General features: G+C 38.5%; 3 protein-coding genes and 1 pseudogene across 19 annotated transcripts; 2 read left to right on the top strand and 2 right to left on the bottom strand.

Annotated features, from left to right (window-relative positions):
• The first annotated feature begins 25,937 nt into the window (after positions 1–25,937).
• On the top strand, positions 25,938–58,372 carry PLEK (pleckstrin). Its single transcript, XM_002811949.3, has 9 exons — positions 25,938–26,137; positions 40,899–41,054; positions 41,294–41,475; positions 43,126–43,217; positions 47,056–47,240; positions 48,950–49,054; positions 53,739–53,822; positions 54,681–54,750; positions 56,277–58,372. The coding sequence occupies exons 1-9, from the start codon at positions 26,096–26,098 to the stop codon at positions 56,411–56,413; spliced, it is 1,053 nt and encodes a 350-aa protein (XP_002811995.1). The 5' UTR covers positions 25,938–26,095; the 3' UTR covers positions 56,414–58,372.
• A 49,064-nt stretch (positions 58,373–107,436) lies between these two features.
• Positions 107,437–108,679, bottom strand: LOC100439422 (tRNA (guanine-N(7)-)-methyltransferase non-catalytic subunit WDR4-like; annotated as a pseudogene).
• A 12,509-nt stretch (positions 108,680–121,188) lies between these two features.
• FBXO48 (F-box protein 48) lies at positions 121,189–125,237 on the bottom strand. Of its 6 annotated transcripts, XM_009237232.3 has the most exons (4): positions 125,123–125,229; positions 124,052–124,387; positions 122,746–123,084; positions 121,189–122,275 (listed from the first exon to the last, which is right to left on the bottom strand). In XM_009237232.3, exons 3-4 carry the CDS (start codon positions 123,049–123,051, stop codon positions 122,114–122,116), a joined length of 468 nt encoding a protein of 155 aa, XP_009235507.1. In that variant the 5' UTR covers positions 123,052–123,084; positions 124,052–124,387; positions 125,123–125,229; the 3' UTR covers positions 121,189–122,113. The 6 variants fall into 6 exon arrangements, with proteins under 6 accessions (XP_009235507.1, XP_009235506.1, XP_063569729.1 ...); XM_009237231.3 differs by lacking the exon at positions 124,052–124,387 and having other exon boundaries at positions 125,127–125,237; XM_063713659.1 differs by having other exon boundaries at positions 122,746–124,417; positions 125,127–125,229.
• Positions 125,238–125,490: 253 nt separating this feature from the next.
• APLF (aprataxin and PNKP like factor) lies at positions 125,491–235,864 on the top strand. 12 transcript variants are annotated; one of them, XM_054546059.2, is made up of 11 exons: positions 125,493–125,746; positions 147,976–148,047; positions 160,493–160,665; positions 170,828–170,975; positions 171,296–171,428; positions 184,512–184,693; positions 192,605–192,960; positions 200,078–200,203; positions 222,226–222,272; positions 232,700–232,883; positions 233,012–235,864. In XM_054546059.2, exons 1-11 carry the CDS (start codon positions 125,651–125,653, stop codon positions 233,013–233,015), a joined length of 1,521 nt encoding a protein of 506 aa, XP_054402034.1. In that variant the 5' UTR covers positions 125,493–125,650; the 3' UTR covers positions 233,016–235,864.
• The last annotated feature ends 52,494 nt before the right edge of the window (positions 235,865–288,358 follow it).

Here is a 288,358-nt window from a genome sequence, read left to right as displayed (position 1 = left end):
TTGGGTAGATTTTCTTCCACCTCTCAGCTACACGGTAGTAGTGGAGAACCTATTGTCAGCTTGGCACGCTGCTGGATTCTGGATCTCTGGGTTTATCTGGGGAATAGTCAACTGACTGATAAATTATAGCAGTAAAAGATTGCCATTAGCTTTTCAGTTTCCCTCCCTTCAGTTTCTTTTTTCACACCACGTGCCCTCATGTTCCACCTCTTTCTAGCATCAAACACCTGCTCTCAGATCATTCATTCTTACCAAGTAGACACAGTAGAAGTCACTTAGTGGGCAATAAACATAGAGATTCCTATAAATTGATATAAGAAAACTTTTTATTATGGAAAATTGCAAACATGAAAAAGTAGACTGAACTCATCACCCAACTACAAGAATTACCAATTCATGACCAACACACATTCCCATGCAATTTCACTCTTGCCTATATTTTTGAGCAAATCTCAAAAATTGTTATTCCTTAGTTCATAAATATTTCAATAGAACCTCTAAAAGATAAGAGTTGGGTTTGTGTGTGTGTGTGCATGTATGTTTTTAACGTGACCACAGTACTATTTAAATTGATCTTAGAGATGCTCTTTATCACTCTTGGAGGAGTTTTAAAGAAAAAAATTATTTTCTTGTGCTTCTTCTAGTGAAGGTTTAAAGGCTGCAAGAACTTCCCTCCTGTAACAAACAACTAGAAAATTGAAAAAGTATATATAACAACTGTTTTCAGACAGTGGACAACAGGCAACATAGGACTATGAAACCTGGGAGGAGGGAAACCAATAAGGCGAGCCCTGTGATGGTTGCAGCTCACTGTCAGGAACCAACTCAGGGCCACCGGGCAGGAAGGAGAACTGAAACAGAGCCTGGCCAACTCAACAAATTAAGGAAGGAGCAATCAGAGTTAGGGGTTCCTGGCTAGGATTTGCAAGGCAGAATACCAGTGAGGAAGGGATAGCAGAGGCAAGAACCTTGCCTTTTTTCACATAACGATATATTCATTCATTCATTCATCGTTTAAAGATTATTTAGAGAGTTCCTCATATGTGCCAGGTCCTGTTCTAGATGCTGGGGTTGCAGCCTACCTAATGATGTATTGTCCATCACCAGCAGTAGTTCCAGGTATCATACTGGACATCCAACCAGTAAGACACAATGGGATTGAGTCTAACACTAAGTTTACTCTGTAGATGGGAAACAGCATGCAAACGTCTTTGATTGCATCAGTAGTCCCAAAACTACTTGCTGAGAATGCAGTTACCATGAACCAGGTCAAGGTACGTGTAACTTATTTTGAAACAGAAAATGTACTTCCCTAATACTCCACTTGCCTTTTGATATGATTTCAGTTACATAGAGCAAAGACTTAAGTGCCGCTTTGCTGCTCTTCCAGTATACAAGACAGATAACCAACTCATGGTATGTAATATTTGACATTTATGCAAGGAAATTGTGCTTTCAGAAGGCAATCCTGGGGTCATCTCTCCAAGCAGGCCTGCGGTTTACCCCTTTAGTCACCTGCATAGTTTTGATGGGGATACACACAAACCCAGGTATATCATCAAGACAGTAATGATAAATATTATGATATGGTCAATAAAATAGAAAGAGATAGAGGATGATGGAAGGTGCTGCTTTATACCTTAGTGAGGGGAGTCCTTGTGTATTTATCATTTGCACACAGCTAAGTATATCCCTAAGACAATTGCTCAGAAGCAGATTTGCTGAGTCAACACATATGTGCTTTTACAATTTGGTAAATGTTGCCAAATTTCCTGTTGCAGAGTTGCTCCATTTTGCATTTCTACCAGCAGTGTGACTACTCTCCCCTACCTTCATCAACACAGGGTACAATCTAAGTTTTGCATTTGAACCGTTTGATATGTGAAGAATGGCATCTCATCATTCTGTTGTGCATTCCTTTTATTATAAATAGCATCACACATTTTTCACAAGCTTAAGAATCATTTGAACTCTCTTTCCTGTAAACTGCCATTTCATGTCCTTTATTCATTTTCTATTATCTTTATCATATTTCTCTGTATGAATTCCTAGTACATTAGAGAAATTAGCCTTTTGTCCATGATCTGTAATAACTTTTTCTTCCAATTTGACGTTTGCCTTTTTGTTTTGCTTGTGATGTTTTTCTCATACATACTTTTTTACTTTTATGTAACTTAGTCTATTAATCTCTCATGGCATCTCCATTATGAAATTATAAAAATAATTTTATCCCATGGTTTTTGGATAGAATTTTCCTGATGTCATTTTTCATGTTTACATTTTTTATCTATCTGGAATTATTTTGATATAAATTTACCTTTTTTCCCATTTGATTATCTGTTACAACACCACTGTTTATTGAATAATAATTTGATTACATTTCAAAGCATACATATCTACTCTTTACTGGCCACATAGAATATGCACACTTTAGGGCTCTGTCAAAAACTATAACCTCAAAACTATTGATGCTCAAGTTTTATCCTAGAAACGAACTATCGAAATGATCCCTGAGAATAGAGTCTTTCAAGTTTTATCCCAAGCATTGTGATGAAAAATGATTTATGTGGAAGATTTTTTAAAGGATATTCATCTGACATTTGTGTGTTTGTGTGTTTATTTCTTTTTATTTTTCTAATTTCAGTTTTGAAAGACAGATGATTAGAGAGTTTTATATATGGCTCCTATTGTCTTAACACCCATCACAAGCAGGGCCTTTTTCTTTTTTCTTTTTTTTTTTTTTGAGATGGAGTCTCGCTCTGTCGCCAGGCTGGAGTGCAGTGGTGCGATCTCGGCTCACTGCAACCTCCACCCCCTGGGTTCAAGTGGTTCTCCTGCCTCAGCCTCCTGAGTAATTGGGATTACAGGCAAAAGCCACCACACCCAGCTAATTTTTGAGCTTTTAGTAGTGATGGGGTTTCGCCATGTTGGCCAGGCTGGTCTTGAATTCCTGACTTCACGTGATCCACCTGCCTATGCCTCCCAAAGTGCTGGGATTGCAGGTGTGAGCCACCACTCCTAGTCTGGGCCTTTTTCAAGTTGAGCATTTACTTCCTTACTTATGATCTGTTGAGAGATTTTTTAAAGTGGCTGTACAAAATCTAAGACTGCATTTATTATAGAGAAATTTTATTCAGTGCCTTCTATATGAAATACACAGGAAGCAATTTTTTTTCCCTAAGAATGAAGAGTCAAAGAAGCTTTGTTTATCCTGTGGAAATGTGACTCTTTTGGGGAGTTGATGTTAATTTAATGATTAATTTCTTTTGGCTGCCAAGCAACACAGCCTAGGGGCGTAGGCATGCTGGGTGTTGTTTGAAGCTTGCAGGCTCTAGAGTGGGGCAGATGTGGATCAAGTCCTTACTGTTACCCAAATAAGCTGAGTTGCTTTGGGCAAGTTATTTAACTTCTCTGTCCTAGCTGCCTTATGTAAAAGACAGGAATAATAATAATGACAGCTGCCTTATTAAATTTGGAGGATTAGATGAGATTAAAAATAAGTAAAAGGTTTAGCACAATGCCAACATATAGTAAGTATTCAATATACATTAGCTGTTACTATTACTGTGGATTCATTTTGATCGAGGTGTTAAAAATCATACCATTTTTTAAAAAGTTGATAGCATTTGGAAGATTAACAAAAGCCTTAGATGCATTGACATCTGTCCCTCCCATGAAGAAGTGAATTATTTCTCTTTTGCTATTGTTCTGAATAGCCTATAAACTATGCACTTGAAAAGATTAAACTATACAAAAATAAACAAAATGTGAATGAATCCTATTTATTTTATAGAATTTCAGAATCTAGACGTTGGGCTGGAACTTAGATGTTACCTAGTCCAATCTCCCTTTCGAAAGTTATTTGGTAAATATGTAAATAAACTCAGATTTTAATTTTTTCCCCTATGCATGAGACTGAAGTATCTTTTAAAGAAATGTGAAATCTACTTGAATCAGAATAAAATATATACATATTATTCATATTATTTCTAAATTTTAGAATGTCAAAATATTCTCAGAACTGAATTGTGATCTGCCATTTCATTTGGTCTAAATGCCATTGGGAAGCAGTTTCCTCCACTTTTTATGGGGGGTGGGAAGCGACAGGGCGTGAGATCTCACCGCACTGGGGACACCACATCTAGCTCCATGTCCCGCGCAGCGCAGCCAGGCAGTAACCAGCAAGGACTGCCGCTGCTGCAGAGAGGAGGTTGTGCTGACCCAGGAATAACAGCTATGAGCTGATGATGTCAGTAACTTTTAAAATAGCTTATTTAAAAATCTTTTCAATGACCTCAGCTACCCTTAATGCTAGTTAGCTCATCTGGACATGGGCAGGAAATGTTAGAAGGATGGGTGACAACTGGAACTCCAAGCAGCTGTTATCCTAAGAAGCTCATTTTAGGAAAGAACTTGTCTGAACAAGTTGGAGATTGAAGATACCTTCAGTATCTAGTGACCATGATGTAGTTATAGATCCAGTGTGTCCCCAGCCATGCAAGTCTGCGGAAAATCTAGCATCACAAGAACAGTTGCACAAGGGGTTTCCAGCGCTCTGCCCATATCTTCTGTGATGGCAACTCTGGTGCCCTTTCTGGGTCTCCTGTGTATTTTGGAGATTCTGTGGATAACCCACATGGACTCATGGGCTTAATTCTATCAGTCACTGTGGGTTTCCTCTATTGCCCCTCCTTACGATTCTCTCCTGCAGCCGTGCAGCCACTGCAGCAGGTGATGCCTGGATTCTGCTGCACCCAGGCTGCAGATGCCTGATACCTGATACCCTTGGAGCTGAGGTGTCTGCACTAAGAGCACAACTCCCAACTGCAGAGCCCAGGTGATGGTGCTGCTGCCAGCAGAATTGCTGATGGGCCAAGCTCCTACAAACCTTTCTTGGTCTTCTGGAGCCTTCAGTGTGTTGAAGCCACACCAAAGCAGAAGGCGCTTTCTCATTAGTGGAATAGTATGTTAATTGGACACCAAAGCTATACCATAAAATCATCAACACTGTATAGTTGTTACTATTGAAATGCTTATGGTTCATTATTAAACATGCTCTTATTAAAAATTTGACAATTTATTCCACAACACCTAGTGACCATGATGTAGTTATAGATCCAGTGTGTCACCAGCCACACAGTTCATCACACTGTGATGAACTCTAGTTCATCACAGAACTAGAGACACATTTTCAGCATAATAAAGGTTATGAGTTTGCTTTGTAAAAATCAGCACATTAAAGCCATCAATGGGCTCATGTCCTATTTTTTCACTTATTTCTACTGAATGCCTTTTATTTTATTCTAAATATATATCATAATTCATTTTACCAGTCATCTCTTCTTGGATATTTAGATTTTTCCTCCAACTTCTTGTTATCATAAACTATACTGTGATGAACTTCTTCATGGCTATTTTGTTTTCACAGAAACAATTATTTCCTTAGGAGGAAAAGTCCTGATTGCTCAGCCAAAGGGCTTGTAGTTTTTAAGGCGTTTGGTACGTACTCTTTTAGTTGCCCTCTGAAATGGTGGGATGAATTTACATTCCTACCATGTACTCAACAAGTTGGGGCAAATCACTAAAATGAATGTTCATTAAATTAAAAAAATTATCGTGGTGATACATGTTGTAATAAGTTCAAACAATATAGAAGTGATTAAAGTATAAGATGGAAAGCCTTACCCCCACTGTTCCTCCCATATCTTGAAACATTTGGTGTCAGGCTAATGGCTTTGTGTACATCCTTCCAGGGAATCTTCTGTGCACATGCAGATGGAAGGAGGTAATTCTAATATTTTGGCATCTACCTCTTCTGATCTGATGAAAATTACCCTCTTGAAATATAAAGTCACAGTTTTAATGGAAGACATTAATTCACCCTTTTTCATTTCCATATTAATTTTATTCATTTCCGTACTATTTGAAATGTTCACAAGATTGTATTATTTTGATAATCTAAAACAACCCCAAAATATACAAATATACTTGCAGATATGTTAGAATTGGATTAACCTCTAAGGGATGCCAGCTGTTTCCCCAAACCACAAAAGGACATTTGTTGTATTTATTGTAATATGCATATATTATATACGAAGTACTGAGAAAATGGTTAGAAATTTAGTTGAGGATTTTTCTGTTGCTGTCTAGAGTTGAGAATGAGAATCATTCTATACCCCATTTGTCTAATCTGATAAGAGCAGGAATTCCATCCATTAGATTAGAGGTGGACAAACTGTGGCCCATTGGCTAAACCTAGCCTGCCACCTCTTTTTGTATGGCCTCTGAGCTAAGAATGTCTTTTACATTTTTTAATAGTTGAAAATTAAAAGAAGAATAATATTTTGTGACTCGTGAAAATTAGAGGACACTCAATTTTAGTGTCCATAAATAATATTTTATTGGAACACAGTCATAGTCACTCATTTATGTATTGTCTATGGTGGCTTTTATGCCACAAAAATGGAGCTGAGTAGTATTAACAGAGACCTATGGCTCATTGCCCCTGAAATATTTACTCTCTGGCTTTTTTTTTTCTTTTCTTTTCTTTTTATGGAGTCACACTCTGCTGCTCAGACTGGAGTGCAGTGGCACGGTCTTGGCTCACTGCAACCTTCACCTCCCAGGTTCAAGTGATTCTTGTGCCTCAGCCTCCCAAGTAACTGGAATTACAGGCATGTGCCACCACACCTGCCTAATTTTTGTATTTTTATTAGAGATGGTGTTTCACCATGTTGGCCAGGCCGGCCTGGAACTCCTGACCTCAAGTGTTCCACCTGCCTCGGCATCCCAAAGTGCTGGGATTACAGGTGTGAGCCACCACGCCCAGCCTTACTATCTGGCTTTTTACAAAAAAGGTGTACCAACCCTTTATTTTTATTAATAACTTTTTGAACTCAGCAAAAATACTACTGATTTACCAGTTTATTATATAGGGTATAATTCAGGAACAGCCAAATGGAAGAGAGAGAAAGGGTAAAGGAACGTGTTGAGGGAAGATGGGGTGGGTAAGTAATTCTCCAACTCTTGATTTAGATTTTCAAATGAAAAATAGATTAAAGTTCCACTCCAGAACACAAATTTAAAGAAGATGAATAATCCCATGGTGGATTTTAAAGAGGAGTGAGAGTATTGCATTTGAGGTATAGATCACAAGTGAAATCTTGAAGAATGAATGGACTTTTCTTAGAAGGATCAATACAATTGTTCTTTCAGGGACAAGCAAATATGGGAAGTATATGACTCTTGAGATATATAGTTGATCTGTCTCTAGCATGCATTTAAAATTTTGAAAGGTACTAACACATTGCTCTCCAAAGAGATTTTTATTAATTCATATTCTCACTATAGTATATGAAAGTGCCTGTGGGCTCTCACCAATATGAAAAAATTTCCAAGCATGAAGGGCAACAAATAACATATCCTTATTGGTTTAAGTTGCATTTAAAAAATTACTAATGAAATAATACCAAACAGTCTCTCAGACCACAGTGCAATCAAATTAGAACTCAGGATTAAGAAACTCACTCAAAACCACACAATTACATGGAAATTGAACAACCTGATCCTGAATGACTCCTGGGTTAATAATGAAATTAAGGCAAAAATCAAGAAGTTTTTTGAAACCAATGAGAACAAAGAGACAACGTACCAGAATCTCTGGGACACAGCTAAAGCAGTGTTAAGAGGGAATTTTATAGTACTAAATACCCACATGAGAAAGCTAGAAAGATCTCAAGTCGACACCCTAACATCACAATTAGAAGAGTTACAGAGGCAAGAGCAAATTAATCCAAAATCTGGCAGAAGACAAGAGATAACTAAGATCAGAGCAGAATTGAAGGAGATAGAGATACAAAAACCCTGCAAAAAATCAATGAATCCAGAAGCTGGTTGTTTGAAAAAATTAACAAAATAGATAGATTGCTAGCTAGACTAACGAAGAAGAAAAGAGAAAAGAATCAAATAGACACAATAAAAAATGATGAAGGGGATAACACCACTGACTCCACAGAAATACAAACTACCATCAGAGAATAATATAAACATCTCTATGCAAATAAACTAGAAAATCTAGAAGAAATGGATAAATTCCTGGACACATTTACCCTTCCAAGACTAAACCGGGAAGAAGTAGAATCCCTGAATAGACCAATAACAAGTTCTGAAATTGAGGCAGTAATTAATAGTCTACCAATAAAAAACAAGCCCAGGACCAGATAGATTCACAGCCAAACTCTACCAGAGGCACAAAGAGGAGCTGGTCCCATTCCTTCTGAAACTATGCCAAACAATTGAAAAGGAGGGATGCCTCCCTAATTCATTTTCCGAAGCCAGCATTGACCTAATACCAAAACCTGGCAATGGCACAACAAAAATAGAAAACTTCAGGCCAATATCCCTGATGAACATTGATGCGAAAATACTCAATAAAATACTGGCAAACTGAATCCAGCAGCACATCAAAAACTTATCTACCAAGATCAAGTAAGCTTCATCCCTGGGATGCAAGGCTGGCTCAACATACGCATGTCAATAAATGTAATCCATCACATAAACAGAACCAAAGAAAAAAACCACATGATTTTCTCAATAAATGCAGAAAAGGCCGTTGATAAAATTCACCATCGCTTCATGTTAAAAACTCTCAATAAACTAGCTATTGATGGAACATATCTCAAAACAATAAGAGCTATTTATGACAAATCCACAGCAAATATCATATTGAATGGGCAAAAGCTTGAAGCATTCCCTTTGAAAACCAGTACAAGACAAGGATGCCCTCTCTCACCACTCCTATTCAACATAGTTGGGAGTTCTGGCCAGGGCAATCAGGCAAGAGAAAGAAATAATGGGCATTCAAATAGGAAGAGAGGAAGTAAAATTGCCTCTGTTTGCAGACGACTTGATTCTATGTTTAGAAAATCCCATCATCTCAGCCCAAAAACTCCTTAAGTTGATAAACAACTTTAGCAAAGTCTCAGGATACAAACTCAATGTGCAAAAATCACAAGCATTCCTTTATACCAACAATAGACAAGCAGAGAGCCAAATCATGAATGAATTCCCATTCACAATTGCTACAAAGAGAATAAAATACCTAGGAATACAGCTAACAAGGGATGTGAAAGACCTCTTCAAGGAGAACTACAAACCACTGCTCAATGAAATAAGAGAGGACACAAACAAATGGAAAAACATTCCATCCTCATGGATAGAAAGAATTGATATCATGAAAATGACCATACTGCCCAAAGTAATTTATAGATTCCATGCTATTCCCATCAAACTACCATTGACGTGTTTCACAGAATTAGAAAAAAAAAAACACTTTATGGCATCAAAGAAGACCCCATATAGCTGAGACAATCCTAAGCAAAAAGAACAAAGGTGGAGGCATCATGCTACCTGACTTCAAACTATACTACAAGGTTACAGTAACCAAAACAGCATGCTACTGGTACCAAAACAGACATATAAACCAATGGAACAGAACAGAGACCTCAAAAATAACACTACACATCTCTAACCATCTGATCTTTGACAAACCTGACAAAAACAAGCAATGGGGAAAGGATCTCCTATTCAATAAATGGTGCTGGGAAAACTGCCTAGCCATATGCAGAAAACTGAAACTGGACCCCTTCCTTACACCTTATACAAAAATTAACTCAAGATGAATTAAAGACTTAAATGTAAAACCCCAAACCATAAAAATGCTAGGAGAAAACCTAGGCAATACCATTCAGGACATAGGCATGGGCAAAGACTTCATGACAAACATACCAAAAGCAATTGCAACAAAAGTCAGAATTGACAAATGGGATCTAATTAAACTAAAGAGCTTCTGCACAGCAAAAGAAACTATCATCAGAGAGAACAGGCAATGGAAGAACATTTTTGCAATCTACCCCTCTGACAAAGGTCGAATATTCAGTCTACAAGGAACTTAAACAAATTTACAAGAAAAAAGCAACTCCATCAAAAAGTGGGCAAAACATATGAACAGACATTTCTCAAAAGAAGGCATTTATGCAGCCAACAAACATGAAAAAAAGCTCAACATCACTGATCATCAGAGAATTGCAAATCAAAACCACAATGAAATACCATCTCACTCTAGTCAGAATGGTGATTATTAAAAAGCCGAGAAACAATAGATACTGGGAAGGCTGTGGAGAAATAGAAACACTTCTACACTGTTGGTGGGAATGTAAATTAGTTCAACCATTGTGGAAGACAGTATGGTGATTCCTCAGGGATCTAGAACCATAAATACCATTTGACCCAGCAATCCCATTACTAGGAAGATACCCAAAGGAATATAAATCATTCTACTATAAAGACACATGCACACATGTTTATTGCAGCACTATTTACAATAGTGAAGTCATGGAACCAACCAAAATGCCCATCAGTAATAGACTGGATAAAGAAAATCTGGTATATATACACCATGGAATACTATGCAGCCATAAAAAGAAATGAGATCATGTCTTTTGCAGGGACATGGACAAAGCTGGAAGTTATCATCCTCTGCAAACTAATACAGGAACAGAAAAGCAAATACTGCATATTCTCACTCATAAGTGCGAGCTGAACAATGAGAACACATGGACACAGGGAGCAGAACAACACACCAGGACCTGTTGGGATTGGGGGGCAAGGGGAGGGAACTTAGAGGTCAGGTTAATAGGTGCAGCAAACCACCATGGCACACGTATACCTATGTAACAAACCTGCACATTCCGCACATGTATCCTGGAACTTAAAAAAAAATTACTAGTTAGATGGGCATTTTTCATCATTATTGGCCAGCTATATATTTCTTTTGTAAAATACGTTTTCCTGTCTTTTGTCCTCGTTTTTTTCTCTTAGATTTTCTTTTCATATTAGATTTGCAGGAGTTTTTCCTATGTTGTAAATAGTAACTTTTTGTATTTTATACTTATTTCAAATATTTTTCTAGACTGTCATTTGGGCTTTAACTTTTTAAAAAACACAAATAATAGCTAATATTAACTAAGCCCTTACTATCCACCAGACAGTCAGCTAAGAGTTGTACACAAATTACCTCATTTACTTCTTTTTTTTTTTTTTTTTGACAGAGTCTCACTCTGTTGCCCAGGCTGGAGTGTAGTGGTGCAATCTCAGCTCACTGCAACCTCTGCCTCCTGGGTTCAAGTGATTCGCCTGCCTCACTCAGCCTCCCGGGTAGCTGGGATTACAAGTGTGTGCCACCATGCCCAGCTAATATGTGTATTTTTGATAGAGATGGGGTTTCACCATGTAGGCCAGGCTAATCTCGAACTCCTGACCTCAGGTGATTTGCCCTCCTCGGCCTCCCAAAGTACTGGGATTACAGGTGTGAGCCACTGTGCCCAACCTACCTCATTTACTTGTCATCGTAACTTTATGAGGTGGGGAACTATTATTACCCTGGTGTTACAAACAAGGAAACTGAGTCACAAAAAAGCCAAGTAACTTGCCCAAGGCCACATGGCTGGGAAATATCAGAGCTGGGGTTAGAACCTGGGTAAGATCTTCACCACTCTTCCTTATTGCCTTCCTCACAGGCATTACTCAAGATCTCATTTAATCTTCACAACGACCCTAGAGGTGGCTACGATTGCTCTCTACAATAGATCTCATTTCACAGGTGAGGAACCTGAGACTCAGAGAGGTGAAAGCCCTTTGCCCAGGATAAGAGGTAGGGCTGGAATTTGAATGCAACTCTGTCTGAGTCCAAAATCCGTGATGTTTCTCCATGTTACAATTCCAAGGCATCTTTCTTTTACCTTGAGGGCCTCTCTTGAAAGATAAAAGAAAGGTAAAAACCGAGGTGAGCTTGGGAAGACCTTGCTAGGAACTGCTGGAGTCACAGGGCTTTTTGCTCAGGACTTCTAAGCTCCTATAGAGACCTGCCCAGTTTTCTGACTGCGCTGGTTTAGAATACTCCCTTCCTCTATCCTAAACCTGAACGTGCATCATAGTACGATACGCCATACTGCACTGGTCAGTGTTTAATGGGACTCTTGAGCTGTAGGCCACTTGCATCTAACAGGACCTCTTCTCCGTTGCTGTGGACCACAGCCTGCCCCCTACCCACTTCTGCTTTTGAAAACATGAGTTGAGAGCATGGGGGAAGGTGGTGCTAGAATACATCATCTCCATAAAAAGAGATTTCAGGGTCTTTATCATGAGCACCCTTCAAGAAAATTTACCTTATGGTGGGGACCAGGCATCCAGATTGAGGGGCCCTGGCTCCACAGATTGTACAGTGGTTCTGGCCTTAGATAGTTTGTCACATGAGAGAGGAATATATGTACTTTGGGTAAGCCTGTGTTTTATTTAACAATACCCACTTTCATGCTGAGACAGCTAATAAGCATATAACTATTGGTAATTCGAGAAAAGACAAGTTAAAACCATGAGATACCGTTTTATATCCACTAGATTGGCAAAAATTTTAAAGTCTAACAATACTAATTGTTGACAGAATCCTGCCAATGTGAGAATAAACGTAAATTTTGTGAAATAATTTGTGTGAATAAGCGTAAATTTTGTGAAACAGTTTGGGGGTTGTTATCTTGTAAAATATGACTCTGTGGGCCGGGCACGGTGGCTCACAACTCTAATCCCAGCACTTTGGGAGGCCAAGGTGGGTGGATCACCTGAGGTCAGGAGTTCGAGACCAGTCTGGCTAACGTGGTGAAATTTCGTCTCCACTAAAAATACAAAAAATTAGCTGGGGGTGGTGGCAGGCATTTGTAATCCCAGCTACATGGGAGGCTGAGGCAGGAGAAAGGAGAATCATTTCAACCTGTGAGGCAGAAGTTGCAGTGAGCAGAGATCGTGCCACTGTACTCCAGCCTAGGCAACAAGAGCGAAACTCCGTTCCAGTCCTCAATATATGTGTTTCCAGTTGTCAGTATATCTCCAACAAAAATAAGAGCACATAAGCACAAGAGGACAATGCTCATAGGATGAACATTTGTAAAAACAAAGAACTGGAAATAACTCAAATGTCTATTCGCAGGAGAACTATAAATAACATCGGGTATATTCACAGAACAGAATGTTATACAGAGGTGTAAATGAGTGAATACATATACAGCTATATGCATCAACATAATGCTTGTGATGTTTGAACTTTAGGAATGTAATACTGGGTAACAAAAACAAGCTAAAAAGAATGTATATAATATTATGTTTCCAGTTCTTGTGCAATATATTCTGTTAATTCTCTGAAGTTATTAATTATTTTTTCTTTTCTTCCTTGCATTGTTCTTCTCACACAGTTCTTTGTGATTTGCTTGTTTGTTTTCATTTCTAGCTTCATCTTAACGGTTTTCTTCCTGTGCCTAGTTATCTTTTGATGCCATTCAAGTTCAGAAATAAGGCACTAAAAGTCTTACTTGTGCTTGGGTGGTATTTTTCAACTTATCTTGCTCCCAGTGGCTGGCTGGGCAGAGACCTGGTCGTTTGTTGGAGACCTCCTCAGTGTCATATCTGATAGTCGTTTCCCCAGAGAGGTATACCCCAATCATCCTCTGGGTGGGTGTTGGCCTGGCTACCAATATCCCAGACCCAAGAAGAGGGGGTGAGTTGACTATTATCTCACTGTCTGGTATGCAGACTTTATCTGTCTGTTTTCATATGTGCTTTGTCTCCATTTTTAGTTGTGATGGTTGTCTTAGAATCCTCTCTTGTCTTCCTTATTCAACATCTCTGAAATGAGCAGTTCTCAAAGTATGGGCTACAGGCTCCTGAGAGTCTCTGAGACTCTTTCAAGAGTCTAAGAGGTCAAAACTATTTTCATAATAATACCAAGATGTTATTTGATTTTTTTTTTTTTTACTATGTCAACATTTGCACTGACAGTGCAAAAAAAATGTGAGTAAAATTGCTGACACCTTAGCATGAATCAAGGCAGAAATTGTGTAATTTTCACTGTGATTCAGTCAGGGTGGAGAAAGAAAGCAAGCAAACTTCGAAATGTCCTTGAAGATGCAGTAAAAGTTATTATGAAAATCTTTTATGAAATCTTTACCCTTGAGTGCATGTCTTTATAATACTCTCTGTTATTATAATATCTAAAGGAAAAACATACATATGTGATTCTTGGAGCTGTGAGCTGAACTAGCCACTTTTTTGTGGAAACACAATTTTTGCTTGAAAGAAATGGCAATCTGGTTATTCAGACTTGGGTATTTGGTAGACATTTTCTTGAAAATGAATAAAATGACCGTGTCACTTCAGAAAAAATGGTATTGGTTGCCAATGATATGATTCAAACTTTCAAGTGAAAATTAGAATCTTGAAACAACTTGTATCTGCTACCATAATCTTGACAGTTTCCCAATAATTTAATATTATTGTGATGAAATTGGGGATGATATTTTCAAAAATATGATTTTTAAAAATATTGTGGAATAAGTCATCAATATTTAGAAGATTTATACAACTTGGTGAGCCAATATTTTTCAAATGATCAATGTATCATGCTACAAAATGGTGCAAGGATAACATAAATCTATTTGAAATGCAAGGCAGATCAATAATTTAAATAACTGTACACCAAAAGTTTATTGATATGGCTTTAAATTTTACATCATGACTAACCTTTGAGTTTTGGTGTGTTTGTAAGAAGAATATGTACAATTATGTCAAAAGACTATTAAAATACTGTTTCCTTTTCCATATCTGTGTGAGGTCATATTTTCTTCATTTACTTCAACCATAACAAGATATCACAACTGTTCAAACACAGAAGCAGCTATGAGAACCCAGCTGTTTTATTGAGCTAGATATTAACATGCTTTAAAAAATCACTCATTATTGGTTTTTTTTGTTTTAGAAAAACAAAACATTTTTCACCAAGAAATGTTATTTGTGTTAACTTGTAATGGATTATTATTGTTATTTTAAAATGAATGAATGTTTCTTAAATTTCTCAGTTTTTAATTTCTAATTGGTAAATGTCAATAAGTAGGATCCACATAAACCAAATCTCCTTGGGAGTCCTCAACAATTTTTAAGAGTATAGGCCGGGTGCGGTGGCTCATGCCTGTAATCCGAGAACTTTGGGAAGCTGAGGCAGGCAGATTGCCTGAGGTCAGGAGCTCGAGACCAACCCCATCTCTACTAAAAATACAAGAATTAGCAGAGTGTGGTGGTGGGCACCTGTAATCTCAGCTACTTGGGAGGCTGAGGCAGGAGAATCGCTTGAACCCGAGAGGTGGAGGTTGCAGTGAGCCAAGCTCACGCCACTGCACTCCAGCCTGGGTGACAGAGCGAGACTTCGTCTCAAAAAAGGAAAAAAAAAAAAAAAAAAGAGTGTAAGAGGGTCCTGCCGGGCGCGGTGGCTCACACCTGTAATCCCAGCACTTTGGGAGGCCGAGGCGGGCGGATCACGAGGTCAGGAGATCGAGACCATCCTGGCTAACACGGTGAAACCCCGTCTCTACTAAAAATACAAAAAATTAGCCGGGCGCGGTGGTGGGTGTCTGTAGTCCCAGCTACTTGGGAGGCTGAGGCAGGAGAATGGCGTGAACCCAGAAGGTGGAGCTTGCAGTGAGCCGAGATCACGCCACTGCACTCCAGCCTGGGCGACAGAGCGAGACTCCATCTCAAAAAAAAAAAAAAAAAAAAAAAAAAAAAAAGAGAGTCCTGAGACCAGTAATGTTTGAGAACCGTTGCTCTATGGAGTAAACCTCTCCTCTCCTATTATAACAGGAGTGGGCCAATCATTGGGCTGTGGTGGTCGTGAGAGAGTGAGAATCAACTTAACTCCCGTAAACAGGCTTTCAAATATATTCTTTTGCCAGAGCCCATTCTCTGGGTGTGAGGAAACAGGCTTCTTACTGATGTTTCTTCCTCCAACTGATTAGGGTTATTTTGAGTAGTTAATTTTTTTGGTTAGCTCATATAGTTCATCAAGTTCTTTTTCTAAAAAGTCAAAAAGATATATGTGTGTAACTTTCCAAGCCCTTAAACACATGAAAATGTCTTTTTGAAAAGTCTTCAAACATATATGATAGATTGGCTGTGAGTCTGGGAATTTTGTTGCTAGTTTTCCGATTTGCCAGTTTGGCTTTCTGCAGTTCCATTCTGCTCTGCTTTTGAATTATTGAATTTATAGCCACTTATCGGACCAGATCTTGGAGTTTTGCCGGAAGCTCCATGCAAGAAAGGAACTCACTAGTGTCAAATACTTTTACATTCTCAGTAAGTTTCTAGACCAGGGGTCAGCACTCTTTTCCTGTGAAAGGCACAATAATAAATATTTTAGGCTTTGTGGGTCACATAATTGCTGTCACAGCTACTCAACCCTGCTTTTGTAGTGTGAAAATGGCCATAGATGATATAGAGACAAATAAGCACGGCTGTGTTCCAAGAACACTTTTTATTTATTTATTTATTTATTTATTACTTATTTATTTATTTAGAAACAGGGTCTTGCTCTGTTGCCCAAGCTAGAGTGCAGTGGCATGATCTCAGCTCACTACAGCCTCTGCCTCCTGGGCTTAAGCAATTCTGCTGCCTCAGCCTCCCAAGTAGCTGGGACTACAGGTGCGTACCACCACACCTGGCTAATTTTTGTATTTTTAGTAAAGATGACAGAGGTTTCACCATGTTGGCCAGGCTGGTCTCGAGCTCCTGACCTCAAGTAATCTGCCTGCCTCAGCCTCCCAAAGTACTGGGATTACAGACGTGAGCCACCGCATCTGGCCCAGGAATACTTTATTTATGGCACTGAAATGTGAGTTTCATGTAATTTTCATGGGTCACAAAATGTTATTCTTCTATTGATTTTTAAAATCATTTAATAATGGAAAAACCATTCTTTGCTCATGGACAAAGAATTAACAAGAAAGAAGGAGTGGAGGGGAATATCATCTGCAGGCCGTGATTTGCTGATCCCTGTGTTAAACTAGTCACCATTCATGTAGGGCTTGCTAAAGGGGTAAAAAAGTTCTACTAGATCAGCCAAGTGCTGGGCTACTGCTGCGTACTGAGATTGGGAAGACTGAGGAGAGGATTTCTCTGGAGCCTGGTCAGTGTGCTGGAGTCTCCACTCCTCTACTTCTCCCTATTTGGGAGGGAAGGACATGCTTCCCTTGCCTCAGACCAAGGGAGGGAGGTTGCAGGGAGACCTTCAGAGTGTTCCCAACCTGAAAGGTTTAAAGGGGGCACTGGAACAGAGCTGCACTCCCATTGCTGGAGGCCTGGGAGCTCACATTCTGGGGCCAGACGCAGATCCCTTGAGGGAAGCATGCCTGGGGTTGGCTTAAAAAGGATCCTGTCCAAGAGGACCAACAGGAAGGATGAGGGACTCTTCACAGAGAATTTGCCTGCAGGGACTCACTCCTGAGGCTGAGCAGGGAGTGGGAATCAAACCACTGAAAGGGCCACCTTGTCCACATTGAAAGGTTTGTCATCATCTGTGTCTGATGGCAGAACCAGCATGAACATCCCAGGAGAGAAGGAGCCAGCCCTGGTACACCAGCCATGCAGGGGCTGAGCTCACCAGGCAAGACCTAGTGCAGGGAGGGCTGTCCCTAGTGGGGCATGGGCCTGGGGCAACTGAATGAGTGGGGCCACTTGAAGGGCCCCACTGTAGGGCATCTTGATGGTTCCTTAGGTTATCGTGAAAAGCAGAATTTTTCAAATTAAGCTGTAGTGATGTGTAGGAATGAGGAGTTAAGGCCCAAAGCCTAATGGACTGTCCCCTTTCCTCAGGCACTGGAACTGCTCAAGAGACAGGCCTGATGATGCATCTTTCACCTTCCCCCTTTGACCCTGGAGAAATCATAAAATCACACCTAGCAAATGGGGCTGGACAGGGAGCTAGGCTATGGTGAAGATGCTGATCATTACCTTCTCCCTCTACTCCAGTTTTTAAGTTGGAGATGGGGAAACACTGTAAATTAAAAAAAAAAAAAAAAGGATTATAGTGTTTTATATTACACTGGACTATAGTTATATGGCAATTAGACTGATTTGGATTTTATTAAACCTAGGAGTTATTAGGAAATCTGTGAAACCTGTCTAAGATTTCATCCAAGGGACAGAGAAAAACCTGATTGTCAGAACGGGGAGTATTGAGGAAAAAATATGATTTTATGATTGTACCCTACTGGGTTCAGCTCCTTTATGGATGTGCTGCATTTTCAGCTATCAACTCTTTATATGGGCTAATTTTTTTGTTGTTGTTGTTTACTCTTTGTCCTTCAAGAGATGGATCTCTATATTTCAATGTTAGAATTGATGTTAACTTCTGTTCCTGTTCCTATTGCTGTAGGAATAAAACCTGATTCTTGTCACATGACCAGGAAAGATTAGGCACTCAGACACTTTGAAGGGTGAAAGGTTACAGAATTTATTGGGAGAAAAGGAAAAAGATTCTTTCAGCAAAGCAAGAGGGGTTCCTGTTAACAGGCCCCCATCTCACAGGCTGAATCCCAGGTTACCACCCAGGAATAGGAGAGGCCAGGCTCCTACCCGCTGCAAATGGCGTGAACCTCCTGAGGCCCCACTCCATCCTCCCAGTGCACAGGCCGGTCAGAAGTTCTCTGGGGATCACTTTTTCTCACTGTCTCACTATCATTCGAGCCCAGACAGAAAGTAGAGTAAATTTTAGATTCATTAAATCTGGGCAGCTGCAACCCCATGAGCACAGGGTTTAGCTGGAGGAGGGTACTATTGCACACAATAACAAGGTACCTCTTCCCCAGGGCAGCCTTGACTTGTGCTGGAGTGCAGCCCTGACTTGTGCTGGAGGGCTTGCTACACACACAGCTTGGATCTCAGCCTTCAGTTGCCTTCATGGCCATCACTGTTCAGTAAACAAACTACAGGATGCTCTGTAAACCTGCAGCTCCCCCTAGCATGCCCTTTCATTAGAGCAATTGCCCTCATTCGCAGGCAGAATAGCCACACTCCTTTAGGTGGTTGGCTCTTTGCAAGTGTGAGCTGGCAGCCAGTGCCTGGCAGTACTGTTCCATGCACTGGGCCTGCTGCACTTCCCTGAATTTCTAGCAGGACTGGTATTTGGTCCTCACTGACCCTCAACAGTCCACACCTCCAGTAGTTAGAGCTCTGGGCTCACCTATATTAATGAGATTCTTCTAGAGGATTCATTCTCTTCGTTATTGGTGGTTATTGGTGGTGTAATGCCTCGGTTTAAGAATACTATAAAAAACCTGAAATCTGAACGCTTTCCAACCAGAGAATTATACCCCGAATTAAAATCTTAAACTTAACAAAGGCACATCCTTTAAAAAGCAACCTTCTGTAACTCCATAATCCTTAGGGGGAGAGGAAGAACTGATCAAACAAAGACCCCACTGAAAAAAGAATTCTTACTTAATTTAAAGCCTTTCTGAATGAAGAGAATGTGAACATAACAATATGGAAATGGTTGCATTGGAATCTCCATCTGTACATGATGAAAATGAGAAAGTGGAGATGAATTGGAAATGTTTTCTTTTTACTAAAATGACCTTTTTATTTTTTATTTTATTTTATTTTGAGATGGAATCTCGCTCTGTTGCCCAGGCTGGAGTGCAGTGGCATGATTTCGGCTCACTGCAACCTCCATCTCCCAGGTTCAAGTGATTCTCCCACCTCAGCCTCCCAAGTGGCTGGGATTACAGGTACCCGCCACCACACCTGGCTAATTTTTGTATTTTTAGTAGAGACGGGGTTTCGCCATGCTAACCAGGCTGGTGTCGAACTCCTGACCTCAGGTGATCCGCCTGCCTCGGCCTCCCAAAGTGTTAGGATTACAGGCGTGAGCCACCACGCTTGACTCTTTTTTATTTTAGAATAATTTTAGTTATACAGAAAAATTAAGATAGTACAGAGTACCCATTTACCCCGTGTCCAGTTTATCCTATTAACATTTACATTAGCATGTCACATTTGTCATTATTAATTAACCAAAATTGATACATTTATCATTTTAAAAGGTCATACTTTCTTTCTTTCTTTTTTTTTTTTTAAGACAGAGTTTCGCTCTTGTTGCCCAGACTGGAGTGCAATGGCGTGATCTCGGTTCACCATAACCTCTGCCTCCTGGATTCAAGTGATTCTCCTGCCTCAGCCTCCGGAGTAGCTGGAATTAGAGGCATGCACCACCACGCCTGGCTAATTTTGTATTTTTAGTAGAGACGGGGTTTCTCCATGTTGGTCGGGCTGGTCTCGAACTCCCGACCTCCAGTGGAAGTTCATACTTTCTTTAGATATACTTAGTTTGTCCCTAATGTCCTTTCTCTGTTCTGGGATCCCATGTAGGATATTATGTGACATTTAGTTGCCATGTCTCCTTAGGCTCCTCTTGGGAGTGACAGCTTCTCAGACTTCCTTTGGTTTTGATGACCTTGACAATCTTAAGGGGCGCTAGTCAGGTCTTTCATAGACTATCACTCAATTGAGGTTTGGTCTAGTGTTTTTCTCATGATTAGATACCAAGGGTATATACCATAATCTGATTTATGACCATGATGTTAACCTTGATCACCTGGCTCTGGCTGAGGTTGCATTTATCATGTTTCTCCACCATAAAGTTACTCCTTCTTTCTCCTTTCTGTATCATACTTTTTAAAAAGTCACTATACACAGCCTATAGTTAAGGAGTGAGGATTCATGCTCCACCTCTTTAAGGGTGGAGAATCTAGATAACTTATTTGGAATTCTTGGAATCTTGGAATAGATTTGTGTATTCTCTCTTATTTATTTACTCAATCATTTATTTATTTATTTTTAGACTTTGGTTATAATCCAATACTGTTTTCTTTATTTTCTTGCTCTAAATTTTCCAGCTTTGGCCACTAGGAGCTCAGTCAGTTGGCTCTTGGGTCCCTTTGATCACCGTCATGGTTTTAGTTTTTTTGTGTTTTTAGTTAAAAATTTTAGCATTTTCTTACTTTCTGGTACGCAGGATGCTTCAGGGTCATCTTTTGCATTTCCTGCTGAAATCTTAGAGCCATCTATTTCTCCAAGGACCTCTCATTCCTTTTATTGGAGAATCGTATTAGTAATCAAGATCTGGGAGCCAGATGTGCTTGACACTACCAGGGTGTTGTTGCTTCTAGGCCTTCTCCGCTAACAGAGCAAGGAAATATATGTGTGAAAGTGCTTTCTTTTCAGCAAGTGGGTATATATATGTTCACACTTTTATATATTCTTAAATCATTTCCATATGAATTTGTGTATCTGTTGAAAGGGGATTACTCAGTATGTGGGCTCAGTTCCCTCTCTTGAACGAAGCCCATTGGGCACCAACTAGATATTCTCTAATAGGTTTAAGTGAATTAGACAACTTAATGCTTTCTTTTTGTTGGGAGAAAGTTCTCCATGGGTTTTTTGTGTATAGGTAAAACTTGCAAGCAGAGGCACTCTATTTTATGGATGCTTGTACAGTGAACAACAGCTTTGAAGATAGAGGTTGTCTCCTTTAAGAGCAAAGGGCAGATTCACTTACTGTCCAGTATAATAAAAATAAGGTCTGCCTCTGAGACAAAGTTTGGGCTGGTTTGCTTGCAGCCCATTACAAAAGATTCATGTTCCCTAAGCTCTAGGTCCTTAATTGTGATGCGAACCCTCTGTATGTGCAGCACCCATCTAGGCTGCTCCACTTTGTCCTTGGTAGACTTAGGGCCAGAAATCATCGAGACCAATATGGAGCTAATTCTGTTTACTGTGCTGTGAGTAGCAAAATCCTTTGTCTCACCCCAAACTCCAGAAGTCTTGAGTCTTCTGTGAGCATCCCTTGAACAGGCAGGCTGACCTATTAACTTACAAGTAGGGTAACATCTCAGACTCTTCTCACAGGTTTTGACACCTTTTACTTAATTTATATTTAGCACTAGAGGTAGTCTGATATTTCTCAGCTAAATTTAATGTCTCTTTTGAATTACCAAGCCTAAAGAATAACTTTTAAAAAGATAAAACGATGACTCTTACATATAATAGAATGAAAATATGTCAAAATTTTATTTAACTCATGAATTAAAGGGGAAACTAGCCAGAGGTCACCACCGGTTCAAAGGAAAGGTCAAAGACCAATTTATATAGAGTAAAGCAACGTTGAAATTCATTTACCAATGGACACAAAATTGACTTTTTCCATGGGCGGCGGGGTGGAGTGCGGGTGTGGGGTAAGGTGGAGTCTACTGAACTTCCATCAGGCAGAATTTATTTGCATGTTTATAGACAAGAATTATTTGTATTTATCCACAATCTACAGAGCTCTAAAATAACTCCAAGATGAGAAAAGACACAGATTCCATAGAAACAAATAACTTAGAAAGGTGTGCTGTAAAGAATGCATAGTTTTCCATTGGAGGTGCTCAGTAATCATTTTTGTTTATTCAGAAGTCTTAACTTTCCCTTACAGCAATAAAATGTACTACAAGAATAACGTTTCCAAGGTTATTGATCAAATGTGTACAGAAAGAGATCTTAAAAAGTCATTCTAGGCTGGGTGCGGTGGCTCACACCTGTAATCCCAGAACTTTGGGAGGCCAAGGCAGGCAGATCACCGGAGGTCAGGAGTTCAAGACCAGCCTGTCCAACATGGTGAAACTCTACTAAAAATACAAAAATAGCCGGGCGTGGTGGCGTGTCCCTGTAATCCCAGCTACTCGGGAGGCTGAGGTGGGAGGATCGCTTGAACCTGGGAGGTGGAGGTTGCAGTGAGTCGAGATCAGGCCATTACACTCCAGCCTGGGAGACAGAGCAAGACTCTATCTCAAAAAAAAAAAGTCATTCTAGACACATATACATAAGATACTGGAAGAGGTTCTAATGATCTGATCTGGGAGAGGGTTCCGACACAGCAGAAGAAAACTTGCTCAAACTCTGTTGAGAGGAAGTCCTGAGAGGCGTCATTGATTCAGATAGTTATCTTTACTGACCACTAGGTGTCGCTAAGTAGGCGCGATGACACGTGGCAGGAGGGGGAGGGGTAAAGGCGGCAGCATCCAATCCATCAATGTCGATGTTCAGCAGATTCACAAATGCGGGCGGTTCCTTGGTGTCAAGACATTTTTACCCCTGCACCTATTCAGGCGCCTGGCACATGCTAAACACTTAATACTATGTTTCTTGAAATGAATTATTCGGAACGCAGGGGGTGCTTTTACACCGTAGGCATCCAAAAATAATATGAGGTTTCTGAGTGAGGGTTCTTTAAAGCCTTCCGATCATGCTAGGACAAACTGTGAAGACATTCCAAATTAGAAGTCACTTGGTCAGTTAAACAAAAGGAGATACATTTAACTATGAAATCAGACTTGGTAAATCTATGAGTGGTTTCCATTGACTGTACAGACATAGCAAAATACTTGTTTGAGTGCAGATACAGAAAATTACCCTTTTATTTGTTCCTGTTTTGCTCAGGTGACATCAAACGTTGATCTCTCTACTCTCAGCCCCCAACACTTTATAATAATTTCTAATTAATTTTGGTGCAATGAGAAACTGATAAGAAACCATCAACGATTTTATGTAATGGATATTAGCATAAAATGAGAAGTGAGAAATACAGGGGCAGTGACTGTTGGCTAGAAATACAGCTGGAGGGAAGAGAGGGAATCAGGAAGCTCTCAGAAAACCCCAAGAACAGAACTTCTTCTTTCCCCTAACTTTCCTGGCTCCTCAGATGCCCTCGTGGATGTCTGTCAGTTTTGACTTTCTCGGAGCCATCGCTCATCTATTGTTAATAGCATCTTGATTTTACTTTAGGGGACCCCTCCCTTCTCCCATTGAGCATGGTCCTGCTGGGGCTGTCGGTTCACATGTTCCCCCTTCAGATACCTGAGAGAGAAGCACTAGGCCAAGTTAGGCCAATCAGAGGCCTGATCCCTGGAGACTACTGCAGAGTCTGAAAACCACTGGCATTCTTTCATCTTGGTGTCTTGCTTCCTGGAACCCCACAACTGCCCTGATTCCTGTCCTTTCAAAGACCCCAGTCTTCATTTTTCCTTCAGTCTCTGGGCCACCCCATTCTCTTCCAGTAAATTCCTATTTGCCTCTATTAGCCAGAGTTGTTATCTGTTGATTGCAGTGAAAGAACACTGACGGGTGTAATGAGGAAAATCTGGTCCTACGATTGCTTTCATCATCTCTGTTGAACTTATCATTGAAAAGGATCAGCTCTAGAATAACAGAGATTTGCCTTGAAGATGAAGAACAACTAATATTTATGGATACCAGTTATGTTTCAGACACTCTTCTAAATACTTCAGTGTCTATCTTATTTAATCTTCAGAATGACCTCATTGGATAGGTGTTATTATCCCCATATTACAGATGAGAAAACTGAGGCACAAAGTAATTAACAAACTTGCTCATTTTCACATGGTCAGATTAACGGGTCTCAAAGTTTATTCTATGGAATATTAGTTTTTCAGGATTATATTGGTTTCCTGGGGCTGCCATAACAAAGTACCACAAACTGGTGGCTTAAAATAATGGAAATTTATTGTCTTACAGTTCTGGAGGCCATAAGTCTGAAATCAAGGTGTCGTCAGCACCATGTTCTCTATAGCAGCTCTAGGGGAGAATTGTTGTGTGCCTCTTCCAGCTTCTGGGGGTTGCCAGCCATCCTTGGCGTTCCTTGGCTTATAAATGCATCACTCTGTTTTCTGTGTGCCCTTTTCTTATAAGGACACCAGTCACATTGGATTAAGGGCCCACTTGCTTCAGTATGACCTCATCTTAACTAATTATATCTACAATGACCCTATTTCCAAATAAGGATGCATTCTGAAGTGCTAAGGGTTAGGACTTCTTTTTTGGGAGATCTAATTCAATTTATGACAAAAAAAAAGTTAATATGAATTGTTCAAAAAAGAATGCTACAGCCAAGTAAGTTTGGGAAACACCATTATAGTTTCCCAAACTATAGTACTTTGGCGGGGCGAAGGTCTTTAATTTGTTCATCGTTTAGAGGAGTTGCCAACCTGGGACTGCTATATAAAGTTTCTCAAAAACCTGTTTGATGATGGACTTCTTTTTACAGGCTGACTGTGGGATCAGCAGTCAATGTGGAACACCTGTTCTCATGCCTGATGTGAGGCAGTGGCACCCTAGCACATCCCTCCCTGGTCTTCTGCTTTCCCCTGTGACCTGCAGTGTCAACTTGAGACAACTTTTCTTCTCTGAGCCTGAGTTTCCTTACTCCAAGATAAGGAAAATAATATACTTTCCCTATGGGTTTGACGTGTGGACTCATTTTTGTTGTTGTTTGTTTTGAGATGAAGTCTTGCTCTGTCGCCCAGGCTGGAGTGCAGTGGCCCATTCTCAGCTCACTGCAACCTCTGCCTCCCAGGTTCAAGTGATTCTCCTGCCTCAGCCTCCCGAGTAGCTGGGACTACAGGCACATGCCACCATGCCCGGCTAATTTTTGTATTTTTAGTAGAGACAAGGTTTCACCATGTTGGCCAGGCTGGTCTTGAACTCCTGACCCCAGGTGATCCATCTGCCTTGTTCTCCCAAAGTGCTGGGAGTACAGGCGTGAGCTACCATGCCCAGCCCATGTGCAGACTAATTTAGTTTAAAATAAGTAGGCTGAGAAACACTTGATACAGGGCTTGGCATAGAGAGAAGTAGGCATTCATTTAGTAGTTAACTTTGTTATGCTAACCAGATGGTTCTGAATTTCTTGGCATTTTTATTAGGCATTTCCAGGATCTCAAGAATAATACCTACTCAGGACAATTTCCACCAACAAGTTTTTCTTGTTCATCTTCCTTTTCCTTTCATCACTTCTTTTTCTTTTTAAAAGAGGGATTTTCTGTATGGTAGTAAGAATTTCCCTTAGGTAAATATTCAACCCAACTGTGGTTTTAATAAGTCTCCAGCATTAGCAAGGAATGGGTGGTTTACTCTGCAGTTCCTTATTCTGATCTTCCACCTCAGTGAGGGGAAGAGGATGTGATCATGCGACTGCCAGCAGAAGGGAAATTGTGAAAGCGACCTGCTGTAGAAAAGGCAGCCCACAGCCACCTCAGCATGCAGAGGAGGCCCAGCTGCTGAGAGGAGGTGCCTGAGAGTGACCTTTGCAGCTGCCTGTCCAGCCAGCATGGAACCAAAGCGGATCAGAGAGGGCTACCTTGTGAAGAAGGTGAGCGAAGGTGCCACTTACCAGGGTGTCAGTGGACATGGGCTGGGGAGACTTGGGTCCAGCTCCACGGGCTACCTGCTCATCTTAGGAATGTTTCCTGCTCAACCAGTTGGGTTGAAATACGGGAGCGTGGTAGCACATAGAATGTTGGAGTGGGGTTAGGGGAGTGGGGATACTCATCCGGCCCCGGCTTCCTTACAGTTTGATATTACGGGTCTGAGAATTCCAGATGGCAGGGCCTGGAAGCTGGGGGTCTAAGCTAACTCCCTCCAGATTTAGACTATCCTTTCTAAGAGGTACACAGATGTGTTCTGTCAGAAGATACACTCCTCTTCTATGGAGGTTACTTGGAGATACTATTCATTTTTTATTTAAATTCCCCTTCTCCTCAGTTCTTTTTTTGGGAAGGAAGGAAAAAAAGTGATTAAAGAGTTGATATAATGATAAAGTAATTACGGCTTATTTCTTGGGCCATCTTCTGGGAATTGACACGTTAAAAAAAACCTCGTCTTTTTTTAATTGGGCTGAAATCTCTTCACTCACAATTCTTACTAAATTTGCATAATGTGGCATCGGGGTGGTAGATGCACTATTTTAAAGATTAGGGTACTGAAAAAGGCTTAGCCTCCCTGGTGTGCATCATGAAAACTGAATTTTCTTAGCGCTGTTGGTCTTTCTTCGGATGCTGAGTGTGTGCTGTGTGGTTGTGAAAGTTCCCCAGGATGTGAATTCACACATATGACTTGGCGTCCTGTGGGCAACACCTATATACACAGATATGCTCACACTAACCTTAGTGAGTGGATTGTTTCAGAAACGAGCTGAATGTAGTGCCTTCCTTCAGGTGCTTAGCTTTTTAGTTGAATGAACAGTCAATGCGAGTCTGTTTTAGGCTACTTATTTGTTTCACGTTTTAGCCCACAGTGTTCTACCTGTAAGGGGGGTTAAATAGCACACATTGCTGCCTGCTTCCATTTTGACTTCAGGCTGGAGGGACGCTAGGTCATCTGGACTAATTCCTTCATTTGCAGAAGAGGAGACAGACCCAGAAGGCTCGGTGATTGCCCCAAGTCACATGGCTATGACAGTTGTGACCGACCACCCCTTCGCTGATGCTTAGGTTTCTGATTCATGGCACTGAACTTTGTTCATTACTCCAGCATTTTCTTAAAGCAGATTTATTCCACGTTAGGATTTGTAGTGTATTTGTGATAGTACCAACTATAAGTTGGTACTGGAGAATAAGTGGGCCCTCAGCTGCTAATCTCTCTAGCCAGCTGTACTTTGAAACATCCTTTGGAAAAGACACACATATACATAGAGGTGTAAAAGATTCCTTGCAATAGGCACCAATAATAATTGGCGAGACCTGGTAATAATCAATGTTGACTTACTCCTTTCCTAGTCACTTGTGCTAGTATCCTGAGAAGAGCAAGTGAATGGAAACATTTCTGCAAGTTTTTGTTTGTTTTTTTAAACAATTAAAACCACCTTGCAATGAAAATTGCTGTTATAAGGTTTGTATGCTCATATTTTAATCTCCCTAAATTACAAAAATATGAAGACTAAATTTCTAATAAGTGAAGCTGTCTCACTAAAAAATGGGGATGATAGAGTCAGGGTTGTCAAGCACATGGATTTAAATTAATAAATAGTTTTAATTAGTGAGAGTAGTTCTCTTAGACTGTAAAAGCCAATCTAGAAAATGTGCCTGGAATTAAATAGTGAAATTTTGTATTGACAGTTTTACAATGTATATCTTCCATAATTTTCATGTTTACAAGTTACATCTTCCGTAATTACTGCATTTTTCTCTGGGACCTTTTGAACACTCTCTGATATAATGCATTAAGATTCTCTTTTTATTTTTTATTCTTCTAAAACTTTTATTTTAGGTTCAGGGGTATATGTGCAGGCTTGTTATATAGGTAAACTCCTATATAATATAAACTCCTGTGACAGGCATTTGTTGTACAGATCATTTTGTTACCCAAGTACTATGCCTAGTATCCAATAGTTATTTTTTCTGATCCTCTCCCTTCTCCAACCCTCCACTCTCACATAGCCCCCAGCGTCTCATTTGATATTTTTAAGAAATGTTTGGTCCAGAAATATTCCCTTGGTCAGCTGCAGAACTAAACCTAAAGACAGAGTTTCCCAAGAAGGTATTAAAGTCCTTAACTTCTTTAGACATTAAGTTTCTTTCAGTTACCTCATGTGTGGGTTAAAAACTGTATATTCAGGAATCTGACACATAATTGGTGTACATAAGCTGCATAAGACACTGATTATTTGTATCAGCATCAATATACACTTCAGTAGACAGTGGGGCCTCTCCTAGATGTTAATGGGGATATATACTGGTTCCTGAGTTGGTTGCCAAATTAATTATGAAGGAAGGGCCATAAAAATCTTTGAAAAGGCTCTTAGAAGCCTTGGCTATGGTTTTTGATATTAAAGCATGAAAAATAATAATAGAGAATCTTTCTCCATTCACTTTTTCTCTTATGCAGTTCAAGATACCTGGGTAGTAACAGAGAACATCTTTGTCCTGTGTCTTGTTTTATGAAATAATTTTATTGCAGATAAGATGTTTTGGGTGGAAAAAAGATAGCATTAGAAAATGCTGGTGCAGGAATTTTGTCAAGTCAGAAATCTTGGGGTCAATAGCGTTAACTGTAAAATGTTTCTGCTTTTCTTCTCTGCAAGATGACTGTTGACATTTCACAATTCAGGTTTCCTCTTTTGCCTCCTGAATAAGATCTCCAAATAAAGACAGTGGTTAAGAGGGGGAGGGAAAATACACGATTCTGTCATTTTCCAGCTTTTTCATTCCAAGTAACACCCATGTCTCTTTGCTTCAGAGTCTTTCACCTTACTTTTTTGTTTTAAAAAAGAGCACTTCTAGCCAACCATGGAGCAGCAAGCTGCTATACAAACATGACTTCATTTAATCCTAACCACCCTAAGTGATCCTCATCTTACAGATAAGAAAACTGAGGTTCACAGAGAATAAGTGACTCGCCCATAGTCAAACATGTGGCAAGAGGATGACCTAGGATTCAAATCCAGGCCTGCCTAACAGCAAAGCCTACCATCTCATTGATCTCAGGCAGCATTCTGAAAGGCAGGCTTACCCTGGCCTGCAAAAGAACTCACTAGAGCCAGAGCGAGGCGTGAACAAATTGTTTTGTGGGCAAGATTGGGTTTAATAACCTCAGCCTTCCTTCCTCTCTGTTTAGGGGGTTTCTTTCTGGCCAATAAACATGTTTGGAAGGTCCTCGAATACTTACTACTGAATTAGATATGTTCATCATCATAACTGGAAAAAAATGAGAGAGGAGCAAATTATATGCTCTGCATAACTTAGACTCCTCCAAGTCATGTCTCAAACCAGCCTAATTCCTAGAGGTTTATGGAGCAAGCTGTTGTTTCCAGGACGACCAACCTCACAAGCACTTGGCGCAGCAGCACTGACTCAGAAAGTGGCTGAGGGATTTGGATGTCCTTTGAGGCTGGGAGAAAGCATAGGAATCAGGGTGATGGGAAAGGGAAGGGCAAGCAGCAGGGACAGGAAAGGAATGGGCTGCAGAAAGCTGTGGTAGAAGCGAAGAGAGCCCGAGAGTCAGGGTCCTGGCCCAGGAGTTCTTTCCTGCATCTACCTTGTCTTCTAGGCAGGATGAAATAATCTCAAGCGATCTGTGCCTACTGATTCATCATCATTGTAATAGCTAACGCATGTGGTGTTTACCCTGAAGCAGGAATGGTTCCAAGCATTTCATGCCTTAATGCATTTATACAGCATACTTATGACAACTCAACAAAATGGAGACAATTATTATCCTTACTTAACAGATAAGGAGATCCAGGTACGGAGAGGCAAAGGGCCTTGTCCAAAGTCACACAGTTAATAAGTGGCAGAGCTGGTTTGCAACCCAGCAGTGTGGCCCCAGCATCACGCAGAGCCTAACCACTTTCTATGTGGCCCTCGTGGGCTCGTATTGCAATGACATTCTTTTCCAAAGCACTGTCACCATGATGAGGGTTACCCAGGGGAACCTTATGCCAGAGCGACTCCACAGTGTTGGCTACAAAACCGTACTCTTTTTTTTTTTTTTTTTTTTTTGAGACGGAGTTTTGCTCTTGTTGCCCAGGCTGGAGTGCAATGGCGCGATGTCGGCTCACTGCAACCTCCGCCCCCAAAACCGTACTCTTACCTGTCTCTAGGGTCGCCATTTTTCGAATGTATACTACGTGCTGGCCACTGTGGTGAATGCTTTATGTATATTATCTCGTTTAATCTTCACAACAATGGGAAACAGGTACTTTGTTACTTTCATTTTACAGGTGAGGTGATTCATGCTTGGAAAAATTAAATAACTTACCTAAGGTTACAGAGCCTGGAAGAGGCAAAGTTGAGATCCGAATTTAAATCTAAGGCTCCAGAAATCATGCTGTTAAGCACTCTCTGTGCCATTTCTGTATTGCTTTTTAAATATGTTTTCACTGATAAATTTTCCTACCTGGAAGAGTTCACTTATGTAAAAAATATGCTACTGAATAGACTAGTTCCTTTGCCTTCAATGAGTTTATATAGGCACAACACAACCATTTGTTTGGGATATTATGTCAGTGATTTGATGGATCAGATTGGAACACTAGATGATGTGATTTACGTTGTAGCCGACATAAGGGCTTAACTGAATGCAGCATCAACTTAAAATAACATGTCCCATGGGTGTTCAAGAATAGATAATAGTAACTGACAGTTCTGTTTTAGATACGTAGTTTTGATCACAGTGTAATTTTCCTTTGAATTCCAGCCACACATCAGTATGTGAAGAGAGAAATTTGAGGGAAAGGGGAAGTTAAAAGAGACGTCTTCACTTTGTAGGGAGTATCTGAGAGGGGTTCTAAACACAAATATCCGATTGCCCTAACCCTCAGTCATTGGTTGTGGCTTCTTTCTGTGATGCTGGGTGTACACAGGAAGGCACACCTCAATTTGTGCATTCATCACACTGACCTGGAGGTCACTCTCTCCCATGTGAGACTGTGAACTATTTGAGAGCAGAGACAGGGTCTTGTTTATTTTAGTTTTTATTTTTATTTTATTTATGTATTTTTATTTATGTATTTTAGGTCTTCCTCTGTAGTCCAGGCTGGAGTGCAGTGGTGCAATCTTGGCTCACTGTAACCTCCACCTCCAAGGTTCAAGTGATTCTCTTACATCAGCCTCCCAAGTAGCTGGGACTACAGGCATGTGCCACCATGCCCAGCTAATTTTTATATTTTTAGAAGAGATAGGGTTTCACCATGTTGGCCAGGCTGGTCTTGAACTCTTGACCTCAAGTGATCCACCTGCCTTGGCCTCCCAAAGTGCTAGGATTACAGGTGTGAGTCACTGCGCCCAGAGTTGCTTAATTTTACATCCCAACAACCAGGCCAGTGTTGAAAGCATAGGAGCCATTCTATCATTATCTGTTGAATGAATGTGTCCCAAATAAAGAAACTTGCCTAAAATAGACTTCATAGAGACCAAAGTAACTTCTTAAGTCTTAAGAAAAGTAATTTCAATGGGGGTAGTCATTTTTGGGTGATCATATAGAATATATTTCAAGGACTTATTATTATTTTTTGGCTTTCAAGCAAGCCCAAGGGTTGGCAGTGACACCTGGAAATAGAAGACTAAAGGGGGAAAAGAGGGACACAGCAGGCACCTTGGAATAGATGTGTAGGATCTCAGGGTAGAAAGAGATGTTACAGATTTAATCCAACTTCTCATCTGCGGCTTGCATTTCTTTTATTCATCTGTTAACAAGCATGCTTGAGTACTTCTCTTGTTAGGGAACTCACTAATTAAATTTCCTCCCTTAAGTTATGCAGAAAACTGTTTTCCTGAAACCTCCACCGGCTGGGACTTCAAAACAATCCAGGCGTTCACACCTGCTCTACCTGTTCCTTTATGGGCTAAAACCTAGTCAGTTCCTCCAACAGTTAGAGAGATGATACCATCTTGGTGTTCTGCTTTGAACAGGCTCTGGTTTATCTGCAGCTTTGAGGTCCCTTGAACTCAGTATAGTTCTCCAGGGGCACTTGATAAGCATAGAACTGTAAGGAATAGGTACTGTTTAATGAGTGATTACTATACACCAATTACTGATTTAAGCAATTTACATGGATTGTTTTCATCTCCCAACAAAGCTAAGAAGTAGATATCATCATATCTGCTTGCCAGAAGGAGAAAATGAGGTTTAAAAACTTGCTCAAGGCCACATTACTAGAAAGTGGCAGATTTGGGATTTGAGCCTGAGCCATCCAGCTCCAGAGCCCATGGTCACCTGCAGGCTATGCTTTGTTTAAAGATAGAATTATCATCTTCCTTGCTTTCGATCTTACACTTCTATGTACACAACCACATTGAGTTTAGTTTTTTTTGACAGCCCACATCAAACTGCTGACTCATAGAGCTCCTTATTTCCCACATGCTCGTTTCCCACACCTTATAAGTCTTTAAAAAATATTATTAAAGAGAAAGACTGTATCTTATTTAATTTCAATTTGCATTTCTTTGATTGCAGTTGAAACAATCAATTATGTTTTATTGGACCCAGTTTTTATTCATTTGAGAATTGCTTATTTATATTATTTGCCCATTTAAAAAATTGGGAGTGTTTATATATTTCTTATTGGTTCTAAAGAGTTTAAAAAATTAAGGATATTGATTTTTAATCATATGATGATGCAAATATCTATGCATTTTCATTTGCTTTTCAGTTGTTGCAGTTTTTTAAATATAGAGAAGTTCGTTTTTTTTTTTTCTTGAGGTGAAGTCTCGCTCTGTTGCCCAGGCTGTAGTGCAGTGGTGTGATCTAGGCTCACTGCAATCTCCACCTCCTGGGTTCAAACGATTCTCCTGCCTCAGCCTCCCAAGTTGCTGGGACTGTAGGTGTGCACCACCACACCCAGCTAATTTTTGTATATTTTTAGTAGAGACTGGCTTTCACCATGTTGGCCAGGCTGGTCTCAAACTCCTAGCCTCAAGTGATCCACCCACCTCAGCCTCTTAAAGTGCTGGGATTACAGGCATGAGCCACTGCGCCCAGCTGAGAAGTGTATTTTTAATATGGTTAAATCTCCCATTCTTTATGATTTCTTCTTTTGATGTCATTTAATGTCAGACTCTTAGGTGCTAAATTATACCAGTCCCATGATGATGAACATCTATTTACCAGAAAACTTTAAATCTGACTCAGCATCCCATTCTGGACATGTACAGGTTTTGGCATATAATGGGTGAAAACACACATATGCTACACACACACACACACACACACACACACATACACACAGCATATGGATATATATATATATATCTCCATTAAAGTGAAATAGCTAGCTAAGTGGTCTAAAGAAATCGATACAAATTCCAGAATGACTCAATGTTATACAAGAACCAAAATGAAAATTACATCTGAGGGGAAGGGAAAAAGCATAAAATTGAGAATCAGGAGACCTGGATTCTACCTTAACTGGTCAGATGTACTAGGCCAATCACTTAACATTAATTGGTCAGATGTAGTAGGCCAATCACTTAACTGGGCCTCTACTTTTTTTATCAATATGGTGACAGTGTTGGTAGATGATCCTAAATTCCTCTGTCATTTGGACATTCCGTAATCACACTTCCAGGTTTGCTCTTGGGTGAGCATCAAGTGGGTTGGGGCCAGAAAAGGAAAAATTTAAGGATGGTCAAGGAGAGGTGCTGCCAGGTTACCCGAGTGAGAAACTGGTAGCCGCAGTAGTGGTGAAGAGGAGAGAGAAACCTCCTCAAATTCCATCATCCTGAGCTAACTCAGCATTATCAGGCCTGGAAGAATGTTTAAGCTTTGTAAGTGGTCAGATTTCTCTTGTTTCATAAAGTATCGGCCTCTTCATTGTGCATAATGACCCTGAATCCCAAATGACACATCCTCCTCAGAGTCAGACCCCTGAGGCTGCACTTAAATTAGAAAAGCACAAACTCATTTTGGACAGCTGGCTCCAGAGGCTTTGTCTACTGAAGGAATGCAATGCTGGCTTATCGCTACTCATGCTCCCAATTTCAAAGTCAAAAGCCCTGAGTGATGATGGCAGTTAATAATCTCAGCTAGTCCTGAAGTTAGGTTTAAAAGAGATTCTGGCAGTCATCTAGTGCAACTTTTCACTTCTAGCTCTGAGAACATGTCTTTCTTTTCTTATTTCCAGGTATTTTAAAAATTTTTTGTTAAATAGATTTGTCTATGTATTTCACTAAAAGTATATTCTAAATTTTAATACATAGCAGAGTCATATGTTACTCATTCATTTAATAATTTTCCCAAGTTATTTTAAAAAGTCAAGCCCACAGAAAAATGAGGAAACTAGTACCATTATTTATATACTCTTTACCTAGATTAATCAATTGATAATAGATGGGCACATCTGCTTTGTCTCTCCCTATCTCTATATTTCTGTGTAAATATACACACATCATTTTAGGTTGAGATAGTTGAGAGTAATTTACAGACATCATGCTACCTCACCCCAAAATACTTCCACATACATCTTCCAAGAAAAAGGACATTTTCCTATATAATCACAATGCCATTATCACATATAAGAAATTTATTACTGATAAAATGCCATTATCTAATACACCTTTACATTCAAATGGTGCCAGATCACTCAATAATATTCTTCATAGCGGCTTTGAAAAGAATCCATGATTCAATCGAGGACAATTCATTGCATGAATATGCTGTTTTTCCAGTGATTAAGTGAGAGAAGTAACTAATGTGGAATAGTTTCCTTCTATAGAAGCAGCTTGAAGGTTGGTGTTACCATAATCACTGTATACCCCTCCATGGAGTTAAGTAACAGGAACTGGAGTTAACAACTTTGTTTTTTAATTGAAGGATAACTTACATACAATAAGGTACACGAAGTGTGTCATAATTTTTTACATACCTATACCTCATGTAAGCAACACACAGATAAAGACGGAGACATTTCTAGTATGCTATGAAGTTCCATTGTTCCCTTCCTAGTCTACAGTCCCATCCTCGGTAACCATTATTGTAACATTTTCTCATAAGCTATGCCTGTTGTTGAACTTCATATGAATGCAATCATACTCTAAGCACATGTTTTGCCTGTTTCCTTTTCACTCAACATCTATGAGATTTATTTATAATGTTCCAGGTACTAGCGGTTCATTTTTAAAAAATTGCTAAGTTGTTTTCCATAGTATACATTTACTGTGTTAATAATGGATTTATATATTATATTATATAGTTTACTTATTCCTTCTCCTGTTGATGGGCATTTGGGTTAGTCTTTGTTTCTGGCTATGATGAATAAAGGTGTCATGAACATTATTGCATGAAACCTTTATGGCAATATGCATTCATTTCTCTCAGATCTTTGCCCAGGAGTGAAATTGCTGGTGCAAAGGACATATATGTGTTTAACTTTAGCATAAAACTGCCAGATATTTTTTCTGAATTGGATGTGATATTCTGCACTCCTGCCAGCTATGTTTGGGACTTCCAGTTATTCTACCTCCTTGTCAAGTCTTATTCTTCTCTGACTTTTAAAATGTTAGGTACTCTAGCAGGTGTGTAGAGGTATCTCATTGTGATTTGAATCTGCATTTTCCTGATAAATAATGATGTTGAACACTTTTTCATAAGCTTTTGGATGTTTTCTTCACTAAAGTGCCTGCTCGATACTTTTTGCTCATTTGAGAATAGGATTGTTTGTACTTTTCTTATTGATTTGCAGGAGCTCTTTGTATTCTAGATATGTTTTTTTCAGATGTAAAACAGAAAGGCATTTGACTGGAATTATTTCATGTGTTGGCACAGTGTCTGATCTTGCTGATTTTTAAAAGAGGAAATAATCCAGTGTTCGTCTGGAATAGTTATTCTGCCCATGCAGAAAAGAGATAGGGTATTTTAATTTAGAAAATTATTTTAGTAACTAGAACAAAGGAAATGTTTGGACAAGCAAAGTGATAGTCCCACAAGTGTTTATCTTTGCATAAATAGTCTTCCTTTTGGGCAACTGGACCTTTATATAGAGGCCCTTTGTATTTTGAGATAAGCAGCAGGGTCTCTTGGGAACTGGATGATAATTCTATTCTATGGTAGTCATGACAGGGTGATATCATGGGTTAAAGAATAGACCTTTGCCAAATTCTCCCAAAATATAGACCAGAAATAGAGACTTCCCTGTTTTAATCAGAATGGCCAATTTATTGCTAAAGGGGCAGCTGGCATGAACCCAAACTGAAAACATTTTAAGTAAGGATTTTCTTAAGGGCTACATTGATGTGGATAGCCTCATTCTGGCATTATAGACCTTTTGCAAGTGATTTTCATACGACTTAGCCATGCCTGCACACAAGGCTGCTGTCTGAGTTTCTTTTTGACATTCATATTCAGATAAAATCTGATTAGCTCAAGAGATGGAAGCAACTGCAGGGTGCATGCCACCACTTATGACTGCTTTGCCCATGGGAGACACGGCTGTTGGATCACGACACTTTTCCACTGAGTCCAGCCTCAAGCATCCATACTACTCAGTCTGAATTGACACTTGAGATAGATTCTACTTGCCATTCTTGAGTTGAACTGAACTCAATGGGCAGGTTTGGGAGCAGAAAACAAACCACATAAAGTCAGCCTGAAATGTACCAGACAGAAAGTAGAGATCCATGAGGAGCTTATGGGTTGACTGTCAATGTATATACATTTTATCTTAATTAAAAAAAAATTCCAGTAGAATGACAGTCCTCCTCTCGCCTGAAGGCATCTTTCCTGCGCAGCCTTGTTGTGCAAATGTGGACCACCTGCCTCCACACTGGCCAAAGCTGAGCTACATATTGTCCTGCAGAGGTCTATAGGATCATTTTAGGAAATATTGTCACACTTATTGTGTCTATTCTTATGTTAATCATTTCATTATGTCTTCTTTATTCAGTCCTATCTATTAATTGATAAATAATGTGATCTTATTTTTAATTTTTAATTTTTAAAATTTAAATTCTTGTGGGTGCATAGTAGGTATATATATTTATAGGGTACATGGGATGTTTTGATATAGGCATGCAATGAGTAATAATAACATCATGGAAAATGGGATATCCATCCCCACTAAGCATTTATCCTTTGTGTTACAAACAATCCAATTACCCTCTTTTAGTTATTTTAAAATGTACAATTAAGTTGGCAATAGTCACACTGTTGTGCTATGAAATCGTAGGTCTCATTTATTCTTTCTGTTTTCTTGTTTTTGGTACCCATTAACTATCCCCACCTCCCCCCAGTCCCCGACTTCCCTTCCTGGCCTCTGGTAACCATCCTTCTACTCTCTGTTTCCGTGAGTTCAGTTGTTTTAATTTTTAGATCTCACAGATAAGTGAGAACGTGTGATGTCTGTCTTTCTCTGCCTGGCTTATTTCACTCAACATAATGATCTTCGGGTCCACCCATGTTGTTGCAAATGACAGGATCTTCTTTTTTATGGCAAAGTAGCACTCCATTGTGTATATGTACTACACTTTCTTTATCCATTCATCTGTTGAGGGACACTTAGGTTGCTTCCAAATCTTATCTATTGTGAACAGTGCTGCAACCAACATGGGAGTGCAGATATCTCTTCCATATACTGATTTCCTTTCTTTTCAGTATATACCCCACAGTGAGATTGCTGGGTCAAATAGTAGTTCTGTTTTTAGTTTTTTGAGGAACCTCCAAACTGTTCTTCATAGTGGTTGTATTAATTTACATTCCCACCAACAGTGTACAAGTATTGCCTTTTCTCCACATCCTCATCAACATTTCTTATGGCCTGTCTTTTGGTTAAAAGCCATTTTAACTGAGATGAGCTGATATCTCATTGTAGTTTTGATTTGCATTTCTCTGATGATCAGTGATGTTGAGCACCTTTTCATATGCCCATTTGCCATTTGTATGTCTGCCTTTGAGAAATGTCTATTCAAATATTTTGGCCATTTTTTGAATGGTTTATTAGATTTTTTTCCTCTAGAGTTGTTTGAGCTCCTGATATATTCTGTCTATCAATCCTTTGTCAGATGGGTAGTTTGCAAATATTTTCTGTCATTCTGTGGGTTGTCTCTTCACTTTGTTGACTGTTTCCTTTGCTGTGCAAAAGCTTTTTACCTTGATGTGATCCCATTTGCTTATTTTTGTTTTGGTTGTCTGTGCTTGTAGGGTATTGCTCAAGAAATTTTTGTCCAGACCAATGTCTTGTAGATTTTCCCCAAAATTTTCTTATAGTCATAATGTGATTTTAATTACAACCATTCATTCCACAAATTATTGATTGAACACCTGACAATATCATGGTGAAGTAAGTTGTTGCCCTCCTGGAACATATAGTTGGGTGGCAATAGTTGACAGAGTGATTTTACACACTTTATATATAAAACATATGTACACATATGTATTTAAAGATATATACATTGTATAATGCATATGTACATTGTTCACATATAAGCATATGGCATGTGTTATACACTTGTATATACATATTTTATACATGATCTAAATCTAAACTATGCTTTAAGGTGGAATTATTATCTCTCTCAGAAAATAAAAAAAATATGGCTCAGAAATATTAAACATTTTACTGAAAGACATGTACAACTAATAAGTGGTTGACATGAGGCTCAAATGTAGGTTCGAGTTTTGACCCCAAATCATAGCATACATTGAAGCATCCTAAATATTTCAAGCATCATTGGATGACATGTCATACAATAATGGAGGAGGCCTGCAAGTCTGAGGCAGGTCGGATTCTTCACAACCCCAAACCTTACTCCACCAGAAGAGAAACCAAAGGGAGGTATGTTTTCTCACAAATACATTCATGCAGATCCTCAGGGCCTTCAGCTTTCCCATTCATTACTCCACATGGCAACTGGCTAAATACTTTTGACTCTTCCTCATTGGGACGATAGTGATACCAGTTCATTATCATTTTTCCAAGAATAGACAGGATGAAAACTCAAGGCATGGAAGACATTCATACATGGCCATCTGTCAAGATACTTAATAATACAGCCTCTTATTTGTAGAGCACATTCGAACTTATAAAGTCTTATCCAAATTATTTCATTTCCTATGTGCTAGAAATCTCTGAGGTAGTCATTCTTATCATTTTAGTGCTGGGAACTGAGCCTTAGAGAGGGCAAGTGGCTTACACAAGTGTGGGCAGTAAGAAAGCCATAGAACCAGCTGGGCACGATGGCTCACACCTGTAATCCCAGCACTCTGGGAGGCCAAGGCAGAAGGATCACTTGAGATCAGGAGTTCAAGACCAGCCTGGCCAACATGGTGAAACCCCGTCTCTACTGAAAAAAATAACATAAATATTAGCTGGGTGTGGTTGTGTGCACCTGTAATCCCAGCTACCTGGGAGGCTGAGGTGGGAGAATTGCTTGAACCTGAGAGGCGGAGCTTGCAGTGAGCTGAGATTATGCGGTTGCACTCCAGCCTGGGTAACAGAGAGAGAACCTGTCTCAAAAATAAAAAAATAAATAAAAACCAATATATATATATATAGAGAGAGAGAGTGCTTGAGCTAGATCATCTAAGATTCAGCCAGCCATCTCAGCAGTGTTACCAGAGCTTATAAGTGAAGGAAGATTTGGGGTAAAACCAGCTTTTATTTATACGCGTCTTCAGTGAGTCAGATTAGTTGGTTTGTAGGCCATATTTTGAAAACCACTAGGCTTTACAATATTTAATTCTTTCCCCAATTCTGACTAACCCTCCCAAGAATTGAAATATTCTAATACCCTGAAAAATAAAAACCCTTCCAACCAAACACCAATAATTATCATTTTTGTATTTTTCTCCTCAAAATAGGCAGTTAAACATGTAAAAATAAATAAAGACTTCAAAAAAAAAAAGAACTATAAGATCATGTGTCAGATGTAGTTTCAGAAGCAAGATCTGCCGACAGTTCTTACACATAGCGGGGGTGAGAATGTTACTATGAGGCGGCTCCTTTGCAGTTCTTAATGGTGTGAACCAGCCATGAAAAGGGAGGTGCAGGGGAAATCATAGCAGGAAAGGGTTTGGGTGGGGATGAAGTAGACAATAAGAAGGATTGGTTGCTCTTTTCAATGAAGTGTGATAGCTGCTAGCATTTGGCAGTTTGGGAAATGATCTTCTTTTGTATTATTTTAATGAACATCCCCTGTGTGCTCAGTATCATGAGCCAAGGAAAGTACCTGCTAATGTAATTGCCATGGAGAAGGAAAGATAACCATGGTGAAGACAATTAAAGAACTATATGAGGAAATATTTAACAAAGTTCAAGGATGTGTGGCACAATCAGTGAGAAAAGCGGGAGGCACCCCTGAGATCAGAGTGGGTCTGTGCAGTTAGAGAAGCCACATCAATGAGGTGGCTAAGCTGAGCCTTGAAGGATAGGGAGAGGTTAGGCAAGGAGAGAAAGAGGAGAGGGCAGAGTTGGGAAGGAGTATTCCAGAGAATGAGGTCAGCTTGAGCAAAGAGCCGGGAGTAGAAATGAGAATGGCTCCCCAAGTAGCCACTGATTTGAGAGGATTTATGTTGAAGGAACAGAGATGATGTCACAAAACGTTTTAAAAACCAACTGTAAGTAAATATAGAATCTTTCCTGTTAGGAAGAAAATACAGTTTGCAAAGAGCCCTGCCCATCTCCGCTCTTTTGGTTGTCATTACAGGGGAGCGTGTTCAATACGTGGAAACCCATGTGGGTTGTATTGTTAGAAGATGGAATTGAATTCTATAAGAAGAAAAGTGACAACAGCCCCAAAGGAATGATCCCGCTGAAAGGGAGCACTCTGACTAGCCCTTGTCAGGACTTTGGCAAAAGGATGGTGAGTTGACATCATGAGCTGCCGTGAACCCCTGGTCAGGCACTCACCTTTTGGTGCAAGCATTGCCTACAATGTGGGTGGTGCTCCTTGGGCTGGTCCCTCTCACCACCACCCACACCCCACCCTGGCATTTGGGTTTCTCTTGGCTAGAAGAGGTTTAGGCCAATGGCCTCTGCTTCATGAGGGGCCCCAAGCCCTTGAAATAAGTCATTTCTAATGGGATGTGTTTTGATTTTCAGTTCGTGTTTAAGATCACTACGACCAAACAGCAGGACCACTTCTTCCAGGCAGCCTTCCTGGAGGAGAGAGATGCCTGGGTTCGGGATATCAAGAAGGCCATTAAATGCATTGAAGGAGGCCAGAAGTTTGCCAGGAAATCTACCAGGAGGTCCATTCGACTGCCAGAAACCATTGACTTAGGGTGATTTTCTGTGTTTACTTCTCTTTACCCGTTCCTTCTGATAGACACAAACATAGCAGATCCCGCTCCAAGGCTTGCTTTGGCCACCTCGGATGTTGTATCCACTCTGCCAGGTCAATACTGGCACTTGGTGTACTAAAATGTTTACCTGGGTCTGAAGGAGTGATCCAAGGCCTACTAGCTGAGGAGAGGAGGCGAATGGAGTACAAATTCCCTCATATTGGGTACGAGAGAGAGAGAGAGAGAGAGAGAGAGAGAGAGAGAGAGAGAGAGAGAGAGAGAGACATCATCATTGCATTTATAAAGTAGCCATAATAAGTCAGTCTTGAAATAAAGCTTTAGGATCTTTAGGTAGAACAGAAAAGGCAGGGGCTAAGCATCCGAGCAAGCAAGGTTTCAAGTTCAAGTTCATACATTTACACACTCAGGAAGGGCCAGACAGGGTAAACACCCATCCTGGTGGAAGCCATTTATGTCCTGACCCGGTTTAATGGCCTCTTATGTTGGCTGGCTCGGAATTGCAGGTGATAGTTGTAGCCTAAATGTGGTCAGACGCCAACAGGAAGATCTAGCTCCTGACACAGGTTGGGAATGGGATTTCTTCCTTCCTGAATATCTCACATCTTTGGTCACATGAGCCCCTTTCTCTAGGAGTCCCTTTCTTCTTGGTAGTTTTGCCTTTTTGTTGAGCATTCCCTGAGACAGGAGCCCTGTTGAGAAGAATCCCATGCTGGCTGCTTAAAATGTCCAACAAGAATTTTGTTTTTATGGAGGGTGGGGTGGGGAGAGGCACTGAGAGGAGCCTAAAGACATCCCTTCTGCACTTCTGCCTGACAACACAAGACTTGGCATGGCACAGGAGTTTGAAAAAGTTTGTGAACTGACCTGAGTGAGACTCAGCAGCGCCCTTCACCACAAAAGCTTTTTGGCAAAGAGCTCCAAGGAGGCACCCAGTGTAGCTGCAGCTGCTGACGGGGGCCATCGAGTGACCACAGTCCTGGCCAGTGCTGTCAGAACTAAATGGGAAAAATGCTCAGACTACAGGGAGCCACAGGCCACATGGAAGGGGCCTTCTGTTTTGTTGCTTAGAGCTTCTCTCGTAAGGCTATCTTTGATGTATTACTTCAAGGACAAAAATGAGAACTTCTCACCATTTTGCCTTATATCTCATCATTTTAAAGATAAGACATATGCTTAGTGGAAGCATTCACTTTCTTAAAGGCAAATGTCTACCATAGATGGTCCCTTGAAAAGCATTAAATAATTGGGATATGAGGACTGAGGGACATTAAAGATGTAGAATGTGTAGAAAATGGACCCTAAGAACCTTTCATCTTTGACCTCTAAATTGGGGCGACTTTCCATCCCAGGCACCAATAATTAAATCAACAAAGAGCTGAATGAATTTAAGAGAATTTAGGAGACGTTAAGTACCTTCTAGCATTGCTAAACGCTGTGCAGGCTACAGAGTTATGCAGATATGAATGCTGCCCCTCCACTACTTATGATCTGATGAAAGGAGATTAAGCTCAGCGGCTACGTGGGGTGGGGGAGCTTGTGCTCACCTCCCAGAGAGAATTTACCATTCTGAAATGTTCCACTCATCCAACTGAGATTTTTTTTTCTTTTTTTTTTTTTATCTCTGTGCAGTGCCTTATATTTGTCCATGAAAGACACTGAAAAAGGAATAAAAGAACTGAATCTAGAGAAGGACAAGAAGATTTTTAATCACTGCTTCACAGGTAAAAGCACTTGCAGGCCTGAAATAGGGCAACTGGGAAGGCGATATGGAGTCCTCCTTCGGCCTCGTGTGTGAGGTGGGGGTATGAAGTATGGGGGTTGGAAGGGGTCCCAGAATGCAGCCTGGTGAGCCTGAGAATGAAGCTCCTACAGAGTGAAAATAGAAAGAAGTTTGTTGTTCAAGCTAACGATTTTGTTCAAGCTTTATTTGTTCAAGTTAACATTTGTTCAAGCTAACGTTCCAATCAAAGGATTTTTTTCTCAATAAATGGCATTATGTTGAGACTTGCTAGAAATAGACACAGAATTGGATAAGATGCAACCCTTACTACGATAAACAGGGATTAAGGCATACAATGTAAGTTTTAAATGACAATATTAGGGCTATCAGAGGCTGCACAGGGTCAGGTATTAAGTGTTATGAGTTTAGGTAGTATGGTGTAGTGGTTAAAAACATGTCCTTTAGAGCCAGACTACCTTGGTTCAAATTCTGGCTCTGCAACTTACTAGTTGTAAAACCTTGGCTCAATAATTTAGCCTCTCTGTGCTTCACTTTCTCTGTCTATTTAGTGGGGATAATCACAGTGCACCTACCTCATAGGCTTGCCATTATGTGTGTAGAGCAGTGCCTGGCACACACTCAGTGCTATATGGTGCAAGCTCAAGTGGTTATTGTGTTTTAAGTGGTCACATGTCTGTGCAACCAATTCCAGGGGTTCAGAAAAAGAGAAAGAGCTCAGGGGTTGATGGGATGAATAGGAGGTGGTACCCAAATTTGACCCTGAAAGATGGGTAAAATTTCATTAAATATTTATAGGAGGATTTTTGATGAGGAGCCAGGGCAGAGGATGAGCAGAGGATGGGCAAAGGATGGTGAGGACAAAGTTATGAGGCAGACATGTGCAGAATATGCATCTAGAAAAAGAAGCTGACCAGCTTAGTAGGGCTGATGGTTCATCGGGGGAGCAAAATGCGATGTACAATTTGGTACTAAGTTTGTCAGATACCAGGCCTGGCTTTCTTATGGTGACAAGAGAGATCAAAGGAAGAAAACTCTGAGCTGATATAGCAAATGTAGAATCTAAGAGGATGTGCCATCAACAGATAATCCATGAAATTGGTCCAGGTCAGGATTAGCAAGGCTAAGGGGAGAAGGCTGTGATCACTAAGGGGAAAAGGCTATGGTCACTGACGATGAGATAGTCCCCCATGGGAATAGGCCTCAGAGTCAAGGCAGCAGCCCTTGAGCATCAGACAAGGCAGGGCTGAGGTTTGGGATCAAGACACCAAGCTGTGAGTGGTGATATGAGAAAGTTACAATAGCAAAGGAAGGTCCTAACTCTAGCAGGACCGAGGTCACTGCAACAGCCTTGGGCAAAGGGAAAAGGAGGGGATTTCAATGTAGACTTGGGCACCCAATCCAGGTCAGACTGATTTCCACTGTAATGTGTTACTGAGTCCCAGAGTATTGGGCTGGTCTTCTTCTTCTTCTTCTTCTTCTTCTTCTTCTTCTTCTTCTTCTTCTTCTCCTTCTCCTTCTCCTTCTCCTTCTCCTTCTCCTTCTCCTTCTCCTTCTCCTTCTTCCTCTTGTTCTTATTCTTCTTTTCTCCTTTTTCCTCTTCCTCTTCTTTCTTTTTGAGACGGAGTTTCACTTTTGTTGTTCAGGCTGGTGTGCAGTGGTGCGATCTTGGCTCACTGCAACCTCTGCCGCCTGGGTTCAAGCGTGATTCTCGTGCCTCAGCCTCCTGAATAGCTGGGATTACAGATGTGCACCACCATGCCTGGCTAATTTTTGTGTTTTTAGTAGATTCGGGGTTTCACCATGTTGGCCAGACTGGTCTCAAACTTCCGACCTCAGGTGATCTGCCTGCCTTGGCCTCTCAAAGTGGCCTGTAATCCCTAAGATTACAGGTGGGCTAGTACTTCTTAAATCCTTCTTGTTGAAGGTCAGGGTGGGTTTTGGACATTTCTATGGGTGGAGCCTTCATGGGGGAGTCAGGTGGCCTCGGCTGGGAGATGAAGGCTGCAGCAGAGACTGGGACCCAGCAGTGCTGACACATGATGGAAGACCTTAAATGTCCGATGACTGGCAGACTAGACCAAACTTGTCTTTCAAGCTTCAGCATGCCTCACTGAGTGAGCGTGGATGCAAGGGTTAGAACACTTAAAAGTGACAGCCCAGAGTAGTTGTAACTTCGGCCTAAGATCACTCAAATTCCCTGAGTCTTAATTTTCTTATCCTTAAAATGAGGACTGCAATTACCATCCTGCCTCTTTCACAGGCTGCTATGAAGATAAGAAGAAATGCAGTGTCACTTAGTTTATCCTTGTAGAGAAAGAAAAGTGAGCAAAAGCCTTTCATACATAACATTGATGGAAGGCTTGCTATCCAACTGCTGTCACTCCTGTTTTGAGGGTGGCATCCCTACTGCTTTTGCCTGGATGACAGGACAGGCAGGCTGTCATGTTGACTCCCTTTTTGGCTTCATTTGTAAGGAACACACTGCTTTTTATTTTTATTTTTATTTTTAAATTGACACATAATGGTACATATTTATGGGGCACAATTAATGTTCTGATACACATATACATTGTGCAGTGATCAAATCATGGTAATTAGTGTATCCATCACCTCAAATATTTATCATTTTTTTGTTGTAAGAACAAACATGCTGTTTTTAATACAAAGCTTCATTGTAACCTGCTAATAATCCAATGTATGGGTCAATTTCATTTTCTTCTCTTTGCAATCATCTCTTGAGGCAGAAAGTTGCTTTAATGACTTCTCAAGGTCCCTGCTAGACTCTGCAAAGTCATGACAATCAGTGCAGGTGATGTCATAAAATTTTAATTTAGGACATATATCCATCACATTATTTCCTATTTAAAAACTTAAAATGATTTCCCATTAGCCAAATTTCTTACTGTGCCATCAAAGCTCTCCCCACCCACCCTTCACCTCCCTCCTCCTCTTATTTCCTTTTGTCTTCTTTCCAACTCCTCCCCTGCCCCACGGGGCTGCTTTATGCCTGAGTGCATCTGTTCACACTGCTGCCCCCTCAGCTTGTGCTGGTTCCTCTGCATCCTGCCTCATATGCTTGGCAAACGCCTACTCATGTTTTAAGCCTCTGCCCAGTGTCACTTCCTCTATGAATCTTTTCCTGATGGTGCATGCACAGCCCTCTTCTCTCACCTCCTTCACCTCTTTCACACCTTCAGATTTGACCCAGTAGTCTCGCAACTGACTTATAGCAGAGCGCTTGTTACAAGACTTATTTATTACACCCATCATGCCCTTTTACACTCCCTGAGGGAATTTCTCCAACACCCAGTACAGTACCTAGCATTGAGTAGGTGCTCAGTAAATGTTTGTTCATTAATGGGATAAGTGAGTGGGTTAGTAAAACCTATTTCTTTGATGCATGTGTTGCTTTTTTTTTTTTTTTAAGACAAAGACTTTATTTTTTTATTTTTAAAGTTACTATTTTTTGAGATGGAGTCTGTTATGTTGCCTGGGCTGGTCTTGAACTCCTGGGCTCAACTATCCTACTGCCTCAGCTTCCAGAGTAGCTGGGACAACAGGTGTGCCACCATACCTGGTCGTGTGTTTCTTCTTAAGCAGCATGTAGATGTTCTTAAAAACCCTTTACATAGTTTTTTGTTTGTTTGTTTGTTTCTAGTGGGTATCTATCCCACTGATTTTGTTTTCTCTTTCTTGAAATAACAGGGGAAACAAGACAAGTCAGACCTGCGGGTGCGCTGGAGTCAGCTCAGGGGTGATTGTCAGGGGCTTATTCTTCGGTAAGGAGAGTTAACCTTCCCTGTGCTGGTCCCATCTAGGTAACTGCGTCATTGATTGGCTGGTATCCAACCAGTCTGTTAGGAATCGCCAGGAAGGCCTCATGATTGCTTCATCGCTGCTCAATGAGGGGTATCTGCAGCCTGCTGGAGACATGTCCAAGAGTGCAGCGGATGGAATTGCTGAAAACCCTTTCCTGGACAACCCTGATGCCTTCTACTACTTTGTAAGAAAAGCTCTCCATTTCTTCTTCCTGTAAGGGAGGCTGCACTGAGCAGATTCTAGATTGATTTCAGTTCATAGACATCTATAGAGCACTGTTAGGCAGTGTGTAGGGAGGTCAGCCAGGAAGAACAAGGGAATACCTGAAGCTTCCAGGCCCATTTAGAGCTTCTGTTATACCAGCATTTCCCAACTCAACAGCTGCCCTCTCCACAACACTCGCCCTGTCCAAGTGAATTTGTTATTATAAAAGGATACTACTGTTTACTTGAAAAAAATTTTTTAATGGACATTTTAAAGTTGTTTCCTATTTATTTATTTATTATTTATTTATTTATTTTTTTAGATGTAGTCTCACTCTGTCACCCAGGCTGGAGTGCAGTGGTGTCATCTCGGCTCACTGCAACCTCCGCCTCCCGGGTTCAAGCGATTTTCCTGTCTCAGCTTCCCGAATAGCTAGGATTATAGGCATGCGCCACCACACCCAGCTAGTTTTCGTATTTTTAGTAAAGACAGGATTTCACCATGTTGGCCAGGCTGGTCTCGAACTCCTGACCTCAAGTGATCCACCTGTCTCTGCCTCCCAACTATCTATTCTTATTTTGAGCAATAATTCATTTATAAAACCGTCTTAGACCCTAGTCCATGGCAAGCGTTCTCTAAGACAAGAAGATACAGCCACGTAGACAAGCGTGCTGGAGGGACAGGCAAAAATCCTGCCCTCCTATAGCTTCCTTTCCAGACAAGAGTCTATAAATCACAGGTTTGATGTGTTAGGTGCATTGTTCCAAATGTACGTTAAAACACGTGACTCTTAATACAAAATGTGTCCATGGATGTCACTTCCTGCAGTCATCTTGTGTACCTCCCACAGTATGCTTACCCACGATTGAGAAACACTATATTATACAATGTGAACCTGTTCTTAGGCCACGTGAGCAATGGTGGATTTCTTGGGGGATTTTGGCAGTTTTGTTTCTGTCTTGGATCAGAGCACAGAATTTAGGAAGTTACCTAAGAGAACCATCCTTCTTATAAACATGAAGTTAACACCCTAGAGGGTTTCATTTCACTTTAGGGGAAGTTCCACAGTCTGTTTTTTTTTTTTTTTTTCCTTCAGTCCTTTGATCTGGTCATTTATAGCCATTTCAATGCAGGATTCTAAAAATACCCATCACAGTGGCTCCTCTTCCTCGGTCTGATTCATCATCCACTTTTGCTGAGCAAGTCCCACTTCCCTCATAACCTCAGGGGAAGAGGCTGGACACATGCTCTCACTTTTCTCCAAGAGGGAGCTCAGTGACAAATGTTGAGCTGGTGATAGTATTGCAAATGAGAAATTAGCCTGCCCTGCTTTCAAGGATGTGACCATGATATCCCAAGAGAAGGAAGGCTTTGAAGGCAGACATGTGCCTGGTTAGGAAGATGGAGTTAAAATTAGGATACAGCTTGGGAGACCCTCCAGAATAAAAGGATATTGACAAGGTCACAGCTGAGTGGAGACAAGAAAGGAACAGCCCCTGAAGCAAGTAAAAGGAGGAGGAGAAACTCGCTCATCAAGGACCTTTGAAGTTCAGATTGGGATGTACACAGGAATGGAGGAAAAAGGAGGAGGCTGCCCTCATGGCTGGAGGGGAGGGGGAAATGGAGATGGCACAAGTTGCAATGTGCCTAAGACTGGTGACGTCAGCTTGCTGTTTGATCTTCCAACAGCCAGACAGTGGGTTCTTCTGTGAAGAGAATTCCAGTGATGATGATGTGATTCTGAAAGAAGAATTCAGAGGGGTCATTATCAAGCAGGGATGTTTACTGAAGCAGGTGAGTGGCCACCACTGCTCCCGTCTAGCCTTTTCCCTTTACAAGGTCCTTTTTGTTTCTAAGTTACCCAATGACTTTTGGTTTGTTCGGTTAATAGTCAAGCAGAAAATGAAACCCACAGAGTGAAAGATAGATGAGTAGCTCTGTAGATATCAAAGTGGCTTTAGGTCAGGAAGATTGAGTTTGACAGGGCAGAAGATGTCCCTAAAAGTAGGAAAATGCCTCTCTTATCAATATCATAGGAAAAAAAGGTGTTTCAAGAAAAATATGGCTGGAGGAGATAAATTGTCTAAGAGATGCCATCCAAAAGACAAAGCTGTCTCATGGTAAAAGTACTTCCATTTTACCTGTCCCTCCTCCCTTCAAAGCAACCAGGAAAACAGGAACAGGCCACACCCAGAAGAGGAACAGAGTACACCACTGAGAGCAAAGAAGAATCATTCCAGTCTGTGCTTAGGGCATGACAAGACCAAAACCTGGGCATGCAGAGGCCAGTTCACAGGAACAGCAGGCAAAAGTCAAATGCAGATTGAGGGCATGGACAGAGTCCTGGGGGGATGTCCAGGTGTCCACAGGTACAGGCCACCATCAGTCTTGGAGGCAAGGGCTGGAGAGTGCTGAGGAGCTCTAGTCGGTTACCAGGTGCCAAGGCATATGATGCCAAGAGGTAAGAGATGGACAGGGGCCGAGATGACTGAGGAAGCCAGGGCCAGCACCTGGTGGAGGAAGTCGCAGGAAGACATAAGAATATTCAGGGGGAAGCTAGTTGATACTAGCACAAGGCATCTTAGAGGCCAAGGCTGCTTTGCAGGACCAAGGTCTTGCCTTCCTGGCTGCACTGTGAAGCTGTCTTAAAAGCGCTGCTCAGTATATAATGGAGAGAATCTGTTGCCATCAGGAGATTTCCATGTACTGTCTATAGGCTCCATGGGACTGGGGGATTTGATTTATTTCATGTTAGGACCCTGAATGTCCATCTTAGTGATTAATGGAACGGGCAAGGAGGGAAGAACCAGAGAAGAGCCCATATTTACATTTATAAAGAGGGACTCTGGGCTGGGCTAGCTGAAAGGAGGTATAGGTATGGATTTTGAGTTTCACTGGGGGAAGTGGGACATTTGAATGGAAAAATTACCTTCATATCAGGTTTTAAGAGAACAGTGTCCTAAGAAATATATGGCAAGGATTTATAAAGAATTCATGGACTATTATAATATTTTTTTATGACAGGGTGACCAGCTGGCTAGATTAAAAGAAAGGCATGGGGCAGGGCCAGCCTTATACCGGGAAGGCTCGGGCAGTTGCCTACGGACAGTTTGCCCGCTGCTGCTTTCTCGTTGGTTCTACCAAATATGTTCCTGGCTCTTTGATTGCAGGTGCTGGAATGTGGCTGTTAAGACAAGAAGAGTAACTTGGGAGGGAATTTCCTTATTTTGTTGATTTTTTCCATATTTCTATGTTGTTGTCAGTTGTTTCTTGAATTAGTTGATTGGGCAAGTCCTAATCTAGAATGGGGCTCTTGGAAAGCCAAGGATGAAGGTTAATGAAGAGTAGATAAAGTTGGGACTGGACTGGAGCCATGTCTCCGTGAAGCAGCCCAGTAGGAGACCTGGGATGGTCAAAAATTGTGTGTGGGTAATGGGTGTCTGGATGTATTTTGAAGACAATAGGGACAAGGATTGAACTTATGTGTTTTCCTTTGCCTCCTTTGCCTGGCCTTTGATAGGTACAATTTAGCCTTAGCTAGCTCGGTTGGTGCACATTTGAATCTCCCAGGGAACTGTTAAAACTGCGTGCCAGGCCAGTTAAATCAGAGCCTCTGGATTTTTACAGCTCCCAAGTGATTCTGATGTGCAGCCAAAGCTGAGAACCACTGAGCCAGCCTTTTTCTTAAAAGCTGGTTTATTCTATTATCAGTATACAAGTTAAATAGACTTTCTTAGAAGCTTCCTTTTTATGTGAAGAAAACAGAAATCTATATGCGTTCAGGAATTTTGTTCTTTTACAATATTCTTTCCTCTGAATTTTTTTTCAGGGGTTGGGGAGCAAAAACCTCTTCAATCTGAATTGACACTTCCCCTTAATGTTTCTAATCTCTTAGCTCAGTGGTTAGTAACCATGGTTTACATCAAAATCACCCAAGGGATTTTCAGAATTTTAAAAACTTTTTCTTAAAATTCCAAAAGTAAGCCTCCCTTGTGTTTACTGCTGGGAGTTAGCCAGGATTAACCTCATAGAAGGCGTGTTATAATGAAGAAGGACACCTGTGCTCCACACCTCACAGATGGGAAGTAGCTGTGGCTAACTGGGGGCCATTACCCCTGCCCCATTATTTTCTCATCCCAGGATAAATAATCCTACTTGGCAGCAAGTTTGAGAATGAATGATCTTAGATTATATTCAATATAATCCCTTTTTATATAATTGTTTCTGTTATGACAATGAATAAAGTATCTGCTTGTTTAATTCTCAACCACATTTAGATTCCTTAAGGGAGAGGAACAATGTGTTATATATGCTTCTCTTGTATCTGCTGCAGAGTTCAGCATCCTTCTTGATTTATCATAGGCAATGAACACTTGGGGAGCTAATTAAGTCAAATATAAGTAGATGACTTTGACAGTTCAGTAACAATTCTTGGAAACCCGAGGCATACATGCATTTCTTAATATTCCTTAGAAAATACTCATTAAGTGAAAGATGACCAGAAATGTACCTGCTAATTTCCAACTCTTCAACACGTCACATTGTGATGTCAGTGAGAGCTTAAAGGGAATATGGTGGTTGGCTGATTTCACATCCTCCTGTTACCTTCCTCTTCCACTGGCTCATAATAAGTGGGTGATTGTCCAGCAATTGCATAATACAGCATGACATGTGTGTCTGTCAGTGAAGAGGAAATGGTATGGGGTGGCAACTTTAGTGTCGTTATTCTGAAGGGCAACATCAGTTAAGGCAAAGAGCAGCAATGTATACTTTTGGAAGTCTATGCTTTGCAAAAGCCATTTTGGACATGATATAGCAGGTAGGAATATTTTCTGTCCTTGCATATGACTCTGCAGGGGTTCCAGCTCCATCCTTCAGGAAGTAGAAAGTTCTTTGGAAATGCGTTCCTTCACCAAATGTTTCGCCAAAAAACTTAGGCCCATTTCTGAAAGCTTCCTTGAAGCTCCTCTGGATTTATGAAGGAGGCACTGTTTGCTAAGATCACACATGTTTTATTGCTTTCAGCACAAGTACAATGAAAAATGTTGGAAAATTTGTACACATGCTTGCCAATATGTGGTGCTTTAGAAATTGCAAATAGTATTTCTTGTATTGGCAAGACAGAAACTATGTATCTTTTAATATAATACTATTTTTGGCTTCTGGAGTTAAGTCATTTGAATTTCCTGTGGGAAATCATACAGTCAGGTTTACCATGACAGTTTAAAATCTGCTACACACTAATGGAAATAACTTGGTAACTCATGGCAAGTACAAACAGATATGAAGTGGCTGCTATATGCCAGGCACTGTGGCCCTGGGGAACAAAGATAAGCAAGACACAAATCCTGCCCTTAAAACTCAGTCTAGACAATGTCAGTGTTTAATTCTATTGGGAAAGGCCAAGTCATCACCTTCTTTCTTCTTCTTCTTTCTTTGTTCCTTCCTCTTTCCTTCCTCCTACCTTCCTCCTCCTTTTCTCCTCCTCCTCCTCCTCCTTCTTCTTCTTTCTCCTCCTCCTCCTCCTCCTCTTCTTCTTCCTTCTTCGTCATGTCTGTTACAGCAACAGGCATTTCCATTCTTACTGCAGCTACCTAAGATTTAGTTCCTAATAATTTTATGCCTGGATTGTTGTGATCCTTCCCTAATGAATTCTTTTTTACTTACCATCTTTTCCTGGGCTTTCCTTTAATCTAGCCAGCTGGTCCATCCTGCACTTTGTCACCATATTAATCTTCTTAAAATGTAATTGTAATTCTTTCACTTCCTACTCAAAAGCCATCAACAACAAACCCTGCCTTTTATTTCCACTAAATCTCTGTCCACTTTTCCCACCTTGCCTCTGCTACTCTTCATGAACCCTACATTCTAGCCAGACTGCTCTTATTCATCAACACCTGAGTATGTCTCTTGCATTCCCACTTCTGCTCTTGTGTTGTCAGTTGTCCTCCTACCCACCTTTGTCTTGCCCATCTAAATCCTGTGTCCCACATGGATAAGTGCAGGTCTTTATGAGGCTTCCTTTGATATCCAAAGCCCACAATTTCATATTCCCTACTTAATGCCTTTGGAATCCATTATCTATATCAATTATTTGATTTGGGCATTTGCTACTTTATATTTCAACATAGGTCATAAACTCTTTAAAGATCAAGGCATCTTAAACCTCTTTATTCCCCCTACATTACCTAACATAGCACATTGTACTTTGTACTGCCTTATATCATACTAAAACTGGAAGACAATAATTAGAAATAGTTTAATCCACCTCTTCGATCTAATAACATCCAAATTATTAATTGGCTGTAGCGCTATCTCCCTGACAAAGCCCTAGGCTGGGGTATTGTTATCCTGGAGTTAGTATTTCATTTTCTCTTTCTTTTCTCAATTCAACAAATAATTATTCTGCAGGTATTGTATGTACAGAGTGATGCTGGGAATTCACCATCCTTTCTTTTAATGTTGATCCTGGATACAGGGGCATAGGAGGAAAAACTGGAAAGTGAGGAAGTTCATCTTGAGAGAAGACCCTGCCTACCTGCACTACTACGACCCTGCTGGGGTAAGATCCTGTGGTTCATAAATCCATTCAAATAAATAAATCCACTGCATTTATAATCTGGGCTTCCTATTCCCCTCTCTACTCTGTTGATATCCCCTTTTTCTCTTTACTGGCCCACTTTTTTTTTCTCCCATTCTCCTCTACCTTTTTCTATCCCCTTTCAATGCAAAGATCTGAGTTCTTGGGCCTCTGAGGTCAGTATAAGCTTAGGGATGGAACAAAATATCACTATAATTTATTTGGTCAACTCAACATATTTTTTCCCCAATCTGATATTTTCAGGCGAATTAAATCAGTCCATGGTTTAATATGCATAAAGGTGATAATTCCTCATCCAGGTCAACTTAGATGAGGGTATTGTTTAAGTTCAGCAATGTGGGCTGTTGATTGTCGAAGAGGACTTTTTCCACCATAAAATGAACCACTTTTAAAGCATGAAGACAACTCTGGGTAGGGTGCTCACCCTCTGCTTGCAGCACTGAGCTATTTGACTTCCCCTTGATGGTTATATTGCTGCATCAGGTGCACGGGACCAAAGAGCTCTGGAAACATGTAGCTCTTTTTTAGTGGGATACAGTGACCTGAGTGTCTCCACCTCTCCTGTCACTTTGCTCCAGATTGAAGCCCAGATTGACTTGCATTTTCTCATCGAGCCTCCTGGCCCCACTGAAGCAGGGTGTGCAGGATCTGGAAGGACCCTAGATCTGGAAGCAGTTTTTCTTTAATCTCCTTTTGCTCTTACTTATTTTGGGGGGCCCTGATCTATATTAGAGTGAGTCTGGCTTTTTCACCAAGAGGATGAGGTCTATCTATACGCTGTATTTTGGAAACATAACGAACAACTCCTTTCTTCTTTAGGCAGAAGATCCCCTGGGAGCAATTCACTTGAGAGGCTGTGTGGTGACTTCAGTGGAGAGCAACTCAAATGGTAAGATGAATTTCTGTGTGAGAGAGGTGTGTCTGCTCAGACTCCCCTCCCACACCTGGACATCCTGGGCCAAGATTAATCAATCAATCAATTAATCAGGATAAGCAGGAATGGGCCAGGCATGGTGGCTCACACCTGTAATCCCGGCACTTTGGGAGGCCGAGGAGGGCAGATCACTTGTGATCAGGAGTTTGAGACCAGCCTGGCTAACATGGTGAAACCCCATCTCTACTAAAAATACAAAAATTAGCTGGGCACGGTGGCACATGCCTGTGAATCGTTTGAGCTTGGCAAGTTGCAGTGAGCTGAGATTGTGCTACTGCACTCCAGCCTGGGTGACAGAGCAATACTCTGTCTCAAAAAAAAAAAAAAAAATATATATATATATATATATAGCAGGAATAAATTTACTGTCTGAAAGCCTTGGAGAAACTAAGAGTTATTTTTTGTCTCCCAACTGCTGTCCAGGCTCTCCAGGCCTTGGGGAGTTGGATGGCTTTGTGGATGCCTCAAGCAAGTCCCTGAGCAATGCTGGGAAAACTCCATCACTTTACAATGGCTTAGAAGAAGAGCAATGAGGGGGTTGCACTAGAGACCCTAGACCACAAGGCTATGATTTGGTGCGTGGAATAACCACGTGGGTGTAGTTTGACTTCTCAGGTGCCGAGGACAAATTGTATCTCTGGGGTGATGTGGTTTCGACATCCCAAACCCTGGTTTTGTCCTGACATTTTGGTTTGTAGTATGCTAAAGGCTGACAGGAAAACATCATAACTGCAAATGCCTAGAGTTTTACTGTGCCTGGATTTGCCCACTTCCACTCCCACCACCTAGAATTATACTTTGGTTTTAGGGCAGGAAGCATGCTGGTTCTTTATTTGATTTGTGATGTTTTAAGTATTGTCACAGTATTGGCCAGGTTATTGCCTTTTAGTCTTCAGCAGAACTCTGACTTAGCCCTTGATGAAAAACAGTTCAGGCTATAACTTGTGGTACTGTTGGTAGGTCTGGCTTTGTGTATGTATATAAACATATATATATACACACACACATATCTATATTATAAATATAAATATATAAATATATATTATAAATATAAATCTATATTAACAGAAAGACAGGTAGATAGATAGATATCAGGAGCAACCCTTGGTTTATATTATGAGCAGAGGGAAGGTACCCATTAGAAACTATTAGAGGTTACTCATTAAATGCTGTTGCTATACAAAGGTAAGAAATTTAGTTTGCCTGTAAAAAGAAAATGTTTCTTCTTAAGTGTTTTACCTATTTCTTAAAAATATATATACACACACAATCATACGATGTATCTATTATATCAATACTATATATATATAACTGTGCAATGAATTATTCTATAATCATACCTTGTTTGTATGTTTGAAAGCCACATAGTCAATTTCCTTAGAACATGAAGAAAACAGAGATTTCATGGCTTGTAGAGGAGGGTGGACCAAGTGATCTTTCTGATGCCTGTGCGTGCTGCCATTCGCCTTCTCTTTCCCCAGGCAGGAAGAGTGAGGAAGAGAACCTTTTTGAGATCATCACAGCAGATGAAGTGCACTATTTCTTGCAAGCAGCCACCCCCAAGGAGCGCACAGAGTGGATCAAAGCCATCCAGGTGGCCTCCCGAACTGGGAAGTAAAGACACTCCTGCATTCCTCCTCCCCTCCTGAGGGAAGCCCATGGACAAGCTCAGTCCAGGACCTGTCCACTTCTGTGACAAATCAACGGGAAACAGCCCAGGGGTGGGAAGTTTTCATTTGCAGGGGGGTCTGAATGTAACTTACCATGTGATGTGCAAGGTTCCCCTGCATTGTATTGCTCACTGCAGCCCCTCTGCCCCTATCTGTGACCCCCGAGCAGATATAACAAGCTGTGCAGCGTCAGCAGGCTGCTTGCCCTCTCCAGGCCTCAGGGCCTCTTCTGGAAAATGAAGAAATTCAACTAGTAGATTCCTGAGGTCCCCCCAGCTTAAAAAAAAAAAAAATCTGCCGTGTGATTCTAACACTTGCAGTAGTGATAGCGTATCTAGTTGTTCTGCTGGTGTCCTTCCTTGGCTAAGTCTTGGCCTTCAGTTATCTTCAAATGTACCAGAACCTGAGCCAACGCTTCCCTGTGAAACTGTTGCTGATCTGTAGTACAGTACCAGAAAGAAACCTCTTTTGTTCTCTTTAGCCATCTTCTACTTGCTCTTGGCCTTGAGATCGTGTAGCAAAATGAAGGAGAGCTCTCTTCTTTCTTCCTCATCTTACTCAAAACTTCCCAAGAGCAGTGGTGGCTTTGAGGGTTTTGACTTCTATTACTTTTCGCAGCCTGGAAAGTTGTGTTTTCTGGGAAAGAGACCCGGGGAGGCCAGGAGTAGCTGAGGGTCCTTTCTGTGCCCTTAAGCCGCCCAGAGGAGCCCTATTCCACTCTGGTTTGAGGCTGATCTGAGAGGGTCTCCCTTTGTTCCTTTCTGGAGCATTTCTCTAATGTTTATTACAGTTAGGAGGGGGACTCCACATCTGTGAGATTCTGTTTCATTTGAGGTTTACAGAAAAAAAAAGTGGCCAGATGGGTTCCCCCATGGGTGAGAGGCCTGGGCAACTGCCTGGTGAATGTGTCTCCCGGCAGCTGCAGGAAGTGGAGGGGCTGAACTACTGGCCAGCTCATTGGATGATGGGTTAATACAACAACTGCACTGTAAGGACTCAGAGCCACACAAAACTTCTGAGAGGGGCTGTTAGCATTGTGCAGCATCTTCAATTCTCCAGTTAATGATATTGTGTTCATGCCTCAGCTTTAAGCACAAGTAGTAGCAGCTCCTGCTTGAGTTCTGAGGGCATCATGGCCCTATGATTAACCAGAGTGATCTAACCTAGACTAAAATTGGGAACTTGTTTGCAATTTTTGACCCTGACCCCTAACTAGTGATTCTTCTCCAAAATTGAGAAAGACAGCACCCACTGAAGCAGATATGTGTGGGAAAGTATATTTTTCAATTCCAGGTTTTTAATTTTAAGGCCCCAGGAAAGAAAGGGGAATAGAACATTTTTCCTCATTTTATCAAATCCTCTGTTGCCCTCCCTCAATTCCCCTGTAACATTCCTGAGGCTGTTCCTACTCCTAGATGGTTTTATTAACAGCCTAGAGGTAAAGAACTGTTTTTTTCTCTGATTCTTTAATACATTGTCTTTATAGAATATGCACAAGTTTTTCTACACTCAGTGTTAAAGTATTTATTAATGGGAAGTCAACTTAATGTTTTTAAATAAATATATGACTCTGTTTAATGCATTTTTGGTGTGATGACTCTGTTTTGCCTCCTATTGATAACTCTCACCTCTGGCCGGGCACGGTGGCTCAAGCCTGTAATCCCAATATTTGAGAGGCCAAGGCGGGTGGATCACTTGAGGTCAGGAGTTCGAGATCAGCCTAGCCAACATGGTGAAACCCTGTCTCTACTAAAAAAAACAAAACAAACAAACAAATAACTCTCTGATTCTTTAATACATTGTCTTTATAGAATATGCACAAGTTTTTCTACACTCAGTGTTAAAGTATTTATTAATGGGAAGTCAACTTAATGTTTTTAAATAAATATATGACTCTGTTTAATGCATTTTTGGTGTGATGACTCTGTTTTGCCTCCTATTGATAACTCTCCCCTCTGGCTGGGCACGGTGGCTCAAGCCTGTAATCCCAATATTTGAGAGGCCAAGGCGGGTGGATCACTTGAGGTCAGGAGTTCGAGATCAGCCTAGCCAACATGGTGAAACCCTGTCTCTACTAAAAAAAACAAAACAAACAAACAAATAACTCTCCTTTCTTACAACTCAGTTTTATTTACTAAGGGTAACACTATCTTTTATTTTTCATCATCTCAATGGCTTTATGTTTTTTTAAATTATTATACTTTAAGTTCTGGGGTACATGTGCAAAACATGCAGGTTTGTTACATAGGTACACATGTGCCTTGTTGGTTTGCTGCACCCATCAACTCTTCATTTACATTAGGTATTTCTCCTAATGCTATCCCTCCCCCAGTCCCCCACGTGCAACAGGCCCCAGTGTGTGATGTTCCCCTCCCCGTGTCCATGTGTTCTCATTGTTTAACTCCCGCTTATGAGTGAGAACATGAGGTGTTTGGTTTTCTCTTCTTGTGTTAGTTTGCTGAGAATGATGGTTTGCAGCTTAATCCATGTCCCTGCAAAGGACATGAACTCATCCTTTTTTATGGCTGCATAGTATTCCATGGTGTATATGTGCCACATTTTCTTTATCCAGTCTATCATTGATGGGCATTTGGGTTGGTTCCAAGACTTTGCTATTGTGAAGAGTGCTGCAATAAACATACATCTGCATGTGTCTTTATAGTAGAATTATTTATAATTCTTTGGGTATATACCCAGTAATAAGATTGTTTTGTCAAATGGTATTTCTAGTTCTAGATCCATGAGGAATCGCCACACTGTCTTCCATAGTGGTTGAACTAATTTACACTCCCACCAACAGTGTAAAAGCATTCCTATTTCTCCATATCCTCTCCAGCATCTGTTGCTTCCTGACTTTTTAATGATCAACATTCTAACTGGGGTGAGATGGTATCACATTGTGGTTTTGATTTGTGTTTCTCTAATGACCAGTGATGATGAGCATTTTTTCATAAGTTTGTTGGCTGCATAAATGTCTTCTTTTGAGAAGTGTCTGTTCATATCCTTCACCCTTTTTTTGATGAGGTTGTTGGTTTTTTTCTTGTAAATTTGTTTAAGTTCTTTGTAGATTTTGGATATTAGCCCTTTGTCAGATAGATAGATTGCAAACATTTTCTCCCAATCTGTAGGTTGCCTGTTCACTCTGATGATAGTTTCTTTTGCTGTGCAGAAGCTCCTTAGTTTAATTAGATCCCATTTGTCTATTTTGGCTTTTGTTACCATTGCTTTTGGTGTTTTAGTCATGAAGTCTTTGCCCATGCCTATGTCCTGAATGGTATTGCCTAGGTTTTCTTCTAGGGATTTTATGGTTTTATGTCTTACGTTTAAGTCTTTAATCCATCTTGAGTTAATTTTTGTATAAGTTGTAAGGAAGAGATCCAGTTTCAGCTTTTTGCATATGGCTAGTCAGTTTTCCCAACACCATTTATAAAATAGGGAATCCTTTTCCCATTGCTTGTTTTTGTCAGGTTTGTCAAAGATCAGATGGTTGTAGATGTGTGGCATTATTTCTGAGGCCTCTATTCTGTTCCATTGGTCTATATATCTGCTTTAGTAACAGTACCATGCTGTTTTGGTTACTGTAGCCTTGTAGTATAGTTTGAAGTCAGGTAGTGTGATGCCTCCAGCTTTGTTCTTTTTGCTTAGTATTGCCTTAGCTATGCGGGCTCTTTTTTGGTTCCGTATGAAATTTAAAGTAGTTTTTCCAATTCTGTGAAGAAAGTAGGCAGCAGCTTGACGGGGATAGCATTGAATCTATAAATTACTTTGGGCAGTATGGCCATTTTCATGATATCGATTCTTCCTATCCATGAGCATGGAATGTTCTTCCATTTGTTTGTGTCCTCTGTTATTTCCTTGAGCAGTGGTTTGTAGTTCTCCTTGTAGAGGTCCTTCACATCCCTTGTAAGTTGTATTCCTAGGTGTTTTATTCTCTTTGTAGACATTGTGAATGGGAGTTCACTCATGATTTGACTCTCTGTCTATTATTGGTATATAGGAATGCTTGTGATTTTTGCACACTGATTTTGTATCCTGAGACTTTGCTGAAGTTGCTTATCAGCTTAAGGAGATTTTGGGCTGAGACAATGGGGTTTTCAAATATACAATCATGTCATCTGCTAACAGAGACAATTTGACTTCCTCTCTTCCTATTTGAATACTCTTTATTTCTTTCTCTTGCCTGATTGCCCTGGCCAGATCTTCCAATACTATGTTGAATCAGAGTGGTGAGAGAGGGCATCCTTGTGCTGGTTTTCAAAGGCAATGCTTCCATCTTTTGCTCATTTAGTATGATATGGGCTGTGGGTTTGTCATAAATAGCTCTTATTATTTTGAGATATGTTCCATCAATACCTAGTTTATTGAGAGTTTTTAGCATGAAGGCTGTTGAATTTTATCAAAGGCCATTTCTGCAACTATTGAGATAATTATGTGGTTTTTGTCATTGGTTCTGTTTATGTGATGGATTATGTTTATTGATTTGCGTATATTGAACCAGCCTTGCATCTCAGGGATAAAGCCAACTTGATCATGGTGGATAAGAGTTTTGATGTGCTGCTGGATTCAGTTTGCCAGTTTTTTTTTTTTTTTTTTGAGGATTTTCGAATTGATGTTCATCAGGGATATTGGCCTAAAATTTTCGTTTTTTGTTGTGTCTCTGCCAGGTTTTGGTATCAGGAGGATGCTGGCCTCATGAAATGAGCTAGGGAGAATTCCCTCTTTTTCTATTGTTTGGAATAGTTTCAGAAGGAATGGTACCAGCTCCTCTTTGTACCTCTGGTAGAATTCGGCTGTGAATCCATCTGGTCCTAGACTTTCTTTGGTTGGTAGGCTATTAATTATTGCCTCAATTACAGAACCTGTTATTGGTCTATTCAGAGATTTGACTTCTACCTGGTTTAGTCTTGGGAGGGTGTATTTGTCCAGGAATTTATCCATTTCTTCTAGATTTTCTAGTTTATTTGCATAGAGGTGTGTATAGTATTCTCTGATTGTAGTTTGTATTTCTGTGGGATCAGTGGTGATATCCCCTTTATCATTTTTTATTGCATCTATTTGATTCTTCTCTCTTTTCTTCTTTATTAGTCTGGCTAGTGGTCTATCTATTTTGTTGATCTTTTCAAAAAATCAGGTCCTGGATTCACTGATTGTTTGAAGGGTTCTTTGTGTCTCCGTCTCCTTCAGTTCTGCTCTGATCTTAGTTATTTCTTGCCTTCTGCTAGCTTTTAAATTTGTTTGCTGTTGCTTCTCTAGTTCTTTTAATTGTGATGTTGATTTTAGATCTTTCCTGATTTCTCTTGTGGGCATTTAGTGCTATCAATTTTCCTCTAAACACTGCTTTAGCTGTGTCCCAGAGATGCTGGTACGTTGTGACTTTGTTCTCATTGGTTTCAAATAACTTATTTATTTCTGCCTTCATTTTGTTATTTACCCAGTAGTCATTCAGGAGCAGATTGCTCAGTTTCCATGTAGTTGTGTGGTTTTGGGTGAGTTTCTTGATCCTGAGTTCTAATTTGATTGCACTGTGGTCTGAGCAACTGTTTGTTATCATTTCCATTCTTTTGCATTTGCTAAGGAGTGTTTTACTTCCAATTAGGTGGTCAATTTTAGAATAAGTGTGATGTTGTGCTGAGAAGAACGTATATTCTGCTAATTTGGAGTGGAGAGTTCTGTAGATGTCTATTAGGTCCACTTGGTCCAAAGCTGAGTTCAAGTCCTGGATATCCTTAGTAATTTTCTGTCTCATTGATCTGTCTAATACTGACAATGGGGTGTTCAGTTCTCCCACCATTATTGTGTGGGAGTCTAAGTCTCTTTGTAGGTCTCTAAGAACTTGCTTTATGAATCTGGGTGCTCCTGTATTGGGTGCATATATATTTAGGATAGTTAGCTCTTCTTGTTGCATTGATCCCTTTACCATTATATAATGCCCTTCTTTGTCTCTTTTGATCTTTGTTGGTTTAAAGTCTGTTTTATCAGAGACTAGGACTGCAACCTCTGCTTTTTTTTTTCTTTCCATTTGTTTGGTAGATCTTCCTGCATCTCTTTCTTTTGAGCCTATGTGTGTCTTTGCAGGTGAGATGGGTCTCCTGAATACAGCACATTGATAGGTCTTGACTCTTTATTCAATTTGCCAGTCCGTGTCTTTTAATTGGGGCATTTAGCCCATTTACATTTAAGGTTAATATTGTTATGTGTGAATTTGATCCTATCGTTATGATGCTAGCTGGTTATTTTCCTGTTAGTTGATGCAGTTTCTTCATAGCATTGATGGCCTTTAGAATTTGGCATGTTTTTGCAGTGGCTGGTACCAGTTGTTCCTTTCCATGTTTACATAGTGCTTCCTTCAGGAGCTCTTGTAAGGCAGGCCTGGTGGTGACAAAATCTGTAAGCATTTGCTTGTCTGTAAAGGCTTTTATTTCTCCTTCACTTATAAAGCTTAGTTTGGCTGGATATGAAATTCTGGGTTGAAAATTCTTTTCTTTAAGAATGTCGAATATTGGCCCCCACTCTTTTCTGGCTTGTAGGGTTTCTGCAGAGAGATCAGCTGTTAGTCTGATGGGCCTCCCCTTGTGGGTAACCCGACCTTTCTCTCTGACTGCCCTTAACATTTTTTCCTTCATTTCAACCTTGGTCAATCTGACGATTACGTTTCTTGGGGTTGCTCTTCTCAAGGAATGTCTTTGTGGTGGTCTCTGTATTTCCTGAATTTGAATGTTGGCCTGCCTTGCTAGGTTGGGGAAGTTCTCCTGAATCATATCCTGAAGAGTGTTTTTCCACCTTGGTTCCATTCTCTCTATCAGTTTCAGGTACACCAATCAAATGTTGATTTGGTCTTTTCACATAGTCCCATATTTCTTGGAGGCTTTGTTCATTCTTTTTCACTGTTTTTTCTCTAATTTTTTCTTCTCACTTTATTTCATTAAGTTGATCTTCAATCACTGATATCCTTTCTTCCTCTTGATTGATTCAGCTCTTGATATGTGTGTATACTTCACAAAGTTCTTGTGCTGTGTTTTTCAGCCTTATCATTTCATTTATGTTCTTCTCTAAACTGGTTATTCTAGCTAGCAATTCATCTAACCTTTTTTCAAGGTTCTTAGCTTCCTTGCATTGGGTTAGAACACGCTCCTTTAGCTCAGATGAGTTTGTTATTATCCACCTTATGAAGCCTGCTTCTGTCAATTCATCAAACTCATTCTCCATCCAATTTTTTTCCCTTGCCGGCGAGGATTTGTGATCCTTTGGAGGAGAAGAGACATTCTGGTTTTTGGAATTTTCACCTTTCTGTGCTTGTTTCTCCCCATCTTTGTGGTTTTATCTACCTTTGGTTTTTGATGGTGACCTACGGATGGTGTGGATGTCCTTTTTGTTGATGTTGATGCTATTCCTTTCTGTTTGTTAGTTTTCCTTCTAACAGTCAGGCCTTTCAGCTGCAGGTCTGTTGGAGTTTGCTGGAGGTCCACTCCTGACCTTTTTTGCCTGAGTACCACCAGTGGAGGCTGCAGAACTGCAAATATTGCTGTCTGATCCTTCCTCTGGAAGCTTTGCCCCAGAGCGGCACCCACCAGATGCCAGCCAGAGCTCTCCTGTATGAGGTGTCTGTTGGCTCCTGCTGGAAGGTGTCTCCAAGTCAGGCTACATGAGTGTCAGGGATCCACTTGAGGAGGCAGTCTGCCCGTTATCAGAGCTCAAATGCTGTGCTGGGAGAACCACTGCTCTCTTCAGAGCTGTCAGGCAGGGATGTTTAGGTCTGCTGAAGCTGTGCCCACAGCTGCCCCTTCCCTCAACTGCTCTGTCCCAGGGAGATAGGGGTTTTATCTATAAGTCCCTGACTGGGGCTTCTGGCTTTTGCTCAGAGATGTGCTGCCCACAGAGGTGGAACTTAGAGAGGCAGTCAGCCTTGCTGAGCTGTGAACTCCACCCAGTTCAAACTTTACAGTGGCTTTGTTTACACTGTGAGCATAAAACCGCCTACTCAAGCCTCAGCAATGGCAGACACCCCTCTCCCTGCCAAGCTCCAGCTTCCTAGGTTGGTCTCGGACTGCTGCACTAGCAGCGAGAATTTCAAGCCAATGGATCTTAGCTTGCTGGGCTCCATGGGCATGGGACCCACCGAGCCAGGCACTGGAGGGAATCTCCTGTTCAATCTTCAGTTGCGAAGACCTTGGGAAAAGTGCGATATCTGGGCAGGAGTGTACCATTCCTCCCAGTACAATCTCTCATGGCTTCCCTTGGCTAAGAAAGGGAAATCTCCCGACTCCTTGCACTTCCTGGGTAAGGCGATGCCCCACCCAGCTTTGGCTCACCCTCCATGGGCTGCACCCACTGTCCAACCAGTCCCAATGAGATGAACAAGTTACCTCAGTTGGAAATGCAGGAATCACTAGTCTTCTGTGTCGATCTCACTGGGAGCTGCAGACCGGAGCTATTCCTATTCAGCCATCTTGCCAGAAATCCCCACTTTTTAAAACAAAATCTATTCTAAGGGATAATAAAAATATAGGAAAAGCATATCTTTACTTTCTTAAGAAAGTAGGCTTAAGAAATAGGAAGATTTATGGACAGTCTGTATCACTGATTTTTAATTTACAAGATCTTGATTACAATGGTTAGGCAAAAAAAAGAATCCAATACAGATATAAAAACTACTTACATTAGGGGAAAATAAGTTTCCTACTGAAGGGCTACCATGTATGGTTGAGCAGAATGTACACCACTGTGTAAGTCCAGAGGGCACTATTCACATTGTAACCTAGGTAACTGTTGTCCCTTGGAGCTTGCATTACACAATTTGCATATCTGTACACAGTAGCCTGATGAGTAATCAAAGAACCAATAAGGCTTCCTAACATGGGCAATTGATTCTTCCTGGTGGAATGAAAGTATCACTTGTCAAAGTGGATATTTAAAGGATAGGTATAGATATTTATGTCTGAACTTCTTTGGCTGAGAAATCAAGCTTAGGCCCTTCCACACATAGTACTAGGATAATCCACATGGGTCTGAACCCCAGAGTGACAGACTTTATCCCCAGTGATGTGAAGGAAGGAGAATACAAACTGTCAAATGCATTAGAAGAAGACTTAAAGCTGAAAAGAAAGGGTGGTTAGCATTTACTCAGGATTCCAGTTTAAAGTGGGGGAAAAACAAATTATAAAATAATCAATTGTGGAGGAATTAAGAAAGGTTATGTAAAAGAGGAAAATGTCCTTTGCATCATGTGACTGGTAATAAGTCAGAAAAATAAAGACTCCAATCTGAAAAATTTAACATCCTTTGGGAAAAATAGAAGTAGGAATGTAAGGTGAGAATCTTACAGATGGCTGAAAATATAGTACTGGAAGTGACTGGCAAGATGGACAAATAGGAACAGCTTCCATCTGCAGCTCACAGAGAGATCAACACAGAAGGCAGGTGATTTCTGCATTTCCACTGAGGTATTCTGCTCATCTCCCTGGGACTGGTTAGACAGTGGGTGCAGCCCACAGAAGGCAAGCCAAAGCAGGGTAGGGTGTCACCTCACCTGGGAAGTGCAAGGGGTTGGGGAACTCCCTCCCCTAACCAAGGGAAGCCATGAGAGACTGTGCCATGAGGGACGGTGCACTCCTGCCAGATACTATGCTTTTCCAACAGTCTTTGCAACCTGCAGTCCAGGAGATTCCCTCGAGTGCCTATGCCACCAGGTCCGTGGGTTTCAAGCACAAAACTGGGCAGCCATTTGGACAGACACCGAGCTAGCTGCAGGAGTTTTTTCTCATACACCAGTGGCGCCTGGAATGTCAGTGAGAACCATTCACTCCCCTGGAAAGAGGGCTGAAGCCAGGGAGCCAAGTGATCTAGCTCAGCGGATCCTACCTCCACAGAGCCCCGCAAGCTAAGATGTACTGGCTTGAAATTCTTACTGCCAGCACAGCAGTCTGAAGTTGACCTGGGGTGCTCAAGCTTGGTGGGGAAAGGGGCGTCTGCCAGTACAAAAGCTTGAGTAGGCAGTTTTCCCCTCACAGTGTAAACAAAGCCTCTTGGAAGTTCGGACTGGGCAGAGCCCTCCGCAGCTCTGCAAAGCCACTGTAGCCAGACTGCCTCTCGAGATTCCTCCGCTCTGGGCAGGGCACCTCTGAAAGAAAGGCAGCAGCCCCAGTCAGGGGCTTATATATAAAACTCCCATCTCCGTGGGAAAGAGCACCTGGGGGAAGGGGTGGCTGTGGGCACAGTTTCAGCAGACTGAAACATTCCTGCCTGCAAGCGCTGAAGAGAGCAGCAGATCTCCCAGCACAGTGCTCAAGCTCTGCTAAGGGACAGACTGCCTCCTCAAGTGGGTCCCTGCCCCCCTGTGCCTCCTGACTGGGAGACACCTCCCAGCAGGGGTTGACAGACTTTATATGGGACAGTTCCAGCTGGCATCTGGCAGGTGCCCCTCTAGGACAATGCTTCCAGAGGAAGAAACAGGCAGCAATCTTTCTTGTTCTGCAGCCTCTGCTGGTGATACCCAGGCAAACAGAGTCTGGAGTGGACCTCCAGCAAACTCCAACAGACCTGCAGCAGAGCGGCCTGACTGTTAGAAGGAAAACTAACAAACAGAAAGGAATAGCATCAACATCAACAAAAAGGATGTCCACACAGAAACCCCATCCAAAGGTCACCAACATCAAAGGCCAAAGGTAGATAAATCCATGAAGATGAGGAAAAACCAGTACAAAAGGCTGAAAATTCCAAAAACCAGAATGCCTCTTCTCCTCCAAAGGATCACAAATCCTCACCAGCAAGGGAAAAAAATTGGATGGAGAATGAGTTTGATGAATTGACAGAGGCAAGCTTCAGAAGGTGGGTAATAACGAACTCATCCGAGCTAAAGGAGCATGTTCTAACCCAATGCAAGGAAGCTAAGAACCTTGAAAAAAGGTTAGATGAATTGCTAGCTAGAATAACCAGTTTAGAGAAGAACATAAATGAAATGATAAGGCTGAAAAACACAGCACAAGAACTTTGTGAAGCATACACACATATCAATAGCCGAACTGATCAAGCAGAAGAAAGGATAGCAGAGATTGAAGATAAAATTAATGAAATAAAGTGTGAAGACAGGATTAGGGAGAAAAGAATGAAAAGGAATGAACAAAGCTTCCAAGAAGTATGGGACTATGTGAAAAGACCAAACCTATGTTTGACTGGTGTACCTGGAAGTGACAGGAAGAATGGAACCAGATTGGAAAACACTCTTCAGGATATTATCCAGGAGAACTTCCCCAACCTACAAAGACAGGCCAATATTCAAATTCAGGAGATACAGAGACCACCACAAAGATACTCCTCGAGAAGAGCAACCCCAAAACATATAATCATCAGATTGACCAAGGTTGAAATGAAGGAAAAAATGTTAAGGGCAGTCAGAGAGAAAGGTCAGGTTACCCACAAAGGGAAGCCCACCACACTAACAGCTGATCTCTCTGCAGAAACCCTGCAAGCCAGAAGAGAGTGGGGGCCAATATTCGACATTCTTAAAGAAAAGAATTTTCAACCCAGAATTTCATATCCAGCCAAACTAAGTTTTATAAGAGAAGAAGAAATAAAATCCTTTACAGACAAGCAAATGCTTACAGATTTTGTCACCACCAGGCCTGCCTTACAAGAGCTCCTGAAGGAAGCACTATGTAAACATGGAAAGGAACAACTGGTACCAGCCACTGCAAAAACATGCCAAATTCTAAAGGCCATCAATGCTATGAAGAAACTGCATCAACTAACAGGAAAATAACCAGCTAGCATCATAACGATAGGATCAAATTCACACATAACAATATAAACCTTAAATGTAAATGGGCTAAATGCCCCAATTAAAAGACACGGACTGGCAAATTGGATAAAGAGTCAAGACCCATCAATGTGCTGTATTCAGGAGACCCATCTCACCTGCAAAAACACACATAGGCTCAAAAGAAAGAGATGCAGGAAGATCTACCAAACAAATGGAAAGAAAAAAAAAGCAGAGGTTGCAGTCCTAGTCTCTGATAAAACAGACTTTAAACCAACAAAGATCAAAAGAGACAAAGAAGGGCATTATATAATGGTAAAGGGATCAATGCAACAAGAAGAGCTAACTATCCTAAATATATATGCACCCAATACAGGAGCACCCAGATTCATAAAGCAAGTTCTTAGAGACCTACAAAGAGACTTAGACTCCCACACAATAATGGTGGGAGAACTGAACACCCCATTGTCAGTATTAGACAGATCAATGAGACAGAAAATTACTAAGGATATCCAGGACTTGAACTCAGCTTTGGACCAAGTGGACCTAATAGACATCTACAGAACTCTCCACTCCAAATTAGCAGAATATACGTTCTTCTCAGCACAACATCACACTTATTCTAAAATTGACCACCTAATTGGAAGTAAAACACTCCTTAGCAAATGCAAAAGAATGGAAATGATAACAAACAGTTGCTCAGACCACAGTGCAATCAAATTAGAACTCAGGATCAAGAAACTCACCCAAAACCACACAACTACATGGAAACTGAGCAATCTGCTCCTAAATGACTACTGGGTAAATAACAAAATGAAGGCAGAAATAAATAAGTTATTTGAAACCAATGAGAACAAAGTCACAACGTACCAGCATCTCTGGGACACAGCCAAAGCAGTGTTTAGAGGAAAATTGATAGCACTAAATGCCCACAAGAGAAATCAGGAAAGATCTAAAATCAACATCACAATTAAAAGAACTAGAGAAGCAACAGCAAACAAATTTAAAAGCTAGCAGAAGGCAAGAAATAACTAAGATCAGAGCAGAACTGAAGGAGACGGAGACACAAAGAACCCTTCAAACAATCAGTGAATCCAGGACCTGATTTTTTGAAAAGATCAACAAAATAGATAGACCACTAGCCAGACTAATAAAGAAGAAAAGAGAGAAGAATCAAATAGATGCAATAAAAAATGATAAAGGGGATATCACCACTGATCCCACAGAAATACAAACTACAATCAGAGAATACTATACACACCTCTATGCAAATAAACTAGAAAATCTAGAAGAAATGGATAAATTCCTGGACAAATACACCCTCCCAAGACTAAACCAGGTAGAAGTCAAATCTCTGAATAGACCAATAACAGGTTCTGTAATTGAGGCAATAATTAATAGCCTACCAACCAAAGAAAGTCTAGGACCAGATGGATTCACAGCCGAATTCTACCAGAGGTACAAAGAGGAGCTGGTACCATTCCTTCTGAAACTATTCCAAACAATAGAAAAAGAGGGAATTCTCCCTAGCTCATTTCATGAGGCCAGCATCCTCCTGATACCAAAACCTGGCAGAGACACAACAAAAAACGAAAATTTTAGGCCAATATCCCTGATGAACATCAATTCGAAAATCCTCAAAAAAAAAAAAAAAACTGGCAAACTGAATCCAGCAGCACATCAAAACTCTTATCCACCATGATCAAGTTGGCTTTATCCCTGAGATGCAAGGCTGGTTCAATATACGCAAATCAATAAACATAATCCATCACATAAACAGAACCAATGACAAAAACCACATAATTATCTCAATAATTGCAGAAATGGCCTTTGATAAAATTCAACAGCCTTCATGCTAAAAACTCTCAATAAACTAGGTATTGATGGAACATATCTCAAAATCAGAGCCATTTATGACAAACCCACAGCCCATATCATACTAAATGAGCAAAAGATGGAAGCATTGCCTTTGAAAACCAGCACAAGACAAGGATGCCCTCTCTCACCACTCTGATTCAACATAGTATTGGAAGATCTGGCCAGGGCAATCAGGCAAGAGAAAGAAATAAAGAGTATTCAAATAGGAAGAGAGGAAGTCAAATTGTCTCTGTTAGCAGATGACATGATTGTATATTTGAAAACCCCATTGTCTCAGCCCAAAATCTCCTTAAGCTGATAAGCAACTTCAGCAAAGTCTCAGGATACAAAATCAGTGTGCAGAAATCACAAGCATTCCTATATACCAATAATAGACAGAGAGTCAAATCATGAGTGAACTCCCATTCACAATGTCTACAAAGAGAATAAAACACCTAGGAATACAACTTACAAGGGATGCGAAGGACCTCTACAAGGAGAACTACAAACCACTGCTCAAGGAAATAACAGAGGACACAAACAAATGGAAGAACATTCCATGCTCATGGATAGGAAGAATAAATCTCATGAAAAATGACAATGCTGCCCAAAGTAATTTATAGATTCAATGCTATGCCCATCAAGCTAACATTGACTTTCTTCACAGAATTAGAAAAACCTACTTTAAATTTCATATGGAACCAAAAAAGAGCCTGTATAGCCAAGACAATCCTAAGCAAAAAGAACAAAGGTGGAGGCATCATGCTACCTGACTTCAAAGTATACTACAAGGCTACAGTAACCAAAAGAGCATGGTACTGGTACTAAACAGATATATAGACCAATGCAACAGAACAGAGGCCTCAGAAATAACACCACACATCTACAGCCATCTGATCTTTGACAAACCTGATTAAAACAAGCAATGGGGAAAGGAATCCCTATTTAATAAATGGTGTTGGGAAAACTGACTAGCCATACGCAGAAAGCTGAAACTGGATCCCTTCCTTACACCTTATACAAAAATTAACTCAAGATGGATTAAAGACTTAAACGTAAGACATAAAACCATAAAAACCCTAGAAGAAAGCCTAGGCAATATCATTCAGGACATAGGCATGGGCAAAGACTTCATGACTGAAACACCAAAAACAATGGCAACAAAAGCCAAAATAGACAAATGGGATCTAGTTAAACTAAAGAACTTCTACACAGCAAAAGAAACTATCAACAGATTGAACAGGAAACCTACAGAATGGGAGAAAATTTTTGCAATCTATCAATCTGACAAAGGGCTAATATCCAGAATGTACAAAGCAGTTAAACAAATTTGGAAGAAAAAACTCAACAATTTTAGCAAAAGTGGGTGAAAGATATGAAAAGACACTTCTCAAAAGAAGACATTTATGTGGCCAACAAACATATGAAAAAAAGCTCATCATCACTGGTCATTAGAGAAACACAAATCAAAACCACAATGAGATACCATCTCACACCAGGTAGAATGGCGATCATTAAAAAGTCAGGAAGCAACAGATGCTGGAGAGGATGTGGAGAAATAGGAATGCTTTTACACTGTTGGTGGGAGTGTAAATTAGTTCAACCATTGTGGAAGACAGTGTGGCAATTCCTCAAGGATCTAGAACTAGAAATACCATTTGACCCAGCAATCTTATTACTGTGCATATACTCAAAGGATTATAAATAATTCTACTATAAAGACACATGCTAATATATGTTTATTGCAGCACTATTCACAATAGCAAAGACTTGGAACCAACCCAAATCCCCATCAATGATGGACTGAATAAAGAAAATGTGGCACATATGCATCATGGAATACTATGCAACCTTAAAAAAGGATGAGTTCATGTCCTTTGCAGGGACATGGATGAAGCTGGAAGCCATCATTCTCAGCAAACACAGGAAGAGAAAACCAAACACCACATGTTCTCACTCATAAGTGGGAGTTGAACAATGAGAACACATGGACACAGGGAGGGGAACATCACACACCAGAGCCTGTCAGGGGGTTGGGGGCTAGGGGAGGGACAGCATTAGGAGAAATATCTAATGTAGTTGATGGGCTGATGGGTGCAGCAAACCACCATGGCACTCATATCACTTGTATACCTATGTGACAAACCTGAAATTCTGCACATGTATCCCAGAACTTAAAGTATAGTAATAATAAAAAAAGAAAATACAGGACTGATTTAAGGAGAGATATTAAGCTTCTCTTGTAGATACACACAGAAATATACACACATATGGTGGCTAAAATTCTACCCATAGAGAACGGTTTCCAAAAGCAGAATGAGGAACTTCCTTGGGTTAAAATAGCAACAGTGAGCCAGGCAAGGTGGTATATGCTTGTCAGCTGCTTGAGAGACTGAGATAGGAGGATCCCTTGAGACCAGAAGTTCAAGGCTATAGTATGCAATCATCATGCCTATGAATAGTTACCGCATTCCAGCCTGTGGAACATAGTGAGACCCCATCTCTAAAAAACAAACAGACAAACAAAACCCCAGTCTCTTCGTGTTTGTTCGTAGCAAGCTAAACAGAGGGGCATCATCATTTCTTTTGGATGTTTTGTGAAGCCTGATATAGACAGTCCTCATCAGCCTTAGGGTAAAAAGGAAATCACTAAAGTAATTAGTTAATATTTTGGATTCCATTGTGTGTTCTGCTTTAAATAAGGAATTTCAGAACTGCAAGGTGTATTGGGAGATGTCATAGAGGAAAGGGTAGAAGAAAGAGAAAGAAAGTTATGAGGAAGTTAATTTAGCTTCTTTAAAAAAACAAACAGTGTGTAATTGTAGCCCTCAGGGGTTTTGGCTCAGTTTCAGGGTAAAGGGAAGGTAAAATTTAGCTGTCACTGAGGGAGAAAAAAGAGGATGAGAGGAGAGTTTTTCTAACACCACATTTGCTATTTAATTTGAGCTGCAGTAAGTTTCAAGGGGAAAATGCACAGGGCTGTTAATGGGAGGTCAAGTGATAGAGTGGGAAAGGCAGTGGTCTTGGAGCCTGGAGCCTCAGTTTGAATTCCTGGTTTTACTGCATTTGTGACATATCTTGAGTATCAGTTTCTTTGTCTCTAAAATGAAAATAGTATTCTTCTCATAGGCTTGTTGTTAGGACTAAATGAAATAATACCTGTAAGTCACCTGAAATGGGTGGGCACTCCACAAGTTCTAGTTTCCTTTCCTCTGACCCCTCTGCTGTAGAAGGTACTCATGGCAATGTACACTCTGTAGTAGTGGCTTTCAACTTTTGGTCTATGTCAGAATTGCCTGTGGAATTTTTTTCATGGAACTTATGCCTGAGGCCCAACTTTAGGAATTCTGATTTCCTAAGCGTGCGGTAGGGTCTATATACTTGCACTGCTGCTTTTTAAAAAAATGATGGGTAATTTCTACCAAAATTAAAGTTAAAAACTACCAATAAATTGCTTGACTCTCCACTGTTTACAGTTCAGACACTAATGCAACAGCCTAGCATTTAAGGGCCTTCACAAACTGGCCCTGACTTCCCTTTCCAGAAGGATTTCCCCTCTACTCTCCTTTCACTCCAGACATACTGGCCTCTTGTTGGTCCTTGGAGCATTGTCAACTTTTGCAACCTTGTCTTGCCTATACAACCCCATGGCCTAGAACATTCTCTGCTCCAGCTCTCTGTTTCTCTTATTCTTCTTTTTTCTTGAAGGCTTAGCCCTCCCCGTTATTCATTGTACCTTCCCCCACTTCCATAGTAGACCCTCTGCCACAGAATATCTCTGCTATCTATTTGCACCAGGCATTTACAAACAGTCACATACTGTGTTAGATGTTTTAGGGTTGGTGTTTTTTGGGGTCAGAAAAGTATTCTTGTTTCATAATTTTTTCAATCCTTTCTAATGCTTAACACGGTGCTTGTGCATAGTGGGTGCACTATCAATAGGTGTTGGAATGAAGTAATTACTGTCATCATGAGGAGGCTCCTTATACAGGAATACTTTGTTTTATTGCATGTTGCATTATCGCACTCCTCAGAGATTGCATTTTTTACAAATTATAGGTTTCTGGCGACCCTGCATGGAGTAAGTCTATCGGCACCATTTTTCCAACAGCATGCGCTCACTTTGTGTCTCTGTGGCACATTTTGGTAATTCCTGCAATATTTCAAACTTTTTCATGCTTATTATATCTGTTATGGTGATCTGTGATCAGTGATCTTTGAGGTTACTATTGCTATTGTTTTGGGACACTACAAACCATGCCCATCTAAGTCCGCAAACTTAGTAAATATCTGTTGACAGTTCCACTGACTGGCTGTTTCCCCATCTCTCTCCCTTTCCTCAGGCCTTACTATTCTCTGAAACACAACAATACTGAAATTAGGCCAATTAATAACTCTACAATGGCCTCTAAGTGTTCAAGTGAAAGGAAGAGTCGCACATCTGTCGCTTAAAGTCAAAAGCTAGAGATGATTACTCTTAGTGAGGAAGGTGTGCTGACAGCTGAGACAGGCTGAAAGCTAGGACTTGTGTGCCAGACAGTTAGCCAAGTTGTGAATTCAGAGGAGAAGTTTCTGGAGGAAATTAAAAGTGTAACTTTAGTGAACACATTAATGATAAGAAAGTGAAGCAGCCTTCTTGCTGCTATGGAGAAGGTTTTAGTGGCCTGGATAGAAAATCAGGCCCAGCGTGGTGGCTCACACCTGTAATCCCAGCATTTTGGGAGGCCAAGGTGGGCAGATCGCCTGAGCTCAGGAGTTTGAGACCAGTCTGGGCAACATGGTGAAACCCAAATACAAAAAATACCAAAAATTAGCCGGCTGTGGTGGCATGAGCCTGTGGTCTTAGCTGCTTGGAAGGCTGAGGTGGGAGGATCTCTTCAGCCTGCGAGGTCGAAGCTGCAGTGAGCCAAGATTGTGCCACTGCACTCTGGCCTGGGTGACAGAGGGAGACCCTGTCTCAAAAAAGAAAATCAAACCAGTCATGATATTCCCTTAAGCTAAAGCCTAATCCAGAGCAAAGCCCTCAACATCGGGGCAAGACTCTCCACCAGCAAAAAGATTATGACTCACTGAAGGCTCAGATGATTGTTAGTATTTTTTAGCAATAAAGCACTTTTAAATGAAGGTTTGTACATTGTTTTCCTAGACATAATGCTATTGCATACTTCATAGACTACAGTGTAGTGTAAACATAACTTTTATATGCACTGGGAAACCAAAAAAATTGTGTGACTCCCTTTATTGTGATATTTCAGTGGTAAGAACTGAATCTGTGATATCTCCAAGGTATCCTGTGTATTGATGTGAGCTTAGGAAGAGCGCTGCAGCTGTAATAGCAAATCTGTCCTGTCTGCTACCACCAGCCTACATATTTTATGTTAACTCAGTTAACTTTCATAACAACCTCAGGTTTTACCATATTATTCCCATTTTACAGATGAGGATATTGTGACACAGAGAGGTGAAGTGACTTGTCCAAGGTCACACAGCTAGGAATTGACAGAGTCAGTGTTCTAGCCCATTCTGGCTGATCCCAGAGTTCACGCTTTTAATTCTCATTTTAAAATTCCCCTTCATTATATCAGCTAGAGTTTAGTTAGTGCTCACTGTGAGTGCCAGGGCCTTGCTATATGGCATAGAAATTTCTCACTTAATTTGCACAACAATCACGTGAGGCAGCTTCATTCCCGTTTTACACATGAAGAAAATGAGGTTCATCAGCTTGCTCAAAAGCCCTAGGCCAGTTGTGGAAAGAGATTCAAATCCAGGTCCACCTGGCTTCTGAATCCATGCACTTAAGCACTTGGCTCTGTTGTGGGTCTATTTAGTTCCCACCACCTTTTGGCTAGCTATCTTGTTGCCATGGGAACCCCTGGCTTATTGTGCCCGCCACTCACGTCCTATCAGCTGCAGCAACATTTCCCGTTAGGCCACAGCCAGCCATGATATTGTGTTCTAGGCTTTTCTTTGTTTAAAGGAAAACCTCTATGGTCAGATACAGCCATGCAAGTAGCTCTGCCTTGCTGATATTGGTTTTGAGGCTTCTGGGGATTTTACTCTCTAACATCATGTCACAAAACATTTTCCTGATAGCATGCATGTGTCTATTTATATATACATACTTGTGTATGTGCGAATGTACTTAAAACTTTTTAAGCCTAAGTCTACGATGATAGGCACTGGGTTTATGCCCTTTGAAGAACAGCTTGATAGTTTCTTGAAAAGCTAAACACACACCATTCACTCCACTCGTAGATATACATCCGAGAGAAAAAACTGCTGTGTGATCAAAAGCCATGTTTTGTCAATAATATGAAAACAAAGAACATAATAAAAAAGAGGGGTGCTTTACCAAATATATATGAATGGCAAATAAATACATGAAAAGATGTTCATTGTCATTAGTCTTTAGGGAAATGCAGATTAAACCTATAATGAGATACTACTGCATATTTATTAGAATGTCCAAAATTATAAGGACTGAAAACTCCAAGTGTTGACAAGAGTGTGGAGGAATTGAAACTCTCATACACTGCTGGTGGAAAAGTAAAATGGTACAACCACTTTGGAGAACAGCTTGACAGTTTCTTAAAAAGCTAAACACACAGCATTTACTCCACTTCCAGATATATATCCAAGAGAAATGAATGCCTATGTCCATACAAAACTTGTACATTAATGTTCATTGCAGTTTTCTTTGTAATTGTCAAAACAGGAAACAACCTAAATATCAAACAAAAGGTTAACAGAGAAACAAATTATGTATATTCATACAATGGTATACTTCTCAGCAATAAAAATAAATGAACTATTGCTATGTGCAACATGGATGAATCTCAAAATAAGTATGCTAAGTGAAAAAGGCCAGATAAAAATGAGTACATCCTGTGTATCTTTGATAAAAGTTTCTAGAAAATGCAAATAGTCTATAATAACAGAAAACAAATCAGTGGTTGCCTGGGTGTTACAGGATTCCTTTGGTGCTGCTTTGCCAGCCAGAAATCTCTGTGGCTGCTTTTGCCTCTGCCCAGGCCTTGCTTGGGGCCTGCTGGGCTCGCTCTGCCTGCTTAGCCCAGCAGGCTGGGCTCAGCTCATGCCCTGGCTGGGATCCTGCACCCACTGTGGCTCCGTGCTCAGCCTGTGGCTGAATAGGGTGTGCCACAAGCGGCTTCCAGCTTGGACACTAGAATCTAGACAAGGGGAACGTGGTGGTGCCCGAAAACTTGGAGACGGCAGCAATCGTGGAGCCCCAAAGGGTGTTACAGCTCTTGCTCAGGGAGTCCCAAGGTCTGAGCCCCAAGAGATGTTGCAGCTCTTCACTTCCCTAGCTTGGCAAGTGGGAGCATGTCACAACTCTCTTTCTCCTATAGTCTGGCGAGCAGGTGTGTGTGTTACAAACCCTTTTATTCCCACTGCCTGCAGCTCAGTGGGCAGAAGGGCGAGTTACAGCTCATTCATTCCTGTCACCTGCAGCTAGGTGAACAGGAGGGTTAGAGACCATTTGTTCCCACTACCTGTAGCTTGATGAATGGGAGGGTGCAGCACCAGCAGCTTTTTTCACTCCTGCCATTCAGCAGGTTCTGGGTTCTTGTCATACAACCAAGAGGAATGAGGTACGTGGACACTGGAGAGTGAGTAAGGCAGAGAAGAATTTTATTGAGTGACAGAAGGAAAGCTCTCTGTTGTGAGGGGATCCTGAGTGGGTAGCTGTCTGTGTGGCTGAGTCTGGGGTTTTTATGGCCTTAGAATGGGTGAATGCATGCTGATTGGTCCATGGGTGGTCTTTGGAAAAAGCACCATTTGATTGGTTAAAAAGCATCATCCAGAAGGAACCAATCAAGAGAGACAGGGTAAGATGGGGATAGGAGGTCTCACTCCTCACTCTGGTCATGGACTCTATCTGGAACAGTCAGCTTGGTTTTTCAGATTTTAGGCTGTCTTTGGCTTTATGGTTGGGTTTCACTGGGGACCTGTCCCTGTTTGCCTAGGAATTTGTCTGTCTCCTATTGCTATCACGAGGATGAGAGGAGGGCAAAGAGGAATAATTGGTGGAAGGAATTACAAAGGGAAAATAAAATTTTTGAGAGGAATGGATTTGTCCATATATCTTGATTGCAGTAATGGTTTTTACAGGTAGATACATCTATCAAAACTTGCCAAATTGTATCCTTTAAATATATTTAGTTTACTGTATGTCAGTTACATCCCAGTAAGGCCATGCTTTACACATAGAAGGCTGTGAATCCAGAGTTTGGCAGACACAGCACCCTGTCGTGTGAATAGCTGCCCAGGACTTTCTTTGCTGAGTTCCCCTGATCTCAGCACTCTTCAGGGGCTGGACCAGGAGAAGTCAACAGGATTTAAAGCACCATCCCTCATTTCTGGTGAGGGGAGCAGCATCTGAGGGCAGCAAGATCCTCTGTCAGCAGGGGGAATCTCAAGCTTCACTCCAGTTCTTATGATGGCAGGAGGCTGGCCTTACAGCTTTAGAAAGGTTGTCAAGCTAAAGACTTAACATTAGAAGGGTGCCTGATTAATACTCAAAGAGTGAGAACTCTCAGTTAGCCTGAACTTCGCATCCCCAAAGCACTGTGGTGTATCCAAATTTCACGTGTGCAGAGAAGGAGGAGGAAATGGGGGAATGTGGAAGGGAGTGAGGCGTGTCTGAGCAGAGTCAAGACATCACCAGGAAGTTGTTCTCCTAAACACCCCCAACCCCAAAACTGCTTTGGGGTTTGACCTGCTTTGTTGTAACTTGCCTCTTTTCTTTTAAAAATGAAACGTAGATGAAAATTCCTGTTATTCTGGAGTTCTGATCAGTGGGGTTTTGCTTGGTTAAAAGTTTCTTGTAATTGGAGAAGTTCTCTCTGAATGACAGCTCAGAGGAAATAGAGTTTCTGAAGTGTGCAAACCCATAAAGCCAAGCAGCTTCCCAAACAAGGCCAGAGTGACATAGAAGTGGTGAGCCTAGAAGTGGAGTGCTCACACTGAAACAGAAGCACTGTTTGCTTTGTGTTCCGACAAGGAGCCTGTAGAAGACACTAACAGAGGATCATCTGCTGGAGTTGAATAATTTTAAATGATTCTGAATTTTTCTACCACTTCTACAGAAGGGTTTAATATCTCGTAATCTGTAGACAGGTTAAATACCAGACCTGCTTCATCAGTTCCTAACTAATCTCTCTGAGCCTTGTATATGCATCTGTGATGTGAGGATATTGATACTTAGCACGCGCTGTTGATGTGAGGATTAAATAAGATAATGTAAATAAAATGACACTAATGTGGATGTTCAATATATGGTAGTTTAACAAGATGTTAAAATGAGATTCTTTTTGTCTCTATTGAGCTGAAGCTCTCAAAAGAACCAGAACCAAATAGTAGGTGGCAAGTACTCCCACATCAAAGCAATGTGGGACTTGCAAAGGCATGGCCAAAAGCCAGTTCTGCAACTCTTAGTTCTTCTCCCATCTGGAAGATCTAAAAAGGCTGAAGAACCTCGAGAGGCTAGCTGGAAATTAGAGAAATAGTTCCTTTGGGGAAAACAGTTGCAGTGCAATGGAATTTTTCTTTCCCCTCCATGGGGGTGGTGGGAGGGTGCTTCCCTTTACCCCAAGCAGACTGTGAGGTGCTTCAAGAAGGCTCTGACCTTGACCTGTGTCAGTTGGAATCTGTGTAGCCTAGAGGCTGGTGGCAGATCATGCCTGGAAACAGCCTAAAGGCCAGAGGCTGTGGCTGACTGGTGCCCTGGTGGCAGAGGAAATGGCTGCACTGGAATCAGCCTGTGCTCCTGTATTGCCAGGGTAATGGATGCCTGAGTGAGGGCTTCCCATTGCAGACAAGATGGATAAGGCCCTGTGGGGCTGGTGAAAATCCTGCCAAAGAGGACTGCCGGAACAGCAGGGGTATGATCTCAACAAAGGGGATGACCACCCGATTCTCAGAGTCTGAAAGAGAAAATGTAGGCAGCCAGCCACAGTAACACAGGTGGCCTGCCTCATGGGAAGTGCATCTGAATGCTGCTGGGGTGAGGGTGGGGGTGAGGGGTAGAAGAAATGTTTCTAAGCCCTCCTCCAAAAGACAGGTTTGAACATCTACAAGCTGATAGGAGACCAATACCAGGTTAGATTGGCACCAAGAAAGGATGAGCTTTCCTGCCCCTGGCTCCCATTTGCCCCCACCCTACCTTATTTCTGGAAGAGCTGAAGGAAGCAGGGACAGGCACAGGACAGGGAAATAGAGAAGACCTCGCCACATCAGCCACCCTGCCCACTACAGGCTTCTCCAGCCTCGCAGTCCCGACTTGAAAAAGGCAGACTCCTCAACCCTAAATGAGATTCAGAGTATTGGATGGAATGTTATATTTTAATTACTGAGTCGAGATGGTTTTGTGACTCAAAGTGGCTGGAAGTCTTTTTATTCTCTAAGAGAGATGGGGAATATGATAGAACCTGCCTGCGAGTCCATGCTGGGGTGGGGAAAGAACTGATTTGAAAGGGTTATGGAAGGAAAAAAATTAAAGGCTTATTCTAATGGCCTCCTAGGAGCCTGGCTTATTCAACATAATTGTTACAGTAGCTATCGTTATAGGGAGATATTATTCACAAAGACAAACGTGGCAGTCTTGAAGGTTTGCTCACTGCATAATCCCAGCTCTCTGTCTTCCAGGGACACGGTAGCCCCTGGGTTTGGGAAGTACAGTCAGTTCATTGTTGAGCATTTCATTGTGGTGTAAGATCCTCTGGAGCTCTCTTTTCTCTGTCGATGTACAGACCCACCCTATAGCCACTGTGTAGCCACATGTAGCCACTGAGCACTTGAAAGTGGCTAGTCCAAATTGAGATGTACTGTAAGTGGAAAGGACATACCAGATTTTGAAGACTTAGTACAAAAAAATGCATGTAAAATATCTCATCAATAATTTTTGTATTTTATAACTTGTTGACAAGATGCTATTTTGAATATAGTGGGTTAAATTAAAAATATTATTGAAATTAATTTTATGTGCTTCTTTTTACAGTTTAAAATATGGCTATTAGAAAATTTCGAGTCACACAGGTGGCTCACATTTGTGGCTTGCATTATGTTTTTATTGGACAATGTGGTTCCTGACAGTTGTTTCCTTTTCAGTCTGCATGGTTCCTAAAGTGAGGCTGTCAAAAACATGGGTAGATACCACAGACAACTGACAATGGATGCATAATGGAGCAAGAATAAGTGTTTGCTGTTTTAAAGCACTGGGGCTTGAGGTTGCTTGTTATTGCATCGTGCATACCCTAGCTAGCTCAGCTGATTTAACAGTGAGGAGATAGGCAGCAGAAGTGAACTCACTCACCATCCTATCCTCTGAAATCCCCACAAATGTCTACTTTTCTTCTTTAGACCCCTCATCTCCATGCCCAACAACTGGAAATGTCAGAATCTTTTTAGAATTTTCCCCATCCTCTGTATTGGACTCTGGTTGAGTAGTAATTCAGGAGAATGGCAAATCTAATATCACTGTGTGGGTTTTCCTTTATCATCAATGTCTGGACACACAAGGGGGATAACTTTCTGCTTGTCCTGTTTTTGGGTACCAATGAGGCCATTGTAAGGCCAGAAGACTCACTGCCTTAGTTTGGCCATGTGTTTCCTGTTACAGTGAGTGATGCAGTTGGATAAAGCAGACACACTCTTTCTGTTGTGCCTCCTTTCCCATTTCCTACAAAGTTGTAAGGTACTGGGATTGCCACAGCAGATGTAACTTCATTTGAGGAGATTTGAACTTGTTCATATTTTCTTGACAACATTTACAGGGAGTTTTCCTTTGATTCTTAAGCGAACAGTGTTTCAATAGGGGAACAATGCACATTTGAAGATACTAGGGATGGCAGCATCTAACCTTTATCTTGCTGCTTAAGGAATTTAGTATAAGCAGTCACTTTTGCAATCTTCTGACTCTGAAAAATCTTTGGTGAATGGTTATGGATAGAATTGGCTGGATTGGAGTCCTTGGTTGCATTTAAGACTTGGTGATTGGCAATCAGTAGAGTTTCCTACTGTTATTAACCAGTTGTGTGCTCTTGGGCAAGTCTTTTGCCCTTTGGGCCTCTCCATGGCATATTCACTTTTGAGTTTTCTAAGCTCATTCTGACCACATTGTGGAGGCTGTTTGGAGCTAGGCATCACTGGGAGAATAATGGCAGTCACACCTGTTATCATAATCCAGGTGAGAGGTGACTAGGTTTGAATCACAGCAGAAAAGGTAAGGCAGGTGGGAATTAAGTTCAATTGACAGCTCCACAAATATTTAGAGGTTCCACCCTATGTCAGAACTGTGCTAAGATGGGAGGTAACCGAGACTTACTCTCTTGCCCTCAAGAACCCCTCCTTCTTGGAGAGAGAAGAGCTCCTAAGTTAATGATTTCAGCATCCCCTGGTTGCTCAGTGCTATGATGGGCAGATAAGTGAGGACAAACGGACTGTTCAGAGAGGGGTTCCTAGAAATGATGGTAACAGAGCACAGCTTTAAAGGATGAATAGGATGAAAAAGGTAAGAGATTTGAAAGCCACCTAAGAGGAAGAACCAGCAAGAGAGGAAAGATTCTAAGATGATTGCCAGTTTAGGACCTAGTGACCTGGATGATGGTCATTTCATTGATGAGTATAGCAAATACAAAATGAACAACTTTGTTAGGGGAAAGAATGATGTATTTAGATAGGGAAATACGGAATTGAAAGTTTCAGTTAGGAATCCAGGAGTGAATGCCCAATAGCAGTTAGAAATCTACAGAACTGAAGCAAAGGAGAAAGGTCACAATGGAGTTTTACGCTAAGGAGTCATTTCTGTGGGTATGAAGTGGTAAGAATGGGTGAAAATGCCCAGGGAGAACAAGAGCCCATGCATTCATTCTCTCATGCGTTCAGTATATATTGAGAGTCCACTGTGTGGTGATTGAAGAAATGTGAGAGCAACCTGGTAGAGTGCATTCCTTAAAGACAAGCAAGAGTGTAGACTCTTCTTTCAAGAAACCTGATTGTGCAGGGAAAGAATCAAATAAAGTGATAATTAGATGGAAAAGGAAACCAAAGGAGAACCACATACATGATCACTGTGATGGAATTATACCTTCACTTTTAGACAATACCCTAAAAAGTAAGAAACATTCTGGAGTTGAACATTTCATTGAATTTTTAATCTACACTTGAAAAAAACTTTTCTGTCAATGAGAGAAAAAATAAACATTTTCAGTTGATCTACACATAACTGTTAATATTGTTAAAATTTGCAGTGATTTCATCATATTTGTTTATTTATATATATATATTTTTTAAGACAGAGTTTTGCTTTGTTGCCAGGCTGAAGTGCAGTGGCACGATCTCAGCTCACTGCAACCTCCGTCTCCCAGATTCAAGTGATTCTCCTGCCTCAGCCTCCTGAGCAGCTGGGACTACAGGCGCCTGCCACCACGCCCAGCTAATTTTTGTTTTTTAGTAGAGACGGGGTTTCACCATGTTGGCCAGGATGGTCTTGATCCCTTGACCACATGATCCGCCCACCTTGGCCTCCCAAAGTACTGGGATTGCAGGTATGAGCCACTGTGCCCGGCCTATCATATTCATTAATGTAATTGTTCATGTCTATCTATTATTTTATTCTTCTTCTCTGCAAATAATGGATTTAGAAGATTTATGTGTCAAAAGAAATTGATAGAACAAATGTTAATTGAACATCTCCTGAGCTGGGTGTGTTACACAGGTGCAGAAAAGTGAAGACCCAATCCTGCCGTCTGGGGCTTAGCATCTGTTTATAAAGATTAATCCCACTGAACCACATAGATGATCACTGTGATGGAATTATACCTTCACTTCTAGAAAATATCCCAAAAAGTAAGAAAGTGGAAATGTTGAGAAAAGTCCAGAAAACTGGCTTTAGGTACTATTTGTGTTGAATGAATAACTAAAGAACCTGAGCTTTGCCTTTTTGCCTTGTAGACAATGGGGAGCCATTTATTAAAGGGGGCCTGGATGTAGCTACCTTGGAGGAAGGTGTATTAGTTCATTCTCATGCTGCTGTAAAGAACTTCCCAAGACTGGGTAATTTATAAAGAAAAGAGGTTTAAAAGTTCTGCAGGGCTAGATAGGCCTCAGGAAACTTACAATCATGGCAGAAGTGGGGGGGAGGCAAACATGTCCTTCTTCACCTGGTAGCAGGAAGGAGAAGAATGAGAGCCAAGCAAAGGGGGAAGCCTCTTATAAAACCATTAGATCTCATGAGAACTTACTATCATGAGAGTAGCATGGGGGAAACTGCCCCCATGATTCAATTACCTCTCACCAGGTCCCTCCTATGACACGTGAGGATTATGGGAACTACAATTCAAGATGAGATTTGGGTGGGGACCCAGCCAACCATATCAGAAGGTGACTCCAGAGATGGGGAAATTAATTAGTAGACTACTGTAGTATATCTCTATGGGAGGTGAGAAGAATGTCGGTAGTAGAAAGAATGATGAACAGAACCATTTCAAAGGAAGAATCTACAGACTGCAATGAGTAAGATGGTGAGAGTTAAGAGGTGTTTTCCATTCTTTGGGAAGAGCAGTTCCTTAACAGAAAAAGGAAAGTCATAGCATGAGGATGGGTTTGGAACATGAGTTTGAAGGTAAGGGGAGAGAGTGAAGATGCAGAGGTTGACTTAGACTCATGAGCAAAGAAGTAACAGCTGAAGTCCTAGGAGATGTGTTCACCAAAAACGAATATGTAGAATTGAGAAATTGATATAGGACACCTGAGAAGACTCATGAGTGGAGATCAAGAGTAGAAAGATGAGCCAGCAAAAGGGTTGGTAAAGATTTGGTCTGCAGAAGAAGTGACTCAGAAGCCTAGGGAGAGGAGAGATTCTTCAAGAAAAGGGAAGTGGTCAACAATGTCAAATGCACAAAGGTTAAGGTGGCTGAGGTCTTAAAAAAGACAGTTTGATTTGGTCATTAAAGAACTGTGGTGACCTTCAGGGCAGAAGTTTCAAAAGAATGGTGAAGGGAGAAGATACACTACAGAGAAAATGGGAACAATGGTGAAAAAAGGAAAGCGATGGTCATAGATTATTCATTTCAGAAGTTTGTTACAGTGAATCACATAGTAGAGAACTGGCTTGTAGCTTCCAGGAGTAATAGGTTAACTCATTCATTTACTTGTTCAAGAGGCCTGTATTTATTAGATCCCACTAGGTGCTTGTTCACTGCTAGGTGGGTAAGGCAGGCAAGATTGCCACTATTATGGAGTTTGCATTCTAGTGTGTGAGAGATAGGCTGTAAATGATGAAGACAATTGCAGATATTAAAAGTGCTATGATGAAAATGAAACATGGCACACAATAAGCACATTCCAGTTTATACAAAGAGAAAGTGTATGGATTGAGCACAGTGTGTCTGGTGCTTGATAAACTATGGGGAAAATGGTAGAAGACATCAGAGAGGCAGAGCAGGAGTTTGTGTTTTACTCTAAGTGCAAAGGGATGCTATCAGTAGATTTTAAACGGAGAAGTAACATGATTAGATTTACAACTTCTAAACTCTCTTAGGCTGCTTTGTGAAGAATGGACTGTATAGGGCAAGAGTTGAAGTTGGAAATATGAAGGGAAGATGCTGAATAATTCATTCAAGGAATAAATGTGGTTTAGATCCAGTTGGTACACCGCAAATAGCGACAAGGGGTCAGCTTTGGACTATATTATGGTGGTAGAAACATCAACAGGATGTGCAAAATGATGTTGAAGGGGGAGGGTCTAAGAAGAAAGCCAAACGAAGGATGACTCCTAGGTTTTTGGTCTGAGTGAAAGCTAGGACCATTTCCTGAGTTGGGAAGATGGGGGGAGATGCAGGGGTGTGGCATGGTAGGGTGAGAAGAATCAGGGGCTTCATTTTGCTTGTATATGGTGTGCCTGAGTCATCTAAGTAGTGGTGGGGCTCAGAGACGTGGTAAGAACCAGGTGAAAGGCATTTCTCTTAGTGGAGAACTGAACATTTGTAGGTTGCAGATAGAGGACAGGAACATGCTAGAGATGGGAAGAGAAGAGGAAAATGAGGAAGGAGCATTTGGGAGGAGGTAGAGGAGGTGGAGGAGGTGGAGGAGGTGAAGAAGGATTGAGCCAATGGCCCAGACAGTGGATTGACTATGGAAAACAGGGAGGACACACTGATGTGAACAAGGAAGTAGAGATGGATGTAGAAATAGAGTTCCATAGAGGTTGAGAGGAAGAAAGAGGACACAGCTTGTGTCAAATGGCCCCTGACATGGCTCTAAATTAAAATAAAAAATGAGGTCATCTGTTGAGGGAGATTTGGGTGAGAAGAATTGTTGGGAGCTTGAGAAGAGAGGAGATTTAGAACAGACATGTGGGGCCCCTCAGCTGAGAATTGAGAGCATATATCTCTATGCAGTGCAGAGGTAGAAAAGCCCTTGACCTTCAGAAGTCCTTAGTGATCTGAAGACAAGAACAAGGAAGTCAGTGGGAACGGCCTCGGTGCCAGGGGCCAGTGTGGAGTCTCTAGCAGCAGGTTAAGGGTGTGTCGGTAGATTAGGTTAAGGGTATGTGTGGGATACCCTCCAGGGAATGTGGGATACCCTCCAGAGTCTGGAGGAGACAGAGGGCTTTAGCATACTGAGTGGGGTTGAGGGGTTGGACTTCTGGCATAGGCAAAATGCTGGGTATCTTTGCCATAACATAGGGATGTGAAAGTGCTGCTAAAAGCGTGACCCACAGACCACCAGCAGCAGCATCCCCTGGGAGTCTATTAGTAATGCAGGAGCTGAAACAAAGAGGGAATTTTAGCCAGATTCCTGGATGATGTCATATGCATATAGTTTAGGATATGCTGCTCTAAGGAATGAGGCTTTAAAAGGTTAAATGCTTTTTATTTTATCTGTTTTGAGGCAGTGTCTCACTTTGTCACCCAGGCTGGAGTGCAGTGGTGTGATCTTGGCTCACTGCAGCCTCCATGTCCCAGGCTCAACCAATCCTCCCACCTCAGCCTCCTGGGTAGCTGGGACTACAAGTGTGCACCATCACGCCCAGCTAATTTTTGTGTTTTTTGCAGAGACGGGGATTTTGCCATGTTGGCCAGGCTGGTCTCAAACTCCTGAGTTCAAGCTATCCTCCTGCCTCAGCCTCCCAAAGTGCTGGGATTATAGGCAGGAGTCACTGCACCCGGCCTTAAATGCTTTTTGAAATAGAAAACTGACCAGAAGATCTTTCCTGTAGATTAATTTGATATATTTTACTTGTTAATACATCTTTTATCTTTTTCTGATTTTGAAAACATTGCACACTTGTTTTAGAAGTAGAAACTAAGGACATGTATGAAAAAGAGACTAACATTCAGCCACATTCTTAGGGTCTGTTACAATACTAGAAGGAGCAGAATGGCTGTGGGTGTCTCCCAGAAGTTTCGTCTCTTCCAGGGAGTTATCACTGAAAGGCAGTTTAGCAGCAGAGCAGCTCCTTCCTGGTTAGGTGACCTTCAGCCAGTTACTTAAGACAGCCTCCATTTTTTTATCAGTAAAATGAGCATGTGAATAATAGCACATAGGGTTAATAAAAGGTTTACATTACATTCAATCCTTATGAAAATTTACATATTCAAAATCCTATGTGAAAATGTACATATTTCAATTATGTAAATACCTTAGGGCAGTTCCTGGTTCATAATGAAAGCTCAAGAAATGTTACAATTGTATATTAGGACTGAACCAGGGTGAGAAATCACTAAGTTAAGCAAACTTTTAACACAGTGTAAGGATTGCTCCCGCTTGGAGGTCTTTGGGCCACTTCAGGTATAGACTATTGTCTTCAAGGTACTCACCATTCATGACGGTTTGGGAGGAGAACCCTGGAGGACTGAGGAAACAAGACGCACCCCTCATCTGAAGTTGCTCATCAGGGAATGGAAGCTGAGGCCTAGGCAAAGGGGGACAAGATGTGGAAACTGTGATTTGAGATGAGACGCAACAGAGTAAAAGCCGGGGTACTGGAATGGAATGCAGGGTTCTCCGAGGAGCCTCTCATACATTTTACTTGGTGTTGTACCTTTTCTCTTTGTTACATAAGTTCACAGCACCAATACGATTGCTGTTGCAATAACACAGCTGCAAATAAAAACCCAGAAAAAACATCTGAGCTTCCCCCAGCTGTCCTTGAATAGGGGTTAAGCAATTGGAAATCCCCGTTTCTGGTTGTAGCATATCCGCAAGTTTAAATAAACATTGATGAAACACCATGTTAAGAGTTCAGCATAACCATGAGTAAGGTTATATAAAATGTTTAATATGTCACTTGGCACCTGTAGGGTAGAAATTGTACATTATTTCTAATGCATTTAGTAACTAAGTCCTTTTTGAAAGTTCTTGTAACTGCAGGCTCTGCTTGAACTATAGCAATACTATATCTATGTGTGAGAGAATAATAAAATTCCCTGGTCTGGTCTTGTTTCTTTAATATCATCTGCCTTCCCTGGCAGATGTTTCCTAGAGTTTAATAAGATAACAACCATTTACAGAACATGTAGTCTAGGTCAGGAACTTGGTTAAGTACTTTTCAAGAATTGTTTTATTTCACCCTCACTCTATCCCTTTGAGATAGTTCCTTTTGTTATCACCATTTTACAGATGATGACACTGAGGCTCAAAAAGGTGAAGTAAATTGGCCAGGGTGACACAACTAGGTAGATAGCAGAGATGGGATTCAAATCCAGAGTCTGCACTTTTAATCAGTGCTGTTTTCTGTCCTTCCTACTCATACTCTTCCCAGGAGTATCATTCTAACCTATTGCTGCATTTAGTATGCACGGTACCAGGAATTCTCCAGCCTTCTGGGTTGCCCTTTGCTTTGGCAACCAAATAAAGTAACTCCAGTCTTGTACAACTTTCTGTGGGAAAGCTGATGACCTCACCAATTTTCCCCCAAATTCTCGAGAGTAGAGGAGAGAACTTATATTCTTTTATCTGTTCTCATTCTAAATTCTTCCTATTGTATTAGTTCTCATCACCTACCCCATGACATAAAGCAGTTACTGTAATTCTCTGCATACAGCCTCACCCTGCACATGCACATAGCTCTTCTTCCATTCTTCTAAACATCATTCCTCCAAAGGTATGAAGTGGTCAGCTGGTTTCTCTGGAAAGCAGCTGAGACAGAAGTAAGTGGAGGAGGTTTGATGAGAAGCGGAAGGAGTAATCCCATGAAAGATAAAAAAGGAAGGAAGCAGAATTTGGGCAGGAAAATCCTTTGGACTGCAATGCAAATCTGACACCAGGGTTGGCCTTGAAAGCACAGGGCAGTCTTTCCTACAGACAGAGTTTGAGTGGGACACCTGGTGATAATATGTGTATGGTCTCATACACAGTGATGAATGGCCTGTGCAGTTGTTCAGGGACCTGTAAGGAAAAGACTGTAAGTTCAGAGGCAGGAAGTCTAGTTAAGTTTAAAATGAACTCTATGCTAAATTCCAGGGATATCCAATCTTTTGGCTTCCTTGGGCCATAATGGAAGATCAAGAATTGTCCTGGACCACACATAAAATACAAGAACACTAACAATAGCTGATGAGCTAAAAAAAAATCACAAAGTCTCTCAGTGTTCTAAGAAAGTTTATGAATTTGTGTTGGGTCGCATTCAAAGCAATCCTGGGCCATATACAGCCCTCAGGCCATGGGTCGGACAAGCTTGGTATACTCCTCTAGCTTTGGCTCAACTAAACTCAAAATCCCTTTCTTCTCACAATAAAATCTGGCACTTGGTAAGAAAAAAATTGGCTTTCATAACCATTATCTCTAAAGTTGACATCAATTTTTTTGCAGCTGAGTTCTTCACTCTTCTCTGAAGGGGCTAAGGGAGTAAGAAAGATTGCCAGGAATAAAAAGTACTTCTGACTTATTTTAAATTACTGTCTTGCAGGAATTAATTATATGATTTTAATTATGTGAAGTTTAAATTCAGGCAAAATTAATCAACATTTATAAAAGTCAGAATAGAGATTACTTTTGGAGGCTGTGATATCGTGATACATTAAGAATATAAGAAACATATATTAGGTCTTCATCCCCATTTCCTGGCACACAGCTCCTAAATACTTGGAAAATCCTGGATGATAAAGGCAAGAGGAATGTCTTTTGTTATTTATATTAATTATTGTATATTATTTCATCATATCTGAGTTTGTTTTCATGAAGTGACTCTCGGAGGCTGGTGGTTATCAGAGGAATCACATGGTTGATTACAGGGTTGGAACTTTCAGCACTCCCTCCCTCCCCGAACCTCTGGAGAGGGGAGAAGGGCTGGAGATTGAGCTCAGTCACCAGTGGCCCATGATTTAGTCCAGGGTTCCCCAGCCCCCAGGCTGTGGACCAGTACCAGTCTATGGCCTGTTAGGAACGGGACTGCAAAGCAGGAGGTGAGCAGTGGGTGAGCAAGGATTCCCGCCTGAGCTCCGCCTCCTGTCAGATCAGCAGCAGCATTAGATTCTCGTAGGAGTGTGAATCCTATTGTGAACCAAGTATGCAAGTGATCTAGGTTGCGTCGTCCTTGTGAGAGTCGAATGATAAATGTAATGCACTTGAATCATCCTGAAACCACACCCCCCATCTGTGGAAAAATTGTCTTCCACGAAACTGGTCCCTGGTGCCAAAAAGGTTGGGGACCACTAATTAGTCAATCATGCCTACCGAATAGAAACTCCATAAAACCCCTAACTGACAGGACTTGGAGGACTTCAGGGTTGGTGGAAACATGGACCTGCTGGGAGGGTGCAGCACGTGGAGCAGGACGGAACCTCTCAGCTCCACCCTCATACTTTGTCCAGTGTATCTCTTCATCTGGCTGGTCTTAAGTGGTATCCTTTAAAATAAACTGCTAATTGTAAGTAAAGCACTTTCTTGAGTCCTGTGAGCCATTCTAGCAAACTATCAAACCTAAAGAGAAGGTCATGGCAACCCCCAATGGATAGCTAGTTAGCCAGATGGACAGGTCACAATTTGGGGCTGCTGACTGGTGTCTAAATTTGGTTTCAGCCTTGCGAGGCTGAGTCCTCACCCTATGGGGTCTGCACTAACTCTGGGTAGTTAGTGTCATGAGTGAATTGTAGGACACCCACTTGGTATCTGGAGAGTTGGAGAATTGCTTAATGTGAGGTAAACTCCACACATTTGGTGTGAGAAGTATTTTGAATGTATGAATTTTTCTTTCCTTTTAGGGGTGTGGTGTACAAACCAGGCAGTTGCAGGAGAGAGTCATAGGCTGCTGCTGGGATGTGCTATGACTTGATCTACCAGTTAGCTACACTCAATTAATATGTGGAAGAAAACTCTTCAAGCTGTACACTTAAGATGAGTGTACTTTTTGCATTTAATTGTATATTATTTCTATAAAAATTATTGTATGAGTTTCCTATTGTTGTAACAAGTAACCACAAATTTAGAAGCTTAAAACAACACAAATTTATTATCTCACAGCTCTGGAGGTTATAAGTCTGAAATGGGTCTCGAGATGTTGGGAGGGCTGCATTCCTTGATGGAGGCTGTAATTTTCTAATTTTACTATTCGCTTATCTTTCAACAGATGCTTAGTGATTGTCAGCCACTAAAAGCCTCTAATTACAACCTATCTGTACTTCTAATTCCACCCTATTCTCCCCATGCAGGTAGATGACTAGGTTAGGCTTTTATTTTCAAGAAGGCTGAAGAATAAGGTACATTCAGCTTGTTAAAGTCATATTCAACTTATTGATACTATCTTGTTGCCTATACATTTACACACATTCATGTGACTATCATTATTATTAGAGAGAATGTTCTAATCATTCTCTCTCTATAAAGGTGTTTTCTCAGGGCCAACTGTATTGTTAGAAATTGGAAAAGACCTTCCAGTTTCCTTCACTGATGATTCTCCTCATATTCTCTCCATTTGCTTTTTTAATATATTTTTTGAGACAGGGTCTTACAATGTTACCCAGTCTGGAATTCAGTGGCGTGATCAAGTCTCACTGCAGCCTCAACCTCCTGGGTTCAAGCAATTCTCTCACCTCAGCCTCCCAAATATCTGGAATTACAGGCCTCTTGATATATTGTCCAGGCTGGTCTTGAACTCCGGGCTCAAGTGATTCTCCCATTTCATCCTCCCAAAGTGTTGAGATTACAGGTGTGAGCCACTGTGCCTGGCCTTCATTCAAATTTGCCTGTGTATTTTTTTGCTCTTGACAAATGAGTCAGCAAAGTTGCAAATGTCCCCTTATTTGACTTGGTTCAGTGTTTCAATGTCATTCCAAAACAAAGATGCCAGGAATGCTGTTCGAAAGTCTGTGGTCTCTATGCGTATGGAAGCACTAGTGAGGGCATGCTATTTCTCTTTTCTACTCAATCCACAAACTCGGATGATGGCTACAAATGCTCATTGTGTTATGGGATCCTCGGGGTGTCGCTTCCGCCTGCCAGAAACCTCTGTGGCCAGTGGTGCCTTTGCCCGAGTTTTGCTCTGGCCTGCTGGGCTTGTTCCACCCAGTTAGCCCAGCAGGCTGCACTCAGCTCATGCTACTGGCCTGGATCCTATGCCTGCCAAGGGCAAGCCAGGCATGGAGTAATGAAGGGTGTGTGAGAGAGCGTGGGGTCCAGCCACTGCACATAGCCGGGCATGCCAGCTGCTGCTGTGGGGCGAGCAACTCCAGGTGCTGGTGTGGGCGCTGGCTCCCTGCAAGGCTGCATCTGGACTAGGTGCACCACAAGCAGCTTCCATAGCTGGCACTGGCAAATGCTCTGGGGCCTGGAAGCTTGGAGACTCCAGAAGCTGCAGGGCTCCAAAGAGGGAATCACAGCCCTGGCTCGGGGAACACCAAGGTCTGGGCTCCCCAAAGGGCTGCAGCTCTTCTCTTTTTGCCTGCAATGTGGCGAGCAGGGGCATGTTTCAGCCCTGTTTGTGTTACAGCTCTTTTAGCCCTGCCATTCAGTGGGTCCTGAGTTCTTGTCCTATGTCCAGGAAGAATGAGGTATGCAGGCAAGTGGAGGGTGAGTGAGATGAAGAGGAGTTTTATTAAGTGATAGAACAGCTCAGAGGAGAACCACAGTAGGTAGCTCCTCTCTGTAGCCAGGGTGTCACAATGAGTGTTCGGCTCTCGCAGAGAGGGTAGCTCCCCTCTGCAGGCAGGTAAATCCGAGGAGTGTTCAGCTCTCAGCAGAGAGGGTAGGTCCTCTCTGCAGGCAGGTCATCCTGTCACCTCTTCAGTTCTCAGCACAGAGGTAGCACCTCTCTGCAGGCAGGTCATCCTGTTGTCTCTGCAGCTCTCAGCAGAGAGGAGGCCCTGGAGTGGGTGAATCCTCTCTTCAGGCAGGTCATCCTGTCATCTCTTCAGCTCTCAGCACAGAGGTAGTGTCTCTCTGCAGGCAGGTTGTCCTGTCATCTCTGCAGCTCTCAGCGGAGAGGAGGCCCTGGAGTAGGTGGATCCTCTCTGCAGGCAGGTCATCCCTTCATCTCTCTGTCTTCTCCCCATCATCTCTCCATCCTCTCTTGGACTCTGGCTGAGTCTGGTGTTTTTATAGGTCTCAGAGAGGAGGAAGTGTGTGCTGATTCGTCCATGGGCAGCCATTGGCAGGCCCAAGGAAAAGCGCCACAAGTTCTCCCTTGGGTCCTCAGGACTGGCGGCCCAGCCCCCAGGCTTCAGGCCCTCCCTGGCTTGAAAGTGGGGCTTCACCAGGTACCCACCCACTTCTACCCAGGACCCTGTCTGCCTCCTGCCACTGTTCGTGGCGCTCAGGCTTTTCATGCCAAGGGGCACTTGCAGGCCGGCACTAGGCTTTCTCCAGCCCCCCACTCAGCCTCCCTTCTGTGTTTGTCAATGCCCTAAGTCCAGATGGGGCCGAGGCAGCAGGGGGCTGGTGTGTCAGTGCTTCCCCGAGTGTGTGCACACCTGGCTGGGCTGTGACAGCACCTGAGCTTGGCCCCGCCTTTGCTCCAAGATTGGAGCAGGTGCTGGCAGCAGGGAGAAGCCAAGCAGTGGAAGCAGGCATTTCCTATCCTGCAGGGGAAGGGGGCATGCCTTCTCAGGCCTCTGAGAGTGCAGAGATGCCTGGATCTGCAGCCACAGCTTGGGCAGCTGCTGCTGTGCCTGGGATGGTGGGGCTCCTGCCTGCTTCTGGCTCCTGAGAGCACAGGGGTGCCCTGGTTGCTGCTGCAGCTTAGGTGGCTGCAGTTGCCTCTGGGGTGCTCTGCCCTGCCAACTCGGAAAGGGCGGGGCTCTTGCTTGTTCCCAGCTCCTGTGTGCTCCATGGAGTCCACAGCCCTGGCCACGCCTCCTTCCTACATTTTCCCTGTAGCAGCAGTGGATGAGGTGCAGGTGGTGCAGCGACCCCAGCCAACTCCTGCACAAATGAACCCGATGCTCCAGGGGCAGCCCTGTGAGTCCCAGCTGTGCCTGTGGCTGGGTGCTCATGGGTTCCTGGGATGCAGCAGGGAGCAAGGCTGAGGCCCTGGTGGAGACTACAGGCCTGGGAGTGGGTCCTGCCCAGCTGTGCAAGAGTGGGGGTGGTACAGTTGGCCGTCTTGGGGACACAGGGCACAGGGGCCCATTGCTGCCACTGCTGCCCCTGCAGCCACTCCTGATGCCACCACTGGCATCTCCCTGCTGCAGGAAGCATGATGGCAGCAACCCCTCCAGAAGTCCCACCGCCACCATCAATTGGTTGACTGCCTTGTGTACTTTCTCTTACAAAGCCAGGTTTTTAAAAGCCGAAATTTCTAAAATCAATAAAAGTGTTAGTTGAAAAGCGAAGTCTCAAAATTACATATACACATAGTTTATTAAATAGTTAATATAGGCAAATTAAGATTAAAAATGAAATAAAATTTAAAGTAATATGTAGGCATTAGTACTGTGTGATTCTTGTATTAATCTGTGTGCAAACAAATGCTTATATAGCATATACTTTTTAATTCATTCAAAATGAAGTTAAACACTTTAGAAACAGTTGTTACTACAGGGTATTCAAAAATGGGAAAGTATCTACCCTAGAACTTTGTTTTTTTATTTTTTTTTTCAAGAGTAGAGACAGGGTTTCACCATGTTGCTCAGGCTGGTCTCAAACTCCTGGGCTCAAGCCATTCTCCCACCTCAGCCTCCCAAAGTGCTGGGATTACATGAGCCACCATGCCTGGCCTAACCTACAACTTTGAAAAGAATGCTCTTAGGTAGCCATTTACTTCCTGTTAGATAAAAGGGCTGGGGAGAGTATTTGCAAGACGTTTGTTCTGCAGATTCTAAAAATATGTCCTTTAGTCAAGGTTGGGGTATTCACTCTTCTTGGAAGATTAATAATTAGGCTGTATCTAGTTACCATAAAAATATTCTGATCAGCTGTTTTTATCCATTGCATTCAATTAATTGATATGCATTCAAAATACTTATCGATTAATCACTACATACCAGGCAATATTTTAGTTGCTGACCTCCTTGAGCTGATATTCTTACCAAATAGCTTTATCTATTTATGATGTTGATCACATTATAAATATGTCATAATGATATTATGACATTAATATGTGAGATAATGGGAACAGAGTCAAGGGTCAGTGGCCAGTGGTGTTCTTTTGGTAAGGCTAGACAGGGAAGTCCTTGATAATAAAATGGCACTGGAGCAGAAACCTAAAGGAAGAGAATGAGCCATGTTGACATCTGGGGAAAAAGCATGCTAGACAGAGGAAACTGCAAGTGCACGGCCCTGAGGCATGAGTCTGCCAGAGGAGCATCAAGATCAGTACGGCAAAAGCACAGTGGGCATGGGAGATGGGGAGAAAAAGGGCCTGAGGGTGAGATGAAAGCAGCAGTGGAGTGGTGGAGTAGTGAGACATCAGAGCCAATTGGCCTAATGGTTCCATCCTTTGACCTATGAGTAGCACTTGACGTCATTAGTCCCTCCCTTCCTCCTTGCAGCATTTCACTTTACTTCCTAGTTTCCCTCTGTCTCACTTGTGAGTGCCTTTGCTGGCTTCATCTCTGGAGATAGAGTGACTCAGGGCTCAGTCCTTGGACCTCTTTTTATCTACTTAATCCTGTGTTTCAAGAAGTCTCAAACTTTTTAATATAAACCAGTGAAAATGATGATTCTCCTGCAATGATTGGTGTTATTGCTGGACATGTTATAAAATTTAAATTCAAAACCAAAATATTTTGTAAGAATATAATGCATCTGAGTGTTACAGTTACCAGGAATGATCTCTCCTTAAAATAAAACATGAAGAACACTATGAATGTATCACTATAAACAAAATATGGCCCCATTGCTTAATCCCTACACAGTTCTATGCACTCCTTAATCAATTGGCTAACCAAGTCATAGCAGCAGTTGACTTAGTCCTGCCAAATGTTGAAGATATTTTTTGAAATGTCAATTTTAAAAACATCCAATTTTTTTTAAACCTCCCTTGGACAACCAGGAAGATTGGATGAAAGACTTGGTTTTTTGATTGACATTGTAACTCATCACATTTTGACCATACTCTTTCATGGGTATTCATAAGTGGTTATATAAACACATTGTGTAATCCACTCATTCCTAGTGAAATTGTTTCTTGAGGGAAATCAACTGGCAAATAATTTGACCCATTTTGCTACTCTGAAGTCAGTTTCCAAAAATAGAAATCATGGTATGAAGTACATTTGTGAGGCTGAGGACTAAATTTCAAAAAATTGTCTGATTTCAAACTTTATGAAAATGAGTTAAGACTATTCTTTTTACCATCTAACTTAATATTGAGAGTGTGGAAAAATTGCTACAAGAAGTTACTAAACAGTTGTTAAAGGAGATCATAAAAAAGAAACAAAGTTATTTTAGAAGAGCAGAATTTTATAAATATCTTGAGTGGTTAGCCTAGATATGAAAATCATTGTGCAAAGATTGTATCCATATTTGGAAGTACCTATACTTGTTATCAGCTGTTTTCACTATGTATAAAAATAAATCTCTCTCCTACGTAAAGGATTGAAGGCTCAACTCTGTGTTGTAAACTGAATAAGAAACACAAGACCTGACAGTGATCGCTTGGTGAGGAAGAAAACGTGTGAGGTTTTAGCTTCAAATAGAAGAAATAACAAGTTTAAAAAAGACAATGTCATTTAACAGGGAAGCATTTCTGTGTCTTTCCAGGTACACGACAATCACCCTTAGCCTTGGGAGAGATTCGGATCTGTTACAGAAGGCACGTGAGAGTGAGAGGAAGATAATATTCCAACTCTGACATTCTTTAAGCTTGACAGCAAGGCTTACAATCAAGTCACTGGTGGGAGGGAAAGGGTTTCTTGTTTTCAGACCTGGAAATTCAGATGGTGGAGCTCATGTTAAGAAGATGCTCCAGCTGGGATGCCAGCTGATGAGGCCAGAAGAGGGTGGTGGTGACAGAAACCTGCCCCTCCTTGTTCTGGTGCTGTGGGAAAATCAGGGAGAGAGAATCAGGAGGGACAGAAAAAACCTTAGGCCAATCCAATAACAATGTGTCGTGCTCCAGCCTCTGAGCCATGCTGTGGAGAGTGGCAGGCTCGAAAACTTGGAGGCAGAGTGGCTTTCCCTGCTTACAGTTTGAGATTCTGGAGGAGATGAGGCTCCATGTCAATGTAGGGTGAACCAGCCCAGCCAAGACAGCTGCTGGGTGTGACGAGGAAGAGAGTAGCTCTGATTTAAACTCCAAGCCTCTTTGTTTCAGATTGAAAGGCAGAGGGTTTATCATTGCCCCTGCCATTGGGAGGAGTGGGTTGCCCCACAGCAGACATTGGAGGGAGACCGACTGGCTCTGTGGGACTACATGGACTTGGAAGAGATTTGGGTCAATAGCCAGGCAATAGCTAAGGGTAGGCCTGATTAGCATGAGATGCCAGTCCCTCCCATGCCCTGTCCCCCTCCCTCAACACTTATTGTTTTGGAGAGAAGAGGCCATGCGTGCATCACCTGTAAGGCAGGAGTAGATGCCAGCAGAAAGCCCAGGGACACCATCAGCCAATTATACTCCAGCAGACGTAACACCAGATACTGTGCTGCTTGGGATAGCAATGATGGAAAAAAAGATGTTACATGACTTCTCCTGGCACAAAATCACATGAGCATTTTCCTCAAAAATCTGATATTTAATCATTGTTATTGGATTGGCCTAAGGTTTGAAATGGATTGAATATTAAATATTTTTCCCCTGCTGAAACCCAAAGGTTGAGGTCTTGGGGGGAACACCTGCTCTCTTATATCAGTTGTAAAAAGAAACGACACTTTTCTGTATGTATACATGTTGTGTCAAAAAATAATCTCTTGGCTGGGTGTGGTGGCTCACATCTGTAATCCCAGCACTTTGGGGGGCCGAGGTGGGCAGATCACCTGAGGTCAGAAGTTCGAGACCAGCCTGACCAACGTGGTGAAATCCTGTCTCTACTAAAAAAAAAAAAAAAAAAGAAAAAAAAAATTAGCAGGGCATGGTGGTGCATGACTGTAATCCCAGCTACTTGGGAGGTTGCAGCAGGAGAATCAATCACTTGAACCCAGGAGATGGAGGTTGCAGTGAGCCGAGATCACGCCATTGCACTCCAGCCTGGGCAACAAGAGCAAAACTGTGTCAAAACAAACAAAACAAAAAAACCACGACCTCTCTCAGCATTCAGGATAACTAAATATTTAATTTTTCAATCTGTGTTCCATTTCGTTGGCAAAATAAAATTTGCTATGTTATATAAATGTGTGTGAGATTATGTGCTTGTGCCATAGTTCCATAAAAATAAGGCAAGTCTGGTTATGCCTTTTGTCAGGTGATTTTTCTTTCATCGAGCCTGTTTTATTCCTGTATGTCACTGCCTTGGCCTCTGGAGGCATTTGGGGTTTATGCATTTCTGCATTTAAGGAAAGCAAATACCTCATCAGGAACTCCTTGACATTGTGAAGGGAATAAGCAGGGAGGAGAGCAAAGAAAATTCACACACAAAACTCACCCAACAAAATGATTGTTAGTAATTTCAAAGAAAATGGACATGAATCCAGTAAAAAAAAAAAAAATGCATAGAAGTAGGCTTGTAAAGAATGGGTCTGCCACATTCTGTGGCAGTTTGTAGGACAGAAAAACACCATATAGTTCCTCATAAAAGTAAGCCTGAGCTACATTAGGGGGGCTTCTTTATCTTTCCTTTCTCTTATTTTCCATCCTTGCTTCCTTCAATAAATGTGTGCCGGGTTCAGTGCTAGACACTGGGATCTCACAAGGAATGAGACAGGTGTGATGGCACCTCACAGTATTTAGTCACTAGGGAAGGAGAAAGAGAGAAAAGCCAGTAAAGACATACATAAAGTAAAATAATTTCAAAGTGCACTAAGTCCTCCCTACAAGGGAAACAGGATGTTGAAATGAGACATAACGGGAGCTTGGGAGGGCAGTCAGGGGAGGAGTCTGCTTTGGATATAGCAGGCAAGGAAAGTCTTGCTGAGGAACTGATATAGGAGCTGAGACTTGAATGTAGGTGATCAACTTGCCCAGTTTGATCAGGACTTTCTTGGTTTTAAAACGAAAAGTCCTGCATCCCCGGAGTCCCTTTAATCCCAGGCAAACCAGGATGGTTGGTCACCCTACTTGAAAGATGAGAAAGAACCAACATTACACAGAGTAGGGGAGCAAGTACCCCAGAAAGAGGGACTCTTATGTACAAAGGTTTAGGGGTGAGAGACAGCTTGGCATGGCCAAGGAACCAAAGGATTGGTGTAAGGGAGGAGGCTAAAGGAACATGCTGAGGCGGAAGAGACAGGTGGGGACCATGCCACATGTGGAGGCTCCAGTAAATATCTCTGGTTTTATTTGAGGTGCATTGAGAAACCATTGACAAGTTTCATGTAGGGAGTGACATGATCACATTGGATACTATTTGGAGAATAGATAGAAGGAATCAAGATTAGAAGCAATGTTGGGATGATATGGTAGTAGCCCAGGTGAGAAGTGAAATTGATGAGGTAGAATGCACAGAACTTGCGTGGATGTCTCACGGGTTTCTGGTTCAAGCAGCAGAATTCCTGGTTTGAAGCAATGGAGAAAATTGGAGGAAGAAGAGGTAGTTTCTGCCCAATCTCCACCCCTTCTATAGATGAGTTATACATCAGAGACCACAGGTTTTTAGAAGATGTAATTGTTTACAAAGAGACATTCATTCTAGTATTTCACATTGCTGCCTGCATAAGTAGGAAGCTTCAGGTCCTGGGAAGGGGTTGTCATTCCTCAGTCTCTGACATAGCCCAGTCACTCATTTTTGGAGAAAAACACTGAATATGATGAATGATTTGCTAAGCAGTCAGAAAGATAAATGCAGAGATGGCTAGAAGGAAAAAAGTATCCAATGTTCCATGTGTATACATTCACCACAGCTGTGTTACTTCTAGATCATAAACTCTGCCCAGCACTATAGCTTGAGAGTTAAAAAAAAGAATAAAATATTTTTTAAAGTACTCTGGGCAAAAGAGAACACATTTAAAAAGAAAAACGTGTGAATAAAAATTTAAGTTAAAAGAATAAAGTTAAAAGAATAAGTTAAAAGAATAAAAAAGGTAAAAGTAATAGATTTGGTTAAAAATAAAAAAAGACCAAAAGAGCTATAACTAAAAAGTTAAAGTAACAGATTAAGGTAGAAAATTATGGTAAAATTTAAAAAAAGATTAAAAGGATAAAATATACATTGTAAAGTCGAGAATAGACTGCATGAAAAATAAAAATGCTAGACCCATAAGATTTAGAAAGGTAAAATCACGACAAAGCTAAAATAAGCTGAAGGATAAACAGAGAGAACAAAAATAGAGAGGTGACAAAAGACTAAAGGAGGAATTGCATACAATCAAAATGTTAAAACTTGCTAAAATTTAACTCTAAATCCCCAAGCATTTATGGAATAAAGGTCTGGAAAAATAAGCTCCCGTTACTTAAGAAGAAATAAAGCTGACAAGCCACATGACTTACTAAGAGCAGCCTCTGAGCTTATGCAACCCTCATGGGTTGGGGGCTCCAGTCGGGTTTCTTGAGGGCAGTGCAGGGGGGCCTGAATTGCCAAGGTATGTGTATTAGTCTGTTCTCATGCTGCTGATAAAGACATACCTGAGACTGGGTAATTTATACAGGAAAATGCATGTAATGGACTTATAGTTCCACATGGTTGGGGAGGCCTCACAAACCTGGCGGAAGGCAAGGAGGAGCAAGTCACATCTTATGTGGATGGCGGCAGGTAAAAAGAGATCTTGTGCAGGGCAACTCCCATTTTTGAAACTATCAGCTCTCGTATGACCCATTCACTATCATGAGAACAGCATGGGAAAGACCTGCCCCGATAATTCAATCATCTGTCACTGGGTCCCTCCGACAACATGTGGGAATTATGGGAGCTATAAGATGAGATTTGGGTAGGGATACAGAGCCAAACCAGATCAGCGCGTGACCTCTCAAGTATCCCTTTAATGCCAACAGCAAGCCTGCTGGTCAACAGCAAGCAGAGCTCATATCTGCTATATCAACAGCAATTCCAAGGAAGGGAATTCCTCCAAAGGTTGTTGGCAGGATAGCTTCTGCATAGTAAGCACTCAGCTATTATTGTTATCTATGGACATTAATCTTCAGTATTGACTTTTGAATCAAAAATACATTGTACTTTGGGCAGGGTCAGGAAACTAGAATCCAAAAGTAAGTCATATTGAGGCAAAATTATACACCATACTTGGGCACATTTTACTTTCCATTTTGAGGTGCGGATACTGTGTGTGTGTGTGTGTGTGTGTGTGTGTGTGTGTGTGTGTGTGTGTGTGTGTGTACTAAAGCACATAATCCAGGAGATGAATTTCAAAATTTCCATGTGATAGGTTTATTTTTAAATGAAATGGAATTTTGGATGTGAATTTTGGTTACTTTGCCCAACTCCCCAAGGCCTCTGGCTCATTCTTTCTGCCTATGCGAGTTTTCAGAGGGAAAGAATAAAAACATAATCTTAGAAATGCTCTCATCCCCAGGTGAACTCCTTTTATAGTCTTTTCACACAAGAGACTAGAATTTATTCACAATGTTAGTAAAAGGGTGAGAAATTTCTTTACACCTAACCCAACCTCAGAGCTCATATCTGCTATGTCAACAGAATATACTCACACCCACAGCTTGGTTTCACAGAGCTACATAGTCAGTGGAAATGCCAGGCTGAAGCTTTGGAGAACAAATCCATATGAAATAATATCCCTGTGGCAAAACACAGACACAGAATAATGACTTGGGCCTTTGTGGATAAAATATGCAAAAGCTGAATTTAAGTGTTCTTAACTGGATCTTTGGAGGTTAAGATAGAAACCTAGGGGGTGGCCTGTTGGCCAGGCCATGTCTGGAGTGGGAAGAGAAGTCTCTTCATTGGAGTATTATGTTCCCTGATATCTTATATTTCTAGCAGAAGAGGCTTTTTGTCATTTTGGGGCTATACTCTATGTTCTCTTTGGGGAAACACCCTACTCCATTTTCAGTCTAACCCTCCCACCTGGTTTGGGCAGGACTAGTTTTAGTTCTGTCATTTGCAACTAAAAGGGTACAGACAAATTCTGACTTTTGAGGTTTTGCAATCAGCAAACAGGGCTACAATGGGGAACTAACTGCTTCCACTCAAGCGCTTTAATTGGGCTTTAATAGAAATATTGCGCCCTCTGCTGGCAGAGGATTAGCATTGACCAGATCTCAAGGACGGTGTGACAGAAAGCATTTTAGAGCCAGTCCTGGAGTCAAGGTCTTTCTCCTCCATATGCAAGCTGTTTTGCTTTGCTTAAGTAATGTTACTTCCATAAGTCTGCATTTTTGTATCTTAAAAATATTAATGTTAGAAACTACCTTTCAAGACTCTTTGATGAGTACGTAAATGGTCATGTGAAAGGTACTTAATCGTTGAAAGATACTATTATAAGACAGTTTTGGCAAAGAAAGCCAGCCTGTTTATCAAGTTTTTTCATGGTTCTAAAATATGATATTCAATGTTATTGGTTCTCTGGAGCTGAGAAAACATACCTACATTGTATCAACTTAAGAAACTTGTTATAGAATGTAGAGTACTAATATTAGTAAAGTTCTTAGAAGTTTTCAGGTGAGAAATGTATAACAAATCACATATGCCTAAAATTCCCTTATAAAATTTAATATACATTTCCAGCAGGAGTGTTAGATAAAATAGACCTTAATGGGTTTTCCTTTAACATGATTTTCTATATGTATGAGAGACAGAGAGACAGGAGAGAAGGAGGGAGAGAGAGAGAGAGACAGAGAGAGAGAGAGAGAGAGAATATTATAATGCAGTAATACTAGAATACTAGAAACATTCCCACTAAGGGAAGAAACAAGGTAAAAATGTCTGCCATCTCCATTTCTATTTAATATCATATTGGAGACATTAGTCAGTATACTAATTAAAAAATTGTGGCATAAGACTTGGAAAAGTAGTAAAACTCTCCATTTGCAGCTGATATGGCAGTATATCTGGAAAACCCAATAGAATAAATGATGACACTAAATGAACAAAAGACCTCAGTAAGTTAGCAGGCTACAAAATGAGTGTACAAAAATCGTGTGTGTGTGATTGTAAATTTGTGTGTATGTAAATAATAACTAGTTAGAAGATAAAAGAAGAAAAAATTCAATTTGCAATAACAACAAAAATATAAAATACTTGGAAATAAACTTAAGAGGTAATGTGTAAAATCCATATGAGGAAAAATTTAAAACATTCCTAAAAGACAAATGGAAATATTTCTTGGTCTTGGATAAGGTAACTTGACATCATAATGATATAAATTATCCCTAATTTAACACCACCCTAATAAAATTGCAATATGTAGTTTTCCTGGGACTACAGAAATTGATTCCAAAGTTCAAGTGGATAAATAAACATATATGCATAAATAGGAAAACCAGAAAAAAAGATCAATGAAGAGAGAGAACCTTATTAAATATCAATGCACAATAAATCTTTTATATAATTAAAAGTGTTGTATGAATGGATAGACAGATCTGGAACATAATGGGAAGTTCAGAAATAGAACCAACTGAAAAGAAAATTTTCATATAAATAAGGTGGCATCTCAAATTACAGACAGACTTATTAATAAATGGTGTTAGGGCAACTGAACAGTCATTTGAAAACAGATAGCTTTGGATCCTTAACATACATTATACTCCAGGAAAAACTCATATGGAAAGAATGAGCCATATAAGTACTTGAAGAAAACATAAGTGAATTTGTTTATAATCTTGTGGTGGGAAAAATTTTAAACCATGTGCATCATCCAGATATAATAGCAGAAAAAAAGCAATAATTTTGACATCAATAAAAAGGACTGGTCAAGCGTGGTTCCAGTACGTTGGGAGGCTGAGACAGGAGGATCTCTTGAGCCCAGAAGTTTGAGACCAGTCTGGGCAACATGGGGAGGCTGTCTACACACACACACACACACACACAATTATTTGGGTATGGTGGTGCATCTCTGTAGTCCCAGTGACCTGGAAAGCTGAGGTGGGAGGATCACTTGAGCCTAGGAGGTCAAAGCTGCAAGGAGCCATGATTGTACCACTGCACTTCAGTCTGAGCAACAGAGCAAGACCCCAACTCTAAAAATATAAATAAAATAAAATGTAAAGAACCTTTGTAAAAAAAAAAAAAGCACCACAAGCAAAGTCAAAAGACAAGTGACAAACTGGGAGAAATATAATTGCAACACATGTCATAGATAAAGAACTAAACTCCTCAATTTACAAAACACTCAAAAATTGAGAAACACAAAGATTCATACACACCAAAACCCACAAGTGCCCTTAAACATATAAACCTCATGTTTATGGCAGAGAAATTCGAATTAAATTTACAATGAGGAAGTTCTCCCAACTTTAGTGTATGTTTGGAAAAGCTCATAATAAATTACTGAGAAAAAATTAATATATTTCTCATTTTCAGATTGGCACACATTCAGAAGCTTGAAAACACATTTTTCTGTGATCAGCTGAGGGAAATTTCAATCTGAGCTGGGTATTAGATGATATGATTATTGGATGAAAGTTAAATTTCTTGGGTGTGATTATGGTTATGCAGGCACGTGTGCATTTCCTTAAGAAATACATGCTATGGCAGGGCGCGGTGGCTCACACCTGTAATCAAAGCATTTTGGGAGGCTGAGGCAGGCGGATTACGAAGTCAGGATATTGAGACCATCCTGGCCAATATGGTGAAACCCCGTCTTTACTAAAAATATAAAAATTAGCTGGGCGTGGTGGCATGTGCCTTAATCCCAGCTACTTGGGAGGCTGAGGCTGGAGAATCACTTTAATCATGGAGTCGGAGGATCGCGCCATTGCACTCCAGCCTGGTGACACAGCGAGACTCCATCTCAAAAGAAAAAAAAAAAGAAAGAAAGAAATACGTGCTATGTCATTTTGGGACAAAATGTCATGAAGTACGCAAACCTACTTTCAAATACATCAGCTCAACAAAAGTGTGTGTGTGGTTTTTTATTTATCTCTTTTCTTTCTTTTTTTTTTTTTTTACTGTGTCAATAAAAGTTTATTCACAGACATTGAAATTTGAATTTCATGATTTTCATGTCACGAAACATATTTTTAATTTGTTTTCAACGATTTTTAAAATGTAAAAACCATTCACAGGCCATATATCAGGCAGTGGGCAGGATTCAGCCCACAGGCCAGTTTGCCAACTCTATCTTAAGTGAAGATACCGACAAGTCTAATCTTCACTTCTCCTAAAACCAAGATTTTCAAAGCATATTATTAACAAGAGCATGCCCCGCTCCAGATGCCCCAGAATTGTGAAGGAGGTGAGGCTGCTGGTACAGGAGGACAATGGTCTGGCATGGCCCCTCTGTTCTGAAACCCCTGGTCCCCAGTACAGGGGAGTGGGCCTCAGCTTTGCAGACAGCACTGTTTCCAGATCACTGTTAAAAGGAAAACAAAGCACTTATGAAAAATGTGAAGCATTCCAGCTTTTAATACACAAAAGGATTCTAAGTTCCCAGCGAAAACCCACACCAAAATCATCACCAGAGGGCACATCTGTTCCCTTGTTGAGATTTAATCACTGAAGAGCAGGTGGAAGCCGTCCTGAACGAATTACCCGATGTACCTAGAAGCCTCTTCCCAAATCGAGCAGTGAGCACCTCACTCATAAACACTGCACGCACCCAAACGTTTTGCTTGATATATTTTGAGATTAGTTTCACATGTTGCTGCTAAACGTTTCCAGGGAGTTGCAAAAGTTAATCCTTATGGATCGGTGATTGAAATACAGTGATATCCCTGCTGCTCTGCAGTGTGCGCAGAGGTCAAATCAAAATAACAAACACACACGACGTCTTCGATCACCTTCCTGTAAAATCGGGTTTCTAGCCGGACCCATGTCTTCACAGTTCCTGAATCAAGTTCACCGTCTGTGCAAGCGCCGCCTGACAGAGCTCCCTGCGACACTGAGACGCGTTTGGGCACTTCCCACGTGGGAACCACTCGCCAAGGGCAGCTCCTGAGTACAAGGTGAGGTGCTGGGGCTGGGGCAGGCTGAAGCGTTCGTTCTAAGTTTCAACAGCCTCGTATGGCGAGCAGCTACTGCGGGGCAGCGCATCACCTGGACGGTGAGATGGTGGGAACAACAGGAAAGCGTCCACAGCGTCGGCGATAGATCCTCCTAGAGTAAGCGCGCCAGGCTCTAGAATAGCAGAAAACCGACAGCTACCACCGCTGCAGGTTCACACGCTGCCCTCAACGTGAAGGTAAAGTGCTTCCACTCCACCCATCTGGCTTCCCTTCAACCAGAAAGGAGCACAGGCACCAGGCAAGAGCCTGTGCCCAGCGACACAGAATGTTCTAGAGCCCAGGAGACAGTCCCGTTCTCTGAGCTGAGCTGGTCGCACCTGACGTCACCTTTTCCTTTTTTTTTTTTTTTTTTTTTTTTGAGACGGAGTCTGGCTCTGTCGCCCAGGCTGGAGTGCAGTGGCGCGATCTTGGCTCACTGCAAGCTCCGCCTCCCGGGTTCATGCCATTCTCCTGCCTCAGTCTCCCGAGCAGCTGGGACTACAGGCGCCTGCCACCACGCCTGGCTAATTTTTTGTATTTTTTTTAGTGGAGACAGGGTTTAACCGTGTTAGCCAGGATGGTCTCAATGTCCTGACCTCGTGATCTGCCCGCCTCGGCCTCCCAAAGTGCTGGGATTACAGGCGTGAGCCAAAACGCCCGGCCACCTTTTCCTTTTTGAAGGCAGATGCCAGGATGCAGGGGGAACAAGTGAAAACTACTTTTCCTGTTTCGAGGGTGTGGGGCACCACCGACAGCCAAGATCAGCAACCCCAGGCTGATTCCCCCGGCCTTATCTTCTTGGCCTGCCCATTGGCCCAGGTGGGGGACTCAACTGCGCTGCTGCTTCTTCAGCTGCTCCTGCAGTCTCTCCTCTTTCTTCTTCAGGTAGAAGGTTATGTTGTCAAAGGTGGCCTTGTAGAGACTGCTAAAGCTGGGGTTCACGCAGGCAGAGCCTTCCAGCATGGCCCAGTTCCCACAAAGAACACTGGAGACTTTCTTTAACATGGCACTTTCAGGAACAGACTGCCACTGGCCACCCACAGGCCTGCAGAGCACCAGGGGAGGGGGGCTTCCAGGCAGTCCTGGAACACCCACAGCCCCTGGGTTTCCTCAAAAGCTACATCCCACAATCGATGCTGGTATGACAGCTGCTGCCTGTACACCAACTTCTGTCTACGGGCGTGAAACTGGAAGATGTATCCCACAGCAATGCAGGAGCTCAGAAGCACCACCCGGTTCTCCTGGCACCAGAAGGCAATCCTGGACGCGGCAAACCTCTGGGGGACCTGGAGGTCCGCGGGCTCTTGGAGACTGTGGAGGTGACAGCAGTGCAGTTGGCGGCCGCTTCTGTACTCCCAGAGCCTCAGGGTGCAGTCCCCGGAGTAGGATGGAAGCAGCTCAGGCTGAGTGGGCAACAAGGAGATGTAGTTCACAAACTCTGTGTACCCGAGGCAGGAGGACTTAATGCTGCGGGGCATGGAGGCCCTGCTGACCTGGATCTTCTCGTCCCGGTCCGCAGTGAGGACGAAGTGGTCATCAGGATGCACAGCCATGTCTAATGGCATGGACAGAAAGGTGCCGCAGCTCCAGTCGGCCGCATCAGTGTGGCTCCAGCACCTAATAGGAGACGTCTCCAGACTTGTCAGCCACCAAGACCTTCTCTTTGGAGGCTATGAAGGTCAGATCCGTACACCTCCTTGTCATGGTCCTGACACTCAGATATTGCCAACGTTTTGTACAGAAAAGAATCAGACACTTACTGTCATCGGTTAAAGCAAAACAGCTACCAGACTTGGAGAAGGTGGACTGAGAATTGCACCGCTCCCCTGAACCAAGGGCGGCTCGTCCTCCTCTTTATTTTCTTGTGACTTGTTTTCAAGCACTGCAGTCATAGATGAAGAGGCTGTCATCGTCACTGCTTGCAGTGGAGGTGGTCTGGAACCGGCTGCTCCCCTGCACCACCAGCTTCTGCCCGCACAACACCAGCCCCGCAGAGTCTGCCATGTGCCTACCCGCCTCGCTGCCATGCATATTTCCCCACCCAGCACATTTTTAACTTATTTCAATAGTTTTGGAGGAACACGTGGGCTTTGTTACATGGATAAGTTCTTTAGTGGTAATTACTGAGATTTTGGAGCACCCAATCATCTGAGCAGTGTATGGTGAACCCAATGTGTAGCCTTTTATCCCTTGCCCCCACTTTCCCATTCCCCTCGGGTCCCCAAAGTCCATTATATTATTCTTTGAGTCTTCATAGCTTAGCTCCCCGTCATAAGAGAGAACATACAATGTTTGGTTTTCCATTCTTGAGTTATTTCACCTAGAATAATGGTCTCCAACTCTATCCAGGATCCAGGATGCTCTGAATGCCATTATTTTGTTCCTTTGTATGGCTGAGTAGTATTCCATTGTGTGGATATATATATATCATGTAATATATATATACCATGTAATATATATATACCCCAGTTTTTTATATATATTATATTCTATAGAATATATTTTATAATATATATTATTTATACATTTTATAATATATATTTATATATTTTTATATATTTATATTATTTATATATTTATATAATTCATATATAAACATATATAATATATTTCATAATATATAATATATGATATATAATATCATATTATATATCATATATTATATATATCATATTATATATTATATATTATATATAATATATTATATATATTATATATAATTATATATATAATATAATATAATATATATCATATAATATAATATTATATTATATATAACATATAATATATAATATAATATATAATATATAATATATTATATATTATATTATATAATATATAATATAGAATATAATATAGAATATAATATATAATATATATTATATTATAATACATTATATATAATATATAATATATATTATATTATAATACATTATATATAATATATTCTATATTATATATAATATATACAATATATAGTATATTATATATTCTATATTATATATAATATATACAATATATAATATAATATAGAATATATATTCTATATTATATATAATATATACAATATATAATATAATATCTAATATATATTCTATATTATATATAATATCTAATATATATTCTATATTATATATAATATCTAATATACATTCTGTATTATATATAATATCTAATATACATTCTATATTATATATAATATCTAATATACATTCTATATTATATATTATATATAATATACATCCTATATTATATATTATATATAATATACATTCTATATTATATATTATATATTATATATAATATACATTCTATATTATATATATTCTATATAATATACATTCTATATTATATAGAATATATATAGAATTCTATATAATATAGAATATATATTCTGTATTATATATCTCATATATAATCTATATTATATATCTCATATATAATCTATATTATATATCTCATATATAATCTATATTATATATCTCATATATAATCTATATTATATATCTCATATATAATATATAAATTATATATAAAATATATAATATACAATATCTGATATATTATATATCTTATATATAAGATATATAATATATAAAATATATATTATGTATAAAGATACATTATATTATATATAATATATAATATATATAAAATATATATATAAAATATATATTATATATAAATATATATATATAATCGATACATATTCTTTATCCACTCTTCTTGGTTGATGGACATTTAGGTTGTTTTTTTAAAATGTAGTATAAACCAGTAGTTCCTAACAAGAGGGACTTTCCCCCAGGAGACATTTGGCAATGTCTGGAGACATTTTTGGTTGCCAGTAGTTGGGAAGTGGTGCTACTGGCATCTAATGAATAGAGGCCAGGGATGCTGCTAAACATTCTACAATGTATACGACAGCACCCCTGCCCCTCCCCCAAACAAAGAATTATCCAGCCCAGAATGTTAATAGTGATAAAGTTTAGGGACCTGGTATAGACAGAGATAAAGCAAACATGGTTAAAGTTAACAATTGGCTAATCTAGGTGATGATGCCATATTCTATTCTTTGAAATTTTCTGTAAGAGTGAAAACTTTCAAAATAAAACATTTAGGGAGAAAGCACGTTTAAAAATATATAATAAAAGTCTAAGAGAGAAAAAAAAAGGTGAACTGATGAAAAAAGTAGGCCATACACGGGAAAACAATGGTAAAAGCAGTCCTTTTTATTTTCTTCACTAACCAATGAGAATAAAGACAGAAAATTGTGCTCAATCTACTTGTTAGGCAACAAAAAACACAACCACAGCAATAAGTGGGGAGATTTTCACATGTGATTTTTAGAAAGCTTCTTTTATGGTTTTACGTATTTTCTATCAGGCTTTCATTGTGTGACAAATGGACTGTATAATTTTGTCATATTAAAAGTAAGTCAAAATGAGCAAACTGGGAAACCAGCAGCTGAGTTTTTTTCCCCTACAAGGCACAGAAGACCTATAGCAGAAAACTAGGCCTCAGAAAATGATTATTAAAAATTTCTTTTGGGCCAGAACAGTGGTTCATGCTTGTAATCCCAGCACTTTGGGAGGCTGAGGTGAGAGGATTGCTTGAGCTCAGGAGTTCGAGGCCAGCCTGGGCAACATAGTGAGACCCAGTCTCTAAAAATAAATAACTAAATTAATTAATTAATTAAGAAAATTTTTTTTTCTTGACCAGTTAATGTTTATGATAATACAGTATGACTGGTGTGGTTTGTAAAACTGCAGTTTTATCTTGTTTTATTTCCATCCGGCCCTGACTGGGTAAGGACAAGGAGGTATTGGAAAATGCAAATGGGTTCATGAAAAAAGTCAGTTTTACTTGTGGTAGAACTCAATATAAGGATGTCAAGCTTTTATTAGAAACCCAACCCGCATGCCTTGTTTGTTTTATTACCTTCTTCTGTCTCAACTGTTCTTTATAGTTTTTACTCTTTCTTCCTTTTCCAGCATTATTTTATTGTGTAGAGTAATACTAGAATGGGTTGATTTTTTTTTTGTAATACATTCCACTGTATTTTCCATGCCCAGTAATTCTTATTCCTCTGCAGCTCTCTACCTGGAAAGACAGGCATCCAGTGCTTTGTGGGTCTGGTAGGTACAGCCGAGAATAAAGAAGTCAGAACTCAGTGTTGAATTTCAAAAGACTTTTTTCAAGCATAGAAGACTCAGAAGTCTTAACTGCTAGGCTTTCAACTGAGAAATGAAAATAAAATCCAAAGGTCCCCCCTGCAACTGACTAAAAGGACTCCCCTCTTGGCTAAGGAGATCCTAGAGAAATCTTAAAAGCTGAATTCCCAGCCATGATGGGTTGGGAGGTCAGACATGCCCTGTTATACTCCCTCCCTTGCTACTTGCCATTATGCTTCCATTCCTAAGTGTTAAACAGAAACAGGCCCTTTCCGAAGACTTGCCGGACTCCTCTTCCTTTTTGCAGTTTGACACAACAACTGACCATCATTCCTTCCTGATAAGAGGCCGCTAACCGTGGACTGGTTCTGGCCGGTTTACAGAAGCTGCACACAGGATGCTTCTGTGTCCTCTGTTTCAGCTTTTGACGTATACAGCCTAATTTTAATACATTTAAATGTTAAGTTTCCACCCTAAAGTGAACATAGGATGTAGGTAACATACATGTTAGCTTACTATGCATGAGTGCACTCCCCTTTTGTGAATATTCATAGCTCCTCCTATAGCCTCTTAAATGTATATACTTAGCTGACCCTTTCAGCCTAAATTCCTGTCTTACCCTTCCCTCCCTAGAAGTACCTGCTTCTGGTTTCTGCCAGAAGCTATCCTTCCCAGGCTGTGGGATGGCCAGCCTGCAGGCTGCAACCCTTTATAAGAAATAAAGCTCTCCTTTCCACATTCATGAACCTCGTGATTCTTCAGTTGGCACAACAAAATGATAGAGGCACTTGAGAAAGAAAAAGGTCTCTTTAATTCCAAATTATTCCCTTTAGAGAGTCTAGAACAGTGTTTATTAAATGAACTACCAGATATAGGAAGGAAGAAAAAGATAGGATATGAATGAAGTGCAGTACAGCATTCCCACCCCAAAAGGGATTGAGAAGTTTGCCAGTTGGCGTGAAGAAGAGAATCCAAGAAGAGTAAAGGAGGGTTACATGAGGCATCTCCAAGAGGTCCTACCTCCACCTTCCTCCAGTGTTGAAAGCCACAAACACGTTTGATGATTTCATGACAGAACGGACTTCTGCTGTATGTTCCACCTGGAAACGGTGGGACAAATAGGACATGCTATTTGTTTTAGGTATGTGCCAATCACAGTAGAGTGGAAATGGGGTGTGCAACAGAGTGTTTAGGCAGAGTGGGCCTGAGAGGAGATTGAGTTACCCTACAATATCACCACTTGGTCAACTCCTATTTTCTGTTTCGTGAGCAGTGTGGAATTGGGAGGGGAATGAGACACACTGTAAAATTTAATCTTGCCCATTAAAAGTACAGTCATCCCTTGGTATCTGTTGAAATTTGCAGATGCTCAAGTCCCTTGTATAAAATTGTGCAATATTAGCACACAACCTGTGCACATCTTTCCGTATACTTTAAATCATTTCTAAATTACTTATAATACTAATGCAATGTAAATGCTATGTAGTTATTATATTGTATTGCTTTTTATATTATTTTTTATTGTTGTATTTCCATTTGTTTTTATTTTTCCTAATATTTTTGACCCGCGGTTGCATCTATGGATGCAGAACAGATGGGTTCAGAGGGGCAACCATACTCCAGTCATTTCCACGTTAACTCAGGCTCAGCACGTTACTCAGTCTTTCAGGGTTAGAGCTGCCAGAGAAAATACAAGACGCTCAGTTAAATTTAAATTTCAGATAAAAATGAATTTGTTTTAGTGTAAGTGTGTTCTTTGCAAACATTGGGGACATATACCAAAAAACAATTTGCTATTTATCTGAAACTCATGCATTTTATTTGCTAAATCTGGCAGCTCTACTTGGAGTTGCTCCCTCTTTTTTCCCTTCTTCCTTTTTCCTGACATCCATGCAGAAAGGCAGCTGAAGTAACAGCAAGGTATTGGGGCAAGACCCCAGGCCTGCATGCTTCCTTCCATTCCTAACAACCTTCCACTTTCCACTAATCCTCTACTCTCACTGCACTCTTGGTTACTGTAATTTGCAGTCAGTTTTCTTAGCACAATCAGGGATTGAGGTATAGGAGTCTTCCTTCAGCTGACTCTAGCCCACCTCAATTTGCACTGTGGCTACTGTTACTCTAAAGACTCTGCAGCAACCTCTATTTGGCTCCTGGTTTAGGCTCTCAATCCCACGGCTTCTGCTTTGCGGCTCCTTTGGTGTGTTCTCAGCTACTTCTACAGCTATCTCATGGGGTGGGGGAAACTCACTCAGATATCCCATGTCCCACTAAGCGGAGGGAAATTTAAGAGCTACCTTTCTCTCTCCGTCCCTTTTGGACATCCCATATGAACATATTGAACCTTTGTATTCTGTTTCAATCTCTAAATCCTTTTTTGTTTTTTTCTTTATGTGCTTCAATGTTGGCATTGTTCTATTGTTCTATTTTCCAGTACATAAATGCTTTTTCAGTGTTATAATCTGCTATTAAGCCTATGCATAAATTTCTGTTGTTGTATTTTTCAATTCTAGAATTTCCATTTAGTTCTCTAGTTTTCTGGTAAACATCTTCATATTAATCTGTTTTCTTCATCTTTTCATCCATCTGCCTGGATTTTAAAATCATAGCTATTTAAAAATTCTTGCCTGCAAACTCCAGTAACTAAATCCCTGTGACTTTGCTTCTATGTTCTTCCACCCCACCCAACCCGTGACTTCCAATCATTTAGTTCTGTCTTTTAGGATGCTTGATAATGTTGTAAGTGCAGACATTGTATATGAAAAACTGTAGAGGCTCCAGATGATGTCATCTTCCTCTAGAGTGAATTCACCTTATCCTCCATTAGGCAGTGAGGTTTGCTCACCTTAATCAAATCGGAGATTTACCTGAATTGAGGCTGGAGCCCGTTGTACAGAGCCCACCAAAGATTTCAACTGAGAACCTGAGTTGTTTACCTTCCCTTTACTGGGTCCTCAACTGTAATCATTGTGTCCTCAGTAGTGTGAGACTGGGCAAAAACTCCTTTGCTTCTAAGAGGCTCTCTGCTTAGCTTCTTAGCTTACAGTCCCTCAGAGCTTCAGAATTTGGTAAATGTCTTGAGGAGAAAACTAGCCATATGTCAGATAATGTCTATAAAGCACTTAGCATAGAGTCGGCCATAGAGGAGTACTCTAGAAATGGGTTGTTAAAAAAACAAACATTGGCTATATGGAAAAATGGGTCTTTTGGTGAAGAGACTTGGTGATTACCACCTCAACCAAATGGTCAGACTTAACCATCTTGTATAGTAGAACAATCAGACATTATGTGCTTCTTATGTGATGCAATGAGAAGTATATTTCATCACTTGCAGTATAATTACTATGTAGTATAATTGCCAAATATGTTTTACTGAATCTTTTTTTTTTTTTTTTTTGAGACAGGGTCTCACTCTGTCTTGCAGGCTAGAGTGCAGTGTTGCAATCACAGCTCACTGCAGCCTTTGCCTCCTGGGCTCAAGCAATCCTCCCACCTCAGCCTCTCAGGTAGCTGGTACTACAGGCGCCCACCACCATGCCCAGTCAATTTATTTTTAAAAATTTTTGTAGAAATAGCATCTTGCTACATTGCCTGGGCTGGTCTTAAACTCCTGGGCTCAAGTGATCCTCCCACCTTGGCCTCCAAAGTACTGGGATTATAGGTGTGAGTCACCATGCCTGCCCTCTGAATCAAATTATGAAGACAGAATCAGATAAATCAACTACAGAATATTCTATAAGATAACCAGTCTCAAGCCTGTAATCCCAGCACTTTGGGAGGCCGAGGTGGGCAGATTGTGAGGTCAGGAGTTTGAGACCAGCCTGGCCAACATGGTGAAACCCCGTCTCTACTAAAAATACAAAAATTAGTCAGGTGTGGTGGCGCGTGCCTGTAGTCCCAGCTACTTGGAAGGCTAAGGCAGGAGAATTGCTTGAACCTGGGAGGCGGAGGTTGCAGTGAGCTGAGATTGCACTACTGCACTCAAGCCTGGGTGACAGAACGAGACTCTGTCTCAAAAGAAAAAAAAATAGTCAATATCCTAAAAAATAAAACCAAAGCCAGGGGACACCTCTGGTTAAAACGGATTAAAGAGACAAAAAACTCAGATGCATGTATAAATATTTTCTTGCAGCCTAAATTGAAAAAAAAGAATCTATAAAAGATATTTTGGGGGCCACTGAGGAATCTAAATATGGATTGTAAACTACATGATATTATTGAATTAATGTAACAATTTTTAGATGTGATAATGATATTGCATGCAGGAGTGTATTCTTAGGAGATACATGCTGAAGTATTTAGGGGTGAAGTATCATCACGTCTGCAACTTCTTTTCAATGTTTCAGCAAAGATGAATAAATAAATAAAACAAACATAGAAACATGTTAACAACTTGTATTTCTAGGTGGATGGTGTACAAAATAGTGATTTGTCATATATTTTTACTTTTCTGTGGGTTTGAAATTTTTCAAATGAAAAACTTGGAGGGACATTCTTGGCTCTTTCATCTAAGTTATTCATTCTAAGTTTCTGAAGTCATTTGATAAACATTTATTGAGTACCTACTATGTATGACATATTCTTGTTAGTGCTGGGAAGTGGTGATGTAATAGATCGAAAAGATCATTCTCTTTCAGTTTCCTCATCCATAAAATGGATATAGAGTAAACATACACCGTGTAAGCACAATGCTTGGTACAAGAAGGCATTCAATTAATGTCGGCTGTTATAATTAATCAGCTTCGTCCATTGTTGATCTGATTTCATCAATTTGATGTTTTTGGTCTTAAACTCTAAATAAAAATGTGTGATCTTCCATCTTATGTATTCTTCCCAACCCATTTCCTTAAGTTGCTACTCATCTTACTTTCTTTAATATTACTAGGGCATTTGAAGTCTTGGAGAGAAGACACGATATAAAGTCAAAGCAAAGATGAAGTTAAAGTGGGCAGGGGTATGTTACATTTTTCTTTTCTTTTGACACAGGGCCTCACTCTGTCACCCAGGCTGGAGTACAGTGGTGCGATCACGACTCACTGCAGCCTCAGTCTCCCAAGCTCAAGCAATTCTCATACCTTAGCCTCCTGAGTAGCTTGGACTACAGGTATGCGCCACCACACCTGGCTGATTTTTAAAATTTTTAATACAGACAAGGTCTCACTATGTTGCCCAGGCTGGTCTCAAACTCCTGAGCTAAAGCAATCTGTCTGCCTCAGCCTCCCAAAGTGTTAGGATTACAGGTGTGAGCCATCGCACCCAGCCATAGTTTTAAAATTAGGTTTGTACATATGCAAGTATCCTCAGGTCGAAAGTTTATATTCACAGAGATTTTATTGATGATTATGTTCTGGTCTAAGATTGGGTTATAAACCAGAAGAAACTAAAAAAAAAGGTTTCTAAATTTATTTTTCTAAATACTAGATCTTAAACTGATTAAAAACACTCAAAATTCCTTAATACTCTTCCCCAAGAATCTTGCTTCTTGTACACAGGGTGCACACTTAACATGTTATTTTATCTATGAGTAAGAACATTCCTTCCTTCCATGCTGCTCCACCCACTCATGTTTTCAGATGCTAATGGCTTGGCCTGATAAATGCATGGTTCATTCTAAGCCCATACCATACATTTATCACTGAGTTCCAAAGGTTTCCTTTCAGTGTAGACCATGATCACAGCACATAATTTGTTAAATAAAGAATTATTTTAGTGCAATAGCACTAAAAAAATCGAAGCTAATATTCATTCACATAATTTGCAAAGCTAATACTTAAAACTGATGGGAGTGATTCAATAATTCAAAATAATAAGTGATATTTTTGAGGTTAAGTTTATTTTCAAGAGTTCAAAAAAATAAAACAAAACATTTGTATTTTCCTATTTCCCTCTTACAGGTTTGGAGAAGACTGGAACAATTATTCATATATTTGTATTACTATCAAGCATCCCACATACCTTAAGGATTGTATACTGCATTTTGATACAATCTTCTTCACTAACAATATAGTAAATTATTTTTATACATTCTGTATAGGATTAAAATAAATAACTATAGAAATAATTTAACGAATCTTTACAGAGCACCTAGTGTGTGCCAGGTTTTGAAGACACAGAAATAAATAAAAAATGGTCCCTGCCATTAAGAAGTTCACAGTTTAAAGGGGCAAACACACAAATAAAATAGACAATTTAATGTCATACGACAGCTTTGAGAGAGGTCTATACAAAGAACTATAAGAACATTTAAAAAGTCACTTAATCCAGAACAATAGTAGTTATGGATTGTTTCTAGGCCAAGATGATAAGTTTTACAATAGATTTTTGCCAAGAAAAGAATCAATGGTGGGGATTACTCTGGGTATATCAAACAGCCTGTACAAAGGCAGAGAGGCGAGACAATTTTTATGAAATAGTTTTGTAAGACTGAACAGAAAGATATAAGGTGGGACAGTGGTGAGAGAAGAGGCTGGGGAGGCAGGCCAGACCACATCATTAAAGGCCCTATGGGCTTTAGTGGGGAATTCTGATTTCTACCTGTATGCAGTCAAGAGTTTAAGTTAGGGGTGATGTGCTAAATCTGGGGTTTAGCAAAGATTATACTGCTAACAGTAAAAGGAAGGAACTGGAGGCACGAACACCAGTAACAGGTTATTTTAGAAATCCCAACTTCAAATAAGGACAAGAATTAAGTAATGAGGCAGAGATAAAGATGGAGAAGAGGTGAATTACTTAGATATTTGGATGATAAAATCAAGTAAGAATTGACTCGACTGGACTTGGAGAATGATGGAGAAAAGTAAAATATGGTGATTTTCTAACAGGACATGCCATTCACTGAGATAGGAACTGGAGGAAGAACTACTTTTATGAGATGGTAAGTTTTGATTCAGGTGTTTATACATAAACTATCTTTGGATATATCAAATATTATATATATATATATACTTATACTATCTTTGGATAAAAATCCAAAAGATAATAGCATATGTATTTCTGGAGCATCTCACGGAGATCTGATGTTGGGACACGGACATGGACGGCATTAGCACCAACAATGGTAGCTGACACAGGAGTCGTAGATGGGATCACCAAGGATGTTAGAGTACAGAGGCGAGATGACAACAGGTGGAACCTTGGGGGAACACTAACATGTAATAAGTAGATGAAGGAAAGTGAGTCTTTGGAGGAAACTGAGAAGACGGGTTAGAGTAGGGAAAGAAAAGTCCAAGAGACTATAGTTCCAACCCATGGAGGAGAGAGTTTTAAGAAGTACTTACGTGTGTCAGTGTGAGTGTTTATGTGTATCAAATATATTAACAAGTAGAACACATCCAATGGATTTAGACATTAAGTCACTTGTAATCTGGATATCAACAGTTTCAACCATATGGAGTGATGGCCATATTATAGCAGATTAAGACCGACTGGTGAGGAAGTCAGAGTGAAATCTAAGATGCTAATGCAAGCCACAAATAATACATATTTGAAAAATGGGCAAAGAAACCACATCAGGTGGGGGTCCCAGTATGACGGTGAAACTCAATTTGAATTAATTTAGGTAAGCAGATAAGGAATGGCTGGGACCAGGGTCTGGAATATAATCAGGCCTCTTTCCCTGCAATTGCTCTTTCCCCTGGTGGCTCCACATTCTCTTACTTAAGATCCGTTTTCTTTGTGTGGCAGGGAACAGTTTCATCAGCAAAGAGGAAACGGCTTCTTCCTTCCAACTTATGAAAAGGGGGGATTGGGTCACGTTTCCATCCTTGGACTAAACACGGAGGCTGGAAAAAACAGGATAATATAAAAAAAAAACAAAAAACCCAGCTGGGCGCGGTGGCTCATGCCTATAATCCCAGCACTTTGGGAGGCTGAGGTGGGTAGATCACAAGGTCAGGAGGCCAAGATGGTGAAACCCCGTTTCTACTAAAAATACAAAAATTAGCTGGGCATGGTGGTGGGCGCCCATAATCCCGGCTTCTCGAGAGGCTGAGACGGCTGAGATGGAGAGTTGCTTGAACCTGGGAGGTGGAGGTTGCAGTGGGCCAAGATCATGCCACTGCACTCCAGCCTGGGAGACAGAGTGAGACTTCATCTCAAAAAACAAAACAAAAACAAAAACAAAACCGCCCCCCACTCCGGCCAAAAAAAACCACACACGTGGTTGGAAGCAAGAAGGGTGAGTCTCCCTAATTAGGATAACTTCTATTAACAGATGATGATGATAGACTGCAAGGGGGCTGGACAAAAATAACCAACATCCATTACAAAAAAACAGCTAAAAATATATGTGTACATATACTATTGTACACAGACGCTATTCAGCAAAATGCTTATAGCTTTAATTTTTCCCATACTTGAAAATTTCCAAGTGCTTTCTTATCTTTTATGAAATAAAATTAGTAGGATACCTTTCTTTCTTCTTTTTTTTTTTTTGAGATGAAGTTTCACTCTTGTTGCCCAGGCTGGAGTGCAATGGCGTGATCTCGGCTCACTGCAACCTCTGCCTCCCAGGTTCAAGCGATTCTCCTGCCTCAGCCTCCCAATAGCTGGGATTACAGGCACCCGCCACCACGCCTGGCTAATTTTTGTATATTTAGTAGAGACAGAGTTTCACCATGTTGACCAGGCTGGTCTTGAACTTCTGACCTGAGGTGATCCACCCACCTTGGCCTCCCAAAGTGCTGGGATTACAGGTGTGAGCCATGGTGTACAGCCCCTTTCTTTTGTTAAGAGTAAATGGGCAGAAGAGAATGTTGTTGGGTCTAGAAATCATACTCTATGATCATCAGTGGAATTGGAGAGAAGACCTAGAAAGAGACAGGCTAGCAGTCTTCAAATGTCTGGCAATCATAGAGAGGAAGGACTGAATCAGCCTGGTTCTAGAGTGTGGAAGTGGGGCTAGAAGGCAAATGTTACAGAGAGGTGGTCTTCAGTTCAAGCCTAGACTACAACTGGACTGTTTTGTGACATGACAGAGATGCTATTAGTAGAAGTACAGGATTTGAACTTGGGCTGGCTGACTGACAGTGTTCCTATTGAGAAAATTACTGAATAGTCCTGGAGACTTGACTGCCTGATTTTCAAGGACTCTTCCAACTCTAAGAAGATAGTAGGAGACAATTAATTATCTACTGCTTGATTCAACATACGGAATTTGCATATAGTGGGGCATCTTTCTAATATTTGCCTATTTGTTAAATATTGGTTTCCTGGATTCTTATGTTTAATGCTATAGAGAACAGTTTTTAAGAAGAAAACCCCACACTAACTAAAGCAGTTTGTAGACACTTTTTTACTATGGTGGTAACCACAGATTCAGAAAAAACAATTTGTTACAGTGAGTAGTATATCATCTGTTTTTATGAAAAAAGAGAAACAAAAGTTTTTAAAAGTTAAAATAAAGGTTCCTTAAAAGTTATAAACTTTAACAAAGACAAATGTTAAGGATTCTTTAGAATAATAGTTTTCTTTTTAATATGGAGAAAACAAAAAGTAGCTGAAAGTCCTTTGTCTTGGTATCTAAGAATAGCACACTAGATGGTGCTATAAGGCTGTCAGAAAGAGAGTTTTACCAGGCTAGTGTGGCATTCTGATGGTAAAGCGTACTGGAAACTTTCCACTTACTTTCAGCTCCTGAGAGCCGTTCCAGGTTTATATAAAAGTAGTGGGAATCTCAATTGGACAAGCTTTAGCCCTGAGATGACATTAACTTAAAACTAAACCACAGGCTTAACACATTAAAAATAGTTTCACTATTTGACATTTCAATCTGATTCCACTGAAATAGAAATGTTAAAGTCATTAAAACGTCAATGTATTAATTTAAATGTATTGCTATTAATTTCACTTAGTCTTCCCATGAGCCTAGTTATAACTACCACTTAATGAATCTTTAAGTCAGTTTAAAGTGGCTTCCTGAAATTTTGAATTATCACTAAGCTGAGCATACAAATCACTCTTTCATTTAGTATTACGAATATATTAACACAAATACATGAAACATTGTATTTGGAAATCACTCTATCAGTATATTATTTCTTATAAAAATAACATTTCATGATTTTTCCACATTACAATAAAACCAGAAAAATTTTACTAAAGTGCAAAACAAAAATAAAGCTTTACTTTTATAATATTTCCATTTCACTTTCTTTTAAAAAGGTGAACAACAAAATGAATGAATAAAGATATTGCTTTTGCAACCTAGGAGTCATTTAAATTTTAAACTTTCAAAGACCTGAGATTTGTTTGTGATTTGTTTTTCCCATTATCTTTCCAGTTCTGCTTCTAGAATTTCCCCCCATGTATCTGCATCCATTGGGTACATGATTTTTTCTGGTAGGCTAATGGGAGAACAAATGTTGCTGTATCTGCCACTTAGCCATTCGTGTTTCACTTTACTCTTCTGGTAATTCCTCAGCAGTATTACCTGAAAGAGGTAAATCACCGTTAAAAAAGACTGTAGTAGGTGGTTGGCTAGTGAATATGTTTAAAGCAAGAGAAGCAGATTGACAGGGCTGATAAAAGAGTAAGTATTTACATTGATATATACATATATTAATAAATTTATGTGTCTGTGTATGTGTGTGTATGTATATGTGTATTTACACGGAGTGGGATAAGGTGAAGTGAAAAGAAGGAGCTAATTCCCTTCTGGTTAACACAGGAAAATTCCTGAATTTAGAATTTAAAAAATGCAAAAGGATAAATGAAAGATAGGGTGGAAACAGTGTGGTTAGCAGGAAAAGACTAATAACTTTAACTCACTTCCAAGTCAACACACTGTCTGTGTTATTCTGCATATGTAACTCTGTCTCCTCCAAGCAGAAGTTAGAATTGGCGCAAACCTGCTATCATAACACTGTCAATAACACTGCAGATTGCAAAGATTAAACTTACCCTCCAGGAATAACCACTTTCTAGATCGTCATCTATTTCTCTTCGGCACACAGCTCTTACAGTCATGCAGTGAGGTTTCCATAAAGAGTCACTGTTTCTTATTCTGTCATTCCAGCTCCTGCATGTCAATGAAGCCCTGCACAGACTCCGAATGTCCAGCTGACTGAAAATTTTAAAAGTGATTTCTGTAGGCAGCAGTTCAACAAAGTTGTTTTGACTCTCATTTTTTTCCTTCTCAGCATCCACAGAGTTCACTTCTGTGTGAGAAACTCTTGAATTATTGTTTCTCTTGGAGTTTTTATGCATAGCTTAATGTTTTAAGTTATCCTCATATGTAACCTAAAAGGCAAAATTTAAACATGCTCAGTCTCCAAATAGGAGTATAAATCCTACTTTAAGTCAGATGCTTTTTGGGTATAATTTAAGAACTCTTTCTTGACTTTAGCTTCTCAATCTGTAAAATGGGCCAATGCTGCCGCTCTCCTGAAAGTTCTTTCAAGGATTAATAGTGATAGTGCGTAAAACATCTAGTCTTGCTACATCTGAATTGCACATGGGAGGCACCCAACATGTTAGTTTCACTCTCACCCAGGCTGGAGTGCAGCTGTGTCATAATAGCTCACTGCAGCCTCAAACTCCAGCCTCCAGCGATTCTCTTGACTCAGCATACCCCGCCCCCCTCTTTTTAAAAAAAAAGACAAAAAAAAAAAAAAAAACCAGAAAACCAAAAACTGTTTTATGGAGAAATGGTTCTTGCTATGTTGTCCAGGCTGGTCTTGAACTCTTGTCCTCAAGCAATCCTTCTGCCTCAGCCTCCCAGAGTGCTGGGATGACAGGTATGAGCCACCATACCCGGTACTTTTGTACCTTTGAAAATGTGTATGAGTCAATCCTATTAAACTCCTGAATACTTGTTGTACATGGGAACTGATGCCTCATCATTAATTTGCAATTTGTGACTTAATCATAAACTTGCTGGACTTCTAGTTGTTTATATAAGAATTTTATCTACTTGTATCTAATAGGTAGGTAGGTGCTTACATTTGACACAACTACTGTCTGAAATGGACAAGAAGATGAGATCTGGATTATGAAACAAAGTCTCAAATATTCAACTCAGTCATAAGAGTAGTGTTTTAGAAATGGCCCCTTGAAGCTATCCTACATGCATAATTACGAGCTAAGGATAATAGTCACTGAAGACATCAAGCAACAGTGACAACTGTAAACAATGTTTAGAACTCAGCTAGGTACAGTATGTGACTATTTGAAGTCCAGATTTAAAGCTCAGTTTCAGCTAATTTACCTAAGGTGAATGGTGTAGGCTTCCCAAATCAGTTGAAAGCATGACTGGGTACATCACCATCCTTGAGTTACTTTTGTATATAAAGACAGCTTGTATTCACTTAAAATCAGTTTATTCCATTTTGCACTTCCTTTTATAATGGGGGTTGGTTGTGCAAGAGGAGAGGTTTGAGATACAGCTAAATACTTCTTTCAACTCAGCTGAACACAAATCTCTTTTCTAGATGAGCTACTCAGCTATGTTTCCGGACTTGCCAAGACCACGGTGGCTCCAATTCATGATCCAGATTAGCTGTGGTGGCTGGAACTGTAGTCTGTGTTCAACAGAGGTCTTCTTCTTGAGGGTTTGGGGAAGTAAGAAAGCAAACTGGTAAAAACGGGTGAGTCAAGAGCAAGTTTTTGCCATGCACCTTGGCCCCTCCCACCACCAATACAAACCAAAGCCAAACCACAACGTTCTTGAAAAGAATCTCACATTACGAAAACGTTACAGTGTATTTAAACGTTACAGTGTGTTTATCCACTTCTCCCAGGATCTTACTGGGAGAATAAAATGCTTCCCCTTGTGGAATTCCTGTAACGGGAATGAAGGCTTTTGAATTTCACAGCAGGGGATGCCTTGGCGAGGTTCTAAAATCCCCCTAGGAATCTTTCTTCTACGTCCAGGTTCGCCTGGATGCCTGGAAACGACCCCTCTTCTGCCCTTTCTCCTTTATGAACCGAGCTTTCCTGAATTCTCTCTCAAGTGAAGTAAAAGCTCGTCCCCCTTTCAACTATCACTCGGAGGGATAGATCGGCGGCAGCGCAGTCGGAGGGGCGGGGAACCCCACTCCGTCCAGATCCCGCGGGTCAGGGCTAATCACCCCACGTCCCTTCTGAGCCACCCTCCTTGTGTCCCGCGCGGGTTGCAGCTGCTGGAACCCAAGAACACGGGGCACTGACAAGTGACAACAACCGTCAGCGCTGACTGTCACTGCGGCTCCAGGCCGCGGAGGGAAGGCTGAGCTTGCGTCCGGGCCGCGTCCCCGGGAGCGTAGACACCTAAGCCAACGGGAACATAAGCCCCTTCTACCTACTAGGCCGCGGTGGCTTCTCCTCCCGCGATTTAAATCCTCCGGAATTCGAATCCTTCCCCATAGCTCTTCGCATCCCGCCCACCTGAGTCCCGCCCTGCTGACTCGGAACTCGCGCAGGCGCCGAGGGGGGCGCGCAGTGCCTTTGGGGATTGGTAGTTTTTTCCAGGGCGTCTCAGCTCGGAAAAGGAAGTGAAGAAAGGCACCAGGACTACAAGGCCCGGCGTCCTCCAAGATGGGACGGAGGTGAAAAGGGTGGTGGGGAATAAGCCGGGGTTTTTAAACAATAGTTTTGAGGCGGCGTGACTGGGGAATCCCCGGTTGCGTCATTAGTAGGAGTGGAGGGGCGGGACTCGGGAAGCTGCGGCGGGGCGGGGCTCTGAGAGGACCGGCGCAGCCGCGGGGAGCCTTTGCGGCCCTCCCCCAGTGTTTTTCCCAAGGCCTGGGCTTGCCCCGCGCGTGTCTGTGGAAGGCGGAAACAGTGGAGGGGCCAGTCTCCTGGCGAAGGGGCCTAATCCTTGCCCGCCATGTCTGGGGGCTTCGAGCTGCAGCCGCAGGACGGCGGTCCCCGGGTGGCCCTGGCGCCCGGGGAGACGGTGATCGGCCGCGGGCCGCTGCTGGGAGTAAGTGTGGGTGGGGGGCTCAGCGGACCCCGAAAGCCGTGGAGGTCCGCGCCGGCTCCTGAAGACCGGCCCTAGTCCTGGCCGGTTTCCCCACCGCCCTGGTCCGCCGGTCCGGATTTTAGAAGTTTGGGGCCGCACGTTTTTCAGTTACCTTTAAGCAATTCACAAACATTTCTTTATGTTGCTTTTAAAACACTGACTGTATTACCATTATTATCTTACCCAGGAATTGGCAAACTAGAGTCTGGGGGCCAAATCCAGCCTATGTTTGTATGGCCCCATGAACTAAAAATGATTCTTAAATTCTAAAATGTAAAATGTAAACAAAAAACCTACTGATTTTTCAGGGGGAATAGTTGCTCCAAGGGTTGAGGGTATTGCGGCTTGTCTTGTAAAGCCGGAAATATTTACAGTAGTGTCTGATCCTTTACAGAAAAGTTTGCCGAACTGTGATATTACGCCTTCTAGGCTAATTTAAGCTTTGGTGTCTTTTGCAGAGCTGTGTGGACCTCATTTATTTATTTATATTATTTATTATTTCCAGTAAAATGAGTAGCTAACCCTTCATAAGTAATGTGTATAGCGTTCGTGTCATTGGTCTAAGGAGACATTACCTATACCAACATCTTTAACTGTCTCAAGACCTTATCAGTTAGGTATTTTTATTATCCTCATTGTTCAGATGAGAAAATTGAGCCATACATACATTATTTAAAGTCCATACATAAGCTTTTGGACACATAATGCCACAAAGCTAAATATTCTGTACTTTCTTTGGTAGGTTTAGGAATGAGAACATTTGCATATTGCATTCCGGAATTCTATAGTTCTCTTAAATACATCTAGTTTTTAATTTTTTTCTTTAGCATTCAACATTTCTTGTTTGGTGCTCACTGTGTAGAATATTTTGCAGATTCTAGCACTGTGTGGCATACAAAGATGAATGGAACATGGGTCCCTACCCTCTAGGAGTTTTCTCTTGGGACTGGGGAGACAGCTGTGTCAGTGAGCTAACACCAAGGAGTAAGGAGTGTGTACTCTTATCCTGGTTAACTTCCAGAGTCTAAATGGAACCATTGGTACTTGCCTTAGGTACCTTCTGGGAGCAGGGAAAGGAGTGGTAAAGATTGTATTATGGAAGCTGGTCCTAAAGGAGTGTGTGTGTGTGTGTGTGTGTGTGTGTGTTGTGTGTTGTGTACATGCACATGTGCATGTGGTAAGGTTATTGAGGAAGTAGATATTCAATTGCTGTTCATTTTTTTACTGGACAAGTGATTACTTAAATGTTTAACATCATTTCTATTTTTTTCATCGTTTATCGGCCTATACAAACGCTGGAAGGAACTGTCTGGAGGCTTTATTTTTCTTTTAAATTCATAGGTTAGAAACTTAAGAGTATGTGCTTAATCTAGTAATCATATGTCTGGTGACTAACGAGTTTTGACTTGCTTAAGAAATTGTCACCAGTAGAGTCCTGTGGGTCTGGTTAAAAGATGGGTGAATTTTAGGGCCGTGGTTTAGAAACATGGCAACAGATTGCAGACCCTTTCATTATTTGTAGCTTGTTCTTTGTGTTGTCGACTTGCTAATGTGAGATGAGCCTATTTGGTATCTGTTTTTAAAAATGGTAAGGAGTGAAAGCTGGGCAATTACCTGGTCAAGATTTTGCTTTTCCTTTTGAAATAACATTCAGGGATGAGATTCTCTTGCCAAGGTTGGCATGTATCGGAAGTGGTTATGAATGACGTCCTAAGTGTGTTAAAGGAAAAATTTGGGGAACAAACAAATCGCCTTATAGTTTTTTCGATTTTGGAGCTGACAGATGCACTCGATTCTTCTCTGCAGTGGTTAAAACACAACATAAGGGCTCCTGTTTCCAACAACAGCAATTCCAGTGAGATTTATTTTTGTATTGTGAGAGAGCGAATACTGAGTTCTAAGTGGAAAACTCAGTAAGTTCATTGTAAATTGGTATCGGAAACGATTAATATAAATAAGGATGATTTTGAACTTTCTTAATTGGGCATGTTTTTCTGAGACAAGCTTCACAAACCTTGATGGCCACACAAACATAAAAGTTTATAATCTCACTGTGTAAAATAGTCTTGGTAGTAAAACAGTTTGACAATGAGAATGTTTTTGTATTTTTATGGTGGTAGGAAAACACAACAGAGAAACCTGTCACAGAGAACAAAGGACAATGAAATTTAATCTTTCTTGTTCCCTTTGCTTTCATGTGAGTCATCAGAGAACCCCAGGTCTTTGTTTACTAGATTTTGATTCTGCTCCATGATTGGCATCAGTTAGAAGGTTTTACAGCAGGATTAATCTTCAGAGAACTTGAGTTAAAACAGCCAATCCAAAAGATTACATATTGTGTGATTCCATTTATATAACATCATTGAAATTGCGAAATTGCAAAATTTCAAAAATGGAGAACAGATTAGTGGTTGCCAAAGGTTAAAAAATTAGGCAGGAGGGCAGAAGGGAATGGATATGGCTATAAAATAGCAACATGAGGGATATTTGTGGTGATAGAAATGTGCTTTGTCTGGACTGTGTCAGTATCGATATCTTAGGTTGATACATTGTACTATAGTTTTGTAAGATGTTACCATTGGGGGAAACTGGATAAATGGTACAAGAGATATTTCTATATTTTATCTTTCAACTGCATGTGAATCTACCATTATCTTAAGAAATTTAATTTAAAAGGGTTTTACAGTACGACATGTCAAGCACTGTTAGGCCCAAGTATTTGCTTTATGGGTTTTAATTAAAGCTGTTACACTCTTAAATGAAATCTACTATTTCTGATTTCAGATTTTTCTTATTTTGTTTTGACAGCAGGGATTATATGACATATTTCTTTATGATCTATTTTCCTCCTAGGAAACAAGATAGCAAAAGATATCTAGTGATATTTTCTCAATGTAGATGTAATTAAATTGACTGCTTTGATTCAAAGGAGAAGGGTCCTCAGTTGGGGGAACAGGGAAGGTCATAGGCTTCAGTATAGACTCTTCAGGTGGCATCAGTTCACCACTTCTAAGAATGTTGTAAATGTTCTACAAAGTTTACACAAAGTAAGCATCCCCTGACCTGGCAGCTCTATACTTTAACTGCTTGTTGCAGAATCCTGGCTGTCCTGGAATGCTGTTCCTACCTGCTCCAACATAGGTTTCTTCCCTTTCGTTTCTTTTATTTCTAGATTTGCCCTTCCCTCATTTTATTATTTAGCCTACAACCAGTGCCTAGCACATAGTAGGCCTTTAACACATGATTTCTTCCTTCCATTTCTGCATCTCAGCCTCTCATTCACTCTACCCTCAAAAAGAGCCTAATTGTGACTTAGATATGAAAAAGGGTTATCATTGAGTTTTGAAGTGAATTTAAATATAGTAAAGATGCAGTCCTACCAACTGCTAAATCTTAAGGAGTAGCATTCATAATGAATTAAATTTTAACATTTTTCCTGTTTTGTTGATTGATAATTGGCTAAATTCAGGAAATAGTTGATAAATATATACTATGGTTGGATGAGAAGGAGTATAGGAGAAATAAAGGTGAATGAGAAACAAGTCTTTGCTCTCAAGAAACTTATAGTTTTGTAGGTTTGAGAGACAAATAAACAAGTATTAGTAACTAAACAAGGCTACAACCTCACGTGGGGACTGGAGCCAGGCTGACACTTGGAGTGAGCGAAGTGGGAGGGAAGAAGAAAAACAACACAGGGACAGTGATAAATGACAACAGTTCTGCCTCAGTGTTGGGAAGGCCACAAGGAGAGAGTCTGTATGCAATCCCTGCTACTTTCCCCTATTCCCACTTGGTAACAGTGTCATATTGTTTTTTTAAGAATAGTAAGAAATTTGAATTTTTAGATATAATTCCTGATTTTTAAAAGGTCACATTTTTATTAAAAGTTTTGGTTAAATACCATGAGTCTGTTGATGAAGAGTTAAATTCTATAAAATATTTCAAGAGATTTATTCTGAGCCAAATATGAGTGACCATGGCCCGTGACACAGCCCTCAGGAGGTCCTGAGAACATGTTCCCAAGGTGGTCAGAGTACAGCTTGGTTTTTATATATTTTAGGGAGGCATGAGACATCAATCAAATACATTTAAGAAATACATTGGTTTGGTTCAGAAAGGCAGGACAACCCAAAGCAGGGGCTTCCAGGCTATAGGTAAATGTAAACATTTTCTGGTTGACAATTGGTTGAGTTTATCTCAAGACCTGAGATCAAAGGAAATGTTCAGGTTAAGATAAAGGATTGTGGAGACCAAGTTTTATTTTGCAGAGCTCTCAGATAGCTGACTTCAGAGATAGCAGGTTGTAAAATGTTTCTTATCAGACCTGAAAGGGTGCCTGGCTCTTAATTGATTATCTCCTGGATCTGGAAAGGAAGGAAGGAAAACAAAGGGGAAAGGGAATTCTCTATAGAATGTGGGTTTTTCCCACAAGAGACTTTGCAGGACAATTCCAAGGTATGGCAAAGAAATATATTTTAAGGTAAAACATTTTGATTTTCTTCCTTGTTATGCCTGAGTCAGACTGGAAAGTAAGTCACGTTATACAGGGCTAAATAAAACTCATCTGATGAGAATTTATGGTTTGTAGGGCATGACTCCCCAGACCCCTTAGAAAGGAATTTGGGCAAGATAAAAAAAAAATAATAATCAGAGCTTAGTCCTCAAGCTAGACAGAATGATGTCACAGGGTACAGAGAGGTATAAGAAGGAACCTGAAGTTAAGAGGTGGGATCAGGGAAAGAAAGCTTCATGAACTTGGTAGCATGTTGAGTTTGACTGTGGTGTGTTGGGACAGTTAGAATTTTGGTAGGTGAAGAGTGGGTGGTATAAGGAAGGGCTTGTGTGGTTTAAGGCTCTAAGATATGGTGTGTTGGTTAATTGGGTAAGTGTTGACCAGGCTTGTGGGATGATCACATTATGTCAATGATCCTGTTTAACTTTTACAAACATTGTTTTTTAATATATTAGTTTTTAAAGTAGACTTTATTTTATGGAGTAGTTGTAGGTTCACAGCAAAACTGAGTGGAAAGTACAGAGAGTTCCCATATACTCTCTGCCCTCTTACATGTACAGCTTCCCCGACTATCAACATTCTACACAGTATGGTATGTTTGTTGCAATTGGTGAATCCACATTGACATGTCATTATCACCCAAAGTTCATAGTTTACATTGGGGTTAACTCTTGGTGTTGTACATCCGATGGGTTTTGACAAATGTATAATGACATGTAACTACCATTGCAGTATAACACAGAATTGTTCCACTGCCCTAAAATTTTCTGTGCTCTGCGTATTCATCCCCCAGAGGCTCCCCGGGACCCCTGGCAACTACTGGACTCTTTTACTTTCTCCATAGTTTTGCGTTTTTCAGAATGTCATAGAGTTGGAGTCATACAGTACATAACCTTTTCAGGTTTCACTTAGTAATATGTATTTAAGGTTCCTCCAAGTCTTTTCATGGCTTGATAGCTCATTTCTTTTTAGTGATGAATAATATTCCATTGTCGGCTTATCCATTCACCTACTAAAGGTCATCTTGGTTGCTTTCAAGTTTTAGTGATCGTGGATAATACAACTACAAACATTTGGGTGCAGATTTTTGTGTGAACATAGGTCTTCAACTCATTTAGGTAGATACTAAGGAGCACAGTTGCTGGATTGGATAGTAAAGTTGTATAGTAATGGTATGTTTAGTGTTGTAAGAAACTGCCAAACTGTCTTCCAGAGTGGCTGTACTATTTGCATTCCCACCAGCAATGAATGACAGTTCTTGTCAATGGACATCCTTATCAACATTTGGTGTTATCAGTGTTTTAAATTTTGATCATTCTAATGTGAGGTAAATCACTTTTCATATGTATGTTTTGAGTGGACAAAAATACAACAGTCAACACAGAAGACTCCTGTGATTGAATATGTGGTTATTTCTCCCTACCAACAAGCAAGCGGTCACTTTTGCAGCAGACATCAACTGCGTGTCCTCTAATTCAGTTTAATTCTGACACCATCTATCTGGAGATAGCATCAGCTCCCACAGGTTGAGGGCTCAGTTCCCAAGATTTCCCCCCACTTCTGATGGCAATTGCAAGCCCCAAGTTGTTTTACCTGTGCTTCTGAACCACTGGCTGTAAACTGGGGATCCCATGGCCCTTTCCTTGGGCTCTATTAATTTTCTAGAGCAGCTCCTAGAACTGGTTTGTTATAAGGGATATGACAAAGGATACAGATGAGGAGATGCATAGGGTAAGCTATGGGAAGGGATACTGGGCTTCCATGCTCTCACCAAGTGTACCACCCTCCAGAAACCTCTACATGTTCACCTGTTTGGAAGCTTTCCTAACCCTGTCCCCTTTGGGTTTTTATGGAGTCATCATTATTTAGTCATGATTGATTAAACCATTGGCCATTAGTGATCAGCTAACCTTTAGCGCCTCTCCTCTCCCTAGAGGAGGCTGGGGCTTGGGGCTGAAAGTCCCAATTCGCTAATTATACCTTGGTCTTTCCAGTGACTAGCTCCCACCCTGAAGCTATCTAAGGGCTGCTAGATGTCACTTAACTCATTAGCATACAAAAAGACATCACTTGGGAGATTCTGAGGATTTTAGTGGTTATGCCAGGCAACAGGGACAAAGATTATATTTTACAGTTATATATATCTTCCCCTGAATTAATGCCTTCATATTTTCATCCCCCATTTACTACTTACCATGAATATGCTATCTTCTCACATGTCTTCATACTTTTGTATGAGTTCCTTTCTTTGGTAATTTGATTTTGTAGGTAGTGTCTGGGTACCTGTATTTTTTTGAGGTGGAGTTTTGTTCTTCTTGCCCAGGCTGGAGTTCAATGGTGAGATCTTGGCTCACCACAACCTCCGCCTTCTGGGTTCAAGAGATTCTCCTGCCTCGGCCTCCTGAGTAGCTGGGATTATAGGCATGTGCCACCACAACCGGCTAATTTTGTATTTTTAGTAGAGACAGGGTTTCTCTATGTTGATCAGGCTGGTCTCAAACTCCTGACCTTAGGTGATCTGCCTGCCTCAGCCTCCCAAAGTGTTAAGATTACAGGCGTGAGCCTCCACGCCTGGGTGGTACCTGTGTTTTTAAAAGCTCTGAAGATGATTGTATTGCAAAGCCAGAGTTAAAAACTACTTCTAGACACATTAAGTAGAGTACTTGGCACAGAATAGGTCTTTAAGAAATGTCTGCTGAACCGAACTGAATAAGCAAAATAACTACTTAGACACATTAATTTTCCAAAGTCCCAAGTGGTGCTCTAAACCCACTTTTGTCTTCTTAAGCTCTCATGTCTTTATTTACTATGTTGCCTCTGTCATCATATATTAATGATGAGGATGATGTTCTCACACTTGTGCAGCATTCATTTTGTAAGCAGCATTGCAAGCCAAACAGGTTGGATGAGTTGAAATTTCAGTGACATCATGATAGTCAGCACAATTTCATCATATTGGCTAACAATTCACCAGCCTTGAATTAGAGCTCAAAAAGCATTGGATTGCTTTTTAAAATCTAAAGTGATGCATATTAATCAGTATTGTGAATTAGGTGTTTGTGAGGTTGCCTGATAACCTACCATTTACACCATTATTCTTATGGGAAAGCATATTCACAAGTTCCAAAGAACATTTCACATCAAATATATTAACACTTTAAAGAGAACTTGATTTCTGAATTGAAGTGTTTATGGAGAGTCTCTGGGCAAAATCAAGTCTATTTCTTCATAATTGCCCCTTCTTAACATCAGAAGTTGGACTTTGTACATTCCAAATACGATAATGTTAAACATCTTATATCAACTACTTTTGCTCTGTTGAGGAATAAGACCGACCTCTTATCAAATATTATGGCAGAGTCTCAGCATAGATGACTGAGCTCTGGAATGCATGCTGGACTTGGCACTGGGAAGATCTCTAGATAAGAAAATTTTATGATTTGTAGACTTCTTTATAGTAACCAGTCTGGATTCAGTTTGAGTCTTTTATATATATATATATATATATTTTACTTACCCTCTGCTCCACAAAAGTAGAAGGAAATAATCTAATGAAATTATGTCTAAAATAGATCCCATGCTTTTTTTTTTAGGTTTATGCATTTCACCATAATACTGGCTCAAATCCTATACTAGATGACTTTCTGTTTTTCTCTACCATGAAAATTTGAATTTGTCTATTTTTGTCTGTTGTTGATACAGCAAACTAGATAATCTTTTGGGAAAGCACTGTAAATTGTGAAGTATTGGGTAAAGTAATGTTTTTTGTATGTATTATGCTCTTTCCCAATTTTGCAAGATTATATACTCAATGTAGAAAATGTAGGACTTTTGCCTGTAATCCCAGCACTTTGGGAAGCCGAGGTGGGCGGATCACCTGAGGTCGGGAGTTCGAGACCAGCCTGATCAACATGGTGAAACCCTGTCTCTACCAAAAATACAAAAATTAGCCGGCTGTGGTGGTGCATGCCTGTAATCCCAGCTACTTGGGAGGTGGAGGCAGGAAAATCGTTTGAACCTGGGAGGCAGAGATTGCAGTGAGCTGAGATTGTGCCATTGCACTCCAGCCTGGGCAACAGAGTGAGACTCAAAAAAAAAAAAAAAAAAAAGTAGGAATTTCACCAAAATCAAGTAAGCAGGAAGACAAAATAAGCACTTCGAAGTCAATTACCAAGAGATAAGCACTGTAAACATTCAATGTAGTTCTTTCATGTATTTAATCTGTGTACATAGGTATATATTTTATTCAGTGTGTGTATTGTGCAATAGTTACCACTGATTTTTAATTAATATTATACTATAAATTTTGTTATTAATATTCTAAATAGTATTTTCAGTGCAACCTTCCAGTGGCTTACTGTCACACTTAAAACCCAAAGTCCTAATGGGTATGAGGTTTCCTTTTGGAGTGATGAATACGTCCTGGAAATAGAACTGATGGTTGCACAATTTTGTGAATACAGTTAACCCTGAACAACATGGGTTTTGAACTGCATAGGTCCACTTCTATGCAGATTCAACAAGTATATTGGAAAAGTTTTTGGGAGATTTGCGACAATTTGAAAAAACTCACAAACTCTGTATTTAAAAAACATTGAAAAATTAAAAAGATATGTCATGAATAAATAAAATATATGTAGATAGTAGTCTATTTTATCATTTACTACCATAAAATATACTCAAATCTATTATAAAAAGGTAAAATTTATCAAAATGTACACACACAAACACAGAGTGTACATAGTGCCATTTGCAGTTGAGAGATATGTAGACAAATGTAAAGCATAAAATTCACTGTAATACGTACTGTACTTCTGTAATAATTTCTAGCCACTTCTTGTTGCTGTTTTGGTGAGCTTTACTGTTGCAGGTATCTGCTTACGACAACATGTGATGTGAATCATCTCAGCATGAGCAGTTCAACTCTCCAGTAAATTGTATATCATAATAAAAACAGATCTCAGCTGGGTGTGGTAGCTCATGCCTGTAATCCTAGCACTTTGGGAGGCTGAGGTGGGAGGACTGCTTGAGCCTGAAGTTCAAGATCAGCCTGGACAACATAATGGGACTCCATCTCTACAAAAAGTAAATTAAAAAAAAATTAGCTAGGCATGGTGGTACATGCCTGTAATCCCAGCTACTCAGAGGCTGAGGTGGGAACCTCACTTGAGCCTGGGAGATTGAGGCAGCAGTGAGCCATGACTGCACCATTATACTCCAGCCTGAGTGACAGAGTGAGACCCTGTCTGTATTAGTCTGTTCTGACACTGCTAATAAAAACATAACCAAAACTGGGTAATTTATGAAGGAAAGAGGCTTAATTGACTCACAGTTCCACATGGCTGGGGAGGCCTCATAATCATGGTGGAAGACGAATGAGAAGCAAAGTCAAACGTCTTACATGGCATCAGGCAAGAGAGCTTGTGCAGGGGAACTCCCATTTATAAAACCATCAGATCTCGTGAGACTTATTTACTACCCTGAGAACAGTATGAGAGAAACCACCCCATGATTCAGTTATCTCCACCTGGTCCCACCCTTGACATGTGGGATTGTTACAATACAAGGTGAGATTTGAGAGGGGACACAGCCAAACTATACTATATCACTCTTTAAAAAAAAAAAGTGATCTCTCACGAGTCTTGTATTTTTTTATTGTGTTTAGTGCAATACCGTAAATCTTGATTAACACACCATGGGACCATGGGACCGATGTGAAATACCACTAGTGATGCTGGAAGTTCTCCCAAAAAGCAGAGAAAAATAATGGCAGAAAAAAAAAGAAAAGAAAAATTACAAGAAAAAGTTGAATTCCTTGATATATACAGTAGATTAAGGTCTGCAGCTGTGTTGCCTGCCATTTCAAAATAAATGAATACAGCATATGGACGATTGTAAAAAAAAGGAAAAGGAAATTCCTGAAGCTTTCACTGCAGCTATGCCAGCAGGTGGGAAAACCTTGTGCTTTTTGTAAAACGCCTTTTTATCTTGTATTAAAAATGCCATTTTTATGTGGATACAGGCTTGCTATAAGAAAAACATACCTATAGACTAATATGATTCAAGAAAAAGCAAAGCCATTATGTGACAACTTAAAGCAAAAGGAGGGTAAAAGATCTAAAGCTGGAGAATTTAATGCCAACAAAGAATGGTTTAATAATTTTAAAAAGATGTTTGGCTTTTAAAATGTCAAGGTAACAGAAAATGCAGTTTCTGCTGCCCAAGCAGCAGCAGATGAATTCCCAGATGTCATTAAGATAATCATTGAGGAGAAAGGATGTCTGTCTGAACAGGTTTTTTAATGCAGATCAAAGTGCCCTACTCTGGAAAAAAAATGCCACAAAGGACAGTTATTAGTAAGGAAGAGAAGTGAGCACTGGGATTTAAGGCAGGAAAGGATAGGTGGTTCTACTGTTTTGTGCAAATGCAGTTGGGTTTATGATTAGTACTGCCCTTATCTACAAAGGTGCTAACCCCTGAGCCTTGGAGGGAAAAGATAACCACCAGCTGCCATTCTTTTGGTTGTACAAAGAGAAGGTCTAGACATGAAAATCCTTTTTCTGAATTGGTTCTATCAATGCTTTGTCCCTGAAGTCAGGAAGTAACTTGCCAGTAGGAGACTGCCTTTTAGAATTCTTTTGAACAATGCCTCTGGCCACCCGGAGCCCCATGAGTTCAGTAACAAAGGTGCTGAAGTAGTCTACTTTCCCCCAAACACAGCATCTCTGATTCAGCCACTAGATGAGGGGATCATAAGGACTTTTAAGGCTCATTATACACAGTACTCTATGGAAAAGATTGTCGGTGTTATGGAAAAGAACCTCCCTAGAGAGAACATCACAAGTCCCGAAGGATTACACCATTGAAGACACCATTGTTGTTACAGAAAAAGTCATGAAAGCCATCAAGCCTGAAGCAGTAAATTCCTGCTGAAGAAAACTGTCCAGATGATGTGCATGACTTCACAGGGTTTACGACAAAGCCAATCAAATAAATTATGAAAGAGATGTGGATATGGCCAAAAAGTCAGGAGTGAAGGATTTCAAGGTATAGATATTGGAGAAATTCAAGAGCTAATAAACACTAATTAACACAAGACAACTTGATGGAGATGAATGCTTCTGAACCAGTGCCAGCAATGAGGAAGACATGTAGAAGCAGCAGTGCCAGTTACCAAACCGACACTGAACACTCTGGCAGAAGGGTTACGTTTATTCAAGACTGCTTTTCTTTTACAACATGGACCTTTCTATGATACAGACCCTGAAACTAAACAAATGGTAGAATAGGATTGGAACTGTATAAAAACTTTTTTTTTAAAGAAATGGAAAGCAAAAAAGTTAGGCAAGTTATCATGTATTTTCATAAAGTTACACCAAGTATGTCTGCCTTTCTTGCCTTCCCTTCTACCTCCTTTACCTTTTACACCTTTGCAACCCTGAGATAGCATGAGCAGCTCCTCCTATTCCTCCTCCTCCTCCTCCTCAGCCTACTCAAGGTGAAGACAATGAAGATGAAGACCTATATGATGATCCACTTCCACTTAATGAATAGTACATATATTTTCTCTTCCTTATGATTTTCTTAATAACATTCTCTTTTCTCTAGCTTATTTTATTATAAGAATATACTGTAAAATACATATAACATGCAAAATATGTGTTAATCAATCATTTATAATTGATTAAGGCTTCCAGTCAACAGTAGGCTATTGGTTGTTAAGTTTTGGGGGAGTCAAGGTTGGTTCCCCTAACCCCCATATTGTTTAAGTTAAAGTATCCTGTAAGTTTATTGAATTTGTTTATCAGTTTTAAGTGTTCTTTTGGTGGAGTCTTTAGGTTTTTCTAGATGTAAGATCACGTTATCTACAAGCAGGGATGATTCAACTTCCTCCTTTCCATTTAGATGCGGTTTCTTTTTGTTTCCTTTTTTTTTTTTTTTTTTTTCTGAGACGGAGTTTCACTCTGCCACCCAGGCTGGAGTGCGGTGGCATGATCTCGGCTCACTGCAACCTCCGTCTCCCGGGTTCAAGCAATTCTCTGCCTCAGCCTCCCAAGTAGCTGGGATTACAGGCGCCCACCACCACGCCCAGCTAATTTTTGTATTTTTCATGGAGATGAGGTTTCACCATCTTGGCGAGGCTGGTCTTGAACTCCTGACCTTGTGATCCACCCGCCTCGGCCTCCCAAAGTGCTGGGATTACAGGTGTGAGCTACCATGCCTGGCTGATTTTTTTTTTTCTTACTTTATTGCTCTGGCTAGGACTAATAGTACTATTTAATAAGAGTGGTAATAGTGGGGCATCCTTAGCTTGTTCCAATTCTTAGAAGAAAAGGTTTCATCTTTTCCCCTTTCTGTATGATGTTAGCTGTGGGTTTGTCATATATGCCCTTTATTGTGTTGAGGTATGTTTCTTCTATACCTGATTTGTTGAGTGTTTATCATGAAGGGATGCTGAATTATATCAAATATTTTTTCTGAATCTCTTGAGATCATATGGTTTTTGTCCTTAATTCTGTTGATGTGATATATCACATTTATTGATTTGTGTATGTTTGAACCATTGTTGCATCGCTGGGATAAATTTCACTTGATCATGGTGTATAATCTTTTTAATGTGTTCTTGGATTCAGTTTGCTAGTATTTTTTTTGAGGATTTTTGAATCTATATGTTCATCAGGGATGTTGACTTGTAATTTTTTGTTTGTGTGTCCTTGTCTGATTTTGGTTTCAGAGTAATACTGGCTTCATGTAATGAACTTGTAATAGTTCCTTTCCCTTTAATTTTTTGGAATAGGTTGAGGAGAATTGGTATTAGTCTTTTTTAAAAGTTTGGTAGAATTCAGCAGTGAAGCCTTTTAGTAATTCCTTTAAGTATTTATTGTAGGGCTTGTTGAGTGGTGATGGAATTCCCTTAGTTTTTGATTGTTTGGGAAAACTTCATTTCTAAGGGATAGCTTTACTGGGTATCATCCGGGCTGGCAGTTTTTGGTTTTTGTTTTGTTTTGTTTTTTCCTTTCAGCACTAAACATATCATGCCATTTTCTCAGCCTGTAAGGTTTCTGTTGAGAAATCTGCTGTTAGTCTAATGGGCATTCCCTTTTATGTGACTTGATGATTTTTTCTTGTTGTTTGTAGAATTTTTTCATTGTCTTTGACTTTTGAAAATTTGACTATAAGTGCCTTGGAGAGGAACTTTTTGGGCTGAATTTATTTGAGAACTTTTGCACTTCCTGCATCTGGATATCCTTCTGTCTCTCAAGGCTTGGGAGGTTTTCAGCTATTATTTCATTAAATAGGTTTTCTGTGCCTTTTCCATATTTTCTTTTCCTGGAATTCTCAGAATGTGAATATTTGTTCGCTTAATGTTGTCCCATAAATGGAATTGGTTTTCTTCATTCTTTTAAATACTTTTTTCTTTTCTTTGGGTTATTTCAGAAGACTTGTCTTTAAGTTCGGAAATTCTTCTGCTTGATATAGTCTGGTGAAGGCTTCATTTTATTTTTTATTTTATTCTCTGAATTCCTCAGCTGTAAGATTTCTGTTTGGTTATTTTTTTATGATGTTTCTCTCTGTTGAATTTCTCATTTAGATAATGAATTATTTTTCTGATTTTGGTAAATTGGGTTATCTGCATTCTCTTCTATCTTGTTGACTTAAAGTTATTTTGAATTCTTTTTCTGGCATTTTATAAATTTCTTTTTTTTGTGGATCTGCTGTTGGAGAATTAATGTGTTCCTTTGGGGGTGTTATGTTTTTTTCATGTTTTTTATGTCCCTATATTGATATCTGCTCATCTAGTGGAATAGTTGCCTCTTCTAATTTTATGGAGTAGCTTTCACAGGGAAAGACCTATTCCTTTAGATGGGTCTTATGGTGTCTGACGGGTAGAGTACATTGGCTTAGGTTCTGAGTGAGCACAGTGGTATGGTCTCTGTGCAGTTTCCTTAGCTGTAACCCATATTAGTGATGTTTGCAAGTGCCTCAGTGGCCTAGGCTGTGGAAGTGTGTGGTGGTGGTGGTGGTGGTGTGACTTTGCCAGAGATGGGCTCGCCAGGCTGGTTGTTGGGCCAGGGGTATGCATGTACACATAGTGAGTCAGCTGGCTTGGAGCCTGGGTCACTGAGGGCAGGGCTGCTAGGCTGCTTCTCAGGCTGAGGGTACTGGTGTGCAGAGAGCTCAGGGACTGGCTCTCTGGACTGTTTATCAGACTTAGGGTGCAGACATGTTGTAGTTTGGCTGCTCAGGGTCTGGCTTACTGAGGAAAGAGCCACCAGGCTGTTTTTCCAGCTAGGAGTGCAGGTGTGGGACAGTTTGGCTGGCTTGTGGAGTATGTCCGCCTAGGGTGGTTCCACCAGACTGTTTCCTCAGTTGGGGGTATGGATACACAATGATTAGGCCAGTTTGGTGGCATGCCCACTGGGGGTGGTCTGCTGTTTCTCTGGCTGGGGTGTGAGCTCACAATGGTTTGGCTAGCTTGGGGAAGTTCGTACCAGGGGTGGGCTGCTATGTTGTTTCTGCAGCTGGGGGTGCAGGCATGTGGTGGTTTGACCAGCCTGGGGTTGACTTCCCCATTATGCAGTACCAGAGTCATGACTGTCCCTGGGCCCAGGCTCTCAGTAACTGGAGTCATTGCATTACAGTCCTTCATGTGGTCTTTATGGAATGATGGTAGAGCCTCAAAGCTAGAGAGACACAGTGGTACTGGCCCCCAGAGCAGGACACCCTCCAGCAGTGGCTCTGGTTTCAAGAAGGTGCTATGCTGTAGCAGCTTAGGTCATGCAAGGGTGGGGAGTGCATAACACGAGCTCCTACTGTGGAGTAATGTAGCTTTGTAAATTCCAGGTAGCTCTCCAAACGGCTCAAGGCTTGTAAGGACTGTGGGATTCTCCTGTAGTAAGGACTGCAAGTTTCTGTGGTTGGGGCCCTGTGCTTACCATTACCCCATAAGAAGTCCCTCCTGGCTCCCAGCCAGTCTCATTGGGGAGATGGGACAGCAGAGGCAGGGTGCCTTGTACCTCTTTTCATCCTGCTTTTGTGCTCCACAGGGATCTTGCCACTCTCTTGCTGCACTTCAGTGCTCTCCTTCAGACAATCCAGTTGAATTGCAGTTGTTGATTCTGTGTTTGGGTCCCTCTTTGGGGGACAAGGGCATGCATTGGGCACCTCTAGTCAGCCATCTTTCTGAGTTTATTCATACAAGATAATTTTTATAAAATTAAAGTATAAAGTATTATATAATTATCTTAACCTTTCCTGTGTAATATAGTTTATACTGAAAAACAAATTGTATTATAATATACATCCTGTGTACTATATTTGTACTATAATAATGTCCTGTGTAATACAGTTTATACCAAAAAACAATTTGTAATATAGTTTATACTGAAAAACGAACTATTTTCTGTTCTTATATGTACAGGAACCAAGTTACATGAGAACATTGAATTAATGCGATATATTATACCTGTCTATGATGTTCAGAAACTTCTCTAGAAAAGCATTTTACAAAAAATTAACTTGTGTTGTCTATATTATATGTAGACAAAAAATGAAATGAAAGGTACCACCCTATTCTATTTCAAGATCCAGTAGCTTTTCTGCTTTTACTTTATTCAGGGTTGTTTCTTTCGTTTTTAGAATTTTGAGAATTGCAGTCAAACAGATCACAGACTTTGATACAAAATATCTAAGTATTTCTGCTCATCACATAAGAAAATCTCCATTTTGTTTGACTTCAATAAATACCGAAAATAAGTATTTGGTAACAAACAGATCATAAACAGTTCTTTTATGTTTTCATGTGTTTATCTTTTCTTCTGGTATAATCTTCGTATCTTAAAACTAGAGAAGGGACCTGTATGTATATTATAGTAGATGAAGTATTCTATTAATATTTAAAACCAGAAAGTCAAATATAAGGGATCCACATGGTATCACTACAAAAGTGGTATAAGAATAGAGAGACCTGTTCACATTCAAGAAACAATGTTAAGAATTCAGTTTAGGGCTGGGCATGGTGGCTCACACCTGTAAGCCCAGCACTTTGGGAGGCCGAGGTGGGTGGATCATTCAAGGTGAGGAATTCGAGACCAGCCTGACCAACACGTTGAAACCCTGTCTCTACTAAATGTAAAAAAAAATTAGCCGGGCATGGTGGCACATGCCTGTAATCCTAGCTACTCGGGAGGCTGAGGCAGGAGAATAGCTTGAACCTGGGAGGCAGAGTTTACAGTGAGCCTTGATTGTGCCATTGCACTGCAGCCTGGGCAACAGAGTGAAGCTTAGTCTGAAAAAAAAAAAAAAAGCAGTTTAAGGCCAGGCACAGTGACTCATGCCTGTAATCCCAGCACCTTGGGAGGCCCAGGTGGGCAGATCACTTGGAGCCAGGAGTTTGAAACCACCCTGGCCAAAATGGCAAAATCCCGTCTCTAAAAAGAAATAAATATAACAATTGTTAGAGGAATGTGTATTAATCACAGTTGCTTTTGACTACAAGTAACAGAAATTTGACAAACAGCAATTTAATCAAATAAGGCATTGATTTTTCTTCTGTAATATGCCTGTGTGTGTGTGCGCGCGCACATTTTTTTCTTTCTCCTGAACACAGTTGAAAGTACATGCATGCATTATGGCAGTTCATCACTAAATATGTCAACATGTGTCACCTAAGAACAAGGACATTTCTATATAGCTATATTCTGTTATTATATTCTAGAAATGTGTAACTGTGCCATAAATTTTAATATCCCATACTCAGTTTTGTACATCATTTTCAATAATGTACTTTTTGCATTTTTTTTTTAAATCAGGATCCAGTTAAATTTTTTTAAATTTAATCTAGAATAGTTTTCTTGCCTTTTGTCTTTAATGATATCAGTGCTTCTGTGCGTCCAGGCCAGTTATTCCTAGAGTGTCCCACAATTTTTGTTTGTCTGATTGTTTGCACATAATTTGATTCACATTAAACATTTTTGGTGAAAATATTAAGTAGGTGATGTTTATTCAGAGTACCACATTAGGAAGCACATCTATCAGTTTGTCCTGCTGTGGTGATGTGGTAAGTGTAATCACCTTGGTAAGGTGGTATCTGCCAGATTTCGCAGTTAATCTACCATTTCCTTTGTCAGTAATCTGTGGAGTGATACTGAGACTTCATGAGTATTTATTCCCAACAGACGTTTTTCTTGTTGGGAAATAAACATCCTTTTATCCGTTCCTAACTTAATTTTTACATTGATAGTTAGAAAATAGTGATTTTTCTGGTTCTACCATTTTTTCTGCTTTAGCTGGCATTCTTTTATAAAGAAATACATCTCTCTCAGCCTTACCCTGTGATAATACTGGAATATAGAACATTGAATCACAAAATAATCCATGATTCATATGGAATCTTTTTTATTATCTCTTTTTTTTTTTTTTTTTTTTTTTTGAGACAGGGTCTTACCCTGTCGCCCAGGCTGGAGTGCAGCGGCGCGATCATGGCTTACTGCAACCTTGACCTCCTGGGCTCAAGCAATCTTCCTACCTCAGCCTCCCAAGTATTAATATTTGGGACTATAGGCACATGCCACCCTGTCCAACTAATTTTTTACTTTATGTAGATTTGTATGGAATCATGGATTATTTTGGGATTCAATTTGCTGTATTCCAGTATTATCACTATTTTGATGCTCGAATTGTTCTAAGTTTGGTCAATGAGAGTTTTTTTGCACTGGTTTCTCTGTCCTTCTGATGTGCACCCATCAATTTTTGAGCTTTTCTTTGTCCTCTGGCACAAGAAGATATCCTAGGTCCACATTATACTTTTTGTGCTTCAGACCTGGAATATGACATTTCTCAAAAGAGCTCTGGTTTCTTTTAGTGGGGAATGGTATTTTGAAGCCAAAATCTATACTATTGGGTTTATTTTTTTCTTCCAAGTGTCCTTCTCCCTGAGAAGTGGTGCCTTTTCTGAGTTTGCTATACCTGGTTCCACATATTTTTATGCCGTCTTTTGGATTCTCTATTAGCTTGGCCTCTGCGATGTTGGATCTGAAATGTGTTTTTAGTATTTCCCACTAAAAGTGTGACTTAATTTTTTTGGGAGTGATATCTATGCTTCAGCACCCCTAGATTCCCACTCCCTCTCTCCTCTTTTTCTGTCATTTGCCACCTGATTTTCTCTGCTCCAGCATAGGTTCTGGGGCTTGATCTTCTGAAATTGGCATTTCTCATCTCTCTTACATGTAAGTTAAAGTTTTTAGTAATCTCCATCTCCTAGTTTTGCATTAGATATGGGATGGGATATGGGTAGTTTTATTTGCTCTATTTGTTGATTTCTTTGAACAATGTGTGCTGTGATTAGAATTTAGGTGACTATAATTATTCTATAAAAATTGGAATTCTTCGATTTAACTATTTTTATGGCTTTCTAAGATGTGAAATATCTGACTTTCAGTTGAAGTTTTAATTTAAACTTGGTGACTCTTGGTAATCAGTAAGTAAACTTGGGCAAGCCTTCAGTATATTTTGAAGTAATTTATGCCATTTGTCCTACCCTAAATGGCCTCTAACCAGTGTATTCTTTTTGAGTCCTTGGGTTTCTTTGCTTTTTAGTAGCGTTTCTCTTTCCACTTGCAGACCAACATCAGTCATTTTCTCCTATTGTCAGTGTGCTGTCTACTACATCCTATCCACTTTATGAATAGAGAATTAAGAATTTGGATGACATATCTTGTTAGACTTAGGTATGCCATTAGATAAGCAGGACCAAATGAAAGCCTGAGGGCCTGTTGGAGCTTAATTTAGGATCTGAATCTCCTCTGAATGTCTGTTTGGTTATTAAATAGCCATTTCTGCCTTATTTCCAGTTCTTTACTATGTTCTAGTTTGACAGTTAAACTGGGTAAATCATCTTAAGAACTGAGGTTTTGCTTTAGGTTTCATGTAATGATATTGAGGGATGCAATACAACGTTAAGAGCATGAATGGTTCTGGAATCTGATTCCGTAGGTTCAGATCCTGGCCCTACTACTTATTGGTTGTGTAACTGAGTAGTTGCTTAATCTCTGTACTTCCATTTTCTCATCTATGAAGTGAAGTATAATAATAGTATCTTCTTCACAGATTTTGTGAAGACTGAAAAAGATGATACATGACAAGTCTAGAATGGTGCTTTGGTGTTGATAATTGATTGTTATTACAGTTGATATATTAATTAATAAATAATAAAAATGTGTTGGATATTCACTCTGTATAAGGAGCAGTGATAGGCTGTTAAATAAAGCAGATCATCAGATCTTTAGGATAATCTGTTTGTCACTTGCTCCCCACACCTCTCCGTATATCAATCCTGAAATTAAAATGTTTTAATGATAATTTATTAAACCTTTACGCTTCCCATTGAGAAAGTGCAAATGGTTATTTTATCGTGTATTCACTATTTAGGGGTTTACTTTAAAAGGAACACTATAAATGTCTGAGTGATGTTAATTTCAAAGATTGTTTATAGCATTCTTTTTGTATTCTATGAAGACACATAGCTTGTAATGAAATTACACTGTTGTGGAGTTGTGTGTCCACTAGAGGTCACATTATACTTTTATATTATTTAAAATGTCTTTTATCTTCGTAGTGTCAGTGAAGCCTACTTCAAAGAAAGACAGAGATAGGAAAAGTTCATTTATTGCTTCCTGAAAAACTACAGTTTAAAAAAGGAAAGAAGGAAATTTAAGATGGACTGTTAAAGGAACCATCTTTATATGCCATAGTTTTATATTTAATAGCTTATTACTCTGTTGGTTAGAAAATTGGTTTGTAGTATGGAAGTAACAATGAGATTTTGGTACCCAAGTCAGAAATAGGAACTGCTTACTCTCAGCCACAGAATAATGTGCGTTTTTTGAAATTACTTTTGAATGATTACATGTAGGTATAGTCATGTATAAATGTGTTCTACATTTATTGTCTTTTTTTTTTTTTTTGAGGCAGGGTCTCACTGTGTCCCCCAGGCTGGCATGCAGTGGCATGATCATGGCTCACTGCAACCTTGACCTCCTGGGTTCAAGCAATCTTCCTACCTCAGCCTCCCAAGTATTAATATTTGGGACTATAGGCACATGCCACTCTGTCCAGCTAATTTTTTACTTTATGTAGAGATGGGGGTCTCACTGTGTTACCCAGGCTAGTCTTGAATTCCTGGGCTCAAGCAGTCTTCCCACTTCAGCCTCCCAAAGTGCTGGGATTGCAGCCACCGCACCCTGCCTATTACCTATTTTTATTAAAAGGAGTGTGGATTTGGAGTGCTGCCTACTTGGAGAGTGACCTACCCAAGTTACCTAAATTCTCTGGACTTTCAATTTCTATGTAAAGTGTTAATAATAGCTATGGCAATGTTATGTTGAATCACAGCATTTAAGCGAAAGTTCTGTGTAAATTATGCAATGAGTCATCAGATAACTGCTGTTGTTTTTAGCCTACTAAGGTACAATCTGGGAAAAAGAAAGGAATCTTTAAATTTTTAGCCTCTTTTTTTCTGAAACAATAGATTATTAGTTTGTACTTACTTCTTGGATAGCCATTGTGGCTAACAATAGATTGTGAAAAATTCATTCATGTGATACTCATTCCGATGCTTGATATTACTGTCTATATGTCACAGCCTTAAGTGTGGAACAGCTATCTGGTTAAAAAAATGAGTACTGACTCCTGGCAGTTTTACATTTTTTGTGGAACTAATAGGTTTAATTGAGTTTATGTGTTGGTATGGTCTATTTTTTACTGATAATTTTGGTCCTTATGCGGATAATGCCAACATTCAAGTGCTAAATATCCAGGTTACCAAGAGATGGGTCAGGTAGTTACCGTGTTAGTGAAGTTGGTGCTTAACATGTTTTCATTATCTATCAATCAACCACAAATAACAAAGGCAATCTTAACTATTGTGTTTACAGTGAAAAGAGAAAGCTTTGATTGGCACTGTCAGCGTTTAAAATGCAAACAATTTTTGAACTTTGGTGTGTGGAAATGATTGTGAGCATAAGTAGAACACTGTTGGCTCAAAACAGGAAGCAAATAGATATTTTTAAAAAATGCTAATTTCTTTCTCACTGAAAATGTTTGGTGTTCACTATTCCCCTTCTTGCCTTCCTGAACTCTTAACTGCTGCTGATGGCCCCAGAGTTTGCGTGCAGTTCTGCCTGATCTGGGTCTCTTTGACCCCAAAGCCGATAGTCAGACCCTTTTACACTTACCAGATCCTTGAGCATGGGATCTCTTCCTTGTAAAGCGTTTATCATCATGACATACTATATGTTTCTTGTATTTGAAATGTTTTCTGGTAAGTACATTTTATATAGAGACTTTTCCTATTTTATGAATTTTCTTGGTAAGAATCCCCAGTAGATGTCTGTCATGAATGGAAACTATCATGCAAGGTTTTAGGATCTGTTAGATTCTAGGCTTGAGGCTCTGTTGTTGACTCTTCCATGACTTTGGGCAGGTTTTTTTAATCTCTGAGTTTCATTATTTGTTAAATGAGGACAATCATTTCAATATACAGTTGTCGAATGAATGATATATTTCATATCTAGTCTACTGATTTCAGAAACATCACCAAGGGTTTCGTTTGCCTTTTTGTTTTGTTGCTTTTTAAGGAGGTGGCTATTCTTAATCTTTTAATTTTTTTACTGTATAGATAACAGACAAGAGAGTATCCAGAAGACACGCCGTTCTTGAGGTGGCAGGTGGTCAGCTGCGAATCAAACCGGTAAATATGTTATTAATGATTCATTTTAACTTTTATCTCTTACCCTTTCAGTTCCCAAGCAGAGGTGCCTATTTTCTAAGGCTATGGGAATAGGGAATTAATGTCAGAATATATCCTTCTCATTGTCAGAAAATAATTAGGAGATAAAGATCTAAACTATGAGGAAAACTACATATTTTCTCGTAGGACAATGCCACATTTACATAATTAGAATTTCAATGAAAGATGACTGCCAGTTCATGTATATATTATGATTTGGTTTAAAATTGAATACTCCAAATAATATCTAATAAGAAAGCCCATAACTATTAATGGTTGGTTTTTTGAGCTGGGGTAGTGACCAAAGTAACTTAAATGTTATAGGGTTATATTTTAACACATTCTGTATCACTCTGTGTAGAGTTGAATATTTCTAAAACTCAGACTTTGTTCAACTTCGAGGTTTGAAAAATAATTTTAATTTGAAAGTTTTTGTTGAGGGCTCGAATTTTAATTGCTTGCTTTATAGTTTACTGCTGCGAAATCACTGATGATATGCAGGGACAGCCAGTTTCTAAGAATATACAATGTGATTATTCCTTTTCATTTGCAGAGTCTATTGTGTAAGAGAATGAAATATGTACATGAGGGTCCATTTATTTTAGATTAGATCGTATGGTGGTAAAATTTCATGGAATTCATTAATTTATAACTTTTTAAAACCAATTTGTATTTTCATATTTTATATACAACTGCCTGTTAAATCATTAGTTCTTTCTTTTACACAGATAGTACTTGCTTTTATTATCCTATGTTTAACTGTTTCCAAATTTGGAAAGCATCTTTTTAATTTTAGTATCTGAAAATTTTTTGAATAAAAAATTGTTCAATGTAGTCACCTTATCTCAACCTTGAATAAATAATCTTTAAAAGAGTTTTTGTCTCATCTTCATTCTGCATTATCTTAGTGTCTTGAGAAAGTGTTAATATCTGGAGTCAACACTCCTTTAGGAGCCACTTTATTTACCATTAGGTATTCATCTCTGTATCTTCTCCAGCTATCTTATTCTTCTGAGATGACATACTGGATCATAAGGTCCTTGAGTATAGGAACTCTGACTAATCTTTGTATCCGTAGTGTTTAGCATAGTGCCTAAGACATAGTAGGTATTTAATTAATATTTGTTGAATGCATGGGTAAATGCTGTGGTGAGAACTATCTATGGCATATCTAGGAGTGGGAACATGATAGATTTTTACAAAAGTATGTTATTCTCTAGTGCCCAATTTCTAACACCCTGCCAATGAACTACCGTGGCCTAAAATAAGTTTTTTTGTTGTTACTAAAGCACATTAAAGGAAAGAATAGAGGGATCTTGAAATATAGAAATGATTATTTTTTATTTATATAGATTTAGGGAGTACAGTGCAGTTTTGTTACATGGTTATATTGTGAAATGGTGAAGTCTGGGCTTTTAGTGTAACCATCACCTGAATAGTGTACATCGTACCCATTAGGTAATTTCTCAACCCTGTCCCACCTCTCACACTACCACCCTTCTGAGTCTCCAGTATCTGCTATGCCACTGTGTCCATGTCAGCACATTTATTTTGTGAGCAAATTAACCAGTGGAATTGTGGACAACTCAATAGATACCAGGTTTTCTCTTTACACTCTTTATTTACTCAATGATAAGAAGAAACCCTTCTTATAACAAAATTGACATGGTATTAAATTTTTTTATATCAAAAATAGGTGATTAGAAAACCGTCATATTTACTAATGCATGAATATTTTAAACATTTACATTTTTTCTCAGTGTTAATCAAGGACATTTATATTTTAAAATGTTTTATAAATTGGCTTTAATAAAGGTGCTTAGTTGGAGTTGTGTCTATACTTGGCTGAAAATTATTCAGATATATTTTGTACTTTTGTGGCTATTCAAAAGAGTACTAATAAGGTCGGGCACGGTGGCTCACGCCTGTAATCCCAGCACTGTGGGAGGCTGGGATGGGTGGATCACGAGGTCAGGAGATCGAGACCATCCTGGCTAACACGGTGAAACCCCGTCTCTACTAAAAATACAAAAAATTAGCCGGGCACGGTGGCGTGCGCCTGTAGTCCCAGCTACTCTGGAGGCTGAGGCAGGAGAATGGCGTGAACCCGGGAGGCGGAGCTTGCAGTGAGCCAAGATTGCGCCACTGTACTCCAGCCTGGGCGACAGAACGAGACTCCGCCTCAAAAAACAGAAAAACAAAAGAGTACTAATAATGTAAAATAAATATGCCCAAATTAAAGGTGATTTTATTAGTTGAAAATCTTACCTTGAGTTAAATTTTATCCAGTATGTAGTGAGCCAAATTTCTATGTGGGATTTTAGCAGTGTTCAGTTATAAAAAGGCTCCTTTTTAAAATACTCTTCACTTTTACTGGGTCTTTAATTAGATGGTACGCAGATCATAAAACCACTATGTATGACATTAACAGGTGTCTTTTGAGCACAAAACTATAGTAGAAATAATACTAGAAGCTAGAGCAAAAATTCCTCATGACCACTAGATATAAAACTAAAATTTGGAATGATTTATTTAAGTTATATCTCTGTTTATGATCTTTTAAATATTATTTAGTGTAATTTTGTAGACATTCCCATAAATGTGATGTTTAGACATGGGAGGAAGGTAGATCTTTTTTATCCTTTTTCGCGTACCTTTTTGACAACTTAGAATGTCACAGCCTTCTGGAGAACGTCTGATCTTAAATACTCAGCAAATTCTAGAATGGGAATGAGAGCCCAGGTTCTTTGAACTCTGTAGTATTTTGTTGTTGTTGTTGTTATGTTTCTGAAGTCAGGATTCTCTTGGCATTGGGTGTCTTTTCTTTAAAAAAATTTCTTCAAGTTACAACTAATTGATGATCTATCTTAACAAGAAGTTTTAGTGCCTTCAGTTGAATAATATTTTAGAACTGAAAGCAACCTTAGATTTGGACTTATGTATGTGGAAATTTGACTGGGTCAGGGCTAGCATTGCGTATCAGTGGGGAAGAGGAGTTTTTATCAGTAAATGGTACTGGGACAGTTATCTGTTTGGAAAAAAAAAATTAGATCCCTACTGCAGACCCAAAAATCTACTCCAGGTAGATTAAATGTGAGAGTCAAACTATAAAACTCTTAGAATATAATATAGGGAAAAACCCTTATGACTTTAGAGTAGGGAAGGGTTTTTAAACAGGATATAAAAAGCATGAACCATAAAAACAGTTGGTAAAAGCCAGTGAAATTAAAATAAGAAACTTCATTTATCAAAAGACACTATAATGAAAATGATAACTACAACAGGGAGAAGATATTTGAAACACATGTAGTTGGCACATGTAATTAGGCCATTCATGCATTGACATAAAGAAATACCTGAGACTGGGTAATTTATAAAGAAAAGAGATTTAGGCTGTGTGCAGTGGCTCACACCTGTAATCCCAACAATTTGGGAGGTGAAGGCGGGCAGATCACTTAAGGTCAGAAGTTCAAGACCAGCCTGGCCAACATGGTGAAACCCTGTCTCTACTTAAAATACAAAAATTAGCCAGGTGTGGCCAGGCACAGTGGCTCACGCCTGTAATCCCAGCACTTTGGGAGGCTGAGGTGGGTGGATCACGAGGTCAGGAGATCGAGACCATCCTGGCTAACATGGTGAAACCCCGTCTCTACTAAAAATACAAAAAATTAGCCGGGCGTGGTGGCGGGTGCCTGTAGTCCCAGCTACTCAGGAGGCTGACACAGGAGAATGGCATGAACCCGGGAGGTGGAGCTTGCAGTGAGCTGAGACCACGCCACTGCACTCTAGCCTGGGTGACAGAGCGAGACTCCGTCCCAAAAAAAAAAAAAAATTAGCCAGGCATGGTGGTAGGTGCCTGTAATCTCAGTTACTTGGGAGGCCGAGGCAGGAGAATTGCTTGAACCCCAGGGGGACAGAGATAGCAGTGAGCTGAGATCGCATCAATGTACTCCAGCCTAGGAGACAGAGTGAGACCCCGTCTCAAAAAAAAAAAAAAAAAAAAGAAAAGAAAAAAGATTTAGTTGGTTCATGGGCAGGCTTTACAGGAAGCATGGTGCCATCATCTGCTAGGTTTTTGATGAAGCCTTAGGGAACTTTCAATCATGGCAGAAGGCAAAGGGGAAATAGGCACATCACATGTTGAAAGCAGGAGCAAGGGAGAGGGAGTGAGGGGAAGGTGCCACACACTTTTTTTTTCTTCAACTTTTAAGTTCAGGGATACACGTACACGGTGTGCAGGTTTATTACCTAGGTAAATGTGTGCCATGGTGGTTTATTGCACAGATCATTCCATTTTTCAGCTATTAAGCCCAGCATCCATTAGCTATTCTTCCTGATGTTCTCCGTCCTCCCACCCTCTACTCTTTAGTAGGCCCCATTGTGTGTTATTTCCCACCCTGTATCCATGTGTTCTCATCATTCACCTCCCACTTATAAGTGAGAACATGCAGTGTTTGGTTTTCTGTTCCTGCATTAGTTTGCTGAGGATAATGGCTTCCAACTCCATCCATGTCCCTTCAAAGGACATGATCTTGTTCCTTTTTATGGCTGCAGAGTATTCCATGGTATATATATACCACATTTTCTTTTTCCAGTCTATCATTGATGGGCATTTAGGTTGACTCCATGTCTTTGCTAAGCCACACACTTTTAAATTACTAAGTCTCGCGAGAACTCATGCACTATTCGGAAAATAGCACCAAGCCATGAGGTATCCCCACCCCCGTGATTAAAATACTTCCCACCAGGCCCCACCTCCAGCATTTGTGAATTACTATTCAACATGAGTTTCAGGTGGGGACAAATACCCAAACTATATCATTCTTCCCCTGACCTCTCCCAAATCTCATGTCCTTTTCACATTGCAAGATACAATCATGCCTTCCCAATAGTTCTCCAAAGTCTTAACTCATTCCAGCATTACCTGAGAAGTCCAAAGTCTCACCTGAGACAAGACAAGTCTCTTCTATTTATGAGCCTGTAAAATCAAAAGTTATTTACTTCTAAGAAACAATGGGGGTATAGGCATTGGGTAGACATCCATGTTTCAAAACAAAGGGTCTGTAGGCCCAACACAAGTTCAAAACCCATCAGGGCAGTAAGTAAGTCTCAAAGCTCCAAAGTAATCTTTGACTCTGTGTCCATATCCTGGGTAGACTGATGCAAAGGGTGGGCTCCCAAGACCTTTGGCAGCTCCACCCCTCTGGCTTTGGAGGGTACATCCTCTGAGGCTGCCTTCACAGGCTGGAGTTGGTAGATCTTGGTGGCCCTCTTCTCACAGCTCTACTAGGCAGTGTCCCAAGTGGGGACTCTGTGTGGGACCTCCCACCCCACATTTATTCTCTGCACTGCCCTAGTAGAAGTTCTCTTGTAAGGGATTTGCTGCTGCAGCAGGCTTCTGCCTGGATACCCAGGCTTTTCCATGCAACCTCTGAAATCTAGGTGGAGGCTGCCAAGAATCCACCACTCTTGCACTCTGTACACCCACAGGCTTAACACCGTGTGAGAGCTGTCAAGGCTTATGGCTTGCGTCCTCCAAAATGGCAGCTCAAGCTGTATGTGGGGTCCTTTGAGCCATGGCCAGAGCCAGAGCAGTGGGAATGTGGATAGCATTGTCCCAAGGCCATGCAGGGCAGCAGGGCTCTGGGACTATCCCATGAGATCATTCTTCTCTCTTAGGCCTCTGGGCCTGTGATAAGAGGGGCTGCCACGAAGGTCTCTGAAATGCATTTGAGGCCTTTTCTCCATTGTCTCGGATATTAGAACTTGTTTTTTTTTTTGTTTTTTGAGATGGAGTCTTGCTCTGTCACCCAAGCTGGAGTGTAGTGGCGTGATTTCAACTCACTGCAACCTCCACCTCCTGGGTTCAAGCAGTTCTCCTGCGTCAGCCTCCCAAGTAGCTGGGATTACAGGCGTGTGCCACCACGCCCAGCTAATTTTTTTTGTATTTTTAGTGGAGATGGGGTTTTGCCATGTTAGCCAGCCTGGTCTCAAGCTCCTGACCTCAAGTGATCCCCCTGCCTCAGCCTCCCAAAGTCCTGGGATTACAGGTGTGAGCCACCGTACCCAGCCTGACTTTTTTTTTAGTTGTGCACATATCTCTCTAGCAAGTGGTTGCTTCACAGCCTGCTTGAATCCTTCTCCTGAAAAAGCTTTTTATTTCTCTGCCACATGGCTAGCTACAAATTTATCAAGCTTTTGCACTCTGCTTCCTATTTGAATATGTGTTGCAACTTTAAGTCATTTCTTCACTTATGCATTTGAGTGCAGGTTGTTAGAAGCAGCCAGGCCACTTCTTGAACACTGCTGCTTAGAGGTTTCCTCTACCAGATTCCCCAAATCATCATTCTTTAGGTCAGACTTCCATAGATCCCTAGGATGTGAACCAAATGCAGCCAGGCTGTCTGCTAAGGCATAACATACTTGACCTTTGCTCTAGTTCCCAGTAAGTTCCTCATCTCCATCTGAGACCTCCTTAGCCTGGACATCATTGTCCATATCACTATCAGCATTTTGGTCACAAATTTGCTGATCATTTGGTCATTTAACCAATCTCTAAGAAATTCCAAACTTTCTCTCATCTTCCTGTCTTCTTCTCAGCCTTCCAAACTTTTCTAACTGTTGCCTGTTAGGCAGTTCTGAAGTCACTTCCACACTTTTAGATATCTTCATAGCAATGTCCCAATTCCAGTACCGATTTTCTGTATTAGGCCATTCTTGTGTTGCTATAAAGAAATATCTGAGACTGGGTAATTTATAAAAAGAGGTTTAATTGGCTCACAGTTTTGCAGGCTTTACATGAAGCATGGTGCCCGCATCTGCTTGGTTTCTGGAGAGGCCTCAGGAAGCTTACAATCATGGAAAAAGGCAAAAGGGAAACCAGCACATCACATGTTGAAAGCAGGAGCAAGTGAGAGAGAATGGGAGGGTGATATGGTTTGGATTTGTGTCCCTGCCCAAATCTTGTGTTGAATTGTAATCTCAAGTGTTGGAGGAGTGGCCTGGTAGGAGGTGATTGGCTCATGGTGATATTGGATTTCCCCCTTGCTGTTCTCATGATAGTGAGTTCTCACGACATCTGGTTGTTTAAAAGTTTGTAGCACCTCCCCCTTCTCTCTCTTTCTCCTGCTCTAGCAATATAGGATTTGCCTGCTTCCCCTTTGCCTTCCACCATGATTGAAAGTTTCCTGAGGCCTCCCCAGCCATGCTGTCTGTACAGGCTACAGAACTGTGGGTCAATTAAACCTTTTTTTTTTTTTTAATAAATTACCCAGTCTTAGGTGAAAACAGACTAATACAGTGTGGGAAGTGCCCACTCTGTATTAGTTAAATGACCAGATCTCATGAGAACTCATTATCTTTAAGATGGCCCCAAGCCATGAGGCATCTGCCCCTATAATCCAAGCACCTCCTGCCAGGCCCCAGTTCCAGCATTGTGGATTGCAATTCACCATGAGATTTGGGCAGTGACAAATATCCTAGCTATATCAGGAGTGCTATCTAAAACATATGACAGATGCCTTTAATCAACGAGAAAAAAATGAAAAATCCAGTAGAAAAATGGACCAAAGACTTCAGTTGCACGTTAGAAACCTGACTAGCTAATAACCATGTTTATATTAATATAGTTTCAATGAAATGCCCATTATCTTGAAATAGATTGATGTATTTATTCAGCAGCTTATTGTAGCTGCAGTGTCTACAAGGTGCAATTTAAAGACATTTAGAGAATTTCTAACACTGATTTTAATTGTTAATGGAAGTTTAAAGATCTTGAAAATCAGAATGAGATGGACAAGTGACTTCTAGTTCATTGATTTTATCTTAATGTTTGTTAAATATCACTTATTCTCTGTTCCCTAATCAGTCACAAATTCTTTGATCTACTAAAGCAAGTTATCTATACAAGTGTAATAAAATGTCAAGAGGGAAATTTTAGTTAAAAATCTTTGTAAAATTACATAAATGAATACAGCAAATGTTTTGTTATGATGATCCCTTCTGTATACTGCATGCCCCAAATTATATTTAAGTGATTAAATGTTTTTCTGCTTTTCTTTAACTTGGAAATCCAAACTTACCACCAAATAAAAAAATAGCTTTGACAAGGAGAGTTGAATGCAATTAGGGCAATTACTAATTTGTACTTTTAAATTGGATGACTTTCTGCCTTTTTTTCCCTCTAATATTTCTCCTACAAAAAATGCTGTAGCTCTCCAGCAGTTCTAGGAAATAGTGCATGAGGAGATGATGCTAGCTCATGAGGAGATGATGTTAGCTTTTTTATATTTCATTTAAATTTAATCTACAGCCTAGTATCAGCAGGGAGAAAAGACATTACAAAGGCAAACTGATGATGATGTTCTTTGTAAATGACTGTATCACCAGTGATTGGTTATGCCCTCAGGGTGAATTCATAGCTGTCAGTGCTTTTATTTTATTTTAATAAAATCTTACTCACTTGGGGTCTTGGATGATTGAGGCAGTAGCTCTATAAGTTGCAGTTTTTCTTTTTTGCCTTTTATTATTGACCCTCAAAATATACGTCTTTGGGTGGTTGTGTTTTTTTTATTGCACAAAGTTCCCGAATTGAGATTGTTTTTCTTCTCATGAAGTTAAAATTGTACTTGTGAAATATCTGGAAAATCCTATAATAATAGCCTTTCCTCAACTTATTTTGTTAAAAAAAAAAAAAAGCTTTCCAAATTAAACAACAACAACAACAACAAAAAAACACTGAAAATAAGGTGCTTTTTGGGGGTATACATCTACCATTCTTTAATATTTAATGATAACTCTAAGAGAAAGCTATAGGAAATTGATTTGTATTTTAGTTCCATTTTTTGCAGGGATAATGCATCCTTTGCACCACTTCTAAAGTTATAGCATGATCTATTGAAGTTTTAATTTATAATGTCATGAATTTGTTAAAAGGCACACACCAACAATGTCTCTCATGTAGGTAGTTGTATCTTTTAATCACGGTGAGGTTGGGTTTGCCAATATTTTGTCTGCCCTTGTTTGCTTTTAGAAGCAAAGTTAAACTTGTCTCATTGAAGCAGTTGGGAATCCTTAACTCTTTTGTGATATCAAGAAAAGTTTGAATATTCAGAAAAATCTTTAAATCCACTGGGGTCTGGTTTTGGGAGGGATTGAAAAGATTTTTAATTATTGATTGTACTTTTGAAATATTACAGGTCCAATTCAATCTCCTTTCTCTAATAATTAAATACTCTCAAGCCAAGTACAATGGCTCACACTTGTAATCCCAGCACTTTGGGAAGCCAAGGCAGGTGGATCACTTGAGGCCAGGAGTTTGAGACTAGCCTGGCCAATGTGGTGAAACCCCATCTCTACTAAAAATACAAAAATTAGCCAGTTGTGATGGCGGGCGCCTGTAGTCCCAGCTACTCAGGGGGCTGTGGCACGAGAATTGCTTGAACATGGAGGCAGAGGTTGTAGTGAGTAGAGATCATGCCACTGCACTCCAGCCTGGGTAACAGAGCAAGACTCTGTCTCAAAAAAAGAAAAAAAAATTGAATATTTTCAAACAGGCTGCACGTACATACACGTAAACATACTTTAAAAAAATCTATTTGGTGTTATTAGGTAATTGTCTCTTTTGGCCATATTTACAAATGTATTGCTATAAAGTATTTACAGTATTCTGTTATTTTTCAAAACTTTTATTTTTTATGTAATTATGCCATTGTTTTCATTCCTAATTTTTTGGTGTGTAGTCTTCCTTTTTGTTTATTAATATTATTAGGTTTTTGTATACTTTGTAACTTTTTAAAAGCTACTTTTTGGACTTCATGTACTTGTAGCATTTTAGTTGGAGTATATGTAATTTGACATTGATTTTTTAACTTATTCAGTGAGTAATATGAATTTAGGTTTATGTTAGAGGATCAAACATTAGACTTTAGTGTCATTTTTACTCCTCATTTTGAAATCTCCCGTATGAACAGTTTTAGGAAAAGGAAAAGATGATCATGGACCATACTCGTGGGTTCATATTCCTTGTGGCTGGATTTGCTGACTGCCAATATTTAACCAACTATAATTTAAATATTAAGTGCTTTCCACTGAGGAAAACATACTCAAACAGAATATTGTGTTATCTTTGGGTTTGTGATGCTTTTGTAAAGAAATGTAGTTTCCTTAAGTATTTTACCTTTTCCACTCTTACAGTGTTATGCCTTTGTATTTAACATCCTAGCCTTTGTAAGTTTGGGACCATGTCAGTATTTAACGTTTAGAGACTCATCTGAAGTTTTAAAATGCTCATGAATAAGAACATAGTCTTAGCCTATAATCAGAAGCAAGCCTCACTTAAAGAATATTCAGAGTTCAGACCAAAGCTATGTGGATTCCTGTTCTGACTCTTGCTTCTCCTGTTAGTTCAACATTCCTGACTCTGATGACCATGACATACTCAAGGAAAGGGAGCCTTTGCCCAAAATGATGAGGAATACAGGGCACGATTCCCAAGTTCAGCAGTGGACACAAGCTCAGAGCCTGTCGATTTGTCATGTGCTTGTTGCACTCAAAAGCTCAACCTGCCAAGAGCCAGAGGACAGCTTTGAGAGAGAGAAATTAGGAGTGGCTGTTAGCATGGTGAAAGATTTCTAAACATGTTTAAATTGTAACTTAAATTTAAAAATCAAACATTCACTACTCTTTTTAGGAATACAATATTGCATAAATCACACTGCATCTCCATTCTTATGCAATCTTGTATATAGTTTGACTAATAAAATAATGGCCGACCAAATTTGTGTCATCTCTGTTTTAAATTTCTACCTCTGCTCTTTATCGCCAAGTTTTATTTTACTGCTTTCTTGTAACACAGATTTAAAGGATAGAAATATGATGTATGGCCAGATTCTTTTGAAATTGAATGGTCAGAACTAGGTGGATTATATTCATTCTAGCTTCAAAGATCTGTCTTTGTTGTTGTTGTTATTGCTCAGCATATGTCCATTCCCAGGGTGGTAATTACTTTGCTGTGATGTCTCCAGAAAAAGTCTCATTTAAACTGATGAAATAGTTAGAAGGAAGGGTAATAGAGATAGGTGCTCTCTATAAGATTGTACTTAAAAAAAAAAAAAAAAAACCAAAGATCTGCATTATCTCGATTGCTTTGTCATATCCTAAAGCTTATTTATTTTAAAAACCCAGTGATATTATGACAAAAAGCCTATTTGACTTACGGAAATGGCCAATTTTAGCTTGAATCTAGTTAGAATTTTTAAGGCACCTCATAATAGGTCCTTTTTGTTTTTTGAAGCAACTCTTGTTATCTTTGCTAACATGGAAATAGTGGCAAACGTAATATAAAATAGTGGATATTGTAATAGTTCTAACTTTGAGATCTGTTTACTACTTTGATTTGAATGTGGATGATCTTCATAGTGGGAGTTTCATTTAAACAAATAAGACGGTTCCTCTTTCAGGAGGTAGAAAGAAAGCTGTGTTGTTTGCTTGAGAGATTTGATTAGAATCTTCCTTCCCATATGTCTTGGTTCATTTTGTGCTGCAATAACAGAATACCTGAGGCTGGGTAATTTATAATGAACAGACATTTATTTGGCTCACCGTTCTGGAAGCTGGGAAGTCTAAAATGCCGGAGCCGCATCTGGTGAGAGCCTTTTTGCTGCATCATAACGTGGTGGAAGGCATTACATGGAGAGAGAGCATGCATGAGAGAGTGAGCAAGAGAGGGCCAAACTTGCATTTATGACAGACCCACTCTCAAGATAGCAAAGTTGCTCCCGAGATAGTGAATCCACTCTTGTGATAATCTCATTAATCCATTCATGAGGACATTTCCCTCATGACCTACATGTTAAAGGTCCTACTTGTCAACACTGTTGCATTAGGGTTGGAGTTTCCAACACATGGACTTTGGGGGACACATTCAAACCATAGCATTGTAGTTTCTTATTTTTTAATTGTAATAAGAAAGTAGGAGAAAATAAATGGTAAAGAAACTAGCCATTGTCAAGAAATTAGTGCATTTTGGATATGGAAGTTGGGGGACTCACTATTTCCATACTAAGAATTATTTTTCATATTTCTTTTTGTGATGTCCAGTTGTCTCTATTAAGCAAAATAGAAGACTCTTTTAACCAGTTAGTTGATAACTTTGCTTTTTTCCTTTGAGTCCTGGAGAAATGGGAGGTATACCATAGTTTCTTTCCTCTTTTATATATGAATTATAATTATGGTACTTATAAGAGTTAGATTTACTAAACTTTTAAGTCTAAGTTTATGCTTAAATTGTTTTGATACCAAAATTGTGAATTCATATTTAATTGTATTTTTGTTGTAATTCTGAGTTACAACATTATTATATTGTATTATATTCTTTTTTAAATTATATTCTTTTTTAATTTGTTAGATACACACAAATCCGTGTTTTTATCAGTCTTCAGAGAAGAGTCAGCTCTTACCACTGAAGACAAATCTATGGTGCTATTTGAATCCTGGAGATAGTTTTTCTTTGTCAGCTGACAAACACATTTTCCGCGTTCTCTCTATACCCTCTGAAGTGGAAATGGAATGTACCTTAAGGTAAGTGCTTGATGAAATGAGAGTAAGAATGTTATTTTTAATCTAATTCCTCAGCCGTCACAAATCCTTCGGTAGGAACCAGTAGAAACCATTAAACTGGAGATAGAGTAGGTGTGTAATATGTGTGTACACGTGTGTGTGTGCATGCCTTTGCATGTGTGTGTGTTTTGTGCACATGCACATGTGTATCTGTTTCTAGAAAACATTTGACTTTGGAAACTTACTATGTGTTGATAGCAGTTGCTCCCATAGGTGCTGTCTTTTACCATTGTATTCAGAATGTATTTTCCATCTAACAGTATTCAATATAGTTAATTCGAAATTGACTACCTTTTCCTCATTTTTTTAGCTTTTTGAATTTTGTTAAGGTATTAACTTCTGACTTACACTTGTCTAACTCCTCTTTCTTATAAAAATAGCAGAAAATATAGAACAGAGAAACTGAGGAAATGAGGTATTAGAATAAATATACTGATGTCTGGCTTACAGTTAAAATTCATACACTAGTTTTTTTAGTCAGAAGATTATTTGGCTTCATTTCAGCTTTTAAATTATAGAATGGATAAACTAGACTTATAGAAGTAGATGGACAGAATTATGCGGAGTGTGTTCTCTGATAGCAATGGTATTAAGTCAGAAATCATTAACAATAAAATAGCTACACAAATATACAAATATTTTGAAATTAAATAACACATTTCTAAATTACCCTTGGGTCAAAGAGAAGTTATAGGGAAATTGGAAAACATTTTGAACAGAGTGATACTGAAAACAGCATAAAAATTTGTGAGATGCAGCTAAATTAGCCCTTAGTGGGAAGTTTATAGTCGAATGCCTGTATTAGAAGAGAAGAAATCTATAAAACCAGTGATCTGTGCTTCTACTTCAGGAGGATAGACAAAAAGCAAATTAATCCCAAAGAAAATAGAAAAAAAGAAAGTAAGAACTAGAAGTCAGTGAAATAGAAAATGGTCAAAATAAAATCAGTAAAGCTATGGGCTGGTTTGGTGAAAAGATTAATAAAATTGGTGAAACTGTAGTAAGACTTACTGAGAAAAAAGTGAGAAAACACAAATTATCAATATCAACAGTAGAAGAGGGGATATCATTACTGATACTACAGACCTTAGAAGAATAATGAGGAAATATTATGTAAAACTTTATGCCAATAAATTTGGCAGTTGAAATGAATGGGTACATTTCTTAAAAAACAAAACTGATGCAAGAAAAATAGAAATCTGATGAATTCTATATTCATTTTAAAAATTGAATTCATAATTTAAGTATATAAGGATCTTCACTAATGAATTCTATTAAACTTACAAGGAAGGAATAATGCCAATATTATTCTTTTTTCTCAAAAAATAGAAGAGGATATACTTCCCAACTCATTTTATGAAGCTGCTATAATTTAGAAACTAAAATCAGACAAGATTTTACAAAAAACCCTCAAAACTACAGACCAATATTCCTCATAATAAAGTATTTACAAATCAAATCCAGCAATATGTAAACAGGATAATACTCTATTACCAAGTGGGGCTTGTCCAAGGGATACAAGGTTAGTTTATCGTATAAAAATCAAAGCAATTCACCATAACAGACTAAAGAACTATCATTTTAATAGATGCTCAAAAATAATTTTGACAAAATTCAACACCTCTTCATGATTTTTAAAATTTTTGAGAAAACAAGGAAAAGAAGGAAACTTTTTTCCTACAAAAAACCTGTTAGTGAAATGTTGAAAGTTCTTCCCCTAAGATTGGGAATTCGACAAAGATAAAATATATCAGATTTGAAAGGAAGAAGTAAAACTGTGTTTATTTGCAGATGACATGATTTGTATTTAGAAAATCCTGAGGAATCTACCAAAAAGAAAAGCAAGTCACAAAACAGTGTCTATTATATGATTACATTTATATTAAATTCTGTAATAAGTAAACTAATCTGTTAAATAGAAATGTAATCAATGGTTGTTTCCAAGGGGATTGACTAGTAAGAAGCTATAAAGGAGCTTTTTGTTTGGCTTTGTTTCAGCTTTTAAACAAATATGGACATATTCTGTGTCTTGTTAAGGGTGCAGATTATGTGGGTATACGCATTTGTCAAAACTAATCAAATTTCACACTTCAGATATGTGCATTTCATATATAAATTATATCTAAAAATGCTTAAACGTAAGTGGAAAAAAATGTCAGGAAGTTGCTTTTTAGTTAAATGAAATTCATTAACCATTGCTTACTACTTTAAAGTACATGTCTTTTTCTCTTATCATACATATATGAAGCATGCTATTTTAAACTAGCTGTTGAAATGAGACATGTAAAGAACTGATTTTTTTGTTACAATAAACTTTCATAATAGAATTACATACTTTTTTCAAAAATTAGGAAAATGTGCATCCTCATGAAACACAATATGGTCATTGCCTGATAACTTATTTAAACTAGTATATGTCTAATTAAATTTCATTTATATTGATTCAAATTAGCTTATTCCCTTAGTGTGAAAGACCAGTGTCTTTAAGGCCAGTGTCACACTTTAAATATATCAGGTTATGGGATTAGTGAATTTTGAATTTTTTCGTATTGATGAAACTGAAAATAAACCCACTTTCACAGCACTGTACTTTTCTCAGGCTATTTAAACCTTGGGTTCTGTCATTTGCTAGAAGGGCTCACAGAACTCAGGAACAGTTTACTTACTAGATTACGGATTTATTACAAGTGCTGTATTATGGGATACAAATTAACAGCCAGATGAGGAGATACATAGGGTGAGGTCTGGAAGGGTCCCCAGCACAGGAGCTTCTGTTCCAGTGGAGTGTTGGGGTACACCACTCTCCCAGCACATGGACACGTTCTTGTTCACCAACCTGGAAGTCCTCTGAACTTTGTCTTTTGGGGTTTTTATGGAGGCTTCATTACAAAGGCATGATGGAGTAATCATTGGCCAATGTGATTAAGTCAATCTCCAGCCCCTCTTCCCTCCCTGGTGGTGAGGCTGGGAGTTCCTACCCTCTAATCATGATTGGTTTTCCTAACAACCAGCCCTTCATCTTTAGAGGCTTTCCAAAAGTCACCTCATTAACATACATTCAGGTGTGGTTGAAAGGGGCGTATTGTGAATAACAAAAGATGCTCCTTTCACCTGTTTCGGAGCTCTAGCCAAGAACAAGAAGTGAAGACCAAAATATGTATTTCTTACTATATCACACCATCACAGGCACATTCTTGTAGTTTCTGCCATTAGCTAGGTCTTGTAGCTTCTTAGTGAATATTTAGCTTCCTATTGAAGCAAGGACAGTACTTCTGTAGTCAGGTAATGATGAGTTAACCCTGGTTATTAGACTAGAAGCCATGAGGGGAGGTGGGGGCAGATCTTGAATTCGAGTATCATCATGAGTGATGTCTACCCAGGGGAGGCAGCTGCCTGATTTCTAGAGAGGGAGAGTCCACTGTCTGCTAGCAAGGGGAAGTGGACTATGTATTAGATAGGAAGCATTGAAATACACTTCTAGACGTTTCTTGATATCGTTGGGGTTTTCCCGTTTTTGAACTAGCTCTGTTGTGCAGGGTCAACCACATAAAAACACTGCTTACTGTTGTACAAGCTTTACATGTATGAACTTTTTATTCTCCATAATAATCTCTATGAGGACTAGGTATTGTTCATATCCCTATATGACAGATGAAGAAATTGGGACACAGAAGGTTTAAGACTTGCCCAAGGTCACAGCTTAATACATGGCAGAGGTGGGATCCTAACTCAAGCCAGCTGTTTCCAGAGTTGATGCTCTTACTAACTACCCCCTGCTGTATAAGAATGTTTACTATAGCACTCATTTGAATTGTGAAAACACCTGCAGAAAGGCTAAGTAAATTTGGTTTAGTCCTATAATTATATGAAAGAGAATGAACTAAGAGAGAGCTCAGGTTAAAACATGGATAAATCTCCCCACCATAATGTTGAGGGAAAAAACCCAAAAAGGTTATAAACATATAAAACATACATAATTTCTATAAAATAATGGATGCATACATACAAATAATAAAAGTATAAAGACATGCATGGGAATAATAGACATCAAATTCAGGCTAATGTTTATTTTTGGAGAAGGAATGGGAGGGAAAGGAGCAAGATTGAGGCTGGGCATGGAGAGGGCTTGAATTGTATTTGTAATTAATCTGGAGCAAATATGAGAAAATGTTTCTATCGGGGTGGTAGATACACAAGTATTTATATTCATAGATATGTAGATAGACTACATATATTCTCTGTATATTTTTGCACGTTGAAATATTTAAGACATTAAAAAAGAATAGAAAAAAGCTTATATGCTTTGTAGAAGTTGTTAGGACTCCTTTGCCATAATTCTTTTCTTCCAACCAGTGTGAATTTAAGAAAGGGATCTGAACCACAAACCAGCCATAGAAAAGCTTGTCATTTCTTTAGGTTCCTTTTACTCACATTAAGATGTTTTTTATATAGTATTTAGATTCTATATAATTAGTCCTACTCATTACCTACTTTGAAGGAACATTTAAGTCTATACATGTCAGTTCTAGTTTGTTCATTTTTCACTTTTCTCTACATATGTATCTATGAAATTATTCTGCCAGGAGTACCAAAACTCATGCCTTTTTGAGAAGTCAAAGAGAAAACCAAATAAGAAAAGAATACTTGGTTTTATATTTTAGTAAATTAAATTATAGCACATTTCACTTAGAAGCACTAATATTAATTCTTTCTCCCCAATAGTGGGTGCCTAGTAAGTGTTGGTTTTTTGAATGCATTAATGAAATATCTGAGGATATTAAATTGAGTGATAATGTGATAAGTATAACATTTTGTTTTCATAGCTGAATTTCATTGCTGATGAGGAAGTATGACATTTTCACTGTAGGGAGATTATTTATTTTAAGACACTTATGAGGAAAGTAAAGTAAATCCTTTGTTATACTGCATTACTTTTTTTTCAAATTGGTGAAAATCTAAGTACGTAGATTCCATATAAATAACTACTAATTTTAATCACTAATATTGAAGAAACAATAAAATGGTGATGAAAATGTCATGATAGTATGATAATATGCAAGTTTCAAATTCATTTATAATTATTTAAAATGTATTTTTAGATCTAGCTCATTCATAATAGTAGCATATTTTATATTAAAGGTATGAAAATACATAACATATTTAAGCAAAATTTGGAATATATTTGAAAGACTTAAGAATAACTTAATTGCCAAAACAATCTTTGAAAAGAAGAAAAGAGTTGAAGGGTTCACACTTCTTGATTTCAAAACCTACTATGAAGCTACAGTAATCAGGACAGTCCTGGTGTAAAGAAAGACATATAGATCAAGGAAATAGAATTGAGGGTCCAGAAGTAAACCCCTACATTTAGGGTCAGTTGGTTTTTGACAAAGGTGTCAAGACAATTAAATGGGGGAAAGAATAGTCTTTTCAACAAATGATGCTCGGAAAATTGAATATCCACATGCAAAAGAATGAAGTTAGTCTCTTGCTGTACACCATAAAAAATTAACTTAAAATGGATCAGAGGTCTAAATATAAGCACTAAAACTATAAAACTCTTAGAAAAAAACAGGTATAAATATTTGTGACCTTGCATTAGGCAATGGTTATAACACCAGAAACACAAGCAAACAAAGAAAAAGTAGATAAATTGGACTTCATTACACTTAAAAGTTCTGTGCTTCTAAGGACACAGTTAAGAAAGTGAAAAACTTCAGTGCCATCCCCATCAAGCTACCAATGACTTTCTTCACAGAATTGGAAAAAACTATTTTAAAGTTCATATGGAACCAAAAAAGAGCCCATATTGTCAAGACAATACTAAACCAAAAGAACAAAGCTGGAGGCATCACGCTACATGACTTCAAACTATACTACAAGGCTACGGTAACCAAAACAGCATGGTACTGGTACCAAAACAGACATATAGACCAATGGAACAGAACAGAGCCCTCAGAAATAACACCACACATCTACAACCATCTGATCTTTGACAAACGTGAGAAAAACAAGCAATGGGGAAAGGATTCCCTATTTAATAAATGGTGCTGGGAAAACTGGCTAGCCATATGTAGAAAGCTGAAACTGGATCCCTTCCTTACACCTTATACAAAAATTAATTCGAGATGGATTAAAGACTTAAATGTTAGACCTAAAACCATAAAAACCCTAGAAGAAAACCTAGGCAACACCATTCAGGACATAGGCATAGGCAAGGACTTCATGTCTAAAATACCAAAAGCAATGGCAACAAAAGCCAAAATTGACAAATGGGATCTAATTAAACTAAAGAGCTTCTGCACAGCAAAAGAAACTACCATCAGAGTGAACAGGCAACCTACAGAATGGGAGAAAATTTTTGCAATCTGCTCATCTGACAAAGGGCTAATATCCAGAATCTACAAAGAACTCAATCAAATTTATTAGAAAAAAACAACCCCATCAACAAGTGGGTGAAAGATATGAACAGACACTTCTCAAAAGAAGACATTTATGCAGCCAACAGATGCATGAAAAAATGCTCATCATCACTGGCCATCAGAGAAATGCAAATCAAAACCACAATGAGATACCATCTCACACCAGTTAGAATGGTGATCATTAAAAAGTCAGGAAACAACAGGTGCTAGAGAGGGTGTGGAGAAACAGGAACACTTTTATGCTGTTGGTGGGACTGTAAACTTGTTCAACCATTGTGGAAGACAGTGTGGCGATTCCTCAGGGATCTAGAACTAGAAATACCATTTGACCCAGCCATCCCATTACTAGGTATATACCCAAAGGAATATAACTCGTGCTGCTATAAACACACATGCACACGTATGTTTATTGCAGCACTATTCACAATAGCAAAGACTTGGAACCAACCCAAATGTCCACCAATGATAGACTGGATTAAGAAAATGTGGCACATATACACCATAGAATACTATGCAGCCATAAAAAATGATAAGTTCATGTCCTTTGTAGGGACATGGATAGAGCTGGAAACCATCATTCTCAGCAAACTATCGCAAGGACAAAAAACCAAACACTGCATGTTCTCACTCGTAGGTGGGAATTGAACAATGAGGACACTTGGACACAGGAAGGGGAACATCACACACCGGGGCCTGTTGTGGGGTGGGGGGAGGGGGGAGGGATAGCATTAGGAGATACATCTAATGTAAATGACGAGTTAATGGGTGCAGCGCACCAACATGGCACATGTATACATATGTAACAAACCAGCATGTTGTGCACATGTACCCTAGAACTTAAAGTATATTAAAAAAAAAAAATACAAAAAAAAGAAAGTGAAAAGACAACCACAGAATGAGAAAATATTTGTAAATCACATATAACAGACTTATATTCAGAATATCTCAAGAATTCTCAACAATGCAAAGGCAAACAACCCAATTTTAAAATGCATAACTGATTTGAATAGACATTTTTCCGAAGAAGGTATACAGGTGGTCAGTAGAACATGAAAAAATGTTCAACATCACTAGTCACAGGGAAATGCAAATTAAAACCGCAATGAGATACCACTCTACCTCTACTAGGAAAGCTATCATCAAAAATATAATAAGTGTTGGTGAGGTTGTAAAGAAACTGAACTATTGTACATTGTGGTGGGATTATAAAATGGTATAGCCTCTTTGGAACATATTCTGGCAGTTCCTCAAAAGTTTAAACATGGAATTACTATGTGGCTCAGCATTTCCACTCCTATGTATATACCCAAAAGAATTGAAAACCTATGTCCACATGAAAACTTGTACATAGATGTTCACAGCAGCATTATTCATAATAGCCAAAAAGTGGGAATAACTCAGCTGTCCAGCAACTGTTGAATAGATAAACAAGTATTGTATAGTCATACAGTAGAATATTATTTGGCCATAAAGAGGAATGAAATATTTACATATGCTACAACACAGATGAATCTTGAAACATTATGCTAAGTGAAAAAGCTAGACATGAAAGACCACATACTGTATTTCATTTATATGAAATATGTAGAAAATGTGATCTATGGAGACAGAAGGTAGATTAATGGTTGCCAGGAGCAGGAGGAAGAGGCAATAGGAAGAGACTGCTAATGCATATGGAATTTCTTTTTGAGGTGTTGAATATGTTCTAAAATTAGATATTGGTGATAGTTGCACAACTCTGTTAACATACTAATAACCACTGGATAATACACTTTAACAGGATGAATCTTATGGCTATATGGATTATTTTTCAATAAAGCGATTATAAAAAAGAATAACTCAATTACCTTTACTAGACTACATTTAACTTTCCCAGTTTTAATTTTTTATTTAAAATATTCTGTAATGATGCTTTATAAATCCTGTGATAGTTGATTACTCATAGACGTATTTGAAGATAAAATAAAAATATCACAGTGACAGTGTTTGATATTTAAATAAATGTGTAATAGAATAATTTGTACTTGTACTTTTTTGAATGAAATGTTAAATAGAATTTTGTTCTGAGATTTTTTTTGTTATTACATTTATTGTGGGTAACTATTAATAAAAATTACATATGGACTATAGAGTGTATATGAATTCATCTCAGACTTATGCCACAATAGAAAATAAACTAGAAATGGAATTGTTACTTAATTCCTAATACTATAAATTGTGAAAAACCATCACACTACTCTTGAATGTTTCTTAATATTTTTCGTGTTAAATATTAAGAAAACTTGAAAAGAATTATAATTTGGAAGTACATCTGTAACCTATGAGTAAAACGGGTCTGGGTATTGTAGTGGAGTGAACTTTCATAGCTAGGACAATCAGACATTTCCAAGATATGTCTCCAGCACCTGGCACAGTGTCTGACACACAGTAGAAGTTTTAAAAATATTGATTGAATGAACAAAAAATGTGACGCTGCATAGTAACTTACTCTAAGTAAATTTTCTCTTTTGGCTGATTCTTGCCATTGACATTGAAGGCTGCCTTTGAAGGAGATTATTCCCTGTATAAGAAATACTAAAACGAACAAATAAAACAAGCAGTTAATTAGACTTTTCTCAGCTAGACACACTTCTAAAATCTTATATCTTTAGTTTTTAAAAATTCACGTTTAATGAGGACAATTTACATACAGTAGAATTCATCCCTTTTAAATGTGCAATTCAATGCACTAAAAATGATAATATAGTCATTTAAAATACTGCTAGAGTGAGATATAGAACATTTCCATTTCCCCACATGTTCTCTCCTGGCTCTTTGTAGTCTGTCCCTTCACTCCACCCCCAATCCTTGGCAACCATTAATATGATTTCTGTCCCTGTAACTTTACCTTTCAGGATGTCATATAAATGGAGTAATACAATATGCCTTTTGTGTCTGGCTTCTTTCACTTAGCAAAATGCCTTTGGGATTCATCTATATTCTTGCACACATCAGTAGTTCAGTCCTTGTTATTTCTGAGTAGTATTTCATCTATAGTTTCAAATTTTCAAAAAGACAAATTTGTTGGATCATGTCTATGCATACGTAAGTATTAATAACCCAACAACTTTGGATGACCTTACTGTATATTGCAGGAATATGAGGTAATTGGTTCTGCTGGCATGTCCCACATGTGACCATGGGTGTTCCTGTTCCAGAACATTTAGCTTGCAGCTATACTACAAGTTTGGGGATATTTCATAAGTAGTTCTTTAATACTTCCCTGAACTTCAGTAGCAGTTATGTGTCAACTTAAACTCAGGATTTTATTTATTTTTTCTCCAAATGTCTAACTAGCTTAGCTGATGCCCTTGCAGTTTACATTATCTCTCTAGCGGCTGGGTGGTGATCTTAACTTTTGTGGACCATCTGGACAAATATTAAATAAAGAGCTCTTAAGCCTTGAGAGAGATGGCTGCCACACATCTCAAAAATAACTGTGGTTTCTAGGCCCATGATTTGGAAAGATTGATGTATTTTATGGCAATACAGCAGGTGGGAAATAACATATTCTAGTCTATATATTTTATTCTAGTATACTATAATCTGCTTTTTTTGTTTTTGCTAAGTCTGAGAAAAAGGACATAACTTAGATGTAGTTCTAAGGCAGCAGAAGTGTGTTAAATTTAAGATTAAAGACAAGTTTCTATTTTATCTTATAGAAACAGTCAAATGCTTGATGAAGATAATAAATTGAATGAAACACCAAAATCCCCCGTGATTAATTTACCTCATGAGACTACTGGTGCCTCACTACTGGAAGGAAGCAAAGAAATAGCCAAGACCCGGATGACTCCCACAAATAGTGTGGTGAGGAATTTGATATCTCATCCATTTATAACATGTTCTTCAAATTATTATGAAGGCAGAAAAGACAACTGAAATTAGGCCTATTGTGACAATATTGCCAGCATTTATCTACTTTTGCTGATTTTAAGTTAAGCTCTAGAGAATATGGCAGTAATCCAACAGTTAAACTAGTAGAAATAATTTCTTTGTTCAAGAAATTTTATGAACTCAGTCTACAGTTGCATATGGGTATTTTAATGGTAGTATTCTGCAAAGCAAATATTTTGCAAATTCATTCAAGATGTGTGATTATTTTTAGTAATTTATAGGTGTCTTTTTAGTCTTTCCTAGGTGAAAATAGAGACTGCAGTAAGCAGCAGCCAATCCTTGCCGAGAGGAAAAGAATCCTTCCAGCTTGGATGTTAGCAGAACATTTAAGTGATCAAAACCTTTCAGTACCAGCAATCAGTGGAGGTAGGTTTTTGTTTCTACTAATGCTGACTTTCAAGAAAACATTAAACAGAATTTGAAAGTTTTTCTGAAGAAAAACTATAAACTAGTTCTATAGAGATAGAGTAGAGGTTGTGTAAGTGTATAGCTTAGCCTAGTTTTTTTTTAGTTGTGAACATGAAGTTTAATTTAAAACATAGGCTATTTATGCCATTTATCAAATACCACCCTAATTTTTTTTCATTTAACAAGTGCTATTATGTGCTAAAATTATATTAATAAAGACTTCCAAACAAACCTCTTGGTGCTATGTCTAGGATAAAAGGCCAGCACAATAAGAGTGTTTAATTCGATTTTTATTTTTTTTCTTTTTCTATTCTCTGCAAATGTATATATTTTTATTATTATTATTATACTTTAAGTTTTAGGGTACATGTGCACAACGTGCAGGTTTGTTACATATGTATACATGTGCCATGCTGGTGTGCCACACCCATTAACTCATCATTTAGCATTAGGTATATCTCCTAATGCTATCCCTCCCTGCTCCCCCCACCCCAGAACAGTCCCCAGAGTGTGATGTTCCCCTTCCTGTGTCCATGTGTTCTTATTGTTCAATTCCCATCTATGAGTGAGAACATGCGGTGTTTGGTTTTTTGTCCTTGCGATAGTTTACTGAGAATGATGATTTCCAATTTCATCCATGTCCCTACAAAGGACATGAACTCATCATTTTTTATGGCTGCATAGTATTCTATGGTGTATATGTGCCACATTTTCTTAATCCAGTCTATCATTGATGGACATTTGGGTTGGTTCCAAGTCTTTGCTATTGTGAATAGTGCCGCAGTTAACATACATGTGCATGTGTCTTTATAGCAGCATGATTTATAGTCCTTTGGGTATATACCCAGTAATGGGATGGCTGGGTCAAATGGTATTTCTAGTTCTAGATCCCTGAGGAATCGCCACACTGACTTCCACAATGGTTGAACTAGTTTACAGTCCCACCAACAGTGTAAAAGTGTTCCTATTTCTCCACATCCTCTCCAGCACCTGTTGTTTCCTGACTTTTTAATGATCACCATTCTAACTGGTGTGAGATGGTATCTCATTGTGGTTTTGATTTGCATTTCTCTGATGGCCAGTGATGATGAGCATTTTTTCATGCGTCTGTTGGCTGCATAAATGTCTTATTTTGAGAAGTGTCTGTTCATATCCTTTGCCCACTTTTTGATGGGGTTGTTTGTTTTTTTCTTGTAAATTTGTTTGAGTTCATTGTAGATTCTGGATATTACCCTTTGTCAGATGAGTAGGTTGCGACAATTTTCTCCCATTTTGTAGGTTGCCTGTTCACTCTGGTGGTAGTTTCTTTTGCTGTGCAGAAGCTCTTTAGTTTAATTAGATCCCATTTGTCAATTTTGGCTTTTGTTGCCATTGCTTTTGGTGTTTTAGACATGAAGTCCTTGCCTATGCCTATGTCCTGAATGGTGTTGCCTAGGTTTTCTTCTAGGGTTTTTATGGTTTTAGGTCTAACATTTCAGTCTTTAATCCATCTCGAATTAATTTTTGTATAAGGTGTAAGGAAGGGATCCAGTTTCAGCTTTCTACATATGGCTAGCCAGTTTTCCCAGCACCATTTATTAAATAGGGAATCCTTTCCCCATTTCTTGTTTTTCTCAGGTTTGTCAAAGATCAGATGGTTGTAGATATGCGGCGTTATTTCTGAGGGCTCTGTTCTGTTCCATTGGTCTATATGTCTGTTTTGGTACCAGTACCATGCTGTTTTGGTTACTGTAGCCTTGTAGTATAGTTTGAAGTCATGTAGCACGATGCCTCCAGCTTTGTTCTTTTTGCTTAGGATTGACTTGGCAATGCAGGCTCTTTTTTGGTTCCATATGAACTTTAAAGTAGTTTTTTCCAATTCTGTGAAGAAAGTCATTGGTAGCTTGATGGGGATGGCATTGAATCTATAAATTACCTTGGGCAGTATGGCCATTTTCACGATATTGATTCTTCCTACCCATGAGCATAGAATGTTCTTCCATTTGTTTGTATCCTCTTTTATTTCATTGAGCAGTGGTTTGTAGTTCTCCTTGAAGAGGTCCTTCACGTCCCTTGTAAGTTGGATTCCTAAGTATTTTATTTTCTTTGAGGCAATTGTGAATGGGAGTTCACTCATGATTTGGCTCTCTGTCTGTTATCGGTGTATAAGAATGCTGTGATTTTTGTACATTGATTTTGTATCCTGGGGCTTTGCTGAAGTTGCTTATCAGCTTAAGGAGATTTTGGGCTGAGATGATGGGGTTTTCTAGATATGCAATCATGTCATCTGCAAACAGGGACAATTTGACTTCCTCTTTTCCTAATTGAATGCTCTTTATTTCCTTCTCCTGCCTAATTGCCCTGGCTAGAACTTCCAACACTATGTTGAATAGGAGTGGTGAGAGAGGGAATCCCTGTCTTGTGCCAGTTTTCAAAGGGAATGCTTCCAGTTTTTGCCCATTCAGTATGATATTGGCTGTGGGTTTGTCGTAGATAGCTCTTATTATTTTGAGATACGTCCCATCAATACCTAATTTATTGAGAGTTTTTAGCATGAAGTGTTGTTGAATTTTGTCAAAGGCCTTTTCTGCATCTGTTGAGATAATCATGTGGTTTTTGTCTTTGGTTCTGTTTATATGCTGGATTACATTTATTGATTTGTGTATATTGAACCAGCCTTGCATCCCAGGGATGAAGCCCACTTGATCATGGTGGATAAGCTTTTTGATGTGCTGCTGGATTCGGTTTGCCAGTATTTTATTGAGGATTTTTGCATCAATGTTCATCAAGGATATTGGTCTAAAATTCTCTTTTTTGGTTGTGTCTCTGCCCGGCTTTGGTATCAGGATGATGCTGGCCTTATAAAATGAGTTAGGGAGATTCCCTCTTTTTCTATTGATTGGAATAGTTTCAGAAGGAATGGTACCAATTCCTCCTTGTACCTCTGGTAGAATTCGGCAGTGAATCCATCTGGTCCTGGACTCTTTTTGGTTGGTAAGCTATTGATTATTGCCACAATTTCAGATCCTGTTATTGGTCTATTCAGAGATTCAACTTCTTCCTGGTTTAGTCTTGGGAGAGTGTATGTGTCAAGGAATTTATCCATTTCTTCTGGATTTTCTAGTTTATTTGCGTAGAGGTGTTTATAGTATTCTCTGATGGTAGTTTGTATTTCTGTGGGATCGGTGGTGATATCCCCTTTATCATTTTTTATTGCATCTATTTGATTCTTCTCTCTTTTTTTCTTTATTAGTCTTGGTAGCAGTCTATCAATGATTTTTAAAAATGCCAGATGAATTGATATACTTTCAAGTTTACTGATTCTTTTTTTTTCCATCTCTAATTTGCTGTTAAGTCTATCTAGTGAATTATTCATTTTAGTTATTGTACTTTTCAGTTTTGGAATTCCTCTTTGGTTCTTTTTTGTATAGTTTATGTTTCTCCGATGAGATTCCCCATTTATTCAATCATTTTGTGTATTTTTCTATAAGTCTTTGATCATATTTATAATAGCTGTGTTAAAGTCTGCATCTACATACAACTTTGCCATTTCAGACTTAGTTTTTATTGACTGCTTGTTTTCTTTTATGGGGTCACATTTTCCTGTGTATTCTGTGCCTAGTGATCTTCTATTGATATTGGATATTATGGATGATACATTGTAGAGGCTCTTGATTTTGTTATGTTCCTCTGAAGAAGTATTTTTGTTCTGATAGCAATTAATTTGGCTGGATTCAGAGTCTACCCTGTTTCCCCTGTTATGTATGGCAGCTGCAGTCTCTAGGTAGTTCTTTCACTTTCCAGCTGCTGCGTTTTTCTCTGGGTCCTTGGGCCCCATACAAATGTAGTTTAGGAGTCAGCCAAGAATTTGGGTCAAGTTTTTATGTAGGTTTTTGCTCTTACCCCTTCTGTGACTGCCTTCCCTCCAGGATTTTATCACTCACCTCTGCCTGTTCTCTTAGCCTCAAACTCTCTGCTCTGACCATTTAAACCAGTAAGGTTGCAGCTTTTTTCCACGTGTGACTTGGAGAAGGCCCTCAGGAAAAAAGTCACAAGTTCGCAAACTTTATAGGTTATAGTTAATTTTCAACCTTGACACTTCTCCAACTCTGCCTCTTTGTTCAATCTCCAGTGCCTACAGATAGTTTAAAAAATATTTTTTCCTGAATTTACAATGATTTTATTGGCAGTAATTAGTTTAGTTATGCTATTTTGCCATTTTACCTTGAACATTGTTTTTAAAAAATTAACAGCACAAATGAATACACATTTTAGTTGGAAAATTACTACTCTTAGTGCTTTGTGTATTCTGCACAGTGGTCATAGAAGTCTTCTAAAGTTTTGGATCAAATATATTATGTACAGAATGTATCTTATTTAATGCTGGTTTGGATTATACTAGGATCAAAGTGTTCTCTTGGGAAAAGTGCACTATACGTTATGTGTTAAGGGGCATGTGGTTTAATCTGGAGAATTTTCCAATCTAAGCCTAAGAATTTTGCAGTAAGTTATTCTACTACAGTTGTTTTCAGTTCTTCCCACCCCCACAATTACTTCATGTGTAATATATATATATATATATTTTTTGGCAATAACATCTCTGTATGTGTTGATCCTCAATTTGTAGGAAGGAAATGGGGAATCGTAGTGGGGAGGGGCAGACACTTTCCCTCGGTAGAATAATTTCTCTGATAAAGACTTAACTTGACCAAAAATTGGACCAATGTGAACTTGTCCCTGCAAACAACTCCTTTTATTTCAGAATTGTTTTGTACTGCAACTGCTTCTGTGCTACTGCTTATAATAATAGTTCAACATGTATTTCATTTCAAATATGTTTTCTTTCCCTTGGTAGATGTCCTACGTAAAATATGAAGCACATTTTTGGGCACTTCACTTTGAAAATACGAATGAGAGTAATTTGACATTGGTCTGGAATATCGCATGTTTACAATGTACTTAAAATGCTAAAGCTTCAAAATAAGATAGAAAAGTCTTTGGATTCAGGTAATCTTTTTATAAACTAAGACTGTGGGAGAAGTACTTTATAAGAACAAGATTAAGTTACTTAATTCCTTTAAAGACAGTTTAGTACTTTAAAACAGTTTAGTACCTGAATCCTGCTAATTAAAAGTTAAAACAATTAGACTTATTCTGTGGTGCTGTTTTTTTTTTAATTGTTTTGTTTGTTTAAGTAATAAATGATGGGGATCAATAGGCCAATATGAGAGACTTTTAAAAATTAATTCGCAGGATCCATTTTGGTATTCAGACATGGGTAACTTTCATATGTCTTTTGCAGCTTTAGGACCATAACTGTGGTTATTGGTCTTTATGTAGATTATCTGAAACTAACTTGATATTTTGGAACCTTTGGAATCATTAGGAACAGGACAAATAACATTAATTCACGTTATTTGACTTATCCAAGATCGTATAATAAATGCCAGAGCTGTAACTGAGACCTAGCTCTGACTAACTTTAAAGCCCATGTACTAAGGCATATCACTGTACAGCCGCCTAAATTTACTCTTTATATGTTTGGTTTTTGTTTGCCTTTTTTGATCTGCCCTTGCAATCTCTCCTGGATCATCTCTCAGTTTAAGTCTTTGTTTAATCCTTTATATGTAGGGGAATTTTTGCTGTTGTCAGGCTATCTTTTTCATTTTTCAGCCAATACAGTTTTTTATTATTATCATCATCATTATTTTATTTGTTTTTTTTTATTTCAACAGGTTTTTGTGAAACAGGTGGTATTTGGTTACATGGATAAGTTCTTTAGTGATGATTTCTGAGATTTTGGTGCACCCATTACCCGAGCAGTGTACACTGTACCCAGTGTGTAATCTTTTATCCCTCACTCCCTGACCCTTCCTCCCAAGCCCTCAAAGTCTGTGGCATCATTCTCATGCCTTTGCATCCTTATAGCTTAGCCCCCACTTGTAAATGAGAACATACAATGTTGGTTTTTCATTCCTGAGTTACTTTACTTAGAATAATGGTCTCCAATTCCATCCAGGTTGCTGCAAGTGCCATTATTTCATTCCTTTTTATGGCTGAGTAGTATTCCATGGTGTATGTATATATATAGAGAGAACAAATCTGGAGGCATCACATTTTATATATATAATATATAAAATTATATATATAATATTATATATAATATGTAATAATATTATATATATTATTATATAATATATAAAATATATAATATAATAAAATATATAATAATATAATGATATATAATATATAAAACAATATATATAATTTGACATTTTATATATATATGTGTATATATATATATATATATATAAAAAATGTCATATTACTCTCATTTGTATTTTCAAAGTGAAGTGCCCAAAAACATGCTTCATATTTTATGTGGGACATCTACCAAGTGAAAGAAAATGTATTTGAAATGAAATACATGTTGAACTATTATAAGCAGTAGCACAGAAGCAGTTGCAGTACAAAACGATTCTGAAAGAAAAGGAGTTGTTTGCAGGGACAAGTTCACATTGGTCCAATTTTTGGTCAAGTTAAGTCTTTCTTTTATCAGAGAAATTATTCTACTGGGGGAAAGTGTCTGCCCCTCCCCACTATGATTCCCTATTTCCTTCCTACAAATTGAGGATCAACACATACAGAGATGTTATTGACAAAAAAAAATTACACATGAAGTAATATATATAAATATATATATGTATCAGTTTCTTTATCCACTCATTGACTGATGGGCATTTGGGCTGGTTCCATGTTTTTGCAATTGCGAATTGTATTGCTATAAACGTGTGTGTAGGTGTCTTTTTCATGTAATGACTTCTTTTCTTCTGGGTAGACAACCCAGTAGTGGGTTGCTAGATCAAATGGTAGATCTACTTTTAGTTGTTTAAGGAATCTCCACACTGTTTTCCATAGTGGTTGTTCTATTTTACATTCCCACCAGCAGTGTAAAAGTGTTCCCTTTTCACCACATCCACACCAACATCTATTATGTTTTTGATTTTTAAATTATGGCCATTCTTGCAAGAGTCAGGTGATAATGCACTGTGATTTTGATTTACATTTCCCTAATAATTAGTGATGTTGATCATTTTTTCATATGTTTTTTGTCCATTTGTATATCTTCTTGTGAGAATTGTTTATTCATGTCCTTAGCCCACTTTTTGATGGAATTATTTGCTTTTTTCTTGCTGATTTGTTTTTTCTTATAGATTCTGGATATTAGTCCTTTGTCAGATGCATAGTTTGCGAAGATTTTCTCCCACTCTGTGAGTTGTCTGTTTGCTGATTATTTCTTTTGCGTGCAGAAGCTTTTTAGTTTAATTAAGTCCCATCTATTTATCTTTGTTTTTATTGCATTTGCTTTTGGGTTCTTGGTCGTGAAGTCTTTTCCTAAGCCAATGTCTAGAAGGGTTTTTCTGATGTTATCTTCTAGAATTTTTATGGTTTCAGGTCTTAGATTTAAGTCTTTAATCCATATTGAGTTGATTTTTGTATAAGGTGAGAGATGAGGATCCAGTTTCATTCTTTTACATGTGGCTTGCAAATTATCCCAGCACCATTTGTTGAATAGGGTGTCCTTTCCCTACTTTATATTTCTGTTTGCTGTGTCAAAGATTAGTTGGCTGTAATTATTTGGCTTTATTTCTGGGTTCTCTATTCTGTTCCATTGGTCTATGTGCCTGTTTTTATACCAGTACCATGCTATTTTGCTGGCTGTAGCCTTGTAGTACAGTTTGAAGTCGGGTAATGTGATGCCTCCGGATTTGTTTCTTTTGCTTATTATTGCTTTGGCTAGACTTGTTTTGGGCTGTCTTTTGGTTTCATATGAATTTTGGGATTGTTTTTTCTAGTCCTGTGAAGAATGATGGTGGTATTTTGATGAGAATTTCATTGAATTTGTAGATTACTTTTGGCAGTATGGTCATTTTCACAATATTGATTCTACCGATCCATAAGCATGTGATATGTTTCCATTTGTTTGTGTCATCTGTGATTTCTTTCAACAGTGTTTTGTAGTTTTCCTTGTAGAGGTCTTTTACCTCCTTGGTTAGGTATATTCCTGTTTTGTTTTTTGTTTTTGTTTTGTTTGTTTGTTTTTTTGCAGCTATTGTAAAAGGGGTTGAGTTCTTGATTTGATTCTCAGCTTGGTAACTGTTAGTGTATAGCAGTACTACAGATTTGTGTACACTGGTTTTGTATCCTGAAACTTTGCTGAATTCATTTATCAGTTCTAGGAGTTGTTTGGATGCGTCTCTTGGGTTTTCTAGGTATATAATTGTATCATCGGCAAACGGTGACAGTTTGACTCAGTGACAGTTTGACTCATTGACTCTTTACTGATTTGGATGCCCTTTATTTTTTCTCTTGTCTGATTACTCTGGCTAGGACTTCCAGTGCTATGATGAATAGAAGTGTTGAAAGTGGACAGCCAATATAGTTCTAATTTATTTTATTTTTTATGTCTCAGGTACTAGCTCTTGGATGTTGTCATGAGTTTCTTAGGCCTGGGCTAAATTTTTTTAAATGTCCATTAGTGATGGAGAAGTAAATATATTTAGGCAAAGGCTTTCAGAGTCTCCACTTTCTTGATCTCCAGTTATCTCTGTTCCTTCAGCCTTCCAGGCCACAAGACTAATCATAACTCTTAGGTTAGGATACTCCTGGTAGATTGAAAAAGGAGCTTTTGTATTTTCACTGGTATCATACTATTCTATAGAGCTCTTCTTCCTGCATCTTCTAAGCTACCAACATGAAGTTGTAAAAAATGGCACATGCTGATGAAGATTGAACTAGTCCCCATACTGTTTGGTTTGCATTTAATTTTGTACTGTGAATATTTTCACCATGGCAATTTGATGCAGATTATAAATATTGAGCATTTATACATTATTTTAATTGGACTACAGTTCAAAATGTACTACTTACATTTATGTAAAGTGCTAGTTATTCTGTTTACTTTGTTTCCAGCAACTTTGCCAAGTTATTTAATTTTAGTAGTTTTTGAACCTTATATTTTCTAGCTGTAGAATCATGTTATCTATAGAATTAGGATAATTTTGGCTCTTCTGATCTATCTACTGCTTTCTTTTCTTGTCTTATTAGCTGAACCCTATAAATTTTAAATAAAAATGGTTAAAATTGGTCTGTTCTTATTCCTGATTTTAATAGAAATTCTCTTAATATTTTAGTATTTTAAGGTTGGTATTAGATTCTGATAAATAGTCATATCATGTTTAGTATGGTTCATTTTATTTTTACTATTTTTTCAGGAATAACTTGAATTATTTAAAAATGTTTTAGTATAGAAATGGTTTTGCATTTTCATGTGTTAATGTAAGTAATGGTATTGGTAGATATCCTAATGTAATATACTATGCTTGTGTTCCTGGAATAAGTTCAATCTTATGATACCTTTTTATTTTTATACTCTGTTAGATTAAATTTGCTAATATTTGGTTTAGGACATCTCTTATCTATATTATGGTTAGTCCGTATTTTTCTTTATGTATGCCTTCTATGTGAGATTTTAATCTTAGAGCACTGAATTATTTCCATATATGGTCAGGGACAATTTGAATAATTGAAAAATTATGTTTCTTTGTGGAACTCTCCTGATCTGGGTGTGATGCCTGCTTTTAGTAGTTGATAATTCTGGCAGAGGAATAGGCAAGTTAGACCAGGAAAAAAAAAGAAGAATGAAACACCCAGAAACAGATAAAAAAATACATTTAATTTATAAACACATATCAGTTCAAACTGATGGGGAAAGGATATATTATTCAATAAATGATGTTGAGAAAATTGGCTCTCCATTTTGAAGAAAATAATGGTAAAGTACTACTTGATACCATATTCAGAAACAAATTTCTATTGAATTAATAGTCAATATAAAAATTAAAACAAGGCATTTGAAGAAAGTATGGGAAAAATATTTTGATTATGCCTGTACACTTTCTTAAGATGATAGGGAACCTGGAATCCTAAGGGAAAAACTGGTAGATTTACCTAAATAAAAAGGAAAAATACTTCTATGCAAAAGACACTGTAAATAAAGTCAGAGGCAAATAATAGCTTGCCAAACAATATACTGAGATATATTATCTACCACACTTATAAAAGTACGTTTTTAAAAAATTGTCTACTTAGTAACAAAAAAGATAAAACTCAGTAGAATTTTGGGCATTATGTGTGACATACTACAGAATAATAAATACACATAGTAACTATTACGACTTTACTATCAGGTAGGAAAATGTAAATTGAAAACAACTAGTTACCATTTTTTGTTCATTAACTTATCAACATTTAAGCAATTGATAATATCCACTGTTGGCAGAAAGGAGTATTATTGAACATTACTTGTGGAGGTATAAATTAGTATAGCCTTTCAAAGTCACTTGTAGTGTCTCTTAAATTTTTAAATATACAATACACTTTGATCCAGAAATTGCAATCCTAGGTATTTAAACCACAGAAATAATATTTGTACTTTTAGTCCTGTATATGTTTATGCATATGTATTTGTAGATATATTTGCTTAACCACAGGAAAAATTGAGAAATATACGCATGCAATAGTTAATATAGCTGTTTGGGAGTAGTTCCTGTAGAAGGTAAGATTGGATGGATGTATTTTTAATGATACATATTATATATATATAATTGAGCTATAGTTCATGTAGTATTAGTATAACTGCTCATATAAGTGCCATTGGTAATAGTTAAAATCAAGCTGTTTTGTATTAATAGTTAATTTCTTTTGTATTTCTATCATTTAACTGTACCTATTTTGGATTTCAGAAGAATATTTGCCATACCAGATATAAAGACTGTTGTCAGCCATTTTAAGCTATTCGTTTTTTATATACTCTTTGTGAAGAGCATCTTAATAATATCAAAATGGCTTCTCATGCAGAAAAAAAAAAATTAGCTCTAGTCCCTAGAGGTGGTTTATAGTAAAGAATTTGGAGTTTTGAAAAACTGAGTATTTTAAATATATATATTTTTTAATTTTAGAATTTTGGGTACATGTGTGACACTTGGAATATATAAACTACCATTTGTGTAGAAGCTGTTTCTTGTTTAATTTACTATAGTTCTTAGCACAATCAGCAATACCACTAGTTCAGTATGTCACTTGGTTTAATTCATAACTGTTACAACATTTGGTCATTTGTTGTACTAAGCTACTTAGTCCTATTAAGTCCTGTTTATGACAGTTTCCAAAAATGATATGAACTATTTTCTAATTCAGATTCATGATGAATATTTAAATAATTTAGTTAAAATTTAGTTATTAGAATAGTTTATGCCTAAGTTTGATAATATGGACAGTATTCCGTTGACATTTCTTTCCTGAACTTAATGAGGGAATGTTATTTCAGGCTACTTGAATGTCCTTTAGAACTGGACTAAGCAAACTACAGCCCATGGGCCAAATTAGGCCCACTGCCTGTTTTTGTAAATAAAGTTTTATTGGAACATGGCCATGGTCAGCCATATATGCATTGTCTGTGACTGCTTTCATGTTACAAAGGCAGAGTTGGGTAGTAGTGACAGACACTGTATGGCCCACAGAGTTTAATCTGTTTACTCTCTGGCTTTTTACAGAAAAAGTTTGCTAATCCCTGCTTTAGAACATGGAATAATGACTACAGATTGCTTTATATACCTATATCCTGGCTCTTAAGGGAATCTTTGGATAAATTGTTTATGTTCAAACTTCATTTAGTCAGAAATATTTATTGAGCATCAGTTTTGTGCTGGGCACAGTTGAAGGTACTGGAGACAAGGGAGGAACAATGAACAAGGCATGTAAAGTTTCTGCCTTCATGAAGACATCACTCTCAAGTAGAGGAGAAGGACAATTTACCATGGACGATTATGAATTTGTTAACAAAATACGATAGCATCTTAGGTTTGCCAACTGCATTAAACTTTGGGTATTTTATAGGATACAATGTCCATTGTTATTGAGATTTATTGACTTCATCAGCAAAGTGTGTAGAAGTCACTCTCCTGTTTGGGTTATTTTGGGTTTGCCTGTAATCCCAGCACTTTGGGAGACCGAGACAGGCGGATCACCTGAGGTGAGGAGTTCGAGACCAGCCTTGCCAACATGGTGAAACCCTGTCTCTACTGAAAATACAAAATTTAACCAGGCAGGGGACAGTGCACACGTGTAATACCAGCTACTTGGGAGGCTGAGGCAGGAGAACTGCTTGAACCGGGGAGGCAAAGGTTGCAGTGAGCCGAGATCATGCCACTGCACTCCAGCCTGGGTGACAGAGCAAGACTCTGTCTCGTTAAAAAAAAAAAAAATTAGCTTAAGTTTAGTTCCTCACTGTGGATGTTAGGGTTTAATAAGTAGTATATGTAAAGTTCATTGGATAGCTATAAGTCAGATTTTCTGTTAGAGAAATTCAATTCTACAATTAAAAAAATAACATGTATCAGGTACTCTGCTAGATGGTTTACATATCTTACTTCATTTACTTCTCCTAATAATTCCATGAATTATAATTCCCATTATCCAGATGATGAAACCAAAGTTCAGAAAGCTGTGATGAAATAAGGGATGGAGCCTCCATTGGCATTTCAGCCTGGTAGAATGCAGGGCTGGAGCTCTTGGCCATCTTGCTGCTTAATGCTTTCTGAGATTTGCACATAAGTGTTTCCAAGTTAGCATTACTGTAAATGGACCTTTAATCTTACTTGCCCTTTTATCCTTTTTATTTTTTTCTTTTCTTTTTTTTTTTTTTTTTAAGACAGAGGCTCGCTCTGTCACCCAGACTGGAGTGCAGTGGTGTGATCTCAGCTCACTGCAACCTCCACCTCCTGGGTTCAAGTGATTCTCATGCCTCTGCTTCCTAAGTAGCTGGGACTATAGGTGCACGCCACCACACCTGCCTATCTTTTGTATTTTCAGTAGAGACCGGGTTTCACCATGTTGGCCAGGCTGGTCTCGAATCCTTTTTCTTTTTTCTTTTTTTGGTATGGATTATTGACATTTGAAGATACAGAAGATAATTTTCTTCTTTTTCTTTGTGTGTTTAAGGTAATGTAATCCAGGGAAGTGGAAAAGAAGAAATCTGCAAAGATAAAACCCAGCTAAACACAACCCAGCAAGGAAGAAGGCAATTAATTTCATCAGAAAGTTCAGAAAATACATCAGCAGAACAATTCACAGGAGAAAAGCGCAAAAATACTGATCAGGAAGAGTCTATCATTTCATCCAAGGTGATTTTAAAAAATTCATTATTTGATTGTTTTTTTGTTAGGTGTTTTAGATAGAAATTAATCATATGCTATATAAGGAGAAATCAAAACTGCCTTTTATTGTTGAGTTTATGAAGACAAAAACTAGCCCAATTTTTTCAGACTTACTGAAAGTAATCTTTAATATAGTATTTGTGGAAAGTTAGAAATTTTCAGACTGGAAAAAAAAAGGAAGACCACTTGACTCTGGTCGTAGTTTGGCATCTCCATTCTGAAAACCTGGCTTCTCTTATTCCATTGGTTGTTCTCAGATTGCATTTAACCACCATTTTCTTGCTAAGTGTGATGAGAAAAACTAATTGATGGGATAGTTCTTAAGAACCTGTTGTAGGATCACTTCTGGGCTGACAGTATTTCTAGACCTTCTTTTCTCTTTCAGTTTTTGCTAACTCACTAGGATGGTTTGGCTGAAATACGCATTCTGTAACACTGGGTACTTAAAGAAAATGAGGACTATTTATTGGAAGTACTTAAAAAGAGAGAGAAAGATAGATAGAGATGGCCCCAGGACAGAAAGTTCAGGCATGCTTCCTCTCTAGCGAGAGATAGCTTATGATGACAGTTTTCATGATCCTTGTAGTCCCATGGCTGAGCTCTGTGGATCCCTGTCTTAGTCTCAGGGAAAAACCAAAGGAAGAGGATTGGTCATGGAAGACTGTGCACCAAAATGATTGAAATGCCAACATCTACGTTAGAAGTTAGTCTTCGAATATATTCTCCTCACTCCTACCCTCTCTGCCAGAGAGAGGAACCAGCTTCTCACTGGAGCCTGTCTTCCAGCTACAGAAGTGGGGCCTGGTCACTATACACTCAATTCCTTTGCTTTTTTTTTTTTTTTTTTTTTTCTTTTTTCTTTTTTTAATTATTATTATACTTTAAGTTTTAGGGTCCATGTGCACAACGTGCAGGTTAGTTACATATGTATACATGTGCCATGCTGGTGTGCTGCACCCATTAACTCGCCATTTAGCATTAGGTATATCTCATAATGCTATCCCTCCCCCCTCCCCCCACCCCACAACAGTCCCCAGAGTGTGATGTTCCCCTTCCTGTGTCCATGTGTTCTCATTGTTCAATTCCCATCTATGAGTGAGAACATGCGGTGTTTGGTTTTTTGTCCTTGCGATAGTTTGCTGAGAATGATGATTCCAATTTCATCCATGTCCCTACAAAGACATGAACTCATCATTTTTTATGGCTGCATAGTATTCTATGGTGTATATGTGCCACACTTTCTTAATCCAGTCTATCATTGTTGGACATTTGGGTTGGTTCCAAGTCTTTGCTATTGCGAATAGTGCCGCCATAAACATACGCGTGTGGAGGCAAGCTTAAGAAATGAAAACAAAATGTTTTCTGGCTCACATATATTTTCCATACAACTTATTAAAACAAAATTTGTTTTGTATAAACTTTGAGCCCTCATATACTGTATTCTCTGAACTCTGAACATGTCAATTGATGTTGCCTTTTTTCAAGAGAAATTACTGTGTTCAGAAGAAAATCTGTAGTATACATGTTTTCCTCTGTTTATCCCAACCCATAAGGTTTGATAATCACAAGAAAAGCTTTGAGAAACATCTTAATTGATAGATTAGATAGATTAGAGAGGATTAAAGATAGATTAGAGAGGATTAAAGATAGATTAGAGAGGATTAAAGATAGATTAGAGAGGATTAAAGATAGATTAGAGAGGATTAAAGATAGATTAGAGAGGAGCAGATCCAAGATATTCCAGCTATTTGTGAGGTTTTGATGACATCAAGGGATAGATTAGAGAGGATTAAAGATAGATTAGAGAGGATTAAAGATAGATTAGAGAGGATTAAAGATAGATTAGAGAGGAGCAGATCCAAGATATTCCAGCTATTTGTGAGGTTTTGATGACATCAAGGGAGTATTACAACCAGGTCCGAGGAATGCCCAAGTTCTATTTGGCCAGTTGCTTTTCCTTCCCTTCCTTGTGAGGAAAATTTACCTCTTCTAGCACAGGAAAAATAAGGCTTGAATTTTCATGATCCTTTATGCAGGGCTCTCTGGTAAAGCTGAGCCAGAGAATATGACTTAGATTGAAAATCCCAGCAGAGCCTTTCCAAACCCCACCCTTCATCCCTGCCCAGTTTGAGTCTGAACACTGAACCTTTAGAACAGCTAGTCCTAAAGGGATAGCTATAGTGCAGAGCAGGTGAGAGAGAAAACAAGAGGCTAGGCTCACCTATCTAGTCTAATGGCAGGAGGTTGCCAGCTACAAAAAACTAACAACAGTTTGGCCAGGCCTACATTTGGATCAATGTACTTGGAAAGAATTACATTCTCTTAGGGAAAAGTAGGAGAAGCAGTGGAGAGAAGGGACAAAAATCACTTTTGCCCAACTAGACCTTGTTTCTGAGATTCTGATTCATTTGGTGTGTGGAGCCTGTGCATCAGTGGTATCTTAAACTCTCCCAATTTTAGTGTCCCTTCAAAATTAAGAGCTACCGTTGTATCATCATTGAACACCTCAGAGGAAACTGAGGCCCAAGGTCACATTGTTAGGAACCTTGGCTTCAAGTGTAGGTATTTTCATTTTGGGTATAATGAATTTTTCTACCATACGTATTAGACTATGTAAAGAGTTTTGTGACTCTAGTAACTTCTCTTCATAAGACAGTTGTCAGAAATAGTCTATATTTTTCATCAGTTCTTGTATGTCTTTCTACAACTCCTTCCCAGTTATGTGACTTTCTAATTTAGATGTGAAAATGAGGGTACTTGAATTGATTAACTTTAGTGAAAAGGATGGTTGCCATGGTTTGAGTGTTTTTATCTCCTCTAAAGATTTATGTTGAAACTTAATCCTCAGAGCAACAGTATTGGGAGGTGGGCCTAATGGGAGGCTGTTTAGGTTATGAGGGCCCTGTGCTCATGAGTGGATAATGCTGCTATAAAAAGGGCTTGTGAAGCTGGATGTGGTGACATGCACCTGTAGTCCCAGCTACTTGGGAGGCTGAAGCAGGAGGATTGCTTAAGCCCAGGAGTTTAAGGCCAGCCTGGGTGACATAAGGAGACCTCATCTCTAAAAAAAAGGTTGGGGGCTTGGCTTGTAGAAGTGGGTTTACACTCTTTCACTCTTCTGCCATATAAGGGCACAGCATTCATCCTCTCATGCCCTTCCACCTTCCCTCATGTAAGAATGCAGTAAGGAGCCTCACACCAGATGCTGGTGCCTTGATCTTGGACTTCCCAGACCCCATAACTGTGAGATAATAAATTTCTGTTCTTTATAAATTTCCAAGTTTGTGATATTCTGTTATCACAGCTACAAAACAGACTAAGACAATGTATTTCCTTTATAATCTATATTATATTATAATCTAATGAAAACTCTTGTAAATGACAGAAGGAAGCCTAACTGAAACAACATAAGTGAAAATAGTATGGTAAAGTGTTTTAACTGTCTATTGCTGTGAAACAAGCTACCCCAACTCTTAGTGGCTTAACACAACATGATTATGTCAGTGATTATGATTATATTCTGTCTTATAATTGTGTGGGTTGGCTGGGGTCAGCTGGGCAATTCTTTTATGACATGTTTTTGGCATCAGCTGGGCTTCATTCAGCTGAGAGCTCAGCTGAAGATGAAGCATCTGTGATAGCTTTACTCATGTGAATGGTGCCTCAGCAAAGGTTGATGGAATGGCTGGGGGCTGGCTGGGCTCACCTCCCTCCCTGTACCATAAAGTAGCCTAGACTGAGCATCTTCACCTGACAGCTGGGCCCCAAGAGAGTGATGTCAAAGCTGTTAGACCTTTTAAGGCCTAGAACTGGAATTGTAATTTTTGCTGAATTCTTTTGGTCAGAGCAAGTTACCAGGTCTCATAGGGTGAATGAAGACAGCAGTGCGACCAGTTCATAGAGAGGGGCCCTTGAAATGTTTTCAATCACAGAGGTAATCCTGGCAGCTCACTAGAGGAGAGATTGGAAAAGAACAAGATAAAAGACTTGGAGGTAAGGGAAGAGATTGTGGCATTAACACAGTGAAGAAATAGAGAATCTAAACTAGGGCAGTGACTTTAAGGATGGTAAGAAGTATTGGATTATAAAAGTATTCAGGAATAAAATTGTAGGACTTCCTGCTTGGATCTGGGGAGAGAGGGCAAGAAGGAGTAAAAAGCTTCTAAATTTCTGGCTAGCTGAATAGATGAAATATGCTGGCAGAAACTATGGCAGAGAACACAGAGGCAGAATGTCAGTTTTGACATTTAGAGTTTGAGGAGCACAGAACATTGAGAAAGAAATGTCTGGCTATATGAGTTTGAAGCTCAGGAGTGAAGTTGGGGCTAGAGGTTAGGAGTTTTTAGTCTTTAGCGTTAGTCAGTGTTAATGGGATTGAGACAGGACTTTTAAGGTAATTTGTCACCACAGACATTCTTGCCAGGAGCAGTTTGGAAACAGCAATAAATTACTTGATTGAAATTGTTCTAGATGGAAGTTCTTTATCTTGTCCCTTCTAGTAGATTAACACTCAGATGGTTGAGGGGCAGGGGAAGGGCTTGTTTGAGAAGTTAACCGGCTATTTTAATAGCCTTAATAATACATTCCCACCACCTCCAAACACCCAGGTCACCCTCTACCAGCTCCATGCTCTTCTGTCCCTCAGGTCTCTAACATGTATATTTACATTGTAGGGGATTTGGCCACTCTATCCTGAGTCGCCAGCCTTCCACATTTAATCCTGCCCATTTTCATCTAATTTAAGAAATAAGCAATGTGGGATGCTTAGGAAATATAGAGCTCTCTGCCTTTCTCCTACTTCTTCAAAGTACAGAGCAACTTCCATCTTTCCTGTTCCCTTACTCGTCAGTTCAGTGACTTACTCTATCTCCTGAGCTTTGTAATTGGCACAGTGCAAATTTATGTCTCAGCAAACTTACAAATTACTGCATGTAATGGATTTTGGGGTCATTTATAAATAATTTAAACCATGAATATTAAATTCTTGAATGCCAAGGGTGTACTATAAATCAATATTTCATGGAGTTCCATAAAGAGCATTATGATTTCCAGCTTTTGTGCCTCTTAAAATATATTTGAGAACCCCTGATCCATAGTATTGATATTTGGGACTTTAACATTTCTTTCTCTTTTAGAATAAATTAACATGTTAAACCTACTCCTTGTGAGGATTTAAAAATAAAACAAACTCTTCTCTAATTCATGGAAGTAGATGGAGTTGAAATATGATACTATGGATTATATTTCTTATATTTCATTTTCGTTGGTTTATTTTTTATTTTTAAATGGCAACATAATAGATGCTTATTGTCAAAAATGGAAGTATCAGAAGCATTTGAAGTAAATAATGAAAACCTCCATTTGCCTCATCCTTCGATCTCATTGCCTTACTAATTTTTTGGTAAGTATCCTTCTAACTCTTTTCATCTGGATTTACACAAATGAATGCACACATAGATATATAAGGAATTTTTTAAAAAGCTAAATGGCACCAAGTATGGATATTGTTTTTCAGTTAAAAAACATCTTTAGGTGTGTCATTATTATTTTAATGTCTGCATAGTATTTCATAGTAAGCATATAATTTATTTAACCACTTCCCTACCTGTGCTCTTTTTTTTTTTTTTTAATGTGATAAGATATTGAGTGGGATTGTTTCCTTGTCCCGGAACTGCTGCTAAGGCTCAAAGCTGGGAATAGAAGTACTAATAAAGTATCCCATGTTAAGGGGCCCTCAGCAGTAAGAACCAGCCCTTTCCCTTTATGGTTTATTGAAAGGTACGAAAAGCGATTCCCATCCCAACCCCCTAGGCTTGATACAAAGGGAATTGAGAGGCCGAAAGGTTTTAAGGTTAAGGACAGTGCAGTGTTTATGGGGGAAATTATTTCTTCCTTTTCTAAAATCAAGAGAAGAGGGGCATTCTAAGATAATTACTTGTGGAGCTTGGAAATGCCAGCAGGAACAAGAGATACATTTTATTGAACACCTGTTAGCCAGTGGATTTGCTGATCTACTCCACTGCTACCTGAACAAGGAGAAAGAAAACTGGGGAGAACTGACCCGGGGGGACTGCCAAGTAGGGAGGTGGGTTAGGATTGCCCAATTCTCACTAGGGTGTTCCAGTTGTTGGTACAGGCCAGTTCGTCCTGGAGTTAGGGGGTTGAGATTGGGGTGTACTTGTGCAGCCTGGGAGCAAAGAGCGTATGTTTTAGAGAGACATGACATGAATGTTGCCAGTGTAGCCAAAGGATTGCTTTCCCCATAGGTTATCTGTTACTATACAAGAACCATGATAAGATCTAGGTTCCTTTTTTCAAGGCAGTTAGTCAGTTTGGGTAGCATTTTAATGTACTGTTTCTTAAAAAATGAAATATCTTCTTAAGAAATTTAAGCTATTGAATATTAGGTCATGTAAAACCAGCTTTTTTTCAGATGGCATCCAGCATAAATGAGCCTTTAGTTATAAGTGGAAGCAAACATTGATGTGTATCTAGTATGTTGTTATCACATCCTAGAAATGGTTACCAGGAGAACTGGGGTATATCTGAGCATTGTTTCTACTCCACAGGAAGTATAAGTAATTAAGAGGTCATTTTTAACAGAATAAGACGAGGCTTATTGTTTGTGCTGGTGGTAAGTACAAATTACAAAGGTTCTGCAGTGCTAGTGAGAGTATTTATTTGGTTCAAAGCACCTTCAGTTTGGTTAAACTCAAAACTTTATTAAGACAAATTTAAAGGAATCCTATCTTTTTCCAAGTTGGTCAGAACATAGCTTTATGCAAAATTTTCCATGGGGGCAAAACAGTTTTGTCATTCAGCTATGGTAAAATCGTGATTACATTTAGAGGGCAGAAATAAAGTATTGCAGTAGCTTATAAGAAATTATAAGGGGCTAGGCACGGTGTCTCATGCCTGTAATCCCAACACTTTGAGAAGCCAGGGCAGGCAGATCACCTGAGGTCAGGAGTTCGAGACCAGCTTGGCCAACAGTGAAACCCCGTCTCTACTAAAAATACAAAAATTAGCTGGGCATGGTAGCGTGTGCCTGTAATCCCAGCTACTCGGGAGGCTGAGGTGGGAGAATCACTTGAACCTGGGAGGCGGAGGTTGCAGTGAGCAGAGATCGTGCCACCGCACTCCAGGTTGGGGGACAGAGCAAGACTCCATCTCAAAAAAAAAAGAGAAATTATAAGGACCGTGCATGTTAAGAACATGACACATTGTTGAACAGTGACATTTAAGAGAAGTTAAAGATTCAAATGAAAGCAAGTGTCTTCTCTTATATTTTATTTGTATTTTCTGGTTATTTTTCACTGAATGTTTGACGTGATTGTAAAGGTTTGATACAACTGTAAATTTCTTTTCTTTCCTTTTTTTTTTCTTTCTTTGAGATGGAGTCTTGTTCTTGTTGCCCAGGCTGGAATACAATGGTACAATCTCAGCTCACTGCAACCACTGCCTCTCAGGTTCAAGCGATTCTCCTGCCTCAGCCTCCCAAATAGCTGGGATTACAGGCACCCACCACCATGCTCAACTAATTTTTTGTATTTTTTAGTAAAGACGGGGTTTCACCATGTTGGCCAGGCTGGTCTGAAACTCCTGACCTCAGGTGATCCACCCGCCTCAGCCTTCCAAAGTGTTGGGATTACAGGCATGAGCCACCGTGCCTGGCCAAATTTCTTTTCTAATAACTAAAAATGTTTTAAGTTATTAAACTAAGCACATAGAAAATAGTGGCATTTAATAACTTTAAAATGTGAATCTTGAAGTTTTAAGTTTACATTTTGCGTGGATCTTGTAGTTTTGTGCTGTTATGCTCATATCTTTTAAAAAATGTTTCATTTATTTCTGATGTTTTTCGTATTTGTTTTACAGGAAATGCCACAATCATTTTCTGCAATCACATTAAGTAACACAGAGATGAATAATATTAAGACTAATGCACAGAGAAACAAACTTCCAATAGAGGAACTTGGTAAAGTTTCTAAACATAAAATGGCCACTAAAAGAACACCACATAAAGAAGATGAGGCAATGAGCTGTTCTGAAAATTGTTCGGGTGCCCAGGGCGAGTCATTTCAGGATGAGTCTCAAGGGTCTCATTCTGAGTCCAGCTCTAATCCCTCCAATCCTGAAACTTTGCATGCAAAGGCAACTGATTCAGTTCTACAAGGTTCTGAAGGAAACAAGGTCAAGAGGACATCCTGCATGTATGGGGCAAACTGCTATAGGTAAAATGAAATTACAGTAACATTTAATTCCATTATTTTGATAGCGTGTAGCTATGTAGATACATGCTACAGTATATTAAAAACCTAATAAAACCCACTGGCCTAAAGGTTAGGGGCTTTATCGTGTTTCTACTATTTGTACTTCCTCAGTATATTTTCTAGAAAATCCTTTTAAGGCTTTTAAGATACAGTGGGAGAATGAAATGTTTTATATATAGACATGCTGACTAATGTGAGGATCTGAATACTGGGGAATCCAGACATGAAAACTGAATCCCCCAGATCTAAATACCTGTTATTTAGTCTTTTCTTAAATATTAGAGAGATGGCTTCCTAAATAGTTGTTGTCTACAATATAACTATAATTTTAGGTTGTATTTAGGTGTCTTTTCTTTATATTTTTCTAATGGTGCTTTGAATCATCATGGTACCCTGTAAAACAACTGAATATAATAATCCTGGATTGATGGGTTGCTCCTATACTTGCTTCATTTATTTACACTGCCCTATATACTCTAATTTCTTATTTTGAGAATTCAAATTATAATCTCTTAGTTTTAGGCTATACTTTCATCCATAGTGTTTATAGTAACGTGTTTATAATTACATAACCCTGTTTCAGAAAGACTTCTTGCCATTCCAACTTGCCAAACCAAATATCCTAGCAATCCTTTCCAATAGTTTGTCTTCTGTGTCAATAAGACACTAGTCAGCATGTATACATATAAAACATTCAGTTCCCCCCACTGTATCTTAAAAGCCTATAGCAGGATTTTCTAAAAGATAGATATCTTTATTGTAATAGTATATTTTAACATATTCTGTTAATTTCACATTCATTTTCACTTTAAAATGTATTGCTATTTTAGCACTTGAATAACTCATATTTTTAAATTTGAATAGTTCTGATTTATGCTTTTTGAAACATTTTTGTATATATGCAATGGCTTTAGTTCCACATCTGGACCATAATGTAAAAACTTGCAAAATAGAAGTATATATACCTTCTGTTACCTGGGATTGTATTAGTTTGCCAGGGCTGCCATAACAAAATACCAGATTGGGTGCTTAAACAACAGAAATGTATTTTCCCACAGTTCTGGAGGCTGGAAGCCCTAGACCATGGTGTCAGCAAGTTTGTTTTCTCCTGAGACCTCTTTTCTTGGCTTGCAGACTGCCACTTTCTCACTGTGTCCTCACATAGCCTGTTCTCTGTACATGTAACTTCCTGGTCTCTTTTCCACATCTTGTAAGGACACCAGTTATATTAGGTTGGGCCCCACCCTTATGACCTCATTTAACCTTAATCATCTTTTTAAAGCCCCTATCTCCAAATTAGTCACACTGGAAATTAGGGCTTCAACATATGAATTTTGGGAGGTGGGGAACAATTCACTTCATAACACAATTTAAAAGAGAAAATTCATAATGGTCATATCAATAGAGAAAAGTCATTTGATAAAATTCAACATCCCATTTATGAAAAAAATTCTTAATTATATAAGAATAGAAAAGACTTCTTCAGTTTAATCAAGAATATCTACAGAAACCAACAGCTAACTTCATACTTAATGGTGAAAGATTAGAGTTTCTCCCATGATGTTGGGAACTAACCAGTATGTCTGCTATCACCACTGCTATTCAACATTGCAGTAGAGATCATAGCCAGTACACTAAGGCAAAAAAAAAGAAATATGTAGAGTAGAAAGGAAAAAATAAAACTGTAATTATTTACAGGTGACATGATTGTATAATTTTGAAAATTCAGAATCTTTTTCTTATTATACTCTGAGTTCTGGGATACATGTGCAGAATGTGCAGGTTTGTTATATAGGTATACATGTGCCATGGTTTTCTGCACCCATCAACCCATCATCTAGGTTTTAAGCCCCACATGCATTAGGTATTTCTCCTAATGCTATCCATCCCCTTGCCCCCACCCCCCAACAGGCACCAGTATATGATGTTCCTCTCCCTGTGTCCATGTGTTCTCATTGTTCAACTCCCACTTATGAATGAGAACATGCAGTGTTTGGTTTCCTGTTCCTGTGTTAGTTGGCTGAGAATGATGGTTTCTAGCTTCATCCATGTCCCTGCAAAGGACATGAACTCTTTGTTTTTTATGGCTGCATAGTATTCCATGGTGTATATGTGCCACATTTTCTTTATCCAGTGTATCATTGATGGGCATTTGGGTTGGTTCCAAGTCTTTGCTATTGTGAATAGTGCTGCCATAAACATACATTAGCATGTGTCTTTATAGTAGAATGATTTATAATCCTTTAGGTATATACCCAGTAATGGGATTGCTGGGTCAAAAGATATTTCTGGTTCTAGATCCTTGTGGAATTGCCACACTATCTTCCACAATGGTTGAACTAATTTACATTCCCACCAACAGTGTAAAGGTGTTCCTATTTTTCCACATCCTCTCTAGCACCTGTTGCAAGAATCAATATTGTAAAGATATACATTTCCTTAAAATCGCTCTGTAAGTTTAAAGCAGTCTTTATCAAAATCCCAATAGGGTGTATGTGCATGCGTGTGTGTGTGTGTGTGTGTGTGTGTGTGTGTGTATGTGTGTAAGTTGACAAGCTGACTTTATAGAGGAATAGCAAAGGACCTAGAACTCTGAATACAATCTTCAAGTGCAAACTTGAAAGACTTACACGACCAGATAGAAAGCCTTATTATAAAGCTACCATATATAATGCAGTAATATTACTGCAAGGATAGATAAACAGTAATCAGTGCAAGAGATTAAAGAGTTCAAAACCAAACCTACATGTCTGTGTTTATGACAGAGGTACCACTGAAGATCTGTGGGTTAAGCATGAACTTTCAATGAGTGGTGTTTGGCAATTGGATATTCATATGAAAAGATAATGAATCTTAACTCCTGCCTTATACCTATCACAAAATAAATCTCAGATAGATTTTTGTAAAACATATAAAGTACAGGTAGCAGAGGATAACAGAATATATTCATGACATTGGGCAAAGATTTCTTAAGCATGTTATAAAATGAAGTAATCATAATCATGTTATCCAGTTGATCAGTTGGACAAAATTAAAATTAAAATTACCCTTTATGTTATATTTAAATATAATATTAGAAGGGTGAAAAGGCAAGGCACAAAGTAGATGAGGATATTTGTTATACATATTTCAAAGAACTTGTATCAAAAATAAATAGCAACCAATAAGAAAATGACAACTCAGTTAAGAAAAGAAAATGAGCAAAAGGCACTGCACAAAAGAGAACAGTGAAATGGCCAATAAGCATACAAGAAAGGTTTGATGCTTGTTAGTCATGTAGGGAAACACATTTTAAAAGATAATACTACAGATCAGTGGTTGTCAAACTTTTAAAAGTGCCGGACAGTAAATATTTTTGGCTTCTTGGGCCGTACAGTCTTTGTTGCCACTGCTTAATTATGCTGTCATAGTGTGCAAGCAGCCATAGACAGCAGAGGCAGCGAAGATGTTAATCCTATTCAAGGTGATCTACAGAATTAATGCAATCGCTATCAAAATCCTAATGGTTTTTTTTTTGCAGAAATAGAAAAAATTATTCCAAAATCATGTAGAATCTCAGGGGATCTCAAGTAGCCAAAACAATCTTGAAGATGATCCAAGTTGGAGGTCTCACACTTCCTGATTTTAAAATGTATTACAAAGCCACAGTAATCCAAACAGTGTGGTACTGGCATAAAGATAGACATATAGACAAATGGAATAGACTAGAGAGCCTATAAATAAATCCTCATATATATGGTTAAATAATTTTCAACAGTGGTCTCAAGACAAATCAAAGAGGAAAGGACAGATTTTTTTTCAACAAATAGTGCTCAGAAAACTGCATATTCACATTCAAAAGAGTGAAGTTGGATGCTTGCCTTACACCTGTTTTCAAAATATAACTTAAAATGGATCAATAATCTGAACATATAAAACTATAAACATCTAAAACTATAAGACTCTTAGAAGAAAATGGGGGAGAAGCTTCATGACATTGGATTTGACAAAGATTTCTTGGATATGACACCAAAGCACAGACAACAAAAGCAAAAATAGAAAAATTGGACTTTTTAAAGTTAAGAACTTCTGTACATGAAAGAACGAAATTAACACAGAGTGAAATGACAACCTATGGAATGGGATAAAATATTTGCAAATTATATATCTGGTAAGGATTAATGTCTAGAATACATAAAGAACTATAACTAAACAACCAAAAAACAAATTACCCAATTTGAAATTGGGGAAATAACTTAAATAGGTATTTCTCTAAAGATAATGTACAAATGACCAACAAGCATATTAAAAGATGCTCAACATCACTAAACATTAGGGAAATGCAGACCATAACCACATTGAGATATCACCTCACACCTATTAGGGTGGCTACTTTCAAAAACAAAATGAAAAACAAGTAACAATTGTTGATGGGGATGTGGAAAAATTGGAACCTTTGTGCATTGTTGGTGGGAATGTAAATTGGTGTAGCCACTGTAGAAAACAGTATGGTAGTTCCTCAAAAAAATTAAAGATAGAATTACCATATTATATAGCAATTCCACTTCTGGGTATATATCCATAAGAATTGAAAGCAGAATCTCAAAGAGTTCATAGCAGCACTATATTCACAATACCCAGGAGGTAGAAGGAACCCACATGTCCATCAATTATTGAAGGAATAAAGAAAATTTGGTATATACATACGATGGAATATTATTCAGCCTTAAAAGGAAGGGAAATTCTGACACATGCTCCTATATGTATGAACCTTGAGGACATTATGCTAAGTGAAATAAACCAGTCACAAAAAGATAAATACTTCATAATTCTACTTGTAGGAGGTATCTAGAGTAGTTCGATTCATAAAAACAGAAATTAGAATGGCAGTTACCAGTGGCTGTGGGGAGAAACAGAAATCAGAATGGTGGATTCCAGGGGAGGAGAGGAGGAACTGGGAAGTTGTTGTTTAATGGGTATAGAGTTTTCAGTTTCGCAAGATGAAAAAATTCTAGGGATTGGTTGCACAACAATGTGAATATACTTAACATTACTGAACTGTGCACGTAGAAATTGTTAAGATGGTAAATTTTATGTTGCTTATATATTTTTTTTTTTCTTTTTATTATTATTATTATTATTATTATTATTATACTTTAGGCTCTATGGTACATGTGCGCAATGTGCAGGTAAGTTACATATGTATACATGTGCCATGCTGGTGCGCTGCACCCACCAACTTGTCATCTAGCACAGTTTAAAAAAAGCAGTAGGCCAGATTTGGCCTGCTGTTCATAGTTTGCCACTCTCTGCTATAAATACTGCCACATGAAAAAACAAAAAAGAAACCTAACAGTGCTAAATGTTGGTGAGGTTGTTGAAAAACTGGAACTCTAATAACCTTCTACTGGGAGTGAAAATTAATACAGTCATTTTGGAAATTTGGCAATGTTTATCAAACCTGAGCATATACATACCCTGTGACCATTCTTAACTATATCCCCAGGAAAATGCATATAGATGTGCATCAGAAGGCTTATACTAGAATGCTCATTGCAGTATTACTTATAGAAGTCAATACCTGAAATGAATCCAAAAGTTTATCAGTAGTAAAATGGATAAATTATAATACCATCATCAAATGGATGATGCTGTTACTACATGGTATTGAAAACGTACTTACTGCTACATGTAACAACGTGAATTAATCATATAAATATAAAAAGGCTGGTTCAAAGAAGTACATACTAGTATATATTTTCATTTAAGTTCAAAGGCAGACAATACTGATCTGTTGTTTTATAATATCACTTCTTAAAGTATGATCCAGAGATCCCTGGATGTCCCCAGAACACGTTTAAGAAATCTGTTAAGTCAATTGTATTTTCTTTTTTTTTTTTTTTTTTTTTTTGAGATGGAGTTTTGCTCTGTCACCCAGGCTGGAGTGCAGTGGCACAATCTTGGCTCACTGCAACCTCCGCCTCCTGGGTTCAAGCAGTTCTCCTGCCTCAGCCTCCTGAGTAGCTGGGATTACAGATGTGTGCCACCAAGCCCGGCTAGTTGTATTTTTAGTAGAGATGGGGTTTCAACATGTTGGCCAGGCTGGTCTTGAACTCCTAACTTCAAGTGATCTGCCCTCCTCGGCCTCCCAAAGTGCTAGGATTACAGGTGTGAGCCACCACACCCGACCCAAAAGTATTTTCATAATAATATTGTGACTTTTTGTGAATGCCTTTTTTTACTGTCATTCACTCTCTCACAAGTGTACAGTGGAGTTTCCCAGAGGCCACAAGTTATGTGTTGTTAATGATTGAATGCAGAAGCAGGCATGAGAAGCCAAATGCCTTCTCTAAAGTAGAGACTAAAGAAATTTCCATAGTATAAAACAATAATTTTTTCTTGGAAGTTAATAATTATTTATGTTAAGACATGTTATTATGATAGTATGTAAAAGGTTTATTATTGTTCTATTTAAGTCAATAAATGCACTTTTTCAGTTTCTCATTTATAATTTCTAATAGAGTAAATATCCTATATAAACAAAAGCTCTCTGGAGTTTTAATCTTTTTTTTTAGTGTAAGAGTCTTGAGACCGAAACGTTTGAAAAACACTTTTAGAAGTTAGGATAGTTACCTTTGTGCAGTAAATGGATTTAGTGATTGAAGAGAGCACATGGGACCTTTCTAGGATGTTGGAAATGTTCTGTTTTTTATCTTAGCAGAGGGTACAATATATGTGCTCATTTTATTAAAAGTTTTGCAAAGCTATATATGTTTATGATATTTATGTTACATGCTTACATACATATGTGTCATATATATAGTAATGTTTGCAAGTTGTCTATTGATATTCATGGCTTATCACATGACACCAGAAATGTATTATGTTACCGTGAGAGTCCTGTACTGAGTTGATGTCATCAACTTTATGTCATCAATTTAGCATGTTGATGTAATCTGTGCTTATGTCATCAATGTAGCATGTTGGTTTATGTTCAGGGATAGCCAGATGTGGATTGTCTGGTTTCCTGCTATATCCACTAAAAATCTAGAATATCCTATTTTTTTTTTTTCTGACAGTATATTTGTCGCCCTCCTAGGAAGAATCCTGTTCATTTTCAACATTTTAGCCATCCTGGTGATAGTGATTATGAAGGTGTACAAATCGTGGGCCAAGATGAGACTGATGACCGGCCTGAATGTCCCTATGGACCATCCTGTTATAGGTATAGAAACTGAAATGTTTGGCTGTACTCCTTTTCTTTCTTATCTCTGTTACTTATCTAGGAGAAACTGACAGCAGCTTGTTATCTCAAGCCTTTTAATTTTCATTTTTAAACTTCTGTAGATTACAGGTTTTCACATTGGTAATAGGTAATATTAGCTAATTCTGAATTACTGAAGTTACACATCTACGAGTGCCTGAAATTTTTCCTTATTTCCAACTTTCTGTAATGCAAATTAGATCACTTAAAAGCTGTTGATGCTACCCCAACATACACTTAATTCACTCTATATGTCCTAGGTGTGACATATAAATCCATCTGGGATGTTATCTCTGCATCCCTCTGATTCCTTAACTTTTACTACTCCACTATTCTTGCCAACATAGAAAGTCTAATCCTAAAGGAAGAGTAAGACTACTTCTCCTCTCAGTTTTCATGGCATCTTGTCCTTGTCTGTATCATGCACAGAGTAGGATTTATCTCATGAGATTATGTTTGTTTCTTTATCAGAACATCTCTTCCTACAGGCAGCAAGTATCTTGACAGCAAGGACTCTCATCTTTGTATCTTTCAACTTTGCTTAATAAATGAATGAACTTGAAACAAATTACCAAAGAAAGAAGTAGTGATTTCAGCTTTAGAGAGCTTTAATTCCAGACAGCCATCTTTCTTAGATAATTTTAAATACAGATTGCTGAACCTACTGGGCTATTTGAAGTTGTTTCTGTTTCTGTGATTGTGGTTTTCAATGAGAAGGCAAAGTAAGTTTCTGGGACCAGAAAGGAGAATGACTTATACTTTTTTTGAAAGGTAAGTGTTCATTATAATCAACTTTACCAATAAACTTGAAAATTTTTGGAGAAATTAACAAATTCCTAGAAAAATACAACCTTAAGAAACAGATAGAATCAAAAATTGAGTTAATATAAGAGAAATTGAATACATAATTTAAAGCTTTCCACCAAAGAAATGATAGATCTGTTTGGTTTTAATGGCAGGTTCTAACAAACATTTAAAGAAGAAGCACTTCATTTTTACACAAACTACTCCAAAGAAAGTAAAAGAGGGTGTATTTCCCAGTTCATGATGTGAGACCAGCACAAGTTTGATACCAAAACCCAGCAAGAATAATACAAGAATGAAAAATTATAGGATAAGCTTACTTTTGAACATAGTTGTAAATATCCTGAGGGGAGAAAAGTTATGAGAATCAAGTGATAAATAAAAAGGAAAATATAATATGACCAAATGGGGTCTATCTAAGGAATGCATGTTTTAATATTAAAAAATAAATTCATTTACCATGTCATCAGAATAAGTAGAAAAGCCATCTCCATAGATGATTGGAAAGAAAAAACCTGACAAACCAAAATCAACATTCATTTATGAAAAAAACTTGTAATAAAGTAAGAATAGAAGGGAGCTTCTTTAATATTAAAAAGAATATCTACAAAAAATTATAGCAAATATTATACTTAAAATATTAAAAATTTCGTTTCTGAAATCAGAAATAGACAAGAATGCCTGTTATTACCACTTCAGTTCATCATTATGTGGCGATTCAAGACAGTATACTAAGACAAGAAAAGGAAAATGGATAAGGATTGCAAAGGAAGAAATAAAACTTTGTGTTAACAGATGGTATTATTGTATATGCAGTAAATACAAAGTGGCCCACTGATGAGTTATAAATTTAGTAAGTGCTTAGGATGCTTACTGGATACAAAAATCAATATACAAAACCAATTGTATTTCTATATTCCAGCATTAACCGGTAAGAAAATAAAATTTTTTAAAGATTATAACATCAAAAAGTAAAGAGTCCTTAGGAATAAATATAAAAGGCATAGAAACCTCTATGAAGAAAACTATAAAACTTTAAATGTAAAAATGAGAAAGTGTTTTTCAGAAAGACCTAAATAATTATGAAGATCAAAATGTTCATGATTGAATTATTCAGTAGTGTCAGAATACCAGTTTTCCTCAAATGGATTTGTATACAAACTGATTCAAAATCATATTAGCTTTTATAAAGAAATTTACAATGTGATTCTAAAATGTGTATGGATTACAAAGGATAAAAGTAGCCATGACAATCGTACATAATGAAGAATAGGTGGGAGGATGTGTTATACTTTATAGTTACTAAAGCAGTGTGGTATGGGCACAAAGATAAAGTAACATGACCAGAACAGAATGGTACTTCAAAATAGGCTTATACATGTAAGGTGACATATTTATGAAAAGGGACATTGCAGGTATTGAGAAAAATGAATTTTTTCAATTAATTATAAGAGGAGAAGTAGATATTCATCTGAAGAAAAAATAAAATTTGACCCTTATATCACACCATAGTCAAAAACTGAATTTCAGATGACTCATAGTACTAAATGTAAAAAACAAAATAATATAGCTTTATTTTTTTTGTTTGTAAATTACCCAGTCTCAGGTATGTCTTTATTAGCAATGTGAGAACAAACTAATATGCCATCTAAATTTATTGTAATTACTTATTTTACAACTATAAATGAAGTCAGGATTCAGGAATTACACTTACTTATTTACAGTTAAATCTCCAATATCTAACAGACTGCTGACTTACATTAGATAGATGTTCAAGAAATCTTTGTTGAATAAAAAATGGATCCAGAGACTAAAATGGAATCAACTGTGCCTTTTGTTCCACTTTACTGTTTAAGAAGGAAGGTAAGTTTAGATAACTCAAAACATTACTGACAAAACTCTGCAGTCATCTGAACAAATAATTTCCAGATGAATTGGTGACTTCTCTAACGTAATTAAAAATAATATAGCTTTAAAAATAAATATAAGGGAATTGTTTCCTGATCTCAGAGCAGGGATTATTTTCTAAAACAAGAAACAAAAAATAATTAAAATGGAAAACATTTAATTATTTGACTACATTAAAAATAAGGTGTTTTTAATCCATCAGTACACAACATTAAGAGAATAAAAACAAAGCACAGAGTAAGAAAAAATATATTTGCAACCCACATAATTGACAGTAGCATATATCTAGAACACATGAAAAAATATTTTAAATTGCTATTGCTTTTTGCTTGGTAACATACATAGCCTTTTTGCCCAAAAGGAAATCCAAATATTAAACACATATGAAAAAGTACTCAGTGTCATTAGTAATCAGGGGCATTACACACACATGCACACACACATAAACATATAACCTTGAAGTAACTGTTTTCTCCTATTTATTCATTCAACAAATTCTTTTCCAAAGAATCATCAAATGCCAAGTGTTGATGAAACAGTGTTGAGATGTACTTGTAGAACAAACGTATATATTTATTTATAATTTTGGAACAAAGCCACCTTTCATAGCTCATGTTGTATATAATTCATGGCACTGTGGTGATGTGCCTTTTCATTTGTTAAAAAAAACGTTTTGTAATGGAGAATTTTATCCATAAACACAAGTGGAGAGAATGTAGAATAAGTTCTAGTGAAATCCACCACCTAGTTTGTGCAGTTATCGACTCATGATCAATATTGTTTCATCAACCCCCAAACCACTTGCTACCCCATCCCTGTATTATTTTGAAGCAAATGCCTAACCCCATATCTTTTCATCGCATTTTGTCTATGAGTATCTTAGGGTGTATCTCTAAAAATAAGCTCTAAAAACCTACCACAACACTGTTATTAAATAAATCTTTAATATTATTCAATATCCTGTCAAGTATCTACATTTCCCTATAGTGTCATTTTTTTAACAGTTTATCTGAATCAGGATCTGCTTAAGTTCTATATGGCAAAAGATGGCCATGTCTCTTAATTTATTTAATCAATAGGTTTCTCTTCATTTTTTCCTTGCTGTATATTTGTTGGAGAAAGCTAATCATTTGTTCTGAAGAGGATTCCATCATTTGCATTTTGTTGATTGTATTTTCCGGATGTCATTAATCACATTCTCCTGTATTTCCTAATAATTTATAGTTTGAACTAGAGGGTTGATCAGATATCAGTTCTAAAAATTGTGAAAGTTGCCTGGTCCTTTGAATATTATTTCCCTCTTAGTCTCTAAAATGTTTTTACCTAAAAGTCTACTTTGATATTTATAAATGTTTGAGAATTGCTCTAATATCTATTATAATTATCATTATTGATTTATAATTTAATTCCATGTGGTTATATAGCACACACTTTGGAAATTAAATCTTTGGAAATTTATTGAGATTTGTTTTGGCCCAGCATATGGGTGACTTTTATTGAACATATGGTGTGCACTTACATGTGTATTATCTAGTTGCTGGAAGTAAGGTTTTATAAATGTCGATTTGATCGAATGGTTATAGTGTTGTTCAGTTTTTTAATATATTTGCTAGTTGATTTTTTTCCTGTAGTGGTTCTACTAGTTACTGAGAGAGGAATATTAAAACCTTCACTATGATTATAGGTTTGTTTATTTCTCTGCTTAATTCTGTCAGTTTTTCTTAGTACTCCAGCTGTAAATTTGTCCTCAGTGAAAAAGCCATAAAAGTGGGAAATTTACTCAGAACTGTATCTTTCTTCCTACATGTTGACTCTCCAGTTTCTGTTTGCTTTTGGTAGCTATCCACTACCTTCCGATTATTGTTTTTAATATTTTTTCCAGAGTGTAATTGTTACCTGTCGGAGTGTTGGTCCAATATAATCTACTCTGTCATTATTGAAAGTGGAATCCTTGTTTTGTCTAACATAATATAACTACCCAAGGTTATGTGGTTAGTGTTTGTGTAATATCTTTTTTAATCCTTTTAGTTTCAACTGTGTTCTTATATTTAAAACATGTCTTTTATAAAGAGCATATAGTTGCTTCATTGGTTTTTATTTTTAATCCAGTCTGATAGTATCTGCGTTTTAGGTGGAATACTTAGTCCATTTACATTTTTTTTGAAATGGAGTTTTACTCTCTTGTCTAGACTGGAGTGCAGTGGCGTAATCTCGGCTCTCTTCAATCTCCGCCTTCCAGGTTCAGGCAATTCTCCTGCCTCAGCCTCCTGAGTAGCTGGGATTATAGGCACCCACCACTACGCCCGGCTAATTTTTGTATTTTTAGTAGAGACGAGGTTTCACTGTGTTGGCCAGGCTGGTCTCGAACTTCTGATCTCAAGTAATCTGCCCACCTCAGCCTCCCAAAGTGCTGGGATTACATGCATGAGCCACTACACCAACCCCATTTACATTTAATACTATTAGTGATATATTTTAATTTTTACTTTTTTGTATTTGTTTTCTATTTATCCTACATATTCTTTGTTTTTTATTCTCCTCTTTTTGACTTATTTTGGATTAAGTGTTTTTCATTCTATTTTTTTCTCCTCTGTTAACTTTTCAATAGCCACACTTTATTTCCATAGGCATCTGTGACTTATTACAATCTACCTTACTGTTGGTGCTTTTACCATTTCCCAAACAGTGCAAGAACCTTACATCACTTTAATTTCATTTACTTCTTTTGTCTTTTTAAACCATTGTTATCATATAGTTATACCTCTGTACATTAACTCACTAGACATTGTAATTGTTGTTTAAAAATTATTTTAAGCATCAACATTCCCTTTATTTACATATTTATTGTTTTGAGTGCCCTTTATTTCTTCCTAAACATCTATCCTTTCATCTGGGATCCTTTTCTTTTAGTTTTAAAAACTTCTTTGGGTTTTTCTTATAGTGAAGATCTACTAAAAAGAAATTCTTTACATTTTTGTGTGTCTGAAAGTGTTCTTATTTTAAATTTTTAAAGGCTATTTTCACTAGGTATGTAATTCTAGCTTAGCATACTTTTTCTTTTATCATTTATGTCATGCAATGGACTCTTGCATCCATAGTTTCTCTTGAAACTCAGTTGTCTATATTATTATTGCCATTATATTTTTAAATCAATATGCCTCTTCTTTCACTACGCTTAAGATTTTTATCTTTGCCTTTAGTTTTTAACAGTTTAACTAACATGTGCCTAGGTATATTTTTCTTTGTATTCCATCCTATTTGGGGGTTCACTGAGCTTTTTTGCAAGTTAATGCCTTTTATTAGTTTGAGGAGACTGCTTGGCTCTTATCAGATACTGTGTCTACTCTATTTTATCTTTTCTCTCTTTCTTGTACTCCAACTAAACATATATTAAACCCTTTGACCATGTCCCACATGTTTCTTCTAGTCTGCTGTTAAGCCCATTCAAAGAGTTCCTAATTTCAGATACTGTATTTTCCAGTTCTAGGATGTTTATTTAATTCTTCTTCTTTTTTTTTTTTTTTGGCCAATTCTAATTTTGGTGAAACTATCCATTTTTAATTCATTTTCCCCAATTTTCTACTCTTTTTAAAAAAAACATATTAATCTTAGTTATTTTAATGTTCTTATTTATGAACCAAAATTTCTGGTTCTGCTTCTTTTTTTTTTTCTTGATTGTTGGGTCATATTTTTCTGCCTCTTTGTGTCTAGCAACCCTTTATTGCAATTCTAACATATTTTAATGAAAAGAACTATAGGTACCCTAGATATTGTCTTACATCAGTAAGGATACCACCTCTACTTGGCAGGTAGGGGCTAGTCATCTCTGTCCAGTCAGAAATTTAGACAGATAGTAGCTAGTTTGGAGTTTTATTAAAACTCAGTACACTTTTGTTTTATTTCTGCTTGTTTGGCATGGCTTTTCCTGACTTTTATGTGAGAGGCAAGTCTGTATTCTTAGCTATAAAACTTTCCTTTGGCAATTTTGAGCTTAGCCTATTAGCCTACTACCCATGCATCTTAAATTTTGGTTCATTTCTTGAGGGGAGGCTAGTTATGTTTGTTGCAGATACCTTCCCTCCAGTGGGACTTTGTCTCTGAAACACGACTTGAGCTGGATATTTCACGTTGCCTTTTTTGAAATTTCAGACCCAGACCCTCAGCCTCTCACACCTCTCAGGGAAGTCAACAAATATTTCTTGGGAAAAATCAGCTTTGTGTTTGGGGCTCCATTTGTTTCCAGATGGTCATGACAACTCTATGAGAGCTCTTTCTTTGAATAGTTTCTCCACTTGGTTTAAATCTTATCCTTAACCAATACCAAGAATTGACAAATGTCTTCAGGGAAGAAGGCAGCCTGTGATTGTCACCTTACAAAGGAAGGACTGTCATTATTAAATCTCTGGAATTTTAGATAATCTAAAATTTTCATTGCTCTCACAATTCTGTCATAAAAGTGATTTTTACAGCCTATCAGGCTTTTTTTCCTAGTTGTTAAAAAGAGTATTCTCCTACCATGAGAAGCAAAATAAAATTCTTTTCAGAAGCAAAGTAAAAATTTTCTTTTCTGAAGCAAAATAAAAATAATGCCTATTCTTCAGAAGAATAAAAACAAAATACAAAGCCTTGCTTAGGATAGTAATGTCAAAAATTGCTGTCTTCTTGTCATCAGTCTTTTTAAAATAGGTCAGAGAAGGGGCTAGTCAAGAGAAACAACTCCAAAACCAATTAGCTTACATGTGCTAATAAAAACTTTCATGTCTGTAGATATGTGTAGATGTATACGTATAGATATGGTACTTTCTTCATCTACTGAACTGCTTTGTGTCCTGATTCTGGTTGCAGATAAAAACTTACATTTTTTTCTCCTGTTAATTTTAATTACAGTTCAGAGAGACTTTTAGAGAATGTTAGATATGATTGATTACTCTGCCTACTGCTTTAAAAATAAGGGGATGTAAACTAAGAAAGATTAAATGAGTTGTGTAAGACCCCAAAGCTGGTGAGATAAAACCAAATCTCTTCCCTCCTCGAGACCAGAATTTCTCCATGGCATTGCCTGACTCCACGACTGTTAGTCATGGCTTTCTAAAGTATCACTGGGGGGTTGTCTTTTCAGCCAAATGTCAAAATAATATTTTGGAGTTTTAAAAATAATATTTGGAGTTTTCAAAGTACCTCTAGATAAGGAACTTTGAAGAAATCATAAATTTTCCAGGTCAGCAAAATAATAGAAATCCTTACAAACTGTCTGTTTTCGCATGATCATTATTGAAAACATACCTAATAGATTTATTTTGTTTCATTGCTGAAACTAAACCAATGTTTAGTTTAGTTATATTATAATCAGTTTACTCTTTAAAAAATATTGATTTGTGAGAGTATATTATTTTTGAGAGTATGTTTGTGAAGTATATTATTTTTATTAGCTATATACTGTTTAGTGCTAGAAAATATGCCCAGTGTATCAGAATTATAAAATGTACTAATTTAGTTTGCTTAAAAGTGAGTTTTCATGCATATGCATGCTAGATTTTTCCTGTAGCCACAGAAAAAAATATTGAAGTTCCACAGATCATAAAATAAGCCATCAAAATGAGCAATAAATTATTATATTTAGAAAAATGGAAAGATATGTATTCCAAAAGTAGAGTTGTGATAAGCCTGTTTTCCATGACAGATGACATATTTGGAAGAGAGATGAAATTCATGAGCTACAACATGTTTACTTGCTTTTTTATCTTTAAAAATTTGCCTTCACAAAACAGTGTGAGAATTATTCTGAAGTAAAAACAGTTATTCTCTTAAGTGTAATGCTAGGTTGATTTCTTATTTTGTTATTATTATTATTTTGCTTCCCAGTCCTACCTTTTAATCACTGGAATGTGTGCAAGTCAGTTTCCTTTTTTATACACCTAGGTGATCTCAGATGTTGTATGCCATGTTAGATAATCTTACTATTATACTACATATCAATGCCTACATTTATATGGTAGTATATTGTATTTCCAAGTATTGTCTTATAGGGTCAAAGTTTTATCACTGTATCAAGTATGTAAACATAAAAACTGTATATATATGGGTATATATTTCATTTGTAGCCATTCCATCCCATGAGTAAAATGAGAAAAAAATAAGATATGGATCATATATGTAAATGTATAACATAGTAAAAATAAAGATTTCCACAGCCCTGCTAATATAGCAGGTTGGTCTTTAGAAAAGGATCTGTAATTATTAAATTTTACTTGTACTACTTATACTACAGGCATTATTAACATTTTCTATGACTTGTTATACTTTTTAAATCTAACAAAATTAAATTCAACATGAAAAAATGATAATTTGAAGGAACTAATTGGTGTTTTCATTTGAAGTATCTTGCCTGATGGGAATTGAGTTGAATTTGTGGATTACTTTGACAGTGTGATCATTTTTACAATATTGATTCTACCTATCCATGAACATGGGATGTGTTTCCATTTGTTTGTGTCATCTATGATTTCTTTCAGCAGTGTTTTGTAGTTTTCCTTGTAGAGGAAACCACCTCCTTGGTTAGGTATATTCCTAAGTTTCTTGTTTTTGTTTTTTTTGTTTTTTTTGTTTTTTGTTTTTGGCAGCTATTATAATAGGGGTTGAGTTCTTGATTTGATTCTCAGCTTGATTGCTATTGGTGTATAGAAGAGCTACTGATTTGTGTACACTGATTTTGTATCCGGAAACTTTGGTGAATTCTTTTATCAGTTCTAAGAGCTTTCTGGAGGAATCTTTAGGGTTTTAGAAAAAAAAAATCCAAAAATTCATATGGAACCAAAACAAGACTAAGCAAAAAGAGCAAATCTGGAGGCATCACATTACCTGATTTCAAACTATGAGATAAGGCCATAGTCACCAAAACAGCATGGTACTGGCATAAAGATAAGCACATAGACCAGTGGAACAGAATAGAGAGCCCAGAAAAAACCCCTAATACTTACAGCCAATTGATCTTCAACAAAGATATTTATGTTTATAAAGTGCGGAAAGGATACCCTATTCAACAAATGGTGCATGAATAATTGGCAAGCCACACGTAGGAAAATGAAACTGAACCCTCATCTCTCACCTTATACAAAAATCAACTCAAGATGGATCAAGGACTTAAATCTAAGACCAGAAACTATAAAAATTATAGAAGACAACACTGGAAAAACCCTTCTAGACATTGGCTTAGGCAAGGATTTCATAACCAAGAACCTAAAAGCAAGTGCATTAATAACAAAGATAAATAGCTGGGACTTAATTAAATTAAAGAGCTTTTACACAGCAAAAGCAACAGTCAGCAGAGTAAACAGACAACCCACAGAGTGGGTGAAAATCTTCTCAATTTGTACATCTGACAAAGGACTAATATCCAGAATCTACAATGAATTCAAACAAATTAGCAAGAAAAAACAAACAATCCTATCAAAAAGTAGGCTTAAGGACATGAATAGACAATTTTCAAAAGAGGATATATAAATGGCCAACAAACATATGAAAAAATGCTCAATATCACTAGTGATCAGGGAAATGCTAATTAAAATGCTAATGATCAGGGAAATGCTAATCAAAATCCTAATCAAAACCACAATGCAGTACCACCCTACGCCTGCAAGAATGGCCATAATCAAAAAATGAAAAAATAATAGATGTTGGTGTGGATGTGGTGAACAGGGAACACTTCTACACTGCTGGTGGGAATGTAAACTAGTACAACCACTATGGAAAACAGTGTGGAAATTCCTTAAACAACTAAAAGTAGAACTATCATTTGATCCAGCAATCCCACTACTGGGTATCTACCCAGAGGAAATGAAGTCGTCATATGAAAAAGATACTTGCACACGCACATTTATAGCAGCACAATTTGCAATGGCAAAAACATGGAACCAACCCAAATGCGCATCAATGGAGTGGATAAAGAGTGCAAAGAAAGTATGATGGAATACTACTCAACTATAAGAAGGAATGAATTAATGGCACTCACAGTGACCTGGATGAGATTGGAGACTATTATTCTAAGTGAAGTATCTCAGGAATGGAAAACCAAACATGGTATGTTCTCACTCATATGTGGGAACAAAGCTGTGAGGATGCAAAGGCATAAGAAAGAAAGACACAATGGGCTTTGGGAACTCAGGGAGAAAGTGGGAAGGGTGTGAGGGATAAAAGACCACAAATTGGGTGCAGTGTATACTGCTTGGGTGATGGGTGCACCAAAATCTCACAAATCACCACTAAAGAACCTACTCATGTAACCAAATACCACCTGTTCCCCAATAACCTATGGAAATAAAAAAAATTAATAAAAAAGAAGTATCTTGCCTGTCAACGAATTTATTCTTTTTGTGCTGTCCACTGCTGTTTATCAGAAGACTCACTCAGTTTAATGGATTTCATTAGTTGAAGGCACTTGTCTGAATTAGAACATTGGATACTTAATGTCCACTGATTGCTGTTCCTCCCTCTGACTCATTCAGTTCCTCTGATGAATAATAGGATTTTATGCAGTGTGTATTCCTGTTCTTAGTTGTTGAGGTAAGCACTTATCTTAGAATATAAACAGACTGATATGAATGGAGTCTATTTTCAACCAACTTGGTGTAAGAACGTAAAGTCACACTCATGTACCTTGCCTTGGATTACAAAACCTTAGGCTGCCATGTGTCATGCAGATGAAAATGTTGGTGTCTTGATGTCTTTCAGAAGCTAGTGTCCTATTTTTTTAAATTATAATGTCTTCTGAGAGGGAAGGCCTTAGGAGGTGTGTCAGTTATCAACTTTAAGTGCTCTCAGTGTAATATTGAATCTGCAACATGGCCTGTGTAGTGTGAAAGAACACAATGTTTTACCACAAGCACAATTCCATTTTCTCAAGACATATATGTGATGGTGAGTAAATCAATAATTTTTTATTTGCTGATCCTGATATGATCTAAAATTTTTTGCTAGTTCCTCTTTTATTTTTGAAAAGTGTTCCAAGTTGTCGTAATGTTATCTTAATTGACAGAAAGTACCATCTGTCCTTGGTATCTGCAGGGGACTGGTTCCAGGACCCCAGGGCATACCAAAATCTGAGGATGCTCAAGTCCCTTATGTACAATAGTATAGTATTTGCATATATCCTACACACATCCTTCCATGCACTTTAAATCATCTCTAGATTCCTTAAAATACCTAATAAAATGTAAATACTATGTAAATTGTTATTGTACTGTACTGTTTAGGGAACTATGACAAGAAACAAAAGTCTGTACATGTTCAGTAAGGATGCAATCATTGTAGGCCTAACTACATTTTCAATCTGCAGTTGGTTGAATCTGCAGATGCTGAATCCAGCTATGAGGGCCGACTATATCTGCAGATGTACACTTCAAGCTGCAAGATAATGATTTTTAGAAACCACTTAACAAAAAATAAGAATATGTGTTGTTTAGTATAAATCCAGATTATATTTCATGAAGCAAAAATAGATCTTCATAAGGAGACCTCTAGTTATCAGGTAGTTAAGATTTTCAGAATCAGTCATGTGATGCTATCAATCTATTTGTAGTTAAGAATAGTCAAAGTTGGCTGGACGTGGTGGCTCACACCTGTAATCCCAGCACTGTGGGAGGCCGAGGTGGGCGGATCACCTGAGGTCAGGAGTTCAAGACCAGCCTGTCCAACATGGTGAAACTCCATCTCTACTAAAAACACAAAAATTAATTGGTGTGGTGATGCACACCTGTAGTCCCAGCTACTAGGGAGGCTGAGGCAGGAGAATCACTTGAACCCGGGAGGCGGAGGTTACAGGGAGCTGAGATCGCACCACTGCACTCCAGCCTGGGTGACAGAATGAGACTCCATCTGAAAAAAAAAAATTAGTCAAAGTTGATAGCACCTTAATCCATTTTTATAGGTTCTGCATATATAGAAAGTAACTTATCATCATTTGCCATGCTTACAGTTCTTTAATTGTACATAAGAATATGATCTTGGAAAAAAAACTATCTTAATTTATTAATCACTTGCTACACAGTTTTACATAAGACTTCGCTATAATTTTTTTAAACTTCATTTAGAAATTACAGTAACAACATCAATTATATTCATGTAGCCTTGACAAAATTTACTGGAATGTCTTCCGTGGTTTTGTTTTTCTTTTTCATTTAATGTGCATTAATTTTCATAATAATAAATTTGTTCTTCTTTGTTATATTTACTGTTAATTACACATATATGAAAATTTTCAGAGTTATATTGGCATACATAGTAAATTGTAGTAATTATCAGGTAACAAAGTGAGTACTTTTTACTATTTTATGCTAGTTTACTTGTTTTTTATTTAATAAAGACCATATTTAAACATTTTCCTTTTTCTTCTAAATTTTGAAACCTAGATATTTGATAATATGGGATTTATGGTTTTGCTTCAGGTTTTAAAATACATACTGAATTTCAAAAATGCAAGATAAACTATTTTGTTTTGATAGGACAAAAATATAGTATGTTCATTTCTCCACTGGGTAAATATTGAGCATCTAAAATGTTCTAGTCACTGATCTAGGAGCTTATGTAAAACAGTTCTGTTTTTTTTCTCTTCAGCTTTTATTTTGATTTCTGGGGTACATGTGCAGGATGTGCAGGTTTGTTACATAGGTAAACATTTGCCATGATGGTTTGCTGCACAGATCAACCCGTCACCTAGGTATTAAGCCCAGCATCCATTAGCTATTCTTCCTGATGCTCTCACTCTGCCTACACCCCCACCACCCACCACCGACAGGACCCAGTGTGTGTTGTTCCCCTCAGTGTGTCCATGTGTTCTCATTGTTCAGCTCCCACTTGTGAGTGAGAACATATGGTGTTTGGTTTTCAAACAGTTCTTCAGGTTCATTTACAATCATGGTGTTAAGTTAGTAAATCTTTGGAAGTAAATAAAACTAAAAACTATTATTCTGTTGTTGCTACCACTGTCTAGTTAATCTTTAGGTACTTCTTTATGACAAAGTGATAAAGTGTTTTTAAATTAGCAGACTTAGGTTCTAGTTATGGTTATGCTAATTCTGTAGCATGACTTTGCATCAGCTAGTTGATTTTCCTGGGTTTCAGTTTCTTGTGAAAACATGAAAAATACAGAGGTGGATTGCTTGTGCTCTGGGGGGTCTCGATTCACTATGGAGAGATCTAGAGCAGAGAGCAGTGTCTTCATATTCATAAAGTCAGCTCAGTTATGTGCCAGCTACCCTTCCTTAGCCTTCTTTTCTGTCTCCTCTTTTTCTTCCCTACTTGTAAATATTACAGAGCCACAGGGCTCAGTTCTCAGATCGCTTCCTTTCTGTTCTTATTTCTTAGGTGAGCTAATTCAATTTGATGGTTCAGATTCATATGTTTAAATGCCTCCACTTTGTGTAATAGGTGGATCAAACTTACCACCTCTAAGTCAGAACTCTTGATTTTTATCATGAAAACAACTCTTTCCCAAGTGTTCTTTACCTCTGTAAATGACTCCACCATTCACATAGTATTCAGGTGCTTCACCAAGAAGCACCTTTGACTCTTCTCTTTCCTTCACATCACTCATTCAGTCTATCAGCAGTCCGTGCCATTTCAACCTTTAAAATATATTAGGAACCTGCTCATTTCTTAGGTCCTCTACCTTTGCCCTCTACCACCCCAGTCATAACCACCATCCTCTCTTGCCTGGAATACTGCAGTAGTTTCCCGATATCCCTGTTTTCTCTTTTGTCCTCATGTAGTTCATTCTCTTCGTAGCAACTGGAGCAATTCTTTAAAGATAAGTCATTTCATGTTATCTTCTTACTCATAACTTTCCAGTGGCTTCCTATAACAAACTATCATGGCTTACAAGTTCTCTGACTTCATTTCCTACTATTTTCGTTTTTACTCATACCCCTTGAAGTGTATCAGTCTTCATTATGTTTTTGTGTTTTACCCAATATCCTAGCTTGTTTTCACATCAGGGCCTCAGCAAATATAAAGACATTTGCTATTTCCTCTTCCTGAAGTGTTCTTCCTTCAGATATGTGTGTGATATACCTCCTCAGAAATGCCGTCTCTGACCTCTCTACCTATATTTTCAGTCACTCTCTATATCCTTCTCTTTAATTTTCTTCATGGCAATCACTTCCTAAAACTATAAATATATATTTGTTTCCTGTCTTATCCACCAGCATATAAACCCCATGAAAGCAGAAACTCTCTGCTTGTTTGCTACTGACTGAGTCTCTGGAACCTAGAACAGTGCTTGGCATATAGTAGGTATTCAGTGAATTTTTATTGATAGACAGTTTGAGTGAAATGGATGGCAATAGGACTGTTTTATTTATTTCTATTTAAACATCGTTTGTAGGAGCATCATCAGGAAATATTAGAAAGGGTCAAATTTTCCATTGGTTTATTATAATTACAAAGATTTATAACTTTGTCATAATGGAAAAATTTATAAACTACTATGTTCCTTACAGTATTTAAATGAGCTATTACCTAAACTTTTTGTTACTTATGCACCTACATCATTAAAATCAGAATAATGTTTTTCAAAATACATATTTTAAAATATAACAGCTCACAAAAATCTGATGTGGTTATGGTTATATAGCTTTATGTTTAGATCTCAAACTGTTAATAATTAACAATGAAAAAAACAAAAAGGACTTTGAGACCGGCTGAGTTACAGAAAATGCCATTTGAGAAAAAGGTTGATGTAAATCTTTTATGAATGAGCTCTGATTAAGTAATCTCTTCATTGTTAGGAAAAAGATCTGGTGGAATTTGGCATTGCCCTTGAAAGTTATTTCAAATGCTCATATTCCCCCAAAGAGTTGTACAGAGTTGCCATTTAGCTTTGACTTAGGGTTACATGCAAGAGGTATTTTGCCTTGTTACGAAATAACTGACTTTTGAAAATGGAATATGCATAGACAGATGTTAGAAAATATTATATAAATGTGTGAGATATGACAGGGAAAAGGTTCAGCAGGAATTTTATATATTATTGAAGGAAAAATTCAGCTATTTGATATTAATTGACAGTGACTTTTACCAGCACATAGGATTTCTAGCCATTGTTGGATATCCTAAAGTAAAATTGATTTTTGTGTCTGTCTGAATAACTGATATCTCTAAAATGCTTAATAGCATGCAGATTTTTATACACACTACTTTAATCCTTGGAACAATCTTGTATGAGGTAGACAGTGTTATCCCTCCTTTTCAGATGAGGAAAGAGAGTTGGTTCAAAGGAGTTGCCCTAACTTGTACAACCAATAAACAGTGGAGTTTGAATTAGGCTCAGCTCTCCTGATCTTGAAATCTGAGCCCCTTTCACAACATAATGCTAGTGATCCAAAGTTTAAATTGCCAGATGAGAACAGGCCCAAGACACTGTGGCATCTACATCTTCAGCATTTGTGGAGGACTCTTGGTGTTTCTGGTTGAACTGAGTGATTGATTGACTAGAGCTAAGTGTCTTACAATGCTGAGCAGTCTGTATCTCAGGAATCTGATTGCAATAGAGTCTGATTAATATGAGTGTCATATATTCATTGTTTCCTGAGGAAGTAATATGCGTTGTTAATGGCAGGAAATTCTGACATATTTTAGTCTTGGGTTTGTGTAAGAAGATTTAATAAGTACTTTGATTATTAACTTTACAGGTGTGAGTGCAGAGCAATTTCAGCACATTGACAGTATCTTTAACCTGATGAGAATAGCCATTCTCTGGAATATATCCCACAGAAAAACTGTTTTTCAAAGGGTAGATTTCTGAAAATCATTGGAATCTATAGATTAGGGTTTACTAAAAATAAAAAATTGTAAGTGTTAGCATTAACTCGAGAAAGTTTTAGTCCAGAAATTATTAGAGACTGTTTTTTGTACTTCAACCAATGAGAATTTTAAACTTCTGGTTTGTGTTGCAAATGATGGAATCCATGTAAGTGTCCATCAGTGGATGAAGGGGTAAAGAAAATGTGGTATATATACACAATGGAATACAATTCAGCCTTTAAAAAGATGGAAATGATATCGTTTGTCATAAGGTAGATGAACCTAGAGAACATTATGTTAAGTGAAATATGCCAGGCACAGAAAGGCGGATACCACATAGTATCACTTATATGTGGAATCTAAGAACTTCCCACTTATAGAAGCAGAATAGTAGTTACTAGAGGCTGGAAGGAGGGGTGGGTTGGAGAGGTATTGGTCAAAGGATACAAAACTCATTTTGAAAACTTTTGTGTAAGCTTAATTTAAAACATGTTTTTGAAGGAAAAAGGTTGATTATATTCTAGTAGATGGATTGATCTGTGAAAAATATAATTGAAAACCAGCTGGAGAGAGATACTTTTGTAGGTGCTATGAAAGACACTAAAAAGTTTAAGAAAAATCTCATGCCCTCCAGCCGCTCATTTGACAGATGATAGAGATAATGCATACATGTGCAAGTGTGTGTTTGTATGTGTACTGAAAATTTAGATGACAGGACAAGAAATGACATGGTAGGTACCAAGTGGCAAATATAGACAATATATTCTGGAGCTATTGCTCAGTGATTATCAAAGTTACTTTCATGAAAGCGATATGATTTGAACTTAGGTAGTAGTATAGAGTTAGAAGAATATACTTGGCAAAAAAGCTATGAACATGTTCATAAAAATGGGGAAGAATCACAAAGTACTCCCCTAGAGTAGAAACAAAAGATTGAGCTGCTAATAATTGGCACTGAGATTATGAAGGACCTTGAAGGAAAAGATAATTTAAGAATGTAACTTTTGAAGACTCAATTTAGCATTTAAATTTTTATGTAAACCAAACATATCTAAAATTTGTTTTTGAGTGTGTGATTTTGTGTGTGATAAACTATCTTTTCTGTTTGGGCTCATTTTCTTGTTAAAGTCCATCTATTCTGTGAGTTCTGTTTACCATCAAAGAGAATAAATACCCCAACAGCAAATTTTTGAGCCTGTCATAGATATTCTTTTCCTTCATTTTCAGTGAAATAGCTGGCAAAGTTTTATTGATATTATTTCTTTTGCTTTAGGTTGGAAGTTCAGTGTCCAGTTGACCAACTCAGCTAGTTTCTTCTGGTCTGCATTACAGTATTTTACTGTCTTTTTATGAAAAGAGCAAGTTCTAGGAAAGGATGGAAGATTCTCAAAGAAACAACTTTCCCCTTCTAAGGCAGATGCAAACCTGTACATGTACCTAACATTTTTTCCCCTTTTTAAAATATAAAATTTCACATTACATTTTCTGCTCTTCCTTTTTGGAATAATTAAATGTAACACTTCTTTCATAGTTATTTGCTCATTTATTCTGAAATGACTTGCCTTTTCCTAAGTAGGATGTGAGGTTGGTGGATGCAGATGGTGCATGCGAGTGCAACTGGGAATGTTTTCCAAGATAATAGAGAATGAGGAACTACCTTCTGAAACTTTAAGTTGAACCCCACTCCCCCACTTTGTGATACTCTGTCTTCACTTTCTCTTCTTAAAAAGTTACTCTCCTTTTTAATCTTTCTAGCCTGACAACTGATGTCGCAGTTGTTTAATCGGTATTTGGTGCTTAAACCATACTTGAGTCTCTAACTCCTTAGGTTTCATTACTATACTTTATTTAAAAAGCCTGACATTTAGTTACTTGAGCATTTCTAAAGCTGCTTTTGAAGTAGCCAACAATTAAGATCATATTTCACTTTTCAATGATCCTACTTAACTGTTAAGGGCAAAGCAGGAAAAGAGAACTGCTTGGTACCTGAAGCAAACATATATTAAAAGAAGGAGGAAAAGCCTTAATCTCAAATGATTATAGATAGATAATAACAGTAAGACACCCATGTAGAATGTTAACAGTTGAAAAATCTTGATGAAGGTATATGGAATTTCAGTGTACTAGTCTTGCCTGCTTTTTAAAGTAGGTATGAAATTTTTTCAAAATAAAATTTACTGAAAATCTCAAATGACTAGTAACCATTTTTTCTAAAGTAAAGATGAAAAATATCTTTGGTATTAATGTTCCCCATTTTTATCTTTCTCCATTCCTGATGCCCAGCATTAATTATACTTTAATAAAGACTGAATTTAATTAAGTCAGTGACCTGCACCAGCATGGTCAGTAGGAAAGATCTTCCCACAAATCATCACCATATCTTTGCTCATTTGCAGCTGTCTTCATCACAGCTAAGTTGTACAGCTTATTTTTTTTTCAAGTTTAAATTTCTTTTTCATCAAAAGGTCAAATTTGGGTTAAGTATGCTAAACACAAAATCTTGTATAGAATCTTTTTTCCAGTTTTCAAAGCTGTTGAATTAGGACCTTAATTAACTGTGGAGTTACACTTTTGCACTGTGTTTAATGCTCGCATTGTAGGAAAAGTTACCAGAAAGGAGAGATTAGAGATGAGTGTCACACTGACACAAGGCCTGGCATGTAATAAGTATTCTGTGACTGTTTCTTGAGCTAATAATGAAGGGATCAAAGGCTAACATTATTTATTTACCACCTACCAAGCCCTTAGATTAAAGACTTATTGTGCATTATCTCATGAATCCTCACAACAGCTTCTTGTGAGTATGGGTTCTGTTGTTATCCCCCTTTTACACATGGGAAAACTGAAGCTCAGACAGCGTGCAGGGAGGTGGCTGAGTTAGGATTCTAATGGGGTCTTTCTGACTATAGTCACTAACCTCATACTTTCAACCATAGCATTTCTACCTATAGAATGTTTACCTCGTTTGAGAGTCACTTCATAAGAAAGAGGGTGTTTGGTTGTTGGTTTGAGGAGGATTAATTGTAATTAATCTTGGCTGAGGAGAGAGGATCGCTCTTTTCTTGCTTTTTGAATTAAAACTGTTGTCCAATATGTTAGCCACTAGCCACATGTGGCTGTTTACATTTAAATATGAATTAACTAAATACAATTTAAAATTCATTTTCTCAGCTTTGTTACCCATATTTCAAGTGCTCAACAGTCACATACAGTTAGTGGCTTTGTTGGACAACACAGAGCAAATTTCCCTCATCACAAAACGTTCTGTTGGATACCATTACAAAGATTCCAGGGTTATCAGTTGAAACTCTTGAAAGTAACACTAGTTAAAACCTATCTCAGAAAATAGATTTCATGATTATCACAGCTCTCAAAAGCAATAACACTCTATTTTTCTTGGTTTTATCAAGTAATTTAAATTTATGTATTTATAATTACTTCCTATTGCCCAACAAATTATGATGGAGGGACAGGAAATTGGGATGGGCTCAATGACCCCATACCTGCAGTCCTAGCTGTACTCAAGAGGCTGAGGTGGGAGGATCACCTGAGCTCAGGAGTTTGAGGCTGCAGTGAGCTATGATTGTGCCCGGCACTCTAGCCTGGATAACAGAGTGAGACCTGTCTCCAAGATAGATGGATTGATGGATGGATGGATAGATAGATAGATAGATAGATAGATAGATAGATAGATAGATAAAGGAAGTTAATATTTGGAACAAATATAGTAGGCAGTGCTGGAAACAAGAAAACAAATATTTTTCAAGCAGATGGTTTTATGTTGTTAGAAATTATTTATTTTACTTTGTTTACTAATATCACAATAGTATCGAAGGCACAGAGGAAAAAATACAATATTTTTAAAGTATAATTTTTATTATGAAATATTTTAAACACACTATACTTTTTTAAATGGTGAAAAAGCAGTTGGATACTTTTTTTACAATAGACTCATAAAGGAATTCATAAGTGGAACATTTAATCACCTGATTATTTCAGAGATATTTTAAGAATGTAGTCCATAATTTTGCCTGGACGTCTATCTTAATATGTTCGTTACCCAAGTTGGAAAGCACAAACCCTGGGTGTGAACTTCATCTCCTTAGGCTCACATTGCTCATCTGTCACCTGGAGGAGGCAAGTGTCTGCTGTGAGATCATTCCTAGTACATATTTACATCCTATGACTCATAGACTAGGTTCGGGGCTAGAGATGCACTTCCTGAGACTGGCCATTTTTCTCCATTGCAGTAGATGTGGAATTAGAAAGTTGAATGGGAGGATTTATAGAAAAATTTAAAGTCATATTTTACCTGTTATATAATTTTTTAATTGCCTTATTTGCCCTATTTAAAAGAAAGAAAATGAAGAACAAATGTTGTTTAGCCTGAGAAAGAGAAGATTTAAGGCTTGACTTAGTTCCTTTGCCCTAAAAGATATATTATAAGGAGTATTTCCTATCTTCACAGAAGATGTTATTTTTTAGTGAAGAAAATGCTTCTTTAATGTCTACCTTGCTCCTGCCCCGGACTCTGTCTCCTTAGGGGCAAGAATGTGTATCTGGTTAAATATTTTATCCTCAGTGCCTGCTTAGAGCCGGAATATAGTAAAACATTCAGCCAATACTTGCTGAATGAACAAATGAACATTTGTCATGTAAAATAATCACTTCTGACACAGGTATATTCGAAAGTTGTCACCTCAGTACATATCTGTTGTTAGTGTACCCCAGCTGTGCTTTGTCAGTTCCCTAAGAAAAGGGTACCAGTCAATTTGGTCATGATGAATCTGTTGCCTTGGATTTTACTGCTGGGACATTTGGAGAATGTCTTGTACATATAGGGTACCCAAACATTTGTTTAACTAACAAAATAATAGAAGGGATCGTAAGTACGTATAATCAAAAATAGATCTTCAAACACTTTTTGTTTGATTCCAGAATATGTTTCTTTTTGTTTGACTTCAAAATATGTTATCTGAATTTATCAACAAAATTAACTTTTGTGTTTTTTCATAACAAGTGATTGGTGTTCTTTTGAAAGAATACTATTTTCTTTAGATTCAAGAAGAGCCTTAGAATTTTTTAATACTGTAGGCACATACATACTTAATACATACTTGATATTTGTGTCATGAGTTTTGGATTCTATTTTATATTTGTATATATGTGATACATGACGGTTTAAAAATATGATATATTTTGGAAATATATATTTTGTCTTTTCCATCTTTCTAGAGTATAAGTTCTTGAGGTAAGAACTTTGTCTTCTTCATCACTCTACCTTTGCATCTAGAAATGTGCCTGGCATGGAGTAGGCACACAGGAAATATTGTAATTAAACAACAAATGCTTTTTCATAAGAGGCCTATTGGGTCCTAAGTTTATTTGTAAGTTAGTCAGTGTTCTAGTTTAGTGTAAATAGTCATCAACTTTTAGTAATTGGAAGACTAGCTCTTATTTTTGCATTCTTCTTTCAGGAAGAATCCCCAGCACGAGATAGAATATAGACATAGTACACTTCCAGGTAAGTAATTTTACTTCAGAAAATTCAAAATGAAACCTTTAAATGATTTTCCTATTAAACCTAGTTTCCAGTTATTATGAAAATATTTTAAAATCTCTGCTTCTGTGAATTTGTTGAATTGCTGATTTTAATGATTTTTCTTATATTAAAAAAAAAAAACACAACTGTGACCCTTTTATATAGCAAATGCTTTCCCCATTGTCCACAATATATATTTGCCTTGTATCTCTTAGGATTCTTTTGTTTGCAAGTACCTGAAAACAAAATCTCAAACTGGCCTAAATGATAATTGACTTCTATAACTAAAACGTCCAGAGCTAGGGCTGGATTTAGATAAGCTATATTGCTTTGGCTCATTAATAATGTCAATAGTGTCCCCAAAGACCCAATTTTTTCCTTCATTCTGTCTTTAGAGGGGTCATTATCATCCTAAGGCTGACTCCTCTTCCAATGAGGGACTTTATGTGTCCTTATTCAGCTGGGATGATAATCACCCGTAAAGAGCACAAACAACTTTGACCCTCATGATTCCTAGGAAAAATCAGAAAATTCACTTTTTATTACTGGATTAGATCACAGTCTTAACCTTGATCAAATCACCATGGCCACTGATTAGTTTGTACCGCTCCTGAAACCAGAATGGAGTCACCTTCATCAGAACCACAGCCATCTCCAATAAAAGCTAGAGCTTTGAGGAAGGGAGGAGGGGGAGAGACACCAGAGAAACAACCATCAAATGTCCTTCTGTCCTACTTACCTCAATCTGTTTTGCCTTCTGTTTGTTATGCTTCTAAACTGTATTTTTCTTCTTTAATAAAATCTGGCTTTTTCATATCATTCATATAATACAGAGGCTGATTCAGCACATAATATTTCTGCTCACAGAGTGAGAAAATAAAATGCATACTATCAAGGCTGCGCTCACTTGCATTTATATGTGTATACAAACAGCTGACTTGTAATCAAGTAAGTGATGAAAGTAAATGATTTCACTATAAGGGAATTCCATTTGACATTTCTTATTGAAACACACTTTAGTGCTTTAGTACTCCAGACATAAAAATATTCCCTTTATCTGAGCTAACATAGTATGGAGGTTACATGTTATATATTATACTTTCTTTGCTGTGGTCATATCTCATGATGTGGCAGTTATGGTAGTTTAATAAAGTCTTCCTTTCTAGCAATAATGTATTTGATTAAAAGTATATATTGTTGACAAATGGTAGCATTGTCCCATGCAAGAGCATTTGACACATTTATATAACTTCATAGAAATAGGAAATATTTATCTAAAAACTATGACTACACATCATATAGCATAGTTAAAAATATCTGAATTTTTGTTGAAAAATTTCTTGAAATTATTGAAGTATTTTTTGAATGAAGAACATATTTTAGGACAATTAACTTTTTAAAGGAAAACTTTATTGAAAAGATCATTTTTAATAGAAGTATAGATATTTTAAAGGAATAAGTTTAAGGCTATAGGTTTAGTCTTATATTTTTAATGTACTTTCAAAAGTTGCTATGTGGCAATATAATCAGAACATCTCTTACCCTACAAAATCTAAAAATTGGGGATTTTGAGTATTTCAAATATTAAATGTTGAGGTATCATTGTATTTTTCTGATTTAGAGATCTCTAATACAGAATTCTAACATACTTGTTTTTCTTGTATCCAAAATCATTAAAATTTAACAGTACCCCCAAATGTTAATCTCAGCTGTGTATTGATTCATTTACTCACACATTCATGTATTCCTTTGTTGAATGTCTTCCATGTGAGCAAAGCTACAGAGAGATGAGAGCCGGCTCGTAATTGTGGTTATGGGAACCAGCTCTGGGTCTCCCCACTTGCCGTGAGATGCTCTGAAATCTCCGGGGAAAGGGAGGGAGTACTTTCTGCTGGGGATTATCAGGTAGACTTGATATGAGAATTTTAAGTAAAAGTTGGCCCTTAAGATGGTAGGATTTCAATCACCTTTGTTTCTTTGCTGTGTGGGAGGTTGGTATAGGACATCACAGGCAAAGTGAGAAATAGATCAATCAAAGACATCAAGGTAGAAGTGTTGTAGTTGGAGTTAGCAAGTGGATCATTTTAATTGATGTGGAAAGTCTCTGTGGCTACTGTGGATGATGCTAAAAGGGTGTAATGAAGCTAGATTATGGAAGCTCTCGACAGCCAGACCAAAGACATGGGCACTTTGGCAGATAATGATGAGCCAATATTTTACCAAAATCAAGCTGGTGATAAACAGTTTGAATTAGAGAAGGGGAAGCCTGGAGATTAGTTAGATAGAATAAAGGGTTAGAACTAGGGCTGCCATCATGAACATGGAGAGGTTGGATTGGATACAAGAGGGATTTTTGAAGGATGAATCAAGAGGATTTACCAACTAATCAGTTGGCTGTGATATGGGGATGAGGTAAATGAAGTCAGGATGACTCAGGATTATAGTACACATTATCAGGAGACTGGAGAAGACACATGATAGAGAATAGGGTGAACTAGGGAATTTTGTTGTTTTTGCTTTCATTTAAACATGTTGAATTTGAGGTGGGGGTATCATAAGAACATATATAACAAGATAATGCAATTATTAATATAGTGCCAACATTAAAATAACTACATTAAACTCTTACTCTTTAATTTTTGATTTGTAATACCCCTAAAACACTTTCATCTATAGGGTTCTTCTATACATGTAACAGTTTATATAGTGCATTCTGTTTCTTGTAGGTTGGACTCCTGTCATTTGTTATGTTTCTTGTATATATAATTGGCTTAAAATTTTATTTAAGTCTCCACACTTTTTCAGAGTGCTACAATTTTTGCACAAGTTATTGAATGCAAAAATAACCAGTACCAGGAAGATTTTGTTTTATTCTTTTTTTATTTTTTATTTTTTTAAATATATATATATTTTATTATACTTTAAGTTCTAGGGTACATGTGCACAGTGTGCAGGTTTGTTACATATGTATACATGTGCCATGTTGGTATGCTGCACCCATTAACTCGTCATTTACATTAGGTGTATCTCCTAATGCTATCCCTCCCCCCTCCCCCCACCCCACAACAGGCCCCGGTGTGTGATGTTCCCCTTCCTGTGTCCAAGTGTTATCATTGTTCAATTCCCACCTATGAGTGAGAACATGTGGTGTTTGGTTTTTTGTCCTTGTGATAGTTTGCTGAGAATGTTGGTTTCCAGCTTCATCCATGTCCCTGCAAAGGACATGAACTCATCCTTTTTTATGGCTGCATAGTATTCCATGGTGTATATGTGCCACATTTTCTTAATCCAGTCTATCATTGTTGGACATTTGGGTTGGTTCCAAGTCTTTGCTATTGAGAGTAGTGCTGTAGTAAACATATACGTGTGCATGTGTCTTTATAGCAGCATGATTTATATTCCTTTGGGTATATACCCAGTAATGGGATGGCTGGATCAAATGGTATTTCTAGTTCTAGATCCCTGAGGAATCGCCACACTGTCTTCCACAATGGTTGAACTAGTTTACATTCCCACCAACAGTGTAAAAGTGTTCCTCTTTCTCCATATCCTCTCCAGCACCTGTTGTTTCCTGACTTTTTAATGATTGCCATTCTAACTGGTGTGAGATGGTATCTCACTGTGGTTTTGATTTGCATTTCTCTGATGGCCAGTGATGATGAGCATTTTTTCATGCATCTGTTGGCTGCATAAATGTCTTCTTTTGAGAAGTGTCTGTTCATATCCTTCGCCCACTTTTTGATGGGGTTGTTTTTTTTCTTGTAAATTTGTTTGAGTTCTTTGTAGATTCTGGATATTAGCCCTTTGTCAGATGAGTAGATTGCAAAAATTTTTTCCAATTCTGTAGGTTGCCTGTTCACTCTGATGGTAGTTTCTTTTGCTTTGCAGAAGCTCTTTAGTTTAATTAGATCCCATTTGTCAATTTTGACTTTTGTTGTCATTGCTTTTGGTGTTTTAGACATGAAGTCCTTGCTTATGCCTATGTCCTGAATGGTATTGCTTAGGTGTTCTTCTAGGGTTTTTATGGTTTTAGGTCTAACATTTAAGTCTTTAATCCATCTTGAATTAATTTTTGTATAAGGTGTAAAGAAGGGATCCAGTTTCAGCTTTCTACATATGGCTAGCCAGTTTTCCCAGCACCATTTATTAAATAAGGAATCCTTTCCCCATTTCTTGTTTTTGTCAGATCTGTCAAAGATCAGATAGTTGTAGATGTGTGGTATTATTTCTGAGGGCTCTTCTGTTCCATTTGTCTATATCTCTGTTTTGGTACCAGTACCATGCTGTTTTTGTTACTGTAGCCTTGTAGTATAGTTTGAAGTCAGGTAGCATGATGCCTCCAGCTTTGTTCTTTTTGCTTAGGATTGACTTGGCAATGCAGGCTCTTTTTTGGTTCCATATGAACTTTAAAGTAGTTTTTTCCAATTCTGAAGAATTTTATTCTTTTTTAGCTGCCTCACCTGTTGACAACATTTAAAGGAAATTATCATCAATATTTTATCTAATTATTGGGTTCCTCCTTTCTGGCCTCTGTTATTGTGTGATATGTATTATTCTAGGTGATTGATACCATTTGTGAAAATGTAGAATGTTCCGCTGATAGCTACTTTAACGTTTCTCCATTTCTACAATTGTATACATGTATGTGCTTATATATACTTTTTTATTCAGAAGTTGAAACTAAAAGATCTAGAAAGAAAACTATTAAGGAGGCTTAGTGGGATTTACATGAAATTCTATAAATTGCTGCTTAATGTGTGGAAAGCTAAGAGAATATGGAATATGAAAAAGCCTGATGCAATGGAATTATAAAAAGAAATGAACTTTATATATAATAAAGTAGATCAGAAATATACAAAAGCTAAAATATGAATACCAACTAGTTGCTTAGTGCATTTTAAAAAATTAGTCTTTAATAGTAAAATAAAGCATTATTAAAAATGTTTGTTCTTGTGGATACAGTAAATTTTCATCTTTAGGAATATTGAGGCAAAATATTTATTTACTTAATAAAAATTAACATACTAATTAGTCCTAAGATTTAATAGAAAGTAAAAGAAAATAAAACGTGAAGAATTATCAATGTTAAGCTATTAATCTGCTGTGAAGCACCTGTCATCTTAGATCTAACACCAAAAAACTTTGGTAAAAATCTGCAGTTTGGCTGGGTGTGGTGGCTCATGCCTGTAATCCCAGCACTCCGGGAGGCCAAGGCAGGAGGATCGCTTGAGCCCAGGAGTTCATGACCAGCCTGGGCAATAGAGTGAGACCACATCTCTACAAAAAATAAAAACAATTAACCAGTTGTGGTGATGGGCACACCTGTGTTCCCAGCTACTTGGGAGACTGAGGTGGGAGTATCACTTGAGCCCAGGATGTCAAAAATGCAGTGAGCCATGATTGTGTCACTGCACTCTACCCTGGGCAACAGAGCAACACCCTGTCTCAACAAAACAAAACAAAACACTGCAATTTGAAAAGATTTTTCTCCATGCAAAATCAACATTTCTTCTGGCATGTATGTCGCACAGTATACTCTACAGTAGTTTGAAGACTTAGTTCTTGGGATAAGAACTAATGGTGAAATTTTAAATTGTAAAAGAAATATCAGAAAAACATTTAGAATTGTCATTCTCATATTACAAATTCCTCTGCATATATAAAAAAAATCAGAAATTACCACATTCTAATCCCATATAGTAAATAATATGTTGTTTTAAACATGTTAAAGAGTTTATTATTTTTTCTAAAAGTTATTTTTCATCACCGTGGTAGTTCAGCATTACCCATCAGTGTTTACAAACCAGTGACAGCTTATTTCTCCAGTGCTGGCTTCAAGTAGTCAAGCTGTCAATCCCTGTCCACATTTCATTTTACTTCACTGATTTGTAGAGAAAATGAAGGTTCCTGTTGTGGCCTTAAAATTAGAACTCTGGAGTTAGAAATATCTTTGTGATCATTTAATGTTTGATGTGTAGTTTAAAAAGTAATTTCCGTCCAGGCGCAGTGGCTCACACCTGTAATCCTAGCACTTTAGGGGGCTGAGGTGGGTGGATCACCTGAGGTCAGGAGTTCAAGACCAGCCTGACCAAAATGGTGAAACCCCATCTCTACTAAAAATACAAAAATTAGCTGGGCATGGTGGCGGGGGCCTGTAATCCCAGCTACTCAGGAGGCTGAGGCAGGAGAATCATTTGAACCCGGGAAACAGAGGTTGCAGTGAGCTGAGATTGTGCCATTGCACTCCAGCCTGGGCAACAAAGCGAGACCTTGTCTCAAAAAAAAAAAAAAGGTAATTTCCATTAGGTTAAGTGACTTGTTCGTTGTCATGAGCTCATTTATAACACAGATAGTTGGACTTCTAACCCCTGGTCTAGTCCTCTTTCTCTTAAACTGTGCTATTTTAAAGAGTCTTTTTGTTGGGTAAAATGTGAATGCACATTATCACATAACATGTCCTAATGATATCTCAATAAGACAGTTTCCTTTCAGATTCAGAAATCACTTAACAGCTTTACAACAGATAAAAACAGATAAAAAGCCAGAACAACTTCAGGTTCTCAAAGACAATCAAATGAGAGCAGCAGTAACTAGCAGGAAGAAATTTATAAGCATTCTAGGCAAAAATAGAGAAAAGACTTATTTCTTTCAAGTTTACCTGGACTTAGAAGTGTTAACCCAAATTAAAAAAAAAAAAAAGAAGCTTCTAAGATAAATTTACTTGGGAATATTGTAATGAGAATATGTGTGTTATTGTAAAAATCAGTATTCAGAGTATTTTCCAGGTGAGTAAAGTTTAATTTTTTTTTGGCCCAGTTACACTGAAAGGCAGACTCTAAAAACACCTTCAGACTCTACTAGCAATTTTTTAAAAAGGAAAGTCATCTAGGTAGCATTTGTTTTATATAATATTTAAAGTTATTAATTGAATTTTCCACAGTATCATCTATTAAATAATTGGTCCCACAAAGATAATCACATGTCAGCATTTACAACCCTGTTATGAAGGATCTGTGTGACACCACTAACAAAGGACACAGAGCTGAATTCTAGAGCTGACTTTGTGCTCATGTCATGACTTGGCTTTTCAAGTGTTTTCACTTAAAGTATAAAGTACCTGTTCATGTGAGTTAAGGTGGATTAAATTTGGCTACTAGCCACGTTGAATTCTGTTACAGATGGTTTTGTTAGATTCTGGACTTCCTGTAAGAAGAACGTGAATGTGTAAAGGTAAACATAAAATGTAAGTGATGACAGATATAAACTTTTTTCTGAGTAAACAAACAAAATTCTTACGATTAATGTGGTCTTACTGCCTCAACAAATGAGGCTTCTTAATAAGTTGCTAAATATTTCCAGGGTTCACTGAGGCTTCATTTAGCAGAATTAAAGTCTTTTATGTAATTCATTATATTGACTGGCAGGCTAGTGATCAAAAGTGTAGGCTAAAATAAGGGTTTCTGTAAAACTAAAGATGTTCAGTAGTTGATTTGCAAATGGTTCATTTATTCATTCATTGATATATTCAACAAATATATTTATTAAGTGCTCCCACATGTTAAGCGCTGTTGTCTGAGCTAAGGACACAGTAGAAACAAAGCCCTGCTGTTGCAGAATTGTACACAGATTGGCAGTGCACACATAAGCAATTATTTGATGTCATGTGTTGATAACTAGAAGAAAAATAAGCTGTATAGGAGGACAGAATAGCAAGGGTGTGACATGGTATGGGGAATACCATGTCAGATAGGATGGTAAAAGAAGCACTCTGATAATTTGAAATTGGAGCCAAAGCTTGGAGGAGGGAGCAAGCCAGGTGATTATCTAAGGAAGAATATGCCAGGCATTGGGAATCATGAATTTAAAATCCCTGGTGATGACCATGGTTGGACTGTTCTAGGAGTAGCAAAGAGCAAATAGAATTGGAACAGTGTAAGTAAACAGAATGGCATAGGGATGAGATCAGAAAACTACCAGTGGGCTAGTTGAGTAGAGTCTTCAATGCTGAGACCTGTAAATAAAGACTTTAGATTTTATTTAGAGTGAGATAGAAAGCTATTAGAAGGTTTTCTGACTTTTTTTTGTGAAGAATAGACTAGAATGGAAGCAAGAGAGCCAGTTAGGAGGATATTGTATTCAGGAAGAAAATGATAGTATTGGGGCCAGGGCATTAGAGTGGATGTGATGAGAAGTAGTGGATTTACTTTGCAGGTAAAGCTAACAGGATCTCTTGAGTTATTAGATGTTGGGTTCTCGGTAAGGGATATTAAAGGATGACTACAAGATTTGCTAAAACAACTAGATGGTTGGATGATTAGAGAAGTCATATATTCAAGACTGATAAATAGAATGACCAGATCTGGGTGAAGCAACTAAAGAGTTATGTTCTGGAAATGTTATATTCCAGGTGCCTGTAAGTCATCCAAGTACAGATAATGCTTAAGTATCCAGATAAATGAGTCTGGAATTCAGAGCAGTAGGTCAGGGCTTAAGATGTGAATTTGGGAATTTAGGACATAAGACTGGATGGAATCATCTAAGGAGTGAGTTAAAGAAGAGGTTCCGGCTCTAAAATTTAGAGATTAGGATGATGAGGAAAATCCAGCAAAGAAAACTGAGAAGGAGCAGCCAATGAAGTGAGCAGAGAACCTGGAGTTGTTTCACCTTTATATCTGTTTTTCTTGTAAAGCTGGTAAGCGATTTCTGAATCTGAAAGGAAACTGTTTATTGAGATATCATTAGGACATGTTATGTGATAATGTGCATTCACATCTTAGAAAAAAAAGTTATGTGTATAAGGTACTTCCAAGAGGAAAATAGACAAAAATAGAGATATTGGTGTTCTTTCCTTCTCACTCCCTTTCCCGACTACAAACTGCCTTCCAATTTTTAAAAATGCATTTTGTTATTTTAAAAATATGGGTAACTGAGATTAGACATAAAACATGCCCTCAAGATGTTTACAGAAGCTGTATATACAGATATATGTAATGCAAGATTTTCCTTAAGGAACTGGTGAGCTTCCTACTATAATGAGAATTGGGCAAGTTATTATATTGCCTTTTTAGCCTTGGCTACCAAGTATCTTGGGGATAAATTTGATGCTCTATTTTTAATAATTGTGTTAAAAATTGAGGTTATCATATGTGTATTCTGCTTTTTATGTTTTTGGTTTCTACTTTTATTAGCATTTTATTATTATAAGCTGTCTCAAATCCTTTCTGGAATGAGTACTGATATTAAGAAAAATATAAATGTATTGGGCTATAAAGGTTAAAAGGACAGATACATTACTTCCTTTGTCATTTTTCTCATTTTTCCCAATTCATTGACTTTATTTTTAAAATTATAACTATATGTTGCATGTGAACATTTTAGAAAGATGTTAACCAAAGTATATACTAAAGTACAGACATTAATGTTTTTAACCTATACATTTGCTGTTCATAAGGGACTGTCCTCTGCCATTCAGATTTCTAGATAAAATCTTCCTAATTGTTTCTTAAATGTTCCACACTGTCCTAGAGTCTTTCACTGCTTTATTTTAAAGCAACTCTGTAGCTCACTGTGGAAGGAGTAGGATCGGGGAAGAAATGAATTTGGAGACAGAAGAATTCTAGTATTATAATATTACTTAGAAATCTGTAAATTCTAATGTCTATTATTATGGCAATCCTAGTCTTATTGAAACATGAACTGTAAGAATATCTTAGACCTATAAAACTAAACTTTCCAAAGTACCTAAGCTCACGCCCTGATGTGTCAGTAAGCTTTTGCTAGGTTTGCTGTGATAACAAACATTTCTAAATTTCATTGCCTTATAACAATAAATACACTTATTTAAGTGTATTTCTCCTTATTGCAGCTGTGAATTGGCTGTGGCCCTGTGCCATGTGTATTCTCATCCTGGAATCCAGACTGAGGGATCAGCCTCTATCTGGGACATGCTATTCTTGTGGCAGAGGGGAAATGGCAATAGCAGAACCAGAGAAAGAGTCTTAAAGCATCCTTTTGGAAGTGACACACACTATTTCCACTCAAATTTCTTTGGGCAATCACTGAGAAGTGAGGAAGTATAATCATATCACAGGAAGGGGCAGTGAATAATTGGGACAAAAATACATTCTACCACATGGGAAGATGGGATGTTGTGAATATGATTATGAGATTAAGGAACCATTATTATTAATCCCATGGGTCATTTTAGTTTCAGGAGCCTCATGGTAGGAAAAGTTAGAACAATAAATAACAAAGCATCATTTTAGTTCCGTTTCCAGAAATTTGTAGTGGTAAGCTATACATTAATAAAATTAATTCTCTGGATGCAGAAAGACATTTTATAGGTAGATGTCTGTCATCCCAGGTTGAGTGGTGATTGATGTGTTGTGTACCAATCTTCTGTTTTGCAGTAAGAAATGTTTTAGATGAAGATAACGATAATGTTGGGCAACCCAATGAATATGACCTGAACGACAGCTTTCTAGATGATGAGGAAGAAGACTATGAGCCAACAGATGAAGATTCTGACTGGGAACCAGGAAAGGAAGATGAAGGGAAGGAAGATGTGGAAGAGCTTTTGAAAGAAGCAAAAAGGTTTATGAAAAGAAAATAGTAACTAACTTCTGTAGTCATATCTGCCTTACATTTACTTTTTCTTTGTGGGAAAACATTTATGAACTAAGGAGGTACTTAAGTGACAGTTATTTTCCTTCTTTTGATAGTTAATGACTTTTACTACTGACTCTTTACAAATGAGACATTGAAACATCAGCCTTCAGTATAATAGATGGAATTTTTTGTTGCCTTGCCTTTTCTTTCCTACTTAAAGCACCTGGAAATAGGAAGACAGAGAAGGTAGAGTAAAAATGGATATTTTTTATGTACTTTGTATATTGGTAATAAAAAGTAAAAGCCATAGGTTGCATAAAACTTTGGTCTTTTTAAATTTTTTTTCTAAAGATTATGGAGTACTCTGCAAGTATAACCAGGCAAATTACATGAAAACATGCCTCTTTTCATTGTTACTGAAGTAATTCTGTAAGCAGAACCAGGCTTTAAAAAATGTAGCCATTACATAATGGTGGTTTTTTTCTAGTACCTTAGATGTGAGCTTTGTAATTTCACTTACTACTTTTATCCTTCAAAACTTGGGAAGATTGGTTCCAAATGGGTACTGAAAATAGATTCAACTAGGCTGTAGAAGAGAAATGTTCACCATGCAGGGAATGCTATTTTGTGTTCCACATCTGCAATTTACTGTATGTTTGAATTTAAAAGTAAAAAAACTCAAAAAACTTGACCTTTTTTTTCAAATTAAAGTCCTAGCTGATTATTTTAACTCTCAATGTGCTGTCTTTATATTAAGAATAGAGAAATGACATAACTTTCTCAAATGACATTAGTTTTGCCTTAGTTTTTTTGACCTCAGATGAAAGTAGCAAGTTGTTTGCCAGTTGAAAGTTCAAGATTCTGGCCTCCCATATCAAGAAGAAACCACTTATTCTCCAGTTTTATGAAGTATCTTTCTGTATTTCTGTTCTAAAACTACTTTAAGCCCTATGATGCTCTTCATATTAAGTGACTTTGAATTGTTAAAATGTAGTTTAGAATCTTTAATAACAGTTGGGTTGTGTACACAGAGCAGGAGATATTTATTGAAATCATAAATCACTAAGCCAAAAGAATCTTTGTTAAATGCTATTATTTTCTACTCTAAAGGAACCTAAAAATTTATATCTTAAAAGATCAAAACATATTTATAATAATATTTTCTCATTGCTTTAAAATATATCTCCCAGTAATTATACAATATTTAAATATTTACTTAAACTGGAACAAGAATAAGGTAAACATTTCTCTAGACTATAACCTATTATTCTGATTTTTATCTCTTATTGTTATTTGGGAACTATTTTTCCCCTTATAATGTCCCTTTAGCCTTGGTAGTATAACAAATCTACAAATGTAATATTTAACTTATTCTCATCCCTGTCACTAACTTAATCCTTGAAGTGTTACTTAATCTACTCCTAGGTATATACCCAAAGGAACTGAAAACATTTCCACATAAAAACTGTACACAATGTCAATAGAAGCATTATTCTTAACAGCCAAAAAGTGTAAACACCCAAATGTGTATCAACTGATGAATGGATAAGCAAAACATGGTATATCTGTGCAATGGAATATTATTTGGTCATAAAAAGGAATAAAGTACTGATACATGCTACAACATAGATGAACCTCGAAGGCAAGTAAAAGAAGCCAGACACAAAAGGCCACATACTGTATGAACTCATTTATATGAAATTTCCAAAATAGGCAAATCCATAAAGACAGAAAGCAAATTTGTGGTTGCCAGGGACTTGGGGAGGAAGAATGGGGAGTGACTGCTAATGAGTATAGGATTTCCTTTTGAGTGATAAAAATGTTCTAAGATTAGATGGCAGTGATGGTTGCACAACTCTGTAAATATATTACAAGCAATGCATTGTACACTTTCAAAGGGTAGATTTCATTGCATGTGAACTATATATTTCAATAAATCTGTCACAAAAAAGTAATGCAAAGGGTAATACCAGTCTTTTAGAAGGAAAAAAAATTTAATATCAAAGGATATTCTTGGTAGTAATGTAATAGTTCATGGTAGCTGCTTTTTAGGATACAGTTTTAATGCAACTTTTGTAATCATCCTGAAGACACTTTTGAGTATAACTATTGTATAAATAAACATATAGGTTAATTGACTGAAGTGTAATGAAAATGAAAGTGTAATTGGACTGTGTTTAGATCTGTGTTTTCCAAAACAGAGGGAAAACCGGTAACATTAGGCTGTCAGTGGTCTCAAGAGCACCATTAACAAAGCTTGATTTTTTAAATTAATTGCTGTTCTATACAGTGGATAAGAGCCAATTCTCCCTGTCATGGTGTTCATGGAACTGAAACTCTATCCCAGCCTCGTTTGTCATGGTAAAAATTATCATATATACATTTCTCACCTATGTGCCTAATTTTAAAAGCAAATATTTTTTGGCTAAACTTTTGAGGGGGGATGGGTTTTCTAGTACCGTGGGAAACTGGAGACCTGAAGAGTTTTGGGGGACACTTGAACACTGACTTTGGTGTTTTCCCCCGGTTGAGGATGGCCCTATTGATACTGAGTTTCTAGAACTGGAGGATCCTAAACATTCGTTGTAATGAAAGCATATAGATTGTGAGCATAATTATTCCAGAATGTTGATGTAAAGCTGAGAGTAAATGGATAGTTTCTTACAACGAATCGTTCAGTGTCACCAGCACACCTCACTGAGGGGGAAACTGTCCACCAGCACGCTGCATCCAGCCCTGCTCTGAGACCACCTCATTTCCATTCAGTCTCTTTGTTGGCCAGGAGTCCATAATGGTGTATGCATGTGGGGGAGGGGGATCTTTTCCTGCCAATCTACAAACCTAGCCTACAAAGCTTCACCTCTACAATATGTACTGAAAGTAAAGTGATAAAGAATAATTATGATTGAGATTATTATTGGCCACCCTAATATAATGTACATAATAAACTTTATCATCATAAACAACCATAGTTATACTCTGTTGTGCCCAAGATACTGTCTTAGGTGTCAGCAATTCAAAGAATAACATATAGACTCCCTATTTTCAATGTGCTTACTCTCTATTCTGGACAACAGGATATTTATTCATTCAGTGACAGTGACTACTAAATACCGTGAAAGATACAAAGAAGAAAAAGAAATGGTATCTACAGTAAAAGATTTTACAAAGGCAATGAGGCAAGCATTCAAATAACGTAGTGGACAGAATGGGACCAGTCAGAGAAGGAGAAGCTAGAGTGTAACTGAAATACCCCTCTGGCTGTATACTGAAGTATATACAGTCTCAGTCATGAGAAAATCTTGGTGTGATTGAGTTGCAGGATGAACTAACAGATTTTTTTATGGAACAAGATTTTTACTTGAAAGAATGACTGGCAGACATATTATGATTATTCAAACTTGAGTATTTGGCAGATGTTTTATCAAACATGAACTAAATGAGCCCTTTTTTCAAGGAAAACAACCAACAGTATTTGCTGTAATGCTGAAATTTGAGCTTTTAAGCAAAAATCAGAATTTTGGAAAAACTTGGATTCATCACCATTAGCTTGATAGCTTTTCAAAACTATAAAAACTATTCTGATGATATTGTAGGTGATATGATATAATAAAATGTATCAATATTTGGAAGATCTGCAAAACTTAGTGAGCCAACATTTTCCACATAACCAGTGTATGATGTTATAAAACCAGGCATGGGTAAGAGATCCAGTCAAAGTGTAAGATGAAGCAATGGACTTAATGTAACAGAGTCTGTTAAGTTCATTAATATGGTTTCAGATTCCATATTTCAACTAATCTTCCAGAAACTGCCATTTGTCTATTTTTGTGACATCAAGAAGAATATCCACCATTATCTGAAAAGCCTATTAAAATACTCCTTCCTTTTCAGCTACATATCTGTGTAGGGCCTGGTTTTCTCCATGTACTTCAAGCAAAACAACATAGGAGAGCAGATACAGGAATCTACCTGTCTTCTAGAGAAGACAGACATTAAAGAGATTTGCAAAAATGTAAAACAATGCCATTCATCTGACCAAATTCTTTAAAATATATAATTATTTTTTATAAAATACATGTGTCAGTGTGTAATGGGTTTACTCTTCTTTTTAAGTGAATTATTAAATATTTTAAAAATTTCTCAGTTATAATCTCCAGTATGGTAACTGTCTACAAATATGACCCTCATAAACAAAAGCTTTTTGGGTTTATCGGTAATTTTTAAGAGTGAAAAGACTCCTGAGGCTGCAAATTTTGAGAACCACTCCAGTAGGTCACTGAGCCATTCAGTTAGACTAGTTATGCTAGGATAACCCCAAAATCTCAGTGTCTTAACACAAGGAACGTTTTCTTATGCCAAGATTTTCTGTGTTGGGTGACCCTCTAGGGCACTGTCTTCCATGTAGCAACTCAACATTCCAGCATTTTAGAGTCTCTGCCTTCTTGTAGTTGTATCATCTGGATCATGAGACCTTCTTAATCATGACTGCAAGGGAATACAGAAAGTAGAGGGTTATAGTGTAATTAAAGGCTTCAGGCTGAAGTGACATCGCTCCTGTTTGCAGCTCATTGGCCAGAAGTAATTACATGGCTTTATCCACTATAAGGGGCTTGGGAAATACAGTCTTATGGGTGTCCAGAAAAGATGAGAAACAGAGTGAACACTAGTAATGCCTACCACAGTCGCCAAAGGAGTAAGTGGTAAAAGAGAGTTGAGGACAAGATATTTAGTGTCATAATTTAAGGGATAGGAAGATAAATAAAAAGATTCTTCAGAGGAATTAGAAGAAGAGGAATGTTAGGAACTTTCTGTGTCACGGGAGCTGAAAGTAGAATGAATAGTAAGAAGGAATAAGTAGTTAATATTGTCAGTTGCTATAGAATGGTTACACGCCTAAGAACTGAGATTAGATTTAGCTTCCTACTTCACTGAGATAATTGAAGCTATTCAATGAGAACTTTTACAGACTCTCACCTGCATCTACCCACCTACCAGCTATTCTCAAATTCTTTATCTTCTCTCCCGGTATTATAGATAAGTTGTTTATTATTTTATTTAAAATCATTTCCCTAGATCCAGGCATCTCTTATGTGCTTAAGGACATTACACTGGTAATTCCTCCCCATCTCCCATCTCATCAGTTTTTTCCTATGTACTCATTCATTCCCATCACCATGTAAACTTTCTTCCATCTTAAAGAGAAACAACAAGACTTTCCTTAATTCACTCCCCCCAACAGCTTTACTACCCTATTTATCTTCTCCCCTTAACAGGAAAATTCGTCAAAAGTGTTGTCTGTACTTGCTGTCACCAGTGCCTATCCTTTAAGTCCTTCAAATTGTAACAGAAAAACATCAAAAGAACTAACATAACTGATTCCATTTTCATTTAAGGGACCTTTACCCATTGCTACACATAGGCTAGGATAATTTCAGAGCACTGAGATTAAATGTGAAAACAGGAATCATGTAGTTTTTGAAACTAATTCTGTGATTATTGAGGAAGTATGTAAACAACTATGTTTTATTAAAGATTTATAGGTGCATTGTGACCTGACCAAGCACAAAGAAGTTCCCAACCCCCTTGGACCCTTACTGGTGCCCAGATATTTGTACTCATTGGTCACTTCTTGGTCCCAACCCCCTCCTCTTCCTTTTGCCCTTAACATAAAAGCAGCCTGAAATTTGTTCTGATTTAAGGTGGTACTTTAGGACGTTAGTCGGCCATCTTCTCGGTTTACTGGCTTTCCAAAATTAAGTTGCCTTCCTTGCTCCAACTCCTTGTCTCCCTACTTATTGGCTGTTGTGCGATGAGCAGGATGAGTCTGAACTTGGTTACGAAATCAAGCCTTTCCCACCACCTTTTCCATTGAAACTGCTTTTGTCAGGTTCATCAGTGATTTCCACTCTCCTGAATCATATGGTCATTTCTCAGCCCTCATCCTTCTCAACCTTTCCTCAACATTTGAAACAAAAGGTCACTTCCACCTCCTTGGAACATTTCCTTCACTTGACTTCTAGGAAATTAGAATATCTTCAGTTTTCTACCCACCTTATTCCCAGTGTTCTTTGCTTGGTATTTCTTTTTTCCATGAACACTTAGAGTGTTCCAGGGCAGAGTCCTTGGTCCTAGGTTCCTTTTCCTCTCTACATTCATTTCCTTGGTGATTGTATGCAATCTTTTGGCTCTTTTCCATATGCTGAAAACTCCTAAATTTGTATCTCAAGCACAGACCTCTTCCCTAAGCTCCAGGCCTTTATATATCCAACTGCCTACCCAACATTTCCACTTGAGTGTAGGATAAACACCTCAAACTTCACATGTTTAATACTGAATTCTAATTATCCTTCTGAAACTTCTTTGCCCTTGCTCAGGCCACAAAACCTTAAGAATATTTATTCTTCAGTCCCATTTCCTTCAACAATCAGCAAAATCTTGTTGATTCTACTTTCAAAATATATCCAGAATCTGACTATATTTCTGCACTTCAACTGCTATCAACTTGGGCTCCCTGCTCCAACCTTTGGTCTCCTATAAGTTTATTCAGAGCACAGCAGTCAGAGTAATCCTATTACAGCTTAAGTCAAATCATATTACACCCTTGTCCCAAACCCTCCAGTGGTCTCCAGTCTCACTCAGACCGAAGCCAGAGTCTTTATTATGTCCTTTATTATCTCCCCAACCTCACCTACTACAATTTTTCACTTTCTCTGATCCAGCTGGATTAGCCTCCTTATTTTTTCTCACATATGTTCCTGACTTCAGGTCTACGGCCTGGCTGTTCATTCTGCCTCGAATGCTCTTTCCCAAGATAATCGCATGGATCAGACCATCGCCTCCTTCAAGAGTTGTTCCCCTTGAGGGAAATGTCTAAGGCCTTACTTGGTCACCCTATTTGACATTTCTGCTTCCTCCACTCCATCCCCACATATACACTTCTGATCTCTTATACCTAGCTCTATTTTTTTCATAATATGTATTTCTCAAAATACTGTTAATTTATCTCTGTTCGTTTTTCTTTCTCACTTTGCTAGAATGTAAACTTCATCAAGACAAGGGTATTTGTCCATTGTTTTCGGTGCCAAATTTCCAGTGTTAAGAACAGTGCCTAGAACATAACTGGTGCTCAATACATACTTGTTGAATGGATAAATGACTGTTTGGACATGAGTGATGATGACCAAAAGAGTAGCATGGGAGAAGCAAGATGTCAGGGTGTTCAGGAAGAAATGGTGGAGGAGAAATAAATATATTGATTGCAATCACTCTAGGGAAGTGTAGAGATGATAAAATCAGTAGAGGTTTGTTTTGTGTGGCATTGTTTTTACGGTGGGAACACAGAGCATGTTTTATAGGCAGAAAGAAGGAATCTGCAGAGAGAGAGATTACAATGTTGTGAAAGTTAAGGAATGGATACTTGTACTTCTGTTAGCATTTTTGTATTAGTTAAATGTATTAATACAGTGATCCTTAACCTAGCTGTGCATCAGAATCCCCTGTGAATTTTTTTAAAAAACAATAGGTGCTGGGTTCCATGAGAGACCTACTGTGTCAGAATCTCTCAGATGGGGCACTAGTATTAGTATTAAAATACACATACACACACACACACACAACTTTCTGGTTCATGGATAAGATGCCGTTGAAGGACAGCTTTGGAAAGCAGGCAGTATAAGCCCACTTCTATATATCTCTAATGAGCAGTTCAGTCCAGGCCCAACAATGAAAAGCCAGCAGAGTTTGTGACACCTCAAAAGAAAATTAATCATTCTGAAGTTTGGGATTAATCTGTGCGACTTTCATTTTTCATGAAGCATAAAAGATGGAAAGTCAAGAATAGAAGTAGCCAATGTTCTTTGAAACCATAAAATTATACACACAGTAAGTCCATCAGTGACACACATTATTCTTGAGATTTTAACCGTCATTAGCTGTGAGTTTAGCGGCTCACATTGGTGCTAACTACGCTGTCAGGAAACTTCCTTGTTTGTGCCATGGGTGTCATTTTGTCTGTGGAGCCCACAGTGGAAACCTCTTATGGTGTAATGAAATTAGAAACTAACAACCAAAGGACAGGAAAAATAAATCTAATGGGTGTGATATTTTAATCCATCCTTCTGAGTAGATTAAAATCATATCTCTGGAAAAAAAGGCATCAAGTTGAACTTGTAAGCTGTTTAAAAATAAGCAACAATTAGAGTATTATGTTACTATTATGTAGCAAGTAATATATTTGAAGAAAAATGGTATTGTCTTACATGTATATATTAGAAAAAAGATTAATAATAAATCAACTAAGTATTTTAGAGCTAGACAAAAGCAGAGCATCTGAATTAGCCAAGGATAGGCTAGAATTAGTAAAATCTTTAGATAAAAGACTAAAAAAAGAAAACCCAACAGACTTGATCAATAAGACAAAAACTAGAGACAACTCTTAGCAAAAAAAAAAAAAAAGGCAAACATTAAAAATAAAAAGGATTAGAACTACAAATACGGATGTTTTAAAATTTTGTAAGAGAGTATGTACAACTTCATGTCAATTTGTAAATGTAGATGAATGTATGACTTTCTAAAAAAAATAACTTTCCAAAGTGTACTTTATAAGACATTAAAAAGGGTGAACAGATTAATAGCCACAGAGGAAATGGGAAGTATTCACGTTTCTACTCCTAGGATAGTACCAAACATTGGGAATTACAAATCAATTATATCAAACTTTTTTTCAGCAAATAATTTTCCGCATCTTCACTCTTCATCTTCTCACCCTCTTCTGGACAACTCCTGACATTCTGTGATATTCAGCATTCACCATAAACATTGCATGATTCAGTTCTCCTTGATATCTTGGTGCTTGGACTCTTCACTGTTGGCATCATTAGGTCAGCAGGTGAACACTCAGGATTGTCTCTCTTCTGTTAGTAGAGCACCAAAAGGTAAGAAGCCAGGAGGCTTTCTCCTCATGGTTCTCATCACTGGATAAGAAATGTGGGTTGAAGAACTTGAGCTAATTAGGGCTCCAGACAACCTCTGCCCCCCTCGCCTCAGTGCTTAAGTGGGAGGTCCAGAATCTTCCTAATTGTGTTAGTGCTAGCTTAAGGAAAGTATATCATTGGAATTCATCTCTTTTATTTTGAAAGAGAAATTTGTTTTTCCAAAACTGAGATTAAGCAAACTCTGTTCCCAGCACCCTTAATTCCATGCTGATAAAAGTCACTTTCCTTTGACAATGTTGATTACTAAGAGCTAACTGACAGAATATAAAATCATGTTGCTTGCTAGGTCTAATTAATAGCCACAGATCAATCTGCCTGTTATTTTATTCTTAGATATAGCACTTGTTATTTTTAATTAATGGTTGACATCTCAAAATGGCATTAGTCATCCATACCTAAATATTAACACATGCCTCCTGCTAAGGAGATGTCCGTTTTTTGACTTAGCAGGCTTACTGGCCTGTGAAATAAACAGCTGTCTGGAATTAGCAGTCTGGATGTTTATGTAGATATTCCCTAAGGTAGAATACATGTTTGTTTTCCCCAAACTTTTTTTTCAAACTAGCACACTGACTATTGTCCTCCTAAACCAATAAAAGTCATTAGCACGTCACCTTAGAAGTGTTAACAAAATAGTGAGATCAAGCCTGTTGGAGTGACAGTGTCGAGTTAATGACATTCCCTGCATCTCTCAACACAACAGTACACCAACAGGAGCCACCATTGGTTCATTTTATTCTTTTTAATTTAATTTAATTATTATTTTTTTTAAGACAGGGTCTGGCTCTGTCACGTAAGCCAGAGTGCAATGGTACAATCACCATTGACTGCAGTCTCAAATTCCTGGGTTCAAGCAATCCTCCTGCCTCAGGTTCCCAAGCAGCTGGGACTACAGGCATGTACCACCATGCCCAGGTAATTAAAAAAAAAAATTTTTTTTTTTGTAGACATGGGGTTTCCCTGTGTTGCCTAGGCTGGTCTCAAACTCCTGGGATCAAGGGATCCTGCCCCCTTGGCCTCCCAAAGTACTGGGATTACAGACATGAGCCATCGCACCCCACCTACTTGGTTCATTTTAAAGAAGAACATTTGTGCTTCCCTTGGTGGAGACCCTGGGAAGCTGCCTCACTGGCTGATCCTTCTCTGGGGACAGTGCCGGTGCACAGAAGACAGCCTCCAGGGGCCACGGCCCAGGCACATGACCTTACCCTTCTGACCTCAGCAACTGGTTTGGGGTGACCCCTTACGCTAGCAGGGCCAGTCGGGTGCTTTTTCTAGGGTTTTTTTGTTTTGTTTTGTTTTGTTTTTTTAGTGGATAAGGACAGGGACAAGGAGTCGTATTGGAGGCGCTCTCTACCACAGCACTCTGGAGAGCAGGTCCCCAAACCTCCATTGCTGAGGCCTCGGAGCTGTCTGGTTCTCTGGCTGGTCAACTCTTCCTTTCATCAAACGACCCCAGCAGCTTTTCATATTTTCCTTAAGCTAGTCAGTCCTGTCTGTTACATACAGCATAAGGAGAAACAAACCAACTTTTAGTTATTACACTAGAGTTTAAATTAAGATTAAGCTATGTAATGAACACTATGGTTGTCACTTAATTAAGCAATTTTGGTCACTGCTTGTTATGATCTTTCTTTTCCTGTTCTTTCTCCAAAAGTTAGTAATTAAGGAGTCAGGCTGACATAGAAATGTTGCAAAGTTAATGTTTGTCTTTTAAAAGTTTGACAACGCTGTAACATGAAATTCTGGCATTTTGCCAAGTAATGAGTCTTATTTTGTTACACAGATGCTATGTAAATGCTTCCTGACTAAAAAAAATGTTCTTCAGATCTTTGGACCACAGAGTGCAAAGTGTTGCACCAACATATATTAGCTTATTATTAGAGAGTTAAGTATAGCTTTAAGTTGCAGCAGCTGGGAATGGAGTTTTAGGTTGAACACACACTATAGGTAAAGAAATAACAACACCAAAGCTGGGAAGCAGAGCAAGGGCCACACAGGTCACACCGCCTGGCAGGCTGAGGAGCGCCTTTGCCTTTCCTCAAGGTTGTCCTTGGCAGCTCCTACAGCATGAGAGGGACAGATGAGGCAGAGCAGCCTGGGACCTTCCTAGGGACTGGAGGCAGGACGCACTGCCTGCCCACCACTTCCCACACTGGCTCCATCAGGAGAAACAGGGCTGAAGTCAAGGTTGGAGGTAACTTTGCAGAGGAGAAGCCACAAGCAGAACTCTCAGAACATGGGGTAGAAGCAGGCTGGGTGCAGCGGCTTACACCTGTAATTCCAGCATTTGGGAGGCTGAGGCGGGTGGATCACTTGAGGTCAGGAGTTCAAGACCAACCTGTTCACCAACATGGCGAAATCCCGTCTCTACTAAAAATACAAAAGTTAGCCGGGTGTGGTGTGGTGGTGCCCGCTTTAATCCCAGCTGTTTGGGAAGCTGAGACAGGAGGATCACTTGAACCCAAAAGATGGAAGTTGCCGTGAGCAGAGAAGATTGTGCTGCTTCACTCCATCTTGAGCAACAGAGCAAGACCCCGATTCAAAAAAAAACAGGCAGTAGAAGCAGAGAGGGGCAACCTTTGTCCTGGTCAGTGGGGTGGGGGTGTCAGCTGAACACTCAGGAGCCTCATATCTTTGTGTGATCTCTCACACTCTAACATCATCTTCTAAGTCACTGAATGGCTCCCAATGCTGCAAAGGAAGGAAAGCAAACAATTGGTATTTGGGAGCTCTGGGCAATAGGGGACAGCTCAGCTCCAGCCTGTTTGAATTTGTTAACTCATTTTCAGCACAGGACATGATCTGTGCCTCCATTAAACACCAATGCTACGAAGTTGTACTGGCCTATGTAACTCCTAGCATCCACTCATTTGTTCAACAAATAAATACTTATTGAGCTCCCACTTAGTGCCAAGCTCTGCTCCAGGCACTGGGGTGACAGAAATCCAGGCCATCCGGGAACTTCCTTCTAGTGTCTGAATCTGTTCCACGACATCACACTACTTGATTTGTTCAAACCAAGATCTAAAGTCACGTTTGTGGGAGGATGGTTGGTTGTCTTTCTGCTGCCCGGCAACTTTTGTTTTTCAACACTGCCATGTACACAAATGCATTAGCTAATCTCTTGGGCAAGGATCCAAGACTCAGAATAGCAAAGTTGGGCTTTTGCGGGGTAAACAGCCCAAAGACAGGCAGAAATGAAGTTCTCAAGCAGATGAGACAAATGAGCATGGAAGACAAGGCTAGTGTTCTCTGTACACAGGGGCCAGCTCTTCTCATGTCTTCTTTCTTGACCTGTCGACAGCCTGATAATACCTGGAGCTGAACTTGGGAGTCAGCTCAGAGCTATGTAGGCTACAAAAGACTCCGTTAGCTCCTCCTTACTTAAGATGTATTTCTCTTAAATAGCTAATTGCAAAGTGTCTGATACTCATTTTATGTTTTCTTTTCCGTCGTCCTCAATTTTAAAACACGTTCAGGGAAAGATCACAATTCTTTTTTTTTTTTTCTTTTATTATTATTATTATTATTATTATACTTTAAAGAATTCCACCTTCCCTCTCAGGAAGAGCAAATTGAGGACCGGAAGTCGGATGGGTTTGGGTAGCACTAGGCTAATGCTGAGAGTTCCAGCCAGAATACAAGCTCAAAACTTTGGCCTCCAATAGATAAGGTGGTTTGCATTATTTCTCCCATTTGCTTTAATTTCCAGAATCCAAAGTATTTCTTTCTTCTACAACAACAGTTTTAGTACTGTGAAAGGCAATGCAATTTACCATTAAATGCCAATGGAAATGTCATGTCATTACCCAGTATGGTGCAGTGCTTCATGACCTTCAGTTCTGATGATTAAACTTTGCAAGATAGGCAAATAAGTATGTCAACACATGCTGGCATCTTCCTATGCCTACAACACTCTGCTGCTCTGTGGATTTACATTCCTGCCTCATTCCGTTAAGGAACCAAGGCAGCTTACAGAAATACACAAGATGAAAAAGAAACAGATGAAGAATGGAACACAAAAGCAGAATAGAAAGCTTAAGCCAGGGATGAAGTTAATTCACAAGAATGTACAGAAAAGGATAGCTCATATACTGGTTTATAGAGGAGCAAATCCAGCTCTCAGTCTTCCCAAACAAGGGGGAAAGTCAGTTGTAAAATTCACAGGGTCCATAAATTTTAAAATAACAATATGCTTTATTTGGGGGAAAGCATCGTTTTAATTGGTAAAGAGAAAATAAAATTAACTGTAGCCCATGCCTGCAGCATACCAAGGAGACAGAGAATGCTGTGAACTTCAGTTTATATGTAACAGGCAATGAATACATGAGGCCACCAGACTCAGCTTCTGAGCCCAAGTCAGACCTGAGACTCAATGCAGGTGACATGGAAAAGAGAGTGCAGCCAGGTCCCAGTGAGGGGCAGATCACAGATAACTTCCATCAGAGTTCGCCCAAAGAAGGAGCTGACTTCACCCTTGCCAAAAATGTTAACCTGAATCTAATTAAGCCTTTAAACCTAACTCCCAGGATACATGTAAAAATGGTAAAAAGTAGCAAGTTGAACAGGCAAGGGGTTACCCTCACTCTCCTAACAATGGCCTCCAACCCTCATATCTTACCATGAGGAAGGGAGTTTTATGTTGGAGGAGGCTGGAACTGGGGCAAAGCTGGATACTGCTGTACTGGGAGGTTCCTGTCACCCATGTGAGATAAGCTTGGGTGACACATTGCTCACCTCAGTGTAGCTCTTTGGGTAACAGAGTCTCTTGAGTGTCCACCAACAGACAGACTTTCTCTTAAGTGAGCCCCAGATTCCCAGTGCCCAGACTCCTGAGAGTGGGTTCTGTTCTGGCCTATAAAAGAAGTTAGGAAATTGGAGATGGAAGAAAGGGAAGGAAGTAGGGGATTGTCCAGAGGTCAAGAGATGTCATTCTCCTCTAAAGTATCCTCAACAGATTTCAGTTGCCAACAGCAATCTTTCCCAAATGGAATTCTGATTCTATAGATATTTATAGGTGAGGCTCAAAAAGGGTACCATGATGAAATTAATTTTGAAATGCGGAATTAAATGGGTTTGTTGCTTGGAGACTTGACATAGCCTTGCATAAGCAAATTTGTCCTGTGAGTCTTTAAAACTGGGTTTATATGTCTACTGTTTCTAAAACTTATATAACCATGAATTTTTTTTCTGGGGCATTCTGAAAATTCTGAAATATTCATTCACTCATTCATTCAACACATACTTGTTGAGTAGCTGGAACTGCGACAGACATTGTTCTTGGCATAGAAGATGCAGAGATGAATGAGACAACGTTCTTTCCCAAATGGAGTTTATAGTATAACAGGATAACAGGAAATACACCAACAAAATAGAGACTATGATAGGTGTAATAAGCGCTATAGAAATAAAGCACGGGAAAAACATAGAGAATGGTGGGGTGGGAGCTTGTGGTAGGTGTGAGGGGTGGTGGCTGTTTTAGATCCGTGGTCAGGAAAGGCCTCCCTGAGGAATGATATGTGAATACAGACCTGAGTGAACAAGGCAGTGGCCAGAAGAAGGTGTAGGAAGGGAGTATACCAAACGGAGCTGACAAGTACAAAGGCCATGGGCAGGAAGGAGCTTGGGGAGTTCCAGAAACAGCAGGAAAACTAGAGTGCTTATGGTAGAAGGATCAAGGTGGAGAAGAGGGGTGGGAGAGGGCTCCCTCTGGTAGAAGTAGGCAGGAGCCAGATTGTGTAGGGCCGGATCATGGGAATGTTCAGAGAAGAGGTGAGCATTTAGGGGATTTTGCAAATGACAGGCTGTGAGTTACAAAGGGCAAGAGTTTAGGGTTGTGAAGGAGTGAGAAACTGAGTCATATTTGTATACCTGTTGAACACACAGGTATAAGATAATAGATGAATAAGTGAACTGACATCTTGGATTCTGGTGGTGACTGAAGCAAACGGGTGACAGCATGTTGGGATAAGTTGTGATACAGGGTACTGAGCTCTCATTGCAGCTTCCAACCTGGATTTGTCCGTGGGCAGCCAAGGCTTGTGGCATCCTGAAGGCAGGGAAGAGGAAGTATTACCGAGGACATCTAGAGCTCTTCAGGGCTCCTAACTTCTAGCTGACAAGCCCTGGCTCAATAGGGAAGAAGTGGTCATGTTAGAGGTGTCACCGATGGTCCACTTTTCTTGAGGGAATGGGCTGTGTTCTCTTTTTCTCACATAATACCTAGCCCAGTGCTATATACATGTCTGATTATCTGTAAATATTTGTTCTACTAAACTAAATGTATATCTTGTGACTGAGAAAATGAATATTCTAGAAGAGAAAGTGAGTTACACTGCAGCCAACAAAATCCAAGCCCATGTCAGCTGAATAATAAATCCATACATGGGAAGCATAAACATTTCTATCATAACCATTAATAGCACTCAAATTATTAAAAAGCTTAAAAAGAACTCCAAGTGGAAATGATGAAGATTGTACATGCATGTTAATGAAATGTGTCATTACATATGCTGATATGTGTCTAAAGGAGAGACAGAAACTTAAAAGTAAGACTTTGTTTGGTATTAAGTATACATTTGCATCTTTGTTTTCCGTTTTTAGTTATATCATTTTAATTTAATTCAATATAATTTAAAAATCATTTTTTCTTTATGACCATCATTGTCCTGAAAAAGTTAAAGGCTATTGAAAATGTAATTAATCATGACCTTTAGGTAGTCTCCTGAATTGATGAACTTTTCTATATTGCTCATTAACCCCGTGTCAGACATTAAGCCCTGATGGTATTTCTGTACCATCATGGTCACTGGAAAATACGTATTGGAAGAAAGTAGTAAAGGTATCATAATCATTTAATCTTCCTGCTGGAAGAAGCTTTAGAATACATTGAGAAGCAAGGTAGACCATAGACGAATGTTGACTATAATTTGAGTCAATGATGAATTCCTTCCCGTATTATAAACCCATGTGTAAACATGGATTTTTCATCAAAAAATTCATCAGTAGCTAGTCCTTAACTCAATCTTAAGGAAACTTTGATGTATAAAAATCATAGAATATTTAAATTTTATAACATGCTTTAAATTCTATTTTGGAAAAACCAGAGAAAACAGACAAGCAGAAAGAACAATATAAAAATTACTCATAACCACTCATAGCCACCACCACCTTCAGACCATTACTAGTAACTTCCTTTTTGAGTATCCTATTCCTGTTTCGCAACTGGTAAATTAAAGATTCAAGAGTTTATGTGAATTCACCAAAGTTACAGAGGAAAAATTAGTTGCAGTGGTTGTTCTAGAGGCAATGGCAGGTGTTTGAGGCCTCTTCCTCATTCACTCTGTATCAATCCAAGTACTCCCTTCCCATCTACCAATCTTGGTTTCTACCCACACACCCCTTTAATTTTTGAAGCCACTGCTAGTTGGTAGTGGTGGATTCAGGGGATAGAACCAGTTCTTCTGTCTGGACCAGTCACTCTCATGCCTAAACTTATAAGCAAAATGAATTGCCATTGGTATCTCATGTTTTGATCTTGCTTCAGGGCACTACTTTAGAATGTGGACAGTTAATGCAAATTAATACAATTATCAGCCCTACTGAAATCCATCAAATCTTAGTAAAACTAAGGTCTTGTTTGCTGGATTTGCTATTTAAAAAAGAAAAAAGATACAGTAAGGGAATAAAATAGATGCCAACTTGGCATTATTCTTTCAGTGATAAATAAAATATTCTGACAGAGGAGTTCCTGATTCAAGATGCAAGGACCCTGTCATGCTAACTGCAGCTGATTTCCTGCCTTGAAATGTCTTCCTGCTTGTGTCACTGCCAGTGACTGACAGCTGGCTTAATAATTAAATTCAAGCAGTGTTTGCTTTTCTTGACCTTTACTGAGAAACAAATTTTCAAGCTCTGGGCATGAGTAGAGTGTTTTAATTTGGGGAGAATAATGTGTTTGCATCATTTCCAGCAAACTGTGTCTGTGATTACCTGTGTTATTTCACATTCCACTTCACAGCGGACTTCTAGAGGATGGCTGGTAGTTGAAGTCACTCGGTAATTAATATCCAGCTTTGGCTCCCTGAACATGTTTCACCCAAAAGAGGGCATATTTGTTTCTGGTAGACTTAATAAGGGCTCTAGCAGCCCACTGTTCTCAAGTGTATCCAAAGTCAGTTTATTTTGAACATCTAGATTTTTCATAGTCTGTTAAGGTCTTTAGTCATTCTTGCTTATAAGAACAAATCATTTGCTCCAGTTGTAACCTTGATTTACTTGCCTTTCTTTACTTACGTGCTTTTTGTTTTGTTTCCTGTTTTCGTATATGCTCTCCATCGCCCTCTACCGGGGCAGACAGGGTGGTGTAGCAGCAAAGAGCTCCCAGACCTGGGTGAGCTTCAGATTTTTATCTGGAAAATGGGGATAACACACCCATCTTGTAGAAGTGTTGAAAGGATGAGGAGAAAAGATGTATGTAATGTGTCCATCAAGTGCTTAGCACATGGTGTGGTGGCACTAGATACATGTAACTGCAGCTGTTATTTTCTTTTTCTCTTTTTTTCGAAGTTATCAGCATTTATTTATTTTTATTTATCAACTTTTATTTTCAGTTCCATGGTACATGTGCGGGATATGCAGGTTTGTTACATAGGTAAACATGTGCCATGGTGGTTTGCTGCACAGATCAACCCATTACCTAGGTATTAAGCCCAGCACCCATTAGCTGTTCTTCCTGATGTTCTCCCTCTTGACAGGCCTCAGCGTGTGTCATTCCCCACCCACCCCATGTGTCCATGTGTTCTCATCATTCAGCTCCTACTTATAAGTGAGAACATGTGGTGTTTGGTTTTCTGTTCCTGCATTAGTTTGCTGAGGATAACAGCTTCCAGCTCCATCCATGTCCCTGCAAAGAACATGATCTCATTCTTTTTTATGGCTGCATAGTATTCCGTGGTGTATATATACCACATTTTCTTTATCCAGTCTATCATTGATGGGCATTTGGGTTGATTCCATGTCTTTGCTATTGTGAATAATGCAGCTGTTATTTTCTTGTGTATCCAAAGTCCTCTTTGTGACCTTTCTTTCCCTTACTTTGTGGGCTCTGCAGGTTGCCCTCTTCCTTGAAATCCCAGCATCCTTTTCTCAAATCTTTCAAAGAGAACCAATTTCTTGGGAGAAAATTTCCTTCCTTATCAGGATCAGTTTGGGTATTGCAGAACACGCTGGGGTTCTTTCTTTGTCTGGTTGGTACCTAGCTTGGATTTTCTCCAGTCCTCCCATGTTAGTGGAGGGTGTAGCCTTCAAGAATACAGCTGCCTATAGGAGGCAGCCTCATCTTTAAATGAAATTTCTGAGTCTAAGGACAAGTAAGGATGAGCCTATGTTTAGCCTATGTTTAGGGATGTCCAGATATGTTATGTATAGTGTGGGTGACTGTATAATTCAACACCACATTGGAACACTTCTGAAAATGAAAGAGAACACTAAAATCTTTTAAAATACTCTTAAAATATTTATTTATTAAACAACAAATTGTTTTTGTTGTATTAGCAGAACTGCAAAATAGTTTTATTAAAATCATTTTTCAAAAATGAAATCCTTTTAAAAATATAAATACATCTGTGTCTATAATTAGCCCAAATTAAAATTTCATTATGTTTTTAAATTTAAAAAAATAATACAAGCAGAGTATTTATTCTTCATACATATTCTTGTACTTGGATCAGTTTCTTAACCATATTTGTCTCTAATTCTGTGACAGTACAGTAGTATTTTACTAAAGAATGTATTTTTAAAAAATCTAATTTTTAATTTTTTCATAAAATTATCTGAAGTCTTGTTCACAGTTATCATTTATGGTTAATGAATTTGAAATTGTTTATGCCTTTATTTGTTTCTTCTCTGCAGAACATAATATCGTTAATGGAGAAAATACTCTCAGTATAGATATTGAAGTACCCAGTAAGCTTAAAGAAAATTCTTCTAAATGGAGGCTATTCCCAAATCTATTTGGTTTTATATTGAAATGAAACAATATGTCAACCCCAACATTTTCAGAGGTACTGTCTTTTACCTGTATTCAGAATATTTTTTCTTAAGAAATGTTTTTACATAACAGACACATCAAATATAAGTCGTCTGTATAAGCTTTTGGAGTCTTTTAGCAGAGTTTCAGATGTTATAAAAATCATAGGCCTATTTGGCTCAAAATAAAGGGATGGAGGAAGATCTACCAAGCAAATGGAAAACAAAAAAAGGCAGGGATTGCAATCCTAGTCTTTAATAAAACAGACTTTAAGCCAACAAAGATCAAAAGAGACAAAGAAGGCCATTACATAATGGTAAAGGGATCAATTCAACAAGAAGAGCTAACTATCCTAAATATATATGCACCCAATACAGAAGCACCCAGATTCATAAAGCAAGTCCTTAGAGACCTACAAAGAGACTTAGACAATGGGAGACTTTAACACCCCACTGTCAACATTAGACAGATCAATGAGACAGAAAGTTAACAAGGATGTCCAGGAATTAAACTCAGTTCTGCACCAAGCAGACCTAATAGACATCTACAGAACTCTCCACCCCAAATCAACAGAACATACGCTCTTCTCAGCACTACACCACACTTATTCCAAAATTGACCACATAGTTGGAAGTAAAGCTCTCCTCAGCAAATGTAAAAGAACAGAAATTATAACAAACTGTCTCTCTGACCACAGTGCAATCAAACTAGAACTCAGGATTAAAAAACTCACTTGAAACCGCTCAACTACATGGAAACTGAACAACCTGCTCCTGAATGACTACTGGCTACATAACAAAATAAAGGCAGAAATAAAGATGTTCTTTGAAACCAACGAGAACAAAGACACAACATGCCAGAATCTCTGGGACACATTTAAAGCAGTGTGTAGAGGGAAATTTATAGCACTAAATGTTCACAAGAGAAAGCAGGAAAGATCTAAAATTGACACCCTAACATTACAATTAAAAGAACTAGAGAAGCAAAAGCAAACACATTCAAAAGCTAGCAGAAGGCAAGAAATAACTAAGATCAGAGAAGAACTGAAGGAGATAGAGACACAAAAGACCCTTCAAAAAATCAATGAATCCAGGAGCTGGTTTTTTGAAAAGATCAACAAAATTGATAGACTGCTAGCAAGACTAATAAAGAAGAAAAGAGAGAAGAATCAAATAGACGCAATAAAAAATGATAAAGGGGATATCATCACTGATCCCACAGAAATACAAACTACCATCAGAGAATACTATAGACACCTCTACGCAAATAAACTAGAAAATCTAGAAGAAATGGATAAGTTCCTTGACACATACACCCTCCCAAGACTAAACCAGGAAGAAGTTGAATCCTGAATAGACCAATAACAGGATCTGAAATTGAGGCAGTAATTAATAGCTTACCAACCAAAAAAAGTCCAGGACCAGATGGATTCACAGCCAGATTCTAGCAGAGGTATAAGGTGGAGCTGGTACCATTCCTTCTGAAACTATTCCAATCAATAGAAAAAGAGGGAATCCTCCCTAACTCATGAGGCCAGCATCATCCTGATACCAATGCCTGGCAGAAACACAACAAAAAAGAGAATTTTAGACCAATATCCCTGATGAACATCGATGCAAAAATTCTCAATAAAATACTGGCAAACCGAATCCAGTAGCACATCCAAAAGCTTATCCACCATGATCAGGTGGGCTTCATACCTGGGATGCAAGGCTGGTTCAACATACACAAATCAATAAATGTAATCCAGCATGTAAACAGAACCAAAGACAAAAAACCACATGATTTTCTCAATAGATGCAGAAAAGATGTTGAATTTTGACAAAATTCAACAGCCCTTCATGCTCAAAACTCTCAATAAATTAGGTATTGATGGGATGTATCTAAAAATAATAAGAGCTATTTATGACAAACCCACAGCCAATATCATACTGAATGGGCAAAAACTGGAAGCATTCCCTTTGAAAACTGGCACAAGACAGGGATGCCCTCTCTCACCACTCCTATTCAACATAGTTTTGGAAGTTCTGCCCAGGGCAGTCAGGCAGGAGAAGGAAATAAAGGGTATTCAGTTAGGAAAAGAGGAAGTCAAATTGTCCCTGTTTGCAGATGACATGATTCTATATGTAGAAAACCCCATCGTCTCAACCCAAAATCTCCTTAAGCTGATAAGCAACTTCAGCAAAGTCTCAGGATACAAAATCAATGTGCAAAAATCACAAGCATTTTTATATACCAATAACAGACAAACAGAGAGCCAAATCATGAGTGAACTCCCATTCACAATTGCTTCAAAGAGAATAAAATACCTAGGAATCCAACTTACAAGGGATGTGAAGACCTCTTCAAGGAGAACTACAAACCACTGCACAACAAAATAAAAGAGGACACAAACAAATGGAAGAACATTCCATGCTCACGGATAGGAAGAATCAATATCGTGAAAATGGCCATACTGCCCAAGGTAATTTGTAGATTCAATGCCATCCCCATCAAGCTACCAATGACTTTCTTCACAGAGTTGGAAAAAACAACTTTAAAGTTCATATGGAACCAAAAAAGAGCCTGCATTGCCAAGTCAATCCTAAGCCAAAAGAACAAAGCTGGAGGCATCACACTACCTGACTTCAAACTATACTACAAGGCTACAGTAACCAAAACAGCATGGTACTCTTACCAAAACAGAGATATAGACCAATAGAACAGAACAGAGCCCTCAGAAATAATACCACACATCTACAAGTATCTGATCTTTGACAAACCTGACAAAAACAAGAAATGGGGAAAGGATTCCCTGTTTAACAAATGGTGCTGGGAAAAACTGGATCCCTTCCTTACACCTTATACAAAAATCAATTCAAGATGGATTAAAGACTTAAATGTTAGACCTAAAACCATAAAAACCCTAGAAGAAAACCTAGGCAATACCATTCAGGACATAGGCATGAGCAAGAACTTCATGACTAAAACACCAAAAGCAATGGTAACAAAAGCCAAAATTGACAAATAGGATGTAATTAAACTAAAGGGCTTCTGCACAGCAAAAGAAACAACCATCAGAGTGAATGGGCAACCTACAGAATGGGAGAAAATTTTTGCAATCTACTCATCTGACAAAGGGCTAATATCCAGAATCTACAATGAACTCCAACAAATTTACAAGAAAAAACAACCCCATCAAAAAGTGGGTGAAGGATATGAACAGACACTTCTCAAAAGAAGACATTTATGCAGCCAACAGACACATGAAAAAATGCTCATCATCACTGGCCATCAGAGAAATGCAAATCAAAACCACAATGAGATATCATCTCACACCAGTTAGAATGGTGATCATTAAAAAGTCAGGAAGCACCAGGTGCTGGAGAAGATGTGGAGAAACAGGAACACTTTTATACTGTTGGTGGGACTGTAAACTAGTTCAACCATTGTGGAAGACAGTGTGGCGATCCCTCAGGGATCTAGAACTAGAAATACCATTTGAGCCAGCCATCCCATTACTAGGTATATACCCAAAGGAATATAACTCATGCTGCTATAAACACACACAATAAACACACGTATGTTTATTGCAGCACTACTCACAATAGCAAAGACTTGGAACTAACCCAAATGTCCAACAATGATAGACTGGATTAAGAAAATGTGGCACATATACACCATGGAATACTATGCAGCCACAAAAAATGATGAGTTCATGTCCTTAGCAGGGACATGGATGAAGCTGGAAACCATCATTCTCAGCAAACTATCGCAAGGACAAAATACCAAACACCACATGTTCTCACTCACAGGTGGGAATTGAACAGTGAGAATACTTGGATGCAGGAAGGGGAACATCACACACCGGGACCTGTTGTAGGGTTGGGGGAGGGAGGAGGGATAGCATTAGGAGATATACCTAATGTAAATGACGAGTTAATGGGTGCAGCACACAAACATAGCATATGTATATGTACGTAACAAACCTGCACGTTGTGTACATGTACCCTAGAATTTAAAGTATAATTTAAAAAATATATATATATATATATAAATCATAGGCCCATTGAATTTCATTTCATTCCAGCACAGGGCATACAATTATCTAATTAAAAGTAGGAGCCCCATCAGAAAATTCTTTTCTCAGGAACCAAAAAGCTATAAGACATACAGAAAACAATTAACAAAATAGCAGTAGTAAATTCTTCCCTATCCATAATTATATTAAATGTAAGTGGTTAAACTCTCCAACCAAAATACATAGATTGGCTGAATGAATAACAAACCATGATTCTACTATATGCTGTCTCACTTTAGAGACAAAAAAGACTCACTTTAGATTTAAGGACATGCATAGGTTGAAATTAAACACACGGAAAAAATATTCCTTGTAAACTGTAACCAAGAGTGATGGAATAGCATACTACTAATATCACACAGAATAGACTTTAAGTCAAAGACTGTTACAAGAGAGAAAAAGAACATCGTTAATGATAAAAAGATTAATTTACCAAGAGGATATAACAATTATAAATATATATGCACCAACATCAGAGCTCCTAAATATACAAAATAAACACTGAAAGAATTGAAAGGAGAAATAGACAGATCTACAATAATAGGAAACTTCAATACCTCAATTTCAGTAATGGAGAGAACAGCTTATAAAAGATCAATAAGCAAACTAAAGGACATGAACAACACTATAGACCTATTGGTACTGACAGACATATATAGACCATCAACCCACAGGAATAAGATACACATTTTTCTCAGGTGCGCATTCTCCACAACAGACCATGTTAGTCCACAAAATAAGTTTTAACAAATTTAAGAAAATTTAAATCATACAAAGTATCTTTTCCAATTACAATGGAATTGAATTAGAAATTAATAGCGAAGGATAAAACTTCAGCTTAGCTAAGAAAAAATGAGAGAAGACCCAACTGAAATAAAAAATAAAACAGGGGCCATTACAGTAAATTTTACAACAATAAGGATTATAAGATAATACTATAAACACTTGTACATTAACAAATTTGGTAACCTAGAAGAAATGAATAATTTCCTAGAAGCACACAGCCTACCAAGACTGAATCATGAAGAAACAGAAATTGTGAACTGATTCATAACTAGTAAAGGGGATTGAGTCAGTAATAAAAAACCTGCCAACAAAGAAAATCCCAGGACCAGATGGCTTCACTGGTGAATTCTACCAAACATTTAAAGAAGAATTGACACCAATCCTCCTCAATCTCTTCCAATATTGAAGAGGAGGGGCCACTTCCAAACTCATTTTGATACCAAAGCCAGACAAAGACACTACAAGAAAAGAAAATTACAGCCTAAGATCCCTGATGAAGACTGATGCAGAAAAAGCATTCGACAAAATTCAATACCCTTTAATGAACAAAACACTCAACAAAATAGGAACAGAAGAAAACTACCTCAACATATAAAGGTCTTAAATGAAAACCACACAGCTAACATACTCAGTGGTGAAAGACCAAAAGCTTTTCCTCTAAGAACAGGAACAAAATAAAAATACTTGTTTTTAGTACTTCTGTAACATAGTACTGGAAGTCCTAGCTGGAGTAATCAGGCAAGTTTTTTAAAAAGCATCAAAATTGGAAAGGAAGAAGAAGTAAAATTATCTCTGTTTACTGTCAACATGATCTTACATGTAGAAAACCCTGAAGATGCCACAAAAGCTATTAGAACTAATAAGTAAGTTCAGCAAAGTTGTGGGATGTAAAATCAACACACAAAAATCAGTTGTATTTCTGTACACTAACAATACACAATCTGAAAACAAAATTAAGAAAACAATTCCATTTACAATAGCATCAAAAAGAATAAAATATTTAAGAATAAAGTTAAAGAAGTAAAAGACTTACACACTGAAAACTGTAAACCTTGCTGAGAAAAATTAAAGAGGACAAAAATAAATGGGAAGATATTCTGTGTTCATAGATTAGAAGACTTAATATCACCAAGATACCAACACTTCCAAAGGGATCTACAAATTTAATGCAATTCTTGTCAAAATATCAATGATATTTTTTGCAGAAATAGAAAAATCCATCCTAAAAGTCATATATTTCAATTCTCAAAGCATCTCAGATAGCCAAAACAATCTTGAAAAAGATCAAGGCTGGCGGTTTCACACTTTCTGATTTCAAAACTTATTACAAAGCTACAGTAATCCAAACAGTGTGGTACAGGCATAACACAGACATACAGACCAATGTAATAGACTAGAGAGCTCAGAAATAAATTATTATATATATGGTCATATAATTTTCAACAACAGTGTCAAGACAGTTCAATGGAGAAAGAATAGTTTTTTCAACAAACAGTGCTGGAAAAATGCAAAATAATAAGGTTGGATGCCTACTTCATGCCGTATTCAAAAATTCACTTAAAATGATTTAAAGAACCTAAATACAAAACCTACAACTATAAAACTCTTAGGAGAAAACATAAGGACAAAACTTCATGCCATTAGATTTGGGAATAATTTCTTGAATATGACACCAAAGCACAAGCCACAAAAGTGAAAACAGACAAATTGGACGGCATCAAAATAAAAAAACTTCTGTGCACGAAAGGATGTAATCAACAGAACACAAAAGCAACCTATAGAATGGTAGAAAATATTTGCAAATATTATATCTGATAAGGGTTTAATATTGAGAATATATAAAGAATGCCTACAACTCAACAACAAAAATACAAATAACCATTCAAAAGTGGGCAACCAACTTGAATAAACGTTTTACTAAAGAAGATATACAAATGATCAACAAGCATATGAAAAGATGCTCAGAATCACTACTCATTAGGTAAATGCAAATCAAAACCTCATATCTATTAGGATGGCTACTATCAAAACCAAATAAAACAGAAAATAATAAGCATTGATGAGGATGTGGAAAAATTGGAACCCCTGTGCACTGCTGATAGGAAAGTAAAATAGTGCAGCCACTGTGGAAAACACTATGTTATAAAAAAAAAAGTTTCTCAAAAAAATAAAGATGGAATTATTGTATGATTCAACAATACGACTTCTGGGCATATTTCCAAAAGTATTGAAAGCAGGATCTCAAAGAGATATTTGTACACTCATGTTTATAGTGTCACTATTCATTATAGTCAAGAAGTGGAAGCAGCTCATGTTCATTGACAGATGATTGGATAAACAACGTGTCATATACATTTGATGGAATATTATTCAGCCTCAAAACAAAAGGAATTCTGACACATGCTGCAGCATAAATAACCCTTGAAGACATCGTGCTATGTAAAATAAGCCAGTTACAAAACGATTGCATGATTCTACTTATATGACGTAGCTTGGGTAGTCAAATTAAAAAAGAATAGTGGTTTCAGAGGCTGAGGCTAGTGGGAAAATGCGGAGTTGTTTAATGAATATGGAATTTCAGTTTTGCAAGATGAAAAAGATCTGGAGATTAGATGCAAAACAATTTGAAAATACTTAACATAACTGAGGCTGTACACTTAAACATTGTTAAGATGGCAAATTTCATTTTATGTGTTTTTTCCACAGTTAAAAAAATAAAAATACTCTTCTCACAGGTAGAGATATTCCAAAGCATTATCAGAGTTAAAACTCTCATTTAATTTTTCCATTTCTCCAGATTTGAAAGAAATACATGTCAACATTTCTGTTTAGGAGCTTTGTTTTCAGTAATTGTAATTTTCTAAACGTTTCAAAAAATTTTTTTGACGATAACTTAATTTATTCAATAAGTCCTTTATTGGTGGATATGTCAGATGCTTCTAGTCTTTATTAAAAATAATTCCACAAATGTAACCTCATACATGTATTATTTCATAATTGTGGAAGCATACCTTCAGGGTAAATTTCTAGATGTGGGATTGCTAGGTCAAGGGCAAAATATAATTTCATTATGTATTGCCAAATTCCCCTCCTTGGGACTTGTACCATGTTGCAAAAAGTTTCAAAATTTAAGTTGTTTTGGTGTTATAGTCATTGAATAATTAGACTTTAAATTGTTTATGCTCAAAATGCAATCAAAATTTAGAGGAAGTATTAAAAATTCTAATTCATTTCTGAGACAAGTTGATTTATGAAGTAGTTTTTCAAAGGCACAAACATTTCTAGAATCTGATTAATAACAGAAAGCAAAGAGAAAAAGTACTGGATGCCAACCTAAAGAGTTTCTTTTTAACTGAATGCCTGATGCCAACCTAAGGAGTTTTTTTTTAACTGAATGATATTATCAATATAAAGACGTTGCATTTATGTTATTCTGTGTATATATGTAATATTTATAAATGGTGCCAACTGTGGCTTCTATTTGTTTTTTAGAATATTGCAAATTTGATTATAATTATGAATTTGTGTGCAGAAACCGAATTTTGTATGTTTCTGCTCCATAAGTTTCTTAACTTAATAAGAACATTGCTTTTACCATAATACTATGCTTCATCAAAATTTAGATGGACATACACAATAAGTACTTCTACTTTCAGTGTTGAACTTATTACTTGGATTTATAATAGCATTTACAATAATTTCAAATGTTTGCCTTTGCTAGAATAAACTTCCAAAAACTTTACTGTAATTCTGAATGTTCCTTTGTTGGAATCAGCTCAACTGAATTTCATTTGGACTTATTTGAGGACACCAATATAAAATGTTTATATAGAATTTTTCTTTTATAAATGGAGCCAATATATTAATAGCTATTGCTTTATTTTTTGCACACACCAAAAAACTTTCAATTAAATCAGAGTTTAATTAACTTAAAAGAATGGTCATTTGATCTAAATGAAAAGTCATACATTATGGAGTAATAAGTAAATGCATCTTCTACCATTGGAAGTGGCAAATTGGACACAGTCTTCTTAAAATAACTTCTCTCTCCTGTAGTCGATTCTGATGCTTTTCCAGCAGATTTGTATCTTCTTGTTTTCATGTGGTCAGTGATGTCACTGTGACCCCCATATCAATTATCATCAACTTCCCTAACTTACTTGGAACATTTTGCAGGCCACAGCATGGGCCGTGTCACAACTGGCTGGTTTATTAAGTAGTCACCATAAACACTAACACTCAATACTTCTACCCTCACCGGAAGACCTGAGGCATTTGATAAACCTCAAGTCTAGTTACTCTTACAGCTTAACCTATTTACATTGCCTTCTAGGCAGACATGTAGGTTTGAAACTCCTGGTTATAAAATGTTTTATGGCATCCAGACTTATTAAGGTGAATATTTGTTTCTAGTCTTTTGGGTTTCTCTAGGTGATTTCAAATACCTCTAATATGCATCCACTTACTTTCTCAAGTACCTGAAATGAAAGCAAAGTGATGCTCCCCTTCCTGCTGTGGAAGTTAAAAGTACTAAATGACAGCATAGAATTTGGACCTACATTTGTGTAGGGGTGATAAGACCCAACACCAGGTCCTGGGGGCAAAGAAAAAGACAGTTTGAGAGAGAAAGTGGGAAACAGGGAGCCATCACGAGTGTAGAGGCTGTGAAGGCCCTGAGCTCTGGGAGCTCATGCTATTTATTGGTGCTCAAACAAAGAAACAGGTGGTGAGGATGTGGGGATTGAAAGGAAATGGTGTATCAAGTGAATGAGAAATATATGGCTGCTTGAGATAATGGGAGTGCTAGAAGCAAGGAGCCAGCAAGTCTAGCAGACATGGAAGCCCTGCCTCAGCTTCTCTCCCAGCACTCTTTTCTCCCAACGTGCCCCCTTCTCTTTTTTATAAAATCGCCACAGCTATCATTATTACTAGCATAAGGTGGCCTTTTTTTTTTTTTAATTAATTGAGCAAGGCAATTGCAGGCTGTGTAGCCCTTAATTGCTGGTTGGTGATCCAGCTTCATTTTTCCCAGCCCTTATTCAAAATGGAGTCACTCTGGTTTGAATGCTTCCCACTTATCTCCCCTTTCCCTTTTACAACCTAGGGGTTGCAGAAGGATGAAGGTCTGTCTTCTGTAACTTCTTCATGCTGAATAGGGGCGATGATACTCCTGCCTACCTATTAGGGTCTGTTGTATTCAGGGTAGAGAGGAGTTCAGTCAGAAAGCATTGGTCCGTTAAGCATCTACAGGTAAAACCCTGGTGCTCCAGCAATTTCTCAGCATGGCTTGTACTGGGGGAACCTGGTCCATGGTTGGGATCCATGGGTCCTTCCAGTCTCCTGTTCCATGGTTGTACACATCTTGAGGGTACCTACATGGTTTACTCTTCTCCTGCAAAAACACAAGCATACCCTCACCCCCACGTTAGTAAATATACTGAAACAGAAGCAAAAACTTTTGTGGCTGTAGCTGGGAGGCATGCCATTGCTGAAGCATTTGTAACTCAGCTTCTGCCTCTTTGGTTAATTACCACAGGGTAAAACTTGCCGTTGATAATGAGAAGCAGGCCCCTTTTAACAGAAGGCACAGAGAAAGCAAACTGAAGCTTAAAAGCAATCCTTAAACCTTCAGTTTACACTGTACAAGTGGGTCCACTAGATGCTGTGGTTTATGATAGATCTTCAAATGTTTGGTGGGCACCTACACAGGCACCTGATTGTCACCTAGAGAGACATAAGCAAATCCTCTTCCCCATAAAATTGTCTTTCCTTTTTCCCAGCTCTTTGTATGTGCATCCCTCACCATATATCTTGGTCCAGCCTTTTTATTTTCCTTTTGTCCTGTCAGATGTTGTTCAGCTGCAGTCATGGGTTGATCATTTTATAAATTTAAAAAATTTAATGTTAATAAAGCTAAATGCAATTGCATATGCGGTATCTTATATTACTAGTCCCCTCCCTTTTGCTTTTGTATTTGAGTTTTTAAAGTATGATTAGCTCTTTCCACTATTGCCTGTCCTTGTGAGTTATATGGAATACCCGTAGTATGGGTAATATTCCACTGTTGAAAAAATGTTGCCATGGCTTTACTACAGTATCCTGGGCTGTTATCAGTTTTGATTTTTTCTGGGATTCCCATAACTGAAAAACAAATAAAAGATGTCTTTTAACATGAGCTGTAGCTTCCCCTGTTTGACATGTGGCCCAGATAAAATGTGAATAGGTATCTACCGAAACATGAACAAAGGACAATTTTCTAAAAGCAGGAATATGTGTTACATCCATCTTCCAGATGGAATTTGGAGATAAACCTCTAGGGTTGAATCCTGTTCCTTGATGTGGCAGATGCATGACATGGCAGGCAGAACAGTGTTGCACAATTTCTTTAGCTTGTTTCCATGATAGACCATATCTTTTTCTAAGGCATGCGGCATTAAGATGGGTTAAAGAATGAAATGTTTGTGCATCAGCAAAGACCACAGACACCAATGTATCCGTCCTTTGATTAAGTTTAGTTAAAAGGCCAGGGAGGTTAATATATGCTCTCACATGAGTGATATAGAAAGGTGAATGCTTTTGTTGTACTGCTTGCTGTAAAGAATGAAATAAAAGGCTAAGTTGTTCATCAGTCACATTTTGAATTAAGGCACATTCAATATTTTGCATGGCTTGCACTACATAGGCTGAATCAGAAACAATGTTTAATGACTGTTTCAAAGTTTTTAACACTATTATCACGGTCATAAGTTCAGCCCTTTAAGCAGAAGCAAAGTCAGCTTGAAAAACTTGCTGTTGAGGTCCTGCAAATGAGGCTTTTCCATTGAAAGAGGTGAGGCATAGCATAGGTAGGAATGCCTAAAGTTGGACAAATCCAATTAATGTCTCCTAATAATTTTTGGAAATCATTTAAGGTTTATTTATGGTGGGAACAGTAAAAGCAAATTTTTCATAGTCTTGGGCAGCTAAAGGAATGGTATAAAAGCAATCCTTTAGATCTATCACTACGAGAGGCCAGTATTTTGGGATCATTGTTGGGAGGGCAGCCCTGGTTGTAGCATGCCTATGGGTTGAATCACAGCATCAACAGCCCTTAAATCTGTTAACATTCTCCATTTCCCTGATTTTTTCTTAATGATAAATACAGGAGAATTCCAAGGGGAGAAAGTAGGCTCTATATGTCCCTTTTGCAATTGTTCCTGCACCAGTTCTTTTAAAGCCTCCAGTTTTTCCTGTTTCAACGGCCATTGCTCCATCCAAACCAGTTTGGCAGTTAGCCAAACAAGAGGCATGGGAGCCAGAGGCTCAACAATGGCCACTCCTAAAAATGACACCCCAATCTGGTCCAATCTGTTTGCCCTTTTAATTCTAAAGGTTCTGATTGGCCATTTTAATCTTTTTCTAGTTCTCTTCCCGGGCGATATCCCATATTTTTCATCATTTGTCTACTATTATTACTATATTGATCCATAGGAATAGATATTTCAGCATCCCATTGTTGCAATAAGTCTCTACCCCATACATAGACAGGAATAGGTGTAATGATAGGCTGAATTGTCCCTTCCTGACCATCCGGCCCTTGACGTGGTAAAATCAAAGAACTCTGAAAAACTTCCAAGGCAGCTCCTACTCCAACAATACCAATAGATGCCTTTTGCTTAGGCCAGTGCTGGAGCCATTGATTTATAGCAATAATAGAGACATCAGCTCCAGTATCTACTGGTCCTTCAAAATCTTTTCCCTGAATAGTTACTGTGCAAATAGGTCTTTTGTCAGACACAATACACAGCCTTTCCTGCTGGATTAGTACTACCAAAGCCTCCTGTTCTTTTCACTGTGCTGCTTCCTAGTTTTATGTAAGGTAACAGCAACAACTGAGCAATTCTTTCTCCTGGGGAGGCAGACCACAGAGTGGAGCAACCAATAACTAATTGAATTTCTCTGGTATAATCAGAGTCAATTACTCCAGTATGTACAGTAACACCTTTTAAATTTAGACTAGACCTTCCAAGTAATAGACTGACTGTTCCTGAGGTTAACGGTCCCCTAACTCCTGTGGGGACCTTCTTTGGTGGCTCCCCAGGAAGTAAGGAGACAGGAATTGTGCTGTAGAGGTCTATGGCAACACTGCCTGCTGAGGTGGGGGACAATTGTTGTACATTTGTAAGGGCACTGGCTGTGCCGGGTATGCCTTGGTTTGTTGAGGGGCTCGAGGTGGGCACCTCTTCCCATTTCCTAAAGAGGTTGTCCACCTTTGCTAAATTTAGAATGACACTGATTTGCCCAGTGATTGCCTTTCTTACACCAGGGACATACACCGGGACTTTTCTGTTGATTGATGGTAGTAGTTTTTGCCTTTTGATTTCCTTTTCTACATTCCTTTCTTGTGTGTCCAAATTGCCCACAACCAAAGCAAGAGCCTGAAAAACAAGGCATATTCTTTCCTACTCTTAATCCAGCCATAGCCTGAGCTAAAAGAGTAGCCTTATGTAAGTTACCTCCAATGCCATCACAAGCCTTAATATATTCAGCTAAATGAGACTTCCCTCTCAGGGGTCTAATAGCAGTTTGACACTCTGCATTAGCATTATCATATGCAAGAAGCTATATTACAACATCCTGAGCTATTTTATCAGTTATGGCTTTATACACAGCCTCTTGGAACTGAGCAATAAAATCAATATATAGTTCTTTAGGTCCTTGTCGGTCAGAACTGAAAGAAGGGTATTTTTCCCCTGTAATATTTATCCTTTCCCATGCCCATAAACACACAAAGTGCAGCTGAACAATGGCAACATCCTCCATTACTGCTTGATTCTCTAATCGACCCCAGTTAGGGCCAACTCCCATTAACTGTTCAAAGGAAACAGGCACAGGTGGCTGCGCTTGTGTGTTTTCCCTTGCCTGAGTTTGAGCTTCATCAGCCCACCAGGTTTTAAACTGCAAGTACTGAGATGGAGTGAGAACAGATTTTGTCAAAGTATCCCAATCATGTGGTATTATTAAGAGCCATATTTTTAAATAAAGTTTGCGTAAAAGGAGAGTTCGATCCGTATTGACTAATGGCTTGCTTAAATTCCTTCAGTAACTTCAAAGGAAAAGTGGTTGTATTCTGTCCTCCCTGCTGGATTATAATAATGGGAAATTGCCATGCTTCAAGGTCTCCCTCGGCTCTAGCTTTTATGAATAGAATTTTTATAGCACCACCAACTGCTCTAGGTTTTAATGTTGCAACTACAGGAGCAGTAAATTTTTCAGCTAATTTATTTTCTCACCCATTAAGGGGAGAGAAAGGAGGTGGCCATTCACTTGATTCAGCAGGTGGAGCCGAGAGGCTAGTAAAACATACATCTTTTAGTTTTCCTTTTTCTTTAATCTCCTCCGGTAGCTGTTCCTCACACTGAGAATCTGAAGTTAGTTTTTACACTCATCCTCCTCGTCCTCATCTGAATCTGCCTCATCATCTATTTGAAATGGCTCAAGAGCTGCCTTTATTAGTGCCCACATTGACCAAATGGAAACTGGAATTTCTGCTCCATCTTTATATGCCTTTTTAAAATCTCTTCCAATTCTCTCCCATTCATCCTACTCCATAGTCCCTTGTTCCAGAAACCATGGGCAAAACTGCTTTACTGTACTAAAGAGTGATAACAAATTCTGAGTACTAACCTTCATTCCCCCTCTTCGTAATAAATGCCTTAAGAAATTTAAATAAGCAGAATGTCTGCTCTCACTTTGTCCCATTGTTACCCTGGTTCTTCCAAGCACTCAGCTTTCCCACCGAGCTTCTTTTAGACTTCCTCAGGTGTCCTTTGATGATGCATTCTCCGCTTTCACACACTCTAGCATTCCCTCCCTGGGGTCTTTGTTGCCCCACGTTGGACAGCCAGGAATGTTGGGGTGATCAGACCCAACACCAGGTCATGGGGGTGACGAAGTCCGGTGGAGTCAAAGGAATGAGAAAAAGACAGTTTGAGAGAGAAAGTGGGACCAGGGGGCCATTGCGAGTGTTGAGGCTGTGAAGGCCCTGAGCTCTGGGAGCCCACACTATTTATTCGTGCTCAAAGAAACAGGTGGTGAGGATGTGGGGGTTGGAAAGAAAGGATGTATCAAGTGAATGAGAAACATACGGCTGCTTGAGATAATGGGAGTGCTAGAAGCAAGGAGCCAGCAAGTCTAGCAGACATGCAAGCCCTGCCTCAGCTTCTCTCCCAACACTCAGCTTTTCTCCCAACACAATACTCATGTCCTGTTCAAGGCCCCAGACATCTTCCTTTTATGCCTAAGCACTGGTGAGAACACAAATGATGGATAATAATAAGAGTTGCTGTTTATTGAGAGCTGCCAGGTCCTCTAGCAAGCATTTTAGGTTCTGAAGTGCTTCAAAGTTTCAAAGTTGTTTTAAGATACTAAGTTTGGATAATTTTTCTGCAGTAATTAATAATTAATATGTAATTATAAACAGTCATTCCTTCTACCAACCCACTAACCTTATTCAGCTTCCATTGCTGCCCAAGTAACTTACACAGGGAGAACAGATGATTCATGGTCATCTGTGTATTCGAGATCCCATGAGACTTAGAGTTCTCTCTAGCTCTACTTTAAATTTGTAAATGTAAGTGTTGGTTTTATTTTCCAAGTCTTGTGCTTGACTGATATGAGTCCAACTCTAAGAGATGGGTCAGTCCTTATTTGGCAACAAAATCGCATTGCTGAGCCTGCAAGGCTGAGGGCCAAGTGGTTGTAGAGCACAGGAAGTTAATGATTGCCCATGAGAGTAAGACAAGCTTCTGGAGACTCCTTTGGTGAATTTACCTATTTTTCCACACAAAACTCACAAGGCTATCTGGGAGTAACAGCAGAAGCCCTCATGAAATCTTGAATATGCAGAGCCCCATGACTCATTTATTCTCTCTATTTAAATTTATTGGGCTGCAATGGAAGCTGAATGAGGTTGAAGGGATAGTTGGTTAAAGGAACTGAATCCTTATGGTTGTGTGAATTATTGATTGCTGCATAAAATTTACCCAAACTTAGCAGCTTAAAACAACAAACATTTATTATCCCATGGGTCAGGAATCTGAGCATAGTTTAGCGGAGGGACTCTGGCTTTGGATCTCTCACAAAATTCAAATCAAGGTGTCATATAGGGTTGAGGTCATCTAAGGCTCAAGTGGGTGAGGCTTACTCATGTGGCTGGTGGTAGGCCTCAAGTCCTTGCCATGCATGCCTTTCCATAGGGCAGCTCACAACAGGACAGCTTGCTGGCTCTAAATCAAGTGAGAGAGGGTGCCCAAATCTTTGGGTGCCATAGTCTTTTAGTAACCTAATCTCAGAAGTAACATATCATTTTTGTCATATGTATTCATCAGAAGTGAGGTGGTAGGGCCAAACCATCTCAGGGAGGGGATTACACAAGGGTATGACTATTAAGAGGCAGAGATGATTGGAGACCCTCTTTGAAGCTAGCTATTCTAACCCTTCTTGATCTTTTTCAAAATTGTCATGGTTATTCTTAAAGATTAACTTAAGAATACATTTGTCAAATTTAATAAGGAATTCTATTCGAATTTTTAATGGGAATGAATTAAATGTACAATTTAATGTGGGAAGTGCTAATATATTTACAAAATTTAATTTCAACCAGGTGTCCTGAGCCCTTCCATCTATTCAGTTCTTTTTTCATGTCCATTTTCATTATAGTGTTCTTGTCTTGCACATTTCTTGTTACTCTTAATTTTAAGTACTTTATAATTATTTTTACCTTTGAGAATGAGACATTTTCTGATTAGTTATTGCTATTGCTATGAATAAGAAAACAACTTAATTTTCCTATGCTGATCTTTTATTGGGCCATTAAATAAGCTGCCTTAATGGTTTTAATATGCATTTCAGTATATTCTTAGAGACTTTCTTTTTTTATAATTTCAGCTTTTATTTTAGATTCGGGGGTATGTGGGTGGATTTGTCAATTGGTATGTTGTGTGGTGCTGAGGTCTGGGGTGTGAATGATCCTGTCACTCATGTAATGAGCTGGGTATAATATGTAGTTTTTCAACCTTTGCTCCCTTCCCTCTCTCCCTCTACCAGTAGTCCATAGTGTCTGTTGTTTTGTCCATGTGGATCCAATGTTTAGGTACCACTTATAAATGAGAACATGTGGTATTTGTTTTTTTGTTTCTGTGCTAATTCACTTAGGATATGGCCTCCAGCTATATCCATGTTCCTGTAAAAGATATTATGTCATTCTTTTTTATTGTTGTGTATATTTCATGGTGTATAGAAATAAATATGTACCACGTTTTCTTTATCAAATCCACTGTTTATGGGCAACAAGGCTGATTCCATGTCTTTGCTATTGTGAATAGTGCTGCAATGAACACACAAGTGTATGTGTATTTTTGGTATAATGATTTATTTTCCTTTGGGTATATACCCAGTAATGGGACTGCTGGGTTGAATGGTAGTTCTGTTTTAAGTTCTTCGAGAAATCTTCAAACTGCTTTCCACAGCTATTGAACTAATTTACATTCCCACCAACAGTATATAAATGTTCCCTTTTCTCCACAGCCTCACCAGCATCTGTTGTTTTTTGACTTTTTAATAATAGGCCTTCTGACTGGTGTGAGACGGTATCTTGTTGTTGTTTCAATTTGCATTTGTCAGATGATTAGTAATGATGAGCATTTAAAAATGTATTTATTGGCCACTTGTATTGAGAAGTGATTATTCATGTCTTTTGCACATTTTTAAATGGGGTTGTTTTATTTGTTTTTTGCTTATTGAATTGTTAAATTTCCTTATAGATTCTGGATATTCCACCTTTGTCAGATGATAGTTTGCAAATATTTTCTCCCATTATGTAGGTTGTCTATTTGCTCTGTTGATAGTTTCTTTTGCTTTACAGAAACTGTTTAGTTTAACTGTCAATTTTTTGTTTTGTTGCAACTGCCTTTGAGGACTTAGTCATAAATTCCTTTCCAAGGCCCATGTTCAGAATGATATTTCATAGGTTTTGTTCTAGAATTTTTATAGTTTGAGGTATTACACTTAAATCATTAATCCATCTTCAGTTTATTTTTGTATATGGTGAAAGGTAAGTGTCCAGTTTCATTCTTCTGCATATGGCTAGCTAGGTATCCCAGCACTATTTGTTGAATGGGAAGTCATTTTCCCATTGTTTATTTTTGTCAGCTTTGTCAAAGATTAGGTGGCTGTAGGTATGTAGCTTTATGACTGGGTTCTCTATTCCAAATTTGAGATCTTTCTAACTTCTTGATGTAAGCATTTAGCACTATAAACTTCTCTCTTAACACTGTTTTTGTTTTCGTTGCATTCCAGATATTTTGGTAGTTTATGTGGCTGTTTTGTACCAGCACCATGCTGTTTTGGTTTCTATAGCCTTATTTACTTTGAAGTTGGGTAATGTGATGCTTTCAGCTTTGTTCTTTTTGCTTAGGATTATCTTGGCTATTGAGGATCTTTTTTGGTTCCATATGAATTTTAGATAGTTTTTTCTAATTCTGTGAAAAATAACATTGGCAGTTTGATAGGAATAGCATTGACTCTGTAGATTGCTTTGTGCAGTTGGACCATTTTAATGATATTCTTTCAATCCATGAGCATGGAATGTCTTTCCAATTGATAGTGTCATCTGTGATTTCTTTCAGCAGTGTTTTGGATTTCTCCTTGTAGATACATTTTATCTCCTTGGTTAGATGTATTTCTAAGTATTTTAGTTTTGGGTGGCTATTATAAATGAGATTGTATTCTTTATTTGGCTCTCAGCTTGAACATTATTGGTGTCTAGAAATGCTAATGATTGTTGAAATTGATTTTGTAGCCTGAAACCTTACTGAGGTCATTTATCAATTCTAGGAGCCTTTTGGTGGAATCTTTAGAGTTTTCTAGGTATAGAATCATATCATCAGCAAAGAGACATATTTTGACTTCTTTTTGTATTTGGATGCTTTTTATTTCTTTCTCTTGTCTTATTGCTCTGGCTAGGACTTCTATTACTATGTTGAATAGGAGTGGTGAGAGAGGGGAGCCTTGTCTTCTTCCTGTTCTTAAGGGGAATACATTCAGCTTTTGCCCATCCAGTATGATGTTGGCAGTGGGTTTATCATAGATGGCTCTAATTATTTTGAGATAAGTTCCTTTGATGCCTAGTCTGTTGAGCATTCTTATTATGAAGGGATGTTGGATTTTATCAAAAACTTTTCCTTGCATCTATTGAGAGAATCATATGGTTTTTGTTTTTAATTTTCTTTCTTTCTTTTTTTTTTTTTGAGACGGAGTCTCGCTCTGTCACCCAGACTGGAGTGCACTGGCACGATCTCAGCTCACTGCAAGCTCCACCCCCTGGGTTCACGCCATTCTCCTGCCTCAGCCTCCCGAGTAGCTGGAACTACAGGCACCCACCACCATGCCCAGCTAATGCTTTTGTCTTTTTAGTAGAGACAGGGTTTCACTGTGTTAGCCAGGATGGTCTCAATCTCCTGACCTCATGATCCACCCGCCTTGGCTTCCCAAAGTGCTGGGATTACAGGCATGAGCCACTGGGCATGGCCAGTTTTTAATTTTCTTTATGTGGTGAATCACATTTATTAATTTTCATATGTTAAACCTTGCATCCCAGGAGTAAAGCCTGCTTGATCATATGTGCTTGATTTTGATGTACTGCTGGATTCAATATGCTAGTATTTTGTTGAAGATTTTTGCATCTGTGTTCATCAGGGATATTAGCCTGTAGTTTTCTTTTTTCATTGTGTTTTTTTTCAGATTTTGGTTTCAGAGTGACAGTGGCTTTATAAAATAAGCTAGGGAGGCATCACTTCAACTCAATTTTTTGGAATAGTTTCAGTAGAAGTGGTACCAGCTCTTCTTTGTATTTCTGGTAGAATTCAGCTGTGAATCTGTCTGGTCCAGGGCTTTCCTTGGTTAGTACTTTTTAAAAATTTACTCAAGCACAGTACTCAACATTGGTCTATTCAGGGTTTCAATTTCTTCCTGATTCAATCTTGGGAGGTTGTGTGTTTCTAAGAATTTTTCCATTCCCTCTAGATTTTCTAGTTTTTGTGCATAGAGGTGCTCATAATAGATTCCAAGGATCTTTTGTATTTCTGTGGGATTAGCTGCAATATCACCCTTATTTCTGATTGTTCTTATTTGCATCTTCTCTCTTTTTTCCTTTTTAAATCTAGCTAGCTATTGATCTTGTTTATCCTTTGAAAGAACCAACTTCTGGTTCCGTTGATCCTTTGTGTGGATTTTGGGTCTCAATTTCATTCAGTTCTGGTTTAGTTTTAATTATTTCTTTTCTCCTGCTAGCTTTAGGGTTAGTCTGTTCTTGTTTTTCTAGTTCCTCTAGATGTGATGTTAAATCATTAATTTGAGATCTTTCTAACTTCTTGATGTAAGCATTTAGCTCTATAAAATTTCCTCTTAACACTGTTGTTGCTGCATTCTAGATATTTTGGTATCTTATATTTCTATTTTCATTCATTTCAAAGAATTTTTTGATATTTTCTTTAATTTCATTGTTTATCCAAAAGTCATGTAGGAGCAAGTTGGTTTAATTTCCATGTATTTGTATGGTTTTGAGAGATCTTATCATTGATTTCTATATTTATTTCAAGGTAGTCTGAGAATATGGTTGGTATGGTTTCAATTTTTTTGAATTTATTGAGACTTACTATATGACTGAGCATGTGGTTGATCTTAGAGTATGTCCTGTGTGCCGATGAGAAGAATGCATATTCTGTGGTTGATGGGGGGAGTATTCTGTAGATGTATGTTAAGTCCAATTTGTCAAGTGTTGAATTTAAATCTAGATTTTTTTTGTTCATTTTCTGCCTCTGAGATGCTTTCTAGTTAGATAATAATATTATCTGCAAACAATGCCAGTTTTGTTTATTCCTTTTCAATACTTGGACTTAATTTCCTTTTCTTGTAGCATTACATTGTCCGGAAGTCCCAGGACAGTGTTGAATGGACCAAGACTGAAGAAGCAGCCATTCTGAGACATGTTGTTCTCAAGTGGAAGGAAGGAGTTCAGATGGTCGAGCCAAGCCATGCAAGTGGTCATGTAGAGGATGTTCACTCCTTTGCTTGGCCAAAGTGAATCATATAGTTAATCCCAAAGTTGGCTGAGGAGTGAGGCTAGAGGGGTTAGGAAAGTATACTCTACCTATAGACAAGTATGAACAAAGAATTATTAACAAGTAATACAATCTACTCAGAGCCCCATGCTTGAAAGAAGCATTGTGGGTTTTTTTAATGACACATATATATAATTGATCATATATTTTATAATCAAAATCCAGGGAGATCAGGGTAGATGGGAGGCAGGACTAGATTGCAGCCCCAGGGAAGAGCAGCAGGCAGCGATTTACATTGTAAATTTTTAGCTCCAGATCAACTGCAAGAACAAACCAGCAACCTTGAGAGGACCCACAGACCCTCTGAAGGAAGCGGACTGCTCTTGCAAGACCCAGGAGACCCCCCACCAAAAAACTGTGAGTGCCCCAACTGTGGAAGTGGGAATGGGAGACCTTTCTCTCCCTAACATACACCCCCACTGGAGAAGCTGAAGGTCTGTTTGAGGGAAAAATTTCCGACTTTACCTGGAGCTGAGTCAATTTTGGAGAGCCAAGTGAAAAACAAGGGTAGAGGAAGCAGCAGAAAGGCCCTGGGAGCTCGCTGGGTCACCTGGCAGGCCACTCCTGCCTGACACCACAGGGATACAGTGGGAGAGGAGCAGTGGGTAAAACTACACAGGGAGAAGTGAATCTATAGCTGATCTTTGTAACAATTTGAATAGGGTGAGAAGCCTCCTGGGCAGAATGCAGGGAGGGTGCAATGATAAAATAAGTGAAGGGAGAAATATTCAAGGAAATAGATAGCTTAAAGAAAAAACAATAAAAAGTTCAGGAAACTTTGCACACACTTTTAGAAATGCAAAATGCTCTGGAAAATCTCAGCAATAGAATTGAACAAGTAGAAGAAAGAAATTCAGAGCTCAAAGACAAGATTCTTGAATTAACCAAATCCAACAAAGACAAAGAAAAAGGAATATGAAAATACGAACAAAGCCTCCAAGAAGTCTGGGAGTATATTAAATGGCCAAACCTAAGAATAATTGGTGTTCATGAGGATGAAGAGAATTCTAAAAGCTTGGAAAACATAACTGGGGGAATAATTGAGGAAAACTTTCCTGGCCTTGCTAGAGTCCTAGACATCCAAATACAACATGCACAAAGAACACCCAGGAAATTCATCACAAAAAGATCTTCACCTAGGCACATTGTCATCAGGTTATCTGAAGTTAAGACAAAGGAAAGAATCTTGAGAACTGTGAGACAAAAGCACCAGGTAACCAATAAGGGAAAATCTATCAGATTAACAGCAGATTTCTTAGCAGAAGCCCTACAAGCTAGAAGGGATTGGGGCCCTATCTTCAGCCTCCTCAAACAAAATGATTATCAGCCAAGAATTTTGTGTCCAGTGAAACTAAGCATCATATATGAAGGAAAGATACAGTCTTTTTCAGACAAACAAATGCTAAGAGAATTCGCCATTACCAAGCCACCACTACAAGAACTGCTAAAAGGAGCTCTAAATCTTGAAACAAATCCTGGAAACACATCAAAACAGATCCTTTTTAAAGCATAAATCACACAGGACCTATAAAACAAAAATACAAATTAAAAAGCAAAAACAAAAAACAGAAGTATACAGGCAACGAAGAGCATGATGAATGGAATGGTAACAAACATTTCAATACTAACATTGAATGTAAATGGCCTAAATGCTCCACTTAAAAGATACAAAACTGCAGAATGGATAAGAACTCACCAACCAACTATCTGCTGCCTGCGGGAGACTCACCTCCCGCATAAGGATTCACATAAACTTAAAGTAAAGGGGTGGGGGAAAAAAAGGCATTTCATGCAAATGGACACCAAAAGTGAGCAGGGGTAGCTATTCTTAGACAAAACAAACTTTAAAGCAACAGCAGTTAAAAGAGACAAAGAGGGACATTATATGATGGTAAAAGGCCTTGTCCAATGGGAATATATCACAATTCTAAACATATATGCACCTAATACTGGAGCTCCCAAGTTTATAAAATGATTACTAATAGACAGAGAAATGAGATAGACAGCAACACAATTACAGTGGGGAACTTCAATATTCCACTGACAGCACTAGACAGGTCATCAAGACAGAAAGTCAACAAAGAAACAATGGATTTAAACTACACCTTGGAACAAATGAACTTAACAGGTATATACAGAACATTTCATCCAAAAACTGCAGAATACACATTCTATTCAACAGTGCATGGAACTTTCTCTAAGATAGACCATATGATAGGCCATAAAATGAGCCTCAGTACGTTTAAGAAAATTGAAATTATATCAAGCACTCTGTCAGACCACAGCGGAATAAAACTGGAAATCAATTCCAAAAGGGACGTTCAAAACTATGCAAATACATGGAAATTAAATAACCTGCTCCTGAATAAGCATTGGGTCAAAAACAAAATCAAGATGGAAATTTAAAAATTCTTCCAGCTGAATGACAATAATGACACAACCTATCAAAACTTCTGGGATACAGCAAAGGTGGTGCTAAGAGGAAAGTTCACAGCCCTAAACACCTACATCAAAATGATAAAAGAAGTGAAGGGTGACTGAAAGAGCACAAACTGCCATTCTAAGGTCACAACTCAAGGAACTAGAGAAACAACAAACCAAACCCAAACCCAGCAGAAGAAAGGAAATAACCAAGATTGGAGCAGAACTAAATGAATATGAAACCAAAAAAATACAAAAGATAAATGAAACAAAAAGCTGGTTCTCTGAAAGATAAACAAAAGTGATAGACATTGGCAAGATTAACCAAGAAAAGAAGAGAGAAAATCCAAATAATGTCACTAAGAAATGAAACAGAAACAGAAGATATTACAAATGACACCACTGAAATACAAAAGATCACTCAAGGCTACTATGAACACCTTTACACACATAAACTAGAAAATCTAGAAGAGATGGATACATTCCCACAAAAATACAACCCTCTTAGCTTAAATCAGGAAGAATTAGATATCCCGAACAGACCAATAACAAGCAGTGAGATTGAAATGGTAATTTTAAAATTACCAACAAAAAAAGGCCAGGACCAGACAGATTCACAGCAGAATTCTACCAGGCGTTCAAAGAATTGGCACCAATCCTTTTGACACTATTCCACAAGATAGAGAAAGAAGAAACCCTCCCTAATTCATTCTATGAAGCCAGCATCACCCTAATACCAAAACCAGGAAAGGACATAACCAAAAAAGAAAACTACAAACTGATATCCTTGCTGAACATAGATGCTAAGATCCTTAACAAAATATTTACTAACTGAACCCAACAACATAACAAAAAGGTAATCCACCATGATCAAGTGGGTTTCATACCAGGGATGCAGGGATGGTTTAACATATGCAAGTCAATAAGTGTGATACACCACATAAATAGAATTAAAAACAAAAATCACATGATCATTTCAATAGATGCAGAAAAAGCATTAGACAAAATCCAGTATCCCTTTATGATTAAAACTCTCAGCAAAATTGGCATACAAGAGACATGCATTAATGTAATAAAAGCCATCTATGACAAACCCACAGCCAACATAATACTGAATGGTGAGAAGGTGAAAGCATTCCCTCTGAGAACTGGAACAAGACAGGATGCCCACTCTCACCACTCCTCTTCAACATAGTACTGGAAGTCCTAGCCAGAGCAGTCAGACAAAAGAAAGAAATCAAGGGCTTCCAAAGTGGTAAAGAGGAAGTCAGACTGTCACTGTTTCCTGATGATATGATTGTTTACCTTGAAAACCCCAAGGAGTTCTCCAGAAAGCTCCTAGAACTGATAAAAGAATTCAGCAAAGTTTCTGGATACAAGATTAATGTACACAAATCAGTAGCTCTTCTATACACCAACAGTGACCAAGCAGAGAATCAAATTGAGAACTCAACCCCTTTCACAATAGCTGCAAAAAAAAAAAAAAAAAACCTCTTAGGAATATACCTAACCAAGGAGTCGAAAGACCTCTACAAGGAAAACTACAAAACACTGCTGAAAGAAATCATAGGCGACACAAATCAATGGAAACACATCCCATGCTCATGTGGGATGGGTAGAATCAATATTGTGAAAATGACCATACTGCCAAAATCAATCCACAAATTCAATGCAATCTCCATCAAAATACCACCATCATTTTTCACAGAATTAGAAAAAGCAATTCTAAAATTCATATGGAACCAAAAAAGAGCCTGCAGAGCCAAAGCAAGACTAAGCAAAAAGAAAAAATTTGGAGGCATCACACTACCTGATTTCAAACTATGCTATAAGACCATAGTCACCAAAACAGCATGGTACTGGTACAAAAATAGGCACAATGGAACAGAATAGAGAACCCAGAAATAAACCCAAATACTTAACAGCCATCTGATCCTCAATAAAGCAAATGAAAACATAAAGTGGGGAAAGGACACCCTTTTCAACAAATGGTGCTGGGATAATTGGCTAGTCACATGTAGGAGAATGAAACTGGGTCCTCATCTCTCACCTTATACAAAAATCAACTCAAGATTGATTAAAGACTTAAAACTAAGACCTGAAACTATAAAAATTTTAGAAGATAACATTAAAAAAGCCTTCTAGACATTGGCTTAGGCAAGGATTTCATGACCAACAACCCAAAAGCAAATGCAATAAAAACAAAGATAAATAGCTGGGACCTAATTAAACTAAAGAGTTTTTGCATGGCAAAAAGAACAGTCAGCAGAGTGAACAGACAACCCATAGCATGAGAGAAAGTGTTCACAATCTATACGTCTGACAAAAGACTAATATCCAGGATCTACAACAACGTTAAACAAATCAGTAAGAAAAAAACAAACAATCCCATCAAAAAGTGGGCTAGGGACATGAATAGACAATTCTCAAAAGAGGTTATACAAATGGCCAACAAACATGAAAAAATGCGCAGCATCACTAATGATCAGGGAAATGCAAATCAAAACCACAATATGATACCACCTCAGTCCTGCAAGAATGGCCATAATCAAAAAATCAAAAACAGTAGATACTGGCGTGGATGTGGTGAACAGGGAGCACTTCTACACTGCTGGTGGGAATGTAAACTAGTACAGCTGTTATGGAAAACAGTGTGAAGATTCCTTGAAGAACTAAAACTGAAACTACAATTTGATCCAGTAATCCCACTACTGGATATCTACCCAGAGAAAATGGAGTCATTATTTGAAAAAGATACTTGCACACATATGTTTATAGTAGCACAATTCACAATTGCAAAAATGTGGAACCAACCCAAATGCCCATCAAAAAGTGGATAAAGAAACTGTGGCGTATATATATAAGATTGAATACTAGGTATGAAAAGGAATGAATTAACGGCATTTGTAGTTACCTGGGTGAGACTGGTGACATTATTTTAAGTGCAGTAACTCAGGAATGGAAAGCCAAACATCATATGTTCTCACTGATATGTGGGAGCTAAGCTATGAGGATGCAAAAGCGTAAGAATGATGCAATGGACCTTGAGGACCTGAGGGGAAGAGTGGGAGCAGGGTGAGGGATAGAAGACTACAAATATGGTGCAGTGTATACTGCTCAGGTGATGGGTGCACCAAAATCTCACAAATCCTGGGGGAACAGAGAAAAAAATGTGCTCAGTAACTATATTTGGAATAAATAAATAAATAAATGACCTAACTTCAAAAAAAATCTAGCAGATCCTTTTTGAACAATCACTTTGTTTTTCTGTAGTGTCAGATAAGCTATCCCCTTTTCCTGAAATGCCCTCCCTGCCTGTGTCTCCCTTTTCCTTCTTTCAAGACTTGCACTGCCTAGCATGGGGCTTTGCATATGTCAAGTAGTCAATAAATTGTTAAATTTTTTGTTGAATTTAACCTTTTCTTCTTGATGTGACTTTTAAAAACCACAGCTTTTCAAATGGCAGGCATTCAAAGGAATGACTGAATTGAATTGACGACGGGAAAAAAAACACAGCTCTTTAAATATAACTGTTGATGGGCACCTAGACAACCATTCCTGATTTAAGAAATTATGAACAAGGTAACAAAATGCCATCCTATTGAGATGTTCTAACATCTTCAAGATCCAATAACTTAGTCCTAAATTAATTAAAATCTATCTTTTTTTATTCAATGTATTTCCTTTGAGCTTAATTAATCCTCTCACTATTTTTATTTGGTATCTTTTCTAGGAATTATAAAAAGCTTAGCATATTTTATTTTCTCACTAACCAGAACTTCCAGGTGGTGAATCCCAGGCATATGTATAATGAAAACATTCCTCAGGTGATTCTGATGCAAAACTCATTAAAAATCACATTTCTAGAGGTAACAAAATAAACCCTTAGGAACACTCTTGGTCCTGTAGGGAAGTCAAAGATGGCTTCCATCCACCCTTCTTGGTTCTTTGGCTGAGCTGTGAATTAAATTGACATAATACAGATTCACAGGAGAAAAGGTATACAGATTCACAGGAGAAAAGGTATACAAATTCATTATGTGCAGAGGCAGGGGCACAGTGGGGTGGAGGCATCACATGAAAGAAAAAAGAATACCCAAAACTCAGTGGGATCTGGAAGCTTATATACCCTCTTCAGTGGGGTGAGGGGATGTGGGCAACTTAGAGTGGAGTAAATGAGTTTTGAGGAAGGTGAATGGGCCATCAGAAGCGTAGGTGCAGTCTGTGACCAAGTTTGTCTATGCATGGTTTGCCAACCCCAGTCTCCTCTGCTGTGATATGAGCCAGTCTTCCTTGGTTGATGACAACTGAGTTCCTTCTGGAGGATCTGTCTGTAGGCCGGTAAAGAAAGTAGATGGAGGGAGCTTAGAGACAGCCCCTCCCTGCATTTGCTGTTCTCCAAGTACCCTCAGTTTGAAGTAATCAGTATATGAAAGTGGCATATTTTGAGATGGCATTTCCTGCTCTCAGGTAATAAAAGTTGTTTTTGAGCATCCCTCTTCCTGATACAGGTACTTTATTAATGTAGATTTCCTTTATAGATGTAAATTTATTTTGCAATAGAACAGCTTTTCAGTGACTCCTGTGACTGCAGTTTCTCCGAATAACCAATTTGAAATATGTCAAAGAAGTATATTTTCAGGTGGCATATTCTGGTCTCCTATAGTCATATTTTGGGATGGTGTGTCTTAAGTCCCAGCAGTTCCCCATAACAAAGCTGAGAATTGGGATGCCACATTCAGTCCTGTTTTTAATCCTGTTCTTCACATTCTTGCTTCATTTACCTCACCAAAATGGAAAGGATATAAGTTTCAAATTCTAGAACCATGAGTTCAGGTTCTGGCTCTGCTGTTTACTACCTTTGTGACTATGGGACATTACTCTCTCTCTTTAGTATAAACTGGAGCTAATGAAAGAATTGTGTTAATCCATTTTGCATTGCTATAAAGGAATGCCTGAGACGGGGTAATTAATAAAGAAAAGTAGTTTATTTGGCTCATGGTTCTGTGGGCTGTACAAGCATGGCACCAGCATCTGCTCAGCTTCTGGTGAGGCCTCAGGAAGCTTTCACTCATTGCAGAGGGTGGAGGGGGAGCAAAGGTGTCACGTGGTGAGAGAGAGGGGGGTGGGAAATGCCAGCCTCCCTTAAAATACCATCCCTGCTTGAACTAATAGAATGAGAACTCACCATTAGTGCAGGGAAGGCGCCAAACCATTCATGAGGGATCTGCCCTCATGACCCAAACACCTCCCACTAGGCCCCACCTCCAACACTGGGGATCGAATTTCAACATGAGATTTGGAAGGGATAAGCATCCAAACTGTATTAAGGATCTACCTCTTAAAGTTGTGGTGAGTATGAAATGAATGATGTACATACAGTGCCAGCACATGGCAGGTGCTCAGTAACATTTGCTCCCTTCCTTGGTGGGGAATGGTGTCTGGACCCAGAGAATAACTGGATCTTCAAGGAAGGAAGAGAAATCTTTAGAAGAACGTGGATTCTCCCCACTGGTAGTTAGTTGTCTCTTCCATATCCAGAAATAACCTGAACAGGGCCACTGTGCGTAGGTAAATTTTGACTATCTATTCTCTGGCTCAGTGAAAAACATTTAATGTTAACTGTTTTTAAAATCTGAAAAGCCTATGGGGCAGAGGGTGTAACATTGACTGATTAAGATTATGTTACTAGAAACAGATCCCAATGAAGTCCCCAAGAGAGAGTTCTTGGATCTCACACAAGAAAGAATTTGAGGCGAATCCATACAGTAAAGTGAAAGCAAGTTTATTAAGAAGGTACAGGAATAAAAGAATGGCGGCTGGGTGCAGTGGCTCATGCCTGAAATCCCAGCACTTTGGGAGACAAGGTGGGCAGATCTCCTGAGGCCAGTTCAGGACCAGCCTGGCCAACATGGTGAAACTGTGTCTCCACTAAAAATGCAAAAAATTAGTTTTGGTGGGTGCCTATAATCCTCTCTACTTGGGAGGCTGAGGGTTCTCTTGAACCCGGGAGGTGGAGGCTGCAGTGAGCTGAGATCGTGCCACTGCACTCCGGCCTGGGCAACAGAGTGAGACTTCATTTCCCCTCCCCCCCACCAAAAAAAAGAGAGCTTGAGCTAGACTGTCTAAGATGCAGTCATCTAAGTGGCATTACCAGGGCTTCTAAGTGAAGGCAGATACTTCTTGATTATATGCTAAAAAATGGTGGATTCATGAGTTTTCTGGGAAAGGGCTGGGAAATTTCCAGAACTGAGGGTTCCTCCCTTTTTTAGACCATGTAGGGTAACTTCCTGATATTGCCATGGCGTTTGTAAATTGTCATGGTGCTGGTAGACGTGTCTTTTAGCATGCTAATGCATTATAATTAGTGTATAATAAGCCGTGAGGATGACCAGAGATCACTCTCATCGTCATCTTAGTTCTAGTGGGTTTTGGCTGGCTTCTTTTCTGCAACCTGTTTTATCGGCAAGGTCTTTACGACCTGTATCTTGTGCCGACCTCCTATTTCATCCTGTGACTTAGAATGCCTAATCTTCTGGAAATACAGCCCAGTAGGTCTCAGCTTTCTTTTACCCAGCCTCTATACAAGATGGATTCAGTCTGGTTTAAATGCCTCTGACAGTTACATAAGGTTGTGTTTTTAATCCACTAGCTACTCTTGCTGGAGCTTTTTCTGCTGATGACTGAAATTGCTGACCTTTGAGTTGGATCTCACTCCTTTCCTTAAAGGTTCCACGGGGCAGGCCTTTGTGTCCCATAAAAATACTAGGCAGCCTGGCCATGCTCTGTAACCAAAACCCCTACCCCAGGCTCTGGACAGGATTTGGCATGTGTGATAGAACCTAAATGTTCATTTTCTGAGAAGACCCCAGGAAAGGAAATAACAAATGGTTCAACATGTTAATTTTGTTTGTTTTTTTTTTGAGACAGAGTCTTGCTCTGTCACCCAGGCTGAAGTGCAGTGGCCTGATCTCTGCTCACTGCAACCTCTGCCTCTTGGGTTCAAGCAATTCTCCTGCCTCAACCCCCCGAGTAGCTGGAATTACAGGCGCGTGCCACCATACCCGGCAATTTTTTTTTGTATTTTTAGTAGAGACGGGTTTTCACCATATTGGTCAGGCTGGTCTTGAACTCCTGACCTCGTGATCCGCCCACTTCGGCCTCCCAAAGTGCTGGGATTACAGGTGTGAACCACCTCACCTGGCCTAATTTGTTTTTTAGCCAGGGAAAAAGAAGTATTTAAAAACACTTGAATTGAATTGAATGGAATTTGGCCCATAGCCAAAGGGCCCTAGCACAGCTATTCCCATCTTTTTTGAGGCAATCGGAATTCACATACAGTTGGGCCTCCACATTTGTGGGCTCTGCATCCACATCTACATCCAGGGATTCAACCGACTTTTGATTGAAAATAGTTGAGGAAAAAAAAAGGATTATTTTATCTCTCCTGAAAATGTACAAACTTTTTGTTGTCATTATTGCCTAAATAATACAATATAGCAACTATTTACATAGCATTTACTTTGTATTAGGTATTATAAGCAATCTAGAGATTATTTAAAGTATATGGGAGGATGTGTATAAGTTATATGCAAATACTATACTATTTTATATTGGAGACCTGAGCATCTATAAATTTTGGTGCCTGTGAGGATCCTGGAACCAATCCTCTATGGATACTGAGGTACAACTGTGTAACTCAAGATATAAACCCTTCTTTCTCACAGGAGAAGCAGGACTATAAAGATCTATGAAGATGGGGAATATAGTATTAGGGAATAATTTGTTTCTAAAAACAGCAGCAACATAATCAATAGTCTAGACCAGAAGTGTTTAGTAAGATGTATCCCTAGACTTTTATTTCCTCATGTGTAAGCTCAGTTTTAATTTTAAGCAAACCAATTTTTCAAATTATGTGGAGGCTTCTGTTTAATCTTCTGTTTTGCAATTTAAAAATTGATGTATGAATTCTTAAAAGAAGATATACAAATGGCCAACAGATATATGAAAAAATGCTCAACATAACTAGTGATCAGGGAAATGCTAATTGAAACCACAAGGCAATACCTCCTTACTCCTGCAAGAATGGCCATAATTAAAAAAAAATCAAAAAACAGATGTTGGTGTGAATGTGGTGATCAGGGAACACTTCTACACTGCTGGTGGGAATGTAAACTAGTGCAACCACTATGGAAAACAGTGTGGAGATTCCTTAAAGAATTTAAAAGTAGAATTACCATTTGATCCAGCAATCCCACTACTGAGTATCTACCCAGAGGAAAAGAAGTTATTATACTAAAAAGATACTTGCACACACATGTTTATAGCAGCACAATTTGCAATTGCAAAATCGTGGAACCAACCCAAATGCCCATCAATCAATGAGTGATAAAGAAACTGTGGTATATATACTCGATGGAGTACTACTCAGCCATAAAAAGGAATGAATTAATGGCATTTGCAGCGATCTGGATGAGATTGGAGACTATTATTCTAAGCAAAGTAACACAGGACTGGAAAACCAAACATTCTATGTTCTCACTGATATGTGGGAGCTAAGCTATGAGGAAACAGTGGCATAAGAATGATGCAATGGGCTTTGGGAACTCAGTGGGAGAGGGTGGGAAGGGGATGAGGGATAAAAGACCACAAATTGGGTGCCATGTATACTACTCAGGTGATGGATTCATCAAAATCTCACAAAGCACCACTAAAGAACTTACTTGTGTAACCAAATACCACCTGTACCCCAATAACCTATTGAATAAATACATAAATAGATAAAAATAAATAAATTCCAAATGGGAATTCCAGACACTTCTTAAAAATAAAATAAAATAAAATAAAATTGAAGTATAATCCGTATAACATAAAATTAACCACTATAAAATAAACAATTCAGTGGCATTTAGTACGCTCACAATGTTATGCAACCACCAATTACATCAAGTTCCAAAACATTTTCATCATCTCATTAAGCAGTGTCTTAGTCATCTTTCACTGCTATAACAAAATACCATAGACTGGGTGACATAAATGACAGACATTTATTTCTCACAGTTCTGGAGATTGGGAAGTTCAAGATCAGGGTGCTGGTGTAGTAAGGTTCTTGCTGAAGGCCCTCTTCCTGGCTTGCAGATGGCTGCCCTCTTGCTGTACGGGAGGAAAAATAATTTTCTCCTCCACCCTTCTGGAGTTCTTAGCTGGACTCTGTAAAAAAGATAGATTAACAAGAGAAAAACAAACAAAGTTTAATAACATGTATACCTCCTGTATACTTAGGAGTTGACCCAGAATGATGAGTAAATCTTTAGAGATGATCTCAAAGAGTTGTCTTAGACTTTAGGCCTAAATGCCATCATTCTCTGAGATAAAGAAAGAAGGGTGTGTGGGGCTGGATGCAGTGGCTCATGTCTGTAACCTCAACAATTTGGGAAGCTGAGGCTGGAGGACCACTTGAGCCCAGGAGTTTGAGATCAGCCTGGGCAACATAGGGAGACCCAGTTTCTACAAAAAATTAAAAAAAATATTAGCCAGGCTTGGTGGCACACGCTTGTGGTTCCAGCTACTTAGGAGGCTGAGGTGGGAGAATTGCTTGTGCCCAGGAGGTTGAGGCTGCAGTGAGCCATGATCATGCTGCTACACTCCAGCCTGGGTAACAGAATGAGACCTTGTCTCAAAAAAATGAAGGAAGGAAGGAAAGGAAGGAAGGAAGGAAGGAAGGAAGGAAATGCCTCATTAAAAGACGGCCAGAAAAGCATCTTAAAACAAGGGTAAAGTTTCTTACACAGATTTAAGTCAATACTTTCTCCATTGATTGAGTCTCTAGTGGTTTAGTTTAGTCATCTTTTTCCTGATACAGAGAGGGAGATACCCTTACCAATGGAGATTTCCTTTATACATGTAAACTTCTCTTACAAAAGGGTAACTTTTCAGAACTTCTCTTGTGTCTAGTTTCTCAAAATAACCAGTCCATATAATCCTTTGCCCAAAGTACATATTCGTATTTCCTGCAATCATATTTTGGGATGGCATGTCCTGAACCCCATATTGCTATGTCTTTATATCGCAAAGGGAAAGCAACCACCAGTCTCTTCCTAATCTTATAGGGACACTAAGACAATCATAAGGGCCTGCTCTGGACTGAATGTTTGTGTCCCTCCAAAATTCATATGTTGAAACCCGAATTCCTAGTGCAATGGTATTTGGAGGTGGAGGAGGTAATTAGGTCATCAAGGTGGAGCCCTCATGGTTGGGATTAGTGCCCTTAGAAGAAGAAACACAAGAGAGATGGTCTCTATTTCTATCATGTGAGGATACTATAAGAAGAGAATCATCTGCACCAGACAGCAAATATGTCAGCACCTTTATCTTGGACTTTACAACCTCTATAACGGTTGGTTGTTTAAGCCACTCAGTCTATGTTAATTTGTTTTAGCAGTCCTAGTAATTAAGAAAGGACTACCCTCATGTCCTCCTCTAAACCTCATTACCTCCTAAAGGACCCATCTCCAAATACCGCCACATAGGGGGCTAAGGCTTCAATATGTGGATTTTGGGGGGACACAGACATTCAGTATATGACAAACAGTCATTCCCCATTCTCCCTTACTCCAGCAACCACCATTTGATTTGCTTTTTTGTGTCTATGGATTTTCCTACTCGGGATATTTAATAAAAAAGGAATCATACAGTATGCGGCCTTTTGTGACTGTCTTCTTTCACTTAACATAATGTTTTTAAGGTTCATCCATGTTTTAGCATGTATCTGCAGTTCATTCTTTTTTATTGCCAAATAATATTCCATTCCTTCACTTCATCCATTCATCATCAGTCAATAGACATTTTGATGTTTTTAGCTATTGTGAATAATGCAGTTATGAATATTCATGTACAAATTAATGAGTGTACATATATTTTTAATTCTTTTGGGTATATATGTAAATATGAAATTTCTGGGTCATATAATTCTATATTTAACTAGCTGAGGAATTGCCAAACTTTTTTCCTCAATGCCAAAATGGCTGCACCATTTTACATTCTTGCCATCAGTGTATTAGGAAGATTCTAGTTTCTCTACATCCTCATCAATGGTTGTTAGTTTCCTTTTTTTAAAAAAACATAGCTATTCTAGTGCATATAAAGTGGTATCTCATTGAGGTTTTGATTTGCATTTCCGCTGCTTTTTTTTTTTTTTTTTTTGAGTAGGGTCTTGCTCTGTTGCCCAGGCTGGTCTTGAACTACTAGCCTCAAGCAATCATCCTGCTATGGCCTCCAAAAGTGCTGGGATTACAGGCATGAGGCATTATGCCCACTCTGCATTTCCCGTTGGCTAATGGTGTTAAGTATGTTTGTATGTGATTACTGGCCATTTGTATATCTCCTTTGGAGAAATGTCTATTCCAATCACTTGTGCATTTGAAAATAGGGTTATTTGTCATCTTGTTGTTGAAGAATTCTCTCTATATTTTATTTTACATTCACTTAAAAAATTTTTTTTGAGACAGGGCCTCACTCTATCACCCGGGCTTAAGTACAGTGGCATGATCATAGTTCCCTGCAGTCTCAAAATCCTGGACTCAAAGGATTGTCCCACCTCAGCTTCCTGAGTAGCCAGGAGTATAGGCACATGCCACCACATACCCAACTAATTTTTAATTTTTTTGTAGACATAGGGCCTTGCTATGTTGTCCAGGCTAGTCTGAAACTCCTGGCCTAAAGTGGTCCTTCTGACTTGGTCTCCCAAAATGCTGGGATTACAGGTGTGAGCCACTGTGCCTGGTTCTACATATTTTGGATACTAGACCCCTATTAGATATATGATTTGCAAATGTTTGTTCTCATTCTGTGGGTTGTCTTTTCACTTTCTTGAGGTAGTGTCCTTTGGTGCCAAAAGCTTTTAATTTGATAAAGTCCAAACTATGTGTATTTTTTCTTTGGTTGCTTAGATGACTCGCTTTTTGCTGCTTGTTGTACTTTGGGCATTTCCTTTTTAAGTGACTTTTCTGAATGAATTCTGTAATGTCTGTATTCTTTGTCATGTGTGGTAAGTGAAGTTTCTGTTCTATGAGCTTAATGGTCACCTAATGATTGGACAGAGATTTTCTTAGACACCCGGAACTAAAAATTCTTCCATTTTTTTCTAAGGGACTCTGTGTGTGTTGAGGCATGCCTTCAAAACTCAGCCTAGCACAGCTTACAACTTTGCCTTGGGCTTCACTTTCTTTTTGTACAGAGTCTGAGGATCAGCCAAAAGTAAGAGCCTTTTTACATCTTTCTTGAGCATGTGCACAGCTCTGGGCAAGCATGTGGCTTTCTAGGTTCCCAGAAATATGTGGAAGCTTTTTAAAGCTTTTCATTCCCTATTCTTTCTTTTCAAGTTTTGGGGTCAGTCTATTGTTTGCCCAACTATTATTCATTGCCTTTGGCAATAGTGATTAAAACTTTTGCCTATAATTGTTTTTGACAAATGCCCCCTGGTTAGCAGCTTTAACTTTAGCAGTGGGTAAGTATTGAGTCAAGTAAGATAAAGATAAGGCTTTCAAGCAGTCTTCCAGGAAGTCACCAGATAGGTTACATAATGACAAATTTTTGTGGAAGAAGTTAATCCACTTCCACTGGTGCTGGGAATATAGGCTATTATTTCCAAGACTACTGCTGAGCCTGGGAGAAGGGCTTGCACTAGGGTAAATTGAAACCCCACAATGCTTGTTGTTCTTACATAGTTTTTTGTTTGTTTGTTTGTTTGTTTTTCAAGACGGAGTCTCACTCTGTCGCCAGGCTGGAGCACAGTGGCGCCGTCTCGGCTCGCTGCAAACTCTGCCTCCTGGGTTCAAGCGATTCTCCTGCCTCAGCCTTCTGAGTAGCTGGGACTACAGCCACATGCCACCACGCCTGGCTAATTTTTGTATTTTTAGTAAACACGGGGTTTCACTGTGTTAGCCAGGATGGTCTCGATCTCTTGACCTTGTGATCCACCTGCCTCGGCCTCCCAAAGTGCTGGC

This window comes from Pongo abelii, chromosome 12 (genome assembly GCF_028885655.2).
Source record: "Pongo abelii isolate AG06213 chromosome 12, NHGRI_mPonAbe1-v2.0_pri, whole genome shotgun sequence".
NCBI classification, from domain to species: domain Eukaryota; kingdom Metazoa; phylum Chordata; class Mammalia; order Primates; family Hominidae; genus Pongo; species Pongo abelii.
The sequence above is the reverse complement of the archived record's forward strand: the minus strand, read 5'-3'. Positions and strand labels throughout refer to the sequence as shown.

What these genes read in the sequence shown, in the direction of transcription:
- PLEK (XM_002811949.3), top strand. Translation starts at nt 26,096, where the DNA reads ATGGAACCAAAGCGGATCAGAGAGGGCTACCTTGTGAAGAAG. An exon ending in CCAGAAACCATTGACTTAGG is followed by an intron (nt 41,476 to 43,125) that starts GTGATTTTCTGT and finishes ATCTCTGTGCAG; the next exon opens with TGCCTTATATTTGTCCATGA. An exon ending in TTTTAATCACTGCTTCACAG is followed by an intron (nt 43,218 to 47,055) that starts GTAAAAGCACTT and finishes GGTCCCATCTAG; the next exon opens with GTAACTGCGTCATTGATTGG.
- FBXO48 (XM_009237231.3), bottom strand. Translation starts at nt 123,051, where the DNA reads ATGCATAAAAACTCCAAGAGAAACAATAATTCAAGAGTTTCTCACACA. An exon ending in AAAGTGGTTATTCCTGGAGG is followed by an intron (nt 122,276 to 122,745) that starts GTAAGTTTAATC and finishes TACCTCTTTCAG; the next exon opens with GTAATACTGCTGAGGAATTA.
- APLF (XM_009237225.4), top strand. Translation starts at nt 125,651, where the DNA reads ATGTCTGGGGGCTTCGAGCTGCAGCCGCAGGACGGCGGTCCCCGGGTG. An exon ending in GTCAGCTGCGAATCAAACCG is followed by an intron (nt 148,048 to 160,492) that starts GTAAATATGTTA and finishes TTAATTTGTTAG; the next exon opens with ATACACACAAATCCGTGTTT. An exon ending in TATGGGGCAAACTGCTATAG is followed by an intron (nt 192,961 to 200,077) that starts GTAAAATGAAAT and finishes TCGCCCTCCTAG; the next exon opens with GAAGAATCCTGTTCATTTTC.